General features: G+C 44.5%; 1 protein-coding gene across 1 annotated transcript; it reads right to left on the reverse strand.

Moving 5' to 3' along the window:
- Positions 1 to 97,265: 97,265 nt before the first annotated feature.
- On the reverse strand, positions 97,266 to 236,515 carry JPH2 (junctophilin 2). Its single transcript, XM_029611949.1, has 6 exons — positions 235,269 to 236,515; positions 196,389 to 197,169; positions 121,197 to 121,315; positions 100,690 to 101,657; positions 99,916 to 100,013; positions 97,266 to 99,507 (listed from the first exon to the last, which is right to left on the reverse strand). Exons 1-5 carry the CDS (start codon positions 235,645 to 235,647, stop codon positions 99,933 to 99,935), a joined length of 2,328 nt encoding a protein of 775 aa, XP_029467809.1. The 5' UTR covers positions 235,648 to 236,515; the 3' UTR covers positions 97,266 to 99,507; positions 99,916 to 99,932.
- Positions 236,516 to 288,358: the final 51,843 nt, after the last annotated feature.

Genomic DNA, 288,358 nt, shown 5'->3' on the forward strand with positions numbered 1-288,358 from the left:
AATTCTCTCTTAGTCTATCTTATCAGTGTCTTACATTTAACCTGCCAATGCTTATGCTTTGTCTTATTTTCTTCTGATGGATCCTTCCAATTTTTGAATGAACATCTTTAGGATAAAATAGCCTCTTTCACCTCACTTTTTGGCCATGCTGGCAATTGTTGACCTTCCTTCCACCTTTCTTAATGTGTGGAATACATCTGGACTGCGCTTCTAAGATGGTATTTAACAATGTCCATGCCTGTTGTACACTCTTTACCTTTGTAGCTGCACCTTTCAGGGTTTTGTTTTTTTTAACTGTTTTTCTCATTTTATCAAAGTTTCTCTTTTGAAGTTCAATGCTAGAGCCGTGGATTTAATTACTGTGCCTTTTCCAGTCATTAATTTAAATTTGATCATATTATGATCACTATTGCCAAGCAGCCCCGCCACTGTTACCTCTCTCACCAAATGCTGTGCTCCACTGAGAATTAGATTTAAAATTGCTCCTTCTCTTGTCAGTTCTTGAACCAATTGCTCCATAAAACTGTAATTTATTCCATCCAGGAACTTTATCTCTCTAGCATGCCCTGATGTTTCACTTACCCAGTCAATATTGGGGTAATTGAAATCTCCCATTATTACTGCATTACCAATTTGGTTAGCTTCCCTAATTTCTCTTAGCATTTCACTGTCCGTCTCACCATCTTGGCCAGGTGGATGGTAGTATACTCTTATCACTAAACTCTTCCCCGACACACAAGGGATTTCTACCCAAAAAAGATTTGATTGTGCATTCAGTCTCATGCAGGATCTTTATCCTGTTGGACTCTGTGCCATCCTGGACATAAAGTGCCACCCCGCCACCAAGATGCTCCTCTCTGTCATTGCAATATAATTTGTACCCTGGTACCAGGGCCGGTGGAAGCACTAGGCGAAATAGGTGTGGGCCTAGGGCGCCAGCTTCCCAGGGAGCAGCGGCAGCAACGGCAGCAAAAGCCAAGGTAAAAATAAAAGAGAGCCACTACCGCGGCGCCGGCGGAGCTGCCAGCAGCCGCCCAAATATATTTAATAAATTATCATGGCGCCGGCTAGTGCCAGGTGCAACAAACCCAGCCATCCGACCTCCTGGCTCCTCCCCCAAGTCCCGATCTGATTGGCCAGCCTTCAGTGCACAGATGCACTCGACTGGAGGAGGAGCAGAGCAGAGCAGCAGGGCACTGCCTCCGAAGAAGAGGCCACTCCACGCGGACTTGTTCCACATCACAGTCGGAACGAAGAGACCACACCCTATTATAGCAGTACCGGCCACCAGATCCAACCTGCAGGTAATTTTTTGGGCTTTAAAATAAAACATTAAAAAAAAAGCTAATGCTTCCTCTGCTGGGGGTGGGGGGGAATCTCAGGACAATAAATGGTTGTGGTTGGGCCATTAGACGGGGGTGGGGAGGTGGGGGGAGGAGGAGGAATAGCCCTGAGGGGAGAAAGAGAAGGAACAGGGACTCTGATAGGGCCTGGAGGGAGAAAGAGATGGTTGGAGAAGACAATAGGGAAAGATTGAGGGAGTAACTGAGATTGAGGAAGGAAAATTTGGAGATGCATCTGAAGGAGAGAGCAGAGCAGATATTGTGGTAGTGAGTGGGAGAGCAAGAGCATGTTTGCCAGAGAGAGAGAGAGAGAGAGAGAGAGCCTATGTGCGGGGGAGGGGTATGTGCAATAGAGAAAGGGAGTCTATGTGAGGGTGTATGTGTCTGTGCTTTGACCCACCATTTTCTGTTTAGTGATAGCAATTGCATTGCACAGTTCTGCAGAATTCCCTCAGAAGTGAAATGTGTTAAGTTTCTACAGTACTGCACTACATGCAGAGTCTGGCTACTTGTGGTTTCTATTTCAGTTTTTGATTTCTAATTTACGGTCACTTATTTTGCATTTGGTAAGGGCTGTGTCTGTGTTATGCATGACCAAGGTGATGTATTTTGCTATTGTTTTCTGTGTAGGGATCTAGAGCAATCCAACTTGTTCTGTTTTCCAGTAGAAGGTGTATTGATGGGCGCGCTAGAGGCAGGACGCTCGCCGACTCTCTCTCTTACCTTGAATTTTTTCTTAGCTTAATGCCGCAGGAAGTGGAGGGCCTGCGAGAGGCTGAATTTAGAAGCCTCGACGCTGGGTCCATATCGAGGGCCGATAGACGCCCATGTGCTCAGAGGGACATCTGTGCCGGGAGAAGAGTCGCTGGAAGCTGGTCGTGGAGACGCTTTAATATCCGACAGCCTCCCTGACTCGCTGATATCTTTGTCCCCGGCAGAACGGATGGCCCCCGAAAACCCGGCAGTTGGTAGGACAACTACCCAGGTCCTGACAGAGAGGACCCTGGAAGGCACCAGGGAGGAACCCGCACGGCAGATGGCGGGAGCTCCGGAGGGAGTGCGGCACCCGGGAACTGTCGGATTAGAAGGGGAAGGAGCCCTCGAGGAGAAGAACAAATGCTGGAAGAACTTTTGGATTGGCAATCTGAAGAAGAACTGTCTATCCAGGAGAAGTCATATGAATTACAGCAGCTGGTAAGACCGGAGCAGTTTACCTTAGAATCTATCTGGATAGCTATAGAAACTGTTAATAAAAATATGACTGGACCCAAAAAACAAAGCGGTAGCCGATCCAGTGAGCTGTGTAACAGTGACGACAATGAGCCGCCTTTCAGCTGAAAGACGGCTCGTTTGTTTGAATTTGTTATATATGGAACGTTTTTTGACTCCAACGCTGGTATCACGTAGCAATGCTATGGTGATAAGAGAAAGTCTATTTGTTTGAGAGAGAATTCATCTGCGGCGAAGGCATAATCAATTTGATATCTTCCACATTGACCAAATCAAGTCCTGGATAAATGAATTGCCCCTGAGGCAGCTCTGTGCAAGGGAGCGAAACTCGGCCAGAGTCGGGCATTTTAATAAAGGGCTTGTCATCATCCGATTCTCATTGTCGTCACAATAAAAATATGACTACACAGTTGGATGATGTAACTTGTAAAATGGGTCAAATGAATGGACAGATCAAGAAAATGAAGGAAAAGCAAATGGAAACAAAAAAGGAAATGAAGCTTGTTAGGACTGATGTAGATCATCTGAAAAATCAATATCAAGAAATGGCGAAAGATAATTTGTATTTGCTTAGAAAATTAGAAAATCTAGAAAACCAACAGAGAGGGAAAAATCTTAGATTAATTAATTTCCCTAAGAAATTGACACCAACTGAATTATGGAACCAATATGCAGTGGAAAATTTGAAGATAGCAAAAGAAATTTTACCACCTATTTCACGGATATATTATTTACCCATAAGAAAAAAAATATTTAGTGGAAATACTGAAATGCAACAGCTTTCTCCTGTGAATTTAAACCTGACCAAGATTCTTGAATCCTCTTCAGAGGAAATACCACAACCTGCAACTTTGATTATAACTTTTCTTCTTGATTCGGACAGAGACTGGGTTTTAAAAGCATATTTTCAAAGTCAGCAGGAACCTTTTCTTGCCCCCTAGTTTTTCTACTATCCGAAACAGTAAATAACCGATTCACATCTACCCGTTCTAGACCTCTCATGATTTTAAACATGCTAAGTGAGAATCATACCCCTAGACCAACAATAGCTGCAATAGTCTTCACCAGGTCCACCACAAAGACCAGTGAATTCCCTTTATTAGTGACTGGTTCCTTGGATCAAGCTATAGAAAAGATTTCAAGGGTCTGCTGATATCAAAGCAGCTTAAAAATTATAGGCCTTGAATAGTGAGAATTCTTAAGGGGCCTTGATGGAGTACGGTGAGCCCTCTCTATCTCGAATGGTAAAGCGAACTGGATGTGAAGGCACTCCGGAATCATATTGGCTAAAAATCTGAGCTTGTCAAATCCTTCAGCTCCTTCCTGAATGCTATGAATATGCACATTATTCCAATGATTTCTGTTAGCTAGATCCTCAAGGTCCCATTGCAGTTGATCTTGTTTGCATACTGATTGAGGAAGAAAAGCTGTGGCAACAATCAGTGACCCAGTCTTCATTTTCAACCTCCTCCAATCTGGTCTGAAACAATGAGATCTGCTGGGACATCAAAGAAATCTCACTATGAATTGCTGAAGTGTTTTCTACATTGGTTTTCAGCATATTCTTGAGCTGCTTAAGCTCTTTTAGGACAAATTCTTTTGATACCATAGGCTTTACTGGCGCCGCTTTCTTTGGAGTGGGAGGATCCTGTTTGGATCTCTTTGTTCTAGCTGCTACCGTGAATGCGGCTTTGATCTTTCCAGATTTAGGACCCGACTTCACAAAGAGTCTTAATTATGAATAGCAAGTGGCTAGAATAAACCAGTAATGTCACTTGAGTCTGAGAAAATCTTGGAGAATAATTGAGGGGCAGATTTTCAAAGGGGTACGCTCGTACACCCCGAAAACCTGCCCCAAGCTCCCCCTGCACATGCCGACCCTATGTTGAATAGGCGCGGCGGCACACGCAAGCCCTGGGACACGTGTAAGTCCCAGGGCTTTCCTGGGGGGGGGGGGTGTCGGGGCATGTCGGGAGGGCGTGGCGCGTCATCCAGGGTCGGGGCCATGGGCGTGGTTCTGGCCCAGGGGCATTTCGGGGGCGTGGCCGAGGCCTCCGAAACTGTTCCGAAACCGGGCTGGCGCGCGTGAATTACACCTGCCTCGGGCAGGCGTAACTTTTCAAACAAAGGTGGGGGGGGTAGATAGGGCTGGGGGGGTGGGTTAGGTAGGGGAAGGGAGGGGAAGGTGTGAGGGGTGGAAGGAAAGTTCCCTCCGAGGCCGCTCCGATTTTGGAGCGGCCTCAGAGGGAACGGAGGCAGGCTGCGCACCGAGCCGCGCACAGGCTGCCGATTTTGCGCAGCCTTGCACGCGCTGACCCCGGATTTTAAAAGATACATGCGGCTTCGTGCATATCTATTAAAATCTGGCGTACTGTTGTTTGCGCCATTCGCTCGAACACAAGTACGCGCAGGCGTACTTTTTTAAAATTTTCCCCAAAATGTTCACATGTAAGTGCCTTTAAAAATAGCAACTTTTGTACATGACTGCCCCACCCCACCCAGGAACACCCCTAGACTGCCCCTTTTTCACATGCATATATTTTTGCATGAAAGTGAAAATACATGCATATTTTTTACTTCTAGAAAATATAGAATAATCAAGGCTACTTACGCAGGTATATGCTAATTTTTACGCACTCAGAAGGCACTTTCAAACCGGTGTGCGAGTGCACATGTGCATGCATGTGTCAGGGATGCAGCTACTTTATACTTGTGCACATATATGCAAGCATGTTATAAAATAGCCTGGCCGTGTGCACATGTGCCAGATTTTAAGTAGGCGTGCACATAGGCATGCAAATGCAGCTGCTACCATGTAAAATGGGGGATTTTAAAAGGGATAAGCGCCAACACTATTCCCAGTTTTACAGTTCATCTCCAGTTTGCTCAGTTAAGAGAGGGGTCCTCCAAACCCCACTAGTTTAATAGCCTTCGTTCCCCCGGTTAGCCACGACCCTTAAAACCCCACAAATCTGCCTATTTATCTTTATTTTTTAACTTACATATCATCCATAGAAGAGGTAAAGTTATACAGCCGGGGGCCTCTGTGCACGCCGGATCGGGTAAGTGTTTACATGCACATCTCTGGTTCACGCCCCAAAATGCCCATGCCCCACCCAGATCATGCCCACACCCCACCCCTTTTCGAAAACTTTCTAGATGTGTGTGCAGCAAGAGATAACGTACACTTCTCACCTTCTTTTAAAATCCGCTCAGCGCACATGAACCCAAATTATTCACGCATCCCTATTTAATGCGCGCGTTGGGCTTTTAAAATTCACCTTTTATCATTTTGAAAATTCACCCCTTAGCATGAAGCTTGCCTGAGGATTTCTTTAAGTTTGTGTACTGTACAGGGAAACAGTTTCATCAGGAGTCTGTAGGTCCGCACTCACTGGCTTTTTTCTGAGAATTTTACAACTAGCACTGCCCTGATAGTTTTCAATGTATTTTATATACATTAAGACTCATTCCAGGAATTTCTCATGACATGCCATGTGTTGTGTTCCGCGGTCGTGGCCTTCCACGACCGCAGTCCCCTACCATGCCCGTGACAGCGACCCGCCGTGGGAGCTCCGGGGAAAGCCCCTGATCCTATGCCCGTCGCTCCGGCACGGGCCCCAGTGATGGTCGCCGGGTGGGGAGCCGTCCCTGCTCCTCCCTCGTGGCATCCAGCAGCGTTTCTTCCACGGAGGAAATCCAAGATGGCCGCCGCCATCTTTAGGCGCGAGGCCGTGCCTCCTCGTCAGATTTAAAGGGACCTGATCCCTTTAACTACACACAGCTGTTCCCTATGAGCCAGAGCAGAAGAAGTATAAAAGGAGGCTTCTTCTGCTCATTCCTTGACTTGGCAATGTCTCTTGTAGCGCTGTTTAAGTCTGCTTGCTTCGGTGAGTCTTCTTACGCTTTGGATCCTTGTTCCTGTCTCGTCTTGGTGTTCCTGGTTCCTGACTTCGGACTGGCTAACGGTGATTCCTGGTGTGTGACTTTGGACTGGCAAGCGGCGATCCCTTGGTGTAAGACCTCGGACTGGTAAGCGACGACCCTCTGGCACTTGACTTCGGACTTCCTCTGGACCATCGTCTCCAAGGGCCCACCTAAGTCCCAGCGGCCCGGGTCCCTATGAGCTCCTCCTGGGGGGACCGTGGGCTTCCAGGGGTGAAGCTCCAGTTAACCCTTGCACTGAACTCTCGACTCCTTGACCTCTCAAAGGTCCACCTAAGTCCCAGCGGTCCGGGTCCCTACGGGCTCCTCCTGGGAGGTCCGCGGACTTCCAGTGGTGAAGACTCAATTCCTCTCCTTGATGTCTGCCTCCACAGTCATCTCAGTCTCCAGTGCCGAGGGTCAGCTGGTCGCATCTTCGGATCTACCTCGCCACCCGACGGGAGAACCTACAGATCTTCCTCCTAAGGTATACCATCCTCCCGTCGGCCCAAGGGTTCACTATCTGAGCATAACAGATTGCCAAGTCCATGGACCCGGCGGAGGTATCTGCCCGCCAGGCCATTCCTGGAATGGCCCAGTGTCTGAAGGATCAGCAAAAGACCCTGGATGCCCTTGTCTCTGTTGCGGAGGGCCTGAGCCAATGCCTCGAGACATTAGGGCCTATGAACCCCACGCTGCCGTCCCCGCCCGTGGCTCAAGGAGGTCGTCCTACTCAGCAAGGCGCCATCCAGGCCACCGTGGGTGACCTTGGGCAGATAATTCCCATGCAACTCCTGGTGCCCTCTCGATACGCCGGAGACGTGAAGTTGTGTCGGGGATTTCTTAGTCAATGCCAGGTTCGTTTTTCCTTGTTGCCCGCTCAGTTTCCTAGCGACCTGGTCAAAACCAGTTACATTATGTCCCTGCTCGACGAAAAGCCCTTGATCTGGGCTGCTCACCTATGGGAAAGAAGAGACCCAGTGTTCGGAAACTTGAATCAGTTTCTGTCCGCTTTCTGACAGATTTTTGATGAGCCTGTCCGTAAACCCACTGCTATCTCAGAATTGCTCCGGTTGCGGCAGGGTACTCAGACAGTGGCCAAATACGCAACAGAGTTCCGCACCCTAGCCGTAGAGCTAAATTGGAGAGAGAATTGCCTCCACGGGATCTTCTTGGAAGGGCTAGCCTCACGCCTTCAGAATGAACTAGCACTGAAGGAACATCCGGACGACCTCAATGGCATGATAGAATTAGCCAATCGAGTGGATCGTCGGATGTGGTTTCGCTTTCCAGAAGTAAAGGCAGCGAGAAGGCCCTCACCTTCCCCCAAGGGCACATCAGGAGCCCTTAGAACACCCGCCGAGGAGCCCATGGAGTTGGGCCGTGGGAGAGTCTCTCCACAAGAGCGCCGGCGGCAAATGAAGGAAGGACTTTGTTTTTACTGCAGAGCAGCAGGCCATCAAATAGCCGTATGCCCAATGCGGTCGGGAAACTCACGGGCCTAGGACCTGAAGGAGGTCTCTTCCTGGGCTGTACTTCACCTGCACCTCCACTAACGCTGCCAGTGGCGTTAACCTCTGCGGACTGGGAGTTCCACACGTTAGCCCTGGTGGACTCCGGCGCCGGCGGCAATTTCATTATGAAGCGCCTGGTGGAACACTTAAAGATCCCACAAGTTCGTCTTCCAGTTCCTTTGGTCATCTCCTCAATCCAAGGTAAACCTCTTCCGGAACATGTGACACACACCACGGTTCCCGTCCAGCTGAAGGCTGGGATCCTTCATCGGGAGCAGATGCCGTTCTATGTTTTGGAGTATTCCATACATCCGGTAGTCCTGGGCCTTCCCTGGCTCCAGGAGCACGCTCCTCAGTTCAACTGGAAGACCTTGCAGCTATCTCGCTGGGGGCCGAATTGTCACAGCAATTGCCTCCAAACAGTGATCCCAGTCTCATGTTCAATTGCCTCCACCAGTCTTCCAGGCCTGCCGGCCTCCTATTCCTCATACGCGGATGTTTTTTCAAAACAAAAGGACGAGATACTTCCGCCTCATCGATCGTTCGATTGCGACATCAACCTCCTCCCTGGCACGGAGCCTCCTTGGGGAAGCACCTATGCCCTCTCGCCTGCAGAGATGCAGGCCATGAGAGAGTATATCAGAGAGAACCTGGAGAGGGGCTTCATTCGAAAGTCAATGTCCCCAGCAGGGGCTGGGTTCTTCTTCGTCAGGAAGAAGGACGGGAGCCTTCGCCCTTGCATTGACTACCGGGGCCTGAATGCTATAACGGTCAAGGACCGTTACCCCTTGCCCCTCATCTCCGAACTCTTCGATCGGCTGCAAGGTACGAGGATCTTCTCCAAGTTGGATCTCCGAGGGGCCTACAACCTGATCCGCATCAAGGAGGGTGATGAATGGAAGACGGCCTTCAATACCCGAGATGGCCACTATGCCGTTCGGGCTCTGTAATGCTCCAGCGGTGTTCCAGAACACCATGAACGAGATACTCCGCGATCTCTTGTATAAGTGCGTGGTCGTGTACCTGGATGACATTTTGATATTCTCGGACTCCCTGACCGCTCACCGTCAGCACGTTGTCCAGGTATTACAACGCCTCCGAGAGCATAGACTGTATGGGAAACTTGAAAAGTGCCTTTTTGAATAGGAGTCTCATCCCTTCCTGGGGTACATCGTCTCAAGTGAGGGATTCCGTATGGACCCCCAGAAACTGAAAGCCATTCGGGAGTGGCTGCAGCCATCTGGATTAAAGGCAGTCCAATGATTCTTGGCTTTCACCAATTATTACCAATCATTCATACCGCATTATGCGTCCATCATTGCCCCGATGACAGCCCTGACCCGGAAAGGCGCGGACCCCAAGAATTGGCCTCCGGGAGCATTCCTGCAACAACCGTGCCTTCGGCATCCGGATCCGCAGAGACCATTTGTCATCGAAGTGGACGCGTTCTCAGAAGGCGTGGAGGCCGTTCTGAGCCAGACTTCCAAAAGTCATAAGCTACGCCCGTGTGCCTTCCTCTCCCGCCAGTTCTCTCCAGCAGAGCGGAACTACGCCATAGGCATCAAGGAGCTCTTAGCTATTAAAGTAGCCTTAGAAGAGTGGCGCCCTTGGCTAGAGGGGGCACAACACCAGTTTACGGTCTACACAAACTTAGAGTACCTGCATCGGGCACAACGACTCAACCCACGGCAAGAATGTTGGGCCCTATTCTTTACCAGATTTAATTTTATTCTCTGTTACAGACCTGCCGGGAAGAATATCAAGGCCGACGCCCTATCACGTGTATTTGAGCCGTCACGATTCCTTCTGTCTGCCACCACGACCATTCCTCCCGGGAAAACTCTGGTCCCGCTGCACTTGCGGAAACAAGTCCTGGCGTGGGCTCAATATTCCCGCTGTTCCGGTCATCCAGGACAATCCAGGACCTTACAGTCCCTGCGCCGATACTACTAGTGGCCAAAGGTCAACAAAGATGTCCAGGCTTACGTAGAGTCCTGCCAGTCATGTGCTCGCCACAAGAGGATCCCCGGTTCGATCCCAGGCTTGCTTCAGCCTTTACCAGCGCCTTTGGAACCATGGACTCATGTGGCAACCGACTTCGTGGTCGATCTGCCACTATCCAGTGGCAACACGGTCATATGGGTGGTTTAGTAAAATGGCACACTTTGTGCCACTCCCAGGATTGCCGTCCGCACCACAGCTGGCCCAGCTGTTTGTCCAGCACATCTTCAGGCTACATGGCCTACCAAGGAGTATCCTTTCGGATCGAGGGCCTCAATTTACTGCCAGGTTTTGGAGGGCCCTCTGCCAGAAGTTCAACGTTACCTTAGACTATACATCTGCTTACCACCCACAGACCAATGGTCTTGCGGAGAGAACGAACCAAACATTAAAGCAGTTCCTCCATATTTACGTCAGTGAGAAACAGGATGACTGGGCTAGCCTGCTACCCTGGGCAGAATTTGCACTGAATTCTCATCTCTCCACGGCTACCGGATCCTCGCCATTTCAGATAGTGTATGGGAAGCAGCCACACCCGCCGCTGCCAGTTCCCATTTCCCTTACACCCCCGGTAGCCCAACTCTCTGCAGACGAGTTTCATCGCCTGTGGATCTCCACACAACGCGCACTGATCAAAGCCAGTCAGGCGGCAAAAAGTCATGCCGATCAGCAAAGAATACCTTACCCGCCTCTCAGGCCGGGCCAAAAAGTATGGCTGAGCACACAGTTCATCCGCCTGAAGCTGCCATCAGCGCGACTGGCCCTGCGATTTATTGGGCCATTTCCCATCATCTGACAGGTTGGTGCCTTTTCATATCAGCTTCGTCTTCAGCCTTCCCTCAAGATACACAACACGTTCCATGTTTCCCTCTTGAAGCCTCTGGTGTTATCAAGGCCTTCCAGCATGCCTCTGACTCCCCAACCTATTGCCTCCAAAGATGTCCTCACCTATCAAGTCCGAGAGGTCTTGGACGTGAGAAAGTATAGGAAGAAATGGGCGTACCTGTTAGCGTGGGAGGGGTTCGGCCCCGAAGAAAACACCTGGGAGCCGTTGGCCAACATCTTAGACTGGGGCTTGCTTGAGCAATTCCACAGAGACCATCCATCTAAACCCAGGCCTCCGGGGAGGCGCCCTAAAGAGTGGGGTACTGTTGTGTTCCGCGGCCGTGGAAGGCCACGACCGCGGTCCCCTACCATGCCCGTGACGGCGACCCGCCGCGGGGGCTCTGGGGGAAGCCCCTGATCCTATGCCCGTCGCTCCAGCACGGGCCCCAGTGATGGTCGCCGGGTGGGGAGCCATCCCTGCTTCTCCCTCGCGGCGTCCAGCAGCATTTCCTCCGTGGAGGAAATCCAAGATGGCCGCCGCCATCTTTAGGCGTGAGGCTGTGCCTCCTCATCAGATTTTAAGGGACCTGATCCCTTTAACTACACACAGCTGTTCCCTATGAGCCAGAGCAGAGGAAGAATAAAAGGAGGCTTCCTCTGCTCATACCTCGATTTGGCAACGTCTCTTGTAGCGCTGTTTAAGTCTGCTTGCTTCGGTGAGTCTTCTTACGCTTTGGATCCTTGTTCCTGACTTAGGATTGGCTAACGGTGATTCCTGGTGTGTGACTTCGGACTGGCTAACGGTGATTCCTGATGTGTGACTTCGGACTGGCAAGCGGTGATTCCTGATGTGTGACTTCGGACTGGCAAGCGGTGATTCCTAGTGTGTGACTTCGGACTGGCAAGCAGTGATCCCTTGGTATAAGACCTCAGACTGGTAAGCGACAACCCTCTGGCACTTGACTTTGGACTTCCTCTGGACCATCGTCTCCAAGGGCCCACCTAAGTCCCAGTGGCCCGGGTCCCTACAGGCTCCTCCCGGGGGGGACCGCGGGCTTCCAGGGGTGAAGCTCCAGTTAGCCCTTGCACTGAACTCTCGACTCCTTGACCTCTCAAAGGTCCACCTAAGTCCCAGCGGTCCAGGTCCCTATGGGCTCCTCCTAGGAGGACCGCGGACTTCCAGTGGTGAAGACTCAGTTCCTCTCCTTGACGTCATGACTCTTCATCTGCCTCCACAGTCGTCTCAGTCTCCAGTGCCAAGGGTCAGCTGGTCGCATCTTCGGTTCTGCCTCGCCACCCGACGGGAGAACCTACGGATCTTCCTCCTAAGGTATACCATCCTCCCGACGGCCCAAGGGTTCACTACCTGAGCATAACACCATGTTAAAAAAACCAATTAAAATTCCAGTCATTTTTCTAAACCATTTTCTGAATGCCTAGGACTAATCTTCCTTTTCTTGTTAAGATTTATATATACTTTTGCTTCATATGTGATTCCTCATTCAAATATTAATATTGTTTATGCTATATCATGTTATTCATTAAAATATTTTCTTTTGGACTAAAGAGAGGGAAATATGTAGGATGAGTGAAATTTTATATTAATTAAACTGATGCAGGAATATTTCATACTCTGAATGTGAAGAAGTATATTAGCGTAGCTCAGCCAGCCTGCCTAGCAAGTTGGCTGAAGACAAGGTTCAAGATTAACCATTCAGTGGAAAAGGTCTAACGACTGACTGAATGGGATACACAAAAATGACTGAATAATGATTACCTCAAAAGCCAGACATGACTAATACAACTGAATATGCATAAGCTGAACAAGGATCACCTTGAATACACATCTAAAGTTTGATAGAATTGAATATACATCTGGAGACTGACTCAGTCATCTCATGGCATACACTGTACAACCTGTGACCTATAGTCCTGCAATTCTTGCACAAAACTATAAAAACAGAAGAGACCAAGAGAGAAGAAGAAAGAAAGGACACAGACCAACTAAGAGATGAAGAAAGAAAGAGAAGGCAAAATAAGAAAACAGAAGAGGAACCACAAAGACATTTCTGCATTCAGTAAGTAAGACTAACAATCAATTTGCTAGTAAGAAAACAGAGCTCTCTCTCAATTGCATATTTTGCCTTAAAAGATTCCAATAGAGAAATTGCAGTTATTTCAGTGATGTTAAGTATTCCTAAAATTGTACTATAGAAAATTGTCAGTTATCTTTGAGCAAATAGCTAATGGAGCATCCAATTTATTTATATGAATAAAGTACTGAATATAAAACAAAACAAGCTGTTCTTTAACTTGATAACCTTGCTATTTTTAGTAAATACCTGCCTTTCTCATGCAACATATATATTAAAAGCTGTCTTTCAAAATGTGAATGATGTGGTTTATGGGTACCATTCGTGAGCGGATAGGGAGCTGCTTATGGCAGGTTAATACAATGGGCTAGCAATTCTCCAACCCCACAAGTGAGAAGAACACTTCAGAATCCAGTTACAGTGAATAGTAAGTGATAGGAAAAAAAGAAACATTTTTACACATGGCAGATCCCCATTTTTACACATGGCAGATCCCCAGGAGCCACCGCACTCACCCCTGCCACTGCACGACAATGCCAGAAGCCGCCCGCTACATTCACAGTTTCTCCTGGGAAGACCAAGGTTTCCCATTGCCCATTCTCATTTTTGTCTTATAGAACAAAAACTGTGTTAAAAATTATTTGGAAATAAAAGCAAGAAGGTTGGTTGGAGGTTTTTTAGATTGATGATTAAAACACCTATTCACACGCTGTTAGGTTCGGTTTGAACCATACATGTGTTGCGTCCATCGGTCTCAGATGGCTTCGCCCAACATGCCTCACCTCTATTTCAGCCTTCTCCACCAGCTTCGGGAGAATGGTGTCTGTAGCATCTCCTTGCCACACTCTCCGGCGTCCCCGGAGTGGCTTTGACGTGGCGTCCCGCCATGTTGACCTGAGGGCTCCTAGAGTGCACGCGCACGCACACCTCACGTCTTGTAGCAGTGTTGGCGTGAACCACGGGGGCATCCCCCTCGAGTGACATCACTGCTTCCGACTACAAAAGGTTGCCCATTTGCTGACTCTCACCAAGTTAGCAACTGATTGGATTTGTTCCGGTCTGAAGCTGCTCTGCTGCTTCTGCTGCTGCTGAAAGTTATCTTCACCCTCCGGGGTTCTACTAACTTGGGTACCTGCTCATCGGGGGCCCTTTGCTTATTTCCAGGTGCCTAACCTGAATCCAGGTACTCGCTCCTCGAGGGCCTGTGTATCTATCCTAGTGCCTGCTACCAATTCTTCTACCTGCTGGAACACAACCTATCAGCTACAAAGAGTGAGTACTACTTCTCCCAGTCTGTTCACATTGTGGAATGGGACTCCTCTGCCAAGGATCACAGACTGTTGCTACCTATCCTCTCTCTATTACTTATTGGGAACTCTATCTACTCAACTACAAGGGAGTGTGTAATAACATCTGCCAGTCTGTCTCTTCTACAGCACCTCACTGGAAACCTGCATCAGGGCCTTACATCCTCATTGTGGGACAGGTCTCCTCCCCTGAGGATCACAGACTGTTGCTATCTAATCCACTCTGTACTGCCACCTCTGGAGAACCATACAAGCTGCATAATAAAGATATATTATCTGTGTTTGTGCATCTGAGTCTAGCCTGGTGCTACAGTTCCCTAAGGGGCTCCTCCCTGTGGGAGTCACTATCAGTGTTGCCCCTAAGAATCCATCAAATACCTCGATATCATAACAACATGTGGGTTTTGAGGTCTTTTCCTCCTTGTTTTTAAAAAGGTATTGCTCACATTATTTCAAATTGATTAGGAAATTCACTGTGGTTTATTCTTTGAGTTTCAATTGACTTTTGCCTTTGTGGTTGGATTTCTTCATTAGTATCAGGCATGACTAATGCTTAGCGTACAGCATTTAGCTATAGCGTAGATCATGGTCAAAATGTACTTCAAGAATCAGGATCTTAACATGATGATTTCCCTAGGAATGCCTGCTCACAAAGGAATGAAATATTAATAGCATACAAACATTGCATTCAAGCTGAGCTCCACAGCGCCACTTTGGTAGAATATTGCAAAATGGAGAAAATACCTAGAAGACGGCGCATTTTAAAGGCACCAAAATTATTCATTGAGGATGATAATTTTCTTGAAAAGTGGAATTCTATTCTTAACAAGTGCTCATTAGATCTAATGATCTTAATCATTGAATCTTCAAAGAAATTGCAGGAAGAAATAAAAAAGCAGCTTGATGATCAAGTGAATAAATTAAATTGGATACAGTAACAGAAATGTTTGAATCCAATTTTGAGGATCTTCAAAAAGTATAAACCCAATAAATACCATCGGGATGAAAAAGATTATGAGAAAAGTTCCATATACCTTTGGATGAAAAATAATCAAAAACAGGAGAAACAATATCTCTTTTAATGACTTCTCATTGGATGATTCATCTGAAGGTGATGATCCAGCCAGGAAATCACACAATGCCACCCCTCATTTTTTGGACAACGCCAGGAAGAAGAGAAGATTACAATCTGAATCAAGATCAGAGAGTTTGGACACATTCAACAGCTCGTCACAACAATTGGAACCTTTAGTGATTAATTTGTCAATACGTGCCTTAAGTTGAGCAGAAGAAAGTGTATTAAGTAAAGGGCTTTCTTATGTCCCATCCACTAAATAAGATCCATTTCAATTTCATATTGATTTTAAAAGATTTATGCACTCTTTAAGCCTGAAATTACATTTTACACAGCATTTACATTTGGATCAGGTTTTCAACGGAGTTTGGGAAAAATCTAATTGGTGTTGTTGTGGATAAGCTGTTTTAGAGGACCCTTGGGCCGACCTGCAAGAGACTGGGATAAGGTGTTCTAATGTCTCTCCGAATAAGCAGGTCGGGAGGCGGATGTCAGGCAGGCTGTGGACAGTAGTCTTCACCCTGGAAGCTGGCGCTCCCCCAGGAGGAGCCCGTAGGAGCCCAGCCGCTGGGACTTAGGCTAGTAGTGGAACTGGAACAGGGACAAGCAGTCTGAAGACGTAAGACCAAGCAGGAACTGTGGCAAGGCTCGGAACTGGAACCAGGCAGGAACCGTGGCAAGACTCGGAACTGGAACCAGGCAGGAACCGTGGCAAGGCTCGGAACTGGAACCAGGCAGGAACCGTGGCAAGACTTGGAACTGGAACCAGGCAGGAACTGTAGCAGAGCCCGGAGCCCCCCTGGGAGGAGCCCGTAGGGGCCCAGCCACTGTAACAAGTAGGCAGGCTCTGTAGCAGGCAGGCAGGCAGGTTCTCTGTAGCAAGCAAGCAAGTTCTGTAGCAAGCAGGCAGGCTCTGTAGCAGGCAGGCAGGCTCTCTATAGCAGGCAAGCAGGCAAACACTGAGCACACCTCGGGGCCTGGAGCAACTAGGGACCAAGGAGGAACCTGGTTGCAAGGCCCCGAGAAGCAGTAGATGCTGGGGTTAAATGCCCCGCGGCGTCTGACGTCACCGCGGGGGGTGGAGCGTCACGCGGCGGGACGCAGCCTACTTCAGTGCCCCTCCTCCACGCGCGCGCACCTAGAGGAAGGGCGTCCTGGAGGGGAGCTCCGTGACAACGACGCCGAAATCTTCGCCGCCGGGACCGGGGGCGTGCAGGTAAGGTCCCGGTCGTGACCGGGACCGTAACAGTACCTCCCCTCTTACGCCCCCTCCTAGCAGGCCTGGGTTTACCTGGGTGAGCATAGGGTAACTGCCGCAGTAGCTCCCTCCCCAGGGTAACCGAAGCAGACACCGGACGGAGATCGAGGCTAGGCTCTGAAGCTGGAACCAAGTTGGAGATGGAAGAAGACACGGGAGCAGAATCCTTGGGTATCTTCAAGCAGTTGGAATGGCAAAACGGACTCCACTGGTCAATTCGCAGGGTATCCCATTGAATCGTAGGCGAATGCCTCTGGAGCCATGGCAACCCTAGCACCACGGGGTGGACGACCTTCTCTAAGTCCAAGAAGGCAATCTCCTCCGAGTGGATCACTCCGGTGTGGATAGTAATGGGTGTCATGGACGTCTTGATGTGTCCCGGAAGGAGCGTACCTTGAACAGAGGTAATTCGCAGCGGGGTCGCCTGCTCCTGCGTGGGAATTCGCAACTGGGAGACTAGCTCCTGTTGAATAAAATTACCCCCTGCTCCGGAGTCCAGGAAGGCAAGGGTTTCCAGAGACCCTCCCGGGAACTCCAACGTAATAGGTACGGTGCATTGAGGGACTGAGGCACAACCCAGGAGGAGCTCCTCACGACCTCCTAGGCTCTGGTGTCTTTCCAAACGCTCCCGAAAGTTGGCCAGGAAATGACCTTGCTGGCCGCAATAGAGGCACAAGCCCTGTGTGTGGCGATGTTGTCTCTCCTCCGTGGAGAGTGGGGAACATCTCAACCGCGTAGGTTCAGCAGAAGCAATCTCCAGACACTCAACCGTAGGGGAGGACGATGACTCGGAATATGCGGAAACCAACGGGGGACTACTTCAGGTAGGCCATTGCTCTCTAGCCCTCTGCTGGAGGCGACGGTCGATGCGGCCAGCCATGTCTATCAGTGCATTGAGGTCCTCCGGAAGGTCATGGGCAGCGATCTCATTCTTGATACACCCGGATAATCCTTCTAGGAAAATGGCTTTTAGGCTGCCGTCTTGCCAACCGACTTCCTGGGCAAGAGTATGGAAATCCATAGCGTAGTCTGCCAGGGAACGGACTCCCTGGCGTAACTGGAGCAGTTCTGTTGTAGCAGTGGCCAAGCGAGCCGGTTCGTCGAAAGCCTGTCGGAAGCTCGAGATGAACTGCTGTAAGTCCTCAAGCGAGGGATCATTATGTTCCCAGAGCGGGGAGGCCCACAATAGGGCCTTTCCATCGAGCAGGGAGAGAATCTGGCCACCTTCACCGAGTCAGTGGGGAACTGCCGGGGCAACAGAGTGAACCGTAGGAAACATTGGTTCAGAAAGCCGCGGCAGGTCTTTGCATCCCCGGCGTAATGAGAAGGTGCAGGTAACTGAGTTGTGAGATAACTTGTTCCTCGGGTGCCGTCCTATCGGCGGGCGGAGGATTCATGGGTATCTTATCTAAGCGGGCAGCTAGTTGCTCCACCATAGCTGCCAAGCCATCAAAACATTGCTGTAATTGCTGCAATCGTTGGGCCATTCCTGGGATGGCTCGAAGGCCCGGCATATCCGCCGAGTCCATGGCCTTGCAATCTGTTGTGGATAAGCTGTTTTAGTGAACCCTTGGGCCAACCTGCAAGAGACTGGGATAAGGTGTTCTAATGTCTCTCGGAATGAGCAGGTCAGGAGGCGGATGTTAGGCAGGCTGTGGACAGTAGTCTTCACCCTGGAAGCTGGAGCTCCCCCAGGAGGAGCCCATAGGAACCCAGCCGCTGGGACTTAGGTGAGTAGTGGAACTGGAACAGGGACAAGCAGGCTGAAGACCTAAGACCAAGCAGGAACTGTGGCAAGGCTCAGAACTGGAACCAGGCAAGAACCGTGGCAAGACTCGGTGCTGGAACCAGGCAGGAACCATGGCAAGGCTCGGAACTGGAACTAGGCAGGAACTGTGGCAAGACTCGGAACTGGGACCAGGCAGGAACCATGGCAAGACTCGGAACTAGGGATGTGAATCGTTTTTCAATGATTAAAATTATCGTCCGATAATTTTAATATCGTCTTAAATCGTTATAGAACACAATACAATAGAAATTCTAACGATTTATCGTTAAAAATCGTTAAATCGTGTTAGTGCGCACTAACTCCCGTTAGTGCGCACTAACAGAAAATGATACAAATTGACACTTTCCAGGTCAGTAAAGGTCAGTTAGGAATGAATATGTATTCCTATTGGCTGGCTGCCCTCTTATCTATTGATGTTACCAAGGTTCCCACTGAGGTGACGGTTGGGGGGATGGGAAATGGAAATGGAAACTCAGGAACACTAACAGAAAATGATACAAATTATTGACACTTTCCAGGTCAGTAAAGGTCAGTTAGGAATGAATATGTATTCCTATTGGCTGGCTGCCCTCTTATCTATTGATGTTACCAAGGTTCCAACTGAGGTGATGGTTGGGGGGATGGGAAATGGAAACTGTTGGTAGTTGACAAAAAAAAGTAATGTGATCAGTCAATATGACTAGAACTTGTGCCCTATTCCTGATACCAGGGGTGTTGTGATCTTCCTGCACTCAGTGCCCTATCCCTGATACCAGGGGTGTTGTGATCTTCCTGCACACAGTGCCCTAACCCTGACACCAGGGGTGTTGTGATCTTCCTGCACACAGTGCCCTATCCCTATTAATACCAGGAGTGTTGTGATCTTCCTGCACACAGTGCCCTAACCCTGATACCAGGGGTGTTGTGATCTTCCTGCATGCAGTGCCCTATTCCGCCTGCATTACTAGTGAGAGGCTGGCTTCACAGACAGGGGGGAGCTGCCTGACCCTCACTTCTGACTTCCCCCATGTCCCAGCCAGTGAATGGTGTGTGGGTGAGGGGGGGGGGAGGATGGTGAAGTCTGAGACAGCTCCCTCCCTGCATTACTAGTGAGAGGCTGGCTTCACAGACAGGGGGGAACTGCCTGACCCTCACTCCTCCCCTCCCCCATGTCCCAGCCAGTGAATGGTGTGTGGGTGAGTGGGGGGTGGGAGGATGGTGAAGGCGGAGACAGCTCCCTCCCTGCATTATTAGTGAGAGGCTGATACCAGGGGTGTTGTGATCTTCCTGCATGCAGTGCCCTATCCCTATTAATACCAGGATTGTTGTGATCTTCCTGCACACAGTGCCCTATCCCTAATACCAGGGGTGTTGTGATCTTCCTGCACACAGTGCCCTATTCCTGATACCGGGAGTGTTGTGATCTTCCTGCACACAGTGCCCTATTCCTGATACCAGGGGTGTTGTGATCTTCCTGCACACAGTGCCCTATTCCTGATACCGGGAGTGTTGTGATCTTCCTGCACGCAGTGCCCTATCCCGGTTACCGGGGGTGTTGTGATCTTCTTGCACACATCCCCGTATCAGGGATAGGGCACTGCGTGCAGGAAGATCACAACACTCCTGGTATCAGGAATAGGGCACTGTGTGCAGGAAGATCACAACACCCCTGGTATTAATAGGGATAGGGCACTGCTTGCAGGAAGATCACAACACCCCTGGTATTAATAGGGATAGGGCACTGCATGCAGGAAGATCACAACACCCCTGGTGTCAGGGTTAGGGCACTGTGTGCAGGAAGATCACAACACCCCGGAGGAGTAAGGGTCAGGCAGCTCCCCCCTGTCTGTGAAGCCAGCCTCTCACTAGTAATGCAGGGAGGGAGCTGTCTCACCCTTCACCATCCTCCTCCCCCCCTCACCCACACACCATTCACTGGCTGGGACATGGGGGAGGGGAGGAGTGAGGGTCAGGAAGCTCCCCCCTGTCTGTGAAGCCAGCTTCTCACTAGTAATGCAGGTGGGATAGGGCACTGCATGCAGGAAGATCACAACACTCCTGGTATTAATAGGGATAGGGCACTGTGTGCAGGAAGATCACAACACCCCTGGTGTCAGGGTTAGGGCACTGTGTGCAGGAAGATCACAACACTCCTGGTATTAATAGGGATAGGGCACTGTGTGCAGGAAGATCACAACACCCCTGGTGTCAGGGTTAGGGCACTGTGTGCAGGAAGATCAAAACACTCCTGGTATTAATAGGGATAGGGCACTGTGTGCAGGAAGATCACAACACCCCTGGTGTCAGGGTTAGGGCACTGTGTGCAGGAAGATCACAACACCCCTGGTATCAGGGTTAGGGCACTGTGTGCAGGAAGATCACAACACTCCTGGTATTAATAGGGATAGGGCACTGTGTGCAGGAAGATCACAACACCCCTGGTGTCAGGGTTAGGGCACTGTGTGCAGGAAGATCACAACACTCCTGGTATTAATAGGGATAGGGCACTGTGTACAGGAAGATCACAACACCCCTGTTGTCAGGGTTAGGGCACTGTGTGCAGGAAGATCACAACACCTCTGGTATCAGGGTTAGGGCACAAGTTCTAGTCACAATGATCACATTACTTTTTTTGTCAAGCTACCAACTGTTTCCATTTCCCATCCCCCATATATTGTCAGTGGTAACCTTGGTAACATGAATAAATAAGAGGGCAGCCAATAGGAATACATATTCATTCCTAAACTGACCTTAACTGACCTGAAAAGTGTCAAATTGTATCATTTTCTGTTAGTGCGCACTAACTCCTGTTAGTGCGCACTAATCGGAAAAAACGATTTTTTAACTAAAAAATCGTGCCAAACACGATTTTCTTCTCCTGCCAGACGATTTCAATCGTTAAGACGATAGGGCACACGATTCACATCCTTACTCGGAACTGGAACCAGGCAGGAACCGTGGCAAGACTTGGAACTGGAACCAGGCAGGAACTGTGGCAAGACTCGGAACTGGAACCAGGCAGGAACCGAGGCAAGACTCAGAACTGGAACCAGGCAGGAACTGTAGTGGAGGCCGGAGCCCCCCCGGGAGGAGCCCGTAGGGGCCCGGCCACTGTAGCAAGCAGGCAGGCTCTGTAGCAGGCAGGCAGGCTCTCTGTAGCAGGCAAGCGAGTTCTGTAGCAAGCAGGCAGGCTCTGTAGCAGGCAGGCAGGCTCTCTGTAGCAGGCAAGCAGGCAAACACTGAGCACACCTCGGGGCCTGGATCAACTAGGGACCAAGGAGGAACCCGGTTGCAAGGCCCCGAGAAGCAGCAGACGCTGGGGTTAAATGCCCCGCGGCGTCTGATGTCACCGCGGGGGGCAAAGCATCACGCGGCGGGAAGCGGCCTACTTCAGTGCCCCTCCTCCACGCGCGCCTGCCTAGAGGAAGGGCATCTTGGAGGGGAACTCCGTGATGACGACGCCAAAATCTTCGCTGCCAGAACTGGGGGCGTGCAAGTAAGGTTCCGGTCGCGACCGGGACCGTAACAGGTGTGCTCTAGGATCAACTGATCCGGTTTTAGAGACCTATAAAAGGCTAGTCTTACAAGATGTTGAACAAGCTGAAAAACATTATTATTGATCTGGATCATATGGAAATCATAATTTGATTGCAGAAGAAAGATCAGCATTGGATGTTTTAAGTAAAGATCATTCTATTGTCATAAAAAATGCAAAAGAGGATCTATAGTAATACAGGACAGAGATGTTTATGTAAACCATCTTTTGGAACACCTTCAAGATACGAGCACATTTAAATCAATGATAATCCAACTAAGCAATTATAGAATGAAATTGCAGAGATCACAGAGGGTGCATTGAATTCTGGATTTTTGACTAAGAGAGAGCATACATTTTTGAACCCAAAACATCCACATCTTCCAATGATTTATACTCTTCCAAAACTACATAAATATCCTGTAAATCCTCCAGTTAGGCCAATCATTAGTGCTAATGATTCAGTACTTGAGAAGTTATCTATATATGCTGACACATTTTTTAAGAGCTTTGTAAGTGACACTAATACATATTTATGTGATACGACTCATTTTTTGAATATTATAGAAGAGATTTGCATGAATTGTAGTACTTTTTTACTTTGTGACAATGGATGTAAAATCATTGTGCACTTCAATTCCACAGTCCCCTCTGTTAGACTGTGTGAGTAGTATTTTACAGAACAGACCGTGGCCACATCAGGTTCCCACTAGTTTTATTATGAACTTAGCCAGATTGGTATTGTTGCGGTTCTGGCCGCGAGCACCGCGGCCAGGCCCTTACCTCCGGGTTCCCGGACCAGCTCCCACTTCCAGAGGCCTGGTTGGCGGCCTGGTTGGCAGCATCCCCACTAGGGCTGCGCTGCTGCGAGCCCTCCCATGGACGCCCGGCTCCTAGGCGCGCGCGTGCGCCACTTGGGCACTTTTTCTAGGCCGTTTCCCGCCAGTGGTGACTCCGCCCAACTCCTGACGTCAGACGCTGCGGCCTTGATAAGCCGGCCGCGGCCATCCAGTCTTTGCCTTGCAACGGGTTAGTCTCCCGGTTCCCTGTTGCGCTGTGCCCCGGAGTGACTCGCTTTGCTTCGTCGCTCCGTTCCTGCTACAGTACCTGCTTGGTTCCTGCCTGCCTGCTACAGTACCTGCTTGGTCCCTGCCTGCCTGCTACCATACTTGCTTGGTTCCAGCCTGCCTGCTACTGTTCCTGCCTGGTTCCAGTACCCGAATCCTGCTACAGTTCCTGCCTGGTTCCAGTACCCGAGTCTTGCTACAGTTCCTGCCTGGTTCCAGAACCTGAACCCAGTTACAGTATTGCTACTGTTCTAGTCTGGTTCCAGTTACCTGTCCTGATCCACAACCCGCCTAAGTCCCAGCGGCCGGGCCCCTACGGGCTCCTCCCGGGGGGCTTCGGCTTCCAAGGGTGAAGTCACCTAAGTCCCAGTGGTTGGGCTCCTACGGGCTCCACCCGGGGGAGTAACGGATTCCAGGGTGAAGAGCATCTACGTCCTGCCTGAGCATCTGCCTCCCGGCCTGCTATTCACTAGAGACATTGACCACCTTTCCCAGTCTCCAGCAGGTCGGCCCAAGGGTCCACTAAACAGAGACTCCCTTAACAGGTATTGACAAAAAATGTTTTCTTCTTTGAAGGAAAAATTTACCAGCAAGTTTCGGGAACAACAATGGGTGCAACCATGGCACCAGCTCTTGCCAATCTTTATATGCATAGATTTGAAAAAAAATGGATTGAACATTCTCCTTTTGAAAATTATACAGTGTTATGGAAGCGCTACATTGATGATATATTTGTATTATGTTACGGTTCTCTCAAGGAGCTTCAGCAATTTTTATGTGGGTTAATGGTCATGAACCTGAAATACAGTTTTCTATGCAATATGATTTCCACAGCATACCTTTCCTTGATGTACGTATACATAAAATGGATGAAGGAAACTTGGAAAGTACTTTATACCATAAAAAAATAGATCGCAATAAATGTTTGAAATATAGTTATCATCCGAAACATCTTAAAGACAGTCTTCCTTTTTCTCAATTTTTGAGGATATGAAGAAATTGCACAAAATTAATGGAATTTAAAAATCATGCAAAACAACTATCAGAAAAATTAACAACACGTGGTTATCCCTATGGACAGATCAAGAAGGCTTATAAAAGAGCTCGTTTTTTGAATCATGATCTTTTGTTGCAAGGAACATCATTTAACTTCAAGTGATGGGACCATTACTTTTGTGACCAGATATCATCATTTTATGCCTAAATTAGTGAAGATCGTGAAGTAACACTTTGCCTCATAGGAACTTCATTCTTATTTTAAAGAATTGAAATTACGTACGTCAATCACGAGAAGTAAAAACGTCAAGGAATATGTTAGTCCAGCCCTCTTCTTCAGGGATTTCCCCACGTGGCCACTTCCAATGTAGGAATTGTACTTTCTGCATAAATATGCTGCAAGGTAATTTTTTCATAAATCCATATGACATGCGCAAATATGAATTAAATTGTTTTTCCAACTGCAATTCATCCTTTGTGATGTACGCTATCCTTTGTCCTTGTCCCTGCATTTATGTGGGTAAAACCAGGAGAATTTTCAGAATTAGACTATCAGAAACCAAGGGCTGCACTGAGAATAAGAAATTGGAAGTGCCTATGGTTTTGCTTTGTGTGGAGCATAAACATGAATTGGAAGGATTAATCATTGATCAAATTGATATCAGGGGAGGAAAACATGATAGGAAATAATCCTAATTAGAACAATGATGGATCTATATTTATTTATTTTTGTATACTGACATTTGATCTCAATTGAGATATCACACTGGTTTACATTCAGGTGCTGTAGGTTTTTCCCTATCCCCAGAGAGCTTACAATCTAAGTTTTGTACCTGAGGCAATGGAGGGTAAAGTGACTTGCCCAACGTCACAAGGAGCGACAGCAGGACTTAAACGCTGGTCTCCTGGTTCGTAGCCCACTGCTCTAACCACTAGGCTATTCCTCCTCCTCAACAGTACATAATCTATAGATTATGTACTGTTGAACCCCACAGAATGAATATAGGCATTGATTGGATTCCTTTTTTTAGCTGTTTTTTGGTATGGTTCATCGAGAATTTTGAAATATGGACTCAGTATTGATTATGTGTTTAAGCTTTGTGCTTATAATTTCATTTGAATAGATTTTGAAACAGAATACTTATTATTTAATTAAAAAAGGAGAAAAAATGTTTAGATCAATTTTAGAGACATGGTCCCTTTAGGCTATATATAAAGCTCGCATACGCCGCGTTTTTGTGAGAGTCAGAAGGAGCGGGTTCGCCTTGATATCTAGACCGGGAGTCTTTTAGAGAAAAGTATGTGAATATAACAGATAAAGGAGATGAAACACTATGCAATTTTGATGGTTTGGCAATAACATAATTTTAATGTTTTGCAGAAATAGCCCCAAATGGCAGCAGCACTGCCATGGTTAAAAGAGTGGAAAGTCATGTTAGATATTTTGCCCTGAAGCAGCCATCAGGCAAAACACTGACAGCATCAGCTACTTGGTTTTTCAATTCGACAGCGAAGGGGCAGAGAGTTTTGAGATAAGTTACTCATTTTTATCTTATAGAACAAAAGCTGTGTTAAAAATTATTTGGAAATAAAAGCAAGAAGGTTGGTTGGTGGCTTTTTAGACCGATGATTAAAGCACCTATCCACACGCTGTTAGGTTCGGTCTGAACCATACGTGTGGGTTCTGAGGTCTTTTCCTCCTTATTTGTAAAAAGGTATTGCTCACATTATGTCAAAGTGATTAGGCAATTTACTGTGGTTTATTCTTTGAGTTTCAATTGCCTTTTGCCTTTGTGGTTGGATTTCCCATTGCCTATGACAGAATGTTCTTCAGTGGGCTCATGACTCCCACATGGCAGGCCACCCAGATATCACATGAACCTTGGAATTAATCGTCTGACCCTGTGCCCTATGTGTGCCATGAATAAAAATGGGCGAGTAGTATGACCTTGGGGGGGCTGTTACAGCTGCTGCAGTCCACATGGAACCCTGGATCCATTTGGCCATTGACTTCATCACTGACCTTCCCCTCTCTGGCGGCAACACCAGACTTATTTTTTCCTTTTTATGAACTTATGAGAAAAGGGATCCCAATTTTGCCCCTTACTAGAGTGCATCAGGTCTCCCTAGGCCCTGAATGAAGTGAACGATGTCAGAGTAAGAGTAGAAGTAAGCAATTGGCACTCTCCACTGGCAGGTGTCAGCATTTTAATACAACTTCTATGCTCTCATGACTACGGGAGTCTTCAGGACGTCTCTTTCAGTGTGGAGTTTCCTCCTTACAAGAGAGGAAGAGAGCGTCCTATTCTGGGAGGGTGGCTGGGGCCCAAGGTCAAGGTGCCCAGACCTTTAGGAGTGAGGAGGTCATGCCTTGGGGTCCCAGAATAATTCCTTAGAGTTTGTTGCTAGGACTCCAAGGAGAAATTCCAAATTTTTTTTCCTGAAATTTCAATTCAGAGGGATTTCTTCAGAAGCTGGGAAAGAGAGAGGATTTGTCTTTGGGGGAAGTTCAGACAGAAACTGCCAAACAAAGGAAGGTCTTAAGAGTTGCTGACTATAGAGGAGAATCAGCCAAAGACCCATTTGATTATAAGACGGGAGAGAACTGAATAAGAGAAAGCAGGAACTAGGGGAGATCCAGAGATGGTTTCTTCCGCAGAGAGCTTACCTACAAGTGTGTGCAGCATTTTTTCCTATTGTGAGACTGAGTTATTTTTATTGTTTCTGGACTTGATTTTTCTGTACTGTTGATGCACTACAGCTAACCTATAGTATCTTGCATGTTAGAACCGTCGCTTACCAGCGCGGCAGACTGCCGCGTTTACGTTGAAGATGTGCTGGGTCTTGGGTCCGGGGCCGCGGGCCGTGGCATAACATGGCCGCGGCGTTTCAGCTCCTCTTCCGGGTTGCTGGCTCCGCCCCTCTTCAGGGGCTTACATCGCTGCCTATGATTCGCTGCAGAATGCCTCCTGCATCGGGATTGGCTCTCCCCTGGTGTGCCAGCTGGTGGGAGCTATTTAAAGGCAGGTCCTGCACCTCAGACCTTGCCTTGACTTCATCTCGGCTCCTGGCTTGTTCCTGTTGTGGTTCCTGATCTTCGGTGGTGACTTCTGACTGGCTGTGGCATCTTCTCTGGCTTCTGACCCCTGGACCAGCTGTGACGTATTCTCTGGTTCCTGATTCCTGGATCGGCTTTGGCGTATTCTCTGGCATCTGACCTCTGGACCGGCTGCGGCATCTTCTCTGGCTTCTGACCTCTGGATCGGCTGTGGCGTATTCTCTGGCATCTGACCCCTGGACCGGCTGCGAGGTACTCTTTGGCTCTCGACCCTTGGACTAGCTGTGGAACTTCCTCAAACTCTCATTCCCTGAACTATTTTACCTATTGAGTCCACGACCTGCTGGAGGCGCCAGCTCAGCTTTACTTTCCACGACCTGCTGAGGACATCCACCTTTGAGTCCATGACCTGCTGGAGGTGCCAGCTCAGCTTTATACCTCGCCCTGCTGGAGGTGCCTGCATCCAGATCTTCGTGATAGTCCGGGTCGAGGTTTTGCCAATCAGCGACTGAACATTCGTTCTTCGCTGGACCAAGGGTTCACACCCCGGAAGCATAACATTGCATTTGTGTTCCCTGCACCCAGTGACCAGTAAAGGATTTTATTTTTGGCCATCGATGGTGTGTTTGTGATGTTTTTGGTACTTTGCTGGACTGGTTTCCAGAAGAGCTCCAAGAGAGGAGGAAAAGCCTTAACTGCCTTAAAAGATTGACTCTATCTCCCTTGGGTGGGAAGAACCCCGGGGTGGCATGGGTACTGCTCTTGCCCATGAGTTCCCTGGTGATCCCCCCATGTCCAGCGGGAAGCTAGGGCAGGGGTTACAATGAAAATGAATCTCATTTCTCCAGGTCATGGTGATTATGTTTCCTTTCCTTCCATCTGCCATTTTTTTTTGTCTCCCTCCTATCCTCCCCTTCCTGGCTCCTCCCCTTCCTACCCCCTCCTCAAGGCCTCTTCATGGCAACTCTGCCTCCAGCCCTCCAACCTCATTATCCCTTCCCAGCTCCTCTCCCTCCTACTCCACTTCCTTCCGCCATGGCCCTTTCCAGGCTTTTTTCCCTCTTACCCCCACCCCAGAGCTCCTTCCTGGCTCCTCTCTTTCCTACACTTTCCCCCCACCCCATTGGCTCCTTCCTGGATCCTTTCTCTCCTGCCTATCCAAGGCCGGTGCAAGAATATTTGGTGCCCTAGGTGAAGCTTCAGTCGGGTACCTCTCACCCCCAGCTCTCCTACTGGTGGCAACTCCAGCACAATGTTCCCTTCTTTGGCAATATTGGCTTTCCCCCTCTGAACCTTGTGCTGGTGGGATTGTGCCACCTCCAAAATGTTGGCGCTCTAGGCGACTGCCTAATGAAAACACCAGCCCTGTGCCTACCAGGGGCATGGGATAAACACTGTGGATCCCTAAAAGGCTAGAGGATGGGAATAAATAAAAAAAGCTTAACCGGCATGGAGCAGCAGTTACTACCTTGGGAAGCTTTCTGGGAAGACTAGATGGACCATTTTGGTCTTTTTCTGCCGTCATTACTATTTACCCCTTCCCCCTATTGCTTCATTCTCATTTCTCTCTCATAGCCCCTTTCCAGCTTCTCTCCATCCTACCTCTCCTTCCCGTGCCACATGGCCCCTTCCAGGTTCTTCTTCTTCCTAACCCCTTTCTTAAGAGAAACATGGGGTAACCTGCATGGAGCGGCAGTTACTACCTTGGGAAGCTTGCTGGGCAGACTAGATGGACCATGGCTCTTCTCCATCTTACATTTTTCTTCCCCCGGTCCCTTCCTGGCTCCTCTATCTCCTACCCCATCCCATCCCATGGTTCCATACTGACTCCTCTCCCTGCTAACCTGCCTGGCTTCTTCCCATCCCGTCTCCCCCCTCCATGACCCCTTCCCAGCAACTCTCTCCATTACCCCTAGCTCTGCATAGCCCTTCCCTACCATGCCCTTTCCCCAGATCCTCGCATCCTACTCCTCCATGGACCTTTCAGATCACCTGCTTCCTACTCCCTCCTCTGCCCCTTCCCAGGTCCTCTGCTTCCTAATCCCTCTCACCTCACTTTATTTGGCGATGCGCTTCCAAACCTGGCAGAGATCCACAAGCAAACTGTGACAATCCCCCTGCAGAATCTCCTTAGTTACAGAGGCAGCAGGACCACCATAAGCTCCGCCCAGCTTACAGGCCCCTTGATGATTTTCATTGCTCTTTCTCCCCTCTAAAGAACCGGGCTGGGTTCTTTTCACTTCTGGGCAGGCCCGTGGTAGTTTTCTATGGTGGGAGGACCTGGGAAGCTGCGCTTTCCTAACACTGACTCTGCCTAGCTGTAAGATACCTGATCACTTTTGTAGGTGTGGACCTTGTAGCTATTTCCCTTGGAATATTTGCTACCGCAAAAGTATGCATGTACAAAAGTGTGCTATTTGTGCGGGCAGACAATCAGGTCAAATCAGTGAGTGCACATTTGAAAATAAAATGCATGGAGGTTTTTTTCCTCCCTTAACCTAACCTGTCTCCCCGGAATACCCCTTTTTATACGCAAGCCGTGGAAGCTCATACGTGCTGTTTTGCTGCAGAGAAGGGTAACTTTCAGCCAACCTGATTTACCTGAGTAAATAGCTTTCAGAATTGTCCTCCAGGTTGCTTTTTTTTTTTGGGGGGGGCGGTGAGGGGGGTTGCCTTTTGGGGTACTTATAAAGGCACTACATAATGCAAGTGTCTCCAGATGGCAAATGTAGTAGGTTTAAATTCTCAGCATTAAAAGCAATTCCAAGATGCTTAATTTAATCAATTTTTGCTGCAAAGTACTTCAACTCTTACACCTTCTTAGGGGTCATAGAGTACAATCCCGAAGACGGTACTACAGTTGAAATGCCGATTATAGTCAAGATTTATTGAATTTTACATCCAGCGTGCCCCTGGTACTAGTAGCTGCCCTTAGTAATTGTTGCTCAGGTTAAAATATATGCTGAAGATGATATTGAAGCATGGAGAGCTCAGAACAAAACATCAGGAAATGACAACTCTGGCTGGAAAGATGAGATCCCCAGGAGTTGTGATGTGCACTGCAAATTCTTCGAGTGATTGCTACTGATTGCATTTGGAGTACTTGAAGAGTCTCTCTCTCTCCACATGATTTTGCTAACTGCATGGCTGCATCTTAATTCAAGACTAACTAGCTTGTGCTCAGATTGCTATCTGCATTAATTGATTTACAATTAATGCAATATATTTCATTTCATTCTCTGTCTGCTTCCACAGGGTTCCTCAAATACTGATGACTCCCCACATAGTCAAAACAAATCTAAGTCTGTCCTGATCATTAACGAAGCAATAGGATTAGCTTTAATTTTTTCTAATTTCTTTACGTGCCATTGTTATCTGATTAATTTGGAAGTGGGCTAAAGGAGTGTTCTGACTGGCTTAGTAGCAAACTTCCATTTGCTTTAGTGGTTTACTGCGCTATCCGTGTGAGAAGGCCATCAAAATAAAGAGAGCATTCATAGTATAGCACCCTAAAACAGCGATTGCAAAACTGGAGGCAGGGGGTTCCGCTTTATTGTTATTTAAAGACAATGAGAAGACGACTATCATAGTTGTAATGGTCACTGAATTAAGATCTTTTGCTCGTCATGCTCTGGTAGGTTCATTCTCCCACCAAGGTATTGATTTCAATCAAACTGCCTCCTTATCAGGCATTATTAAAATCATTGCTTGCTCCAACATTCAGGGGGTGATTTTCAAACTGTAATCTTTGGGTCAAAATCCGCGGGTACATTTTATCCATGGACCTCGCACCAAGCTTCAAGGTGGCTACATTACTTCTCCACGCCTACCTAATGTGCCCAATTTCCTATCTATTTACCTGCAATCCTCCTTATATTCAGTCCATATGTATCCATGATTTATGTACCTAGGGGTAGATAAGCAAAGTGCGTTTAGTGCTATTTAGCCGGATAAGTGGGACTTATGTGGCTAACTAGCGACCGCAGAATATGCACCTATGTTCAGCGGCCGCTGCTTAGCCATATAAATCCCTTATACGACTAAAAATTACATGCATAAGAAGTGGGCAAGTACTGGGCGGATAAGGGGTGGAGCGGGTTAGCTGTATAACTTACACAGCTAACTACTGATATTTGGAGTTAGATGGATAAGTTTACCCATGTAAGTTTAGAGCAGGTCTAAACTTAGATGTGTAGACTTATCCAGCGAAGTGTGCACATAGCGGCTTTGTTGCTTTATATAATCTCCCTTGGGCCTACCTTTAAGAAAAGGTGGAATATCAAATGCTCACAAATAAATAAAGAGAAAGCATGCATATACTTTCGCTTTGAAACTTGCCATGGGAATATTTACAACTGCTTTTCAGGCTGGTAGATTTTATATTTATTTATTTATTTATTTATTTATTTATTTAGGGTTTTTATATACCGCCTTTCTTGATATATATATATCAAATCAAGTCGGTTTCCATATAACACAACTGTCGCCGGGGCGTTACATTGAACAATAAACATAGTATTGAACTGACGCCAGTGGCGTTACATTGAACAATAAACATAGTATTGAACAGGGAACGTGTATCTTTACATTAAACAGTCAACAGAATATTGAACAAAAAATGCGAATCAATTAATATTAAGTAATAATTGTGAAATAAAATATATAAAATATAGAATAGACGACAAAAAAATGTTTTGATTAATAACTTAAATAAATGGTGCGAGTACTGCAGAATAGTTGATAAGATTGAATTGTACAGGTAGAGTATACAGGAGACCATGTTCCATGTCAAAGGACATAACCATGGGAAGGGGATCAAGAGAGGATCTTTCATATCAGGTGTGCAATAAGGTCGTGAGGGTCCTGAGGGTATGAGGTTGGTGGTGGACTTTGTATTGCGCTATTTTGTTCTTTGACCTGTGTCGAAGTAATCCTGTATTTCTGGAAAGGCTTGCCGGAAGAGCCATGTTTTAAGGTTTTTCTTGAAGGTTAAGTGGCAGGTTTCAAGTCTAAGTTCTGGCGTTAGTGAGTTCCAAAGGGTGGGCCCGGCTGTGGAGAGAGCTCGTTTGGCTAGCGAGGTTTTAATCGGGAGAGTATGTAGAGAACCTTTGTAGTTATATCTGATGGGTCTTTTTGATGTGTGAAGGCGGAGTTGAGAGGTAAGATTTAAGTGGGCGCTTCCCATAATATCCTTGTGGATCATTGATAGTGTCTTGAAGGTGATTCTAGCTTTTATGGGGAGCCAGTGGAGGTAAATCAGAATTGGAGTGATGTGGTCTCTTTTGTTGGTGTTAGTGAGTAGCCTCGCCGCGGCGTTTTGTACCATCTGTAAGGGTTTTATGGATGATAGCGGAAGACCTAGCAGGCGAGAATTGCAGTAGTCTAGTTTGGACAGAATTAATGACTGAACTACTAAGCGGAAGTCTTTGAAGTGAAGGAGTGGTTTCAGATTTTTTAGTACTTGTAGTTTGAAGTAACATTCCTTGGTTGTGTTGTGGATGAAAGATTTAAGGTTGACTTGATTGTCAAAGCGTACCCCTAAGTCTCTTACTGAAGGTGAGTGGTTGAAAGATGGTATTATGGATTGTGTTGTACTTTGGACGTTGAAGAGTGTGTGGTTTTCGTCAGGCGAGATGATGAGGATTTCTGTTTTGTTTGTGTTGAGTATAAGGTTGAGGCTGGATAACAAGGAATTGATGGATAGTAAGCAGTTGTTCCAATGCGTCCAGGTTTTTTGGAGTGATTCTGTGATGGGAAGAAGTATCTGAATGTCATCGGCGAAAATATAGTGTTTTAGCTTGAGGCTGGAGAGTAGGTGGCAGAGCGGAAGCAGGTAGATGTTAAAAAGGGTAGGGGATAGTGAAGATCCTTGAGGTACTCCTCTGATTGATTTGATAGGAGGTGATTCTACGTTATTTATCTTGACTCTGTAGAATCTATTTTCTAGGAATGATTGAAACCAACTGTGAGCTTCTCCTTGTATTCCAATGTCCGATAGCCGCTCGAGCAGGATGTCGTGATTTATGGTGTCAAATGCGGCGGATAAGTCGAGAAGAGCGAGGAGGTACGATTGTTTTTTTTTCAAGGTTGAGGAGGATGGTGTCGGAAAGTGACGTTAGAAGAGCTTCTGTATTTTGTGATTTCCTAAATCCAAACTGAAAGGGTGAGAGAATGTTATTCTCCTCCAGGTAATCGGACAGTTGTCTGTTGACAAATCTCTCCATTACTCTTGAGATTAGGGGTAGGTTGGCTATCGGGCGGAAGTTGGCAGGGTCTGTTGTTGGCAAGTTTGGTTTTTTTAGTAATGGTTTCAGAATGGCTATTTTCAGTTGTTCTGGGACTTTTCCTTGAGTTAAAGAGCAATTTATGATATTTGCTAATGCTTTGGAGATGGTGTTGGGAGTCGAAAGTAATAGATTGGAGGGAATGGTATCCAGTGGGTGAGAGGATGGTTTTAATTTATTGAGGATGATTTCAATTTCCAGGGATGATGCGGTCTCGAATGATGATAAGCTGCATTTTTTGTAGTAAGTCGGAGCGCTGGGGGGTGAGGATGTCTGAGGTTGGGTGACGATTGACATAGCGGTGTTATAGGGTGTTGATGCTGTCAGCTGTTGGGTGGTGATTGGTTTGAGAAGATTGGAGATCTTGTTGTCGAAGTAGATTGCTAGTTCCAATGCTTTGTCAGCTGCTTGTTCGTCTGGGATGGTAGGAGGAGAGGGTTTTGTAAGGGATGATACAAATGAGAATAAGGCTTTAGAGTCGAATACGAAGTTATGGATTTTTTTTGCAAAAAAGTCTTTTTTGGCCTTGAGAATGGCTAGTCTGTATGTGTTGAGGTGGGATTTGTAGATTAGACTCGTGGAGGTGGATGGAGATTTGCGCCATATGTTTTCCTTTTTTCTAAGTTCTTGTTTGAGAGTTTTTAGAGTCGGAGTGTACCATGGGTGTCTGTTGGCTTGCGGTGGTTTCAGGGTTCTGGTGATGGTAGGGCAGGATAGGTCTGCGACTTCCTTTGTTATCTTAAGCCAGGAGTTGGTTGCTGATGAAGCGTCTGTGAGGTCCAGTCGGTCAAGTTCTTTAGTGAGTACTTTATTAAGATTGTCGATGGAGCAAGTCTTCCTGTAGTGGATAGTAGTTGTTGGGTAGCTAGGACGAGGCTGGTCTTTGATTTGAAGTTCCGCGGAGATGAAGTAATGGTCTGACCAAGGGACTGGGACACACGTAGGGTTGTTGGTCGAAGTTATGCCGTTATTGAGAAAGATCAGGTCTAGCGTGTGACCTGCTTTGTGCGTGGGATCTTTGATGATCTGGTTGAAGCCAAGGTGATTTAATGCTGAGAGGAGGATGTTACAGTTGTGGGTTAAACGAGTGCTGTTTACATGTAGGTTAAAGTCACCCATCAGTATAGCTGGTTTGTTCTGATTGAAGTGTTTGGTAGTGAGTTCAATTAATGGTGAGGGTCGGTATCTAAGGTACCTGGAGGTGAGTATACTAGGGCTATTTGTAGATGGTCTGAATTGAAAAAGGCAATTTCAATATTGTTTATTGTAGTGGAAAGTTGAGGTGAGAGCCCTAGGCTCTTTTTGGAGGCTAGCAGAATCCCTCCACCCTTTTTTTTTTTTTTTGATTCTGGGGATAGAATGTAAGTCATAGAGGTGGTTGGGGAGTTGGTTCAATAGAACTGAGTCAGTGGGTTTCAACCATGTTTCTGTCACAGCACAAATATCTGGATTGTTATCAGTCAGGTGATCGTTGAGAAGGTGGAGTTTTTTTGTGATTGATTGTGCGTTGAACAATGTGAGCGTAAATAGGGTTAGACCTAGTGTTTGGGAGATGGGAGAGATCATGATTGGGATCAATCTCTGTTGCCGGATGCCCATAATCTTGGGTTTGTTGGGTGTAAATTTGTGGTTGTATGGGATTGTAGGTATAAAGAAAGGGGGCATGATGAGGTGCTAGTAATTGATTATAGAGTCCTTGTGAGAGTTCAGTGGTGGATGAGGTAAGTAAGTTAGTGTCTAGTTTGTTATGACTGATGAGCCTACCAGTGCGTTTGTTAGATAGTGAGTTGCTTGAAGAAGGATAGTTGAGTGGTTGCAGGTGGAAGAATGAATGAGTGGTTACCAGATGGAGGAGGTGGTTGCAGTCTGAGTCGGTGATTGTGGTTCCTGGGGGAAATTGCAAAGTCAGGCGCGAGATGGGGTCAGGGCTTTCCCTCAGGTGCTGCACAAAGGGGCGCACAAAGGGGCGGGCCCCTTTGTCGCGCTCCTTTGGCGCGCGGTGCCTGCAGGAGCTGAAACTTTAAAGGCCCGGTAGGGACAGCCTGATTGGCTGTTTGAAGAGTCCCTGATTGGCCGGGTGAAGATCGGGGCGGAGCACAGCTGCAGACGGAGGAGGCTCGACGAGGGACGAGGTGAGCCGCGTGGTCGGCCGGGTGGACCCGCTGGGGTAAGCGTTTTAAATCTAGGCCTTACCCCGGTGGGTTCCTTGCGCCGATTGCGCAGGCCTGCGATCCCCTCGGGTCGTCGGTGGAAGAGAAGCGGCGCCGGCAGGAGCTGAAACTTTAAAGGCCCGGTAGGGACAGCCTGATTGGCTGTTTGAAGAGTCCCTGATTGGCCGGGTGAAGATCGGGGCGGAGCACAGCTGCAGACGGAGGAGGCTCGACGAGGGACGAGGTGAGCCGCGTGGTCGGCCGGGTGGACCCGCTGGGGTAAGCGTTTTAAATCTAGGCCTTACCCCGGTGGGTTCCTTGCACCGATTGCGCAGGCCTGCGATCCCCTCGGGTCGTCGGTGGAAGAGAAGCGGCTCCGGCAGGAGCTGAAACTTTAAAGGCCCGGTAGGGACAGCCTGATTGGCTGTTTGAAGAGTCCCTGATTGGCCGGGTGAAGATCGGGGCGGAGCACAGCTGCAGACGGAGGAGTCTCGACGAGGGACGAGGTGAGCCGCGTGGTCGGCCGGGTGGACCCGCTGGGGTAAGCGTTTTAAATCTAGGCCTTACCCCGGTGGGTTCCTTGCGCCGATTGCGCAGGCCTGCGATCCCCTCGGGTCGTCGGTGGAAGAGTAAATATGAAAGTAAATATGTGTAGGTTTGAAAATGCAATCTATGTGACCTTATTTTCTGATCCCACCCAGGACATACCCCCAGAGAACACCTCTTGCGCCCAGGAAACAGCCCCAGAGGACACGCCTGCAGAGAACACCTCTCCCACCAGGACATGCCCCCCCACAAAACACCTCTCACATCGAAGACACACGCCCAGAGTACACTTCACACATGAAGGATACGCTCGCAGATAACTCCTCTCCCACCTAGGACACACCACCAGAGAACACTTCTCCTACCCATGGCACAACCCAGAGAACACCTTTCTCAACCAGGACATGCCCTCAGAGAACACATCTCCGATCCTGGACATACCCCCAGGGAACACCTCTTCCACCTGGACATGCACCCATAGAACACTTCTCTCATCCAGGGCACACCCCAGAGAACACCTCTTGCACTCAGGACATGCCCACAGAAAAACCTCTCGCACCCAGGACATGCCCCCAAAGGACACCTCTCATATTCAGGACATGCCCTCAGAGAAGATCTCTCCACCTAGGACACCCCCCCAGAGAACGTGTCTCATACCCAGCACATGCCCCCAGAGAACCCTTCTGAGCATAGTTTAATGGGACAAAGCCAACATGGATTTAGCCAAGGTAAGTCTTGCCTCACAAATTTGCTACATTTTTTTAAGGGCATAAATAAACATGTGGATAAAGGTGAGCCAGTTGATATAGGGGCAGATTTTAAAAGCCCTAAGTGCATAAATCCAGCTGGATTTACGCGCGTAGGGGGGTTATGTGCACCGGGCCTATTTTCAAAAGGCCCGGCGGCGCATGTAAAGCCCCAGGATGTGCGTCTGTCCCAGAGCTTTGTGAAAGGGGTGGGGAGTAGGCAGGGCATGGGTGGGGCCCCGATCTGGGGGTGGGGTGGGGCCGAGGCCTCCGGCACAGCGGCCATTTGCTGCTGTGCTGGGAGATCACATGGCGGCAGGCGTAACTTACAAAATAAAAGTAGGGGGGCATTTAGGTAGGGCTGGGGGGCAGGTTAGATAGGGGAAGGAAGGGGAAGGTTGGGGGGGGGAGCCGAAGGAAAGTTCCCTCCCAGGACATGCTCCCAAGAACATCTCTTGCACCCAGGATTTGCTCCAGAGAATATCTCTCACACCCAGGACATGCCCCATAGAACACCTCTCTCACCCAGAGCAAGCCCCCAGAGAACATCTCTCACCCTGGACATGCCCTCAGAGAACACCTCTCACACCCAGGACACGCCCCCAGAGAACACCTCTCCCCTCCAGGACACGCCTCCAGAGAACACCTCTCACACCCAGGGCACACCCCCAGAGAACACCTCTCACATCCAGGACACACCTCCAGAGAACACTTCTCACACACAGGACATGCCCCCAAAGAACATCTCTCACACGCAGGACTTGCCCCCAGAGAACACTTCTCACACCCAGGACATGCCCCCAGAGAACACCTCTCACATCCAGGGCACACCTCCAGAGAACACCTCTTTCACCCAGAACAAGCCCCCAGAGAACATCTCTCACTGATTTCGGAGCGGCCTCGGAGGAACGGGGAAAGCAATCGGGGCTCCCCTAGGGCTCGGCGTGCGCAAGGTGCACTAGTATGCACCCCCTTGCGCATGCTGACCCCAGCTTTTATAACATGCGTGCGGCTGTGTGAACATTTTATGAAATCAGGGGTACGTCTTAAAATCCAGCCCATAGTGTATCTGGATTTTTGAAAAACATTTGACTAAATCCCTCGTGAGAGACTTCTTAGGAAATTAGAAAGTCATGGGATAGCTGGCCGTGTCCTATTGTGGATTGCCAACTGATTAAAAGATAGAAAACAGAGAGTAGGGCTAAATGGTAAATTTTCCCAATGGAAAAAGGAGAATAGTGGAGTACCCCAGGGATCTGTTCTAGGTGCGATGCTTTTTAATATATTTATAAATGACCTGGAAATGGGAACAACAAGTGAGGTGATCAAATTTGCCGAAGAAACAAAATTATTCAAAGTTGTCAAATCACAAGAGGATTGTGAGAAATTGCAAGAGAACACCTCTCTCACCCAGAGCAAGCCCCCAGAGAACATCTCTCACTCTGGACATGCCCTCAGAGAACAGTTCTCCCATCCAGGACACGCCTCCATAGAACACCTCTCATACACAGGACACGCACCCAGAGAACACTTCTCACATCCAGGGCACACCTCCAGAGAATACCTCTTACACCCAGGACATGCCCCCAGAAAACACCTCTCACACCCAGGACACGCCCCCAGAGAACATCTCTCACCCAGAACAAGCCCCCAGAGAATATCTCTCACCCTGGACATGCCCTCAGAGAACATCTCTCACAACCAGGGCACACCTCCAGAGAAAACCTTTCACACCCAGCACACGCCCCATTAGAACACCTCTCACTCCCAGGACATGCCCCCAGAGAACACCTCTCTCATCCAGGACATGCCTCCATAGAACACCTCTCACACCCAGGACATGCCCCCAAAGAACACCTCTCACATCCAGGGCACACCTCCAGAGAACACCTCTCACACCCAGGACATGCCCCATTAGAACACCTCTCACACCCACTACACGCCCCCAGAGAACACCTCTCACATCCAGGGCATACCTCCAGAGAACACCTCTTACCCCCAGGACACGCCCCCAGAGAACATCTCTCACCCAGAGCAAGCCCCCAGAGAACATCTCTCACCCTGGACATGCCCTCAGAGAACACCTCTCACACCCAGGGCACAACTCCAGAGAACACCTCTCCCATCCAGGACACGCCTCCATAGAACACCTCTCACACCCAGGACACACCTCCAGAGAACACCTCTCACATCCAGGGCACACCTCCAGAGAACACCTGTCCCACCCAGGACACGACCCAGAGAACATCTCTCACACCCAGGACATACCCCCAGAGAAAGTTTCTCACATCCAGGGCACATCTCCATAGAACACCTCTCACACCCAGCACACGCCCCATTAGAACACTTCTCACACCCAGGACATGCCCCCAGAGAACACCTCTCACCCAGAACAAGTCACTAGAGAACATCTCTCACCCTGGACATGCCCTCAGAGAACACCTCTCACACCCAGGGCACAACTCCATAGAACACCTCTCACACCCAGGACACGCCCCCAGAGAACATCTCTCACACCCAGGACATACCCCTAGAAAACATTTCTCACATCCAGGGCACACCTCCATAGAACACCTCTCACACCCAGCACACACCCCATTAGAACACTTCTCACACCCAGGACATGCCCCCAGAGAACACCTCTCACACTCTGGACATGCCCCCTAAGGACACCTCTCACATCCAGGACATGCCCCCTGAGAACAGCTCTTCCTCCCAGGACATGCTCCCAAGAACATCTCTTGCACCCAGGATTTGCTCCAGAGAATATCTCACTCACCCAGAACAAGCCCCCAGAGAACATCTCTCACCCTGGACATGCCCTCAGAGAACACCTCTCCCTCCCAGGACATGCTCCCAGAGAACATCTTTCACACCCAGGACACACCCCCAGAGAACACGTCTCACACCCAGGACACATCCCAGAGTACACCTCTCCTCTGCCTGTATTTTGAGCCATGTTGGGTGGGAGGGCAATGTTCAGATAGACCAGTTTACATACGGAAGCCATTGTTTGTACACCCACGACTTGAAAATTGTCCTCCTCGGTATGAACATAAATAGTTACTTTGCCTTTTAAAGTACATGATAGTCAATAATTTGTGCTATTGTACAGTGTGTTCTCTGAAAAGCCACCATTTTACTATTTAAATGATGTTTTTAATTTATCATTGACATGTTGCAGTTCCCAATGCATCACCGGTGCATTGGGAACTGCGGTGTTTTTTTAACTGAAGCAAGATAGAAGCCTGGTAAATGGCGTGTTAATCGGTCTGTGGAAGAAAGTGGGGTAAGTTGGATGTTGAGTGTAAGTTTGATATATTGTTGTGGTTTATGATGGGTGAATGGTTTGGTGATATGTAACGAGATGGGTATGAATTTGGAGGCTTTGAATAACTTCATTGGATGTGGGGTAGTGATATATATGGGTTGGTCGGTGTGTGTGTGTGCTCTGGTCTTTAAAGTTACTAGATGGTAGATTTGTATTTAATCTATGAGCGATACTGTGTTTTATATTTATAGTTCACAGTTTCATTACACAAGTGGTTGTGGCGATTGAAGAACAATGACAAGCTGCTGGTGTGCGATGTTAACCTAAAAAACAAATGCGTAATTGCGTATTGAGTAGCGGGAATAGAACAGCTGAGATGCTTTGTATATAGGATCAAGTGCTAATGGTAAAGTGAGTTTTTCTTTGGAAATTTATCCGTGGTAAAGAGTATTGAATTGTGGTATATGTTGGGGCCGGATACACAGATAAATGTGTTTTTTGGTAATAATGGGTATGAGATTATTATGTATTAAATGAGTCTTTAGTTAGATGTGTATACATTTTGTTAGTATTTAATATAGGTGAGAATTTTTATTAAAGGCTATGGCAGCTATTGTATTGAGATCATTCATGAATTGTGTGGTGTTTTTTGGTAAGCAGAAGTGGAGTTTCCCTGCATATGGAAGGATTTTGGATAAGTGGCATCCCCTGATGAAACCTACGGGTGAAACAAGAGCTTCTTGTCGGGAGATTATCGTGTTGGGGAGATTACCGCTTTGGGAGTCATTTTGAAGATATCATGAGTGGAAATAATATCAGGAGTGAAAATATGAAATAATTAATATCTAATATGGTATGCGAAGCAATTTTGGGATTAATAATATTGGGTATCTGTGTTAACAAAAGGGATAATTCTGCTTAATACTAGATTTGTTTTCATGGTTAATTGTGAAGTATATTGAATATATATGAAATATGTTTTATATAATTGAAGTGCAATATTATGATACGAGATAAATGTATATGTGATATTTTAATTGTAATGTAATGTTATATGTTGCCATTGTTGGAATGAATGTGGGTAAGAATGAGTGAGATATGTCAATGTGATGTAATGTTTAAAATGTTGTTTTAAATGGAAATATATAACTAATAAAGTTCTTTGTAAGATGCTATACGGGTATAGTGTTGGGTATATGTGATGTTATGTTAATAGCTGTTTAATTCACCCTCACATTTATGTGAATTTTTGACCATTGTTATTCCAAGTCATGCCTGAGACAGCCATTGTAATACTTCATGGGATGGGGGAAGAGACAGAGGGAGTTATATTCATCCTTTTGCTTTCACACCACACAGCATGCTGCATGCCTCCAGTCATGTCTTTTTTTTTTTCCACTAGAAAAAAGGAACAGTAGGCCAGGAGTACTAACCTTTTCTTAACAGGCCATAATAACAACCCAGGAGACATTGACTGGTATAAACACCATTGCATTTCTTTCTTAGAGAAGAAGTTAATAAAAACAAATGTTTATAAACTTTGTCCATTTTCCATTAGAAATATTGGTGTTTGTGGTGGGCATCTCACATTAGTGTAATCAGCATATTTAGGAGGTAGAAAAACTCTCTCTTCTTTACCTTATACCTTTTCACTCCCTCCAGTCAATGACGGTCCATGAAACACCAAAATGTAGTCTATGCTTGAAGAGTTACATCAGAGACTCTTATTATACATCACTTGTAATTATAATATGTCTTAGACATTGCTAATCATGTTCTTGTCATTATAATTAGAGATTGCATATCTGAAAGTGCTTCATACAAAATAAAATTTGCAATGGTAGTGATTTAAAACTTACTGTTAAAAAACCTTTACCTATATTTTCTTTTGACACACTTGTTCATCTATAGCAAGGGTGGCTTCAAGAGCCACCAACAAGTCTGGTTTTCCGGAAATCCAACAAATAAGCTTATCTGGATAACTTTAGAACTGCTCTTCAGCTGTCCTAAATTTATCTGGCAGAGATTTATGAAAGCATTTTATAACCAACACATATCAGCTATGCCATTATTATTATTCTTTGATTTATATTATAAAGTACGCATATATCTACCCTGCAACATGTAAGCTCTTATGTGCAGATATTTGCAATGCTTTAAAAGTAACTATTTCAATGCATTGCACGCATATACTGTTCCTCCTGATTTTAAAAATATAGGCGTGTTTATTTTATGCGCAAAAAATAAACTAGGACTTACCCACTTAAAACCCGATTTGCATGCATAAATCAGAGTATTTTTAAAACATGTATGGAATTGAAATGAACAGTTTGCTGATTTCTTTACCAGTTCGTCTAATCCTTCTTCAGGTCATCGTGACCCTCTTCAGCCTGAACTCCCCACAGTTCACCCAGACTTCCCACCCAGCCAATAGTACACAATAAACAAGTCTGTTATCAATTCTGCAAGATCAATTATGCAGGTGTAAAATTACACAAGTAAGTTGCCAAAGGTATGTGCATATGTCTCTTATAAAATTGCACCTTAGGTCCGTAACTGTTGGCCCTGTCCCAGAATGCCCTAAGACCTCCCCTTTTTTCCTTACATATATGTGCGAGTGAAACATTAATATGTGCGTACGTTCGATCATTTTAAAATAGCGATTACTCAAGTGCATGCTACTTACAAGTATATATATTAATTTTACATGCCTAAATGCTTTGAAAATTCACCCTGCAGGGTTCATCAACTATCCACAAACTATTACCATGATGCAAAATGTTATGTGATGCCAAGAGGCAGCTTACTAGTGCTGGCAGGAGTAGCTGCCAGGGGACCAATTCTCCGCCACGATGCTGTGATGAGTTTGAGCAAATTGAGCTCAGTGAGATTTAAATACAGAAACCTCAAGTGCAGAAGCGGTGATAGTCAAAGATGATCCATTTATTGATGGCATCTCTGAATGAACACGGCTTTGTGAGATTCGAAAAAAAGAAAGATATAAGCTGCTTAATCTTTCTGTCTCCGTGTACTTCATTCTATAAAATATTCAACAAGTCAGACAAAGAGTCTTCCAGAAATAAAGTGGCTTCCTACAAGAAGCTTCTAATAATAATAATACAGCAGGAAGACAAACACAACAGGCATGGATTATTTTCTGGGTATATAGCTGAACCCCATGTGACTAGATATTATCCAAAGCATTTTCTCTCCCACTGAAAAGGAACCAGGCAAATAAACAGAGAAATACTGTCTCATAGGCATGCCTTCCATAAAATAATATTATCTAACATATTTATAGACAGCTTCAAGTAATTATTATTACAGTTAAAACTCAGCTCGATGCTGTGCAAACTCGTATCACAAATGGCAAATGCCAGACTAATCTATAGTTCGCTTAACTACATAGTCCATGTCCACCATTTAGCACACTGACAGTTTTGGTCAGTGATTTTATCTGTGTGCATCTGCGTTGCTAAAGGACACTAATACAGTCCAGGCTAGCCCTCTTCATATTAAGCAGGCAGTAGTCAAATGTTTTTGGGGGGGTGGTTTCGGGTAAATGCATAAGATATTTCACCCCACTTCCCTGCCTCCTGCCCTTTTTGGAAATCCCTGCGCATACCTTTTGGACATGTACTTTGCACCCCCTACTGAGAGCATCATCCTGAATTTTCACTCTGTGTGTGGGGACGGGGAGGGGGGGGGAAGGGGATTCCCTTTGAAAATTTGCTGCAAGCTCCCTGCAGGGTTTAATCAATGTCCTCCAAGATCTTACCACACCGACCGCGCTGCTACAGGATCCCCAGGAATTTCTTAACCCGCCAACGCTGCAACGGTTTTCAAAGGGAAAGCGGGCGTCTACTTTTCCCTTCGAAAATCACCTCCGTGGGTTGCTGGAGATTTGCACCCGCTCTTTCTGTGGCTACCTCTTCCGATGAACATAGTGCATGCGCTTCTCCAAATGAAAGTCGGCGCACACTACTGCCATCCCAGGGAATGCCTTCACAAAGATGGCAACTTTCAAAGTGGCGCGCGTGCGCACACCAGGGCGCGCGTTCATCAGCCCGCGCCCAGGGATGTGGCTGTTTTATAACATGCACGTGCATGTGCGTGCATGTTATAAAAAAAGCCTGGCTGCGTGCACTCGTGTGTGCAATTGTAAGTGGGCACGCGCCTGTGTGCGCAAATCCCGCTTCTGCTGCCTGTGTGGGGGGGATTTTAAAAGGGGCTTGCGCCAATGCATTTGCCAGTTTAACCAGTTAGTCCCCAGTTCACCCAGTTAGCAGACAGATCCTCCAGCCACCCCTGGTTTGATAGCCAATACACTCCCCAATTACCCCTCCAAAATGGCTCTTTGTTTTGTTTTTTTTACTTACTTGCCATTCCTAGCAGAAGTAAGGTTAATGCAGCAGGGGGCCTCGATGTGTGCCGGATCACCTAAGTATTTACAAGCAAATTTCTGGTTAGAGTCCCGAAATACCTATGTACGTCCATGCCCCGCCCAGACCACACCCACACCCCAGCCCTTGTTGACAAGTTCAGAGATGTGCGTGCAACAGCATTTACGCGCGTATCCGAGTGGCTTTTAAAATCTGCTCAGCGCGCACGCGAGCCTGACATGTTTGCACATCCCCTAATTTTGGCGTGCGGTAGGCTTTTAACATTCACCTTTAAATGCGGATAAAAGTTCCAATTACGGCATCTTTTTACCAGCCTAGAGTATGGGCAGTTTTCAGAAAGCCGATTTACATGGGCAAAAACACATTTTACTCGTGGGAAATGCTTTGCAAATTCCCCTCCCCATGTACCATGTCATTATATTTATTTAGTTATTTACAATATTTTTAGATTCTGCATCCTCCAAGTCATTGTTTAGGGCAAGATTATATTTATTTATTTATTTATTTATTTAATGTCTTTTTTATACCGATAACCGTTCACACATCGTATCGGTTTACAGTTAAACAGGAACCATTGGGCAGAACCCTTACATATAACATTGCAAACAGGTTAACTTTTGGGCAGGGCCCTTACATAAAATTGAGAACAGCAAAATCACTATATACATATCATACATATATTTGTAAATAAATACATATACATATATTTATTTATTTGTTTGTTTGTTTGTTTATTTATTTATTTATTTATTTAAGGGTTTTTATATACCGCAGTACGTAAAAAATACATCACCGCGGTTTACATTTAACAATAACTTAGCAACAAGCTTTACATTTACATTATTAATAATAACGTTTGTAATTAAAATATAGACATATAAAATGATATTTTCACATGTTGATACAAATATCTCTCTATATCTAATATTGAGAGAGAGGATTATAGTTATAGACATAGAAGATTACTGAATAGATTACTTTTGTCATTTAAATTTATGGGTTTTCTTGTGTTAAGTGGACTCTCAAGGCATTCTTATACAAAAGACTTTCATGAATTTAAGGTTCTAAATACATAGAGATCCATATTCAGTCACTGGCCAGATTACAAAGTTAGCCAGATCAAGTTATCCAGCTAAATTTTTTTCTGAATGCCACCGCGGGACAGGCCCGTGAACACCTCACTTACCCTCGGAACGCTGGCGACCTCCCGGCGGGGCTTGGCACTGCCATGCTGCATGGCTTGCTGCTACTGTGCCACTACGGAGTGGGACACCGCCTCCATGCAGCCAGGGATGCCGCAAACGCTAACTTCTCTTCGCGGCCGGGTTGCTGCCAACGTCTTCTTGCTTCAGTGCATCTTGGTGCGCATATGCGCCTCTCCTTGGAATTTAAAGGGCCCGTAGCGGGAAAAACCCACAGCTCTCCCTGATGATGTCAGCCTGCTTGCCCTATAAAAGGGCTCTTTAGTTTGTCCCTCGCTGCCCCCGCAAGGAGTTCTGTGCTCCTGGAGTTCTTCTTGTTCCAGTCTTCGCTTCTTCAAGGCCTTCACCTTCCTCGATGTCCTTCTTGTTGCCTGTTCCATGTTCCTAGTCTCTCGTCAGTTTCTCGTCCCAGTCTTCGGAGACTTCACCTCTTTCAAGTCTTCTGTGTCTTTGCTTGCTTCTGTTGTCCAGTTCCTGATGTTCCAGTCTTCGTCTCTTAGTCGTGCTTCCAGGTCTTCTACTCTTCCACTCCTCCAGGTGGGCCACTGTCATGGTCCATGACCAGCCTATGGGTTGTGTAGGGCGCGCAGCAGGACATGACTCTCCTGAGTCTTCATCATGTTTCCAGTGCCAAGTCTTTGTCATGTTCCAAGCCTAGAGTCTGCTTCACATTTGGCGTGGTCCGTGACCTGTCCACGGGCTGTGTAGGGCGTGCTGCGGTGCAGGACTCTATCCACACCTGAACCTGAGTCTGAATAACCTGTACCTGAGTCTTCATCTAGTTCCTTGTCTCAAGCGCCTTCGTCGCATCCAAGTCTTCAATGCCTTTGTCTCGTCCAAGTCTACAGTGCCCTCTTCATGTCCTTATTCAAGAGTCATCTTCTGTCCTCGACCTCCATCTGTCCTGATGCCCTAGCCATTCCCAAGTGGCAGGTCTGAAAGACTTTTCGAGTGGCCAGAGGGCTACCCCAGAGACCAGCATTGCATTGCTGGGTCTCACTTCTGTACGTAGAGGTGCAGCGGAGGCCTGAGTGTTCCAAATCTCCAAGCTTGTCCAACCTGTGCTCAGATGCACTTCGCCTACCCAAGGTGCATGCCTTGGGACCTTGCCCTGGGTTGTGTCATAGCCCAAGGGCTCACTCTCTTGAGCAAGTGACCGCAGTCCATGCTCGCAACAAATTTGTAACATAGTAACATAGTATTGACACAGAAAAGACCAAATGGTCCATATAGTCTGCCCAGCCAGTTTTCTATGTTAGTAACTGCCGCTCCGTGCAGGTTATCCCCATGTTTCTGTTAAGGGTAGTAACAGGGTCTCTGTGCAAGTTACCCCCAAGCCTTATATATTAACAAAGCAATATTTTTACTGGGTGAGGAGCCTTTTTGAAAATTCAGACAATGCCGCTTGACGTGCTTTGCTTTTGAATTTGGCGGTAGAAGCAATCTTGTGCTTTTTCCCTTATGTCTACGTATCAGTACCCCAGAACATAAAAGACTGGGCCTATGTTGGTTGCCATCTGAATCCAATTCCCCTTTTCCCCCCATGTCACCAAAGTGAAGAGCGATGTCAAAGCAGAGAACAGTTGCATGAAAAGCATCAAGGCTTATTGGTTAAGGTTAGTAATCCCCATGCATATTGTTAAGGGTAGTAACCACCACCGAGCAGGTTACCCCCAAGCACCCTTTTCTTCATTTCCATCCTTCAACCTTTAGGGATCCAGTGTTTATCCCATGCCCCTTTGAATTCTTTGACTGTTTTTGTGTTCACCACTCCTCCTATGGACTCTGGCTTGGTGCAGTTTCCTGTTCAATTTTTGATTACAAGTTTCTATTTATACTTTATTATCTCTTTATTCTGTATTTGGCGAGGATCTGTCTGTGTTTTGCATGTGAGATTGTAGTGAGGTATTATTCTGCCAGGGTGTAGATTCTGTGTAGGGATCTATAACAGCTTGGCTTGTTCTGTTTTCCTAACAACAGGTGTTTTGGTATGGGAGGTTTACTATATTGTAATTTGTAATACACTTTTACTCATGACTTTTTGAGAGCCAAGCTCACACCTAACGCACTTCACAATGGGCCTAATATCACATCGGTTCCAAGTGTCTTTTTTGCTTTTTTTTTTTAAGGGTTTTCTGGTTGGCACCACAACAGTGCATGTAAATATAATATGTATGTTGTGATGTTTTTTACATCAGAAGATTATACTTTGTCCTTTTTCATGTAAAATCTGATATTATAAACGCATAATTTGTTATTGTGTATGGGGAGGGCTGGGAGGAGGAGCAGGGGTTGGGTGCAAGGCTGTAAGGTTCACCTAGGGCACCCATAGAGCCACAGCAATCACCCACCTCCAGCTTCCCCAGAAGGTAAATGCCAAGGAAGGTTGGGAGGAAGGTGTTAGGGCTCCTGCCAGGTTCCTAGAAATATCATTAGCACTCAATAACTGCCATTCCCTTGGGACGCCTGACCCCGCATTTCCAATAGCCAAAAGGGCTAGCTTCCAAGGGAATCCCCCTTAATTTTTCTTTCTCACTGGTTCTGAACTGAGTGGGGGAAGGGGGCGGGTCTTGAGCCACCCCTGCTGAAGCCCCCCTCCCCCAACCAGCGCCTACTTGTCCAATCAGAGGTTTCGAAGGGAGAAAGAGCCAGAAGCAAGCCCCAAGCATGCCTCCCCCACCAGCTGTGCTTTAAAAATGGCACTGGACAGCTAGTTTTATGACCATGTTGCTTTACAGCAATAGTGGGAGCGCTGAGAGGAGAGGATCACCTTGCTGGTGGCTGAAAGGAATCAGTTTTGCTTGGGAATTTTTTTTTTTTTTTTAAGTATTGGGGCAAAGTGAACTACTGGGGTATATTATTTAGCTTGTTTGTGTGTTTGTGCTTTTAATAGTCAGTAAGGCAGCAAATAAACAGAAGTTAGAGTGTTTCCAACAGTGGCCAATTCAGACTACAAGTATCTGGCAAGTACCCAAAAACTAAGTATATCCCATGCTACTGATGCCAATAATAGCAGTGGCTATTTTCTAAGTCAGCTTGATTAATACCAGGTAATGGCCTTCTCCTCCAAGAACTTATCCAAACCTTTTTTAAAACCCAGCTACACTAACTGCACTAACCACATCCCCTGGCAACAAATTCCAGAGTTTAATTGTGTGTTGAGTGAAAAAGAACTTTCTCCAATTAGTTTTAAATGTGCCACATGCTAACTTCATGGAGTGCCCCCTAGTCCTTCTACTATCCGAAAGAGTAAATAACCGATTCACATCTACCCGTTCTAGACCTCTCATGATTTTAAACACCTCTATCATATCCCCCCTCAGCTGTCTCTTCTCCAAGCTGAACAGCCCTAACCTCTTTAGTCTTTCCTCATAGAGAAGCAGTTCCATCCCCTTTATCATTTTGGTTGCCCTTCTTTGACTTTCTCTATTGCAACTATATCTTTTTTGAGATGCGGCGACCAGAATTGTACACAGTATTCAAGGTTCAGTCTCACCATGGAGCGATACAGAGGCATTATGACATTTTCTGTTTTATTCACCAGTCTCTTCTTAATAATTCCTAACATTCTGTTTGCTTTTTTGACTGCCACAGCACACTGAGCTGATGATTTCAAAGTATTATCCACTGTGACACCTAGTTCTCTTTCCTGGGTGGTAGCTGCTAATATGGAACCTAACATCGTGTAATTATAGCATGGGTTATTTTTCCCCTATATGCATCACCTTGCACTTATCCACATTAAATTTCATCTGCCATTTGGATGCCCAATTTCCAAGTGTCACAAGGTCCTCCTGCAATTTATCACAATCTGCTTGTGATTTAACTGCTCTGAATAATTTTGAATCATCTGCAAATTTGATTACCTCACTCGTATTCCTTTCCATATCATTTATAAATATATTGAAAAGGAAGGGTCCTAGTACAGATCCTTGAGGCACTCCACTGTTTACCCTTTTCCACTGAGAAAATAGTCCATTTAATTCCTGTCTTTTAACCAGTTTGTAATCCACAAAAGGACATCGCTACCCATGACTTTTTACTTTTCTTAGAAGCCTCTCATGATGAATTTTGTCAAATGCCTTCTGAAAATCCAAATACACTTCATCCATCAGTTCACCTATATCTATGTTTATTAACTCCTTCAAAAAGAGAAACTATCTGCATCTCACCGTATATCTTCTGGCACAGCGATTCTCAACAGGTGTGTCGCGACACTCCAGTGTGTCTCCAAGCACCGGCAGGTGTGTTAAGAACATAAGAACATAAGAAAATGCCATACTGGGTCAGACCAAGGGTCCATCAAGCCCAGCATCCTGTTTCCAACAGTGGCCAATCCAGGCCATAAGAACCTGGCAAGTACCCAAACACTAAGTCTATTCCATGTAACCATTGCTAATGGCAGTGGCTATTCTCTAAGTGAACTTAATAGCAGGTAATGGACTTCTCCTCCAAGAACTTATCCAATCCTTTTTTAAACACAGCTATACTAACTGCACGAACCACATTCTCTGGCAACAAATTCCAGAGTTTAATTGTGCGTTGAGTAAAAAAGAACTTTCTCCGATTAGTTTTAAATGTGCCCCATGCTAACTTCATGGAGTGTCCCCTAGTCTTTCTACTATCCGAAAGAGTAAATAACCGATTCACATCTACCCGTTCTAGACCTCTCATGATTTTAAACATCTCTATCACATCCCCCCTCAGTCGTCTCTTCTCCAAGCTGAAAAGTCTTAACCTCTTTAGTCTTTCCTCATAGGGGAGTTGTTCCATTCCCCTTATCATTTTGGTAGCCCTTCTCTGTACCTTCTCCATCGCAATTATATCTTTTTTGAGATGCGGCGACCAGAATTGTACACAGTATTCAAGGTGCGGTCTCATCATGGAGCGATACAGAGGCATTATGACATTTTCCGTTTTATTCATCATTCCTTTTCTAATAATTCCCAACATTCTGTTTGCTTTTTTGACTGCCGCAGCACACTGAACCGATGATTTCAATGTGTTATCCACTATGACACCTAGATCTCTTTCTTGGGTTGTAGCACCTAATATGGAACCCAACATCGTGTTGTGGCTCCTGGTGTCCCACTGCCCTGGTTGTGCTTCCCCGTTCCCTGCCCCCGCGGGCCAATGGCAAGCCTCCACCAATCTTCCTGCCCCATGCAAGCCAATCGTAAGCCTCCTCCCTTCTACCTGCCAGTGGGAGTAGGAAGAAGGGAGGAAGCTTCTGATTGGCCGGTGAGGCAGGAAGAAGGGACATAGCATAGGCTGGGGGTGGGGAGGAGTGACAGTTTCAAAGTGAGGTTGCCACGGGAGCTCATCCCCGTGGTGGTGAAGAGGAAATCCGACCCCCGATGAAGCAAGGCCGCTATGGGATCCCATCCCCGTGGTGGCGAAGAGAAAGCCAGACCCTGGCCAAGCAAGGTTGCCATGGGAGCCCATCCCTGTGGTGGTGAAAAAGAAGAGGAGTAAAGCCAATTTGGAACTGGAGCCCATCCCTGCAGCGAAGGAAGAAGAGGTTTGGCGGTGAGGACCGGTGCATGTATGTGTGAATGGGAGCCTGGGTGTGGGTGTGAGTGGGTGAGCATTTGTGTGTGACTGAGAGAGAGACTGTCAGGGAGATGATGTGTTTCTGGGTGAGAGAGAGAGACTGGACAGGAAGATGACTGGTGTGTACGTCAGTGACTGGTTGTGGGCCCTAAGAAGAGGATCATGAGGACAGAGCTTAAGAACATAAGAACATGCCATATTGGGTCAGACCAAGGGTCCATCAAGCCCAGCATCCTGTTTCCAACAGTGGCCAATCCAGGCCATAAGAACCTGGCAAGTACCCAAAAACTAAGTCTATTCCATGTTACCGTTGCTAGTAATAGCAGTGGCTAATTTCTAAGTCAACTTAATTAATAGCAGGTAATATTGCTTCGGGTGTGTGCTTTTGGTCTGCAAGAGAAAGGAGTAGGAGAGTTGCTGGAGATGGTAAGTAAAGGTGTCTTTTTAAGTTTATTTTTCTTGATTGACTGCCATTTTAATTATTGGGTATTATGTAATCTGTCTGTTTTGAAATATTTAATTGGTATTTGGACAATTTTTAAATAATTTTTATGAGGTTTTTTTTTCAAAATAATTTTTATTAACACTTGTTTTGAGTTTTTAATTGTTGGATGTTCTGTTCATCAGCTGTTTTGAAACATTTATTAGTATTTCTCTGTGGGATTTTATAGCAGCTTGGCTTATTCTGTTTTCCTAATAGGAAGTATATTGGTGTTTAGGGCCAGGTTTAATATTTGTAGTGTTACCTTTTCTTAGATAGCATAATACAGGTGTAACTTTGTGCGGGTTAGTTTGTAAGATGAAAACAAAAAACAAAAAAACAAAAAATAAAAACAGGGGTGGGTAAGAATATGGGGTAAGGGTGTGGCCTGCTTGTTACAGCAGTTGCTACCCCTAATTGAGCTGGACGTTCACTTGGATGCAGATACGGCGCTGCTCTCTAAATTGGTGGTGGGCTGGAGGGGAATTAGGGCTGGAGGGTACTGGAAGCCAATAGTAACAGGTGGGAGAGAATAAAAGGGGAAAAAAATGGATAAAGTGCGTAGCTTGCTGGGCAGACTAGATGGGCCATTTGGTCTTCTTCTGCCGTCATTTCTATGTTTCTATTTATTTATTTATTTATTTATATTCTTTTTTATACCGAAATATAGCAGAATGCCTTCATTCCGGTTTACAGTGAAACAGTGTAACAAATTTATACAGAGAACAGGTATAACATATAGATTATAACATTATACAAGAAGAGAATATATATATTTATAACATCTCGGCAAAGGCAGAGTATAACAAGTTAGCATGAGACAAAAGGGATTAATTATGCATAAACTTATTAAGAAGTATTAGTGATCAAGATGATAATCTATGTTTCTATGTATAATCTATGTTTCTATGTATACATTTTTGCAGATCCTGGGAGTATGTTAGGTGCAATATTTCTCTTTCCATTTCTCCAGGTTCGCACTGCATGCAGAGTGGCTTTTTTGTTTTTCCATTCCAGTTTCTGTCTCCATATTTATAATTTGTGGTTTTTCTGTACTTGGTGAAGGTCAGTTCTGGGTGTGTGACCGAGGTGAGGTATTTTACTAGCATGTAGGCATTTGTACCAATCTTATTTGTTGTGTTTTCTCAATAGGATATGCATTAGTGGTAAATTACTGTCTTTTCATTAGGAAGGCTATTTTGCCTGGTAGTAAAAGGAGTTTGTTTTGCTTTTACTGAGATGTCATCAGAACCAGAATATCTTTTATGATTGGTGAGTTGTATGGGTAATGCCCTAGTTCTGCTCTGCACCCATTGTTGGGGAGTCGAGGGGATTCCTGAGGATGCAGAGTGTATGTTTGCATATAGCCCTGTTACGGCCGATTTCGGAGCGGCCTCTGAGGGAACGGAGGCAGGCTGCGCGGCTCGGCGCGCGCAGGCTGCCAATTTTGGGCAGCCTTGTGCGCGCCGACCCCGGATTTTAATGGATATGCGCGGCTACGCGCGTATCTATTGACATCCCGCGTACTCTTGTTCGCGCCTGGTGCGCGAACAAAAGTACGCTTGTGCGCAGATTTATAAAATCTGCCCCTATGTGTGTATCAGGAACCTACCATGTACTGAAATTCTAACTAATAAAATAAAAGGATAAGCAATTGTCCTTAACTACTGGCCCTTTCTCTTCCTGTGGGAACAGAAAATATTTTAATTATTTTTCCAGTCACTCTTCCAAAATGTCTCACTCCTTCCTTGTGCAGAGTAGAGTTTGTCTGAATTTGGAATCTCCTTTAGAAGTCTGGCTTTTTACCTGCATTGGTAAAAAAAAAAACTAAACAGTTTAATTGTCCCGCTTAATGTCTTTTGATTGTTCACCAAACAGTAACACTAGCTCAAAACATTGATTTTTCTTCAGTGGAATTGCATCTCAGTAAATAGAAGGCAAAATGGGGTAAAGTCACTTCTCACTGGTTCAGTCCAGTTTTTTCCCCTTTGTCCCCTCTGGCAGAAAAGTTTCACTCTGGGACTAACTGGATTCAGAGATAAGCCACAATCATACACTTCATTCTCCCCTTCTACTTGTAATCGTGACTTCACTGTTTTCCCAGTAACATTTTAACTGGTAAATCACTCCTGCACAGGACAGGTAAATTCCATGACCCTGTTCATTTAATTATTTTTTTTAACTCTGTCTGTATTTCTTCCTTACCTTGACAGTGAATTTTCTTATTTTCACAATCTCCTCCGCTCTTTGACTTGCTCGTGCTTTAACAATGATAGATTTTCTCTCTTTCCTGTTCCCACTATTTCTGTCTTAGACAAACAGGGTTTTCTCCTTTTTCCTTGATTCCCAGGCAGAGCTCCAGCTGTAAGCTCCTGCCTCTGCACAAGACCAGTCTCTTTTCTGCACATGGCTTTTTTTTTTTCCCACAAGGAGGATTACTGCTCTGGGTGAGGTCACAAAACAGAAAATAGTTCCTCACATAGTGCTAATATATCCTTAAACACTTCTTACTGGACTCCTTTATAACCTCCTTAAGATGGCAGAAGTCTGACAATTAGTATCATCCAATTAGAACTTTTGTTAAACACAATACTAAACTTTTATAAAGCACAGTCAACTCACAGCTCCTTGATTCTTCCACAGCCTTTTTATAAAAAAAAAAATAAGCACGAGGCTTTCTTGCAGCTAATGTCAGTGTCCATGCAAATTAGCCTGTCACAGGGGAACTATTGACACACAGAACCTTATGGTGCCAGCTGAATGGTGCAGCTCCTTGACCTCCCATAGATTTGTATTGGCTCCAACTGCTTCCTGTGAAACACCATCCAACTTTATCTTCTAAATCTTTTTTAAAGCTTCGTTTTGAAATATAAATTATATGAAGGGATTGCTCAATGCTTGCTCACATCTAGGCTGGCACTGGTTTCAATATTTTTGTTTTGGTTTTCTCAGAGTGATTTATATTACTAGAGATTTGTGCTGATGTCACTTCCTTTTTCCCTTCCCTGCAGACCCAGTTGATTCAAAAGGTACAACTGCAACTTTGTCAGTGCACTCTCTTTCAGGCCAATTCAGTATGGTGCGCTCAGGCCGAGCACATAGTTAGCCCCCATTTGGACGCGCATTTTCCACGCACTATTATTACCCCTTATACAGTGGAAAATGCGCTTCCAAACCCCCCCCCCCCCCCCCGAAACTAATAGTGCCCTCATGTTGATGAGCCTATTAGTTAGTCTCGAGCGATACAGAAAGTATAATGTGCAGCCAAGCCGCACATTTTACTCTCAGAAATTAACGCCTGCCCAAAGGCAGGAATTAATTTTGGCCGGCACCAGGAAAGTGTACAGAAAAGCAGAAAAAAATGCTTTTCTGTATACCCTCCTGTTACGATTCCTCCTGTGGCTGTAGCCACAGGAGGCCTCTCACCTTCTCTGGAGGCCACTCCGAAGCCGGGGCCTCGCCTGAGTAATCGTCCGGATCTTGTTCCACAGCCTGGGAGGCCTTCAGTGTCAGCAGGGCCTACCCGAGGCCTACTCCACTGCAGCCTGGATGCTCTGGTGTGTGCCATGCCCTTCTCCTAGGTGGCGGGCCCGTGGCTTTTCCCCAATCTTGTAGGGCCAGTGAGGTGTGGCCCATCTTGACTCCTCCCAGGGAGTTGCCTGCTCCTGAGGTATAAAAGCTCTTCTCCAGCACTCATGCTTTGCCTTGCATTGGAGTTACTTTGCTCCTGGAGGTTCCTGCCTTCCAGCGCTCCATCAGGCCCTTTGTTCTTTGTTGGAGCTACATGTCCTGTGTCTCGCCTGCTCCTGATGTTTCCTTGTGTTTGTGTGCACTACCTCGTTCCTGACTGCCGGTGTGCAGTACCTTGCTCCTGATTCTTCAGTACCTCGTTCCTTTCCTGCGCTGTCCCGCTCCTGCAGGTGTAGGGCAGGGTGGTCCGCGACCAGCCCATTGGGTCCGCCCGTGTCGGTGGGCTGTGTAGTGCGCCCTGTGGGACCGTGCCTATATCCAAATACCTTGAACCTTGTTCCTGAATATCTTGCACCTCGTTTCTGAATACCTGGACTCTTGTCTTTGTCTACAGTTTCCAAACCTTCGTCTGCTCTTGTCCTGAGTCCGGCCTGCTGCCTTTTGCCATCCCAGCGGCAGGTCTGAAAGGGCCGGGAACGGTCGGAGGACTGTTTATTACCAACTATTCATAGTTGGCTCCAGAGGCATGCAGGTCCGGCCGAGGGTCCGCCGGTCCATTTCCTCCCATACTTGGATGCGCCACACCTACCCTCAGCGCTGCCTTGGATTCTTCTAGGGCCGTGTCGGAGCCCAAGGGCACACTCACCTTTAAGGGGACCGCTCTCCTTGCGCTCCCATAACACCTCCGACTTAATATCAAACCCGCTGACAGCCGCCGCTTCTGCCAATAAAGAGGTGCTAGGGATGCGCTAGTGTCCCTAGCGCCTCCTTTTTACCGCGGGCCCTCATTTGTATACAGAATCGCACGCCCAGGAGAGTGGCTTAGGTGCGCATTCGGAAAGCGGGCACTCGCCTCTACGCGCCGGCTCTCCCGCGCATTTTACTGAATGTGTTGTTTGTTTTTTTATTCTGTGAGTCCTGCTTCCTCTGTAATAACAGGTTCTGACTTCTGACATGGCTGGAGCCTGCTTTTTGCTGTCCTTTCAGAACCATAGAAGGTAATCAGGCACGGAGGAGATAAAAACACAGGCTGGCTCTCTCAGGCTGTCTTCCCCTGTTTTTAACCACTGCAGCATTTCTGGGAGTTCTTTCAACCAGGCATACAGAATGCAAGTATTTTTTCACTCAATTACAGTAAGTTACCTAACATTTTATTTCCATTGTTTTTGTTTTGTTTTTTCCCTGGTGACCTCTGGGTCATTTACACTGTACCATTCTACTTAAAAGCATTAGTTTTGTGGGCATGCTTTAAATCATTTGTTATTTTTAATTTTCTTTTATTATTCTTATTTATTGTAAATTTCTCTCATCTTCAACTCTGCTGAATTATCTTGTTGTGTTTCTAACATCAATTTGATTCTTTCATCAGACTAAAACATCTTCAAATCAAATTTTTTTCCTCTGCAGCGTATATAATGTATGAAATGTAACTTGCTTATTTTCTTCAGATCCTCAGGTGAAAGACAAAGTGAACTTGAAACAGATACACAGTGTACAAACAGGATTTCCAAACAAATGTTCTTGCATCTTAAAGAGTTTATTGTTGCACATACTCATTCTAGAATAAGAACACGTCATCAGAAGTAACTTACTTTCCTTAAACTTTTTCACATCCTGGAATATACTAGAACATACCATTGCTAATATAAAACAAAATTATAAACTGCTGTAATAACCTCCTGAAACAAGTTTTCATGTATTATCCAACTATCCATCATAATTCCACTGACTCCAGTACAAGAGGATAGCTATTTACCATCTCCATGGCAGCAGCCACAAAAGAAGTTTCTGAACCAAAAGCAAGTAATTAAAAATTCCTTCTAAATTTGGTTTTATCAGAACAAGTCACATACGAAAGAACATGATGCATCCTTGAACTTGTGGGTAGCTTATGCTTTAAACAGATTTGGTATAATTATTTGTTTCCATCTCAAGGTTACCTAATGCATAGCATGCTTCAGTTAGCGTGTACACCTCTAAGTCAAAGATTGTCAAACTATGGCCTGCGACGGTGAGTCCAGTCCTGGGGTTTTCAATAACTACAGCAGCATGCCACTTCCAGTTACAAGTGATGAAGCTGTTGGCCCTTCACTGGGTGCTCTCCTCCCTTCACCTGAATCACGCCCCCCCCCCCCCCCCAACACAGCTCTTCAACTGAAAGGTTTGCCCACCCCTGCTGCTGGAAGAGGCCATCCTTAGGCTAGAAAGAAATCTCAAAATATGCAGCACTCATCCCTCTGATGGGAAACAGGAAATTAGGCTGAGAGTTACTGAGTCATGCTAATGCCCCACTGTGTACAAGAACTTGTAGTTCTGAGATCTGATTGTATTGACAAAAGAACTGTAAGTCTTAAGGAAATTTTTAAGATATATGAGGGGTCATTTTCAAAGGCTTATGCGGGGGTTATGCGTGTAAAATCAGCATACACTGGCAGAAGTAGCCTCTGTGCACATGTACCATCACTACTACATGGAAAAATATGCAAAAAGGACATTCTGAGGGCATTCAAGGGCAGGGTTTGGAAAGTTTGCACACATTTACTTATTTTATAAGCGGAGCATGTGCACACATCATCAAACGTGCGTGCACGTTTTTACACCTGCTAATCAAGATGAAGAAATTAAATCTGTCTTCTCTTTTGTCTGCAGTTTATGGTTGGATAGTCTGGAGCAAGTGGTGGAAGGCGTGGGTGAACTGATGAAGATCTTGACAAACTGATACTTGGACATACGCAAACAAGTATTTTCATAAACAACATATGCATATGCATCAGCTAGCTGTATATAAAATACCTGCCTCTGCGCACAACCTGAAGGTTATTACCTGCACGTGTTCCAGTTATTTAAGCCATAAAATATGTTTGCATATTTTTATTTATAAAAAGTATATAAACTGGAGAGCATTCAAGAAGGCGTTCTGATCAGACGCGTAGAAAGAAGCTCCCGTTATTTCCGATGAATGACATTGCCATTATGCCCCATACCAAGCAGAAATATAGCTTTATATAATTAATGTACAATATATTTATTATTAAACATATACACAAAATACATTTAAAATCAATGAAAAACAATCTCTCCCATTCGCACCTTAAAATCAACACACTAATGACACCAAATAATGTATACAATTTTTCACTTTAAAGTGCACAAGTGCCTCCAAGAAATTTATGAAAGATAGAAATACTTTTCTTCACAGGGTTTCCGATATTTTGATTAGGGTACTATGTACTCCCAATGTCATTTATTTATAAATCTTCACTGTACTTAATTCACACAAAGAGAAAGAAGTTACTCTTTTCATCCATCATCTGCATATCAAGTCCAACAACGGATCCTTGTTTCACCCATGAATGGGCTTCATCAGGGACATATTATAAAATCACAGGATGTGACCTATAATAAAGCATCAAACAAAACATTATTATAAATACATTTTGTAATAATTTATTATCTCATTTGTATTTCAACAGCACTCTAATTCACGAGCGCCCGATATCTTTTCACCCCAAAACCTACCTACTCTTGCTTGTAAATGCCTCACTCAAAAAGATTTCCAATAAAATATCACCAAAACTCTCCTTATATAGTTTACAATGAAAGCCTACAAAAAAGAAAGAAAAAACAAAAAGGGTGAACTAGACAGCTACCTATACCGAGACTAACCACTTCAGATTATAAACTTCAGAGGGAACTCCATCTTACCTTCAAAGCAGCGAAAAACGCTCTCACACAACGGACCAACCTCAAATGTCACAAAAAACGTAATGACGTCTGTTCCTCAACCAAGAGATTATATATCCTTATCCACTCCCACTAATTTAAACAACCCAATCCAATTCTTTCCTTCAAAATGCGCTGCTCTCACTACTTTAAAAAAGCTTCCCATTCAATGGGTTCATTAAGGCCCCTAGGGGCCACCGTACCCCATTGAAAAATGAATCGCTGTTCTAAACAATGTAAAACTGAGGAAAGATCACCTCCCAATGTCAACTTAACTTGTTTCAAAACGAAAAACTTTAAATCATCAAGTGTATGCTTTTCTTGTATCCAGTGCTCAACTAATGGAGCCGATATTTTACCGGCAGCAATGCGACTTCGATGTTCTATAATCCGCACTCGCACCTTTCTAGATGTTTGACCAATATATAATAAGTTGCACGGACATACTATCACATAGATGACCCCACTGGAGTCACAAGAGAAATGACCAAATAACTTATAAGGACATTTTAAACAGGGATGACAGAACTCTTAAATCTGCAATACATGTTTACAAACAGAGCAGACTCCACAACACACTTGTCCACACTCATCCTCCTGAACCTTCACACTAGACTTTCTCAAAAGATTACCCAAATTCTGACATTTTTTAATTGCAAAAATTGGTCTTTCTAAATTTTTAGACTCTCCTTATATAGTTTACAATGAAAGACTATATGCTTTTCTTGTATCCAGTGCTCAACTAATGGAGCCGATATTTTACCGGCAGCAATGCGACTTCGATGTTCTATAATCCGCACTCGCACCTTTCTACATGTTTGACCAATATATAATAAGTTGCACGGACATACTATCACATAGATGACCCCACTGGAGTCACAAGAGAAATGACCAAATAATTTATAAGGAAATTTTAAACAGGGATGACAGAACTCTTTAATCTGCAATACATGTTTACAAACAGAGCAGACTCCACAACACACTTGTCCACACTCATTATCCTCCTGAACCTTCACACTAGACTTTCTCAAAAGATTACCCAAATTCTGACATTTTTTAATTGCAAAAATTGGTCTGCTCTGTTTGTAAACATGTATTGCAGATTAAAGAGTTCTGTCATCCCTGTTTAAAATTTCCTTATAAATTATTTGGTCATTTCTCTTGTGACCCAGTGGGGTCATCTATCCCTGGGAATGAAATAGATCAACTACTTGAGATCTGCCAGGTATTTGTGACCTGGACTGGCCACTGTCAGAGACAAGATGCTGGGCTCGATCAACCTAACATGGCACGTCTTAGGTTCTTATGTTGTCCGGAAGAGTTAACTGCAAACTTCAGGTAAAACTCAGAGGAAAAGTGACATGTGCCAATCCACCAATCAAATGAAAATTGCTTTTTGTTTAAGCCCCATTTATTTTAGTGCTATGTACCCTCTGAAACCATTTCAACATTACCAACATTTTGACTCAAGAAAGTAGAAAAGCCTCTTTTGCAGTGAATTGCTTGTATTGCCTTTATTCCATAGAGTGTACCCAATGACTAGCATTGAAAATATGACCTCCTGCATGAAAAAGAGCAAACAGAATGGGAACACTCAAACAGACACTGAGCCAGACATACGTCTAGAGAGTCAATAGGTTCAGAAAGCACATTTTTCTAACCAGTATACAGAGAGAAGCAGATAACTAACTTATGAATAGCAGGCTACATTTGTTTTTGAGTTTTCCATCAAAAGATACAAGCCTGACAGGTGCCATTTCTCCTCCACATCTCTCTATTGCCTATACTGCTCCTTCCCCCATTCCTGTTTACCCATCGTACTTATGAGAGAAAATCCACATCAAACAAAATTCAAAAGAAGGATCTTTATTGGATGGGTATAGCCACAATATAGGTCAATTGCATACAACGATTAAATTATGTATTTATTTATTTTGCCGTTTTATATGCCATCATTCCAAATGAAGATCACAACGGTTTACAACATGATATACATACTATAGATCAACATATACATTGACTTAATGTAATCATATAACATACATATTATAGATAGACTCATATACTGACTACTGTAAGCAATGTGATAAGGATCTACAGGGATGTTCTAGTACTTTTAACTCAAGGTACCAGGATATAAGGTTGGTGGTTTTTAAAATATGTTATAGCTTTATTTATTTGGATGTTGTTGGGATGTGATGAGGTATTTAGTTGAATTGTTAGATTCTTAATGAGTTAGTCCTTGTAGATGCTTGCTTTGTGTTCAGATAATTTTAAGTTAGGTTATAGGGATGTGAATCGTTTTTCAACGATTAAAATTATCGTCCGATAATGTTTATATCGTCTTAAATCGTTATAGAACACGATACAATAGAAATTCTAACGATTTATCGTTAAAAATCGTTAAATCGTGTTAGTGCGCACTAACTCGAGTTAGTGCGCACTAACTCCCCGTTAGTGCGCACTAACTCGATTTAGTGCGCACTAACTGAAAATGATACAAATAAACACTTTCCAGGTCACTGAAGGTCAGTTAGGAATGAATATGTGTTCCTATTGGCTGGCTGCCCTCTTATCTATTGATATTACCAAGGTTACCACTGAGGTGATGGTTGGGGGGATGGGAAATGGAACTGGAAACTAACGAACACCAACAGAAAATGAAACAAAGTGTTCACACTTCCCAGGTCAGTAAAGGTCACTTAGGAATGAATATGTATGTATGTATTCCTATTGGCTGGCTGTGCTCTTATCTATTGATGTTACCAATATGGTTGGGGGGATGTGAAATGGAAACAGTTGGAAGCTTGACAAAAAAAGTAATGTAATGATCAGCACTCACGTGACTAGAACTTGTTTGTTTATTATTTTTGTTAGCAGGCACCTGAAATGCTAGTGCATGTTGAATTTGCCAATCACTGTGCATTTTAGAAAGGTGGTCCTGGCTGGAACTGTACACAGTTCAAATATATGTAATTGATTGTTGGTAAGTGTATTTTTTAAGTAGCCACACTGGCACCAGTATGTTTACTTTTCCTCCTACTTAACTCACTAGCTCAGCTTTGTAAGAAGGGCTTCTCTGCTTGTGTGTTGTTTTTGTTTGGTGTGAGGAGAGCAGAAACATCAGATCTTTATTCAATCTACTACAGTCATCTCTTACAGTGCCCTATCCCTATTAATACCAGGAGTGTTGTGATCTTCCTGCACACAGTGCCCTAACCCTGATACCAGTCTGAGACAGCTCCCTCCCTGCATTACTAGTGAGAGGCTGGCTTCACAGACAGGGGGGAGCTGCCTGACCCTCACTCCTGACTTCCCCCATGTCCCAGCTAGTGAATGGTGTGTGGGTGAGGGGGGGGAGGATGGTGAAGTCTGAGACAGCTCCCTCCCTGCATTACTAGTGAGAGGCTGGCTTCGCAGACAGGGGGGAGCTGCCTGACCCTCACTCCTGACTTCCCCCATGTCCCAGCTAGTGAATGGTGTGTGGGTGAGGGGGGGGGGGAGGATGGTGAAGTCTGAGACAGCTCCCTCCCTGCATTACTAGTGAGAGGCTGGCTTCACAGACAGGGGGGAGCTGCCTGACCCTCACTCCTGACTTCCCCCATGTCCCAGCTAGTGAATGGTGTGTGGGTGAGGGGGGGGGGGGGGAGGATGGTGAAGTCTGAGACAGCTCCCTCCCTGCATTACTAGTGAGAGGCTGGCTTCACAGACAGGGGGGAGCTGCCTGTCCCTCACTCCTGACTTCCCCCATGTCCCAGCTAGTGAATGGTGTGTGGGTAAGGGGGGGGGGGGGGAGGATGGTGAAGTCTGAGACAGCTCCCTCCCTGCATTACTAGTGAGAGGCTGGCTTCACAGACAGGGGGGAGCTGCCTGACCCTCACTCCTCCGGGGTATTGTGATCTTCCTGCACACAGTGCCCTATCCCTGATACCAGGGGTGTTGTGATCTTCCTGCATGCAGTGCCCTATCCCTATTAATACCAGGAGTGTTGTGATCTTCCTGCATGCAGTGCCCTATCCCTATTAATACCAGGAGTGTTGTGATCTTCCTGCATGCAGTGCCCTATCCCTGATATCGGGATGTGTGCAAGAAGATCACAACACCCCCGGTATCAGGAATAGGGCACTGTGTGCAGGAAGATCACAACACCCCCAGTATCAGGAATAGGGCACTGTGTGCAGGAAGATCACAACACCCCTGGTATTAGGGATAGGGCACTGTGTGCAGGAAGATCACAACACTCCTGGTATTAATAGGGATAGGGCACTGTGTGCAGGAAGATCACAATACCCCTGGTATCAGGGTTAGGGCACAAGTTCTAGTCACATTGACTGATCACATTACTTGTTTTGTCAAGCTACCAACTGTTTCCATTTCCCATCCCCCATATACTGTCAGTAGGAAACTTGGTAACATGAATAAATAAGAGGGCAGCCAATAGGAATACATATTCATTCCTAAACTGACCTTAACTGACCTGAAAAGTGTCAAATTGTATCATTTTCAGTTAGTGCGCACTAACTCCCAGTTAGTGCGCACTAACTCCCGTTAGTGCGCACTAACTCGAGTTAGTGCGCACTAATCGGAAAAAACGATTTTTAACGATTTTTTAACTAAAAAATCGTGCCTAAGACGATTTTCTTGCCCTGCCACACGATTTCTATCGTTAAGACGATATGGAAAACGATTCACATCCCTATTAGGTTATAGGCATTTTTAAATAACCATGTTATTACTAAATATAAACTACTTCAACTAACTCCTCTAATCCCCATAAGGTGAGCAGGCCCTTGTTTGCTGAGTTTCAGTTCACAAAGGCTCAGTAAGTATCATGCTACTGCAATATTCAGCTCTTGGGGAAACAGAGCCATCAAAGGCTCACCCCTTAAGGTATCCTGCAATTCAAATCCTTGATTAACAGTGAGAATTCTCTGCGGTATGACAATGTCTTGGTCTGTAAAAGAGCAGGAGTCACTTATCGTGCAACATACATTTTTGGGTGGTGAGCAAGTCAATCCCAGCCATCAAAGCCCAAGACTGACAAGCAATTCATCTCAGTTCTGACCCACCCATCCAACATAGGAGCAAGAATACTTGCTTTTTGGTATTCTCAGCCTGACCAGCTTCAAACATAGCACTTGCCATGCGCTCTTGGACATGGTCCACTTTACCACTATGCTGCGACTGTTTGGCCCTCTCCCACAGCCCCACCACGTCACATCAAGACCACCTGCAAGCTGTCCATAGATGGTGGGATGAACAGGAAAAATTGCCAAAAGAAGAATAGGCCAATAGGTGGGCTGGCCCAAACAAATAGTGCATGTGGGCCCAACCCCAAGCCTTTGTTCCCTCCCTGAAACACCCCGTCTGTGTCCCCCCCACATGTATGTGTGGATGGGTCAGCTTCTAAAGACCTTGCTGGCAATATACAAATGAAATTCTGACATAAGCATATTAAATAATGATTGTGGAATTAATCAGCTAAAGAATTTCCTTTCTTAATTGCCAATCTTTTTAAAAGGTTTGAGAAAAATGCAATCAAAGAATGAATCGTTTGCATTTGTAAATGCTTTCATCTTGGACTACAGGTGCTGAACCAGTATTGCTACACAACCACTTATGAGCAAGGCAAACATTTAAATCAAAGATTTGTGCAGATCTGCATTATATTTAGCTCCCACCGAAACAGATTTCACATGAGAATGGGTGGGAATTGTATGAGAATAAAAGGAAACTGTACTTCCATTACACTTACCAGCATTTCAAGTGCTTTACCCATGATGGAGGGGATCCTAAGGAGCTCTTTGTCAAATTATTTTATAAATGGAAGCCTGATATTCAAAGCAACCTATCCAGCTAAGTGGTTGCCGCTGAATATCCTGCTACGTTCAGCAGCTGCCACTTAGCTGTATAAGTAGTTATCTGGCTAAGTAGTTAGCTTGATAACTTGTGGGCAGGCAATGGGTGGATCGGGGCAACACTACTTATCTGGTTGACTTAGCAGGATAGTGCCGATATTCAGACTTATCCGGTTAACCAGAAAAGCCTTCCTGCTGAATATCCCATGTAAGTTAGCCAGATAAGTCTTATCCGGCAAACTTACATAAATGTTTATCTTTGAATATTGGGCCCAAAGTGTCTCAGTGACCGGAATAGAAATGGTGAGAGGCCCTTAACAAGAAACTAGCAGCTGCATCTACTTTGTCCAATTTAAAAATGATACTTTGAAAATTATGTTTGCAGTTCTTTAACTAGTTCCTGTTAGAGATGGATCCATCTAGTCATAGTGGTTTGCAAGCTAAAATCATAGAATGCTACCAAATTAGACTGTTGGTGCTTTTGAAGTTGTTGATCAAAGGAAAAACTGTACATTGTAGGCTATGCAAATTGTGCAAAATATGCAGGATGCATTATGAAAAGTGTCTGGGTATCCTTATTGTTCAGGATTTCCTAGATGTGCTAATCACAAAGTTTTGTCAAATCATACTACAGTGGCTTCCCCTAGTGTGAACTTTAGAAAAGCAACTGGACTTGGTTCTCCTTCATTCCAGACACTCAGATGTAGCTTTTCCCAGCAAGAAAGAGAGAAGTTTTGTAACTTCTCTACTTAGAGAATGAAATGGAATAGGTAGGGGCCTGGTGGGTATTGCATCTTCTCACCTTAAGTTACATTGGGGTGAGAGGAAGTTGTGTGTGTGGAGTGTGGGATGGGGGGGACGACGGAGGGTGAATGTTATTATTCAAGGTGTACAGCTTGGCTCCTTCAAACTTATCAAATAAAATCCTCAATGGTGAGTTAGACTCCTGTGTTTTGAAACTGTGAAAAAAAGTCTTAAAATGAATGTTAAAACACTTGATGATATCCTAAGGTGGTTCTTAAGAGAGACATCCTATAATTCGGTTTATGACCCTATGACGCCCAAGAAAAAATCCTCAAAAAATACAGTTTTAATTAAGATAACGAGGAAAGGGGGATAGCAAATGTAGCACATCAGGGAGGAGCTGGAGGAGGGAGAGATGCGCTGGAGGGCCTGCAGGCCCGAGGAAGCCCCGAAACGGCCCGGACCGCCCCCGAGGTAGGTGGAGGGACCGGGGCACGGCCCGGGACTGTAACATATAACATCTAAGTTTGAGAAAAATTAATGAATAATCTATTTTCAATTAATGGAGGTGAAAATTTGGTGCCACAATGAGAATAATAAAATATATTCTAAATGAATAGGCCAGATAGAAGGACAATGTTCTATTCACCTTTTAATAAACACTTTATAAAGATACAGTAGAAAAGCCAACAACGCCTACATGTTCCTTTGAGGCTAAGATGATAAAACAGAAATTGACATTCCTTGGACATGAGACATGGGCAACTAGTACAGAGAAGATGGCCATGCTTGGTAAAGTGGATGGAAACAGGAATAAATGGATGAGATCAAGTAAGCCGCTACTATTTCTTTGCAACAACTTCAGGAATCAGTTGATGATAGACCATACAGGTCATCAGGAGTCTACATTGACCTGTTGGGATTTAACAACAAGAACAACAAAAAGTTATATATTAAATACATGCAGATTTAATAGATATTTAGGACCTGTTTCAATAAGACTTTTCTGCTGCGCTACTGAATATATCCTGCTATCTTAAAGTTAGCTGGCTAAATGCTTTTGAATATGGACCATAGACCCTAACTTTCAAATCTATCCACAATGAATCTTGCTAGGTAACTATAAACAAGCCTGACTGCTCCTTATCTTGCAAGATTTTATAAAAAGCAAAAATCATATGACACTATTTGCAAGTGAAAATATATTAGACCTGGTGAAAATGGATAGATTTATGATGATTATCAACAATAAAATCTGTGAACAACCTGACTAGAAAATGACTGATGTATTGTCAGCAAGAAAATCGAATGATCCTTGCAGCCTCACTGTGCCATGATCCTGTCAGCTATGACATCTCCCCACCAGCAGAGGCCTCCAGTGAGCTCTATTCCTAGCTACCCAAGTCATCTCCTCACTGGCCACCTGATTCAGCCTGTGGTGCAGCCTCTTCTCCAACAGGGTTCCTCAGCGAGCTTTAACTCCAGCCTTGCCAAGTTCCTCCTCACTGCTTGCACTACAGCCAAGCTCCAACCCCATTTAACCATGCCTTGACAGAATCTAGATGCCACTTCATGAAGTCATCCTTGGCTCTCTGACCTGACCTCCATACCTTGCTTTAGGCCTTGTGGCCTCTGGACCTTGGTGTTATCTTGTTCCTTGCTTAGTGGCCTACTTAGGCCTTACCTTGCCTTGTAGCCTCCAGGCCTTCTTTCTTCTTGTACTTTGCTCTGTGGCCTACTAAGTCCTAACCTCGCCTAGTAGTCTCCAGGCCTTATGCTTAGTGGCCTATGGGTCTTCTGTATTGCTGCCATCGGGCTCAGTGTTCTTTATTCTGGGTTGTCTTGTCTAGTTCTTATCTGGTCCTGCCTCTTCTGTTTTGTCTAGCCCTGCCCTTGTCTAGTCTTATCTTGCCCTTGAAGCCTCGGGGGAGGTAGGGAGAATCAGTTGTGAGGTTTTTTTCTGTCTTTTGCATCCAGTTGCAGGAGGTGGGTGGGACTGAAGTAGAATGACTTCAGCAAGAAGAGCAAGACTGAAGATTCTGATTGTCAGCTTGCTGTCAGTTCTGCCAAAGCTAATGCTTATTGGAAATCCATGCCGAGAGATATGCTATTGACTAGCCCCCACAAACTAGAGAGGTTTTCCACATGGAGAGACAGAACAGACAGAGAAGGGCAGATTGCTTCTGACTCCTTTCATAGGTCCCTTGCTTGTCTGAAAGGTTGAAATTCAGAGGGAATTGTTTGATAATACACTCAAAGTAGAGTGTGTGTGACTGAAAAGATGGAATGAGATTGTGATTCAAAAACTTTGTTCAATTTAGAGCAATCCAGGTAAGAATTGTGATAGCATAAGTATAGTAACAATCAGTTACTTAAAATTACAGCCAAGGTGCGGAGATTTTCTTTGGCTTAATACAGTTAGACTGTTGTAGTGAGAAAATTTACTGAGTATGAGAAATCGAGGTGTATAAAAATGCTGTGTTAATATTCTTTTTTCTTGTATATACACACACACCTGGGACAGAATAAGGTATTGAGTTAACTCATACTTCTCAATAATACTTACCTGGTAAGAGTCCCCTAATAGGTACTGGTACCAGACAGAGAATAAGAATCCTAAGAGGAAAGGTGAAATAGGAAACAAAAGAGTTCTTTAATAGTATATTCTATTGTAAAATAGTACTTTCTGCCTTAAATGTTTCTTTTGTAAACTCACAAGAATTGGAACTACTGACTTATGTTATTTTCTTGGTAGAGAAACTGTAAAGTAAACTATTTCCTTTAAGTTTACATTTCATTTTTCTGAGTATTATACTTTCAAAGATTCTGCCTTCCTTCTCTACCCACTGGTTGGGTGGGTTTCAGTCCCTTCTTTCCTGGATTTGGAAGACCCAATAGGAAGGAGAGCAAAATTTTCCTCTTATAGACCCTCTTTTGTGTACCTAGTGGCTCCCACCTTAGCCACTGTAGCGGGAGAGTCGCTACCCAAAAGTGGTGGGGTACACCCTAGTTCCTAGTATCCATCCCCTACCTTGCTATTGCCTTGCCTTTCCCCAGTCTGTATCCTGTCCCAGTCTCTGCTCAGTGCGCTGTCCAAGCTGGTGTCTGTATCCAGTCCTCATCCCTGCTTAGTATCCTGTCTAGTTTTGACCAGCCTGTTCCTGTATCCAATCCTCAGCTCTCTGGCTGTTCCATACCCAGACCTCTGCTTCCAGTTTGACTCAGCCTACCCTGTCCAGCCTATGCCAGACCTCAGTTGCAGCTTGTACCTGCCGGACTTTGTCCAGCTTGTCCAGCTAAGCCCTACTGGTCCCCAGGGCCCAAGGTCTCAACCTGTGGGGAGGGGACTGGCAGAAGACCAGGATACACCTAATCCCAGCAAGGCACCCCATGACACTAACCTTAACCAATACATTTTGATGCTTTTGATGCAACTGCAATATCGCTCTCTACTTCGATGATAGGGGGGAAAGGGGACCTGGATTCAGACAAGAACCAATGTGGGCCCCAACTTGTACAGTCTGGGATACTAATACACATAAGGTTAACCTGCATGGAGTGGCAGTTACTTCCCCTATAGTGGGCATGGGGATGGATTATTACCCTTAACCAATAAGCCGTGATTCCTTTCTCGCAAATGCAACATTGCTCTCCACTTTGACAGCGAGGGGAAAAAAGGAACTGGATTCAGATGATAACCAATGCAGGCCCCAACTTTTACAGTCTGGGATACTGATCCATAGACGTAAGAGAAAAAGCATAGGACTACTTCTACAGCCAATTCCAAAAGCAAAGCGGGTCAAACAGAATTGTCTGAATTTTCAAGAAGGTTAGTGTTTGGGTAGTGTTTGGGTAATTGCCAGGTTCTTGTGGCCTGGTTTTGGCCTCTGTTGGAAACAGGATGCTGGGCTTGATGGACCCTTGGTCTGACCCAGCATGGCAAGTTCTTATGTTCTTATGTTCTTAAGGTTCCTCACCCAGTAAAAATGTTGCTAGCAAGAATTTATATGGTTTTGATAGCTGCTTAGTTTTGATTGTAAATTTTACTACTCTTATCATAAGGTAACCTGCACAGTGCATCATAAGAAACTTACCGGGCAGACTGGATAGACCATTTGGTCCTTTTCTGCCGTCATTACTGTTACTATGTAATTAGGTTTTCTAATAATGTAGACAGCAACACAGGAGATCACAGAGATGATCAGAAGGTTAAAACCTTTCCTATCACTAATCAAGATGTGACATCTCACCTCACTGAGATGTAGTTTTTTTGTTTGCAAAATGCAGCCTGTGAAGGGAATTTCACACATTGTTTATCTACGTTGTAATAGGTAATGAGTTGCTTGGCATGATCTTGCATTGCAGCAGCTCATTAACTGGATTTAAATACAATTTTGCACACAGAAAACTGAATAGGAAACTGTGCATGCTAAAACAAAAAATAGTGAATGATTTAAAATGCAACGTGCCATTTGCAAACTTCATATTTTAGTACATCACACCCCCCCCCCCCCCCAATGATAGGAGAGTGGAGAAGCAGCCTAATGGTTAGCTGTGCAGATTATGAACCAGGAAAGTCAGGATTCAACATTGCTGCTCATTTTTGTCGCATTCAGCAGGCCATGGGACAAGCCCATGGACCGCTGCTCTTATCTCCAGCCCCATGCCCACTCCAAATGCCTCCAATGCTGGGGCCAGCCCCCGAATGATCACACAGCCTACCGCCATGTCTGAAAGGTCGACACAGTGGAAGGGAGTGAGACGCCAATACTGACTCTGGGCTGCCCTAGGCGCATGCGCGCTTCAATTTCTGCTATTTAAAGGGCCCACGGCGGGAACTTCCTGCGACGCCTGCTGATGACATCAGGGATCCCCTCCTATGCAAGGCTCTTTCTCCTTGCATTCCCCGCCTCGGCAATCAGTCATTTCTTCAAAGAAGTGCATTACCTCAGCGTTTTCCTGACTTCTGTTCCTGACTCCTGCTGTGTTCCTGAGTTCCTGTGTCTTGGTCCTGGTTCCATTGGCTGGCTGGTTCATCTTGAGTTCTTGTCTTCCTGGTCAGTTCGTCCTCGTCTGTCTTAAGTGTCCCTCCTCGCTCCTGGGGCCCCTCGTCCTTCTCTTTGTTCCTTGTCCCCTCAGATTGGACTTCTGGCTTGACCTTGGATTGGACTTTGACCCCCACCTGCCTCTGACCACCGCCTGTTTACCATTGTTGATCAAACTCCGCCTGGCCCGACTTCTGCCTGAACCTCAACCCTGAGAGAACTCTGCCTGCCTTGACCACAGCCTGAACCAATTCTGATTGCCTGCCATCTGCTCTGACTTCTGCTTGACCTGACTTTGATTTACTCTGTGCTGGCCCGCAACATCTTCCACGTGACGGATCTTCACCTCCACAGAGGCTCATTCCTGAGTCCAGCCGGCTCCGGCACCCGAGGACTCACCCTAAGGGGAATGAGGGCTGGTATTGGTGAAGCTCCAGTTGGGCCTCTGCTTCGGCCAGCTCTGCCTGCCAACGTTGGGGACCTACAGGGCTCATTTCTGCAGGTTGCATCAACCTCCACGCGACCCTAGGGTCCACTTCGACAACACCTTCTCTCTCCATTGCCTCAGGTACAAACTCAGATTGTAAACCCTCTGGGGTCAGGGAAATAAATATAGTCCTGCAATGTAATCTGTTTTGAAGAGTGGTCCATTTGTGCACATTAATGCTACTAAATATCTACAGGACTCATAGTAGTTTCAAATGTTTAAATGAAGAATAGAAGCCTGAGCACCCCATGAATGTTAAAAAAAATTATTTGCTTTCATTGCATACCCCAGAAATGAACCAGCTCTGTTGAATTTTCAAGTGAGTGGACCAAAATGCTGCTTCTTTTTTGAGGGGTTGGTAAAAAAGCTAAACTATTTTTTAAATTTATGGGGTGTTCAGGTTCCTCATCTTCATTGTTTGTTAGGTGTGGCCTTGTGAATGCCTTTATCCTATCTTTCCACACTTTCCTTATTCATTAGTGGGGGGGAAGGGGTTGGGCAGTAGGTGACACGTTAACATTTTGGACACAATAATTTTCATATGGCTGCCATAAAGTATTCATTCGTTCCATTTCAGAGTTGTTGGCCAAACTGGGACAACAGGAGTTTGTATGTTCTCCAAGAGCTCTCAAGGCTGTGAGGAATAAAGTGATAGAATTGTTGTGTTAGTCTACTTGGATTGGTTGAAATAAAAGTCAACAAGTTGTAGGGGGGGCGGGCAGAAGGAAAGTTCCCTCCGAGGCCGCTCCACTCTAATCGCAAAAGTGGAGACGGTACATACTGTCACTGTGCACCTCAAAACCCATCAGAAAACCTTTGTTATGAGATTGAACTCATATACATTTAAAGATTTACTACATACAGCCCCTGAGGCAGCCCCAATGTGGGGGCGAAACTTGGCCTGAGTCGGGCTCACCTCAAAAAAGAACACGTCTCCATAAATAAAAGTTTCTAATCGGACATTCTTTGGCGTCTAATCCATTTTGTTGCCCTCATGGCTTTTTTAGATAGCCTGCCCTCCTGCTTTGTTGGTCTAACATTAATACACTCCACCATCCATTCTAACAACTCTGGTTTGGTTGATGTAGCTCTACAATCGTACAGGCCACAGAGATCATTAAAATCTCAAAACAAAGGACTACTAGCTGTGCCATTATTACAGAATACTCACCTAACAAAAATAAGAGACTGCATGTTCTCAATAGCTGGCCCAATGCTATGGAACTCTCTACCCAAGTATCTAAGACTGACCCCCAAATCAAAGAAATTCAAACAAGACTTTAAAACTAGGGATGTGAATCGGGCTTCGGACGATTGAAAATATCGGACGATATTTTCAAAATCGTCAGAAATCGGGGGCTCCCCCAAAACAATAGGAAAACCCCATGATATTGATCGTGGGGGTTCTCTTATCGTTTTGGGGGAGGGCGGGAAAAACGGCACACAAAAATAACCCCTAAACCCACCCCGACCCTTTAAAACTAATCCCTTAGCTTCCCCCACCCTTCCGACCCCCCCCAAAAACTTTTTACAGGTACCTGTGGTCCAGTGGGGGTCCCTGGAGCGATCTCCCGCTCCCGGGCCGTCGGCTGCCACTAATCAAAATGGCGCCGATGGCCCTTTGCCCTTACCATGTGACAGGGTATCCGTGCCATTGGCCGGACCCTGTCACATGGTAGGAGCACTGGATGGCCGGTGCCATCTTGTGCTCCTACCATGTGACAGGGGCTGACCAATGGCACCGGTAGCCCCTGTGACATAGTAAGGGCAAAGGCTATCGGCGCCATTTTGAATACTGGCAGCCGACAGTCCGAGTGCAGAAGGTCGCTCCCGGACCCCCGCTGGACATTTGGCAAGTCTTGTGGGGGTCAGGAGGGTCCCCCAAGACTTGCCAAAAGCCCCTGGTGGTCCAGCGGGGGTCCGGAAGTGATCTCCTGCACTCGGGCCATCAGTTGCCAGTAATCAAAATGGCGCTGATAGCCTTTGCCCTTACTATGTCACAGGGGCTACCGGTGCCATTGGTCAGCCCCTGTCACATGGTAGGAGCACAAGATGGCGCGGGCCATCCAGTGCTCCTACCATGTGACAGAGTCCGGCCAATGGCACGGATACCTTGTCACATGGTAAGGGCAAAGGGCCATCGGCGCCATTTTGATTAGTGGCAACCGACGGCCCGGGAGCGGGAGATCACTCCAGGGACCCCCACTGGACCACCAGGTACCTGTAAAAAGTTTTTTGGGGGGGTCGGGAGGGTGGGGGAAGCTAAGGTATTAGTTTTAAAGGGTCGTGGTGGGTTTTTTGTTTATCGGCTCAGGCGCAGCCGATAAACAAAACCGTGATTGGGCCCGATGAAAAAAAAAACCACATGTGAATCGGAACCGGAATCCGAACCGATTCCGGTTCCGATTCACATCTCTATTTAAAACATGGTTATTTCAAAATGCCTATAACCTAACTTAAAATCACCTGAACACAGAGCTTGCACCCTCAAGGACAATGTAATTAAGAACCTATCTTCTGATCTAAATACCTTATCCCAAGTACATGTCAGTCTTCAATGTGTATGTTGTTTGACCTCATTAAGTCAATGTAAATGTTGATGTATATTATGTACATCATGTTGTAAACCATCGTGATCTTTATTTGGAACAACGGTATATAAAATGACTAAATAAAATAAAATTTCCAAGAGTATTACTGAAATCCATCTAAATTTACTGGCATCTTTGTCAGATACTTTAAATGGACTTATAATTGCTGAATGTGGAGATTTCAGCAAACGAAATAGAAAAGGTTGAAGCTGAAATAAACTGGAGACAAGAGAAATACTGGAGGCTCCAATTGTTTGGTTCCAAAGAAGACCAATGACTGCTAAAATATAATGAGAGGGAACTTCTGGGTTTAAATCTGGGATTAAATTTAAACATTATGATGACAGTTAGGCTGCCAACGCCAGATTCTTTGCAAGCTGTGATGCCTTTTATTGGTGTATTTATACCTGATCTTTTGAGAGCACATGAACCCCCTTCTTCAGACATCTTGGGGCACAAAGGATCCTAAACTGTAAAATCATTAGATAACTCAAAGCATGCAAAAAAATATATTTTTCTCTAGGACCGCTACAGTACAACTGCTAAAACTCTGCCGACATTGTAATTATTGTTGACTTGCCAAGTTTAATTTAAATGCTTAAAATAATTTATTTTTTTTTCCAATGTGGTTTAAAAATAAGTAATGCAAGGTCAGCTTGCTCTGGCTCTAAATGGCAGTGGTTTTTAAAATTGTTGTCAGAGTGCCATCTTGTGGTAGAACTAGACACTGCATAGGAAATATCAACATGATCCCAATACTGGTAATAATACTTTGAATTATAGAAAGATCCCACAAGTGAAAATAAGAACAATCATGTACATAAGATTCACTTCTTATTAAGCTAATAACCAACATCACCTAGAGGTGATAAACGTGATCTTCATACAGCAAGCGCAAAATGCCCATATATTATTGTTTTAGTGCATTCAGATATAATAATCGGTCACAGTGTTTCAAAGTTATTTTGTCATTTTTTAAAGCAAGTGAAAACTTGATGAGACTTATCTTTGCATTATCTTGGTTAACGACAGGTCTCTCTTATGAGCCGACACTGGTTCAGTGTCGACTCACAAGCCATTACAGAGAAAGACTAATGCTTGACAACTGTGAATGGCATTTAATAATGAATTTGAAACACTGAACCAGAGTCGGCTCACAAGAGAGACCTGTCTTTAACCAAGATAATGCAAAGATAAGTCTCATCAAGTTTTTACTTGCTTTAAAAAAAATTTTTTTAAACTTTGGAACAAAGTGACCGATGATTATACTTGAATGCACTAACACAACAGCCATATAATATATTGGCATTTTGTGCTTGCTGTATGAAGGACATATTTATCACTTCTAGGTGCTGTTGATTGTCAGCTTAATAAGAAGTGAATCTTATGTATATGAATAATAATGTTTTATCATAGAAAGAAGTTGATGTTTGGGAAAGGGTAACGTGTCTCATGGTGAGAATCCATGGAAAACTGGTAGCCATTTCAGCCAGATACAGAAAGTTTCCCTGCAAAAGAGGGAGTTTTATTACAGCAACTCTGCTGGAACAACTTTAAAAGATTTAAAAAATCAGTGCATCATGCTGAGTTGGGGAAAAGAACTGCAGTTTGAGGTTATTTTTCACATTAAAAATTTCACAGAGCAGGGAGAAAGCTGTACACAAATTAGGAAAAAATAAATCAACAGAGAGGTGGTCAAATTAAATATCTATATTAAAACAAAACAAAAATACCCTTAACAAAACCTTACTTATACCTCAATTATTAATGCACATTGTTTTATATGGAAATGTTTACATATACCCATATACCTATAGAAACAAAACCCACTTTATTCATTTCATGTATCGATCTTTAAACACCTCCACTATTAACCCTCCACAACACACATCCAAACCATTCATACCTAAAGCACACCAATCATTCTGCATTATATTTAATGTATTGGGGGATTAATAGTGGAGGTGCTTTAATGATTGATACATGAAATGAATAAAGTGTTTTCTGTTTCTGTAGGTATATGGGTATGGGTATATGTAAGCATTTCCTTATAAAACAATGTGTATTAATAACTGAGGTATAATTAAGCTTTTGTTAAGGGTATTTTTGCTTTGTTTTGTATTATTGCAGTATGGTGAGTGCCAATATATATATTTTACTTTATATACATCTATATATATATATTGAGAGAGAGTGAGAGAGAGCGATAAAGAAGTATGAAAAAATCAAACATTCTCAATCAGATTAGAAATAAATCATTTTTAATGTGAAAAATTATTTTACCAATATTTCAGTCTCAGATTGGAACCAAAATGATGCTAACAAATTAAATTAAAATTGAAATGATATACAGCACACCACAGTCCTGCACAATAAGGATGCATAAGTTATAATAAGCACAAACATGTCTGCACATGTAGGAGGCGTACTGGAGGCTGGTATTAGATGTACATGCGACATGCGTACCTTATGCCATAAGATGCAGAGGGGACCACCGATATCTTTCTCCCCATCAAGATGGTAACTCTCAAACAGGCACTTGGGCACATATGTGCACCCGCTTGCCAGCTCGCGTCCAAAGATGTATCAATTTTATAACATATGCGTGTCTATGCACGCATGGTATAAAATAGCCTGGGCACACGTACATGTGCGCACAATTTCAAATGGATGCACGTGCGTGTGTGTGCAAATGCCACTGCATAAGTGGGGGAGTGTTATAAGAGATGTGCATCGAAGCCATTTGTCATTTTCCCAGTTCATTCCCAGTTCGTCCAGTTAAGGGATAGGACTTCCAAACCCCCCTAATTTAATAGCCACCCTTCCCCCCCCCCCCCCCCCCCATTATCCCCGACCCTTAAAACCCTGCTGACTAGCCTAGATTTTTTTGTTTTTTACTTTCGCGCCATCCATAGGAGTAGTAAAGTTACGCAGCAGGGAACTTCGGCGCACGCCTGTGCGAGTATTTCTGTGCACATTTCTTGGCCTTCCCCCAACCCGCCCAGACCACCCTCACACCCTGCCCCTTTTTATAATCTTTTCACTTCTGCGCCCAGTGGGAGAGATGCGAGTCCATGGGCGGCTTATAAAATCCACTTGGTGCGTGCCGGCCCCACTTGTGTGCACGTCTCCTGGTTTCGGCGCATGCGGGGCTTTTAAAATTCGGCTTCACGCGTGCACCAGCCATTCTGAATGAACCACGAGGGGCCGGCAGATCTTACAGACTATGGGGTTCAAACTGTGAAATGGCTCTTGCATGTCTGATGGGGATTATGGCTTTTTGTGGGCCTTGGGAAGCTTTGAACCCCTACTTTGGTTCATCTAGATTTACCCACATAAGTACCCAATTTTCAAAGTTCAGTGTACATGGGTGCCTTGTTCTATGCAAGTTTACAAGTGCGCGTGTGCATACCTTACTGCAAATGGACCCCTTTGTGGCTTTAGACCCAGATTCAAACCAAATTTCCTTCCTTAAATCCACCTTTCACTTGTTTGGGCTTTTGTATTCAAACTTCTAAGGAATCCAGAAGATGCCTGAGGATTGCCTTAGCAACCCTTCTAATTCATTTCTTCTAATATGCTTATTTATTTTATTTAGATATTTTATATACCATTGTTCCAAATATGGATCACAACGGTTTACAAAGTGACATTCATAGTTATAACTCAACAAACAAACAAAGATTGGTTATAGAGGTGGTATTCATAGGCATGCTTTAGTATCTATCAAGTAAAATTTACAAGAACATATTAATAACTGATCTAGTACATAAGGTAAAGAGTATGGATAATTAAAACAAAATATTTTTCATATCTTAAAACGTCTTAACATGTGAAAAGCACCATAATGCATGGTGCGATGCTAATTTTTAAAAGGGGAGGAGTTGGGGGGTGACATTTTTAGGGGGGGAGAGAGAGAGACTATCTATAAAGCCTTGTAGTAGTTAGCTATTTATATCTCTATAGGAGGCCCACCTAGTAGCTCGAGGTGAGGATGAGGTAGTAGTGTAGGGGTTAGGGGCCACTTTAACATGCAGAGTGAGACGTACGAACAGAACAGTGCTCTCTTGTGAAGATTTTATGTCCTTCGGAGTGAGGAAACTCACACAAAGATGAGATTTATACAATGTTCTCTCAACCTAGCTTGATGGTCTGTCTACTTGGGTAACCTCACCTTGAGTTACTAGGTTGGCCTCCTATAGTAGCATAAATAGCTGCTTACTATGGTGCCACCCCAGAGGTGCTCTCTTTCTCTCTCTCTCTCACTTGCTCTCTCTCTCAGGCCTTTCCCCAGCCTAAAAATGCTCAAAACACAATTTATGAAAAAAATCGCAATTTGCCCTGACACCTCCCCTTTTAAAAATTAGTATCGCACCATGCGTTAAGGCGTTTTTCGCAAGCGAAAATGCCTTAACGCATGTGAAAAGGCCATAGCGCGAGTTGGAAAATAACCTCTTTAGTTTGCTAAGGGTTGTAAGATTGTAGTGTCACTCCTAATAAGCCGGTGTTATTCTAATGAATGATGTTGAATATTATTGTTAATACTTTATAGTAGATTCTGGATTGTACTGGTAACCAATGTAGTGATAGCAGCAAGGGTGTAATATGATCATATTTCCTAGATCCTAGTAATAGTCTTGCTGCAGCATTTTGTAATAGTTGTAGTAGTTTTAAGTGACTTGCTGGACGACCTAGTAGTAAGGAGTTACTGTAGTCAGGGTTTGAGAAGATTAGATTTTGCAATGCAGTATGGAAGTCCGCTAAAGTTAGTAATGGTTGCAAGTGATGAAATATATGCAACTTGGCATAATTTTCTTAATTAATTTACTGATGTGCATTTTCATTGTGAGGTTCTCATCTGTCTGTACACCTAAATTCCATACTTGATTTGAGGGATTAATTTGAAAATTACCCAGGTCTAGGGCCGGTGGTTTAACTATTGATGAGTTTCTGCTCAGCCAAATGATTTCAGTCTTTTTAGGGTTTAATGTCAGTTTAAGTTGTGATAGTTCTTGTTGTATTTGCTTCCATGTAGGTAGAGAGTATCGAAGCGGTATTTTCAAATGATCTGGAGAGTGGGATGTAAAACTAAGTCATCAGCATACAAGAAGAAAGTTTTGCTAGATTCGTCAGTAATTTACACAATGGGAGCATGTAAATATTGAATAGTGTTGCTGAAAGGGCTGAACCTTGAGGTACACCTCTTGCACTGGAGGTGGACCCTTGGCCTGGTGCAGGATTGGTATGGCCCTCTGGTCGGGCCCAGAGAGCGCCTGCCACCAGGAGGCGGAGCACAGGAGGAGAGAGAGGCTAGCTGGACCTTCACCAATAGCAACCCGGGGTTCCCTCAGTTTCAGCCTTTGGTTACCCGGGCTGCCTGGTCTTAGGTGGGCCTCGCAGGGTCTCCAAGAGAGGAAGCGCAGGGGAGTGCCCACCACGAACAAGGATGTGTGGTCGATGTCCAGAGGTCGCAGGAGGCCAGAATAGAGTGACCAAGAGGATCAAGGCCAGAGTATCAGTCCAGAATGGTCAGCCGAAACAGTGGTCAGTACCTGTAGTCAGACCGGGAGTAGTCATGTCAGGCAGAGGTCAAGGTCCAGGCAGCGGTCAGACGCGGTCGGTAGACAGGTAGAGGTCGGTTCCAGGCAGCGGTCAAACGAGGTCAGGAGCAAGCAAAGGTCAGTACTGTGAGATCAGTCTGAAGGGTACTACCAGGAATGGAGAGACGAAAGAACAAGAGACGCTGGAACATGAGACACTGGAACAGGCAAACTAGAGACACCGGAGTGTATGACCCGATTGCCAAGGCAATTAGCTAGTGGCTGAGCCCTGCTATATATACAGGGCTCAGGTGACATCAGAATTGGGCGCATCCCATGAGTTTCCTGCACTTGGCCCTTTAAAGTCGGAAGAGCTCCACGCGCACATGTGCTAGGGGGCGGAGCCAACACCGAGAAGGCCGCCGAGCCCCAGTGCGAGGAGCGCTGCAAGGTGGAAGGCCCCAATGGGCCTGGGGATGCTTGTGGATGCCGCGGGTGAGCAGCGCTGGGATTGAGAGAAGAGTTTGTAGACGGGTGCGCCAGATGAGCAGGCCCGGTCACGGCACCAACGCGGCTGGGAAGCGCAACACACCTGCATCATACTGGAAAGTGTCAGATATATGATTGCTCAGTTTGACTTGGAATATTGTGTTAGATAGAAATGAAGAGAACCATCTGAGAACCCTATGTTTCTCATCTGATGGCATAACAGGTTATGGTCCACAGTATCAAAGGCGGCTGTTAAGTCAATTAGCACCAGACAATAAGATTCATCAGCGTCAAGCCCTTGAAAAACTGGGTCCATTAATGAGAGGAGTAGTATCTCAGTTGAGTGACGTTTCCTAAATCCAAATTAATTTGGCAAGAGAATATTTTGATCTTCTAGGTGATTTACAAGTTGATATAACACTGCTTTCTCGATAACTTTTGTCGCAATTGTCAGTTCTACCAGTTTTATTTTTTAGGATTGGCTTTATTACTGCTTGTTTTAATCCATGTGGTATGATTCCTTCTGATAGTGAATGATTAAGGTAATGATTGTCAGAGTGATAATTTGTTGTACTCATTTCAAGAAACTGGCTGGAATTGGGTCACTTGGGTGAGTCACAGGTTTAATTTTAGCAATGATTTGACTAATTTCCAGCTTCGATACTCTGTCGAACGTTGACCACTTAATCATACCCTTTGAGTCTTCAGATGTTTTTGTTGTAGACCAGACAGGAAATTGTTTTTTTCAGCTTATTAATTTTGTCTAAGAATGCGGTGACATATTCATGGCAAAGGCCTTTGTGAAGTTGTAGTCTCTCAAGATGGAGGATGTTGGGTCTTTAATTAAATGTTTAATAACCTCAAAGAGCAGTTTAGAATGAAATATCATCCTGTGAATCTATTTGGTGTGGTAAACTTTTTTTTTTTTTTTTTGTTTTATTGGTTAGTTTATGGTATTTTATAAGGAAAGATTTTAATTTTCCTAGGGATTCAGTAGATGGGCATTTCCGCCATTGTTTCTCTAATTTTATAAGGCTCTGTTTAGTTCTTCTTAATTCATCATTGTACCAGGGCTTCTTATGTTTGGAGTTATTTCTTACTTTGTTAATAGTTTTTGTTTGGGCAGGACTAAGGTTTTCAGGAATCAAATGCCAATGTGGAATTGGTTTGATTTTATTTCATGGAGCTTATTTTCTATTGCATCAACAAGTACTTCCATCTCTATCTTTTTCCTGAAGGTAAAAGTAAGTTTATTATCTCTACTATTATGGATTTGGTTGGTGAAGGCTATTTCCGCTTTTATTAATTGGTGATCAGACCATAGCAGTATCATGTGCGAAGTATTGATCATGTAATTACTTGCATTAGCAAATATTAGGTCTAGAGTGTGTCCTGCTTTATGGGTGGCTTTCAAGTCAAACTGTGACCATCCCAGTGCTTCCATTGCTTCTAAAAACATATCACAGGCTAAGGTTCTTGGTGTTTTGTCTACTTGGAGGTTAAAGTCTCCTACAATTAATATTGATTCTGGTGAAAGAAACACCTTACGGGTGGATTTTAAAAGCCCAGCGTCCCCGGAACAGATATGGCAAAGCCTCACGCCGTGTTTCTCCTAAGGGTCTCCTAAGGTGCACGCGCGCACTCCACCTGCATCTTTATCCACGTCATGGCGGGAACCTCGGGAGCGTCCCCCTCAAGTGATGTCACGCCATCCGGGTATTTAGCCTGTGCTTGTTTGCTAGCTCATCGAGTTAGCAAGGATTGGACTCGTCCGGTCTAAGCTACTCTGCCGCTTCCGTGCCTGCAGCTGGAAGCTCGCTCTCTCTCTCTCTGCCCTTCAGGGTATTCTCTAACCTGGGTACCCGCTCCTCGGGGGCCTTTTGCTTTCTTTCAGGTGCCTTACTGGGATCAGGTACTCGCTCCTCGAGGGCCTGCTCTCCCTACCTCGGTGCCTGTAACCATCTACTTCTGCCTGCTGGAATCACTACCACACAGCCACCATCTTAGTGAGTAATCTAACATTGTCAGTCTGTCTCATCTACAGCTCTGCTGCACTGGGAACCTGCAAACGGATTTCCCTAACCACCTCTGTGAGACGGGTCCCCTCTGCCGAGGATCCCTGGACTGCTACAGTAAAAAGACTTAGATTAATGTTAAAAATGTGGAATGATTTTAATATGAATAGATGTGAGTGAGTTGTAGAATGAATGTGATATGAAAGTGTATGATTGAAGGTGTGGGATATAGAAATGTGGGGGTGTGGGTAATTTTAAATGGTATTTTCCTGGGGTTATGTGGTAAACTCTTTTCACTTTTGTATTGTGGAGGTTTGCAATAAATAAATATTTATTGATATGATATATATGTCACTATATGTTAATGGATATTGATTGGTGTGTGATATATGATTAAGTTGCCAGATAAATTGTATCTTGTAGCCATTAACATGGTGGCAGGGCGGGCAGACTTCCCCTTCCTGGCGCGCGTGCTTGGCCCGTGTTTGCTGCGGAAGGTCCCGACAATTGCCAGGGCAGCTTTATTTTTTGAATTGTGTCGGGCATTGTGATCGGCGGGGCTGAGGGGCTGCAAGGGAGGGGGAGGACGGGGGTGAGGGGGGTTTGGGAGTGTTTTTCCTCTAAAGGAAACCATTGCTTACCTCAGTTGCGCGCAGGTAAGCATCCTGGGCAGCGTTTTTTCTTTCCTTGTTTCAGCCGCGGGGCTTTTTCCTTTGCAGGCAGAGTCACCATGGGTGAGGGCCCGCAGGGGTAGAGCCGAGGGAAAGCGGGTAAGGGGCTGTCAGCATCGTTGGGCAGCAATGGCAGCGGCGTGCGTTCATTCACCTTCGCTGCCTTGAGCGCCCAAATTGGACGTACAGGCGGGCGCTCAAGGCAGCGAAGGTGCATGAACGCACGCCGTGACCTCGGACGTCCAGCCGGGCGCTCAGGTCGCGGCGTGCGTTCATGCACCTTCGCTGCCTTGAGCGCCCAAATTGGACGTACAGGCGGGCGCTCAAGGTAGCGAAGGTGCATGAACGCACGCCGTGACCTCGGACGTCCAGCCGGGCGCTCAGGTCGCGGCGTGCGTTCATTCACCTTCGCTGCCTTGAGCGCCCAAATTGGACGTACAGGCGGGCGCTCAAGGTAGCGAAGGTGCATGAACGCACGCCGTGACCTCGGACGTCCTGCCGGGCGCTCAGGTCGCGGCATGCGTTCATGCACCTTCGCTGCCTTGAGCGCCCAAATTGGACGTACAGGCGTGCGTTCATGCACCTTCGCCGGCGGGGGCTGCTGGAAGCCACCTCGCATGGGGGGCACCTGATCCGCCCTGGGCTGCTGAAGCCGCTCTCGCCGCTGGCTTCTCCCGGGAGGCAGGGGAGCCGCGGTGCGCGCCTTGGGAGGAGGGGAGAGAGGACTGGGGCTGCTCCGGAGCTGTCAGCGCGCCCGCACGGGAGACCGGCACCCATGGACGCCCTTCTGCTGCTGCTGCTGCTGGGGGCTTGCGTGGCCGCGGCCAGGGCAGGTGAGCGGGGGCTGGGGGAAAGTTTGCCCGTGAAATTTCATCTCTCTCTTGCCCGTCCGAAGGAGGCGGAAAATCGGAGCTGCGCGCACAGGTGCTTTGTTGCGCTCCCTGCCGCCGATCTCTGGCTGCTGGGGCTTGCCTGACGCTTGTCAAGCTGGCAATCCCCGATGCCCGAGCGTAATACAGAAATGATTTTCGCCCTGCGCCTTGCTTTATTTTTTGTAATAATTGTTCCTCCTTGTGCGAGAAGCATTTTTTTCTGTGGATTGGGTTGGTTTGGGACTGAGCGGCATTAGCCGGAGCTGATTTATCTTTAGGGGGGGGCACAAGGATAATATGAGTGGGCGCTATGGCCCCCTTCCATCTCTTGCCCCATCCTATGTGGATTTTCATGGCAATCGCTAGAGAGCACTTCATTTCTGGCAGCACTCTGTACCCCCTGTCTCTTCAAGCTCTCCCTGCTCTGTCTCTGCATTTCTCTCTTTCTCCTTCTGGGGTTAGGGCAGCTATTTGATACAAGGGTTAATCTCTGAGGCTGCTGAACCACAATTATGTAAATAGGCTTGCACATAGGTCAGGCATTCCTGAATTATTAGAGGGCTGGGGGGGGAGGGGTTGAATAAATAATTACCTGCCAACAGTAAACAGATGTTGATGGCCCCAATGTTTTACATGTCTAGTACCTTCAAAGGTGCAGAGGATTATAGACTGGCAGCGATTCTAGTGCCTCCAGGACCTCTAACTGCTGCCCCTTTAAAGGGCAGTCTCAGCTGGCACATGACCCTGCTGCTAGGTGTGGGAACCTGAGTCAAGAGTGAGGGGGCACAGACCACTGAGGCCTACCTGTGGCCTCGCCACAGAATGAGGGCACTAGTGGATAAGGCCCGTTGGGGTCCTGTAAATGTCATTACATTGCCCAATATGTTTCATTGTGCTCTGGGGTTATTCTAATTTGGCATTTTTCCCCCACCTTTATCATTCTGCTTTGTTAGTTTTCTAGGAGTGAAATGTCTTTGAACACCAGATGACCTTACCTTGGAACTCTCCGGATTTAGCCTGGAGACTCTGGAAATTTAGACAAATTTCTGGGTCTCCGGGCAGGACGATAAAATCTCCGGGCCGCCGCTATTTCCGCACCTCTCGCTGCACACGTGCTGGAGCCACTGTATTTCCGTGCATGCTGAAAAGCTGGAAGGAACTTGACAGCTTCAATCAAGGTGGATGAGAGAGAGAGAGTGCTATAACCCTTAAGAGAAACATGGGGGTAACCTGCACAGAGCAGCAGTTACTACCCTTAAGGGAAACATGTGGGTAACCTGCACGGAGCGGCAGTTACTACCCTTAAGAGAAACATGTGGGTAACCTGCACGGAGCGGCAGTTACTACCCTTAAGGGAAACATGTGGGTAACCTGCACGGAGCGGCAGTTACTACCCTTAAGAGAAACATGTGGGTAACCTGCACGGAGCGACAGTTACTACCCTTAAGGGAAACATGTGGGTAACCTGCACGGAGCGGCAGTTACTACCCTTAAGGGAAACATGTGGGTAACCTGCACGGAGCGGCAGTTACTACCCTTAAGGGAAACATGTGGGTAACCTGCACGGAGCGGCAGTTACTACCCTTAAGGGAAACATGTGGGTAACCTGCACGGAGCGGCAGTTACTACCCTTAAGGGAAACATGTGGGTAACCTGCACGGAGCGGCAGTTACTACCCTTAAGAGAAACATGTGGGTAACCTGCACAGAGCGACAGTTACTACCCTTAAGGGAAACATGTGGGTAACCTGCACAGAGCGGCAGTTACTACCCTTAAGGGAAACATGTGGGTAACCTGCACAGAGCGGCAGTTACTACCCTTAAGGGAAACATGTGGGTAACCTGCACAGAGCGGCAGTTACTACCCTTAAGGGAAACATGTGGGTAACCTGCACGGAGCGACAGTTACTACCTTGGGAAGCTTGCTGGGAAGACTAAATGGACCATTTTGGTCTTTTTCTGCCGTCATTACTATGTATATATATGTAAGGCAAACACGATGACTATATATACACCACCGTAAGAGCACACTTTCAACTCAGGGTGGGTGGGCTGGGCAGGGTTTCATTGGTCTGCCTGATGAATTGATGATTAATATTAAATACTGATACTGATTATATTGATTGAATAATAGTGATTAAAACAATGATTATGAATATATAAATGATAATGATAAATGGCCTGGGGAGGGGACTGGATCGATGCCTTTTCCATGAGCGTGTGCACAGGTTGGGATGGCAATTATGGGGAGAAGCTGGATCACAGCTCTTGGTCAATGTGGCACAAGTGAATGGGGAGCATTGTAAGGGAAGATATAGGAAAAGGACTGGAGAGCCCAGGGAGGGAGAGCACTAGGGATCCATGAGTCATGGACATACCTGGGAACTCTCCGGATTTGGCCCGGACACTCCGGAATTCTAAAAGAATGACCGGGAATCCGGGCCAACACCGGAAATCTCCGGGTGCTGCAGCAAAATCAATCTGCTTGGACCCAGAAAGAAGAAAGGAACGTCATTGTCTTGCGTGGCTGAAAAAGGAGGAACTAGACAGTGATTTCTGCCATCTCTGGACCTTTTTAACTCTTAACTTCACTTCCTCGTGACACCACCTGCTCCTGCAGCGCCTGTTTCCTGTATCCAGCCACTTGCCCGCCCCCATCATGTTTGCCTTGGCCAATCGACATTGCGATTTCCTGCCCGAGGAGTAAGAAACAGGCAGCGTCCACTTCCGCAGCACAGGAGAAGGAAGAGGCTGCTCCTGCTTCAGGAGCCCAAGTTAGAGTGCTGATGTGTTTTGAAAAGGGGGGAGAGAGAATGAATGAGCATGTCTGTGAGGGTGATGTGTATTTGTGTAGGAAGAAGAGATATGAGAATGTATGTGTTAGGGTTTTGAGGTGTTTGGTGGATTCTTAGGTGCTGAAGTGATGGCCACTCCCATGGGGAGGAGCCCCACGGGGAACTGCAGTACCAGGCTAGACTCAGATGCACAAACACAGAGATAGTTTTTATTGTACAGCTTGTAGAGTTCACCAGAGGTGGCAGTAGTGAGTAGATTCCTGCAGCAGCAGTCTTGGGTCCTCTGCTGAGGAGACCCGGCCCACAATGGTGTTATAGGGAGCTCCGATGCAGATTTTCAATGAGGAGCTGTAGGCGAGACAGACTGGTAGATGTTAGATTACTCACAACTCTTGTAGCTGTAATGGTGGAGTTCCCAGCAGGTAGAAGTAATGGTAGCAGGCACCAAGGTAGACAGCTCAGGCCCTTGAGGAGCGAGTACCTGGATACTGGATAGGCACCTGGAAAGAAGCATAGGGCCCCCGAGGAGCGGGTACCCAAGTTAGAAGAACCCCGGAGAGTAGAGAGAGCTTCTAGCAGCAGCAAGAAGCAGCAGAGCAGCTTAGACAGGACGAATCCAATCCTTGCTAACTCAAAGGCAGTCAGCAAATGGGCAGCCTAAATACCCGGATGTTGTGACGTCACTCGAGGGAGATGCCCCCGAGGTTCGCGCCAATCATTGGAATAAAGACGTGGGTAGTGCGCGCGCGCACCCTAGGAGGCCCTCAGGTGAATCATGGCAGATTGCCTTGCCATAGCTGTTCTGGGGACGCCGGGAAGTGCGGCAAGCAGACGCGGCGATCACCATCTTCCCGAGGCTGGTGGAGAAAGCGAATATTGAGGTGAGGCATGTGGAACGAAGCTGTCTGAGACCGACGGGCGCAACAGTATGTAGGTGAGGGAGAGAGCTGAGTGCAAGTGAGCATGGGTGTGAAAGTGAGTGGGCATGTGTGTATGGAAGAGGGAGAGACGTGAGTGAGAGTGTGTGAGTGTTGGTGGGAGAATGGCAGAGGTAAAGGTGTAAATGGACATGTGAGAATGTGAGAGAATGAGCAGTGAAAGTAAGTGTGAACATGTAAGTGTTTACGAAAGCAAATTTGTGAGCATCCGGTCCCACTGTGCAGTTGCCCTTTCCCCGTAAACACCCCCCCCCCCCCCCCGCTAATCCACGGTAATGTCAGGGTGACTGGAAGTCAAAAGTTCCCAGGTATGCAGACGACTGCACTTTGGTCTCCTCCTCTGTACTCCATGATATCACCAACATTCACGTCCCTGACCACAGACTCTGTTTTTGCATAGCTGCATTTCATTTAAAAATGGATTCTGTTTTTTGTGCTTTTAGAACAAGTGCCCGTGGCCAGTGCAGAGGAGGGGGGGAACCTTCCTTTTCAGTTGCCCTAACCAGCCTGACTTTCCTGAAAGAAGAAATATGACTTTGATGGATGGACAGGAAGATGAAGGGAGAAGGAAAAAGAGAAATCAAAATGCAGAGGGGAAGGAAAAGAGGGCTAGAACGAGAATGAAAACACGGCTTGGAAAAGACGTGGCCACGATGACTCAGGGAGCCAGGTTGAGATTTCCTGCCATTCTGTGGCCAATGCTCACAAGAAAATCCTTTGATGGTAGGGCGTAGGGCAGCGGAAAGCTTTCCTCTGGCCCTTGCTTGATCCCTGGGAACCAATAGGACTGCCCTCTCGCCACGTGGCTGGGAAGGTTAAGACTCCGCCCCTGACGCCTGGGGCCTTCAGGCTGCTTCTCACGCCGCTGTGGTCTCAGGCTTAAGAAAAGCCGTTTAGCATTTGCCTGCAACGATTTTGAGACTGACTTGCTGTGCTGGTGCCCGGGAGCCAGAGGGTTCAGGACTATAGATCTTTCAGCAAAACAAACAGACAAAAAAAAAAAAAGTAACAATTCCAGAAACAGAAGCAAACATAAAGAAAAAATAAAATAATTAAAAAAAAAAAAAGTCTTTCCTGTTTCAGGAAAGTAAGTGTGTAAACCATCCCCATTTCCCCAATCCTAGTTCCTTCTGAGATGTTTGTTTGCTTACCTCGGCTCACTCTGGGTCCTTCCCAAACTCAGGGGAAACTCGCTTGACCTGTCAGGCAGCTGCAGACTAGGCGGCTGGAAATTGTAACCTCAGTCATACTTACGTGGTCTAATCATAGGCCTCAGGGGCAGCTTTACAATCCCGCTTTAGCCGCTATCTCATTTCCTTCTAGTTTACTTTATTGCAGTCTTTGCCTGCACAAAGTTATACTAAAAGCAGATTTTAAAACTTTACCATCTGTGGGTAATTTTAGCAAGGTCACAGGTTAATTTTACAGGAGTCTCAGAAAGTTAAATGGGATGAAACGGACTCCATGCTTGTGCATCTGGATTTACACAGGCTAATGATCCAGGCTGTGCAACTTTTAATAAAAGGTCAGGCCTGCTAATTTTCAGAGATTAGGCCCACCCCTGAAAACTCTACCGGAGACTCCAGGGATTTGTATCAATTGCTGGGTGGCGGTGGAAACACTAGAAAGCCCTGGCCACTCTCTTTACTGCTCCAACCACTCCCTTCAGAGAATAGGAGGGGAGGGGGCTGGTGAAGGGAGCAGAGCATTTGTTTTCTGCTTTGTAACGTCTGCTGCAAACTCACCCCCCCCCCCCCTTCCTCAGTAAACCTGCAGAGAACAGAAGAGTTGGGGGTGAGCCTGGAGCAGAGGCTGCAGACAGCATGTGGAAAGAACAGGAGCTGTTCCCCTCCACCCATCAACGCAATCTCGGGGTGTCTACCACTCAAAAGACCCAGGTATGGATCATGCCTCGCAGAACTTGTAAGCGGAGAAAGTACTTAAAAGTTCAATGCTCTGTTTCATAAAGAATATGAGAAGACTGTCATGTGGTGACTGTACCATAAGAGGGTGCTGCAAGATGGAATAGGAGCAAGCAGGTATTCTCTAGCAGGTCTTCAGTCTCCAGCATACTTACCCTGCATTCTGCAGACCAGTGTTTCTCTAGCCAGTCTGGTTTTCTGGATATCCACAATGAAAATGCATGAGATAGATTTGTTATGCACTGCTTCCACTGCATGCAAATCTATCTCATGCATATTCATTTTAGGTAAATTTTCAAAATTTTTACATGCATAAAAATGAGCATATTCGCATGGAAGTATATTCGACTCACATTCTGTATTTCATAAAAGTCACAAATATGCATATATTTTCACTTTTGTGCACACAGATATATGTGCCTAAAAAAGGGGCGGTCTAGAGGTTTTCCAGGGCTGGTCCAACACTTACGCATGTAAGTTGCTATTTTAAATAAACATGCATTTGCCAACCTACTCATGCAATTTTACACCTGCTAATTATCTGGTGTAAGTGATATTAAACAGGTTTATGCTGTAGAACTGACTGGGTGGAGGGCCTGGGTGGTCTGAAGGGAGTTCAGGCTGAAGAATCAGGAAGGTCTGGATGACCTGGAAAAAGTAATTTCCTTGATGCCCGAATGTTTTAAAGTTGGCTGACTTACGCACGTAAATCAGGACTTATGCGAGCAAGTACTAGTTTACTTTCATGCATAAAATGTGTGTATAGTTTTAAAATAGGTGCAAAAAGTATGCACGTTGAATGTATTGATATATGTGGTTTCAATGCATTGAATGTATTTGCATGTATGCATGGTGGAAGGGAAATAGAATAAAAAAGGTTACTAAGAGCCAAGAGTAACAGATAAGTATGAGAGAGAGAAAAAAAAAAGTGCGAAGGCTTGCTGGACAGACTGGATGGGCCGTTTGGTCGTCTTCTGCCGTCATTTCTATGTTTCCATATGTTGTGCACATATGCCGCTCCACGTAGTTGTTTGAAAGTTATCCCCTCTGGATATCATAAAAATCAGACTGGTTTCGGGGGGTGTGGGTAGTCTGACCACCTTGTGAATCTCTGCTGCAGACAATTACAAGCAACTCAACCATTGATCTCCCGGAATTATATTGTCATCAGAATCCCTCAATGCAATTACAAGTGTATAGGATGTACAGTTGATTAAAACAAGTTGTGTTTTCTAGTCTGTATGTAACACAAACTGACCAAGAGGGATAGCTGTGTTAGTCTAGCGTAGCAAAAATGACAAGAGGTGGGTGGCACCTTTTAGACTAACCAATTTATTGAGGCATGAGCTTTTGAGGGCAGAGTATTTAAGGCAGTGCCACCTGTCTCTTATCATTTTTACAAAGTGACCAAGTTGTTCCCTGACATAAGGGTGAAGTCCATGCATTTCATTTCTGGACTTGTTCTCCTGCTTTCCTCAGGAGTTGTACTACACACCCATATATGCAGTGGGTTAAAACCAGGACTCATTCAGCCTCTACCTTATAACATGAAACTACAGGATTCCCTTATTATCAACGTCATACCCATAGCACCGGAATAAGCACAGCTGGTGAGCTACATTGAAATGCTACTAATGGGTGTTTTTAAAAAATAAATATATTTTATAGTTCTTTTATTTCAAGTTACAAACAAGCAATAACCTGTTTGTAAGAAAAACCGCACAAAGTATCCCGTATTGAACAAATCGCAGAAATTAAGCAAGAAAACATTTCGTTGCCTCGTTAGCCCACAATTAACAGGGAGGCCCAATACGGAAGGGAGCATGGTTTGACACGCACACATTTGGGGCCAGACCTCACCAATGGGGAAAAGCCCTTTATATATCTGGCACGTAGTCTTATGTTATTCGTTGAACATGATGATAGCCTGGAGTGCAATGCGGTTTATATATTTATTTTTTCAATTCATTTTAATGCATGTAATAATAGACTAGGGTTCATTCTTGTGTTTGCCTTGGCTCAGTGCGGGGGAAGAGGTAGACAGCATTCTGAAAAAGTTCATTTTCTAATGACCACTGTGCTGTAACGTAGAGGACTACGTTTCATGTGGTGAACCGTCTTTGCTTCCGAAGTGTGGGCTTTTGGTTTTGTAAATCACACAACCCATCTCGAATTACTATCATAAGAATAGGAAAAGGGTTCTTCTCATTAAGCCTGTCAACTTTAAATAGGGAAATGACAAAGACTGGAAGAGATTTTGATACTATTTCTAAGGACCCTACAGCCAGTTTGGCATTCTAAGTACCCAAGGAAGAAGCAAGAACTTGTCCACAATGAATCCTGCAAAGACAGAATCAGAAAGGAGGCCATGTTCACAGCAGCTTCCGTTATTATCTTCAGTAATAAGAACCTTTCTCCTCTCCCTTCTCAACCCCGTCTATGTTTCAGTTTGCTCGTGGGGGGGGGGGGGAATGGGACACATCATTTATTCATAATGGGGTAGACTTTTAAACCTGCATGAGCGCGTCCATGTGCGTGCGCTACCTGGCGCGCACATGTGGACATGCGATTGTATAACATGCGCATGCAGGCGCGTGCGTGTTATAAAATCGGGGGTCGGCGCGCACAAGGGGATGCACAATTGCGTGTGCCGAGCCCGCGCCAGGCCATGCTGCCTTCCCCCGTTCCCTCCCAAGCGCTTTCATTTTGTGCCAGCACCAGATGAGTTGGCAGTTTCCGAAATCAGAGCGGCCTCAAAAAGAGCTTCCCCCCCCCCCCCCTTTTTGTGGTTTATTTCTTGTTTTAAAACTTACTTCAGCCCTGGGGGAGGGGGGGGGGCTGAAGTAAATCGCGCACGATTCCCGGAACAGCGGCAAATGGCCGCTGTGCCGGAAACCTATGACCCCGCGCCCCCCCCCCCCCTCCCCTTTTTGCAAGCTCCGGGACTTATGCGCGTCCCGGGGTTTTAGGCCCGGCGCGCGTAACCTTTTGCAAATCCGGCCCTTTGTGTTTGTTCTCTTTGAGCATGGAAGGAAAGTATTGTCTGAATATGGTGGTACTGCTGCCTGCATCTCAAGCTTTCTTCTCCGATGGGGCAAAAGGAGACGACAAACACCAGCTCACGGCTTTCAAGACCTCTTTAGAAAGGTTCCAGACTGCACACAACTTCAACAGAGGAAGTGGTTCTCTTCTATGCCACATAAAAATGCGTAGCCACCGCACAGAGCATGAATCAGTTTTTTATTATTGCACTTAAGTCCAATATAGCATTTGACTGAAACATTATGGAAAATATTACAGAGACTCCAATAACAAACAATTAAAATCTGTGCTCATTAAGGAGTGACCAGTGAAATGTACCTTTGTAAGACCTCAAAAGCTCAGTCTGATATTCTTCATTTTGAAAGCATGCAATCTGAGGTAAATGTGTTACCCTTCAAATACGGAAGACAGTCCTACTGGACTTTTTACACAAAGGAAAAAATAACCTGAACAAAACAAGCTTACCTAGAGTATTAGGAAACCATTCTGAGGGACGCACACTACCATGCATGCATCAAAGGCAGGAAGACAATCAGCTTGGCACTTCAGGAGATTTCATTTTGTGCTTATACTGATAAATAAAAGGCCTCTTCTCTCAAAATATTCTATTATATATATTAAAAATGCTGATGTCATCCTCAAAATGTACAATTTGTGTAACATACATATTTGCAATTGGCCACACAAAAGACCGATATAATGGTATTATAGAGGAAGATCCTTTGTTCAACCAACAGAAACCAGTAGCTTGGCTGGACAGTTTTAGATCCTATTGGGTGTCTACCCATCCCTTCTTGATGTTGAGGCTCCTGCTGCCATTTTGTGCCATTGTGCCAGCACCAGAAGCCCCAGATGAGTTGGCAGTTTCAGCCTGCTCCCCCACTGGCCATGAGGGTTGGGACCAGTGACATCACTGCTCTGTTTCCGCTGATACAAAATGGGATACTCCCAGCTCATTTCCACATTCCAGCGTCGCCTGCAGACAGAACTGCCAAAGACCCACTTAGGTATGAAATCAAATTTTCATTTCTAAGGTAGACCGGTTCTACCATAAGCCCTCTTGCATTTTACTCTTCAGGCTGTCCTTTATACCGCAAAGATGCCTTTGTTTACAACCTATGCAAATTCATAGCACCCAGTCCTCGGTGAAATATTTTTTCTAAAAATTCACTATTTTTCAAAGGCTACATATGTTAATCATGTCAACAACAGGTTACCTTTCTCCGCAATAAACATAAACTAGTGAAGTTCAATTTAGCAACATTCCTGAACCATGCACACTGCATAAAGCCATGGCTCAAAGCAGAACAGGCAAGTAATACTATTCTGCCGCCATTTTAGCTTCCATGGTGGGCAGCACAAACTCACAAAAAGCAGACTGTAAACCCTATTCAGCTGAAATCCTTGCAGGGACAGCTGTGTTAGGCCTTATGATTTAAAATATTATCTTACATTCTTTGCAAACACTACTGAATCTAGATTTTATTTAGCCTGCCAATTCAAGCAATGATTTCTATATGAACAGTTGAAAATATAAATAGTTTACCAATATAACCCTTTAGAAATAGGTAACCAATACAAAAAAATCCTGTACAGGCACACAGCTCCTCCACTCACTGAATTTATTCAGCTGGATTATTTAAGATTCAGAATAAGAAAGCACTTTATAAAAAAATAGATTAGGATTATCAGCACTTAGGTTTTCAGTTTCTCATAAAACTATTGCTTTCTAGTATCAGCAAGGTAAAACAATTTGATTAGTAGTTCACCAGGGTAAAGATACGGCAAAAAAACCCATCACAAAAGCCTCATGGAATTTGTGAGCATTTGAAGTGACCATGAATTCTGCTTATGTGCTATATTTAAGGCTCATGCAGAAAAGCGCACACAGTGTCCATCACCAGGCAATAAAACACAAATAAATTGTGCATAACAACTGCAAAATGCTGCAAATAATTTAGCCTGCACAATTTTAATATGCAGTTGTGCAAAGGTTTAGGTACCCCTGGTCAAACTATATGTTTTAATGAATCTCTACATTAACAGAAGTTGACACAACCTCTACATGGAATCATGTTAAACATGACAACTTTCTGCTATTTTTTATGCAAAAATTACCATTTATTTGCTGATTTAACAGACTGAAAATATTAAAACAGTGGATATGGCATGGGCAAAAGTTTGGACACCCTTCCAGTTAATTCATTACTACTTTTTTTTTTTTTTTTTTTAATTGTTAATAAGGACCCAAATGTTGATTGACTCGTTAGGCCATCAATTATTCAGAGAAGACAATTCCACAGTTGAATAGATACTCTGCCCTTCTAAACTCTCTGGTTGTGATTGTTGTACTACTTTCAACAATCATGGACTCCACTAAGCAGCAGCTGTTTGATCATTGGAAAATGAAGATAATTCACACTTAAAAAGCAGGGGAAAGACTATTAAACCACCTCTAAACACATTCAGCTAGCAATTTCAACTATCAGAAACATTGTTAAAAATGGAAGTACCTTGTATGATTATGGCAGAGCATTCAATCTTTATTTCATCAGTCCAGAGCACTTTGTTCCAAAACGTTTCAAGCTTATCAAGGTTTTGCTTGGTCTATTTTAGAGATTTTTGTGAAGAGGTCATAGAAAAGGTTTTCTTCTGGCAATTCTCCCATGCAGATCAATGTTGTGTATACAGTGCTATACTGTGCACCTATGGACAACTACTTCAGTGTCAGCTAAACTTTTCAGCAGGTCATTTACAGTAGTCTGTTGGTTCTGTTTGTTTTTGGTCAGTTCTAACAGAGATTTTTCTTGATCTTCCAGATCTTCCCTTTATTTCAACAGTTCCATGTAACTTTAATTTCTTAACAATGTTTCTAACAGTTCAAATTGCTAGCTGGAAGTGAAAAACCTAGTAATTTTGTATTAAAAATTGCAGAAAGACATTGGGATTTTCAAAGCACATGCACACATAAAATTAGTATATATGCGGGTAAGTAGCTATTTTATAAACATCGAAAGTACACACAGGGGACATTCTAGAAGCAACATTTATGTGCATAAGTTATTTTATATAAGACTTATACATGTGTTATTTAGCGATGTATTTGCACAATTTTACACCTGAAAATTATCTTGCATAATTCATATCAGACTTGTTATCTACTATTGGCTTGGTGGAAGGTCTGGGTGAACTGGGAGGAGTTCAGACTGACGAGCCAGGAGGGTCTTGATGAACTGGAGAAGGAATTGGAAGACTGGTCATTTCAATTATATACATGTTTTAAAATATACTAATTTCTGCATGTGAATCGAGATTTCTGCAAATGCTACTTTTTTCATGTATATATTTTAAAAATGAGTAGATCCCAGGGATTGCTTTCACAACTGCAGAAGAGTCATCATTTAAGCCTCTGGATCTGCTCTAGAGATTTGAGTATCCCTGTGGAATAAATGGCCATGGAAGTCTGTAATTGTGAAAGCAACCCCTAGGACCTAAGATAAGTGACAAGTCTTTAATTTTATTTGGCCACATTTGGTGGATTTTACTTGCATTATAAAAAAATTAAAAAAAAAAAAAACCAGTGACTTTGTGATTTCGGGACAATACAAGACCGATGATTATAAACATATAAGGCACATATGACAGGATGTAAGGACCAAGACAATTTGATGCAGTTCTGGTGCCCTTTGTATTACGCCTTACCATGTGAAATATGTGTTTTCTGAAATAGTGCTTGGTCTTCTATCAAAAAGAGTAGATTGTGTTTAGGATACAGCTAATTTTTCACTCTAAGGGTTATTTTTACTTTGATGGGGGTAGACATATGCCTATTTTATAATATGCATGTATCTGATATGTATGGGTTATAAAATACTATTGTAGATCTTGGTGTGGCCCCATACTTGCGTAAACGGAGCCATGCGGAGTTCTTTGAAAGTTATCCCCATTAGGGCAGATATTCAAACATAAATGAGTTAGCCGGATAAGTCTTATCCAGCTAACCTTAGATTTGCTATTGAACAAGTCTAACTTATCTGGTTAACTTAACTGGACATGAACCTCCTCCTAGGAATGCTCATACCCCACCCACCATTTAGCCGGCTATTTAGCTACTGAATGGGACCAAATATTCAGCCGCTGCTGCTGAGCCAGATAAGTCCATACTTATCTGTCTAAGTAGAACTGAATATTAGCCTCATTGCGTTTAGCATAGTAATGACAGCGGACAAAGACCAAATAGTCCATTCAGTATGCCCAGCAAGTTTCTTATGGTAGTAATTGCTGCTCCGTGCAGGTTACCTCCTTGTTAGTGTTAAGGGTTTTAACTGCTGCTCCTTGTAGGTTATGCCTATGTTACCATTAACTGTTGCTCCGTGCAGGTTACACCCAAACCTTATATTAAGGGTAGTAATATATTTTCAATCAAAATCAAGCAGCTATCAAACCCATAGCAAAATTTACTGCTACCAACATTTTTTACAGGGCAGCCTTCGTGATAATTCAGACAGTGCTTCTTGAACATGCTTTTCTTTTGGACTTGGCTGTAGAAGCAGTCCTGTGCTTTTTCCGTAATGTCTGCATATCTGTATCCCGGATTGTAAAAGTCAGGGCCCAGCATTGGCTGTTGCCTGAATCCTATTCCCCGTTTTGCTCCCACTGTCGAAGTGGAGAGCAATTTTACAGTTGCTTTAAAAGCATCAAGGCTAATTGGTTAAGGGTAGTAATCCCAATGCCTTCTATTAAGAATAGTAACTGCCGCTCCGTGCAGGTTACCCCCATGTACCCTTTTCTTCATTTACAACCTCTAGCCTTTAGGTATCCAAAGCGTTTATCTCATGCCCTTTAGAATTTGTTTACTGTTTTCGTCATCACCATTTCTTCCGGAAGGGCATTCCAGGCATCCACCACCCCTCTCTCCGTGAAGAATTATTTCCTGATGTTGGTTTTGAATCATCCCTCCCTGGAGTTCCATTTCGTGACCCCTAGTTCTACACTTTCCTTTCCAATGGAAAAAGTTTGAAATTTGTATATCTTTAATACCTTTCAGGTATCTGAAGGTCTGAATCATTTCTCCCATGCACCTCCTCTCTTCCAGGATATATATGTTTAGATACTTCAGCCTTTCCTCATAAGTCTTCCAATACAGAGGTTATGTCAGCTTCTGTTCACTTAGAAAGTCATTGAAACATACAGTTTGACCAGGGATGCCTAAACCTTTGCCCACAACTGTTCTGCTGTTTTTTTTTGCCCCAGGCATGCATTTGACAAATGGCATAAACTTAGACAAAGAAAATTGTATAGGTTAAAAAATAATGTACTAAGAGCAATGTGAGAATTTAATCTTCTCTTTAAGTGGAACTCTAAGTATTTATAGTTAATTCTAAACATTTTTTTGACAATTAACCATAGACTAGAACCCAGCATGTAGTTTTACCATGTTAAAGACTATGAGAATTCACTATGACACAATGATATATTGATGTTTGGCCATAAGCAAAAAATGAAATATAGGCCTTAGTAAACTTTAGTTTTTGCATCTGAATGATGTTTATGGAGCAGTGTGTGAAAGTAAATGACTCTGTGACATTTTTTATATCTGACTGAACAGTCATAACTTCATTCTACTTCCAAGTCACATAAACATAAAATATGACAGCAGATAGGGACTTCAAGGTCTATCTAGTCTGCCCAATTCCATTCCTGCTGCAGTATCAAAGACTCACTTGATCTTTGGCTTTCCTCTCATAACCAGGAATCTTCCGTGCTTATTCCATGATTTCTTGAACTCTGTCTTCGCTGTTTCTCTCTCCACCCTCTCCCCGAGGAGGCACTTCCATACAGCCACCAATAAATAGCTCCCACGCTGATTTATTGGTGTAAATAATTTCTTGCACACCTCTAAAATTTCCAGAGTAAAGGCCAAACTTTTACAATATGCTTAAGTATTGAAATTACTCTGAGTGGACAGACACTCCACATTGGTCATAAAGATATAGACACACTTACCATATTGCTGTAGGCAATCGACCTTAACCCTTGTGCCTTACAACACAAGGCAGGTGTGCACATATATCCAAGACCACACACTAGCTGTTAGGCATTACTGTATATCTATGAAAGTGTGTGTGCATGTAAATATGCATTTACTAACTGGCAATGTGAGATATGACGGCTTTGAAACTGGTACCCCCATTTAAAGGTAACATCCATTCCCCTTTTTCAAAGAACACCATGTTATTCTCTGGTATTTGTGGATTTTCACTAGAGCGCCGCTCGCTACTCTGCGAATGGATATTTACCTGCAAGAGGTAGTGCGTTCTAGTGCCAAGAGAGAGATGGCTAACATTAGTCGAAATGGTGCGCGCACATCTTGGCAAACAAAGGAGAGGCTGGATGGTGGCTCATACCCAGAAGAGCACAAAAGCTCACATTCTGGTTTTGTGGCATTCCAGCTGCTACACATGAATAGCCTAGAATAACCCATTCATTTAAAAGTCTACTGGCTGAATGCTCATCACTCATTGAAACAGAGCCAGGGTGCATCGCTGTGAGATAGTAGGCTGCCATTACTCGAACTGTTGCCGATACCCCAGTGCACGCTTATTGTTGGTTAACATCGCCCTGTGCTATAAACATAGCCCCCCTCCCTCCCCACCAGGCCCGGTGGGAATTCCCGAACTAGCAGTAAGATTTTAGATCTGGTTAGCAAATCGCTAAGCTGTGTCAGTTGGGCCATATAAAAGCCAAGGTGCAGAATCAATACGAGCAAGAGGAAAAAATTAATAGCTTTTACTTGGTGCTCTTCTTCTCATTAATCTTACGATTTCCTGCTTATCTCATCAAGGGTTTGCAATTGGACTAAGAAAGACCAGAAGAAAAACTGAAATTCCACACCAGGATTGAAATGAAATCTCTGATGGGCACAACTATTTCAGAAAGGCAGGATAGGGCGTATTTCCGATAGCATCCCATGCTGCTCATTTTAATTTCCTTGTCTCCTTTTATAGACTTTAAATAATACGTTCCATTTTCCTCGCGATTCCTATATGATCTATATACTTGGTATATTTTGCGAGCAAAGCTCATCATAAGATTATAAATGAGTGCATTTACAAACAGCATCACTCTTTCTCTGGCATATAAGTGCAGTTGGAAAATTTGGTTAGTGCACAGCAAGGCAGCTGCTAGTTTACACACAGAAAGAATACAAAACTATGAAGATTTATATTTTGTGATAGAAGAGCCCGGCCACAGATTAGCAGCAGTGAATCAAAAAAAAAACAAAAAAAAACCAGGTCGTCAGTCTCTTAAGTTTCTTTACTTGACGTTTCAAGGTGCAATACATCCCTCCTGTTCCAAAGTCTTCCTTTTTTGTGTGGGGAGGGGGTCGTGTCTCTGAATGGCTGGTTTCGGTCGATACGTAGATTCACGATCTTCATTCACAAGCTTTCCTGTCCTGAACAAAATCCAAGAAGCCGATCAATGCAAAATGACAATGCTTCCCATAGGCATGGTTTTCACCCGAGAGATGCACTCACAATCACAAACAAATGTCTGGGAAATGCATGCATGAAGCAAGATCCCATGTGCTGAAGCTCTTTGATTGGTTAGTCATGAAAGAGGATGTCATTATCTCAGAATTAAGCAATATTTCTGCTGTTAAAGTAGCATATCACAGCTGCTGACCTGTTTGAAAGCTGCTGGACACGCCCAGGGCAGAAATACTATTATTACTGTTAGTAACATTAATGCTAAGTGAAGTAGACTGTATGGAATTACAGTAGGATTTGTTTCAATTTTAATTTTGAAGAGAAATAAACGGAATGCAACAAGATCAAGTATCAGAATTCATATCAGTTCTTACCTCATCTGGAAGGTACGTCATGTCAAAAAATGTACAAATAAAATGGCCAAGCCAATGTTCAACAATATGACCATGCAGATCATGATTGTATTGGGTCCCTAAGGAAAGAATCAAAAAGTGTTTTGTTAAGGACCATCGCCTACCAAAAGTGCAAAAAGGAGAACCAGACCCACTCTCCAGAATAAAGGCAGGAAATCAAGTATCACATTTGCATATCACCTACTAAGGGCTAAAAAGGTAGCAGACAAACAGAGGTTATGTTTTTATAATCATTTACCCAAAAAGTCTTAAAAATACATAAATCTTTACTATAACCTCAGTAAATATATAAAAAAAAAGAAAAAAAATGCAAATATCTCAAAAAGATATTTTAAAAATGTCCCATGATAAGAGCCTCAAAGAATTATTCAGTGAACGATGCGTTTTATTATGCATAAATCCGTAAGAATTAAGTTAAAGAACGAGGTCCTTGTAGCTCCTTCTCCCTCCTCCCCACTCTTTACGGTCAAAGTTAAGATTTCGGTTTGTGAATTACTAACATTGAATCAGAATAGCTCAAGTCATCAGTTTGTCCTTTTTTTTTTTTTACTATAATTTCCTCCACTTTTAAACTTTCCAAGTTCTTGCACACGTTTTGAGACGCAAATTCATAATCAGTGAATTATAATTACGTTTATATTTAATTTAAAATAAAAATAAATAAATAAAAGAAACAGAACAGCCGATAAGGTATGAGCAATGACGAGGGAATTTAAGAAAACAAGCAACCCCCACCTCTTCGAATTCATCAGCTTCACTTTCCTCGGCCACAGGAGCAGCTCCTGTTTTTGCTGCTGCCTTAGGCTCAGACTTCTTTGCAGCTTTGGGCTCAAGCTTCTGAACTGCTTTGGGTTCAGATTTTAGTAAAGTTTTAGGCTCAGGCTTTCGCGCCACCATGACGTCGGCTTGTGTTTTGGGTTCAGGTTTTCTCTGCGGCTTGGGCTCTTCTTTTACCTCGGGCCTGGGCTCAGGCTGGGGTCTCTCTCGGGCTTCTCCTTGGCTTCCTGGTGCCTCTTTGAGTGCGCTCTCCTTGGGTTCTTGATCTGGAGTGGTCAAAGGCAGAATTGCCTTGGGTGGGACTTTTACTCCAGGTTCATCACCCTTAACCATGCCCTTGGGTTCCGGGCTCTCGGACTTGGGCGTTTTGGGAAAGGGCACAGGTTCTTCTTCATATTCTAAGGGAGGTGTTGTTGGTGAGGTCCGCACTGCGTAGCTGTGATAGCCTTCATGGAATTCTGCTTCTAAATCTTTTAGTTTCTTATCTATCCTTTGAAGAGGTTTGATCTGCATCTCAAATTTTTTCTGATCTGTTGGAGTCCTTATATTGCTACGCCTCACTGAGCCATGGAAGGAAAATCTGCTGTTGGCAGCTGCGCTTTCGTCTTGTAAGTTAGATGGGGTGGACTTGCTTTCTGATTGACTTCTTGCATGACTGCCACCTCTACTCTGCTCTCCATTCCAACTACCAGTACTGAGATGTCCATCTTTTTTCACACTCTCCTTAGACCGTTTTGCCTCAGGTGGTGTACTGGAAGAACTCTGCGTCCTATTGTGTGTGTTTGAGTTCTTTTCATGAAGCTGTGGGCTTTCTGATGGCGTAGAAGGGGGTTCTTCACCAGACGGAGCTTCTTGTTCTCTATTCTCCATATTTTCAGCATTCTCTATTATTTCTTGAAGAAGCTTTCTTTTCTGATACTCGGGGCCTGTACAGAAAAAAACATGTTCAAAAACCCTTTAAAGTTATCCCGTCCATATTTTTTTTTTTTTTAGGTCCACGAAATACAAAGAGGCTAAAATATTATTTCCAGTGCACTACAGTAACAGGTGAATTTTAAACCGGCGCGCACGTGCGTCCGGCCCGCACCCAGGGACGCGGCCATTTTATACCATGCGCCGCGCATATGCATACGTGTTATAAAATAGGCTGGCCGCCTGCACATGAGCGCCCAGTTTTAAGTGGGCGTGCGCCTGTGCGTGCAAATGCTGCTTCTACCGTGTAAGTGGGGATTTTAAAAGGGGTGCGCTGAAGCCAATGCCACTAAAACCAGTTCACCCAGTTAAGAGAGAGGTCTTCTAAGCCCCCTAGTTTATTAGCCTTCCTTCCTTCCACCCAATGAGCCACAAACCTTAAAAACCCTGCTGATCTGCCTAGTTTCCTCTATTTTCTTTACTTACATGTCAGCCAGAGCAGGAGTAAAGTTACCTGGCAGGGGACATTCTGCATGCGCCGGGGTGTGTAAGTATTTACGTGCACATCTCAGGTACATGCCCTGCCAGACCACGCCCCATCCCTTTTTGAAAACTTCCAAGATGTGCGAGCTCCAGGTGATGTGCGTGTATCTTGGTGGCTTTTAAAATCTGCTCAGTGCACATGAGCCTGACACATTCGTGCATTACTTCACTGATGCTCACGCCATGCTTTTAAAATTCATCTTTCATAATACAAGTATGGCAGCAGAGATTTTTCAAATTATTTCAGCAGCTAAATTGAAAAAGTTTCCAAAAAAATTGCAAAAGCATTGTAAAAATTCACATGATTGGTGATACCAGTGATTATAAACAAAGAAAGTCCATACAGCGTATAACCTTGTCCATACATTGTGGTTAACGCTTTGAACGTGACTTTGTTTTATAAATGAGCACCCTCTGACAAACACTGAGAGGCTCTATATGTTTATGAGGTATCACAATCTGCAACACAGCCTTCATCTATGATGTTCTTTTTGAACAAAGCATAAGTGTTGGCAAGTTAAATATAAGATATTTACAAGACAGGCTAAGAGAGAACTTAAGAAGTTGGCCGTAGAGGCAAAAACTTACAATACAAACTTTTTAAAATATATCCGAATCAGCCTGCAAGGGAGTCAGTTGAACCGTTAGATGATTGAGGGGTTAAAGGGGCACTTAGAGAAGATAAGGCCATCATGGAAAGATTAAACAATTTTTTTACTTCGGTGTTCACTGAAGAGGATGTTGGGGAGATACCCGTTCTGGAGAAGGTTTTCATGGGTAATGATTCGGATGAACTGAACCAAATCATGGTGAACCAAGAAGATGTGGTAGGCCTGATTGACAAAGGGAAGAGTAGTAAATCACCTGGACCAGATGAAATAGATCCCAGGGCTCTGAAGGAACTAAAAAATGAAATTTCAGATCTATTAGTTAAAACCTGTAAACTATCATTAAAATCATCCTCACAAATCTGCTTCACTTTTTTGAAGGGGTTAATAAACATGTAGATAAAGGTAAATTGGTAGATGTAGTGTATTTGGATTTTCGGAAGGCATTTGACAAAGTTCTTCATGAGAGGCTTCTAGGAAAAGTAAAAAGTCATGGTATAGGTGACGATGTCCTTTCGTGGATTACAAACTGGCTAAAAGACAGGAAACAGAGAGTAGGATTAAATGGACAATTTTCTCAATGGAAAAGGGTATACAGTGGAGTGCCTCAGGGATCTGTACCAGGACCCGTGCTTTTCAATATATTTATAAATGATCTGGAAAGAAATTCGACGAGTGAGGAAATCAAATTTGTAGATGATACAAAACTATTCAGAGTAGTAAAATCACAAGCAGATTGTGAATCATTGCAGGAAGACCTTGTGACTGGAAGATTGGGCATCCAAATAGATGAAATTTAATGTGGATAAGTGCAAGGTGACACATATAGGGAAAAATAACCCATGCTGTAGTTACACAATATTAGGTTCCATATTTGGAGCTACCACCCAGGAAAGAGATCTAGACGTCATAGTGAATAATACACTGAAATCGTTGGCTCAGTATGCTGTGGCAGTCAAAAAAGCAAACAGAATGTTAGGAATTATTTGGAATGGAATGGTGAATAAAACGGAAAATGTCATAATGCCTCTGTATCGCTCCATGGTAAGATTGCACTTTGAAAACTGTGTACAATTCTGGTCGCCACATCTCAAGAAAGATTAGTTGTGATGGAGAAAGTACAGAGAAGGGTGACCAAAATGATAAACGTAATGGAACAGCTCCCCTATGAGGAAAAACTAAAGAGGTTAGGGCTGCTCAGCTTGGAGAAGAGATGGTTGAGGGGGGATATGATAGAGGTCTTTAAAATCATGAGAGGTCTAGAACGGGTAAATGTGAATCAGTTATTTACTCTTTCGGATAACAGAAGGACTAGGGGGCACTCCATGAAGTTGGCATGTAGCACATTTAAAACTAAGTAGAGAAAATTTTTCACTCAACGCACCATTTAACTCTGGAATTTGTTGCCAGGGGATATGGTTAGTGCAGTTAGTGTAGCTGGGTTTAAAAAAGGATTGGATATGTTCTTGGAAGAGAAGTCCATTAACTGCTATTAATTAAGTTGACTTAGAAAATAGCCACTGCTATTACTAGCAACAGTAGCATGGGATAGACTTATTTTTTGGATACTTGCCAGGTACTTGTAGCCTGGATTGGCTACTGCTGGAAACAGGATACTGGGCTTGATGAACCCTTGGTCTGACCCAGTATGGCAATTTCTTATGTTCTTATGAGACCCAAATTCAAAACAGGGACCTATATTTTTTAGTTTAAAAATATTCATAGGCTCAGCTCCTAAATTTAGTTGTGTTAATCTACAAGGCACTTAAATTAAGATGCCTAGAAAGTGGGAGGGGCGAGGTGGGGAACAAATTTAAGAATTCAGCACAGAGCACCTAAATAAGATGTCTTAATTTAGGTCATTACTATAGCTGTACTAACTTTAGGAGCCTCCAGTGAAGGCATCTAAAGCTACATTTAGACACCTATATTCAGCTGCCGAACCCACTTTGAAAATCAGGATCTATGTTTATTGACTCAGAACGTCTGCTTACAAATGGAATTTAGCATTTAATCTTCAAAAACTGACACAGGACAAACAGCTCCGGTACGATCAATTAAATGCCCCCTCCAAATTCTTAACTTTCTAGGGACCTTATCTGGAGTTTTGTAAACAATGACTTTTTCCTTGTAACTACCATCACTTTTCCTGCATTTTTATTCTTGTATTGCCTCTTGTAATTCATTATGGGGCAGATTTTTAATGTTTCGCACGCGGCGCGCACAAATGTACACCCGATTTTATAACATGCGCGTGCTTCCACGCGGATGTTATAAAATATAGGGTCGGCGCACGCAAGGGGGTGCACACTTGTGCACCTTGCACGCGCCGAGCCCTAGGGGAGTCCAGATGGCTTTCCCCGTTCCCTCCGAGGCCGCTCCGAAATCGGAGTAGCCTCAGAGGGAACTTTTTTTTCGGTTCCCCCCACCTTTCCCTCCCTTCCCCTATCTAACCCGCCCCCCAGCCCTACCTAAATCCCTCCCCCCCACCTTATTTTAGCTTTCACGCCTGCCTGAGGCAGGCGTATCTTGCGCAAACCTCCAGCACGGCCGCTGTGCCGGAGGACTCTGAACTGCCCCCGGATCGGCGCAACGCCCACGATCCCGCCTCCGGACCGCCCATTTTTGAAAGCCCCGGGACATACGCGCGTCTTGGGGCTTGTGCACGCAGGGGTAGGTTTTCAGGGGTTATGTGCGTATCCCCTTGAAAATCTACCCCTATACCTTTTGGACTGTTGATACTCCAGAGATCTAAGAACTGCTCTATTCTTATGGTACCTTACGATGTTACTTTTAAAAATGTTTAAAAAAAACAAAACAAAAAACCTAACACAGGACACATTTGGTCTGAAATACAAGCAAACTTAAGCCAAGTGCATTTAAAAAAAAAAAAGTTAATTAATAAGAAAAAATACATGTTCCTAATAGAGATGTGCATTGGGTGACTGATCATTTTCGCTTTCGGGTTCGTGTGGCCGCGGGAAAATCTCGTTTTACTGCAGATCGGCATTTTTTTTCGTAAAAAAATCGTTTTTCAGCTTAGTGCACACTAACAAAAAAAACGTTAATTTTTGTTACTTTTTGTTATTTTTGTTGGTGCACGCTAACGGGAGTTAGAGCGCACTAAGCCGAAAAACAATTTTTTAATGAAAATTCGGGGACAATGCAATCGTTTTTTTATCGGTTTCTCGATCCATGATGATTTAGGAAATATCGTACAAATTTCCTAATCGTCAAAAAACGATTGCACATCCCTAGTTCCTAGTGCTTGGGTACAAATTCTGGATAGGGAATGCACTTTTGAAAGGCTCTTCCAGGGATAAAACAGTGCTTTACCAGAGGAAATGGCCTATTAGTAAACTGCTTCCAAACACATGAATTTTCAACGGAGTTATGCATTTAAATATGACAAATTTTAAAAAGCCATTTGTGTGTGTGAAATTGCACTTATACATGTAGAACCTATGGACAATTCAATGGCATGTTATGTAGCAATTTTCAAAAGCTCTTTTACATGGGTATTTTCACTTTCACATGCTCATGCCCAACGGCATTCCCAGGTGGGGGGGCCTACACTTACACGTGCATAACATTTGCTACCTTACATATTTTTACCTATGCTATCGAGAATGAATGATCTTACCCGTGTTTATTGTGTAGCACTGGCTGGGTGGGAGGTCTGGGTGAAGAACAGGAGGGGCTCGATGACCTGGAGGACTGGTGGACTAAGTGGTAAACTGGTTAATTTCCTTGACGTGCGCATGTTTTAAAATTGGCCGATTTGTGTGAGTAACTTTATATTTGCATGTAAAATAAACGTGCGTATAGTTTTCAAGTAGGTAAGTAGGCACGTTCAATGCATTAATAGATGTGGCTTCAATGCACCGCGTGTGTTAGTGCATAGGCATAAATATGTGTGTGTGCTCCAGGGTAAGGATACATGTATTTTATAATATGCGTATATATGATACCCAAGGAATATAAAATACTGTAGTAGAAATACACATGGGCATATACATGCATATATGCCGCCGTGCATAGTTCTTTGAAAGTTATCCTCTATAAGTGTGGCAAAATTACCTAATAGCAGGTGTATATAGTTTTTCTTGGATAATTTTTAGAGCAAATTTACATGTGCAAGTTTGGTTTCAAAACTGGTGTAATTTGGTACATAGTGCACCCTTAAATTTTTGCAGTCTGTTATAAATTACCCCCATGGTATGCAGGCTGATCCTGTGGGGATTTGCATTCGGATCTCCATCCATTAGTATTCATTAAACCTTGGCAGGCAGACAGGGAAAATGGCTACTGATACTATGCCAGCCCCTGTTGGCCAGCAAGCTGTGCAGATGATGCAGCTCAAAGGAGTTCCCTCTCCACCCTCTAGGCCACTTATAGTCCCCTGAGCTAACCAAGCACACACTGTCTATGGAGTGGTGGAGCCTAATGAGAGAGAAAAGAATGAGAAAAATAGTGGTCCCAAATGAAAATATTTGGGGACCTCTGATATACAAATGACAGCCACCTGCACCTGTAGCTTTCCTAGGATAGAGCGGTGCATGATTAGGACATTAGTCCCCATTTACTACTAAGGAAAGTGACCAAACCAAGCAACCCAGAAACAGCTGCAGTACAATCAATATATCTGGGCTAGCTACTACCATTAACAGTTATTTATATAGTGCTACAGGACTTATGCAGTGCTGTACAGATGCACCCGAAAGACAGTCTCTGCTCCAATCTCACAATCTAGTCAAGACATAGAGACAAGACTTCTAAGAGAATTTTGTTTTTAAAATTAGGGAGGTCGTGATCAGGGAGAACTGGGGTTTAAGAGTGAAAAGCAGCCTCAAAAAGGTGAATTTTCTTAAGAGAGGGAGCAGAATGCACCTGCTCAGATTGGCTATTCCAGATATTTTGTGCAGCAAGGTAAAAAGCACAGAGTTGAGATTTGGCCACAATAACCAAGCAACTACTACAAAGTTTATCAGGAAATATTAGTTGGTGAGCATTGTTTTCTTATTACAACAGGACTGTAAAGCATTTCTGAAGATCCTTTGTGCAGTTCAAAGATTTTCCTTCAGTATTTGTAACTCTTCCTTATCCATATTTGGGAAAAAGCACATTCATTGGATTCACATTGTTTAATTTGGACAGGGACCAATATATACACTTTATTTCTTGACCTGAAATGGCTTGGTTTGTTTTTTTTTGTTTGTTCGTTTTCACTGGACTATACCATAATGCCGCTTATGATAACATTTATAAATCTGACCTTTACTGTCCTGCGCAGGATCACAGATTTTAGTTTTAACACAGAAGACGTTCATTTTTTTCACACAAAGATTTGTCAAGCTTACTTGAATGGCCTCTGCATTATTAAGTAAAAGGGCAACTTCTTCTAAGCGACTGCAGAAATGCCAACAAAGGGAGCAGAATGTACTCCAGATTAGAGGATCATAACTGTTGCTGAGAGGTCACCAGCAAAGACGAGTAAAAAAAAAAAAAAAGAGTCACTGACGTTTGCTTCCAAGCAAGGGGCAACATCAAAGGTGGAGCATGCAAGCTGAAGCAACAGAGACTGGCCAAACCCATTGCTCCGATCTGCATGTCTCCCCGCTGCACTGCAAGTTAAAATTAAAGCAAAATAAAAGGGTGCGGGGTGTTTCAGTAGAAGCAGAACATTGCAAGGTCCTTTTCTCCTCTTCATAATGTGCATGAAGCTGATGCATTTAAAATGTGTAATTCACTTTCTTTTTTTTTTTTTTACAGTGATTAAATTGCTTTTGGAAACCTGCTTACTTTCGGCCTCCCTCTGAGGTATGGCAGCAACAGGATTGGTCCCTTCCTTCGATCACTGTAACGGCGGTGTGGCATATCCAGGAGGGAATTTAGCAGAGATTTAATCCAGGTCAAAAATCATTTTACGTTAGCAGCGGCCCTTTTATATTAAAGATAGAGGGATTTTATCATGATTCTTAAGGAGGATGGTTTTATACTGGAGCAAAACTTCCCTAAGCTTCCAACACCTTTACATTTATTCTAATCCTGACGGAGGAACAAAATCAGTATCAAGCTAAGAAAAACGTAAACCAAAACGAACATTGCAGAATAACGTTCAGGTGGATGCCAGCATCCTCCATTTAGAAAAATGCAATTACTGGTTCCGTACGACAAAGCCAGACGATCTCTCTTTCATGAAGAAACTGCCTCCTGGGACAGAACACAGAGCCCATCTCATAGGAGACGGGGTGTGGCTGAAGGGAAACCAGTGCTAGAGGGGGACGTGTCCACCATACATGGTTATTCCATGTATGGTGGACAAAAAACTATAAATAAATAAATAAATAAATTCCTCAGCAAATTTCTAGCAGAAGCCCGTCAGGACCATGAAAGTTTATCAAATGTCCACAGTTTTTATGTTATTGATGACTGAAACTAAGGAAATCATCATCATTAAAGCAGATTTTCAAACATCATTTTGACCACCAAGCGGGGAATATGACAAAGAAATGTGGAGCCCGAAATTTCAAATCTATCTGCTGTTACGGCATTCGTGCGCATCGGTAGAAGAGCAGAGATTAATGCGAGTATTTTATAAACTGTGTGCTGGGAGCTAGAGGTGGTGGTGGGGGGGGGGGGGGGGGGCAAAGGTCTCTTAGAAACCCCTGGCGGGGGGGGGGGGGCGTTTTCACGGTGGGAAGGGGGTTATTTCAAGGTGGTGTGGCCCTTTATGAAAATGGCGGCCCTGGGTTCATTGGATCGCCATCGCATGAATACAGGTCATTTTTGCCGCAATATCTTTTCCCACGGAGAGAAAAACACCGCCCCCATACCTCGGGGCCATGGAAAAACTCAGCGGGGAAGACCCTGCAGTGTTTTTCTGCAGCCTGCGTGGTTTTGTTCCCTCACGCAGAAAAAAATACCACGGCACACTAAGAGGAAAATTTAATTTTCAAAGCCTTCTGCCCAGATAAAGCAAATGTTGCTTACCTGTAAAAGGTATTCTCACAGGACAGCAGGATGTTAGTCCTCACATATGGGTGACATCACAGGATGGAGCCCAATCACGGAAAACTTCTGTCAAACTTTCCAGAACTTTGACTGGCACCTACTGGGCATGCCCAGCATGGCACTACCCCTGCAGCCAGCAGGGGTCCCCTTCAGTCTTATTTGAAAGCTACAGGCAGTGCCGAAAAATAAAACAACAAAACATTATGAACCCAACACCGCAGGCGGCGGGCGGGTTTCGTGAGGACTAACATCCTGCTGTCCTATGAGAACACCCATTACAGGTAAGCAACATTTGCTTTCCCACAGGACAAGCAGGATGGTAGTCCTCACATATGGGTGAGTACCGAGCTGAGGATGTCCGAACATGCACCAAATGTACCCAAAGGCGTGCAACAGGCACAACAACTGGCGTGGAATTTGGTAGAGGGCATCCTGAACCCCACCAGGCAGGGGGAAGGGTGTGGGCACGTCACGTTGTAAATAAGTTACGAAGGACAGACTAGCCGAAGATGGAATCTTGTCTTCTGGCTTTGTCCAAGCAATAGTGGGCTGCAAAGGTGTGGAGAGAACTCCAGGTGGCAGCCCTGCAAATGTCAGGAAGCGGCGCCAATCGCAGGTGTGCTACTGAAGTCACCATGGCCCTCACAGAGTGTGCTTTAACACGGCCTTGAAATGGAATGCCCGCTTGCTGATTGCAAAAGGATATGCAGTCCGCCAACCAGGAGGAGAGAGTCTGCTTACCCACAGGCTTCCCTAACTTGTTAGGGTGGAAAGATGCGAACAATTGAGTGCTTTCCCTGTGGGCAGCTGTACGGTCTAGGTAAAACGCTAGAGCCCGTTTACAGTCAAGGTTATGCAGAGCCTGTTCTCCTGGGTTGGCATGGGGCCTGGGAAAAAAGGTAGGTAGTATGATGGATTGGTTTAGATGAAAATCCGAAACTACCTTAGGTAAAAATTTAGGGTGAGTGCAGCGTACCACACAGTCCTGCAGAAGTTTAGTGTAAGACGGATAAGGTAACTAGGGCCTGTAACTCACTAACCCTGCGAGTGAAGTGATAGCCAAAAGGAAAATCACTTTCCACGTGAGATATTTTAGGTCACAGGAGTGAAGAGGCTCGAATGGTGGTTTCATGAGCCGACCGAGAACCAGGTTAAGGTCCCAAGAAGGGCCGGAGGACGTAATGGTGGCTTGATATGGAGCAAGCCCTTCAAAAAGCGTGTTACAAGGGGTTGTACTGATATAGGGACATCCCCGACACCTTTATGGAAGGCGGCCACCGCACTGACATGCATTCTGATGGAAGATGTCTTGAGACCTGACTCTGACAGATACCAGAGATTGTCCAAAAACTTGGGGATTGGACAGGAAAAGGGATCAAGGGACTGAGAAGAGCACCATGATGTGAACCTTTTCCATTTATGAGAGTAAGATTTTCTTGTGGAAGGCTTCCATGAAGCAACCAAGACACGGGACACTGGATCGGAAAGGTTAAGTGGCTGAAAGATTAACCTTTCAACATCCATGCCATCAGGGACAAGGCTTGAAGATTGGGATGGCGTAGGCACCCATTGTTTTGAGTGATCAGAAGCGTGTCTTTTCCCAAGGGAATGTGCCTGCGGATGGAGAGATCCTGAAGTATGGGAAAACACACTTGGCGTGGCCAGTGAGGTGCTATCAGGATCATAGTTCCCTTGTCCTGACGTAACTTCACGAGAGTCTTCGAGAGAAGAGGAAGTGGAGGGAATGCATAAAGCAGACCGGTTGCCCATGAGAGGGAGAATGTGTCTCTGGGCTGAGAGTGTTCGCTGTGAATGAGGGAGCAGTAATTGTCCACTTTGTGGTTCTGAGGGGACGCAAAGAGGTCTGTCTGAGGATATCCCCATTGTTGGAAAATGGAGTCTGCTACCGAGGGGTTAAGAGACCACTCGTGCGGTTGAAAGATGTGACTCAGCTTGTCTGCCAGCACATTGTCCACTCCCAGCAAGTACGTGGCCCTGAGGTACATCAAATGGGAGAGAGCTTCCGCCCAAATCTGTGCAGCTTCCTGACACAGAAGGAAGGAGCCTGTACCTCCCTGCTTGTTGATGTACCACATGGCCACCTGGTTGTCCGTCTGAATTAGGATGACTTGATTTGACAGGCGATCCTGAAAAGCCCTGAGAGAATATCGTATTGCTCGAAGCTCCAGGAAATTTATTTGATGTTTGGCTTCCTCTGGGGACCAAGAGCCTTGTGTCTGCAGATTGGCTACGTGGACTCCCCACCCGAGGTTGGAAGCGTCGGTGGTAAGAATGACTTGAGGATTCGTAACCTGAAAGGGCAATCCCTGGAGGAGATTGGTCTGATTTTTCCACCAGCCGAGAGACAGCCGGAGTGAGTCTGTGATGTGGACAATGGCCGACAGAGGCTGAATAGCTTGAATCCATTGAGACCTCAGAGTCCAGTGCATGAGTCTCATGGCCAAGTGGGCCATTGGTGTGACATGGACTGAGGATGCCATGTGTCTCAGAAGGACAAGAAATGGGCGAGCGGTCGCAGCATGCTGAGACTGCAGCTGGTGAGCAAGAGACACGAGAGTTGGTGCTCGTTGTCGAGGCAGGAAAGCCTTTGCCTGCAAGGTGTCCAAGTCTGCCCCAATGAAGGACAAGGTTTGAGATGGGACTAAATAGGATTTTTCGTAATTGACTAGAAATCCTAGCGAAACTAGAGTGTGTAGTGTTAGATTGAGGGACGACAGAGCAGCTTGCTGAGTTGGAGCCCTGATTAACCAGTTGTCCAGATAGGGGTAGACGTGAACACCTTGGGTTCTAAGGAAAGCTGCAACGACTACGAGGCATTTTGTAAAGACTCGTGGTGCAGATGCTAGGCCGAACGGAAGCACTCGCTATTGATAGTGCTTGGGGCCTACTAAAAACCTCAGGTACTTGCGATGAGCTGGAGTTATTGCAATGTGGGTGTATGCGTCCTGGAGGTCCAGAGAGCAGAGCCAGTCTCCTCTTTGTAGAAGAGGTAGAAGTGATCCCAAGGTTACCATCTTGAACTTTTCCCGCTGGAGGTACTTGTTGAGAGCATGTAGGTCCAGAATTGGACAAACACCCCCCGGTTTTTTTGGGGGATTAGAAAGTACCGGGAATAGAACCCTAGGCCTTGCTGAGAGTGTGGAACGGGTTCTATTGCTCTTGACTCGAGAAGGAGGGAGACCTCTTGATCCAGAAGAATGGAGTGATCGGATGTTCTCCACGTCTGTAGAGGTGGGGAGTCCGGTGGTAGGGCGAGAAAGTTCAGATGGTAACCCTGAGGAATGATTGCCAATACCCATTGGTCGGTTGTGATTGAATGCCACATGTTGTGAAAGTGGCACAGTCGACCTTCCACTGGTATGTGTGACAGAGGAATCTGGCTGCTGCTCTCCAAGCGGAAGTCAAAAACCTGAAGCAGGCCCTGGCTGAGGAGCTGCTTGTGGTTTTTGTTTTCGGGTTTGGCGAGACTGAGGTTTTTGATAAGGTCTCGTAGCACGGGATCTGACTGGTGGCGGGTAGGACTTCCTTGGATGGTAGAACAACTTCTTAGAGTCCTTTCTAAAGGGCTGCTTTGAGGAGAAGTCAGAAGGCATCGAAGAGAGCTGTTTGAGGGTCTCATGATGGTCTTTTAATTCAGCCACCGTCTGTTGGATCTGTTCACCGAACAGATTATCTCCTACACAAGGCAGGTTGGACAAGCGGTCTTGCACTTCTGGGCGAAGGTCAGAAGACTTGAACCAGGCCCATCGTCTCGCCGAAATAGCAGCTGCAGACACTCTGGTACAGGTGTCAAAAATGTCATAAGATGTTCTGATCTCGTGCTTGCCTGCCTCAAAACCTTTGCTTACAAGGGTTTGTAGTTGGTCTTGGAATTGCTGAGGCAGGGAGTCTGAGAAGTCCTGTATCTGCTTAAAGATGACCCTGTTATATTGGGTCATATAAAGCTGATAGGCAGCAATTCGGGAGATGAGCATGGCCCTTTGGAATACTCGTCGACCAATGTTATCTAGGAATTTTTGTTCCTTACCAGGAGGGGTAGACAAGTGAGGTTTTGACCTTTTTGCCCTCTTTTGTGCAGACTCTACCACAACCAAGTGGTGATCAAGCTGTGAATTTTGAAAGCCTGGGGCTGATTGAACTAAATACGTAGTGTCAGCCTTTCTGTGTACTGGAGCAATTGATCCAGGATTTTCCCAGTTCTTTTTGAGGAGATCAAGATGGACCTGATGAATGGGAATAGAAGTGATCACCTTGGGGGCATCCAGGAATTGGAGTAACTCCATCATCTGGTGCCTATCATCCTGCTCCGTCTGTAGTTGAAAAGGAACCAATTCAGACATTTCCTTCACAAAATTTATAAATGAGAGGTCCTCTGGAGGAGAACGCTTTCTACTCTCAGTGGGTGAAGGTAAGTCATCGGTGTCTGATGAAGTATCATCACCCCAAGTATCATAAGGATCAGCAAATTTCCCTCTAGGAAGCAGAGGGGGTTGAATACCTGAGGATCCCGGTTCTAGGCACCGAAGGAATTGGAGGAATTACCGGTGGCACCGATGATGACATCGAAGGCACCGGTGCAGGCATCAAGGGCATCGATGGATGACTCGGTGGCGAGGGACGTATCGGCATTGATGGCGGCCATCAGCGCCTCCATCCTGGATAGCAGCGGTGCCAGTGCTGCCGGAATCGGGTCGATGGTGGGTTCCACAGTCGGTGTCGGTGCCAGAGGAACCTGAAGACGTTGCATCGCCTTGTCGATGGCCTTCCGAACAAGCCGATTCAGTTCTTCTCGGAGACCTGGAGCAAGCAGCCCCGGCTCCAGAACAGAAGAAGGAGGCACCACCGTTAAAGGCAGAGTTGTGGCTCCCAAACCCCAACCCGGTGAGGGTTGCCTCGGTGACCCGGTCGCAGGAATGGATGGTGCCTTTCCTGGACGGGGCTTCTTCGACAGCGGCTCGGACGATGGCGAGGTCGATGATTTCACTCCCTCGATGGTCGGAGTCTTACGGTGTCGATGGCGATGTTTCTCACTGCGATCCTGAGGGGGAGTAGAGGGTGTCTATGGCCGTGAAGTCGTCTATGCTGGCATGAAGTCGACGGTGCTGGTTCCGACAACATCCATGCAATGGGCGTAGTCGGGGTTTGAGCACGGAAGAGGAGTTCCATCTTCTCCATTCTGGCCTTGTGACCTTTTGGTGTCATTAGGGCACATTTGGTGCAAGTCAGGACATCATGCTCACGGCCTAGACACATTACACAGACTTTATGGGGGGTCTGTGATAGACATGGTGCGAGTACAGTCCAGGCACCGACGGAACCCTGACGCCATGGCCATTGAAAAAATTCGAGCCGCGGTACGGTCGACGGCCAGTAGGCCGCGAGGGCCAAACTAGACTGTAATCGACGGAAAAACAGGTAAAAACTTACCGGAGTACCGCCGTCAGAGAAAAGTTAAGAGGAGGGACCCCTGTGGGGCAATTTAACTTTTAATAATTCCGTGAGGAAAATTCCTGTCAGGAATCTCTTCAGACTCCTTTACCGCGAGGCTACTGCTGCGCGGAAAAAAGAAGACTGAAGGGGGACCCCTGCTGGCTGCACGGTTAGTGCCATGCTGGGCATGCCCAGTAGGAGCCAGTCAAAGTTCTGGAAACTTTGACAGAAGTTTTCCGTGATTGGGCTCCATCCTGATGATGTCACCCATATGTGAGGACTACCATCCTGCTTGTCCTGTGAGAATTAGTGATCTATGCAGACAATTTCCTTGTCTGAAATCTACACTCCCTCAATGTGGCTAGAAGCCTGCGCATTCTTCCCTGACCCGCGTGCTTTTAGCCTCACCCAGAAGTGGCGTTCCCGGGGGCGGGGGCAGGTGGGAGGTGGAAATTTTCCCATGAAAAAAAAAAAGTACCCATGCACAAAAGAGGTGAAAATTTCAGAGGGTACTTTTATCCCAGAGCAACCTGCACACGCCGTCCTTTCATTTTCACATTCTGAGGAAAAGGCCCCCTTGGATCCAACAGTTTGAAGACATTTCCCCTAAATCTCTATTCAAAGCCACTTAGCCGGACAAGTAGTGACTAAGTGACGGCTGCTAAACTGACAGCCCAGATAGATTAGGGGCGGGCAATGGACGTAACGGGGCGTCCGTTACTTATCCAGTTAAGTTAAGCTGATGAGTCAGACCTCCCGTGCAGCCGGTTTAACTGAGCCAAATCTTATCCGGCTAACTTGCGTGCCCGGATAAGTCTGAATGTCTACCAGTTCATATTTTACAAAGTGCACAACTCGGTTTACAAGAGAATGAAAAAAAAATGTGGAAGGGCAGTCTAACATTTAAAAAAAAAAAAAAAAAAAAAAAAAGTGTTCCAACCTAGGAGGGAAGAAAAAAAAAAATCAGTGAATGTCCGCACAGTGACTCTTTCACAGGGAATGTCTCCGAGGTTAAAAAAAAAAAAAAAACTCTGCAGACATTTGGCAGCAGGAAACACTTCACTGTCTGCATAAAGGCAGCTCTGTTTGAGACAAACCTTTGTCAGTGTAGGGCAAGGATTGGAAAGCAGCCATATTTGCAAACTGCTGGAGAAAACTCCACTTCTCATAGGTTTTTCTTCACACTTTTAATTTGCTGTAGGAAAAAAAAAAAAAAAACCCCAAACCCTTCCAAGCATTCCTGCTTGTGGAGGAGAAGGAAGGTTAACTGAAGATGACTCTTTCAGAGTCCTTCCGCGCCCAATGTCAGGGCTTCAGACTTTTGCAGTACCAGGGGAGGCCGTGCTGTGATACTCTGTAAAAATTCAACTTTTTTTTCTGGCATGAGGGGGGGGGGGGGGGGTATTTTCATTCATTACAGTACTATAGGCTTTTCCCTGTTGCTAAAAAAAATTCAGCGTGCTCGATGTGCAGCCGTGGGCTGTCTGGGGAAGTCAGCCGGATAAACTGACCTGTGGAACTTATATCAGCCATGCGCCCATAGAATATACCCGAACAATCTCAAAGTTGTCCCGCTATGTTTATCCGGATGACTCCAGGGCTGCCTTTCGTCACAGCTAAAGTTATCCAGACAACTTACCTGGATAACTCTGAATATCCAGGTTATCAAGCTATACTAGCCAGATAACGTCAGCCCCCTGAGAACACGCCCCTTCCCCTTCCCCTTCATCTGGATAAATTTGATCCGGATAATAACTTTACCCGAGTAAAATGTATATGCTTAGAGAGGTGGGAATTTAGAACTTATGGGTTTGTCTGGGTAACGAGAGGAACCTAGACAGATCCCTTTGAATATCGAGCTCAATATGCTTAATACAGCAAAAAAAAAAAAAAAAATTGCTTAAAGATATCTCTGAAACAGGTGCGGCAACAATGAAGCATGGGATTGAGTCCTGCTCTCCTGTCCAACATTTACATTAATAAAAAGAGAACCTAAAAATCACGATGAACTTTGCTCAAGTGCCAAAGAAGCCTGCCAAAAGGGCTTTTCTGGATTTCACTCCTCCTTCTTTAAGGTTTATTTCACAGAGCTTTCAGCACAGCTGCTCAGCTCCATTTTAGATCTCAACATCCTTGGAGGTGAACTTTAAGAGCTGCACGCATGCTGATATCGGGAGTTGGGTGTGCACAAATTATATCCCAATGACAGAGAGGAGCACTCGGGAGGAGGTGTGGCGTTTTATGTCCGGGATGGCATAGAGTCCAACAGGATAAACATCCTGCATGAGACTAAATACAAAATTGAATCTTTATGGGTAGAAATCCCTTGTGTGTCAGGGAAGACTACAGTGATAGGGGTATACTACCGTCCACCTGGTCAAGATGGTGAGATGGACAGTGAAATGCTAAGAGAAATTAGGGAAGCTAACCAAATTGGTAGTGCAGTAATAATGGGAGACTTCAATTACCCCAATATAGACTGGGTAAATGTATCATCGGGTCACGCTAGAGAGATAACGTTCCTGGATGGAATAAATGATAGCTTTATGGAGCAATTGGTTCAGGAACCGACGAGGGAGCAATTTTAGATCTAATTCTCAGTGGAGCATAGGACTTGGTGAGAGAGGTAACGGTGGTGGGGCCGCTTGGCAATAGTGATCATAATATGATCAAATTTGATTTAATGACTGGAAAAGGAACAGTGTGCAAATCCAAGGCTCTCGTGCTAAACTTTCAAAAGGGAAACTTTGATAAAATGAGAAAATTGTTAGAAAAAAACTGAAAGGAGCAGCTACAAAAGTAAAAAATGTCCAAGAGGCGTGGTCATTGTTAAAAAATACCATTCTAGAAGCACAGTCCAGATGTATTCCACACATTAAGAAAGGTGGAAAGAAGGCAAAACGATTACCGGCATGGTTAAAAGGGGAGGTGAAAGAAGCTATTTTAGCCAAAAGATCTTCATTCAAAAATTGGAAGAAGGATCCAACAGAAGAAAATAGGATAAAGCATAAACATTGGCAAGTTAAATGTAAGACATTGATAAGACAGGCTAAGAGAGAATTTGAAAAGAAGTTGGCTGTAGAGGCAAAAACTCACAGTAAAAACCTTTTAAAAATATATCGAAAGCAGAAAGCCTGTGAGGGAGTCAGTTGGACCGTTAGATGATCGAGGGGTTAAAGGGGCACTTAGAGAAGATAAGGCCATCGCGGAAAGATTAAATGATTTCTTTGCTTCGGTGTTTACTGAAGAGGATGTTGGGGAGGTACCCGTAATGGAGAAGGTTTTCATGGGTAATGATTCAGATGGACTGAATCAAATCACGGTGAACCTAGAAGATGTGGTAGGCCTGATTGACAAACTGAAGAGTAGTAAATCACCTGGACCGGATGGTATACACCCCAGAATTCTGAAGGAACTAAAAAATGAAATTTCAGACCTATTAGTAAAAATTTGTAACTTATCATTAAAATCATCCATTGTACCTGAAGACTGGAGGATAGCAAATGTAACCCCAATATTTAAAAGGGCTCCAGGGGCGATCTGGGAAACTACAGACCGGTTAGCCTGACTTCAGTGCCAGGAAAAATAGTGGAAAGTGTTCTAAACATCAAAATCACAGAACATATAGAAAGACATGGTTTAATGGAACAAAGTCAGCATGGCTTTACCCAGGGCAAGTCTTGCCTCACAAATCTGCTTCACTTTTTTGAAGGAGTTAATAAACATGTGGATAAAGGTGAACCGGTAGATATAGTATACTTGGATTTTCAGAAGGCGTTTGACAAAGTTCCTCATGAGAGGCTTCTAGGAAAAGTAAAAAGTCATGGGATAGGTGGCGATGTCCTTTCGTGGATTGCAAACTGGCTAAAAGACAGGAAACAGAGAGTAGGATTAAATGGGCAATTTTCTCAGTGGAAGGGAGTGGACAGTGGAGTGCCTCAGGGATCTGTATTGGGACCCTTACTGTTCAATATATTTATAAATGATCTGGAAAGAAATACAACGAGTGAGATAATCAAATTTGCAGATGACACAAAATTGTTCAGAGTAGTTAAATCACAAGCAGATTGTGATAAATTGCAGGAAGACCTTGTGAGACTGGAAAATTGGGCATCCAAATGGCAGATGAAATTTAATGTGGATAAGTGCAAGGTGATGCATATAGGGAAAAATAACCCATGCTATAATTACACAATGTTGGGTTCCATATTAGGTGCTACAACCCAAGAAAGAGATCTAGGTGTCATAGTGGATAACACATTGAAATCGTCGGTGCAGTGTGCTGCGGCAGTCAAAAAAGCAAACAGAATGTTGGGAATTATTAGAAAAGGAATGATGAATAAAACAGAAAATGTCATAATGCCTCTATATCGCTCCATGGTGAGACCGCACCTTGAATACTGTGTACAATTCTGGTCGCCGCATCTCAAAAAAGATATAATTGCGATGGAGAAGGTACAGAGAAGGGCTACCAAAATGATAAGGGGAATGGAACAACTCCCCTATGAGGAAAGACTAAAGAGGTTAGGACTTTTCAGCTTGGAGAAGAGACGACTGAGGGGGGATATGATAGAGGTGTTTAAAATCATGAGAGGTCTAGAACGGGTAGATGTGAATCGGTTATTTACTCTTTCGGATAGTAGAAAGACTAGGGGGCACTCCATGAAGTTAGCATGGGGCACATTTAAAACTAATCGGAGAAAGTTCTTTTTTACTCAACGCACAATTAAACTCTGGAATTTGTTGCCAGAGAATGTGGTTCGTGCAGTTAGTATAGCTGTATTTAAAAAAGGATTGGATAAGTTCTTGGAGGAGAAGTCCATTACCTGCTATTAAGTTCACTTAGAGAATAGCCACTGCCATTAGCAATGGTAACATGGAATAGACTTAGTTTTTGGGTACTTGCCAGGTTCTTATGGCCTGGATTGGCCACTGTTGGAAACAGGATGCTGGGCTTGATGGACCCTTGGTCTGACCCAGTATGGCATTTTCTTATGTTCTTACAGAGCGGGAAGGCGTGTGCACACAAGTGCCGATGCGTGCATGTCTCGCATCGGAAGAAGCAGCGGCATGGTGTGGTCATTCCAGGGCGGGGCCGAGAGAGATGTGTGTGCAAGTACCTGGTCCAGCGCCGTGCGACTTTACTTCTGCTATTTTGAAGGTGTAAGCTAAAATAATAAATCAGGCATCTGTGAGGGGTCTGGGGTAACTGGGGGTGCAGTCTGTATAACCAGGGGGTTGGGAGGACCTAGGAGAACACTGGGTGAACTGACGGATGAACTAGTGAAACTGGTCCTCGGCTGGATGCACGTCTGTTTTAAAAATACAGGCAGTTGTGCGTGCGTAAGATCACTTACATTGCTGGGCACACACAAGCTTAAAATTATGCGCTCACGTTTGCACGCCTAGGCTATTTTATAACAAGCATGCATATGTGCGTGCGTGCTATAAAATGGCCACGTATATGTGCGCCCATGTGCCCATTTGAAAGTTACCATCTTTGTCTCTGAATGTTGTCATGTCACATCATTGCTGTGATCCTCCTCTGCTCATGAAGGTAGAAAAGCAGAAAAACAGGTGCAGAGGAGGATAGGTCCATGTGAAGATGCTTGACTCACCTTTGAACAGGTTGAAAGACATGTAGGGCTACTCCAGTGAAGCAGACACTTGTACCTGTGGTGAAACAGACCAATTCCTGCTGGCATGCCAGCTCCTGAAACAGCCACGTACTATGGAAGACCTCCCACGGACTACAGACCGGGCCATGTACTGTGCTCGATACTGGAAAGCACAGCAGTTGGGGTCGTAGGACACAATAAGAAGACTAACATGCAAATTTTGTTCCTAATACTTAAAACAGTCTTATGCTGATGTGTTGTGTCCTTGTAGCAATATTAGCTACAAAATTTAGTATGCAGTGAAATAAGCTCATTGTACCTGGTTGGTAAAAGTCTGGAGAGAGCTCCCTGGCCATCGTCCTGGCTATGCTAGATTCAGCATTAGCTGCGTGGGCAGCTTGCTCTGCCCCATCACCCTTGGCTTTTGCGTGGCTGGTCCTGTGGGAAAAGAACATAATCACTTTATTCTTATTTGTTTGCATAAATTCACATATTGGACCATCACAGATGACTCCATGTTTAACTTTTAGGAAGTACCCAGTCATTAACTTAGACAAGTCATTGAAGAGAGAGAGCTGGAGCTACTGCTGGCAATTGCTAGGGAGCTTCTTGGATTTTTATAACTGAATCGCCATTTTTATTTCTTCTATTCCATGTTTGTAACATTGAACTTCAGAGTTGTTTTTATTTTCTATTCCCGATTTAACCTCATTTATTTATTTATTTATTTATGGTTTTTATATACCGGAGTTCCTGTATACAATACATATCACTCCGGTTCACAGTTAACAGTAATAACTACTGCCGGGTGGCAGTTTACATGGAACAAATCTTGGAACAAAAAACAGAAAATTGGTCTAAGTAAATAAGAAAAAAACAAACTAACTAGGCTAACTATAAACATATGAATAAGGCAATTTATAATCTTGGATAAATAAGGCATAGGGATAAATACATTAGAACAAAAGGACAGGGATTGTTTTTTCCTTCTAGATCTTAGCTCTCTGGGAATGCTTGCAGGAAGAGCCAAGTCTTTAGTTTCGCCTTAAAAGTAGTATGGCACGGCTCAAGGCGGAGGTCAGGTGGTAGGGAATTCCAGAGGGACGGGCCCGCCGTTGATAGAGCGCGTTTTCTCAGGGAGGATTTTGCAGGCTGGGTAATCAATCTGTTTTGGTATGCTCTTCTAGTTGGTTTATCGGAAGTATGTAGTTGCAGCTTGAAGGTTAAGTTGAGTGGGGACAAGCTATGAAGGGCCTTATGTATCATCATGCTGCTTTTGAACTGTATTCTGTATCATATACCTCATCTCTGCTAATTAAATTTTATCAGCGAGGAAAAGGCAATGCTGCTTTAAGAAAGATCACTTTATTTTGCAATGTATCTGTTGATAACTCAAACAATAATTCCACCTCCCTAAACAGTACTAGACTTAGTTACACCTTTTCTAAGAAGATGATAAGAGTGTGATGGTATCCCCCACATGCACCTGCCAATGACTGCAGAAATAGTTTGATCTACAGAAATTGCACCAAGTAGCTAACCGGTGATTACATTTCTATGTGTGTCAGCTCCTGCAGCAATAAACACATGGTCTTGACCAAGACCTGTAGACAGGTCTGGTTCTCAGATTAGCAATTTACCCTGGTTTTTTGACAAAGTTTTCTGCAAATATATCCGAAGACTATTCATGGTGGATATCCTGAAAACCAGACCTGTCTGAGGCCCTTCAGGGCCAGAGTTTGAAAGCCCCTGGTCCAACTAGAGCGGAACCTCCCAAACCTGTCCTGGTTTTCAAGATACTCACAATGAATATGCACAAGATAAATTTGCATATCCTGAGTCTCCAGTGCATGCAAATTTACTTCGTTCATATTCACTGTGGATATCCTGAAAACCCAATCAGCTGGGGGGTCACTAGGACAAGTGTGGGACCAACTGTCAAAAGTTGCAGTTTACTATGGTCAAACTGTCAGCAATAAGCAAGTATCTCCATTGAGCCATATGGAGTTGCTGACAGGTAGGGATGTGCATTGAAACAGAACATTACATTTTAAAGAAATTTCCTGTTTTGTTTCAAATCATTTTAAAACAAAAGAAACTGAAATAAAAGGTGCCACCATAAAAAGCCTCTACTACCAATTCTTGATTGCTCCTATCCTGTCACTGCAGCCTTGGTCTTCCAGTGCCCTTGTTAATTTTGCTAGAAAATGGCACTGGATAGGTCCAGTCTGGTGTCATGTTGCACACGGGCCCTACAAGATCTCACAACCCTAGCAGAAGAACTTGTAATGTACTGCTTGAGCCTGTGGGAGGTGTGCCTACTTCTGTATGACACCCATACTTGCAAGTCCGTGAATTAAAAAAAAAACAAAAAACCAACTTATACTGTTTCACTAAACTTGGGTTAACTTTCTTTCCTTCCAAGATTTGTTTCTTTCTTTCAATTTTGTATGGAAAACTTTAAAAATGATACAGGCCTTGGGCCACCAGTGCCATTTTCAATGGTAGCAGCGGCAGGGCTGGAGTAACTGAAGCTCGCTCCTGCACCATGAAGTGTTACATGGTAAGGGTGTTCAGGATAGAGAAATGGGGGAATCGGGAGGAGGGCCCAACAGGACCAATATTAAAATGAAAAGAAAAAAATCAAAAGAAAACCAAACAAAATGACAAGTTATCCACAGCCACCTAGGAACTGGGTACAGTTTCTTGCTAATATCCACCATGCTTTAGCTTCTGTCCAGTGCAATGCAGTATGTGACACTTTTGTAGTAAGGTGTGTCTACTGTAAACACAGTAATTTAAAGGACAATAAACCAAAGCTGTATACATATTCCTAACTTGTTCTACAAATTAAGAAGGTAACTTTCAAACAACTCTGGGCAATCCCATATGCATGCATATGGGCCATATGGATATATCTACTAAAGAATTATATAACCTGCATGTATCAGGTATGTGCAGATTATAAAATATGCATACATCTACTTCCCAACATGTGTGAATGTTTCCTTATGTGCGAATATCTGCAATGCATGCGTGTATATTATACGTGCAAAAAAAATTGTGACTTGCTTGCACAAAACCCTGATAATGCGTAAAAGTCGCTGTATTTTAAAACATTCGCATGTAATTGAGCTCATCAGTTTGCTGAAACCTCTACCAGTCCTTCTCCAGGTCATCGAGACCCTGCTAGCTCTTTACCCTGTTTGCTTCCCAGTTCACCCAGACTTCCCACCCAACTATTAGTAAACAATAGAGGAGTCTGATATCAATGGTGCAAGATAATTAGCAGATATAAAATTATGAGAATAACTTGCCAAACATCCGCATGTATGTCTCTTATATAACAGCAACTTGCATGTATACCTTTTGGCCATGCCCCAAAACATCCCTACATGCCCCATTTTTTCATGTGTAAATGTGTGCACGAGACCAAAAATACACACACATTTTAGATGCTTACAAAATTGTATGTATGCAAATACTGTTGTGTAACGGGTTTTGTGTGCCCTTGGGCCTCGACCCGACCCCAAACGGATCCAGGACTGAACCGACGGTTGGCGACGTGTCCCAGCATGGCAGAGTCACGGTCTTACCCTCTGCCAGGCTTGCAAGCTCCCAAGGCCAACAAACTGATGTTGGGAGGTGAACGGTCCTCCGACCATTCCAAGCCCTTTCGGACCTGCTGCTTAGAATCGGCATGGAGCAGCAGGCCGGCCTGAGGATGAGGGCAGACTGAGGCCTTGACACGAAGACATGAGACTATGACTGATGCGATGGCATCTCAGATGAAGACTGATGTGAAGACAACACACCAAGGCCAATGCAACAGCATCAGAGACGAGATGAGGAACTTGACGAAATCCAGATGAGACGAGAAGCTGGGAAGGTGGACATTGGCACTGTCTCTCAGGGCGCCCTACTCTGCCCACCTTCACGGGCGGACCCAATGGGCTGGTCGCGGACCACCCTGTCCCACTACACGCCCTACACAGCCCAAGGAGGCTGGTCACGAACCACGAGGAGAGCGGGACGAGCGCAGGGAGGAGTCCAGCCGAGGCGGAACTTCAACGACGGAGCCAATGTCATCCGGAGCTCCACAAAGTCTGGCAGGGCAGGATGGGCTCAGGAGCACAGGATACAAGTCCACTGCCGGCATCTCCGAAGACAGAGAAGCGTCACCTGGAGATCTATGGCCGGCAGAACAGAAGGCACAAGAGCACTGGACAGAGGACACCAAGGAACCTGGAACATCAGGAAGCAGGACATCAGACAAGACATCAGGAGTCCTGGATGGGGACCTCAGGCAACGAAGACATGGCAAGACGCTGATGAGACGAGGAGCTCCACGAAGAACACCAATGACCTGACGGAGCACTGGCAGGTAGGAGCCTCCAGGACTGAAGCAACTCCGATGCAAGGCAAAGACAGAATGGAGGAACAGCCCTTTTAAAGGACTAGCACAGGAAACAGTCTCAAGGTGGGGCCCAGGGCATATCTGGCCGTGGGCCCTTTAAATCCTGAAGAAAGGCGCGGCCGCGCGCCTAGGAGGAAGCAGGAAGCTGTGCAGGACAGTGGACAGCGGTCCTGCACCGACGTCGGCGTAAGGAGCAGGGCTGGGCCTAAAGGCAGGCCCCGATGACAGCAGCGGCGCCTGCCGCTGCAGGTGGATCCAGGGGCGGCTCCGGCCGCCAGATGAGACTTGGGACTGCAGCCTCCAGCCGCAACGATGATGGAATGTCGGCGGCGGCTCCGTGCCGCGTTGATGGCAGGGAAGTCCGCGGCAAAGCAGAGCAGGATGGGCAGCCTCCGGGCCACAAGAGGAAACTGAGTCCGCGGCTCCAGCCACAGTGAAGGCCCGACTTCGGCGGCCAGCCGCATCGGGAGCAGCATAGGGTAAGGTGCCTGCACGCGGGGAGACCCGCGGGCAGGGTTCATAACAAATACAAGCTATTAAGGTGCATATATGGTAATTTTGCGCACACAATGTTTTGAAATTTCACCCCTCAATATAGAAAAATCATATCATCCTGAAATAAAGGAGAAGTATTCAGATACTTTGCACAGTTGCAAGGAGAACAATCAACAGTTGTAGATGTTAACTCATTACATTTTGGTGTGCATTTTTGTGTCATATCCAGGACTGAAAATTACTGGGCTCTTTTTTCAAAAGGAAACCATTTTACCTAGTGAAATCTGGAGTGATGGAGGGCAGTGGGAAAGGGGATCCTGCTCAGAGAGGCTCACAGGCAGTGCATTGACGAGCCTGATTATCTGAACTTTTTTCTTTTCTGTGCATTAGCACACTCAGCATCCCCTAGAAGTCTGATAACCTATGCAGGGCCAGAGTTTAAAGGTAAGCAACACAGGCAGGTGCCAACAGCACTGAATTCTGAAAGCACCCAAAAATCTAGCACCTTCCTGCCTGCGATCTCCAGAGGGAATCCGCCTGCTCCCCTGCCTATTGGTGCCACAATCTTAACAGGCGAAGGAATGGGAATGGGAATTTTGCAATTGTGGAACTGATCATTTGGTATAAAAAGGATGGGAATTTGATATTAGTGGAACTGCCTGATAGTATTGTATGTAACAGGTGAGTGTGAATCGTGGAACATTAAGATTAGCGAAAGGGCAGTGAAGAAGAGTGGCGATTCCTTTCTGCTTAAAAGGCAGTGTGGGATACGGAAGTTCCAGGTCTCACTCCCTCTTATCCTGTTATGCATACGTTGTACAATGATTTATGAATTTTTGTATTCACTTTTAGCATCGCTAATAGTGAATATTCTATTTTTGCCATAATCTTAAATCCAGCCCGGAACATATTCAGAATTTGAGGAGTTTGCTGTGTTTCATGGTTTGTTTGTTTTTTTAGCTAAGCAAAATGGGAAACACCATAGAATGGCACCGTAAGAAGCATTAGCAAAACGTTAGTCTATATGTCTGTATATATGTCTGTCTGTATATATATTTGCACACATGCATACACACACACACACTTTCACCTTCAAAGCTTTTATTGGATGCATTCTGCCTTTTCTGTTAAAGATGGAGTAGAGTCATTTTGGAGGAGAAATATGTTTCAGCAGCCCTGTGAGAATGTGTGACCACGAGGATAGCACAGCCCTGACGCGCCAGCAAACAGTTCAGGTTAGTTTTATTTCTACAGTTTTAGGCAGCAACAAAAATCAATTTCAGATATCAGGAACAAAAACACCAGCTTCATTTCATTTTTACATCGGAGGAACAAATTACTCTCCCCAAGCCTCTGGAGGTATTTTTCAAAGGAAAATGTAAATATAATATGCTGCCATAGCAGTTTTCAAAAGCCCATTTACCTGCATTAGATGCACTTAAAGGTGAGTAAACCTATGGAAAATTCAAAAGCATTCATCTGAATTCAATAGCGATTCTGAATTCTCCATAGGTTTTACCTGCGTTAAGTACACAACACGGGCTTTTCAAAATTGCTACAATAGTAAGTTAAGTTTATATTTTCCTTTGAAAATTATTTTATGTACGTAGATCAACCTTTGAAAATTGATTGGGGGGGGGGGGGGGGTTGAATGCATCAAAGTACACTCAAGAGGAGTTCCAGGGACAGTGTTAGTGTTACGACTGACGCTGCCCGCGGTTGATGGACGTCTGGCTGCCGCGGCGTCTGCCTGCCGTCCTCTCCACCGTCCCTGGTCCGGCTTGGGCGCTGCATCCCGACATGTTGTCCAGTACCATAGGGGTGCGCGCACGCCGCACAGCCCTGCTTCTTATTCTCTCTTTGGTGCGAACCTCAGGGGCGTCCCCCTGTGATGATGTCACGCATCCCAGATACAAAAGCCTACACTTTTTGCTAGCTAATCGAGTTAGCAAGGGAACTCCTTACGGATGGTATTCGCTCTCCGTACCTAGCTACTCTGCCTCTCCAACTTTTGGACTTTATCCTAACGGGGTACCCGCTCCTCGGGGGCCTCACTTGCTTTTCAAGTCGCTATCAGGAACCGGTACTCGCTCCTCGAGGGCCCGTGTTCCCTGCCTCGCTGCCTGAACTTATCGCTTCTGCTTGGAAGAAACCGCTGCCTACATCATCAGTGAGTTACCAACTTTATTTCCTCAGAGCTGCTCCCTGGAACCAGGTACTCGCTCCTCGAAGGCCTGCCTCTATTCCAGCTTCTGTGTCACCTTCTGGGAGAAACCGCTGTCAGAGCCATAGAGGGAATCACTGTACCAGAATCCTGAGGAACCCTAAGCCCAGCTGGGCTTCATCTCTACTCACTACTGTCACCTCTGGTGGCTTCTCAACGCTGTCTAATAAAAGATATAACTCTGTGTTGTGTGTCCCAAAGCTGAGCCTGACCTGTGGCCCCTCACGGGACTTCCCTCCGTGGGCATGGTCAGCTGCCACAGTATCCAAGGGTCCACCCAAAACCTTACAAACAATAACAGTTAGAGAGGGGAAACAATTTATGTATGCATATACTTTTGATTTTTTATTCTATCTATGTAAATGCAGGCATCTGCTCCCAAACAGCTGTAAAAGTGTCCGCTAATTTTCAAAGCAGACTTACACACACAAGTCTGCTTTCTATGTGTGGACTTCAGACCATCGTAGGCTGTTATAAAATTACCCCTCTCCCCCATGTGCATAATTTTACATGCAGGCAGCCTCACTTTCAAGTCTATCTGTGGTACAGCCTTTACGTATGTAAGTGGATGCACGAAGATGAATGCTTAGTATTTTCCAAACTGAGGCGGGAGATTTACGGTTTATAAAACACTGCGTATTTCTGCTCTGCAAGTACTTGCATATTTTTCAGTATGCACAGTATTTCCAATGCAAGAAAATGCATGCTTTAACAATTTTATAAACAAATTTTTGTATATTTTAGATGCGTAACAATACATAACAGCTACGTACGATAAACCCAATTTACACATGGAAGCAGCTATTTCATAAACTATATGCATATGCAGTTTTGAAAATACTTGCATGTTATACTTGGAATTACAAGTTCTCCAATACACTGCCAGTTCACCCAGACAAGTTGATTTCATGTGACCCAATCAATTGGCAGGTGTAAAAGTGTACAGATAAGTTTGGTAACGTATATTCATATATATCTCTTCAAAATAACATATACCACACATTCTTCTGAACCTGTCCAAGAATGTTCTAGCCTGCCCCTTTTTTCCGCCAGTAAAATGTGCATGTAAAATGGAAAAGACATGTTACAGATGTGGATCCTTGTGTTGGAGTGAGGTTGACACTACCTACTGGGAAGGCCCCATAGGTCCTCACTGCTAACTGGCAGAAGCCCATGCAGAGATTAGGCTGGAGCTTTGCCTATAGCAGACCCTTTCCCCGCAGATTGATACTTTGCGTAATGGGAGCCGGCAGGTCTTAGGAGATAGTCTCTGGAGAAGGCTGAAGAGAGGCGCTGTAGTCAGGGCTGGCGGCATCAGGAATGGTCGGGTCACAGGTTATGGTCAAGGCAGGAGGCAAACAAGGATGGTCACACAGCCTGGGAACTGGTCAGTACTGGAGATCAATCCAAGGGAAATCAAGGTAAAGCTGGAGACGAAGAGGCAAGCAAGGCTGAAGAAGACGACTCCTGAAGCAGCAACTCTCACTACCTGGGGGCAGTCAAACCTTTGCTAAGGTAGTGAGGGAGAGGCAGAGGAGGCCCTTATGGGACTAGGTGTGTGACGTCAACTGAGGGCACCGCCGCCCATTTCCTGCCGCGGGCCCTTTAAATCTGCCTGGGTTCGGTGCGCGCCCGCCTAGGAAGAAGAAGTGGCTGCATCCACCCGTGCGTCAGCAGTGACCTGCTGTGCTTCGGGACTGCCTGGCATGGAGATGAGTGAGCTGGTTAGCGAGGCAGCCCGCGAGCTTGCAAACATAACTTGCACATACTCTCAACATTTATAAAATAACATATCCTCAAGTATATGCTACTTACATCTATAAGTATATACTATTTTTACACATAGAACCCCCTTTGAAAATTCACTCCATACTAGAGAGACATTCAGCGGGGGGTTTGGATTGGTTTGAATGAGGATTGGATTGACATATATCCTTTTCGATTCTGAAAAGTATGGAGGTAATTTTCAAAGGAATTATGCATGTATTGTAGCAATTTTCAAATGTCCACTTATACAGATAAAGTGCGTTTACACATGTAAAGCCCAATTCTAAGCATGTAACTGGTTTTTAAAATCAGGCCCTAAGCACACAAATTTTCTCGCAAAACTTCCCTGCATGAACTGGGAGGTGTAATTTGTGTGGGGAGTCATACAGGATAATTTTCAAAGTCAACTGACATGAATAAATGTGCTTAGAAAATTGCTGTAATTTGTGTGTATAAACACAGGGGATAGTAGAGGAAGTGCTAGGAAGGAATTGTAAAGCTGAACAGTTGTGTGGATGGGCAGACTGGATAGACCCTGCCATCATATTTCTATGTTAGCAGCCCAGAAAGTTTTGCAGGCTCTTACATAATTAACCCTGCTATGGCAAAGTTTCTGTCATTTGGTTAAATTATTTCGTATTTCATTCAGCAACTCCTGGAAAGAAGATTATGCTGAAATGTTGTGTCATTTGTTTATTTTTTTTTAAAACTAAACCAGGCATGGCTGGTTCTATGCTGACTAATGGCTCAGATCCTTTCCATAAAATGTTTCACGTCGCATTCACTCCATCTCTTCAACTGGCCACCATACACACAGCACATCTAATAGCAAGTGGGCACGGCGCTATCCTTGCTTTGCAAGAATGTGTGCTCGTGTGTTTCTTTAACTTTTCCCTTTCTCCTTCATAAAACGAGTTAAGATTCTTGCTGCTGCACGTAAAAATAGTGGGGGCAAAAGTGCAGCTTTTCACTCTGCAGGCAGCAGAGATCATGTGAACGATTCACAGGAGAAACCGTCCCTTTTTTGGTCAAGACAAAAAGCCACGGTGAGGGTGACTAATTCCAGTAAAATCTGCGAGGAACCGGGGGGCAGTTCGTCAGATGAAGGCTTTCTTCAGCCTCGAGAATGAGTGCAAACTCTGCTCGCATACTGATTCCCCCGGTGGTATTTCAACTGGAGCGCGAAGGGTTTGGGGGAGTTTAGACCCAGTGTTTCTCAAGCCGGGCCAGGAATCCAACCCAGCCAGTCGGGTTTTCGGGCTATCTGCAATGAATATGCACCAGACAGATTTGCATACTGCATGAAAATCTCTCTCCCGCACGATCACTGTGGATACCCTGAAACACCAGACTGGCTGATGGGGGAGAGGGAGTGGATGTGAGGTACGCCAGGAGCAGCTGGCTATCTCCGAAAGCTGCTTAATGTGTGTGAAATGCTATTTTGTGTGTCATGCTAAGTGCAGCCAATCAGGATGAAGAAAGCTATTGACAATATTTCACTGGCGTGTACAAATGCATTGGGAAGAGACAGGTAGAATTAAGTTATCAATATAGTATCCCCAGTATATTATTTTCTACGGACTATATTATTGGAAAACAAAATTGGGGGCGTGCAAAACATTATGCACATTATCCTGCAAGTACAGCCTCCATAGGGCAGAAGTGAATATCATCTGAGCTGACCCCGTTTCCTGGATTGCAATAGAAGAAACTGGACACAGTTCTTCCCATACACGGCCCTTCATACAACTAAAAGACTCTGCAGAACTGACATCTGCCCCGAATGGATGAGTTAGGGAAAACTCCACGGACAGCTGGGTTCCAACCCCGGCCGGAATCCGGCACCCTAATCTTGCACAATATTCAAATTAGCCATGTGATTGTGAGCAGCTTCCCCCCCCCCTTTTATTTATTTATTTTTTCACTTGAATGGCATTAGGATATTAAGGTGTTACAAAATCCAACAAAGCTGTAACAGAACCGGACCAACAAGCACAGGAGGGCCGGCCCTTGTGAGATGAAACGTCAGCTGGAGACGGCCAGAGCAGAGGGCTCATCTTTGAGCGGGGCGTCAAAACGTTGCTGTCAGAGATGGTATGCAGCGGCTGAATAATTATTGCTGTCAACTTGGTGAAGGGCAAGAGTGGGGGGGGATGCTTCCTGCTGTTTCAGCACAGCTAAACTCTCCAGTTATGGCTCTGGCTGGAGAACCCAAATTCAGGAGGACAGTCTCTGCGCTTGAACTTAAAGCATTTCACTCACGCCTCCTTTATTAAGGGACTGTTGGAGGAAAGCTGGAAGCTGCCAGAAAGCAGGTTGGAAAGTAACTGGATAGGTGGGAGGGTGGGGGTGGGGGAGATATTGGTAATTTTTGTTTGGTGAGCTGGGGAGGGACGAGGGGAGGCTTGAGAGCAGACCTGTAGTAATTCTATTTTTTTTTTTTTTAGTGTACTTGAAGGGGTTGGGAGAATAAGGAAGCCAAGCCTGGCAGGGCCCATGGGATCAGAGGATCGGACTGCGAGGCCCACATGCCACATATTTTATTAAACTATAGCCACTTGACTGGCTCTATGCAGCTAACGCCTAATATCGGAGTTAGCCAAGTTTCCTGGGTAACTCATTCCTGCCTTGGAATGCTCCTGAAATACCCATAACTTATTTGTCTAATTTTTAGCCAGATAATGACTTATCCAGATAAATGTTTGCCAGATAACTGCTGACGATATTGAAAATTGGGCCTTTATCCAGATAACTTGTGAGTTATCCATCTAAATGCCTTTGAATATTGGCCTCTCGGTGCTCACTAAAAAGATTTAGTGCAGGCTAAAACCATTTAGCGGTCCATATTCAGCAAGCTACTGCGAGGACAGGTTATCCGGCCAGTTAGCTGGATAACTTGTCCTGGATGTTCAGTGGGTTAAATGTCCCACTGAATATCCCAGATTAAAGTTATCCGGCTACTTTTAACAGGATAACTTTCAACCTAATCGGCCAGCTTTTGAATATGGTCGGTTAGGTCTAAAATCATGAGGATAACCAGCCACGGAACTGAAAGGTTATGCCACTGCCTTGTGCTTGATGGACTAACATCAAGCTAGGTTGAGAGAACATTGCACAAATCTCATCTTTGAGTGAGTTTCCTCACTCTGAAGGTCATCAAATCTTCACAAGAGAGCACTGTTCTGTTCGTACGCTCTCTCTCCTCAGTGGCCCTGATAGTAAACATGGTTCCCCCCAGTAGTTGTATGTAGGAAATACCACAATTCTGGCACTTATCTCAAAGTGTGAAAATGTTATCGCAATTTGCAGTAACTTAGTCCTTCGCATAGGTATTAGCGTAAATTGCAATAAACTGCCCATTACCATAAAACACGCCCCTTTTTCTATCGCATGCAATATTTAGTGCATTTTGATAAATCCAGGCCTTCTTAGCTGGCTATACTTGAAAATCAGCTAAATTAGCTGGATAAGTTAGTCACACCTGGAAAGCTTCTCTTTTATCCAGCTAAATTATAGCCAAATAATGACTTACCTGGCTATAATTTAGCCGGATAAGTGACCAAATATTTAAAAACTTGCCATTTAGCTAGATAATTTGTGAGTTATCTGGCTAAATGGCTTTGAATATGGAACTCTTAGAGTACAATAAAATGACAAGATGAAACAAAACAAAAAGTTTATTAGATTTGTTTTATTTTTTGTTTTGTTTTCTATCATTTGGATTAAAGAATGTTCCAGCTACAGTCCAAATTCCTGAAAATGAACTGTTCCAAGATATGTTAGACCAGAGATAAAATTCTGATATTTTCAGAATATCTGGTAGACCATGCTCGATGGGTATGCCAGGTTCTAGATTACCCAAGAACACATGAGCTATTTGTGAAGCTACAGAAATGCACGTCTGACAAAAAGTCCCTAGCATTCCTAGGCTACATAATATCACCAGAAGGCTTAGGCATGGACCAACACAAAATTTTAGCTGTGATGGCCAATTCCAAGGGGCATTAAAGAGGTGCAACTTTTCTTGGGGTTTGTGAATTTCTGTCAATGATTCATCCAAAAATTCTTCGAGTTGACAGAAGTTCTGAAGAAGGAAATCCCATTCAAATGGATTTCAGAACAGCAACAGGCATTCAAATATCTAAGGCAGTGCTCACTTCTGCCCAGATTTTGGTATACCCGGTCTAGAGCACCCATAGAGATTGGTCACAGAGGATATTCTGTCCCAGAGATGGGTGGAGCATGTTCCCTGACACATATAGGCCTTCTATGTGCACAAGTTGACAGCTTCAGAGAAGAACTGTAACTATTATGATAAAGAGCTGCAGATGATAAAGTTGACATTTGAGTAAAGGCACCATCTCTGGAGAAGGTACAGCACCAAATCCAGTATTCACAGATTTAAAGAACCTAGAATTTCTAAAGACGACCTGAAATATGAATTTCGGACAAATGCGCTGGTCATTGTTTTTCTCTTGATTTGACTTTGTACTGACCTATCGACCACGGTCCCAGAACAACAAGGCAGATACTCTGTCACGGACAGAGGGGAAAAAGAGACACCTGTCTAAGAGACACCAACAACTAAACTTCAAGCAAAGAACTTTATCATGAGCACCACAAAGCAGACTATCATGAAACAAATTATGGAAGAAATAACTAGGACAAATTTTCTCAAGACTGGAAACTGAACATTATTTATTTATTTAAGAACTTTTAATATACCGATATTCGTGGGACACATCATACCGGTTCACAATAAACTCTTGGAGAAAAGGAAATAGAACATGGCAGAGTCTGGAGAAGAAGAGATGAGCTGGCAAGGGGATTGCCTCTCTAAAGGCAACAAATTTTATGTGCCAAACAGGGCTTTTCATCTAGTGGTGTCATAGCCTTGCCATTACTCCCAATTAGCTGGACCACTCCAGCATATACAGGAGGAGATGGCTGGTAAGCCAAGATTTCTGGTGGCCAGGCTGGGGTCAGGATGTAAGGGCATATTGTATATAACATCCTGTGACATTTATGCAAGAACCATAGAAAATCCCACAAGGATTCTTGATGCAACTATCAGTAACATCCAGACCATAGGAATAGATATCCCTGGATTTCATCACAGAACTACCCGAATCCAGTGGTAGGGGGCCAATGCCATCAGGTGCCAAGGCTGTGTGTGTATCATTAGGCACCACCTGACTGGCTTAGCCTCAGAGATAAGTGGATTTGAGGAGGGCCAGGAGGCCAAGTAACCCAACCATGACCAAGGCCAGAAGAAGTGGCACTGTGCTGGCCTTGGGTGTCCCTCCTCACCAACCCACCTTCACCCCAGCCTGTTGGGCTCCTCTTCAGCTCATGATTGCAGCCAATGAAATGTGGCAGGAGTCAGAGGTGGAATAGCAATGATAACCATGCAGACACAGAATGGCGCCTGCTGAGGAGCACAGAAAGTCACGAGTCTGGCTGTACCTGTAAGAGCCCACAATCTCCTTGGTGCACTGCACAATGCTGCCAGTAAATTAAACCCTGCCCAAATTCTGAGTCCCCTTGAGTGTCACTATCACCTTTGAGAAAGGAGAATGGAACAGGCCAGGGAAAGGATAAAACAAACTGACCCATGCTGCCATGGTGCTGGTTAGTGGGGGTCTAGAAAAGGGAGATTCAGGGCAGGGAAAACTGGTACAGGGCAGCTGGGGAGAGGAAGAGAGGGGTTCAGGGCAGGAAGAACTTGCCCCCCCCCCCCCGGTGGCAGAGACCCATGTAACATCGCTGCCTATCTTAAGGAAAATCCATAATCCGCTGATCAAGGGACCCAGTTTACAGCAAGATTTTGGAGAGAGATGACCTACCTACTGGCCATCCAAGTCCATTTATCATCCCTGTATTATCCTCAATCCAATGGACAGACCAAATAAGTAAATCAAACCCTGAAACAGCACCTTCGTTGCTTTTGTAACTATCACCAGAATGCCTGGGTCTTGTTGCTCCCCAACTGCAGAATTTGAAAATAACAATGCTGGACACTCCTCAATGAAAATGTTGCCGTTCTGTTCCATCAGTGGGTTTCATCCTTGCTTCCACTCAGGAGAGAGATGACAATCTAGAGTCCTAGTTGCAGCAGAGAGGACCAAAAATTTGCAAAAAGAGCATGCTGAAGGCCATGGAAAATCCAGGAAAGGGCCAAAGAATGTCAAAGACAGATATGCAGATAGATGCGATGAAAGACCCCCAAGTTTGCAATGGGAGATGAAAGGGTGAGTCTCATTGAGCCTCATATGGACAAGAAGCCCCACTACCAAGCTTGAACAGAGATTCATGAGGCCTTTCATCATGCAGAAACAGATAAATCCCGTGACCTTCAGGGTACAATTGCCGGCAAGCCTCTGTAACCACTCAGTTTTTCATGTGGCCCCTTTAAAGCCAAACAAGGATGACATTCCTAGGTTGATGAAAACTTCCCCTGCAGCCAATATTGGTGAAGATACAACAAAAATTCGGTCAAGTAGATTCTAGACTCAAGGTACACGCAAGGACAGTCTAGCACGCTGGAAGTGGTTTAATCCTGAAGACAACAGTTGTAAGCCAGTTCAGAACATACATGCCGATAACCTATTCAGCTGCTTCCACAAAGAATATTCACATAAACCAGGGCACAGGAAATCTTAGTAGGGAATGAAGGGGGTATAATTTCAGAATCAAAAGGGCTTCAACCAGCGCAGAAGGCAGAAGCCAAGAAGTGGCAGAGGAGCCACAAAGGCAGGCAAAGACTATGGGACAGTTAGCCTCCAGTTGCCTGATAGTTAGACGCATCATTTGAGGTTCAATTGGTTCAGCACATGACATGCCCTGATTGGTGAGAGTATATAAGGAAAGCAACAGAGGCGTAGCTCTGCTGGTACAACAGACTCCTAGGATATATCCTGCAGAACTTCTGTTCATTTGCCTTGATCCTGCACCACACATTCAGCGCTGCGATTTAGCTCCAGTGTTCATTCCTCATGCATCTCTCCTGGGTTCCTGCTCCAGTGTTAAAGCTGCATAGCAAGGCACCTCCCAAGCTAGGCCTGGTTTTACCAGCTTTGGCTCAACCTTCACCTAAGCCTTCCAGTCTCTTCAAACATGCCTCTTCCTAATGTGCCATAAGCTAACGTCCGAACCTACCATGTCAAATACTTAAGAAGTAATTGTAAGTGTTCCTGATGGCCTTTAAGTTTCCCTCAAACGAAAAGCAATCAGTGAGCATTCATATTTATGATTACTTGGTAAATTCTTAAAATATTGAAACCTTACCCTTGTCCCTGAATAACCGTTGGTATCCTCCAGGGAAGGACACATCCCTAGGGAACAATTAATATGATATTGATCTTCTGGCAGACAGATCTGCAGCTGTCTCAGACAAGAAGGTTCCCTCACCCCCAGAGACCAAGGATTAGTTGTGAACCAGAGCAACATATGGATTAAACAATAGGGGGAAAATTGTGGTTTCCTGGCTGATGCTGCACACACACACAGGATGCGTTCGCTCAATCTTGTACAAAGTGGCCGGACATCCGCCTGCAGTTTTGCTATTCATTCGATTCACATAGAGTAACTTCACTGCAAACGTTTGCTGCTGAGGCTACAAAGGTTAACGCCACGAACCTGGTACTTTATAACTGCTTTTTATGCAAAAGGCGAGTCTCCATCCAATCGCTTATAATTTCGTCGTCTCCTTTCTTCCCGGTTTTTCTTGTTGCTCTTCTTGGCCTTTGATGCCTCATCTTGACAGCAGGCATGCTTCGACAGTGCTTGAATTGGGGGGGAAAATGCCACTGCAATACAACTCCATGACTCTGGGAGCCAAGCGGACAGGACTGGCTCAGGACACACATTCAGACCCTGTGGGAAGGACAGATCGGGCCCCATGTGTCGGTCTGCTCGCTGCATTAAATAATAGCTATTACTGCATTATGCTGTATTTTGAAATGTAGTAATAAGGAACTAGGGTGCCTAAATTTTGTCTAACAGATGAGCACCTCCCAATGTTTAAGCATGTGTCTGTATATGTAGGTGCTTAGAAAACTATGAATTGCAGAAATAACCACAGACACGTAAGTCCACCTCACAAACTGGGGTGTAGGGGGGACTGAGCACTTATTACACAATACAATATTTCTTGAATTATGAGTACAACAATAGTTTGCCGTTTTTTTCCCAAGATCCTCTCTCATTCTAATAAACTCCTGCCCTCCTCGATCTCCTCTTCCAGGGCTTGAGGCTTACTTCCTCCAGCTTTTGGAAGCTTCTCTTCCATCTCTCACGAATGCACGCTCACACACACACACACACACACACACACACACACACACACGAGTGCCACGCAGCCAGAGCATCGTGGGTGCATACACGTGGCCCAAGTGCGGCACACGCATACCGAGCAGTACGCATACATGCACACGGCCTCACAGTGCGCACACACACGCTCACAGACATGCACAAGCATGGCCTGGATCGCACACACGTGGCTTACGTGCCGCTCGAATCAAGAGAGGCAGGGTAATTGTCAAAGCTATTTCCACAGCTAAAACAGTGCTTTGCCTGCAGAAAAGAACTTTTTGCAAACCGCCTGCCCTTTATGTGGATAAAAATGTACATTCACAGGGCCTCTATGCATGCAGTGGAGGGGGGAGGACATTCCTTGGGTGGCATGGGGTGGAGTTTGGAACTAGAAACATACTTTAGAATTTTCAAATGTATGCATGTCGTTTTTTTGAGTGAGAGCTGTTTGCACTAATTAGCAGGTGCAAATGGGATCGAGTACATTCCTGGGGTAATCTGAAAATTAGTACAAAGTCCATGGGTAAAGTGACAGACTTTGCACTTATGCGAAGAGCAGTCTTAAATTTACCCCCTACATGCACAGATGTCACTTTCCGTTTCAGCAGCAAAGTTTTCTCAGCTTTCTAATCTCTTTATACCTGTTGGTCCTTTTAATAACTTCAGTTGCTTCTTTTTGTCCTTCTTCAACCATTTCTGATAAACTACCTCTCCCCTCCCCGTTGTCTTCCTATGTCTTTCTGCCAATGCTCTCTGCCACCCTTGTTCAAAGTAAGATTCATTGAGCAATTTGAAAAATGGGAACATGTCATCAAACTGGTTCACAGAACCTTTTTTTTATAAAATTCTGAAGCATATTTGAAAATTTTACTTTAGGTTTTTGAAAAATGTCAAAGTGGATTTTATTGGATTGCTAATCCACCATAGTTGTTGTTTTTGAAATCCACCCCGTGCCCGCCCACAACTTATCTGGCTATTCTAATAGCTGGATAAGTGACTTGAAAATAGCCGTATATTCAACTGCTGCTATATAGCTGGATGAGACCTACTTATCTGGCTATCTAGCGCCTGAATATCGACCTCACAGTTTTTCTCCCCCTCTCTCACTCACACATACACAGACACACACTTTCTCTTGCTCTCTCTCCTCACTCTTGTCAGCCACTACCCTCTCCTTTACCCTGATCCATGGAAGAGAAGAAGAAAGTGCTTCCCTGCCTCTTGCTGTTGATTGGCTCTGCTCGTTAGAATGAACCATTCAGAGGAAGGGGAGGCGGAAAATTATCATCAGCAACAAGCTGAACACTTCCTTTTGGCCCATGCTCCCACCTCTGCCCTAGCGCCTACCACCTGCTGCATGCTCAACACAGACGGAGGAGTCAGCCAGACTGATGAGGTGAGGTGAGGTGATTTATAGCACCTGGAGACATGGAGTGGGGTTTCTAAATCTGGAGTATTCTGGTCAAATCCGGAGAATTCCTAGGTGTGCTTATCCACTTTGAGTCCTGTTCTGCATCATATCTTCAAACTGGGAAAGATCCCAAAGCAGCCACTCTAGGAACTGAACTGCATGTTACCAGCGATGTTTATTACAATCGGGCCGATACAGTAAATCCTGCGGGAGAACCGGCGCTCCGAGATGAGCGCCCTCCTGGGCGCGCGATCAAGTTTTTAAATGAGGGCCCACAGTAAAAAGAGGCGCTAGGGACACTAGCACGTCCCTAGCGCCTCCTTTTTGACAGGAGCGGTGGCTGTCAGTGGGTTTGACAGCCAACGCTCAATTTTTCCGGCATCGGTTCTCGAGCCCGCTGACAGCCACGGGTTCGGAAAACGGACGCCGGCAAAATTGAGCATCCGTCTTCCGACCCGCGGGCACATTAAAAAAAAATTTTTTTATTTAATTTAAAAAATTTTTTATTTTTGGGGTCTCCGACTTAATATTGCTATGATATTAAGTCGGAGGGTGTACAAAAAAGCAGTTTTTTCTGCTTTTCTGTACACTTTCCCGGTGCCGGCAGAAATTAACGCCTGCCTTAATTTCTGAAAGTAAAATGTGCGGGAATAACTAATAGGGCCATTAACATGCATTTGCATGTTGCGGGCGCTATTTGTTTCGGGGGGGGGGTGTTGGCTGTGCGTTTTCGACTAGCGCGTCAAACGCACAGCCAACCCCCTCCCACCCCCGAAACTAATAGCTCCCGCAACATGCAAATGCATGTTAATGGCCCTATTAGTTATTCCCGCGCGATACAGAAAGTAAAATGTGCAGCCAGGCCGCACATTTTACTTTCATAAATTAAGGCAGGCGTTAATTTCTCCTACTGGAATAACAGAACAAGCTGGACTACTACAGAGAAACTACAGGCGAGCAGAATTCAGTCATACATACACAGGCAAAACAGACCGTTCTTTACCTAATATAGAAATAAGAGACTACACTTCGAAACAAACATGCAAACAAAACCAAAATAGAAAGCCCGAGAAACTAGACTCTGAACAGTGGAATACTGAAGAAAGAGCAAAATACAAAAATATAAGAAATGCACATTCCCAAACATGGCATATTCCAATTGTTAAAACTTCAAAATAATTTTGTTTAGTCGCTCATTTCCTAATTCCTTTTCAGTGTCTTTCTGCTCCTACTTTCTTCTTCCCTTGCTCTCTCTCACACACACACACACACTGGTTTTCTCTCACAGACTCCCTCACACACACACACAAGCAACCTCTCCTCAGAATTATTTTTTAACTTTTTTACTATTAATTCCCCCTTGTCCCAGCTCCTTTTCTAGCAATAGTTTCTGTTCCTTTTCTATATAGTTCCTTGTTTTTCATTTAATTATAGCTACTGTTCCATGTAAAGGCACTGCCTAAAAGTTCCAAGTTATTTGTAAACCGATGCGATGTGCAAACGGATGTCGGTATATATAAAAAAAAAAAAAAAAAAAAAAAGCTAAATAAATAAAAGTTCTCACTCTCATATGCTCTATCATACACATACCAAAAGCTCTCACTCTCTCACCCTCATGCACACACAGACCCACACCCAGGCTCCCATCCTTATACACACACACAGACACACACCCAGGCTCCCATTTTCACCCACACGCACATTCAAGCTCCCATTCTCACCCACCCATACACGCATTCAAGCTCCCATTCTCATCCACACGTGCACGCATTCAAGCTTCCATTCTCACCCACACACACACGCACGGCCTTTTCATTAGGCATAGCCAAAGTTGTACTTCTGCCATTGCGGGGAGGGGAAGGGATCCCGCGACGGCCTTGCAGCTCCAATCTTCCTCTTTGCCATCATGGGGACGGATTCCCGCAGCGGCCTTGCAGCTCCGGGCCTCCTCTTTGCCGTTGCGGGGATGGGATCCCGCGAAGGCATTGCTCCAACAGCCTCTTCTGGTTGGGTGGGCCTGGGCGCAAAGTGGGTGGCCCACTGCCCAACCAGGCCCACCCATGGCTATGCCACTGATAAATACAATGTGAAAATCAAAGAAGCAGCTCTTCCAGCTGAGCTAGTAGGACAGTGCGGGTAACCACCGGTCCTTCAGTGCAACCAACAGTTTTGGCTTTCAGGATTTCCACAATAAACATTCATCAGCTATGTTTGCATGTATTTAGTTCAAGAACTGGGACAGTGTTAGGGCTGTGCATGGGGAAAATCTTTCATTCTGTTTACTATTTCCATTTTTTCTGATTTTTAGCGTGTGCTAAATCATTTCAGCGTGCAATCGCTTAGCGCACACTAAAAATGCATAAATTAAGCAAAACATTTTGTGTTTTAAGTTTTGGATGTGAAAGGATACAAAAGAGAAACAGCAAATGCCATTAGGATTTCCTACTTAACCAGCATAATTTGGCTATCCTGAACACCAGACCTGCTTAAGGTACTCCAAAGACTGAAATTCACCAACCCTCTAGCAGAAAAAACTACTCTGCTTTCACCTGTAAGGCAGGGACTTTCCCACAGCCAGACGGGTTTTCAGGATATTTAAAATGAATACACAGGACATCAATTTGCATAAACTGGCTCTCCAGTGTAGGCAAATCTTTCTCATGTATACTCCTTGTGCATATTCTGAAAACCTGTTTGGTTGTGGATCACCGGGACCGGTTTTGGAAGCTCTGCTGCAAGGTCACTCCATTGCTGATCCAGTCCAGATCCAGATCTACAACTATATTTACAAAACCAGAACTGGATCAGCCTCTTTGGACAGATCTGGATGAGGAGAGAAGCCCAGTCCTGTGTGAAAAAGTCTACAACGGGTTTCTTTTGCAAGTTTGTCCTCTCTCAGCCGTTCAGAATCAGGATTTGTTTAAAATTCCCCATTTAACCTCCTTTTTATAATCCTCCTGGACTTGGGCCTCCCCACCCCTACCTCCCCAGCTGGCATTCCTGAAACACGCAATATAAATTAGAGAAGTAAAATAAAAACCCCTCCTCAATAGGAGAAGGCTTTGATTTCAGTGCTGGCTGCAGATACAATCAAATCATGACAATGGGAAGTTGGTGGGTGAGCAAAAGTTGTAATACACATCTGCTCTTTCAATGGCGGGAGGTGTACTATTGTTTACGAGAAACAGGAGAAATCCACTTGATGTGAACCTGTGCTGTATAGGCTGTGTGGAAACAGTGAAGATGTAATTAAGCAACGAGCCCCTGTCCCTGAAGAAAGAACCATTATAAACAGCCAAACACCCTGCTTAAATAATTATGTCTTGCCCCCAACTGGGTCCTGACAAACATTAAAAGAGCAGTTCTCAAAACAGATCTAAGCTGGCAAGTAACTATGGAGTCACCCGGCGAGATCTCCGGGGTTAAAATGGCGCCCCCTCGCCATGGCTAAATCTAGCCGCCGGGTTTCACGAAGCAGCTAGAGCCGGCCACAGCAACGAGCGGCTGTCCTGGGGTCGGAGGTGATTTGATTTTTCTTGTAGAGGAAGGAAACATTCTGTCGAGCTGCTTCGGCAACACACGATTAGGGGACTGCAGACGTGTGTTGCCGTGTGTGCCATGTGTGTGCCATGTGTGTGTGTTAAGGACACACACACATGGCATGTGTGTGTGTCCTTAACACACACATGCCATGACGATAAGCCAAAAGAGGAAACTGCTACAACTGATAACCAGCCGTGGTTTTTGCTAAGAGCAGTGGGCTGCCGTGTAGCACCTGGAAGCCAAAGCCAGTTGTAAAGTACACAGAACTAAAGAAACTTTCACAAACCGGCATGACCCCGGCAAACAAATGACTCAGCCTTTGTATAAGTACCTAAACGATCCAGCCATTCCCTCTTCAAATGGGGCAATTCAAGCTGGCCTGCCTCTCTGCCATTATTAGTCTAGTAGCATCTGTGATAAGATTTACAGTCAACAGTACTCCCTTCTTTATATATTCCAATCCAATCTAAAGTTAACCCATTACTTATATGCAGATGACGTCCAAATCCTTATTCCTATCACCGAATCACTTCAAAAGACCATACTTTTTTGGAACTCCTGCCTCCTCTCCATTAACAAACTCCTGTCTAACCTTAACCTGATATTCAACACTGACAAGACAGAATTCCTCCTGATCACTCAAGATGGCACCTTTCCATTGAATAGCTCTCACCTTACGCCGCTCCCAGTTCTCTCCCCACGGGTCAGAAACCTTGGGGTGGTCATGGATAACCATCTGAGCTTTTCTGATTTCATCAACACTACGGTTAAAGAGTGCTACTACAAACTCCAAGTTCTAAAAAGGCTTCGACCCCTCCTTCATTTTCACGATTTCAGGTCAGTGTTACAATCCATCATCTTCTCGAAAATGGACTACTGTAATTCACTGCTTCACGGTCTCCCAGTCTACACCCTAAAGCCTCTTCAACTGTTACAGAACGCTACAGCAAGGTGTCTCACTAAATCCAACAAAAGAGATCATATAACACCAATTCTAAAGAAGCTCCACTGGCTCCCAGTCAAATCTCGAATCCTGTTTAAACTTCTATCAGTCACCCACAAAGCCATATTCAACAACACTCCACTGGACCTCAGAATCCCTCTTCAGCTTCACACCTCTTCCTGACCGCTAAGATTAGCACAAAGAGGAACTCTACATGCACCTCCCATGAAAACATCTTTAAGTAAAAGAGCTCTATCCACAGCAGGCCCCAAACAGTGGAATCTGCTTCCTCCGGAGCTAAGGCTGATACATTGCCCCAACACGTTCAAAAAAAGACTCAAGACATGGCTATTCGGTCAAGCATTCCCTTAACTTACTTAGTATTCCACAGCTCCCATAGACTGTTTTCATACTGTTGACGTCCAGAACCTATGCTCATGTTTTTACTCATCAATAAGAAATTTCCCCCTCCTCCCCCCCTCCACGAACAACCTTCCTTCCCCCTCCCCGCCATTAGCAAACCTCCCTCCCCATGCGCTAGTTTCACTCTAATGGTGCATACTGCTACTGTTCCTAATTATGTTATGTTATATTATCCAAGTTGTTCACTCCCTTGTTCATTGTAAGACATATGTTGTCATTGTTTTCTACTTGTTATAATGTAAACCGCAGTGATAAGTAATTCTGTTACCTGAACTTCGGTATAAAAAAAGTTATAAATAAATAAATAAATATTGAAAGTGTCAGAGGAAAAGAGGGTGTGTCCAGGGCCGGTGCAAGAGGATTTGGTGCCCTAGGCGAGCCTTCTCCCTTGCGCCCCCCCCCCCCGGGTCACGCCGCCACTCTCCGGTCTCGGCCCCGACTCCTACCTCGTTCTCGATCACACCCGCCGACTGTGTGATTTTCTGGGTCACGAGCGGGTTGGGCACTGCTCGCGGCCCGCCAAATCTCCACTCCTCTTTGCCACCGCTTGCAGCCCATATGGCTTGAACCCAGTGGCGCACCAAGGGTCTCCGGCGCCCGGGGGCCAATGCATGTGTGTGCCTCTCCAGCATCCCCCCCTTAATCCTTCTTGTACTAATGCTTAAGGTCACAGAAAATCAGTGGCGTCTCTAGACAGAAGAATTGTTGGGGGGGAGCCAAAATGACATTTCTTCATCACACCCACCTCTATAGCATGGATCCTGCTTTCAAATTGGTTATAAAAAAAAGTGTTAATAAAAAAGTCCAAAGGGTCTTCTGCGTAATTTTAAAAAGCTGGCCAGTTTCACACTATAAAATTATTTGATAGCCTCATTCAACTAATTCTATATGGCTATGAGAGTGAAGTCTGGAATTTATAGGAAGGGACAGAATGTCAATATAAATCCTGCACCTCCAGTTCTCTAACTCTGTGCATCTACTGAAATTCCCCCAAACAAACAATGGAGCTTGGATGTTTCCCTTACAGCTCATCATACTGAAAGATATTTTCAAATTCTGGTGTCACCTCACAGTAACAGCAGCACAAACACCTTCCACTGCCAGGCATGTTGTGAACACAAAAAACCTCGCAAAAAAGACACTCAAAATCTATACTGCAATCCCATTGTAACATAACAGTAACACCAAGGACCCAAACAACAATAACCCTACCTGTGAATAAGCAAGGGTAAATATTACATTGGGTCCTAGAATACCAATACACCACCTACTGAGGAAACAAAACAAACCCGATTGCTATAGATCCCTATACAGACACTATATGCTAGCAGAATCTCTCATCATGGTCACACACATGGAGCAGAGACAGACCCTCACCAAATACAGAATAAAGCCACATAAAGTATAAATAGAAATGTGCAGACAAAAACTGAACTGTAAAACGCATCATGCCAGACTCTATACAGTGTAACAATGGAAAAACAAAAATGTCACCATTCCTCATGAAACAATCAATAAAATCAATATATATAAATCATTAATCATAATTATAAAACCATACAAATAAAATAATTTCAAAACAGCTGATGAATAGAATATCCAATAATTAAAAACTCATGCAAATTTTGAAAGCTTTACCAAACACCAATAAAATATTTCAAACAGCAGACATATGACACACTACCCAATAATTAAAATGGTAGTCAATCAAGAAAAATGAACTTAAAAAGCCACCTTTACTTACCCTCTCCAGCAGTTCTCCTACTCCTTTCCCTTGCAGGCCACACCAGAAGCGGCAGTAGCTGCTGAAGCTGTCCTCACAGTCCTCTTCCTTAGGGACCACAACCAGTCTCTTCTCTCTCTCTCTCACACACAAACACACACACACCAGTCACACCCTCAGGACCAGTTTCTGACTCTCACACATCAATCATCTCTCCAACCAGTCTCTCTCGCTCGCTCGCACACACATACCAGTCATCTCCCTGATCAGTCTCCCTCACACATACACACGTCACCTCTCTGGCCAGTCTCTCTCAATCACACAATGATCTTGCACTCTCTTACTTACACAGGTTCTCAATCACACACATGCTCTCTCTATTTCACTTACACACAAGCTCTCAATCACACACATGCTCTCTCTATTTCACTTACACACAAGCTCTCAATCACACACATGTTCTATCTCACTTACAAACAGGCTCAATCGCACACATGCCCTCTCTCACAGCCACAAGCCAGCCAAAAACATGCTCCATCTCTCTTGCACACACATATTGACACACACAAGCACCCTCCCTGACTCACATATACACCACACACATATAGAAGCACTCTCCCTGTCTCACATACACATTACACTCTCACAGAAGCACCTTGCTTTCAGACTTGCATGATTTTTCACTTTTACTAAAAGTGAAAGTGATGCCCCCAACCGTTAAATAAGAAAACCGCATTCCTATCAGAAGGCGAAATGACACCCTTCCTTCAGGTTCTGTCCTCCCAAGGGACAGCAACCTACATCGTACAGCTTCTCTTGTTTTACACTTTCAGGCAATAAAGCAAGTGTCTTTCTTCAAACTATCAGGTGTATGATTATTCATGTGGGAGATATAGAACAGAAAGACATCTTTAGTCAGCTTCCCTTTTAAATGGGAAGATTCAGTCTTAGTCATTTAAAAATATACATTTTCTAAAAGCTTAAAAAAATAAATAAAGCAAAACCGTTTCAGATTGGAACTATTCTAGTCTTCATGCTTAAATTATGCTTCAAAAAAAAACCCCACCTGGCATCAATATCTTAAATTTGTGATTTTGCTGAAAAGAATATTTTAAATACTTTGATGTTTGTTACTTTAGTATTTGTCTCTACCCACTTTATGACATTTTATTTTCAGTAAAATTTTAATTCAGTAAAATTCTGTAAATATCGCATACATACACACACACACACACACACAGAAGATTGGCGCAGCTGGTCTAGCTGATCACGTGGCTGAAGGAAGGAAGATCGGCGCATCCGGAGACAAGGCGCTGAGACTTAGGGGTACCGCAGCAGGCAGCCAGCCCCCGACTCGCCCTGCCTCCCCCTCCAGTGCCACCCTGCCGACGCCCCCCTGGTGGTCTAGCGGAGGGCCCGGGAGCGATCTGACGCTCCCGGGGCCTCGATTGCCACTAAGCAAAATGGCACCGGTGGCCTTCAGCCCCTACCAAGTGACAGGGGCTACCAGTGCCATTGGTTGATCCCTGTCACATGGTACGGGCTAAAGGTCACCGGCGCCATTTTGCTTAATGGCAGCTGAGTCCCCGGGAGCGCAGATCATTCCCGGGTCTTCTGCTGGACCACCGGGGGGGGGGGCGGCGTCGGGAGGGTGGCACTGGGGGGGCGGCAGGGCGAGTCGGGGGCTGGCAGAATTTTGAAAGGGTACTTTTTGCCCTTTCCAAATTCTGCTGCCTGCCGCGGCGCCCCCTACGTCTCGGCGCCCTAGGCACAGGCCTAGCACGCCTAGTGGTTCCGCCGGCCCTGGGTGTGTCCTTGTAACAGGCACACACATTTCATACTACTTAAATAAATTGTTAGAATTGGTGCTGCATGAATATAAATACGCAGCGGCGCGGGCTTGCCCCGCGCCAAGGGATGTAACAGAGGGAAAGGCGCGTGGCGGCGATAAGTCGTAGGGGGTCGGTTGGGTGAGGAGGGGGGGGGTTCTGAGGAGAAAAGTGCAGGACCAATAGCGCGACGCCAGCGATTCAAATCGCGGCGGCACTATTGGTTGGGGCTGGCAGGCAACGGCTGACGCTGGCCATGCTCGCCTGCCAGACTAAGCTGGGAGAGAGGTGAGAGCTGCGCAGCAATTTGGCTTCCCTCCCACCTGCCCTTATTGTTATGTACGGTTGACTGATATTTATTTATTTAGAAACTTTTATATACCGGTATTAGTGGGGACATCATACCGGTTCACATATTAACAAAAGGTTTAGAAGTACATTTCAACAAGGTAGGCGAACTGGGCAGGGGGTTAACCTAGGGCAGTAGGGAAAATAGATTAAACAACAAGAAATCAACAAGAGGTCATAACAAGAAGACAACAATGTACAATGTGATTAAATTCCTTAATATAATTTATGAATACTATGAATTTATGCAGACTGTTGGAGTGGAAGCGGAAACCCGAACCCAAGTTGAATGTTGTAAAGAGTTTTCTGTTTAACGGACACGGGGGGGGGGGGGGGCACGAGTGTCGTGCAGTTGGGGGGGGGGGGCTGCTGCACGAGAAGGCCGGAATGAGCTAAGGGGCTAAAGCTCAAAGGCCATGGTTGGCCCTCGCTGAGACGAGGCGGGGGCAAGCCAATAAAAGGGGGGGGTGATATCTCGGTTACCGCTGGGACGTGGTGGAGAGCGAGGGCTTAAGAGAAGGGGGGGGGAATGTTTTAGCTGACATGTTGTCAACATGTTTATCGTGCGGGCTCGGGTATGTTTAATAAACTGTGGCCTTTTATAACGCCAAGATTGTGTATTGTTTTTTATGGGAAGGGATGGCATGAGCCACTCGTTATTTTCTCTGAAAGATCTGTCTACCTAGTTCCGTTTCCAGTTCCCCTTGAAGCAGCCAGTAGGTGAAACAAGGATATTATTGGGGTTCTTCATAGTCTAATTTCAACACTGGTTTTTATTTATTTTTATTTTATTTTTAATTTTTATATGCCGAGGTTCCTGTATGAAATACAAATCACTCCGGTTTACATAAAACAGTGAAACGCCCAAAAAAAGGGGGGGAGGGGCTTTACATAGAACAATAGAACAAAGTACAGATTGAACATAGTATAGTTACAAAGAACATTTGAACTTGGTATAATAGTACAGTTACCAAGAAAACAATTGAGCAAAGTAGCTTTAATAGGGGAAACAAGGGACGGGACAACGTGAATGACTATGGAATATATAGAGTGAGAGTATAAAAACTTGAATAAATCACTCTGAGCTGAAATCTGTTATAGGCATTAGTCCCGGGAACTGCCTAATAGAGTTTTCAAGTTATAAATAAAAGGAGGGGAAGTGTATTGTGTAGAAAGAGGGTGGGGAGAGATCCTTTAGGAGGGGGGGGGGGGCAGGGACAGAAGATGAGAATAGTGATGTAACGTAGTCCTATGACCTGAAAGAGAACATATCAATGAATTGAGTGGAAGACTGACCAGTAGCAGCGACTTATCAAGGGAGACAAATAAGATAACTCAATGAGGTAGCTCATGATTGAGTTTATCAAGGCATCTAGGCGGTATTAAGTGTCTGGGAAGGCTTGGCAGAAGAGCCAGGTTTTAAGCTTTTTTTGAACTCCTGATGACTTGGTTCCAGTCGTAGATCTGGGGGGAGTGCGTTCCATTGGTGGGGGCCTGCTGAAGATAGTGCTCGTTTCCTTAGTGATGTTTTTGCAGGCGGGGCATACAGTGTGCCTTTGTATGCGCTTCTTATGGGTCTGGAAGATGTATGAGGTTGAAGTTGTGTGCTTAACATGATGGGGGCGAGGTTGTGTGTTGCTTTGTGGACGATTGTGAGAACTTTAAAGAGGATCCTTTGTTTGATAGGAAGCCAGTGAAGGTTACGGAGGATTGGAGTTATACGTTCTCTTTTGTTGGAGTTTGTGAGGATTCTGGCGGCGGTGTTCTGAACCATCTGTAGGGGTTTGATAGTGTTTGTGGGGAGTCCGAGTAGAAGGGAGTTGCAATAATCAATCTTAGATAGTATGATGGATTGAAGTACTAGCCAGAAGTCATTGAAGTGAAGGAGGGGTTTTAGCTTTCTGAGGACTTGCAGTTTGTAAAAGCAGTCCTTTGTGGTAGTGTTTATAAACTTTTTTAGGTATAGATGGTTGTCTAACCAGGTTCCTAGATCCCTGACATCAGGTGAGAAATTGATATTTGAGCTTGTTGATTGAGAGGAGCTTGATGAGATGGTAGTGGGGTCATAGGAGATAATGAGCATTTCCGTTTTATTGGCGTTCAAAACTAAGTTGAGGCTAGAAAGTAGGTCTTTAATTGGCTGAAGGCAGTCATTCCAATATTTAATAGTTTTTTGAAGGGATTCTGTGATCGGGATAAGGATTTGTATGTCATCCGCATAGAGGTAATGGGTAAGCTTAAGGTTTGCGAGTAGGTGGCAGAGAGGGAGGAGGTAGATATTGAAGAGGGTGGGTGAAAGTGAAGATCCTTGAGGGACTCCTTGGTCTGTAAGGATGGGATGAGATTCCTTGTTGTTTATCCCGACTTTGTAGAACCTGTTGCTCAGGAAGGACTGAAACCAACTGAGAGCTGAGCGTTTGATACCTATGTTGGCTAGTTGTTCTATAAGTATTGTGAGTTTTACCGTGTGTCAAAAGCTGCAGACAAATCTAAAAGAACAAGCAGGTAGGATTGTTTTTTCTCCAGGTTTACAAGGATGGTGTCCGTGAGTGATAGTAGGAGAGATTCGGTGTTTAAGGATTTGCGAAAGCCATACTGAGCCGGAGACAGAATGTTATGGTCTTCCAGATATTCTGACAGTTGCTTGTTGACTACTTTTTCCATCAATTTGGCAAGGAGAGGTGAGTTTGCGATTGGTCGGAAGTTAGCTGGATCCGATGGAGAGGCGTTAGGTTTTTTTAGCAGAGGTTTGAGGATTGCCAATTTTAACTGGTTAGGTACTAAGCCTTGAGATAGAGATGTGTTAATTTCAGAAATTGGTTTTGAGATGGTGTTAGGGATGGCGATGAGTAGGTTTGTCTGTAATGGGTCTGATGGGTGGGAGGATGGTTTGAGTTTCTTGAGGGTATTTTCTATCTCAAGAGAAGAGGTGGGCTCAAATGACTCGAGACTAGAGTTTTGTTGAGGCAGGGTTATGAGATGGTGTATTGGGGGGAGGCTGTTGGTTGTGAGAGAATAAGTAAAGTTGGAGATTTTAGTCTTGAAATAATTGGTGAGTTCATTAGCTTTGTTGAGTGCTTGATGGTCTGGAATGGTGTGAGGAGATGGTTTGGTAAGTGAAGAGATGTAGGAGAAAAGTGCCTTTGAGTCAAAAATGAAGTTGTGGATTTTTTTTGCGTAGAAATCTTTCTGGGTTCTAAGGATGGCGTTCCTGTATGTGTTGAGAAGGGATTTGTAGATAGCATGTGACGAAGTGGTCGGGTTTTTTCTCCAGCTTTGTTCTTTATTTCTTAGTGTTTGTTTGAGGGATTTAAGTTCAGGGGTAAACCAAGGTTTTCTGTTGTCCAGTGCGGGTTGTATGATTTTGGTTGATGTTGGGCAGATTTGATCCGCAATTTTATTGGTGAGATTGATCCATGAGGTGGTTGCGTCTGTGAGGTCTAGTTGGTTTAGTGCTTTGGATATCTTTTCGCTGAGTAGGTCCAGTGAACATGGTTTCCTGAAATGGATGGTTGATTTGGTGGGGACTTGAGGTGGTGGATTTTTGATCTTAAGTGTCGTGTGGATGACCCGGTGGTCTGACCAGGGGACTGGAGAGCAGGTGGGATTGGAGTGGATGGCAAAGCTATCGTTAATGAAGATGAGGTCCAATGTGTGGCCTGCCTTGTGGGTGGGGCTGTTAACAATTTGAGTGAAACCAAGTGACTGAGTGAAGAGAGAACTGTTACGCAGTTGATGGATTGTGGAGAAGCGTCCACATGCAGGTTAAAGTCTCCTAGTATTATTGCGGGTTTGTCGGCGTTAATGTGTTTGGCTATAAGCTCAATCAAAGGAGAGGGGTCTGATTCTAAGGTTCCTGGTGGGGTGTAGATGAGGGCTAATTGAAGTTATTCAGATTTAAAGAGGGAGAATTCTAGTTTGGTGGTGGTGTTTGTTTGTTGTAAAGTTATGCCTAGTCCTTTTTTTGCTGCCAGGAGGAGCCCTCCGCCTCTTTTTTTGGGTCTGGGGACTGAGAAGAGGTTGAAAGATTTCGTGGGAAGCTGGTTTGTTAGTACAATGTCAGTAGGTTTTAACCAGATTTCTGTGATTGCACAGATGTCAGGGTTGACTTCTATAAGATAATCGTTGAGGATGTGCGTTTTTTTGGAGAGCGACTGAGCGTTGAATAGAGTTAGAGTAAACAGAGAGAGACCTAAGAGTTGTGTAATTGGCGATATCATTATTGGGATTAGCCTTTGTTGTCGTGCAACGTGATGATAAGCAGGTTTTGTGTGCATTCTGAGTTTGTTCCAGATTGTGGGTATGGTGCTAAGGTGCATCTTTGTGGCGAAGTCGAGGGGAAATATGTTGCGAGGGAGTAGAGATACTGCTGTAAATGCTGGAGTGGCTGGATGAATGCTTGCGGAGAGCTGTTGTAGGAGCTCTTAGGTTAGGAGAGGGTAGAATACCAGAAGGTGTTGGCGTGGGCGGCTTCTACTTGTATTATCTGGTGCGCACTAAGGGGCGCACAAAGGGGCAGGCTCCTTTGTTGCGCTCCTTAGGCGTGCGACGCCTGGATCCATCTGAGCCCTTTAAAGGGCTCTGGGGAGTAGAGAGTGATGTCGGGGCTTCCGGGGCGGGCTTACTGGTTCCCTTCCTTTTTTCTTTTCTAGCTTCCCTTTAATGCAGTCTCTGGGTTTTGGGAGAAATTTCATAATATTGTGATTTAGTGCGATAAATTTCACTCCATGTTAGTTGATTTACTAATGGACATTTGCCAATTTTAATCTAGTTTAGAGCACGTGTGTGCTTTATATGCATATGACATATAGTTTTGTTTCAACATTTGTAAGAGGTTTTTTTAAATTGTATGTATTTAATTACATTTTTGTACAACATAGTTTAGTAGCATTAGAATTTGTATCATAGGCTTTTTCAATTTTGTATTATTTTTTAATATTTTCTTAATAAAGATTTTGTCATGTTTTTTTGTTAGGGTTTTTTGTATATATATGTGATACCTTTTTATTGGACTAGCTTAATACATTTCTTGACTAGGTTTCAGGAGCTAATACTCCTATCCTCAGGTCAGAACAGAATTTTTGCAGAATAGTCATGAAGCATTGGAATAAGTCAGCCAGCTGGTCCAGTGGTTCAGGTGTCAAGTGCCATGATGCACCACTGTAGGGAACATCCCTGATTTAGTGCCTGGGTTATGTCTACTCACTGGGGAGGCAGGGCTGGGGGGATGCCACGAACACAGGATTCACAGCCCTAGGAGGGAATCATGGACATTGCTTAAGGGTGACAACCTAGTGGCTGAATTGAAGGCCCATGATCGCAGGTTTCAGGCAGGAGCCCTGGTGCTTGACTCCCAAACCCAGAAGTATCACTGTAGTGGCCAGACTAGGTATGTTGGGGTGGATATAAAACTGGGGGGAAAACTCCCCAGGTAATTGCACACAAAGGCTCCTGGTGCCAGATCCCAGTACAAAACAGCAGGAGGAAACTACTGGACCAAAATAACAAAAAAATAAATAAATGCTCTGCTAGTAATTTTTTTTTGCTGCAATTTCATTTCAAAGACTTAGCTCCAGTGCAAAAAACCCTTCATTGTAGGACTTGCGTGCTGAAAGGCAATGACTGTTTTTGGCAAGGTCAAGCCAGGTCGCTGACCTGCAACCTTTCCAAATTTCCTTTTCCCCCACTATGCTTGGAGCGGAAGCTGGAGGCCACTGTTGATCCTGACCTGGTGCCTTTTTTTTTTTTTTTTTTTTTTTTTAAATAGAAAATTACAACTGCCGGAAAGGAAGCAATTTAGCCCAGCAGCCACTTCAATCTTGCATAAACTGGGTGTGCACAGACCCTTTCCAATCCTGCAAATGCTTTCCTTCATCCAAGCCACCTGAGTGGCTTCAAGTTGTACAGGCTGAGGCAGGCTTTGGCTTTCAGCTGTTGCATTCTCCTTTTGCACCGATAAAACCTTCGCTATGCATGTCCTTATTTAGTCAGCGGCTGCCTGCTGACTGTGGTGTTTTCAGGACATCTCTTACGCCAGGCACCCCTCCATCCTCCGAGGAGGATCTTAGCCCTGCCTATGTAATGTGGAATTGAAATGCTGAGCAAATGGAGACAGAAGTAACCGTGCCTAAGAATGTGGCTGGGCAGGAGGAGTTTGCTGAAAGTGATACCAGGGCAGCGGGATAAGTCTCAGAGCAGCCGTGCCTCTCTCTCTCTCTTGCTACTTTAGGAGTCACAAGCACAGAGGGAAGGCTGCAGTTTAAAGACTATGGCAGCTGACGACACACGGGCTGGCCATCGGAGGCTGATGGCATTTTTAACTGTGGCTATGCCTTTAAACACGGGCTGGTGGGCTACAGCTTACCGCAGCTGGCAACTCCTTGATGTCATCCGACGAGAGATTTTGAAATGCAAAAAGCTGTTCTCTGTTCATAAACTGCATGGCTTTCAAACAACTTCATGGGGGCCTTTTGGAATTTTCAGCATTGTTGGCAACATGGACGGCCACTTTTAGCCCACTTAAGTTACAGAAAGATTTCAAAAGGAAAGCATGCAAGAGGTTTCCCTTTGAAAAAATTAGCAGCCGGAAGGTAGGAATTAAAAGCAGTCAGGTGCTCGACACAAGCAGCCGAGCGAGGGGCAAAACACTGAGAGATCCCTATTCGAGAGGCATTTAGCTGAATAACTCATCCGGCTAAATTCCAGCTTTTGAATGATTTAGGGACTTATCCGACTAAACATTTCTGGAAGGAATTAGGTTAGCAGAGCTAGCCGGATAACATATACGACTAACTATGGTCATGCCATAGAGCTTTCCCAAAGGCTGCACTACTGAATATTCCTCCAAAGTTAGCCGGTTAAGTTTATCCAGCTACCTGTGCAATCCAGCCAGTGACTGAATATAAATCTCTGAATGTACACATGCCACTTTCATCCCCTAATCTAGACAAGCCCCCCAAGAATACCTCTTTTTAATCTGGCTAAAACCGCACAAGCTGTGGAAACCCTTTGTACTTTTAGCCAGGAAAAGGAGAACAATGTTCAGCCCTTTTAGCTGGGTAAACTGCTATTCACCTTTGAAAATTGTCTTCTTAGAGCCTCACAGGGGTGTTTGAGTTTGGATTAACCAGAACTTTTTTTTTTTTTTTTTAATGCACATGCCCATAATAAACATACACAGCACAATTTTCAAAGCCATATACCCAGGTCAAATGAGAGGTGGCTGACAGTCACCCTCCTCCATCCAGCCAGAAGCACAAGCGGGCTTTCAAAGCACCTGGCTTCTGTAGCATGCAGACCTTTAGCCGGAGGTGAACCTGGGGTGGTACATGTGATACTAAGATGTAGGTGCTCTATTTCTCTCCCCCCAACACAAACAGCAGGGGCAAGGCATGTGGCCGCTTTTAGCATGCATACTCTGTGGGCCAGATTTTCAAAGGGGTACGCGCGTACCCCCCGAAAACCTGGCCCAAACACCCCCTGCGCGAGCTTGAGCCTATGTTGCATAGGCTTCCGGCGCGCGCAAGTCCCGGGGCGGGGGGGTGTTTCGGGGGGAGGGTCGCGATCCGCAAGTCATCGGGGGCGTATCGAGGGGGCGTGACGCGTTCAGCGCGTCATCCAGGGGTAGCGCCGCGGGTGTGGTTTCGGCCCGGGGGCGTGGCCGCGGCTTCCTGACCAGCCCCCGGACCGGAACATGGAGCGCGGCAGTCGGCCCGGCGCGCGCAAAGTTACGCCTGCTTCGAGCAGGCGTAACTTTCGTGATAGAGGTGGGGGGGGGGTGTTTAGATAGGGCCGGGGGGGGGGGGAGTGGGTTAGGTAGGAGAAGGGAGGGGAAGGTGGGGGGAGGGCGAAGGAAAGTTCCCTCCGAAGCCGCTCCGATTTCGGAGCGGCCTCGGAGGGAACAGAGGCAGGCTGCGCGGCTCGGCGCACACAGGCTGCAGCCTTGCGCGCGCCGACCCCGGATTTTAATGGATACGCGCATATCTATTGAAATCCCGCGTACTCTTGTTCGCGCCTGGTGCGCGAACAAAAGTACGCGTGTGTGCAGATTTATAAAATCTGCCCCTGTGGCTGCTAAATTTCAAAGAAAACAAGGAGGTGGTTTCCTTTTGAAAACTGACTGATACGCATGAGGGTTAAAAGTTCCTGTGTACACTGCATATGGCATAGGTTGTTTCAGAGTGCCCACCTAAATGTCTGCACTACATCGCCAGTAGGTTGGCGTTGTCCATCCATAAGCTTTGCACTGTTTGTTGCTGACTCCTTGAAAAGCAATTCACAGCCGACGATGCTCTGCCCATCAAAATTAGTTTGCTACTTTGGCAAGGATATTTTGAACTAAATAACAGTTACTGTTTAATGTTACCTGGAATCCATGAGGGAGGGGGTGATATTCAACCTGGTGCTCACAAATGGGGATAATGTCTCTAATGTCCAAGTAGGTGCCCACCTGAGCACCAGTGATCATCAGACAGTACGGTTTCATATTAAAAAATACGATACAGAGAAGTCGCACAAAGACCCAAGTTTTGAATTTCGGAAATACGGACTGTCGAAATGCGGACGCACCTGAAGGAAGAAGCAGAAGACTGGGAGATAATGGGTGAGGTGGAACAAATTAAAAGGAGCTATTACAAAGGCAACAAATCTTTATTGGCTCGATACAGTAAGGCCGCGGTAAAAACAGTGCGGCAGTGTCAGGCGCACCCTTCCTCCCCGCACGCACAGTTCTCCTGACCTAACGCCTGATTCTCTCTTCTAATCGCATGCAAATGCATGCCACGGCTGTGAAGCGTTAGGGAAGGGTTATGCCCGCGCAACCCATTTTACTGTATAGGCGCTGTAACAGCGCCTATACAGTAACCTGGGTGCGCTGGTACCTGTCATTTCAAATGACATTTGAAATGACAGGCACCAGGAAGTGTAAAAAAGTGTAAAAAGTGTAAAAAACCTGTGTGTTATATAAAAAAATAAAAAAATTTTAAATACCTGTCGGAGGGCCGTGGGTCCAGGCGGCCGGCGGGCAGCCATCAGCGGCATCCGGTAGTCCCTTCTCCCAAAATCGCACGGGCGGGGCGGCAGCGGGGGGGGGGGGGGGGGGCGGCAGCAGGATCCGGGAGCGGCGGGTAGGCAGCAGCGGGGTCCGGGGGGGCAGCAGCAGCAGGATCCAGGGGCGGCAGCGAGATCCGGGGAGCGAGTAGCGGCAGCGTGTTCGATCGGGCAGGCAGGTAGGTGGCAAAAAAAAGATGGCCGCCTGCACGGGAAAAGCGTGCAATTGGCCGCTGAAGACGTGACGTCACGACATTTGGCGTCACGGGGTGTGACGTCACGTCTTCAGCGGCCAATTGCAGCTTTCCCCCGTGCAGGCGGCCATCTTTTTTTCCCCACCTACCTGCCCGATCGAACACGCTGCCGCTACTCGCCCCCCGGATCTCGCTGCCACTGCCGCCCCTGGATCCTGCTGCCGCTGCCCCCCGGACCCCCCTGCTGCCTACCCGCCGCCCCCGGATCCTGCTGCCGCCCCCCCCCCCCCCGCTGCCGACCCGCCCGTGCGATTTTGGCGCTCATCTAGGCAGGGGGAGCCGGAGGTCGTTCGCCGTCGGCTCCCTCTGCCTGGATGAATGCCCGTGCGAAATCGGGAGGAAGGGAGAAGGGACTACCGGATGCCGCTGATGGCTGCTCGCCGCCCACCGGCCGCCTGGACCCACGGCCCTCCGACAGGTATTTAAAATTGTTTTATTTTTTTATATAACACACAGGTTTTTTGTTTTTTACACTTTTTACACTTACCGTAGCAGGCCCGAGCCTTGCTACTTTTTCGTTTGTTTTTTTTTTTGCTTCGGGAGGAGGGGACCGGACGGGGCTGCAGGAAACCGGACGGGACCAGGGCGGGTAAGCAATGTTTTTACACTACACTAACTCCTACTAGGGGGAGGCGGTAAACTAGCAGGTTAAGGCCGCAGCAGAACAGCGGGTTACGGAGGAGATAATATCAGCGCCCGTTACAGTATCGCAGGGGAATAGCTAATTCCTTCATTATACAGCTTTTTCGTTCATTTACATGCTGGGTGCGGAAAGGGTTTAGGAAAGGGTTTAGGAAGCGCTAAGGACGCGTGAAACTGGAGACTGTATCGCTGGATGGCCTTACTCGTCTGTATTGTGCGCTCCCAGCACGTTACAGACGGGGAATCTTTAACTCAACGTTACTGTATCGACCTGTATGTTAGAAAAGTAAACAAGAGTAAGAGGAAAAAGAAACCGATCTGGTTTTCAATGGAGGTGACTGATAAATAAAACAAAAAAAAGAACATCTTTCAAGAAGTATAAAGGACCCCAAGAAGAAGAACACAGAGAAGAATATCTGGCGAAGCTGAGGAAGAAAAAGAAAGAAAAGGTCAAAGGGAAGAAAGAATTGCCAAAGAGGTAAAGCGAGGTGCAAAACATTTTTCAGATATAATCAGAGAAAGAAGGGAAGCCTGTAATGGTAATAATGAAACTGACAGGTGACGAGAAGCAATGTGTGGAGAAAGACAAAGAAATAGTATAAATATTAAACAAATACCTCAGTTTGAAGTTCACTAAAGAAAACCCTGGAGAAGGACCGTTGCTGATTGACAAGACCATGGGTGGAAGTGGAGTAGATGCAACCCCATTTACAAAAGGGAAGAGCTAGGAAACCTGACAGTGGACGTGGGGCGAGATGAAGTACATCCCAGGATACTGAGGGAGCTCAGAGATGTGCTGGCGGGTCCTCTGAAGCAGTGGTCCCCAACCCTGTCCTGGGGCCCCACCAGCCAGTCGGGTTTTCAGGATAGCCACAATGAATATGCATGACAGAAAATTTGCATGCACTGCCTCTATGACATGCAAATTTTCTCTCATGCATATTCATTGTGGATATCCTGAAAACCCGACTGGCTGGTGGGCCCCCAGGACAGGGTTGCGGCCACTGCTCTGAAGGACCTGTTCAATACATCCCTGGAAATAGGAGTGGTGACACAAGACTGGAGAAGAGCGGTGGTGGTCCTGCTTCACAAGAGTGGGAGCAGAGAGGAGGCTGGAAACTACAGGTCAGTTAGCCTCATCTCGGTGGTGGGACAATTAATGAAGACTCTGCTGAAGGACAGGACAGTGAATTATCTATAATCCGATGGGTTGCTGGACCTAAAGCAGCATGGATTCACCAGGAGAAGGTCCTGCCAGACAAATCTGATTTACTTTTTTGATTGGGTGACAAGAGAACTGGATCAAGGAAGAATGCTTGATTTGATTTAATTGGATTTCAGCAAAGCTTTCGATACGGTCCATACATAGGACATTCATGAATAAAATGAGAGACTTGGGTGTGGGCACCAAAGTGGTAGCCTGGATTACTAATTGGATGACTGACAAGAAACAGTGCGTAATGGTAAATGGAACCTGCTCTGATGACAGTGGTGTTAAGTGGAGTGCCTCAAGGATCCATTCTGGGACTGGTTCTGTTCAATATCTTTGTGAATGACCAAGAAGGAGTTAGAAGGACAAGTTTGCCTTTTTGAGGATGATACTAAGATCTGCAACAGAGTGGACATGCCTGAAGGAGTAAAGAGAAGAATGAAAAGCGATTTAAGAAAACTTGAAGAAAGGTCGAAGATTTGACAGCTACAATTCAATGCCAAGAAGTGCAGAGTCATGCATCTGGGGTGCGGCAATCCAAGAGAGCTGTATGTGATGGGCGTGAAAAACTATCATGTATAGACCAGGAGAGGGACCTTGGGGTAATTGTGTCTGGCGATCTGAAGGCAGCAAAGCAAATGTGACAAGGTGGTAGTTAAAGCCAAAAAGATGTTGCACTGCAGAGAGGGAGGTATAACTAGCAGGAAAAGGGAAGCGCTAATTCCCTTGGTACAGGTCCTTGGGTGAGGCCTCACCTAGTGTACTGTATTCAATTCTGAAGAGTATATCTCAAAAAAGGATAGAGACAGGATAGAGGCGGTCCAGTGGAAGGTGACAAAAATGGTGTAGGGTGAGCATTGAAAGACTTAAGAGAAGAGGCTGAAGGATCTGAATATGTATACCCTGGAGGAGAGGAGATACATGGCAAATGTGATACAGACCTTCAGATACCTGACAGTTATTAACAATGCACAAATATCAAACCTTTTCCACTGAAAAGGAAACAGTATAACTAGGGTTCTGATATGAAACTCCAGGGAGGACGACTGAGAACCAATATCAGGAAATATTTCTTCATGGAGTGAGTAGTGGATGTCTCTTATGCCCTTCCAGAAGAGGTGGCAAAGATGGCAACAGTTAATGAATTCAAAAGAGCATGGGACAAACACTGTGGATCACTAAAGACTTAAAGAAAAGGATGGTATAACATTTCTGATGGGGGTAATATGCATGGAGTGGCAATTACAATCCTTAACAGAAACAAGGGGGGTAACTTGCACAGAGAGGCAGTTACTATCCTTAACAGAAACAAGAGGGTAACCTGCACGAAGCGGCAATTACTATCCTAAACAGAATTCATGGGGGTAACCTGTACAGAGGAGCAGAGTTACTACAATAAGCAAATTGCTGGGCAGACTAGATGAACCATTTGGCCTTTATCTGCCATCATTACCATATTACTACCGGTGTATTACTGTCATCATTTTCAGGAGTTCTTGATGCGTTTGTGCCTATACTCGCCCTCGCTCCACCCTCTCTACCTTGTGGCAACTCCCTTCGGGTCTGATGGACAGATGCTGCTGTGGCTTCTCCTCGCCATTTTCTTCCTGGAATCCCCGGGCTGGCATGACACTGCGGATCCGCCATGTTCCTGATGATGTAAGGGCGCGCGCTCCAGACTTTGTATCAGCAAGGGCGCGAACCTCGGGGGCATTCCCCCATAGCGACGTCATCTGCTTCCAACATAAAAGGTCTTTGATTGCTAATTCAAATCGAGTTAGCAAGGACAAGGGTAGGAACCCCTTCCTCGCAACTCTCGGGGAATCCTTTCTCCGCTGTTCTGCCTCTACAGACTCACCTAGGGATACCCGCTCCTCAGGGGCCCCGCTCTCTCTCTTCTTGATTTCAGATTGTTGGATGGGATCCGGTACTCGCTCCTCGAGGGCCTACGTTCCCGAATACTCAGAAGACTCCTATTGCCTGGAGGCAATCGCAGACGTGAATACAGTGAGTCCTATTACAGACAGGAACCGGTACTCGCTCCACGAGGGCCCATGTTCCTAATCTCTAAGACTCCCTTCAGTCTAAGACGTTATCACAGGTACAGAGACCGTGAGTTACCATTGCAGACTGCAGATAGGAACCGGTACTCACTCCACAAGGACCTATGTTCCTAATACCTTTCTCAGACTCTCTTCTTCCTGAGAAGAGATCGCAAACCTATATCTTATGGATTACTATTACAGATTTACAGATAGAAACCGGTACTCGCTTCACGAGGGCCTATGTTCCTAAATCTCTCCTAGCCTCTCTTCTATTCCAGAAGCCATCCCATACACAGTTATTGTGAGTTCTATTTCAGACTACAGGACCCAGTATGCGCCTGCGGCTCCTGTTCCTGAATACTCAAGACTTTCTGTTGCATAAGAAGACATTACAGATATCTACAAGTGTGAGTGTATCATCTACCACTGGTTATATGTCCAGCATACCCTGTCTACTCACTACCTAAAGTCTCTCCTTACAGCTCAGCAACTCAGAGATCGTAATTCCAGGATCAGAGGGACTTCAGCCCTGCCGGGCACATCAGCTCACTACTGCCACCTCTGGTGGTTCTACTTCCAGTCTAATAAAGAACTATCTGTGTTTGTCTCAATACTCCAGCCTATTGGTGGTCCCTCTCAGGATCTCCACTTGAGGGCGCTGTCATCTGCCATCGGCCCAGGGATTCACTATTTCTACTAAGTGTTACTCCTTACACTAATAGAGCGGTATCATCATCTGCCACTCTGTGGGAGCCAACCCACATCAGACCATATCAGATAGCTAACTCCCCGTGAGGACCATACAGGTTGCTGGCTCCTCTTTCTACAGGAACAAAGCATAATACTTAGCCTCACTGTGATGGATGACTCTGTCATCAGTGGCACAACTACAAAGAGAAAGAGTGAAGTGAATAACAAAACACAACTAAAGTCTCAAAAGGAGTCCAGGAAAAGCAGTAACCTTAACGTGAAAAGTTGGAAAGCTATGACCACAAATGCTCATAGTTTGGGCAATAAAATCCCAGATCTGCAAGCCCTAATGGTGGAGGTGGACTTGGACGTTGTTGCTATCACAGAGACATGGTTCACAGAATCTCATGATTGGGTTACGGCAATACTAGGCTATAACTTGTTAAGGAAGGACAGAGTGGAAAGAAAAAGGGGGAGGTTTGGATCTTTATGTGAGAAACAATATCCAAGCATCTGAGCTGCAAGGAAGAAGCACTATGGGCCGATCTAAAAAAAGATGATGGGGCATCCATTTATATTGGAGTGGTTTACAGGCCTCCAAACCAAAAGGAAGAGCATGACAGAGATCTGGTTGAAGACATCCAAAAGATGGGAAAGAGAGGAGAAGTGGTGATAGTTGGGGTCTTTAATCTGCCGGATGTAGACTGGAGAATCCCTTCTGCAGAATCTAACAATAGTAGAGAAATAGTGGATGCCCTGCAAGGGGCTTTGTTCAAACAAATGGTAATGGAACCCATGAGAGAGGGAGTTATACTCGACTTAGTGCTCACAAATGGAGATAATGTCTCTGATTTACAGGTGGGCGCCTATCTCAGCACCAGTGATCATCAAACGGTATGGTTTCATATCACACACAGGATACGTAGAAGAAGGATGAAGACCCAAGTTTTACAGTTCAAAAACACGGACTTTGATGAAATGGGGAAGTACCTGGAGGAAGAACTAAAAGGTTGGGAGAACGGGAAAGATGTGGATCAACAGTGGACCAATCTAAAAGGAGCAATCATCAAGGCAACTAATCTATATGTCAGAAAAGTAAAGAAAAGCAGAAGGAAAATGAAACCTATTTGGTTCTCAAAGGAGGTGGCTGACAAAATAAAAGCTAAAAGAACAGCATTCAAGAAATATAGGATCCCAAAGGGAGGAGCACAAAGAAGAATATATGGTACAACTGAGAGAGACGAAGAAAGTAATCAAGACGGCAAAAAGTCAAGTGGAAGAAAGGATTGCCAAAGAGATAAAGAGAGGTACAAAACATTTTTCAGATACATCAGAGAAAGGAGAAAAGTTCAAAGTGGTATAGTGAAATTGAAAGGTGAAAAGGATCAATGTGTAGAGTGAGAGACGAAGAAATGGAAGAAATATTAAATGAATACTTCAGTTCGGTGTTCACTAAAGAGGACCCTGGAGAAGGACAGTCACTAGTTAGCAAGAAACTGGAGGGGATTGGAGTAGATGTAACTCTGTTTACAGTGGAGAATGTGTGGGAAGAGCTGGGGAAACTGAAAGTGGACAAAGCCATGGGGCCCAATGAGATTCATCCCAGGATACTGAGGGAGCTCAGAGACGTGCTGGCGGGACCGCTGTGTGATCTGTTCAATAGATCCCTAGAAACAGGAGTGGTGTCAAGTGATTGGAGAAGAGCGGTGGTGGTCCCGCTTCACAAGAGTAGGAGCAGAGAGGATGCTGGTAACCATAGGCCGGTTAACCTCACCTCGGTGGTGGGAAAAGTAATGGAGACCCTGCTGAAAGAGAGAATAGTGAACTATCTACAGTCGGGAGAATTGCTGGACCAGAGGCAGCATGGATTTACCAGGGGAAGATTCTGTCAGACAAATCTGATTGACTTTTTCGACTGGGTGACTAGGGAGTTGGATCAAAGAAGAGCACTTGACATCATCTACTTGGATTTCAGCAAGGCTTTTGATATGGTCCTGCACAGGAGGCTGGTGAATAAATTGAGAAGCTTAGGAGTGAGTGCCGAGGTGGTGGCCTGGATTGCAAACTGGTTGACAGACAGATGACAATGTGTGATGATAAATGGAACTTAATCTGAAGAGAGAGCGGTGTTAAGTGGAGTGCCGCAAGAATCGGTGTTGGGACCGGTTCTGTTCAGTATCTATGTGAGCGACATAGCGGACGGGATAGAAGGTAAGGTTGTCTGTTTGCGGATGACACTAAGATCTGCAACAGAGCGGACACACCGGAAGGAGTGGAGAGAATGAGACGGGATTTAAAGAAGCTGGAAGAGTGGTCGAAGATATGGCAGCTGAGATTCAATGCCAAGAAGTGCAGAGTCATGCATATGGGGTGTGGAAATCCGGAAGAACTGTATTCGATGGGGGGTGAAGGGCTGATGTGCACGGAGCAGGAGAGAGACCTTGGGGTGATAGTGTCTAACAATCTGAAGTCAGCGAAACAATGTGACAAGGCCATAGCTAAAGCCAGAAGAATGCTGGTCTGCATAGAGAGACGAATATCGAGTAAGAAAAGGGAAGTGATGATCCCCTTATACAGGTCCTTGGTGAGGCCTCACCTGGAGTACTGCGCTCAGTTCTGGAGACCGTATCTCCGAAGAGACATAGACAGGATAGAGGCGGTCCAGAGAAGGGCGACCAAAAAGGTGGAGGGTCTTAATCGAATGACTTATGAGGAGAGATTGAAGAATCTAAATATGTACACCCTGGAGGAAAGGAGGAGCAGAGGTGATATGATACAGACTTTCAGATACTTGAAAGGTTTTAATGATCTAAAGATAACGACAAACCTTTTCCGTTGGAAAAAAATCAGCAGAATCAGTGGTCACGGTTTAAAACTCCAGGGAGGAAGACTCAGAACCAATGTCAGGAAGTATTTCTTCACGGAGAGGGTGGTGGATGCCTGGAATGACCATCCGGAGGAAGTGGTGAAGACCAAAACTGTAAAGGACTTCAAAGGGGCGTGGGATAAACACTATGGATCCATAAAGTCTAGAGGATGTGAATGAAGAGTGGGTGGCTCACGGGAACGATGGCTACTACCTGGCGATACCCTTATTCAATAAACATACACACGGTTAATGCGACTCCAACATTGCTCTAAGCTTCACGGCAATGAGGAAATGTGGAAAAAAGGATTTGCATTCACAAAAAAGCGGGGAGTAGCTTGCTTGTTACGGCGATTGCTACCCCAAACCAAATAAGCTAATACTTCACTTTCAATGCATATCCAGCATAGCTCTCTGCTTCAACGGCAGGGGAGGAAGTTTGACATGTCACGCATATCCAGCATAGCCCTCTGCTTCAACGGCAGGGGAGCAAGACTGATACTTCACTTTCAATGCATAGCCAGCATGGCTCTCTGCTTCAACGGCAGGGGGAATGAAGAAAGGTGGATCTATATTCAGGCAACAATCAACAAGGACTGAATTACATAGTCTGGATAAACAGATAAGCATGGGGTGTAGCTTGCTTATTGCGGTGGTTAATACCCCTAACTAATTAAGCTATTTCACTTAGATGCAGTTCCAACACTGCTCTCTACATTAATGGCAGGGGGTGGAAGAGACATAGAATAAAAAAGGTTACTAAGAGCCAAGAGAAACATAAGTATGTGAGAGAAAAAGAAGTGCAAAAGCTTGCTGGACAGACTGGATGGGCCATTTGGTCTTCTTCTGCCGTCATTTCTATGTTTCTACTCCTCCCTTCTGGGGGAGCAGAGCACTAACAGATTGCTAACCTCTCCTCCTACAGGAGCCAAGCCTATCAGATTGCCAACTCCTCCCCTCGGGAGGAGCTGATCGATACCAGATCGCTCACTCTGCCCTCCTGGCGGGGTGAGCGCTAACAGTTCTAGCCTTGAATTCCTTTAATAGTTATACAGACAGCTGTCATAAGGTTTGCGATGCAATGTTTAGCTGGGCAATATAGATTAAGGTAGGACATGTGACAAAGCAAGCTAAAAAGAAAGCTAACATGCACCTGTATTCTAGAGGGATTCTCTGGTCAGAATCCCGCCTGTGTTAATGCATTGTGGATGACAAGGCCCTGGATACACAGCTGTAAAAAGAATCTTACTCATTTACGAACATAAGGCAAGTGAACCAAAACTGCCATATAGTCAGAGCATCCTAGGATAAATAAAATACATATTCTTTCATATCCAGGGTATTACCATATATAGCAATGCTTAGAGTTGTTTAGTCCATGGCGAGACTGCACCTAGAATACTCTGTACAATTCTTGATGCCACATCTCAAAAAAAAATATAGTTGCACTGGAAAAAGTACAGAGAAAGGCAATCAAAATGATAAAGAGCATGGAACGACTCCCCTATGAGGAAAGGCTAAAGAGGTTAGGGCTGTTCAGCTTGGAGAAGAAACGGCTGAGGGGGGATATGATAGAGGTCTATAAAATCATGAGAGGTCTAGAATGTGTAAATGTGAATTGGTTATTTACTCTTTCAGATAATACAAGGACTAGGGGGCACTCCGTGAAGTTAGAAAGTATCACATTTAAAACAATTGGAAAAAAAATTTTCATGCAATGCACAATTAAGCTCTGGAATCATTGCCAGAGGATGTGGTTAAGGCAACTATTGTAGCTGAGTTTAAAAAAAGGTTTGGATAAGTTCGTGGAGGAGAAGTCCATAAACAGCTATTAATCAATAGAGAATAGCCGCTGCTTGTTGCTGGAATTAGTAGCATGAGATCTATTTAATGTTTGGGTACTTGCCATGTACTTTTGACTTGGATTGGCCACTGCTGGAAACAGGATGCTGAGCTTGATGGACCCTTAGTCTGACCCAGTATGGCAACTTCTTATGTTCCCTGCGTCCAGGCCTGGGAAGGTGACTGGGCCCATGGTCGGGATTGCCAGTCTTTCAGGATTAGGCAGGTTTTGAGCTGGGGGTCCAAGAGTGGACTCCTGAGATAGATAAAATGAAGCTCCCGTACTTCTTATGCTGAGAGATTGGACAAAGAGGACGGTGCTTTGTGGGAGATACAAGGAAGACTGCCTATCATAGGAAAGGAACAAAAGAGTTACTGTCTGAAAAAAGGAATTAGCCAGAGGCTCATCTATCTGTGGGGCTGATGCAATATTGTGTGCACTGGCTAGCACATGGTTTAACAAGTGATTGGACGCGTGTCCATAACTCCCGATGCAATACTGGGATTAGTGCATCCAAAATGTGCGTCAAAATCACCGCATAGCTAATTGCACTCATCACATGTAAAGTCCATGTAGATGAGGCTATTAGCTAATCTTTGCGAGGCAAAAAAAGTCCTCATGCGGCCAATGCGCCCATTGCAACGAGGCAAATTTTATGCCAGCCCAGGGCTGGCGCAAAGGTATGCCACACTCAAGGATGCATTGAAAAAAAAAAAAAAAGAAAAATCCTGCTTTCTGAGATTCCACCTAATAGTATCATAGCGATACTAAGTAGCAGGAACCAAATAAAGCAGATTTAGTAAAAAAAAAAAAAAAAAAAAGTTTATGAAAAACAAAAATTCTGGACGCCCAATAGACACACACAAGATACACGGTCCAGGCCATGTATCTTGTGTGCGTCTATGCCAGTAACGGGAGAAAACGGATGCTCGTAGATTGAGTGTCCATTTTCCCCAACCCGCGTAACAGCCACCCAAGGAGGCACTAAGGACGCCAAATTTTCCCTAGTGCCTCCTTTTTTTGCGAGATCCCTAATTTAAATATTGCATCACGCGCCCAGGAGAGGTGACTGGGCATGCATTAGGAAACGGGCGCTCAACACAAATATTGCATCGGCCCCTTTGTGAGAAGGACAGCATCCAGATCAAGCCTTTTGGATTCAGGGGATCTGCACTCAGAGGCGCAGGTGCCAGGGGACTGCACAGGAGGTTCCCTCATTTGAGCATACCTGCTACCTGTGAATGAAGGAATGGGTTTTGGACAGACTGTGCTGCTTAATGGATTTCATTTTTCTGTATTGATTTTGCACTAAACCATGGTGTGTCTGCTTGAATTTTGTTTCTGGCAATCAAGTTACCAGTAAAAGATTTTATTCTTGAACAACAACAGGTACAAGTGTGGAATGTGGTTTGTTTTACTGGACTGTTTGCGGAGGAGCTTCAGGAGTAAAAGAAAACCCTTAAAGGCCCTGAAAGATTTGACTGTTCAAACCTGTGCAGGAAAAACCTAGCAGCAATGGTGCAGCCCTTGCCCATGACTTCTCATGTGACCAGAAGAGGTTGGGGCATAGGCTTTTGTTCCCAAAATCAAGTATTTCGTGCAAATGCAGGCTGCATAGGCAAAGAGACTGGACGTTACCTTCACTAACCATATGCATTCTATAGGATTCGATGTGATTGTGTTAGTGTTCCTCTTTTTCTGTCTTCGCTTCCAAAGCAGCCATGATACAGAGCAGCATGTGAGTTAGACTGCAAAGACACTGACCCTGTGAGCAGCTGCACACAAGAAGAGCACAAATTCTAGAGCAAACCGGGCTTTGTACTGAAATCTGGCCTGCCGTCAATGAAATCGGCTTGCTTGCTTGCCTCAGGTCCATCTGCCTCACATGTACTTTTTCGCAGTGGTGCAGCCGATCATCAGTGGGGTGCACAGCAAGCCAGCAGCACATGGGGAAGCTTGCAAACCGCCTGGATCCAGTCGGTAATTGGCGACCTTGGCACTACAATTGCCCCAGACATTTTTAAAACGAGAAATCCTTTAGGGCTGCTGTAACAGAATGCCAGCTGAAGACCCGCTTTATTCATTGCTCATCGCACAGGATTTCTGAATCGGGGTAACTGCAGCATGGTAGAGCCATCACAATGTTAAAAGTTCAAAGAACATTCCCTGTGAAGATATTCTACTATGAAGGAACCAAACATTAACACACGATATCAACTGCACAATCATGCAAACGATTGTCAAATTATGCTCATCTTACACAACGCAGGAGGGCCATGAATGTGTGCGCAGTTACTACCCTTAACCAATTGGCTTTCACAATTTTGATGCAATTGCAACATTGCACTCCACTTTAACGGTGGGGGTGAAAGAGGTTTAAGAAGACAGCCAACACTGGGCCCTGACTTTTACGGTCCGGGTACTGATACACAAACATTAAGGAAAAAGCGGAGGACTGCTTCTATGGCCAAGTCCAAAAGCAAAGCACATTCAAGCAGCAGCATTGTATGAAATATCAAGGATGCTCACGATGTAAAAATTTTGCTAGTAGTATTACTACCCTTAACATAATCTGCATGGAGCGGCAGTTACTATCATGAGAAACTTGCTATGCAGTTTGGATGAACCATTTGGTCTTTTTCTGCCGTCATTACTATGTTACTATGTATATATCTCAGTTACTAATCCTCTATTTTGCTGGAAAGAGAATTTGTAGAGGAAACTAAATAAAAGAGGTTGAATTTGGATTGTGAAGAACCAATTTTATGCAATTGACCTTCCATTAATTCTTTATAAGGATTTACCAATAGGCAGAGTAGGCAAGCGCCTATTGTCAACCAGCCCATTCCCACATCACACTCGTGCCTGGGCAAGGAGGAAAGTCAGCCACAGATGCACGTCATCATGCATGACAATTGTTATGGGAATGGGGGAGAGAGAGGCAACTAGCTGTCAGGGGTATAAATCCATTTCTGAGGATGAGAGACAATTTTGATATTACAGGCCATTTATTGACATACAATCAATGCAAAATGCAGTGGAGTGTACAAAGACCAAAGGGGTAGATTTTAAAAGATGCACATGCGGTTCCCGTCATGCGCACATGGACGCGCCGATTTTATAACATGCGTGCATGTTATAAAATCCATTGTCCGCATGCAGGTGGCGCACACAAGGGGGGGGGGTGTGAATTTTTGCAAAGTATGCGCAGTGACACAATCGGGCCTTCCCCAGTTCCTTTAGGGCCAGATTTTGTAACGTACACGCGGGCGTAGATTTGTGCGCCCAACCCGGTGCGCACAAATCTACACCTGATTTTATAACATGCGCACGCAGCCACGTGCATGTTATAAAATCCGGGGTCGGCGCGCGCAAGGGGGTGCACACTTGCGCAAGCCGAGCCCTAAGGGAGCCCCGATGGCTTTCCCCATTCCCTCCGAGGCCGCTCCGAAATCGGAATGGCCTTGGAGGGAACTTTCATTCTGCCCCCCCCCCCCACCTTCCCCTATCTAACCCGCCCCCCCAGTCCTATCTAAATCCCCCCTACCTTTGTTTTATTATTTACACCTGCCTCTGGGCAGGTGTAGGTTGCGCGCGCAGGCTGAGTGCTGGCACACGATCCCCAGGCCCAGCGGCAGTGGCAAGGCCTCTGGCCACGCCCCCGCCCATTTTTTCAAGCCCCGGGACATGGGCGTGTCACCGAACCTATGCAAAATAGGCTTGGTGCACGCAGGAGGGGTTTTAAAGGGCTACGCGCGTAACCCTTTTAAAATCCGCCCCTAAGTGTAAGAAAAACACTGATAGAGAAATCTCTAACTTCCTTCCCCCTTCCCACCCCCTAAACCAAACCAACCTTTCCTCAATTTTTAAAATTTTATTACCTACTGCTCCTTGGGAGCTGGTGCTTCCCCGAGACGGCGGCTAATGGCCACTGTCCCAGGAGGCCTCCGTCCCGCCCCTCCCCTTTTTCAGGGCCTGGCACCTGTGTGCATATCGGTACTTACGCCCATGGCCGGGGCCCTTTTGAAAATGCGTGCGGTGCGCGCAGGGCCCGGCCACACCCGCTGAGCTTTTAAATTTCAGCCAAAAAATGAGACACTGAACTGCTTCTGTTGAAATAAGATGGGAAATTTTAACACAATTTCCTGTTTTGGCTTTAAAATGAAACAAAAGAAAAACAAATTAAATTCTTTCATTTTCCTTTGCTTTTCTAAATTAACCATTCCCTGCCCCACCGAAAAAGAAAAGCTCCTCCCCATGCTCTGCCCAGAATCCTCCAGCCTCCACTGAATCCCATGAAGTCTTTAAAATCCATTGAAATCCCCGGTTGCTCCTGCCCTGCCACTGCCACTATTTCAAATGTTATCGGAAGACTGAGGCTGCACCATAATTACTGTGCAAAATGGCTCCGGCCTGAGTCTGGCTGGTGCCATTTTATATGGCACAACATAAGCCCCAAACACTAAATGTATTCCAGAACCCTCAAAACTTGTAAACACACATCAAAAGAAGGGGGTATCACTGGTCAGAATTCATACACAATAGAATCATGAACCACATATGCAATCTAACACAGATTCATTTGTAGGACCTATGACTCATAGGCCCTACAAATGTGTATGAATTCTGACCAGTGATACCCCCCTTCTTTTGATGTGTGGCCATTTTATATGGAACATAGTAATAATGGTGCCGTCTTCAGTCTGCCAGCAACATCTGAAACAGCGGCAGGGCAGGAGCAACCGGGGCTCCCACCTGCCCCACGAAGATTTCAATGGTGAAAGAGAGTCTGAGGGAGGCTGGGGGTATTGTGGAAGGGACCCAGCAGGTGAGTTTTTTTGTGGGGTTTTTGGTTTTTTTTGCAGCAGGGCCAGGGACCAAATACATTATTTTTCTTTCCGTTTCCTTTTTTTTTTGTATTATTTTTTTTTTGTATTCATTTTATTCACTTAACTATTTTATTTATTTAGACATTTTATAATATACCGTCGTTCCATATGTAGACCACACAGGTTTACAAAAAGTGACATTCATAAGTTATTTAAAATAAGCAAAATGAAACCAACAAAAAATGAAAGCCAAAACAACAAAAATAAAATGCATTTGTGCATTAAAGCAGTACCACATTCTGTTTTCCTAATTCCTTAAAGGTTAAATTAGATTTATTATATTAACTGAGCCTGAAATGCGGCATCTCCTGCCCGCCCCAGCGGCCGTTCTTCCTTTACTCTCCATTTCTATTTACTGCATCACAGAGCATATCTACCTTACACTTTACACTAAATTTGCAAGCAAGTGACGCTAAATGCAATCCCTTTTATAACACATCTAGCTGATAGTATACCTAATGATGCTTTTCAGGAAAGTCACTGCCAAACAGTTATTGAATTTTATTAAGATCGCTAACCACTGACAGCCACAGTGGCAGTCTGCTATTTTTCCTGTTCTATTTAATAACTCTTTTGAAACGGGGCCCAAGTTCTCGTATTCAAAACAACCTCGACTGCACACATGTATGGATGATGAGACCCCCCCCCACACCCACTTAGAGATTTCTCTATCAATGTTTTTCCCTTATGTCGGGGCTTCCCAAACCTGGTGACTCACCAGCCAGTTGGACTTTCAGGATATCCACCCAAGAATATGCATGAGACAAAGTTTCTTACACTTAAGCCCCATTATACGTAAACTTATTTCATTTATTTGTATGTATTTATTTTTCATATTTTTAAAATCATCCTTCCCAAGAAGGCTACAGAATGGTATACAACAAACTGAATACAACCAAATTACAGAATAAAACAAAATAATAAAATATCAGTTGCAATAAAAAAGAACCAGGAAATTAAATATAACAATTAATATTCAAATGAGAAAACTAAACATATAAAATCAGAAATAAAATCTAGAATCAAAAAATACAGTATACTTGAAAATTATCCAACAACAGCTCCAAATTTACAGGCTTTGCATAACTTTAGATAGATCTGAACATCTTTAACTACTTTAAGTTCATGTGGGATAGCATTCAAGCAAGCCAGCCAGCCAGCCCTGAAACGGTGTAGTCAGCCAGGGATGTACCTGAAGCCAAGAGTGGGCGAGTATGCTAATATGGTGAGTCAGATGGGTTCTACTAGGAGCTCAGGCAGAGCTTCTTCTGCCTGTATTGGTCCCCTTCCTCTTGGGTTGAGCCCTTGAGGTGGCCAGCAGGAACTGGACAAGAGGAAATGAACCAGGGTGAGGCAGAAGTACAGTTGGTAACTCAGGCAGATACTAGAACTTAGGAAGACGAGATGAAGAGAATCTAAAAATGTGATGAGGCAATCAGTCAACATTGCAAGAAGATCTCTAGAAGCAAGACTCCAATGAGGAGGCCTGAGATTGAGAACAAAGCTCTGGCAACCTGCAGATTGGCAATCTGGAACATAAGATGTCTCCAGACAGGAATAAGATGGCCACCAGCAGGAAGTGTAGGCCATAGAGCTGGGAAGACTAACTTGGGGCCCAAAGCAGCACTGGCTTGTAGGAGGTAAAAACTTGTATAGGACCTCAAGTCCTACACAAAAAAAGGATTTCCAAAAGGTATGCATCATTCTAACCTTGTTTGAAATTTTTGAGAGACAATTGGAAGAGTGATACATACATTTGGGATGAGTGATACATAATATTGTAACCAAGACACAATGTATTATGGGTCAATATTATTCAATGCCTTAAAAACTAAAAAGTATTAATTTTTTTTTAATTTATACTTTATTAAATTTTTTCAAATTTACAAGTAAGACAATCTTACTAATGGTAAATAGAAACATACATATCCTATATCCATCTATGCAATACAGAAAACTAAAAGAAATATAGGAAAATCAATGTTGATATATATGATTCTCCCTAAAGCAACAATGTGAACTGGGGGCGAATATTTAAGGGCGATATTTCACACAATTAAATCATTTGCTACATACAAAGTCTTAGCGTGCCTTAACAACTACCATAGACTTATGATCCCTTCTTGGTGCTAACTAGGAGATATAACAATAATCATCCTAGAGTTTATAAATGATTTAAGTTGTTCTGGATAATAAAAAATGAAACATTCTTTCTGCAATTTAACGATGCATTTACATGGATATCTAAGCACAAATGAGTATCCCATTGACATTAACTGTGATCTACAATTCAGAAATTCTCTTCTTCTCTGCTATGTAACACGTGAGAAATCTGGAAATATTCGTAATGTTGCCCCATAAAATGGGGTAGTCATATTTTTAAAGTAATTCTTCATCACAATTCCCATGTCCTTTTTAGAGGCAAATGTAACAAGAAGAGTTCCTCTTTCACAGAGCTCCATAATGGAATCTTCCAGATACTGGGTAAGGTTTTCCAACATCTCAACCTGATTTACTACCTGCTGTCTATCCTTGAATGAGACTGGGAGAAAAAAATCTTGATGGTACACAGAACATCAGTATCATCAAGCTTTAAATTTTGAAGGAAATATTTTAAGGTAATTTCAATCCTTTGTCCCATTATTTTTGAAAAATTTTCTAAATTTTCAATTCTGCGTGAAGCACTTATGTCCTTAATTAGCTTTATATTATACTCATAGTTATTCTTTGCTAAAGCCTCAACTGCTTCCGTCCTGGATTCCACTTCTTTATTTTTAACTTCAGAGTTTTCCACTTTTGCATTGAAATCCTGAAAAGAACAACTTAAACCTGCAACCAAGCCCCATAACGCATCTAAGGTTACAATAGCTGGTTTAGATGTTAAACGAAAGTGGCCACTCACCCACTTTCTTCTCCAGCTTTTCCTCCACCATTGCAACTAGCCTCCCCTCTCTCTCCTTATGTCCTTCTTCCGGGGTTGATGTTCTCACCAATCCCTCCATCAAACTTTCCTCCATCCCAGAAGCTCCTTCAGGAGATTGGGGAAGTTGGTTTAATCCTCCTTGCTGGCTCCTCTCCTTCCGCGAATGCAGCCATCGATTCTCCAGGCTGCTTCACAGCAGCAGCCAGGTTGTCGGCGGGTAGCATCATCACTGGGCGCCGAGATTCAGGAGGGCTAAGGATCACTTCTCCCTGCGACGCTGAGGCTCTCTCCCTCAGACACCGAAGTAGGGGCATTCACCTTTTCTGTTGTCAGTTCGGGTGAGTAAGCTGTAATTAATCGCTGACTTGGGATCGGGTCAGAGGGGTAAACCCAAATTTTCCCCTTCCTTTATGCAGGCATCTTAGGCAAATTTCCAGGTAAGTCAGAGACAGCATTTCCCTCACCGACTTCACGCCACCATCTTGCCCCCTAAAAGGATTATTTTTTATTTAATCCTTTGGCAACCAATGTTGTGCCTTAAGAGTTAGAGAGACATGATCATAAACTCGGTTCTGAAATCAAACATGCAACAGTATTTTGTATTATCTGCAATATATTAAGTTGATATTTTGGCAGATACATATATAGGGCATTACAGTAGTCCAAATGCAATGCTATCAATGCATGAACTCCTGTAATTAAATCATTCTTCTCAAAAAATGGATGCAGATTTCAAATATTCCAGAGTTGGAAAAAATAAAACTTCACTACTCTATCAATCTGGACATGCATTGTCATATGGAAGTCAAGAACAATGCCCATAATTTCTCTCAAAATTGAGTATAAGACTCAGTTTTATAAATGAACTAAAAGACAAAAGGCTGTCAATGTTGATCTGTGAAACCATATTGTTTTGGTTTTAGAATGATTTAAATATAAAGTCCATATTCAGACACAATCTGGATAGCAAAGTTAGCCAGATAAACTTATCTGGCTAACTTTGGAGGCATATTCAATAGTGTAGCTGCACTATTGAATATAGTCAGCTGGTTAACCTATAGCTGCTTAACTTTAGGATAATTCTTTGGCCAGACCAGACGTAGCCCAGCTAAGTCATCAGCCTCACTGAATATTGGAGTTAGCCGGCTAACTCAACACCCCCCAGTTATGCCCCAGGAATGCCCCTAACCTATCCAGCTAAATTCTAGCTGCTCAATATATTAGCCAGATAAAATATATCCAGATATGTGTCCATATCATTCATCTGGCTAAATTTTGAGTTAGCAAGCTAAATGCTTTTGAATATTGTTTTCAGACAGCTAGGTTCCACTTCTCAGAAAGTTATTAAGTTTCTCAAGTCTCTTGATAGTTATTTCCTAAACCACAATACATTTGAATATCATCAGCATATAGTGTATATTCACAGTCTGTACTGCCACGATCCTTGCAAGTAAATCAGCATAGAAATAGAACAATACTGAAGACAATGCAATATTTTAAGGTCAAAGGTTATGACAGCTCATCTCCCAACTGTGCATGCTGCAATCTATCCTGCAAAATGACAGCAAACCAAGTTAAGGCTGTGCCTTTGCTATTGTGCAGAACAAGATGCCACGATCCACACACAGTATGAAAGGCTGACACAAGATCAAGAGAGACTGAAAATGGAATCCATTCCTATGTCGAAATCTCTACGGACATCATCCATTAAAGCTAAAGGGGCCAAGCACTGAACCCTGCTTTGCCCCCTGAAAGTCTGACTCTCTGGGGATAACAGTCCGTTTCTTCCAAATATTGTGTTAACTGCTTGGCTACTACTCTTTCCATTAATTTACCCACAAAGAGTAAATGGGAAATAGGTGTATAATGAATATTCATTATGGATATCCTGTTTGGGGAAACTTGACTTTTAACTTTTTTTTTTTTTTTCACTTTTCTCAATGGAATTGCCATTGGACAGAAAAACAAATGTAAATTATTCATTTTGGAGGATTCAAGCAACTGTGTTTGTTTTGCATTAAAAGTGTTAAGTCTAGACACAACAAATGCACACATGCAGTAGCCTCATACCCTGCCACCATCTTCAGTCTTCAGACTGCATAGTCTAAAATTTCTGCATTTCAGACAACATTATCAAAACTCCCCATACCAGGCATTGAGAGGTGACACTGTGCTGCTACCCTCTGGTCTGAAAACATCTTGGCGTCCTCAGATGTCCTTTTGCAACCGTAAAACCTTTATTGCGTTCCTGAATATTTCCATGCAGTTCAAATGCTTCCACAGCTGGTAAAGACGTCTACAGAATGTGCTTAGGCCTGAAAATGCTTGAGCTCAGCAGGATTCCCACAAATTGCTGTTCAGTTTAGCTTTATGACGCGAGGTTTCAAAACTTCTATGCAATTTTATAACCCCCTTAGTCATCAAAGAACAAAGCATTAGTCATCCACGGGTCAGACAACATGCCCATAATGGTGCAGCCACTTCCAGTTTACATTTTCCAGTGCTAATTAATAAGTAACTGCATTGTGTTAATGATGTATTAGGACAATTAATCTTTGATGTATAATTATAATCTAGTCTGTATCACCTCCAGCTGATATGGGAGTTTTCCCATTTAGTGAGTGTTAAAGTATTGAAGCACCACTGTTGAGAATCCTTGCCGAATACTCTGATGAAAGTATTTTCATAGATTGTAGTCAACATGGACCCTTAAATGAGATAATCATGATGGGGGTCCATATTCAGCTGCTGTGCAGCTTCATAAGTCCATCTGGCTAACTTCAGGACAGCCCTGTGGCCCGACCAGAGTTAGCCAGATAAGTTATCTGGCTAACTCGACTCCTCCTCAATCTACCCAATCTCCTCCCCTGAGTTATCCAGCTAAAAAAAAAAACTTAGCTGGATAACTTATCCAGCTAAGTGGCACCCATTGACCATAGCTGGATATTCAGCAGTGCCACTTAGCTAGCTAAGTCCGACTTATCTGGCTAAGATTTTTTTGTTTTTTTTTTAATATTGGACTTGATAACAAAAGCTTGAAGCTTTATCCTTTATGCCTCCTTTATGCCTGTGAGACCTGCTGTCATTCCCTGCATTCCAACAGGCAGGAGGAGGCCAGACAAGACCCAAGGTCCTATGCTAACTCTCCATAACCTGGAGTGCTGCGTCGAAGGAGTGAGTGTGCCTGCGAGACCTGCCATTGTTTACCGCATTCCTACAGGCGGAAGGAGGACAGCCGAGATTTGGGGTTCTAAGCTGACTCTCCTTAACCCGGCGTCCTGTAGCAAAGGAGTGAGCCTGCCTGCGAGATCTGCAGTCGTTCCCCACGCTCCAACAGGTGGGAAGAGAACAGCCAAAACTTGGGGTCCTACACAGACTCTCCTTAAACCAGTATCCTGCAGTGAACCTAAAGGGGGGTGCTTCTTAGGGAGAATTTTGGCCAGAAGAAATGGGGGAAAAAAGAAAAAGGGAAGATCTTAGCTTCCCTAGCTGTCCATGCACCAGTGAGAGGGCCATTAGACAACCACCTGATTCATCCCATTGGATAACTTGAAGGTACATCGAGGGATTCTTCAGGTGAAGTCTCTCAGATTTGTAGCTCCTTCCCCACCACCTCATCCTACCTCCTTAGCTAATCACCATGTGGACATAACTCTGGGAACTGTGGAACTTTTAAAAAGATCTTTGACATCTTCTAAGGTACTCTCAGCAACACCACTACCATAGACCTTTGGACAGTCTTCCATTCTTGCCCTAGTTTTACTGGACTCCTCTTCGGAGGTTGGTGCCAATATGGCTAGTTCTACACCAACAGAAGAGGAGTGTCTATTCCTGTTCCAGTTAGGGTGAGCTCGTCCTTGAGTGAATCTGGAATGGGGGTCAATGAAATGGCAGCTGAACCAGCTGAAATTATGGCACTTTAAAAGACATCTGGAGAGTTGTAACTAGAACTGAATCCAACTTGAATAAATCTATTGCCCAATTACTGTCTGGTTTTTTTTTTTCAGAAGGAGCAGATTCTAAATTGAGTTAAATAATAGAGTTTCACATATTGAGAAGCAAAGTACCACCTTCTCTGACTCTATATCTAATATACAGGCATCACTAGCTGCTAATATGAAAGACTGTCTTCATTTTCATTCTAGAATGAAATCTTTTGAAAATACACAGAGGGCAAAAAAACCTCCATATTCTAAACTTTTCAAACAGTAGATTGTTGTCTCCTTTGGAATTATTTAAGAAATACATAAGAGAAATCTTGCAAATTGTGCAAGATAAAGAAATTGCCCTACTGAGATGCTTCTGTATCCCTGAGGCAAAAAAAAATAAGTTCCCGAGGAAGGGGGAATAGATGTATTTACATCCTTTAATAGTTCTAATGTGTCAGCTTTTTTCTCAGATTCCCAAGATACAATAAGAGCAAGAGCCACATTAAATAACTTTTGTGGCCACGTTAGCTAGAGAACTTGTACTTCAGAAATAGTTTAGGTCTAAGAAAGAAGTTTTGTGGAGTGATGATACAAATATTCCCAGACATCTCGCGTGAGACAGTTACGTAGAAAATCTTTTTTATCATTAAGATCTAAAGTTTAGTCCATGGGGGGTGTATTTTTCTTAAAACTTCCTTGTAAATGCTTAATTACCCTCCAGAGGAATAGATAAACTTTCATTGACCCTTCCCTTCTGGAAACTTTTATTAGGGATAAAACGTAAGAACATAAGAAATTGCCATGCTGGGTCAGACCAAGGGTCCATCAAGCCCAGCATCCTGTTTCCAACAGAGGCCAAACCAGGCCACAAGAACCTGGCAATTACCCAAACATCAAGAATATCCCATGCTACTGATGCAATTAATAGCAGTGGCTATTCCCTAAGTATAATTGATTAATGGACTTCTCCTCCAAGAACTTATCCAAACCTTTTCTGAACCCAGCTACACTAACTGCACTAACCACATCCTCTGGCAACAAAATCCAGAGTTTAATTGTGCGTTGAGTGAAAAAGAATTTTCTCCGATTAGTCTTAAATGTGCTACTTGCTAACTTCATGGAATGTCCCCTGGTTCTTCTATTATTCGAAAGTGTAAATAACCGATTCACATCTACTCATTCAGGACCTCTCATGATCTTAAAGACCTCTATCATATCCCCCTGAGCCGTCTCTTCTCCAAGCTGAACAGCCCTAACCTCTTCAGCCTTTCCTCATAGGAGAGCTGTTCATTCCCTTTATCATTTTGGTTGCCCTTCTCTGTACCTTCTCCATCGCAACTATATCTTTTTTGAGATGCGATGACCAGAATTGTACACAGTATTCAAGGTGCGGTCTCACCATGGAGCGATACAGAGGCATTATGACATTTTCTGTTCTATTAACCATTCCCTTCCTAATAATTCCTAACATTCTGTTTGCTTTTTTAACTGCTGCAGCACACTTCGGATGCTTCTGTTGCTATTTAGGAAGTACGAATTTCAAGAGGTATAATATTATGTTTTATTTTGACAGCAAGTTATTGCATTAATTTATTTATTTATTTATTTTTATCTGATTAAGGCTCCAATATTGTGGACTTGGAGGGAATTGAGTATATGTAATACCTTTTTTCAACTGGTTTCTTTATGATGTAAATTCTCTCTCAATTATACCTGACTTATGGTTATATGCAATGTTTTTGCTTAAAATCCTATAAAGAATAAATTGTAAAAAGATGTATTATCCGCACTACTAACAAATTTGAGGTGGAGTTCAATTTGATACATACATAAAATCAGTAATAATCATGCATCATACAACAAAATACAGTACAGTCTATTCACACTTCCTATGTACCAGCTCAGGACCTAGGATGGTAAGTCATGATTGAATGGCAGGTTATTTAGGGGTAGATATTTAGCGGGCAGCCGGCTGAGTAACTTAGCCAGATAACACACAAAACGCTACTTAGCCAGTTAAGTATTATCTGGTTAACTCTAATGTACTCAATAGCAGGTCTAGACTTAAACATATAACTTATCTGGCTAAGTATCAATATTGCTACTTAACTTACTTAGCCAGATGTGTTATCCAGCTGAGTAGTGCTGCCCCTTATCCGCCCATTGCCCACCCACTTTTTCTACGGCTGAAAGATGGCCAGATAAGTGACTTGTAGTCTTGCTTTTTTAAGGCAGTGGTCCCCAACCCTGTCCTGGGGGCCCACCAGCTAATCGGGTTTTCAGGATATCCACAATGAATATGCATGAGAGAAAATTTGCATGGTATGAAAGCAGTACATGCAAAATTTTCTCTCATGCATATTCATTGTGGATATCCTGAAAACTCAACTGGCTGGTGGGCCCCCAGGACAGGGTTGGGGACCACTGTTTTAAGGGGACTGCATTAAGAAAGTCAGACCTATAAGTGCCTGCATGCAGTGAGGAAAAACCAGGACTGGATCAGTCTGTCCCGAAAATCTGCAACCAATTGGCAACCATATGGCTAACAGTGATATTTAGATTTAGCTGAATAAGTTATTCAGCTAAGTCTAGATGTGGCCAAGAGCAAGGAGACATGTTCCTAGATAATTTTAACCTTAACCAGCTGTATTCAAATAATATAGGTAATTAAGTAGTGATACAAACTTTAAAACAAAATTCCTAGTGGGCTTGCAGGCACGATTCCTCATTCCCCACCTCCGTGAAATAAACGTTTTCCATTGCAGCCAATCCTCCTAAAATATTCCAAAAATGTAGCGAGCCTATAGGCCTGAAGTCTCCTGAATATGCCAGGAGATGGAGGATTGTACTGAGCTCCCAGCAGTGGTAAAAATTGGGGTGAGGGGGAAGAGTGGGCTTCCAGAGGGAACCTACCTTCAAATATTTTCAAATTGCTGTTTCTGAAATATTTTGAGGGGCATGGAGGGGAAGGGGCAAATAAGCAGCAATGAGCAAAATGTATTTCATTGGGGGGTAGGGGGTGGGGGTTTGAGTCCAGATTGGTTTTTGTTTTTAGTTTGGTTCGCTATTTAACTGGCTATATTATTTGAAAATAGCTGTCTGGTAACTTGACAATAGTGCCTTGGGAAACAACCAGAAGGAATCAGGAGGCAGACTCTGGCTGCTTCCTTTATGTGCAATTTATTTACAGTGGAAAATAAGTCAAACAAACAAATGCAGCTCACCTAAAGTTCAGGTAGCACATGGACATCACACATAGCAGGTCTTTGCGTAGAATGGATTCCTGTCTGCTCCACAGAGCCCCTCTAACCCTTCTAGACCATGAGTCCCAGTACACTGATGAGGGGCTCCTCCCTTCACCTAGGATTCCTTGCAGGTCTGGATCTTAAGGAAGGCCGGGAGAGACACCTGTGCCCGGCCCTTAAGGTGGTCTGAGCGAGTTTCTTTTGGACTCCCTCACAAACCAGTTAAGATAAAAGTTATCCGGGAACACTTTCCCAGATAAGTATGAAACCTAAGCAGCAATATTCAGACACAGCTGGTTAGGTTTCAAAGCTTTCCAGCTATACATAACCGGATAACTTTATTCAAGGATGTTCAGCAGATATTCAGGTTGATACAGTACGGTGCGCTCCGGCGGAGTGCACTGTTTACCTGCGATTGGACGTGCGTTTTCGACATGCTAGCGTTACCCCTTATTCAGTAAGGGGTCGAAAATGCGCGTCCAACCCCCCCCCCCCGAACCTAATGGCGCCCGCAACATGCAAATGCTTGTTGATGGCCCTATTAGGTATTCCCGCGCGATTCAGAAAGGAAAATGTGCAGCCAAGCCACACATTTTACTTTCAGAAATTAGCGCCTACCCAAAGGTAGGCGCTAATTTCTCCGGGCACCAGGAAAGTGCATAGAAAAGCAGTAAAAACTGCTTTTCTGTGCACCCTCCGACTTAATATCATGGCGATATTAAGTCAGAGGTCCCGAAAGTTACAAAAAGTTAAAAAAAAAAATTTTTGAAGTCAGCCTGCAGCTCACGGGTTGAAAACCGGACGCTCAATTTTGCCGGCGTCCGGTCTCTGAACCCGTGGCTGTCAGCGGGCTCAAGAACTGACGCCAGCAAAATTGAGCGTCAGCTGTCAAACCCGCTGACAGCAGCCGCTCCTGTCCAAAAAGAGGCACTAGGGACGAGCTAGTGTCCCCTAGCACCTCTTTTAACCACCGGGCCTAATTTGAATACTGAATCGCGCGCACAGGAGAGTGGACTGTGTGCGTGCCGGGCCGCCCGCTCTCCCGCGGACTTTACTGTATCGGCCCGATTGTAAGCTGCTGAGATGCTTTAAGGAATAGTGCATAATAAAATGGATATAAATAAATAATTAATTATCCCTGACCATTTATCCGGCTTTTAGCCATTAAGTTACCCATTTTCTGTTGCTTTGAATACTGACCTCCATATTTCTAGAAGATGTAAATTGGCTTCACAGTGCCAAGTGCTGCATGCTATCATGTAAAGGAGCTTGCTTTATTCCTGAGTCTGTCTTCTGATCCCCAAGTTGACTGAGTCTGGGGATCTTATGAAGCTAGCATCCATAGTCCATACTGGGGAGGGAGCCCAAGTCTTCGTGCAATGAAGACACCTAGAGGCCAGACTTAGATCCCAAAATTGTGGTGTTTCAGAAGGAGTCCAGGCATGAGGTTCCTGCTTTATTTACTTAAAAAATTTCTAGTCGCTGATTTACAAAACTCAGCGGGTAACAAGTGAACATACATAGTGGAAGCCGTACAATAAAACCAAACAGATAACAATGAAACAGACAAAACTAATAATTGAGTATGTCTACATAGTATAAGCCCAACAACCTAAGGTGAAGCCAACAGATAGTCCCAACCAGCAGAGGATACCTGCCCCGATTCCCGAGGTTTCGCATTCTGACTTTAGACTAAAGGCACAAGGGAACAAAAGGCCTTCAACATTTTTCTAAAACACAAATAATTGTGCTCTTGTTTCAGGTTTTCTCGAAGCTTGTTCCAGAAGGAAGGACTGACAAACTGGAACATACGATCCCTGGAGGTTTGTGAGTGAATGGCTTTGTGAGATGGTGTTACCAATAAGTGTTTAGAAGAGGACTGTAAGAAGCTAACTCAGGGAAACCGTGTGGAATTAAATCTTAAGAGAGATTTGAAAACCAGAGTAAGAATTTTAAATTGAATCCTCCAATGAGTGGGGAGCCACTGGAGCTGATTCAAAGCAGGGGTAAGGTGGTCATGAAGGAAGTAACTTGTGATGAGACGAGCTGCAGAATTTTGTATAAGCTGCAAGACATTTAAAGAATACTTGGATCAACTCATGTAAAGTGAATTACAATAATCAAAAGAAGTGAGAATGAGAGCCTGTGTAACCACTTGGAAGTCCAGAGGATTTGGGAAAGGTTTTATAGACCAGAGAAGCCACAATCTGAAAAAGAGATGTATGGACTAAAGACTGGATTTGTAGGCGAAAGGAGAATGAGGAGTCAATTTTCATTCCCAAGTCCCAAGCACTAGAAGAAATAGGAAGAGGTACCATCAAAAAACCAACTTGCTGGAACAGTCAGAAGATCAGTGCGAGAGAGCAGCACAATCTCACTTTTCTTGAGGTTAAACAGATTATTGTCCAGTAACCAGGATTTTATTTTCGTTCAATAAGACACCAACTCAGAGAACATTGCATCAACTGTAGTCGAAATGGGTAGCAGAAACTGAAAATCATCAGCATAGACTTTAAAAATGAGGCCTAGCAGAGATAAAATAGTGCAGATGTTGAATAAAATGGGAGAAAGAGCTGATCCCTGAGGGTCACCGGTGGACAAAGGGACAGGGTGGGAGCATGAATCCCCAACAGTCACCCTATAGAAGCGATGTGTCAGAAAAGAAGAGAACCAAGCGTGTACCTGAGCAGAAATACCCAGAGATTCTAAACCCTTTGATAGGATTGCACGATTAACCATGTCAAAAGCTGCTTGTGGGCAGTTGCTGCAATGACTAGGACAAGTGAGTTGGGAGGGAAGATGTAAAATAAGGGAAAAATCCTCATATAGTTGCAAATGAAGGCTCGTGGTGCCACATTCCAATGAAGGATGGCCCCACCCCAAAAAACAGGAAGAAACGACCTGGCCAACAAAAGAAAGAAATGTCACATTAAAAAAAATGATGTTCTAATCTAGCTCCATCCCTGTGGAATTCTCTTCCACCTGGGCCTCACCTAGAGAGGATCTTTCTTAAATTTAAGAAAGGTCTTAAGATTTCTTTGTTTTCAACTACTGAATCTTTTTGCATACTGATTATTGGTATTTTACAAATGATCTTATTATGTCTTATTCTTTGATCAATGATTAGTCTATTATGCAGTATTACTAGACCTGCTGGTGACTTCTCGCAATGCAAAGGTTCCTCGATTCTTCAGTTGCAGGAGATATCTGAAGTCCTTGGGGATCGATGCTCTTGTGCAGGCCTGGCTGGAACTTCTCGTCCGACAATACCCATTCTCCTGGGTCCAGACTCTCCCTGCTGAGAAAGTCAGCTCTTACATTTACTTTTCCTGCAATGTGAGAGGCTGAGATCTCCTGAAGATGCACTTCTGCCTGTTCCATAAGTTGGTCTCTCTCTTGTGATACTTGCTGTCTCTTGGCTCCTCCCTGCCAATTGATGTAAGCCACCGTTGTTGATTTCTTCGACATTATTTGGACTGCTCAACCTGCACTTGAACTGCAAGCACACCAATCGAACCGCCTGGGCTTCCAGCCAATTGACATTCCAAAGAGACTCCTCTGTATTCCAAAACCTTGCACCGTTATTTTCTGACAGTGAGCTCCCCAACCTTGAAGGCTCGCATATGTCATTAGTACCAACCAGTCTGGTGATGTCAGGGAGACTCCCTTTCTCAAATGATCTGCTTACAACCACCACTGGAGATGAGAGCAGACTTCCATCGGTAGGTCGAGCTGAATCGAATAGTCCAGAGACTGTGGGTTCCATCGAGACATCAGGGAATGCTGAAGTGAACACATATGCACCCTCGCCCACATTACTACTTCCAGAGTTGCCACCATCAACCCCAGCACCTGCAGATAGGACCACACTGTCGGGATTATACTGTTCAATGAGAGACACACCTGCACTGTCAACTTTTGAATATGAGCTTCCAGAAGAAAACCTTTGCCAAGCTTCTTGTCGAACCGCACACCCAGATACTCCAATGACTGAGATAGCTGAAGACTGATTTTGGCTAGGTTCACCACCCAACCGAGCTCCTGTAACAAGGAGATAACCTTGCGGGTCACCGAACGGCTCTCTTCCAGAGACTTTGCCTGAATCAAACAGTCATCTAAATACAGGTGTACGAGGATCCCATCCTTTCTCAATTCTGCCACTATTACCACCATACCTTGGAAAAGGTTCTGGGAATGATTGCTAGAAACAAAAAGCAGCGCCTGAAACTGATAATGGCACCCCAGCACTGCAAAATGCAGAAAGCATTGGTGTTCCAATCAAGTAAGAATATGGAGGTATGCCTCGGACAGATCCAAGGAGGTCAGAAATTCCCTCAACTATACAGCCATTATCACTGAATGCAATGTTCACATGTAAAAGTGAGTCACCCACAAATGACGGTTAACTCCTTTGAGATCCCTAATGGGACGAAAGGAGTCCTCCTCCTCAGGCACAACGAAATAAATGGAATATTGACCGGTATTTTCTTGAGACGTGGGTACTGGAACCACAGCCCTCAGACTGAAGAGCCTCGACGGTGTACTCTCGACTACCTGCTTCTTCTGTAGGGAGTGGCAGGGAGAAACCATGAACACTCCCCGAGGAATATTGTGAACTCCAGCACATATTCTTCTTGTATTACCTCTAGGACCCACTGATCTGATGTAATCTTGACCCACCTCTGATAAAAGAGAGAGAGGCTTCCCCCTATCTCCTGTTCCCGGGGGTGGGTCGGCAAAACTTCATTGGGATGCTCAGGAGGTTTCACTACCCGAGCCCACTCCTCACTTGGGCTGTCTGGGACGAAAGGATTGAGACCTGCCTAAAGGCAGAGTCCTTTGAAAGGTCACCCCTCTATAGGGATGAAAATGCAAGGTACCCATGAGACGACCCCTCATACCAAAGGGAAGTGGTGATTACTTCTTATCCTCCGGCAATCAAGCAACCGGGGATTTGCCCTACTTCCTGGTTAGCTTCCCCAACTTGCTCCCAAACAAGAGTGACCCTTTAAAAGGCAATTTTGTAAGATTAACTTTCGAGGTCACATTGGCTGCCCAATTTCTCAGCCATAACTAACGCCTAGCCACTATTACCAAAGCCATTCCTCTGGCCGAGGAGCAGACAAAATCGCAGCCTGCATCTACTAAAAAAGTGGTGGCAGGTTCCATAACTGGCCTGGAATTCACACCTCCTGAGAGAGAAGCAAACAAGAGTGGGCCACCAGGGAACAACAGGAAGCTATCTGCAATGTCATTACCACTGCTTCAAATGTTTGCTTAAGGATGTCCTCAATCTTTCTATTGAGCACATCCTTCAAGGCCGCTCCTCTCTCCACAGGGATAGTCGTCTGTTTAGAGACGGCACAGTCAAGCACATCCACTTTCGGAAAACACAGATGCTCTCTCACCACTGGATCCAGGGGGTAGAGGCCCTCCAAGGTTCAACCCCATTTAAAATTGGTCTCCGGGGCATCCCATTCAAGATCAATCAGTTCTTGAATGGCCTTCATAACGGGGTAAAAACAAGCAGCTTTACGCAAAGAAACCAAAATGGGATTTCTCTTTGGCTCAGATATGGAATCTGCCCCAGGAACTCCCAACATCTTCAATGTCTGGGAAATCAAGGCCAGCAGCTCATCTCTATGAAAGAACCTCAACATAGTCCTATACGGTTCCAGTCCCGGGGGGATTTCCCCATCCTCTAGGGAGTCAGGAACTGCCTCAACAGTGCCATCTGGATGCCTGTCAGGTACATCTGCAGCTTGAAGTGTACTTCGGCGCTTAAATGCCATAACAGAAGAGGGGGGGAGGCCACTGCCTGAGGATCTGAACTAACAGGCTTGGATGGTGCTAAGGACTGAGCCTGAAGGAAGGATTGTAATCCTTGAAAAAACTCTACCCAAGAAAAGGCAGAAGGATCCATGCCAAGACCAGGAGGCACTTGCACGGCACAGACTAAGCTGCCATCCCCTGCTAAGGAACCAGTCAAGGGAATTTCAAGGTCAGGTGTCCCTCCTGACATGTTTTTAACTCTGTCTTCATCAGGCTGGGAAGACCCTGGCTTAGTAAAATCAGATGAAGATCATTCTCCCTGAGCCTCTAAGCAGTGCTGGCATAAGTTAGAGGGCACTCCAGGCTAAGACGCCCTAATATGACAGGCAGCACAAAGAAAAAAACGTTTAGGTTTCTTAGCCACTGGCGCCATTAATCCGTCAGTATGCTTAACAGACGACTGAAGATGTGCATCCAGCCTAAGCCCTGCTGAAACAAAATTTATGCACACAAAATTTAAGCATCCCAAGTTTGTGCGCCAAAAAGCTAAGTGCACTGTCACCACTCCAAACTTTGGCACACAACCGATATGTGTTAAGGTGAATGCACAGGCCACGTGCACAATTCGGACGCACAGCAGGACGCACCGACAACCTTGTAGAGAGCAGCTGACCATGCAGAAAAAAAGCGCGCGAAACGCTGTTGCACAGCGGGGCCTAGCGCAGCTGGGCCGCTCAACCCGCCAGGCTGCCCAGTTCCCCTAACTCCCATGGGAGCAGGAATGCACATCGAGACAGCACGCTGAGCATGGAGACTGGAAGAAGTCCTAAACTAACCCCTCCACTCTGTCTCTGACCGTTTCTTTTTTTCAAAACCTACCTGAGCTCAGCCTTCCCGGCCGAGTAAAGAGACTGTCTCCAGCTGCGGGGGGGAGAGGGCATATATCCCCCCCAGAAAACCACAAATATGAAAATACCCAAACATTGGGTATTTTCTTAGGAGGCTCTATTCAGTTTGTTCCATTTAGAACAAACTGAAAATGGCTTCATTTGTTTGAAATGAATGCACATCCCTAGGAGAGCGAGAAGATCATCAAGTGCCAAGAGATACAATCAGAGACGAAGAAAATGTAGTCTAAAGACACAGAAACAGTCCCACGTGATTGGGCACCACTCATCTGATTAAAAAAACCTTCCACGTCCACCTTGATATTTTGCTTGCACATATATTCAGAAAGAGGCCGTTTGAGACAATACAAGCATTAAGAAAAAAACTAGCAGTAAAACAGAGATGGAGATCATTCCCAACATACGCTGCCTTAAGAGTTAGGTTCATTCTTGTTATTGCATGTGCAAGACAAACCTAATAAAAAATTTGTACTTTCAGCTCTGTAAATATATACAGAGTGTGTTGGGTGGAGGAGAATCTCTCTCCTCCACCCAACACACACATATACCTCCAACAAAGGGGGTAGAGCAGGATATTTCCCCATACACCTCACCATACAAAAGAAATTCAAATTCTGGTTTTATCTAAGTAACACATACTTCCTCTACCACCAGACATGTTGTGTAATAAAACAAAATCCTACAAAAATTAAAAAAAATAAATTAGCAAATACGTAGCAAAGCTGCCATACCACAGCAGCAATAATTCACAGGACTGCAACAGCAACAACCCTAACTATGAAAAAGGCATCACTGCAAATATCACACTGGGCCCTAGAGCACCAATACACCTCCTGTAGGGAGTGCCAGGCAACATCACTTTCTGCAGCACTTGAGCCCGGCATTTTGCCCAGCCCCGTATCCTCTGACTCCCTCTCTTTTCCTGTGCACAGCACCCAGCTATTTCTAGCCCTGACCCCCTCCCACAATCAATCAGCCTCCACCAAAGGTTAGCCAGCCTCAACCCTCCCCCCTAGCCAGCTTAACACCTCCCCCAAAGTCAGTCTCCACCCCCAGTCAGCAGCCAGTCTCAGACACCTTCTCCAATCTTGGACCCCCTCCAGCTTCAAACACCCCCAGCCATCAGACAACCTCAGTTCCCCCTTCTCCTGTCAGCTGCCAGATCCCCCTTCAGCCTTGAGCAAACCCTTCCCAACTAGCATCCAACCTTGGACTCCATCCCAGCCAGCCTCTAGCATTGGATATGAGCCCCTCCAGCTAGCAGCCATACTCAGACCAAGCTCCCCCAAGCCAGCCTGCCTCAGTCAGACCCCCTCCAGCCAGCATCCAGCCTCAGATCCCCCCAAGAAGCTGCCAGCCTCTGATCCCATTCAATACTTGGACCTCCCTCCAACCTCTGACCCCCCCCCCCCTCCAAGCAAGCTAGTCTCTAAGGGGCCGATGCAATTATGTGCGCTGAAAGCAGGCGCTGACTTTTTAGCGCCCGCTTTTTTAACGCATGCATGGCTCCCACAAGGGGGCGCCACGCAATATGGAAATTAGGGGGTCGCGCTAGGAAGGAGGCGCTAGAGTTGCTTGCGCGACCTTAGTGCTTCCTTCCTAACGCGATCTGTTGCGGCTGCTGGTTATGAAGACAGACGCAGGTAAACTCTGCCTCTGTTTTCATAACCGGCCTTCTGCCAGTAATGAAAATGGCCGCCGATAACTCCAATAGCCGATAACCGCCGATAACCCCGATAACTCAGCGGCCGTTTTTATTACTGGCAGATGGCCGGTTATGAAAACCAAGGCCGAGTTTACCGGTGACAGTCTGCAGAGTTATTTTTTTTATTACTTTAAAAAAAGAAGTATAGAAAAGCAGTTTTTTCTGCTTTTCTGTACTTCTTTTCAATGCGCTCAGCTATTAACGCCTGCTCCAGGCAGGCATTAATATCTGAGCGATAAATGTGCGTCTGAGACGCACATTTATCTTTTTACATTCGAGTGAATGAGTAATAGGCTCATTCACATGCATTTGCATGTGATGAGCGCTATCTCCTTCACTCCACGTCGGACACGTGCTAAATAGGTGCTAATCCCCCTACTGCATTAAGGGGTGGATAAGCGCCTATTTATCCCGCGGCCCCTAACTCTGCAATAGTGCAGTCTCTCTGGTGCTTTTCTGAAAGCAGTGCTGCTGCTGTTCTTGCTTCCGTCAGCACCACATTGTGGCTCTCTGCATTTTTTGCACCGCTCTCTCGAGACATGTTAATCAGTGTGAAAATGCAGGAACCCGCAAGACTCTCTAACAGTTTGAGCTGCGCGGGTGCCTGTATTCTCGCACCTATCTCATATCTCGGAAGACCAGCTCGAGAACACAAAGAGCTGCGCGTGCCACGACTTCCAGGACGGCACTGCTCATAAATTGGTACGGGCAGGGCTCGGGAAGCCCGTCCTGTTCCAATGCCCCATGCGTGGAGATGCATCCTGTTTTGGAAGACATTGCAAGTTCTTTCCCAGGCTGTCTGAGAATCCCTACTGCAAAACGAGCATTGTGTAAAATAAAAAACAGAAGCAGGAGTGGATTAAAGCTAAAAAAAGATAACGATCTTCATTTTCAGTCAGGCACCCAAACTGGGGACCCAGAAAGCTCCCAAGGAGCTCAGCATTACTTCCGTCTTCCCCCACGATTCTGAATCTGGGAAGAGCACAATTCTCAATGCAGTCTGTCCAATTAAATGAAACAAGGGTAACTTTTGTGACGATAGCGAGCAGGTTCTTTTGCATTAGTCAGTCTACAGAACTGTAGGCTCTTACATGTTTTATTGGGCAGCGTCAAATATTTTACATGGGCCTAAAATTACTCCTGTCTTCCACTATGTGTCCGATGTTGAGTGCATCTGTTGGCTCGCTCATGTCTTACCCTCATACCATTTCATTTCTGACTGACAACACAGCAATTTTTAGGGGGTATCAATTACACACACTGCAGCCAGTCACATAAAACATCCATGTGAAATGCACACGTAACTATTTTTTTTTCCTGTCCGTAAGCACTAGTATTGCAATGACATAGTAACACCGCTGTAATAAAAGATCAGCTAACCTTTTCATTATAATCCTTAACTGCAGTGATTTAATATTTTGGCCATTTCAAAGAGCCTGGGCTCCTAGGCTGTTCCTATAATGTTTTTGTTTAATATGATTACACAATAATTAGCTATACCGCCAACCTCTGAAATAAATGCAGATGGAGAGACCCCACTTACAGAATTCATGCTATGTTCTTTACATCTTGTATCCACATTTGCAACCTTCCTGGTACAAACATTTCCTGTCCCGGCTCCCTTTCCCATCCCAGATCTTGACCAGGTTTCTGGATAGCTCCCTATTAGGAATGTGCATTCGTTTTTGTACAAATGGGGCATTTATGGCCGTAAAACTCATTTTACGGCGGTCTTGCTTTACGGCCGTAGAACAAGATGGCGCCAGCCCATCCTGAGGCTGGAGCTATTTTTAAATGAGAGCCAGTGGGGGCAGGAGTGACTAAGGATCGTTCTTGCCCCTTTCTTCACGGATGACCCCATGGAAGGGGTAAGGAGGAGCTGGAGAGGCCCCCAGCTCCAGCTTATTTGTAGCGGGAGGGGGAGAGAGGCTGCAGAGGCCCTGATAAATCACTGACTTTGAGGGGTTTGGGGTAGAGGAGCCCAGGAAGCCAGTGGCAGGGGGCTCGGGGAGGCCTCGTTTTGTTTCTCTCTCTGTTTGGGGTTAAAAAAAAAAAAAAAAAAAAAAGACAATGTTTATTTTCATTCAGCAAATGCACCAAGCTGAAATAAATGTTGAACTGAAAAACAAACATCCCCCACCCCCCAAAACAAAAACAAAAAAAAAAAACCAAATCAAATGAAAAAACATTTTTGCCTGCGTATCCCTCCTCCACATTCTGCCTCACCCCGACTAGGAAACTTTTTGAAAAGGTAAATATACTAAGGGTCCAACTTTCTCTTTTCTTATTATAGCTTAATCTAGGGGTTTGCATGGGAAAATAATTATTTTTTAATTCATTTTCTGTTGCCAGTTATTCTCTGGTTTGGTTTTGTTTCTGTTGTTTTTGACTCAAGGGAAACAACATTTCATTGGTTTTTTTTGGTGCCAGCTGGAAGGGAAAGGGTGAAAAACGAAACCTCAGATGCTATTCCCCCCCTCATTTTAATACCCCCCACAGGTTTATTCGGCATGGTTAAGCATTCGGGAACCAATACTAGCTAGCTGTTTTTCCTTTTTCCAATCTAGCTCCATTGAATGGTTTCCATCAAAATTAGACTCATTTGTCATTAATTTAGAGCAGGGAGAGGGTCCTCCAGTCCTGGAGTGCCACCTGTGGGTCTGGTTTTCAGGGTTTCCATAATAATCATTTGTTAGCTATATTTGCATGCACTTGGCACAAGAACTAGGGTCACTTGCCTTATTTGGCTCACCTGAAAAACAGATTCACTTGTGGTGGGAGTTCACCATCCCAGGTCTACCATTTACTCTTTCAACCTAGCTGACTTCAGTGTTTTATTCTGAAATGCACAGCTGTAAGTGTACAGGCTGCTACGTAGCTCTGATCACCTTGTATACTACATTATAAAATTGACAGCATATTCAAAGTTTTATAATATGTAGTAGTTAGCATAGTTCCATATTTTTTCATCTTTCATCCTATTTTAATTAGGAGTACTGGTCTCTTATAAGGCTCCAAAGGCAACACAAAACTGCCAAAGGAGTGGAGACAACTCGGGCCCAGATTTAGCCAGAGGCAGTACAGGCAAAGCCTAGGCTGCCAAATTTTGAAGGCACCAAATATCCACAGGCCCAAGAGAAGCCATGTGCCAGCACAGCTTCAAAGGGGCGTTGCCATGGCACCTTCCCTACGAGTGCCAAAATCTTTAACGTCTGGCCCTGCTCATACTAGCGACTATCTTTTCTTTAAAAAAAAAAAAAAAAAAAAGGTGCTGCATCCAGCTCAGCAGAGTCTTAGCCTATGATCAAACTCTGGTCGAGATGCCACGACTCAGAATGTTCCAGCTCTCGGGTGTCTGCTCCGTGAGGAGTGCCAAGTGGCAAATACTCATCCCCACAGCCTTCCAGATCTCATTGCACACTTTCAAAATCTTCGGGCAGAAGCTATCTGGCATAAGTGAGTTTTCTACAGCTCTTTGCTGTGTGCACATGGTCTGGGTCATTCTTTCACTCTCAAAAGCCAAAATAACCCCTGGATTAGGAAACTCGCCCTTCACCTCCTCAACTGAAACAGATAACAGAAACTATTTAGTGCTGCTGTCATCCTGGCCCCGATTCACTTGTCCTATTTTTTATTCCATGAAATGGATCATTATTTTGCAAACTCTTTGGTCGTTCGATAAGTACAGTAGCTGATTGGGTTAATTTACTGCATCTGTCTATATCTGATTGTTCCATAAATCGCTCTGGGCTGGACTTCGGTTTAAGGAAGGCAGAATATAGTGCAACGCGACACAACAAGTGAAAAGAAACTTTGGCATCTGCTAGGGCAGTTGCAGCAAGGCTAGATTTTTGCTTTTACTGCCTTAATCCCAAAGTGTTTGTGTCTGATGATGAGGTTACGAGTAACGTCAGTCATTATTTGGCTGATCGCTTTATCTTAGTAGTGACAAGTGCAATATCGCTGCCACGTATTGCTGTAATAATACAAATCGGTGTGCACTGACAGCAGGCAATATATTATACGCTGGATAATGAGCGTGCTGCATGAGGGAAGCAGTGGGAAGAATCAGTGTAATATTGTTCGGCGTTGCCTCTGACTTGCCAGTTTCCTTAGTAGGAAATCGCTGCTTGAGTTATGTTAACAAGGGCCGCAGTCACTTCTGAGCGCAACGGTATCCTGCATTCCAAACTCCTGACGGAAAACAGGACCTGCTCTCTTTCCCTCTGAAGTACAAATAATATACAATAAATATTAAGTAAAGCTGGTGCCCCCGAGCCGGGTAGTGCACGAGCAAATGATAGCATTATTATTTTTTTTCTGAATGTGACTTTTTAGCCTGTCCACAAACATGCAGGAGGGCAGTGTGCCTGTTTGGTGAGGTCACTGGGTGAGTTCTGCCAAGCTGAACATTGTATTCCCCCTCGCTGGAGACGTCAGGCAGCGGATGCTCGTTATTTTTATAACAGCAGTTTCCCCCCAAGGCTGATCAACGGTCTTGCATAACTAAAGGGATTGCTTTTGAAAAACGGAGCCTTTAGCAATAAGTAAAAGAAAAAAAAATCTAATTAACTTGCACCCCTCTTTAAAATCTGTATTAAACTACTGAAAAAATTAACTTTTTCACCCATTGCATGCATTGGGAAATTTGCTATTAACTTCTCTCCGCTGTATTAAAACAGTGAAGCAAAACCGTAGGGCGAGCTAATATCATATCCTAAGAGCTGAAGTAAATTTAAACAAAATAAATTATTCTTTTAGATGGCATCTTTCAACCCCCTTTCCTCCACATCCCACCACACATACTAAGTCCATTGCATACACATATCTAGTACAGAACTGGTCCTTCCTAACCCAATATGTGTCACAATTTGCACTGGGATCTTTCTGGACAACAGTTTTAGAATAATTGCTGCGTCAGCTGCACCCATGGCTTGCTAACACCATGACACGCAATGACACAGGAGAAGGGGGTTTGGGGCAGACTGGAGATGATGCATTCAGATTCAGGAAGACATCTATTGTGCTGTTCAGGCAACTTCCAAGAGATAATGAGACGTCAATTGTCTGGAGAGGTGGCAGGGAGAAAGTAAGGGCTCAGTGAAGTGGGGGGAAGGGAATATGCTCCATATTTCCCCACCCCAAAGAAAAAGGATATTTATCGGAGCTGCTGTTGGTAACAGATATTGATCTTCCGACTCTAACACAAAGAAATCAAGTGTATTATTAATATACAATCTACATATTGAATAAGCATTGGCATTAATCATAAAAATATGTTCAACTGACATCACCTGTGGTATCCATTATGTTTTACTTTAGTGTAAGGTCACTGATATAGAAGTTAAGTAATTACGTCTAATTCTACATTCTTGGAAAGATCGCAAGCACACAGTATACAACACGAGAACTAAGCCAGCTTATATAATAAAATGTAACAACATGCATGAGATCAAGTAGCACATACAAGGTCATAAGTGGCTGCCTGCATTTCCTAGAGGACCGGAGACTATGACTGCCACAGAAGATCCCCTGCTGCTGGTATTAGGCGATTCCCAGAAACCTGATCTTATTGCAAAAGCCATAAATCCAAGAAGAAAAATGTGAAATCGACTATTTAAAGTTTTTGTATCTCGCTTTGAGGTTTGTTTGGGTTTTTTTTTTTTTTTTAGGAACAGCAAGTGAAAAACATAAATGAATAATAAAATCAGCTTTTACACTTTGATTGGCTAAACAGACATCAACAGTGACATTGCCAGTTAGACGTGCCTCTCATTAACACAGCTTCTAACTTCTCCATTGGAAGACATTCCTCTCTCTTATTTGGATTATTAAAAGTACTGTTTTCCTACTCTCTCTCTTCCCAAAGTTTCCCTTATTGCTATCCAATTCCTCTCCAAATCTTCCCTTCCTGGAATGGAACATATTGGAAGAAAATACAATGTGATTACATAATTCGGTTGCGGCTGTTGTACACTGTGCATATCATTACATCATAAGCCAAACAAAATAAAAAAAATATTAAAAATCAGTTCCGCAACTAATTTATTCTGCTTTAAAAATATTTACCAGACAAGTGTTTTGCAGAAAATGGTTTAGTTCCTACCTGGAAACCGCAATCTCAGATTTTTGCCTGGCGATAGCTGCCGCTCTCTGTGCTCCTTCCACGCTCCTGTCAACCTTCTGTCTAATCTTGGCACTCTTGAGTGGTATCACGCGCTTCTTCATTCCTTTAATGAAGACATTGTTTCTGTACTTCCCTTCTTCCTTTCTACCATCTGGAAATGTGGTGCATCCATATCCATTCCTAATGTTATCCAACCACTCTCCCTCATATTTTAGTCCACTGGATCTCTCACTCACTCCAAAACCTGACCGCTTGTCATTTTTCCATTCTCCCATGTAGACTTCTGTGGTTGTGGCATCAATGTCAGACTCCACTGGTGGAAACTCTTCCGTTTCTGTCCCTTCTCCGAGGCTCACGGAGGAGTTGGCGTCGCTGGCCGCAGAGCTGAACCCACTCTCGCTCTTCAGGAAGCTGAGCTTGCTCTTCTGACTCGACAGGGAAGACTTGGAATCGGATTTAGTGAGCTTGCCAAGCAAAGAGCCCCTCCTGAAGAGGCCTCTTTTCTTCGGCTTGACAGAATCAGGGTCTGAATAGAGAGAGAGGGCAAATCCCCCCCGGGTGATCGTGGGCGACACAATGCTTTCTTGGCTGCCGGGCAGCGTATCCGGCTGCAGCAAGGTACCGTTGCTGTGCTCGCTCCGGAGGGACGTGAGGGAGGTGCGTAGAGGAGAGCGGACCACAGCCGCCATGCCATAGGGGACACTTTGGCGCACCCCATATCCATGACGCATGCCATTGGTGAACTGTCCCTGGTAGGTTCCTAAAAGAAAGATGGGGAATCTAGTTACAGACTGAAATTGTAACATAAGAGATTCTACTCAAGAGATATACGCCAAAAGAGAGACTTGATCGTACTGTCGAAAAACTACTTTGCTGGGAAGGCACAGTCTGGTGGTTACCAACTTTCAGAGATGACTGTCTCTCTCTAAGGTTCCAAGAGCAGATCCCAGTGCATAGAGTACCAACATTTAACCACCATCTTACTGTATTCAAGATGCAATTAAATCGTCTAGGCACCGTAAAAAATTACAAACCTGCATGATCAGAAAGGAATGGCAGTGCTGTAAGAAAACTATATACGTTTAAAAAAGGATTTACTCATAAAATTGGGTTTTTCATGTGTAAATGCACTTTACCTGTGTCAGTGGGCTTTTAAAATGGCTAAATATATGCCATTGAGTTGGCCATAAGATATTCATGTTGTAAGTGCACTTTACTCCAGCAAAAGGCTTTTAAAGTTGCTATGATAGTATGTTACAGTTATACCTGTAATTGCTTTCTAAATTACCTCCTTAGGGGGCAATTTTCAAAACAAGGCAGGCAGATGTAAAGTCCACAGGTACTTTCCCTTTTCAAAATGGCTCAAGAAAAAAAGTACCTGCATAAATGTGTACCTGCTTTTTTTTGTATGGGTTTTTTTTGGGGAGGGCAAACACAATGCACGCCATTTTGAAAATGCACACTTTGTTTCTCCTCTGGCCTAACCCGCTTGCACCAGAACACAGGTAAGACTAAAGGGATTGTGAAACAGGGTTGCTTTTACCCTTTTTACAGAGTGCACAATTTTCAAACAGCCCTGTCACCCGTGCAAGTAGCTATCTGAGTGGGTAAATGGGCTTTTGTAAATTGTCTTCCCTACATAATAAAATTTAACACACACTACTGAGATCAGCTCCGAGCTAGATCACAGCTGAACTGCAGGAGTCAAACTTTAGTCCTCATTTATCTCTCTCACAAAGTACTGGAAACCAGTTTTAAACCAATTTTAAATATATTCTAGGATGGGTGACGAGCCATTTGTACAGTTTAACATTAGCTCGAAACCACTTTCCAAACTTATTTACTCACACAGAGGCTGATTTACTAAGAGGTGTTAACACATTAAATGGTGGCATTAATACACAACTTTCAAGCAGCCCCCATAATGGTATACTCTGCGTGTACACTGCACATGCAGGCTTTGCTGAGTATTTTTAAAGCAAATTTAGGCGAGTAAGTTACCTTTGAAAATCCTCAGGTAATTGGCCTTTTCGGAGGCCACATGTACGCTTACTCAGATACGTTTTAGTCAGCAAGGCAGGTGCACGAATGCCTCTTCTCTGAAACTGGGTCATGAGCATGCCTGTATGTCCGCTGAGCCTGGTTCTATTTCAGAACATTCGTTTACACGCATAAAGCCAGGGTTTATGCACGAAAGTGGCTACGACCCGCATTAAGAGTAACGCATGAGCTTGTGTTATCATTAGCACCATAACAAATGCAGCCCAATGTGAGAAAAATGGTAATGAGCTGTGTTGTATGCAAATGCATGCAACCAAGCTCATTAGTACTCAGAGGGTTAATGCAAATTGCATTAGCCATATGATTTGCATTACCCTTTAGAGGTGTACTTAAGGAGTTTATTTGGCTAGGTCAGCAGGCTAATGCAGCTGCTATGATGGCTGCCACTCCCAGCAGAAGAGTAGGCCCTTCTGGTCCCCCTTCCTACCCCCTACCTCAAGATTCCTTGATTGGGTTGCAAGACCCTGATGTCCACATCCCCCCCCCCCCCCCCCCCCCAAGTACCCCACCAGAAGGTCCAGGATAAGCGGGAAGGAAACATCCTTATTCCCTCCCATCCTGCTATTTCCAGTGGCTAAAATGGTATGGGATGACCTCACTCCCTCCCATCCTACCCATGATTTTTTTTTTCCTTAAAAGGGCTGTGTTAAGATTCCCCGTTGGTTATCTTGTGCTCGCTGACCTTGAAATAAAACCCGAAGACTGAGACTTTTTCTGCCCCATGGCTGTTTCATCTTGATGCTGTTATATTCGTGAACAGCTAGAGCGAGAATTACAGAGACCTAAACCAGAAATACCTATGTGCAAGCTCAAAGATGCAGCAACTTGCAATGGATTTTCTGTTCAGTAAACAAAAAAAAAAAAAAAAGAGAAAACAGGTCCAGTAAAGAGCTCTTCCATAATATTCCCAGGAAGGTTTGTCATCTGCAAGGAACCATATAGTACAGGCTTATACTGGAGTGTGGAAAGTTGTTGAAGTCAACCTTTAAACTATTTTTCATCTATCACACCCTGGAAACTAACATGTTCTTTGCAATCTAGATTGTTTCATTCATATTTTTCCATATGCAAAATTGCTCTCTGAAAACTATTCTTGCAACCCTTGCACATCGTTAGAGTCACAAAAAAAAAATGGATTCTTCTCTTTTGTGAATCGGATCCTTGTGCTACAATTCCCTTTTTCTGCTCATTTAAAAAGCCCTCAAAAGCATCATCTTTTTTTCTGGGGTAATTTCCTACCCCAGATGCAACTTTCATGTAAAATCTCAGTTAGTGGTCCTGCCCATTTGGCCTATTCAAAACATCGCCACCCACATTCTGGGGCATGACACTCTACGAAGGAAAACGGGCTACCTTTTCCTTCCTGGAGAGCCAAAAAGTACCTGGGGGTTACTAAATTAACCAGAAGTAATGGGAACCTCCTATTAGGATAACTTTGGACCCTAGCACATGTTAAGCATTGGGGTACAGAGTTATCCCAGTCAAGTTTCATTAAATTGTTTCTACATTGCATCTTTGCATCTCGGATAAGTCACCACTTCCCCAGATAAGTTTCCATTCCTGGCCAGAAGTCACTTTTCTTTCCTGGGTGGCTGCTCATTGGTCTTCCTACAAAATGCAGGTCACATGAATAACCGACCCATTCTGTATAAAGAAGGGAAACAGGTCACTCTTTTCTGCTGATGCCACTGTCCAGCTAATTGAGAAACAACGCTTTCTTGATGTAACTGGATTCATACTTCAATGCACGAACTCGAGAAACATGGAAAGCAGCAGACAAACTAGCTCCATTCTGAGATGTATGGACAGTGCTCATTATGCAGCTGCAGAAAGCACATATGCCGGGACAGACCTTGCTTATAGATGAGCAGCTTCTGGCATTTTGTGGATGTTGTTCTTCTGGTAGCCCAAAAAGCCAAAGCATCGCAACAAGACCCTAATGATGTTACAATGCTCAGGCTACCTTACCTCTCAATGGACAAGAATACCTTAACAACCAGATGCCCCACAGGACCACTGAACCAGCCGCATGGTTCAGCCATGGTACAAATCAGGGAGAAATGCTGTGGGCGAAAACATTTTAGCAATATGGAACTGGCCCAGACTCTTCTGGACAAGAACTTTACATATGTTGTTGGGATATTGTTAAACAAGAAATATATACTGAATGGGAGGCAGCCATATCATGACTGTGAGCCGTTTTCGAGTACAGTTTAGAGTTAATGGACCATGTACTTTGGTGTCATATGTGCCCAAGAAGGGAAAATCTGTTCTTCTTCTTTCCACCATGCTTCATAACAGAGTGGTACAAGGACCAGAGACAAAGCCAGATGTAAGAGTGCACTACAATGCTACTAAGAATTGGAAGATGCCGGGCACCATGTGGTGCAGATACAAACTTGCAAATGCAAAGTGAATAGGTGGCCAATGGCACTATTTAGAAATATTAGATGCCGGTACCATTACCAGCTTCAATACCCACAATCCAACCTGGCAGCAGTTATCTCTAGAAATAGGAAGGTGTATTTTTTCCTGTCAATTTGTGACTGAGAACTGATAGATTGAATGATTAGAAATGTTCAGAGGTTTGTAGAAAAATGTGATAGTTGTTTTATGTGTTTTCAATAAAATCTCTGTTTTTGAAAGAAAACAGAGTAGTCACTGGATACTCATGCATAAGCACTTATTTAAATGTGTTTTCAGGGTAAGCAGTTTCAAACGGTAATGCCATAAAATCTGCCTAGGATAACAAGTTAACCCTCAAAACAAGAAATGTCTTTTTTCCCCTGCAAGTAGAAGGTTAAAATGTACTGGCATCACATGCACACCTGCAATTCCGTTAAGACATTGGTTCTCAGCTGAGCCCCATGAAGAGTCTGGGTTTCAGGAAATCCACAATAAAGATACAATGAAGATACTTCTCACCTTGAGTATTGCATTCAGTTCTGGAGACATACCTTTGTAAGGATATCAAGGAAGGAAGCAGTTCAGAGGAGGACTCATTCGAATAACAGAACTCATTTGGATAATAGAAGGACTAGGGGGCACTCCATGAAGTTAGCGAGCAGCACATTTAAAACTAATCAGCAAAAATTATTTCACTCAACGCACAATTAAACTCTGGAATTTGTTGCTAGAGGATGTGGTTAGTGCAGTTAGTGTAGTTGGGTTTAAAAAAAGTTTGGCTAAGTTTTTGGAGGAGAAGTCCATTAACTGGAGAAGGTACAGAGAAGGGCGACCAAAATGATAAAGGGGATGGAATGGCTCCCCTAAGAGGAAAGGCTGAGGAGGTTAGGGCTGTCCAGTTTGGAGAAGAGACGGCTGGGGGGAGGGGAATATGATAGAGGTCTATAAAATCATGAGGTCTAGAACAGGTAAACGTGAATCAGTTATTTACTCTTTTGGATAATAGAAGGACTAGGGGGCATTCTATGAAGTTAACAAATCAGAAAAAATTATTTTTCACTCAATGCACAATTAAACTCTGGAATTTGTTGCCAGAGGATATGGTTCGTGCAGTTACTGTAGCTGAGTTTAAAAAAGGTTTGGATAAGTTCCTGGAGAAGTCTATTAACTGCTAAGTTGACTTGGAGAATAGCCACTGCTATTACTGGCATCAGTAGCGTGGGATCCACCTGGTGTTTGGGTACTTGCCAGGTACCTGTAACCTGGATTGGCCACTGTTGGAAACAGGATGCTGGACTTTATGGACCCTGGTTCTGACCCAGTATGGCAATTTCTTATGTTCTTATGACTGCAACACCATCCCTACACCTAGAGGCCCAACCAACTCAAAATGGACAAACTGGAGGGGAGAGAGGAAAGGAAAGGGTGGACATAACATAAAAACGTAAAGGAAGGTGGAATTTTCCATAGAAAAAGTAACTCAAGGACAAAGGGTCATGATATGAAGTTGGAGGAAGGAAGGCTCAGAGGAAATATGAGGAAATACTGCTTTTCTGAGAGGGTGATCGATGTCTAGAATAAGCCTCCCGTAGAAATGGTGGAACCCAATACTGTGACAGGACAGATATAGAGGGCAGTGTTAAAGAACAGCATTAACAGGTTGGGTAAAAGACATTTGAGATGAGGGGGGGGGAGGGGGCTGGATGCTTTTTTAAGTTTGAGATCTTGTAGAAGACCAAAAGAGGGGAAGACAACTGCCTTGAACACGGTGTGAGAGGCTGCAGCTCAAGCTTATATAGTTGACATCTGGGATATATCGTTAACTAGAGCAGTGAGGACAGGAACAACTAGGCAGATTAGGTGGGCAAGAGGATCCTTATCTGCTCTCATCTACTGAGTTACTATATTCGGCTACACTGGGTCTCAAAGTGACATTCATGTATGCAAATCTACATCAAGCGGCTTCATCGCAGATACTGCAGCAACCAGACTGACAACTAACCACTACCTTCCCACAAGGGACTCACCACTCCTAAAAACACTCATCTAATTCACATGAGTTGCTGAAACAGTATTTCTGGCAATGCATTATTTCACTGCTTTTAAATAACTAAACCCTTAGTCAGAGTTAGACTTCACATAACATTCAGTAACAAAAGAATCAGTACAACAGTGTTCCAGTTATACAGCCTGGATTTATTTATTTTAAGGTTTTTTTCTATCCCGACGTTCGCAGAGCATCACATCGGTTTACAAGTAACATGTGGAGGAAACAGTATAACAAAAACGTAACTGTGCATTACATTTAAAGAAGAACATGAATATAAGGCAAAAAATTAGGATATAATATAATAAAAATAATATAGCTTATAATATGATATGACACCAATATGATATGGATCATACAAGTCCTAGTTCTCACTGGGATTTAGATGAAAGAAGTGTACAAGTAAGACAAAAGCAACTATATCCAAAAAATTATATATATTTATTTATTATTTATTTAGGTGTTTTTATATACCGGGATACGTTGGGAACATCATCTCGGTTAAATATATATATATATATATATATATATATATTTTAAGATGTACATTTTACTTTAGATAATTTTCATTCACCACATTTCATTTGCAATGTACTAGTGTGGTGGGACCTTGCAATGCTGCTACATCATCTGGTAATTTTGGAGCATCTAAAATTCAGATAAGAATGTTTTGTGAATTAGAGCCGCTTGAGGATAACTTTACTTTTGAAATACTTTTCACGTTTAGGAACCAGGTCTTTCTGTTTTCACGTTTTTTAATCTTTCCTTCCCTTGCAGAGGAGAATTTCACTGTTCCTATTTTCTCACTGAAAACGTAGCAGCGGGTACAGGATGCCTCCAGTTCTAGGGTACATTTAAATGAGTGGAGCAGGACATTTTATGTCATCTCATCCCAATCATGAAACAGTCACCGTACCAGGGAAATTTAAAAACAAGTCAATAAGTCCATAATTGACCATCATGTCAACTGGATGTGTTGCTTGAGCTTGGAGTATGATGGCCCCGACTGTGCCACCTGCTCAAGGATGTCATCCAAGGCCGTCAGACTCCAAAGACTGCATCTTTTTTGACATTTTTGGTAAAGCTCATAAGTCTGAAACTATCTCAGTCTTATTGGCACCGAAGAACTCAGGCCATCATCAATTGCTGTCCATCATCTGCTCAGGGGGGGGGGGGGGGGGAACATTCTTGCTCTTCTCACCTGATACATGAGGAGGGTTCCTCAGCGCTGCAGTCAGGCTGGAAGAGTCACAGCACAGAGTGAGTGTCATGCGGAAGTACTGAAGTACTGCATCGGTCTCTATTGCTGCAGGAACCCACTGGCTGAAGCCCCAAACTATGGATCTGGGCTGCAAATGGGGTCACAAAACCTTTAGCTGGAGTCATAAGTGCCAGCAGCAACAGCATTAGTAGAGGATTGCGAGGCCTTGGAGGCAGCATGTGCTCCCAGGCCCCACTGGGACAACATCTATGCATGAGCTTCTGTGGTAACAAGAAGCCCTGTGTGAGCAGGTGAAATTTATTTTATTTTCTGTACTTCTCGCCTTATGTCCTAGATCTTTAGAACATTTCATTTGATAGATGTTAATGCCTATTTATGAATACTACCTCTGTAACCTGTCATAGCTATGAATGTTACTTTTGTAAACCATTCTGATCTTTACATGGAACAACGGTAGATAAAAAGTCTAAATAAATAAATACATATAGAGAGAGAGAGAGAGAAAGAAAAACCCAATCAGGCAGTCAATCAAATTAAAGTGTCCATGAAAAAAATACAAAAGAAAAATATCCAAAAGAAAAACAAAACATTTATAAGTATTTGCCTTTTCTTTTGGATATATAATTAAAAAAAAAAAAAAAGAAAGGGAAAATGCACTAATGTGAAGATAATAAAAACTAATTTTATTCTAAAAGTTATCCATAAAGGCTGAATTTTAAAATGGCCACGTGCGTAGCCGGACCCTGTGCACACCTCACGCATTTTCAAAAGGACCCAGCCATGGAAAAGGGGCAGGCCGGGACAGAGGCCGGCCAGCGCGTGCAACTTACTTCTGCTCATTAGAGGAGGTAATTTACAAAACAAAAAAAAAGGGTTACTTAGGCTAGATTTAGGGGTCTGGGTGGAGAGGGGAAGAGGGAGAGAGTTTAGGCAGGGGTAGAGAAGTTCTCTCCCAGTCCACTCCTTAATTGGAGCGGACTGGGAGGGAACTGGGGGAGGCCCGAGTGCATCGCCATGCGTATCAATGCAAAATTTGACACCCTCCCCCAGCGCACGTCGCCCGCCATGTGCGCAGATTTTTAAATCCAGCGTGCATGTATGCATGGCCAATGGATTTTATAACATGTGACGCCAGCGCACACATGTTATAAAATTGGCGCATCCATGTGCGCACACCGGGAACCGCGTGCTTGCATGTTTTAAAATCTACCCCTAAGTAAGCACGGCCTGTTATAGTCAATTTAAAATAATCAAATATAGTACAATGTATTACAGCATGTTTGTATTTTAAACAAATAACTCTAGGATATAACCTAATAAAAGCTCAAAACATGGACAAAAAAATGTATTACACAATTCAGTTACTTAACAGTCAGATGTCTGTCAAATATTCATATTCTACAACAACGGCTCACTACCTCAAATTTTATCAACTAACAAAAAAAACAATTAACTTTGAGGATTAATGCTCAAAAGCATATATTATATTTTATAATACTTTAACAAACTCTACCGGGGAAGGTATCAGATAGAAGTGCTCACAGTCTCACAGGCTCTTGCCCTGTACAGGGCTACAACCCTTCTCATGTATCGGCACTGTTAGATCACGTCATCTACCATTACCCCATAAGAGTAAGCCTATTTTATTTATGTTTTTATTTTTAATAAATCACCCAATAAAAAATTTTTCTTTTAAAAAAAATTTTTTACCCTTGAAAATTATTCACCATTATGTTTTGCGTGATCCCTCTATTCAATAAAATTACTTATCTTTTCATGTGCTTGACTTCCGAAATTATCAATACTTGTTATGCGCTCACTTGCTTGTTGTCAGCTGTCTTCCTGCCCGACATTGTCAATGTTTCGGCGCAACAAGTGCGCCTGCTTCAGGGGCTTACTGCTCAATATTCTACAAAAAACACATCTTTTTAATATACTCTTATAAATGCATTTCTTAATGACCAAATTCTCAATGGTACTCACTATTCAGATTGGTGCTTTTTCACCCGATCTTTCACAGCGTTCAAATATGGCGCCAAAACGCCTTCTCTATCTCAATGCCGGAAATGCATATGCTCTTTATTTCCTGTCACGCATTGTTAACGCACCTATCAGCTGATTTGTCTAGAACACTGACCAATCGACCTCCTTGTTCAGCCCAACTGGGGCTACTGTTTGTAATTTAAAGATCCACTTTTGCTCACGTTGTAATAAACGTAAGTTTAAATTGCCTCCTCTTTCGTCCTGCTCCATTACCTCTAACACCGTACTTTTTAAACTCCAAAAATTATGCGATTTTTCTAAACAGTGTTGCACCAGCGGGGCTTCTAATCTATTGCGTTTAAGTGCACTCTTATGTTCTATTAAGCGAGTTTTCAACTGTCTTGTTGTTTTGCCTATGTACAAAAGACCACAAGGGCACCATATAGTATACACTACAAAACTGGAATTACAAGTTGACTTTTTTATAGGTTTAAACCTTTGAAGTTTATCTAAGGGGATATTGATATTAGAATGAGCTAATGGGCACATCACGCACGACCCACATGCAGAATGTCCATCCCAATTTACTTCATGTTGTAGGGAACTCTGAAAATGTGATCTCAGTACTTGATCTTTTATGTTTGTTCCTCTTTGAAAGGCTATTAATGGTCGAGATTCAAAGACTGTATGTACTTGAAGGACATTCCAGTGGCGTCTAATGCTGCGTGCCACCTCATAATTTGTAATTCCAGTTTTGTAGTGTATACTATATGGTGCCCTTGTGGTCTTTTGTACATAGGCAAAACAACAAGACAGTTGAAAACTCGCTTAATAGAACATAAGAGTGCACTTAAACGCAATAGATTAGAAGCCCCGCTGGTGCAACACTGTTTAGAAAAATCGCATAATTTTTGGAGTTTAAAAAGTACGGTGTTAGAGGTAATGGAGCAGGACGAAAGAGGAGGCAATTTAAACTTACGTTTATTACAACGTGAGCAAAAGTGGATCTTTAAATTACAAACAGTAGCCCCAGTTGGGCTGAACAAGGAGGTCGATTGGTCAGTGTTCTAGACAAATCAGCTGATAGGTGCATTAACAATGCGTGACAGGAAATAAAGAGCATATGCATTTCCGGCATTGAGATAGAGAAGGCGTTTTGGCGCCATATTTGAACGCTGTGAAAGATCGGGTGAAAAAGCGCCAATCTGAATAGTGAGTACCATTGAGAATTTGGTCATTAAGAAATGCATTTATAAGAGTATATTAAAAAGATGTGTTTTTTGTAGAATATTGAGCAGTAAGCCCCTGAAGCAGGCGCACTTGTTGCGCCGAAACATTGACAATGTCGGGCAGGAAGACAGCTGACAACAAGCAAGTGAGCGCATAACAAGTATTGATAATTTCGGAAGTCAAGCACATGAAAAGATAAGTAATTTTATTGAATAGAGGGATCACGCAAAACATAATGGTGAATAATTTTCAAGGGTAAAAAAATTTTTTTAAAAGAAAAATTTTTTATTGGGTGATTTATTAAAAATAAAAACATAAATAAAATAGGCTTACTCTTATGGGGTAATGGTAGATGACGTGATCTAACAGTGCCGATACATGAGAAGGGTTGTAGCCCTGTACAGGGCAAGAGCCTGTGAGACTGTGAGCACTTCTATCTGATACCTTCCCCGGTAGAGTTTGTTAAAGTATTATAAAATATAATATATGCTTTTGAGCATTAATCCTCAAAGTTAATTGGTTTTTTTTGTTAGTTGTCAAATATTCATTACATATTACAGTATCAATTATTAGTGTACATGTACAAAACTACATTACATGTCAATGATTTACATAAACACATTTAAACAATAGATTGAATGGTCACAAAAATATACACAAACATACTACCATTCATACACACAAAGAGATGACAAACTATGGTATGTGATGTCCCGGGTTAACAGATAACATACGTTTAAAAAACAAAAAAAGGGGGAATTCATAAGAACATAAGAAGTTGCCATACTGGGTCAGACCAAGGGTCGACCAAGCCCAGCATCTTGTTTCCACCAGAGGTCAAACCAGGCTACAAGTACCTGGCAAGTATCCAAACACTAAGTAGATCCCATGCTACTTATGCCAGTAATAGCAGTGGCTATTCTCAAAGTCAACTTGATTAATAGCAGTTATTGGACTTCTCCTCCAAGAACTTATCCAAACCTTTTTTAAACCCAGCTACACTAACTGCACTAACCACATCCTCTGGCAACAAATTCCAGAGCTTAATTGTGCGTTGAGAGAAAAATACTTTTCTCCCATTTGTTAACTTCATGGAGTGCCCCCTAGTCTTTCTATTATCTGAAAGAGTAAATTACTGATTCACATTTACCCATTCTAGACCTCTCAAGATTTTATAGACCTCTATCTTATTCCCCTCCCAGCCGTCTCTTCTCCAAGCTGAACAGCCCTAACCTCTTTAGCCTTTCTTCATAGGGAAGTTGTTCTATCCCCTCTATCATTTTGGTTGCCCTTTTCTACACCTTCTCCAGTGTAACTGTGTCTTTCCTGAGATGCGGCGACCAGAACTGTACATGGTACTGAAAAGTGCGGTCTCACCATGGAACGATACAGAAGTATTATGACATTTTCGGTTTTATTCACCATTCCCTTCCCAATAATTCCTAACATGGTTTACTTTTTTGACTAAACAAAACAACAAAGAACTGCGGCACTTGTCTTGTAAATCAAAAGCCCAACACAAAAAAAGACAAAGTAAGATGTTTTCAAATGCTGTGCAGACCACGATTAACTTCAAAAATTACTTAGTTTTAGATAGAACCGCATCAGCAAGCCAGACAGCGGCAGTGACAATACACTTGCCGCCCGGACTACTCGTCACTTGCGGTGTAGGTGTTACAACTGAAAGAATGTTCAATATTGTAATGCAAACTTGAAAAATCAGCTGGTCCCAAAAACACTTCAGAAATAAGCCCAAATTAGAACTTCAAAAAAGCCCGACAGCGGCCGGTGTTTCACGATACGGAGATCGCTTCCTCAGGAGAACATTATAGGCTGTTGAAGAGGGTGCTTCCAAACGGACGTGAATGTCTCAAATATGTATCAATATTTGAGACGTTCACGTCCGTTTGGAAGCACCCTCTTCAACAGCCTATAATGTTCTCCTGAGGAAGCGATCTCCGTATCGCGAAACACCGGCCGCTGTCGGGCTTTTCTGAAGTTCTAATTTGGGCTTATTTCTGAAGTGTTTTTGGGACCAGCTGATTTTTCAAGTTTGCATTACAATATTGAACATTCTTTCAGTTGTAACACCTACACCGCAAGTGACGAGTAGTCCGGGCGGCAAGTGTATTGTCACTGCCGCTGTCTGGCTTGCTGATGCGGTTCTATCTAAAACTAAGTAATTTTTGAAGTTAATCGTGGTCTGCACAGCATTTGAAAACATCTTACTTTGTCTTTTTTTGTGTTGGGCTTTTTACTTTTTTGACTGCCACAGCACACTGAGCTGACAATTTCAATGCATTATCTACTATGACACCTAGATCTTTTTCCTGGGTGGTAGCTCCTAATGTGGAACCTAACATCGTGAAACTACAGCATAGGTTATTTTTCCCCTATATGAATCTCCAGTACTTGTCCACATTAAATTTCATCTGACATTTAGATGCCCAATCTTCCAGTCTTGCAAGGTCCTCCTGCAATTTATCACAATCAGTATGTGATTTAACTACTCTGAATAATTTTGTATCATCTGCAAATTTGATTATCTCACTCATCGTATTCTTTTCCAGATCATTCATATATATATATACAAGCCGTAAAGCCCGTTAAAACGGGCTACATCCCTCTGTCTCTCACCTCCCCCTCATTCTCTCTCCCCTCACTCTTCACCACCCCCCTCCCCCACCCACTCCTCCCCACCCTCCCTCTCCTCTCACTCAGTCCCCCCCTCTCCCTCCCTCCCACTCACTCAGTCCCCCTCTCCCTCCCTCCCACTCAGTCCCTCCCTTCACCCACCTCCATTTCCTCCCGGCGCCGTAAGCGCGACTTCCCGCAACCCTCACCCGGCTCCATTAACTCCTCCCGCTCCTGCCGGCAGATCTCGGGGGGGGGGGGGGGGGGTGTCACTCCCGCGCGCGCGGCAGTGACCCCCCCGAGATCTGCCGGCAGATCTGGGGAGGAGAAGCAGCGGCGCCGCGCGCGCAGTGCCGCTGCTTCTCCTCCCGCTCCTGCCGGCAGATCTCGGGGGGGGGGGCGCGGGAGTGACACCCCCCCCGAGATCTGCCGGCAGATCTGGGGAGGAGAAGCAGCGGCACCGCGCGCGCGCGGCACCGCTGCTTCTCCTCCCGCTCCTGCGGCCCCACCGCTATTTTTTTTTTCTGACCGACGTCCTTGCCCGCACATGCGCAGTAGAGCTGCGCTCTACTGCGCATTTGCGGGCCGTCGGTCACAGGCCATTTATAAGGTAGATATATATATAGAAAAGCACCAGTCCAAATACAGATCCCTGAGGCACTCCACTCTTTACCCTTTTCCACTGAGAAAATTGACCATTTAATTCTACTCTGTTTCCTGTCTTTTAACCAGTTTGTAATGCACGAAAGGACATCGCCTCCTATCCCATGACTTTTTAATTTTGTTAGAAGCCTCTCATGAAGGACTTTGTCAAACGCCTTCTGAAAATCCAAATACACTACATCTACCGATTCACTTTTATCCACATGTTTATTAACCCCTTCAAAAAAATGAAATGGTTTTGTGAGGCAAGACTTCCCTTAGGTAAATCCATGTTGACTGTGTTCCATAAACCTTGTCTTTCTATATGCTCTGATTTTTATCTATAGAATAGTTTCTACTATTTTTTCCAGTACCGAAGTCAGGCTCACCGGTCTATAGTTTCCCAGATCACCTCTGAAGTCCTTTTTAAATATTGGGTTACATAGACAACCCTCCAGTCTTCATGTACAATGGATTTTAATAATAAAATTTGTAACCTAACTAATAGATCTGAAATTTCATTTTTGAGTTCCTTCAGAACCCTTGGGTGCTTACCATCTGGTCCAGATTATTTGCTACTCTTTAGTTTGTCAATCTGGCCTACTACATCTTCCAGCTTCACCGTAATTTGATTCAGTTCATCTGACTCATCACCCTTGAAAACTGTCTCCAGAATCGGTATCTCCCCAACATCCTCATTAGTAAATACAGAAGCAAAGAATTAATTTGGTCTTTCTGCAATTGCCATATCTTCCCTAAGAGCTCCTTTAACCCCTTGGTTATCTAACGGTCCAACTGACTCCCTCGCAGATTCCCTGCTTCGGATATATTTTAAAAAGTTTTTATTATGAGTTTTTGCCTCTACTGCCAACTTCATTTCAAATTCTCTCATTGCCTTATCAATCTTTTACACTTAACTTGACAATGCTTATGCTTTTTCCTATTTTCTTCAAATGGATCCTTCCAATTTTTGAAGGATATTTTGGGGATAAAATAGCCTCTTTCACCTCACCTTTTAACCATGCTGGTAATCATTTTGCCTTCCTTCCACCTTTCTTAATGCATGGAATACATCTGGACTGCGCTTCTAAGATTGTATTTTTAAACAATGTCCATGCCTGTTGTACACTTTTAACCTTTGCAGCTGCACCTTTCAGTTCTTTTTTCTAAAAGAAGTGATTTCCTTTGAAAGCATGACATCAAAACCCCCTACTTTTCAGTCCTACAGGTTTGCTAGAATGGGATATAAATGTACAACATACAGATATGCAATGATGTTTCACTATTCAAATGCCAACATTTGACTAAATTTATTCTGTAGACATGCAGCAGATTTGCCATAGACTTTATTTTTTTTTTTTAATTCTGGCATTGGGATTCTCTATATGCTTCTACAGATTCTACCCTCAGGATGTTACAGAAAATTAAGATCATTGTCAATAAAGCATTTGGAATTTAGCTTTTTTTTTTAGGTTTTGTGATACTTGGGGGGAGGGGTACTATCATCATGTACCTGTTCTTCCTTATGTACATTTGCTTACACAAGTAACCCTTCCTTACCTGTACTCCTATTCATTAGCTGGCATAGTCACTACTACAGTAACATTAACAAGGAGCAATACACGTTATTTTGTGAAAATAATGGCTGCCTGCAGCAATGAAGGAGTACATTTGCATGAATTAATGTTAGCGAATGTGCCTCTAAGTACTATTCAACTTGAAGTATAGTCCATTGTGTAACTACAGAAGGGGTTTATTTTATTACTGATTTATTTACATTGATAACCCATCAAGGTCAAAACATGGCACATGAGAGCTCACAGACAGGACTAAAAATACAAACTGGCACAAAAGTTCCACCAAGCCAAGCATACAAGAAGATTAGAAAAAAATCATACAATTTCCAAATTCATTAAATAAAACAAAACTCATGAATGAAAAACAAGAAAATGGAAAAAAAAAATATAAAATGAAATATAAACCTTTTCCCCTAATATTTAAAAAATGTGATGTCATGAAGTTCTACACTCAAAATAGTCAGATATGGTAATATTTGTAAAGACTAACTTTGTTTGCAGCATTGTCCAATCGGGATCTGTTCTGGGACCAATTACCGTATTTCTTCGATTGTAAGATGCCATTGATTGTAAGACGCACACTAGTTTCAGTACCACCAACAATTAAAAAAAGCTTTGCTTAAAGAAAAAAAATTTCTCAGAATATCTTTTAAAATTTATTAAGAATTTTGTAGAATTTTTTTAGAATATTTCTAATAATGATTCTAAGAATAAAATGAAACGCTAAAATAACAGTATATCTAACAAAATCTTTTTTTTACTATAGTAGAATTAAATTTACTAGCAAAACCAATAGTGAAACACTACCGTAAACAATGTCACAAAAGCAAAAATACAAAAATTCTACCACAGGTATTTTACAATATTAATTTCATCCTTCCAAATCCATATACGAGGCAGATTCATCACAGTCAGATTCTTCTGAGACCTCTTTATCTTCATTATAATATATCGTCTTCTGAACCATCAAGAGCATTGGTGATGCAACATTTTAAAAATGAGTTCTGCACTATTCTTTCTGGGATTAGCTTCCAAGCTGTTGATACCCATTCTGCCAATTTTGATGCCGGTGCTTTCTTAATTTTTCCGGAAGGTTGTCAGTTAACAGCCAGGATTCATATTCCTTTCTCTAGTAAGTCTTAAATGGTTTGTTGACTGAAACATTGAGTGCATCAGCAGTGATGCATATCATCACAGCGATGTGCTGTTTTTCCTAGGCAGCCCTTATAATCTTGACTTCTTTAGCACCTTTAGCATTGAAGGTGTAATTTCAAGGCATATCAAAGAAGACCAGTGTTTCATCAGCATTTCCAATTTGACTGAACTCATATTTTTCTTTTTTCCCTTAGTTTGATCACATGTTGCTGAAAGTTAATCAAATTCTGTTCAAAGTCTGCAGGAATTTTTTGACAGATAGATGCTCGGGGTCTTAATGATAACCCGCTACAATGCATGAATCTGTCACACCAGCCCCGACTGCCTTTAAAAATTGTTTCCTCTATTCCGAGGGATGATAAATGCTGCGAGAACGGTATTGTCCTATGACAATGGGATCCTTCCTAAACTGTATTGTATATGTTGAAACTTTAAGACAGTAACTTTTAAAACTGGCGCATACGTGCACGCCTGTGTCGGCCTGCACCCAGGTATACGGCCATTTTTTTTTTTAACTTGTGCGCGTACATGCGCACGTTATAAAATAGCCTGGTCGCGCGCACACGTGCGCCAAATTTTAAGTGGGTGCGCGCAAAGGCCACTTCTACTGCGTAAATCGAGGGATTTTAAGAGGGGCGAGCGCCGATACTATTTCCAGTTTTACCAGTTCATCTTCGGTTCAGACGCAGGTCTTCCAAACCCCCCCTGGTTTAATAGCCTTCACTCCCCCCCCGTTATCCCCGACCCTTACAACACCGCGACAGATCTGCCTGTTTATCTTTATGCGATTACTTCTGCTATGGATATCGTGTAAGTTAAGTTACTCGGCGGGGGGCCTCGGCACGTGCCGGATCGCTTAAGTATTTACGTGCACATCTCAGGTACACGCCCTGCCCAGACCATGCCCGCAGCCCCTTTCTGAAAACATCCTTGATGCGCGCAGTTTGGCATTTACGCATCATATTCCGGCGGCTTTTAAAATCCGCTCGGCGCGCGCAAGAGCCCGACACATTCACGCATCCCCTGATTAAATGCAGGCGTCGGGCTTTTTTAATTCACCTTTAATGTTTTACGTAACCTGCACTGGGATCTTTGACGCGCTGTGGGAAATCAAATTGAAAATTATAAATCGTGATTTATTACCATGAATGTGACAATGCACTGGCATACACGAGGGAGTCGTTGCGAGGTTAGACAATGTTACTGGACCTCGGGTTCATTCCCCTCTTGTTTGGAGCAATGCACGTATAGAAATTTCTGGTTATCCTTATCAACAAATGTTTACTAGGCGACAAGATGGCCAGCCTCTCATCCAAGAGGGGGACGTTCACCTTTTATTGCTGCAAAGCAGTTAAATTTTGATAAATAAGCGGAGTTAAGGCATAAATGTATCAGTCAATCAGCCATGAGTAATAATAATAATAATAATAATAATATACGTTTCATTTAGATTTGAGTGTTATTAGCTAAGCAGTCAAGTGGGAGTCAGTGCTATTTGTATACTCTGGCATTTGCTAGGACAAATGGTCTCTCGGTGCTGCTTCTGTAAAAGCATTGTGGCAGACCCTGGTCCACGTTATTATTCACACAGCTGTTTAGCGGCAGAGCACTGTTACTGAGAGCTGGCTAACGAACCACTTCAGGCTGGACGGCTATGGCATCCCAACACCTCTTCCTATGGGGGGAGGGGGTAGGGGGCCACTTAACCAGCCAGGAATGGTTTTTGGTTTTCTTTTTTCAATGAGAATACGTCTTCATCTCAATATTATCATCACCATGATAAAAAAAAAAAAAAAAAAGTGGCCTCTTTTTTTTCCATCCTCTCACCTTCCACTTTCTCCTTCAGAAATTAGAAGAGTTATTTTGGTCACCGCCCCCTCCACGAGACGTGGCTCAGCTGCAAGAATGCAAACCTTTTCAGGACAGAGGGGTTCCCGTGACCAGTTCTACTCCATTGACTGGCTCGGACTTCTGAAAAGACGACATCTTAAGCCAGGAATATTAGCAGTTTTTTTGTATTAAGCATTAGGTCACTTTGCACACACAAACAAATGTGTTTGCTCTGATAAATGCCATTTTCTCGCTTCTTGATCTCTTTAGTGTTTTTGCTTGATTCAGTTCCCCAGCAGTTTTTTCCCCTCTCTCTATTTGGATTCTCAAATGCATTGGTCTATATTTCCTGTAAGGATTAAATGCTTTGTATTATATCCTTTGAAATGTATAAAATTACATTACAAACAAACAAACAAAAAAAAAATACAAAGTCACCATTAACCCAGTCAGAAAGAGAGCAATACAGGGCAAGAAATATTATGGGCCCCCTCTGCAGATGACAGAAGTGCAAATCTGATCATCTTGAAAAGAGCTTTGGTCATAAACTATGAGACATATCAAAACTGGATTAAATAGTAAGAAAAACATTGCAGAGCATTTTGTACGAATGATCTTTTTATCCCTGAGGGCCGCAGGCATAAAGGGACACGCAGAAGCAATTTACCGCGTATTTTTACGCATTCTTGAAAGTGGCGTTCCCGGGGATGGGCAGAGTCAGGGCGGGGAAACCATTTCCGTGCCGACTTTCCAAAATTGAAAGTCTGCGCTTCAGCGTACAAGCGAATGCAAACACCTGTTCTTAAGCAGGCATAAACGTGCGTGCGCACACCACGCAAGGGTTCGCACATGCCCGCTAATTTACAAAGCAGACTTACATGCTTAAGCACTATGCTCTAAGATTGAGGCTCAGTATGGACACAAAGTGAGTATATAAACAGGAGTAAGAGGACTCCATGCTTCGCCTGCAGCAGACCATTAAACACGGAAGCATCATTAGGGAAAAAAAAATCGTTTTACTTAGTATCTCTATTTATCTACCCTTCTTATTTTCTATGTGGAATCGGTTTGTGTGACTTAGTTGTTTTTATGTTTTAAATGTAATCCAATAAAGTTATGATTTGGGTCCTTTGACAGTACAGCTCTGAAAAAATAAAATTGTAGCAGTAAATAGTGTAAGGAAGTGATGGGAATTATAAAGCTACATTGATTGGATGGATGGGCAGACTAGATGGGTCATAGGGTCTTTTTCTGCCGTCATGTTTCTATGAGCGAGGAAGGGAATGCGGTCATAAGAAACAAAACGGACGGATTGTTTGGATCTGGAGTAAGATGACACGGAAGGCCACCTTACAGCTTCTGTTCCTCCACAGGACATGCAGGAAGGGAGATTTGTTATCATGGACAAGATGAAACAGTAACACATTACTCTTATTTTGCCATCCATATGCAAACAACACATTCAATGCTAAACTTAGACGTTCCTGTATGTAGCCATTCAGTGGGGAAGGCGATGCCAAATGGTTAGAGCAATGAGTTGAGAACAAGTCTGACCAAAGCTCAGATCCCGTTTCCTTCTTTGGGCAAATCACTTGATTATCTCCCATTGCCTCAAATACCCACTTAAATTGTAAGCTCTTTGAGGCATGGACCTTTCCTATCTAAAACACTAAAAATGTGGTAAGCTGGCATGAGCATTACTGGGAATGGTGGGCTAGAATCCAAAAAAATAGATATGATTGCATTCTTACTCTAGAAGATCAGCTCCTATATTTAAAAAAAATGGACAAGTACCAGGACATTTTGGGCAAGCAGTTTAAAAACAGGATGCTCAATTTATAGTTTCCCTCAGGCCCTAAAACAGTTGGCAATTACTCTTATAACCAGCTACAGTGAAAGGCACGTGTCTAATTATATGGGAGACAGATTCCGTGATTTCTCGCCAAGAGCAAAAAGGTGATCAGTAGTTACAGCACAGTGCTGTCCATCAGAAGACATGTGTGAGGAGTTCAAGCCTGACCTCTGTCTCTGACCCTGTGTGTGACCATAAGCAGGCCACTATCTCCGTTGGTCTCTGGGACCCGGTTAGAAACAAGGCATTTGCTTAATTCAGGCTTTCCCCATGAACGCATTAAAAAATAGCTAGAAATACAAATCTTCTCCCTATTGCAGAACCACTAGGGCATCCAGAGTTCCTTGAGGCACCGACAATGGTCAGAAGAAGAAAAAGCAGATATTACAGACCAAACTGGCAATATTATTAAATTAAAAAAAAAAAATTGCCCATTCTTCACATTCCACTTGCCCATAATGCAAAATAAAACTGCATTTAATATACATCAATCAACTCTACATGCAGAATCTTAAGAACTTGTAATGCATGTGGGGAGATGTGAGAGTGGTGTCATACGCAGGCACTCTGAGAACAAAAACCTCATGGGCACGAAAGCAGCAAAATTAGAATTACAAAAAAGTTGTGTTTTGTTTTTTTTAAAAACCGACAGCAAGTACAAAGCAGAAACCCCAAGATGTAGTTAGCATAGCATCTGATACAGTACCTGACTCGGGTCCAAAGCAATGGGGCATTGCTCTTCAAAAGCTTGGCTGAAAATCCGAGGCCAGGGGCACTCTCTCGACGCTGGAGACTGACTCGGCAGGTTCTGCGGCCTCATCTCCTCTGCAGCGACTCTCCTGCGCGTCTGCTTCCTCAGGAGTCAGGGCAGAGGTGTGCTGCTTGGGCACGCTCCCTGTCGAGAGCAGTGGCAACAGTCTAGCAAACTGCAATCGCATTCGTTTGTAGCAACTGCTACTTTTTAAATCGAATGGGACAACTTTGCAACTGTATTGCTAGTTGTACTCTTGCAGCCCATTTCTAGAACAACCTTGTGTAAAAGACATGCACTTTGCAAGAAAAAAATTCGCATTTTTAAGCGATCACGTCATTTATGGATATCAGAAGAACTCTTTGGAAGGGACATCAAAAAAATTCAGCAAGAAATAAACTGTTACCTATGAGACCGGTTCTGCCTGTGGCTTTGTTTAGTAAGAGACAGCTCTCTCTTTAATACTTTCATTGTTAAAAGAATACATGTTTTCCTGTTTTGGCAACGGGAGATTAGATCAGCAGCACAAGCGCCATACAGTGAGCATCTGTACAGATTTTCATGGCGATACAGATTCTGGAATCTGCATCTGTTCTGTAAGTTATCGGCGCAATCTCCTGCTGTGCTATTCTGCCCTTCCCCTTCTCTCCTGTCAATACAACTGTGGTGACAAGAAACCTTTTCTGGTTCGTAATAGCATCCTGATCAATGTTTCCAGACTGTAATGCTAAAGTTAATTTTAAAAGTTGCTTTTCTGATTGACTGATTTGTTGCCCCCCGCCCCCCCAGAGTAAAAGCAATGGGAGAATCAAGACCAGAGAAACTGAGCAATTGTGTGGCACTGCTACTCCTGAAATGCAGCAGTTGTCATTTTTCTGCTCTGGCAATTTCGTCCTTTGCCTTGGGCTTTCAGCTCAATTGGAACAGTGCCACGAGCAAAATTTCAGTCACCACCACTACACATTTCAGAACATCCCTTCCCATCTAACTCAGCAGCAACAGTCCTTGCCCTTGGGTCCACAGCACACTGCAGAACCTGGTGCATTCGCACCCCGAATCTGACCACTTGGTATAATGGCCAAGACTCCAGAGGCTGTGAATGTTGCCTCAGAATATCCCGAGCCAGACTGGGGAGCAGAAGCCGAGCCTGGGAATCGAACCCCATTTTCCCACATTGCACTGCCACTGAGCCACCAGACTGACACCATCAGTTGCCTTCTGATTGGTTGTGCTGTGGTCAATAAGTCATCCCTTACAGTCAATTATAGAATCTTATTGATAATGCATTTACTGGTAGCAGATAAAGACCAATTGGCTCAAACACTCGGCCTTCCTCGCTGGTCCTCTACCATTTTTGGTGGATAATTTCCCCACACTTAAACCACCAATACTAGCTCCTTCCCATGTCTTTTATCAGACCTCTCAACCATGTTCCTAATCACTGCCCTCCAACATCTGTCTCAAGTACTGTATAACTTAAGGTCCTAATTGTGTTACAGTGCTGGCCTCCACCACCTCCACTGGTAGGCTATTCTGGGCCTTTTCTTTTATTCTTTCAAGACCCGTACTTAATCCAGCACCCAGACAACCTTCTATAACTTAGCAACACGTTTACAATAATCCACATAGCCACCAAAATTAGGGAGTCTGTTGTCAAAAACATCCAGCCTCAACTTGCTTACTGATGTAGAGATCCCCTTAAGATCTCTGCTAGTACCAGTACCAGCAACCAAGAGGAATATTCCTTTGGTGTGGGGAGAGAATAAAGTAGTTAGTGTGGGTGTGCAGCTCCCCTAAGTGGAACCTAGATGGTGTGCAAACCCCTGCCGCCGCCACCTTAGGACATGGAATCTTTATTTGACCCTTTTCAGGGTCGGCGTTCTCTGGCTTTGTTTATTTTTAAGGAGAACGGCCTTTGGGGGGGGGGTCTCTGGATTGCGACCTGGGTTCGGAAAAGGAGACAGGGAGCTTTCGCTTTTTTGAAGGACTGTGTTTGGAAGCCTGTTAACATTTGCGCGTCTTATTTCCACCCTCATCTCATCTTTTGGTTTCCCTGTCCTGACATTTCCAGTATGCTCGAGTACTCAACCAAAGGCTCAGTGCATGTGAAATAAGAGAGCAGTGTTCAGCAGTCAGAGAATACCTGTGAACTGTAAGGAGCTCTGAAGAGGAGTGGGATGATGAAGGGGTGAAGGTAAGAGGAGGCGGCTGTTTGGCCTTATCACGGGGAGATTCAAGGAGAAAGGAATACAAAGGAAAGAGAAGGAAGAAGTAGCAATTGAGATTTTTCCATATGCTCCTTTTAAGCTCCTTCCCAATTGATTGACTAAAATTTAACTAATAGCCCCACAACTGATTGGAGAGAGAAAGAAAACTGGATTTATGAATTGGAAATTATTTGATCCATCTATATGAATTTACTGGAGAGAGGAGACATCACGAATCTACTTAATGAGTTTGAATGTGTTGAAACAACTAAAACTGTAATGAACTTTCACCACCGGCATCATTCATCAGTAAAGTTACATTGTTAACCATCTAATGCTTTCAGTGTGATTGCTGCTGCTTGATTATTAGTGCTGTTTACAACGGACTTTAATTTGTGATTTAATAATTGCAATGAACAAGGCCTAGAAGATTATTGTTCCTCAATCCCCATTTAAAGAATCCCGGACACCCAGATAACACAACAGCTTGGGAAGAAAGAATGTAAATGACTGTGTCTGAGGTGTGGCTCCTAAGGCCTTTATCTGAGACCATGTTTACATTTTTATTATGGTCCCTTTGTGCAGATTATCCCACTCTTCTTGGAAGCCTGATGCAATCATATCATCAGTCTATGCCTACATTTCTTGTACCCATTTCTCCCCACTACTGTATTCTGTGGCTGCCTCAAGCATGTTGAAATTCTGTCAAGGTTTTGGCTAGCGCTACTTCAGCCAGAGGGCACATTCCAGGCATCTAACACCCTCTCAGGAAAGACGTATTTTCTCGAGTCTCCTTTCTACCTTCCTCCCTGAAATTTCATATCACGACCCCTTTTGAAAAATGGTGCTGGCCACCCTTTGCCCCTATCATGTGACAAGGGCTACCCAATGGCACTGGTAGCCCCTGTCACATGATAGGGGCTAAGAGCCAGACACTATTTGCAAATAGCACACCGTATTTTCCGAAACCAAAATCAAAAGGAAAAAAAAAAAAGTGGTCAAACGAAATGACAGATAAAATGAGATGATTTTTTTTTTTGCTCTGTACACTCCTACTGAAAACCTAAACAGATTGGAGTCCTCAGAGTTTGCCTCACGTGGGCCTTCTTTTTTCCGGTCCATGTGTGCATGGCGGCACGTGGAACTTCTTGGGTTTGTTTTTACTCCATTATGAATCTGAATGGAAAAACTCTTCTTTTGGGTTAGAACAAGAATAATTGAGCAGTAAAGCATGATGCTAGTTTCATTTGTATGAACTTTTGCTCCCCACCCTCCCACTGATGTTTTAAGCTCTGTTGTGTTACATACAACTGGGATTCCAAAGAGTACACAAATTGGCTCCCAATACTACTCTACGTGCAAATTCTGATTGTAAGCTCTTCCAGTGCCTCTGTTCATTTCAATGGATCGTAATACACCTTGAGACCAACTCTGGAGAAAAATGCGGAACATCAAATATCCATAAATAAAAATAAATCAAGAATGAACTCCCCAATGTATGTGAGTAACCAGTGAGTCTGTTGGATGAGATAACAGATGTAGAGAAGTAAACCAAGGGGCAGGTTTTGCGCATGCGGGGTACATTTGTGAGCACTACCCGGCGCGAACAAATGGTCACCCGATTTTATAACATATGCGCGCGCAGCCACACGCATGTTATAAAATCCGGGGTCAGCATGCGCAAGGAACAAAAATGCCGAGCCCTAGGGGAGCCCCGATGGCTTTCCCCGTTCCCTCCGTTCCCCCCCCCCATCTTCCCCTATCTAACCCGCCCCCCAGCCCTACCTAAATCCCTCCCCCACCTTTGTTGTCTTCGTTACGCCTGCCTCTGGCAGGCGTAACTTGAGCGCACCAGCCAGCTGCCAGCGCAGGATCCTCTGGCAGGGCCGCTGTGCCGGAGGCCTCAGTCCCGCCCCCACCCCCTTCCCTTTTTCAAAGCCCCGGGACATACGCGCATCCCAGGGCTTGCGCGCGTCACCGAGCCTATGCAAAATAGGCTCGGTGCGCACAGGAGCAAGTTTTCAGGGTTACGCACGTAACCCTTTGAAAATCTGCCCCCAAGTCTGGTACACAATGTACAAAACAGGCAAATGGCAAAGTCCCTCATACTATCTCTTGTGTAGGGGTGCATCTGCTGAAATGTGTTTCATTTCATTTTCCATTGGTTTACTCCCCCCACCCCACATATACTAACAAAATGAAATTTGGAAGGGTTTTGTATGCCATTACAATTGAGAAATAACATGAAACAAAGCAAATGCTGTTGGTGTTTTTCATGCCATCTTAATCAATTGCACATCCCTAACTTTGGGTGTAGTTGATCTGTGCACATTGGCAGATTTCTTAAAAAGTTCATTACCAGCTGACTTTGTCAGAATGTATACATCAGAATACTTATTACCCCCTTTACACACTCAGAATTGCTGCATTCCTGCTTGGATCCAAATCCTCGCTGTACGTGGGTTCTGTGGATCACTTTTAGCCACACAGATTATTGACATGCAAGGGAACCAGGTGCCCTGTTAATAGAGCAGCGTTTCTCAACCAGTCTGTCACGGCACACTGTTGTGGGCCGTCAGACCTGCCTGATGATCAGGTCCAGGCCAGCACCTCACAGCCACAACAGCCACCAGCACTGCCTCTAAAAGGCGTAGGAGCTGCTTTCTGAGAACCTGTGAAATCATGCATGCATCGCCCTAGCTACAGCAGGAGTCCCAGAACATGTTAATTAATGGGCACCGTGCAGGGCACAGATGTGGTGCAGTATACATATTTCACACAGCACCTCTTCATCTTCTCTCTCCTGAATCTCTCCTCCTTTGAATTTTTCCGGCATCTATCTTATCCCCAGGCTGAGTGAAATGGAGAGGGCACGTCTCCTGTATTTGTATATAGAGGAAGCTGGTCCATGCGTGTCTCCACCCCCTCTCTCTCTCTCGCTCCCTGTTTTTTAAGAGATCCTGGTGGGTCTTTCAGTGCTTCCCCAGCTCTTTTGGCTGGGGTCCTCTCCATGTGCAAACTGCCCGCTTGGTGGAGTTTGGTGTACTACACAACAATTTTTATAATGTAGCTGTGCCTTAGGCTTCAAAAGGTTAGGAAACAATGTAACAGAGATTTATTTTCTTATTCTCAGGTTGTCTGAAACTTGACATATCCCAGAGTTTCTACTCTTGCCTCAGTATAAGGCTAAGTACTGTTGTTTGCATAATCCCTCAACATTTACATAGAATAGGTGCAGCAGAATTGGATGAAATTTCACTCCAGCTCTTCCCGTCAAAACAACCAGTGTGGTCTGAAATGAAATACCAGGTGGAATGGGTCAAACTAAAGCTAAAAAGAGTAGGGGTGTGCATGGGAGAAAACTTTCATTTGTTTCATTAAATTGTGTTCGTTTCTGCATTTCAGCCCATGCTAATTCACTGTGGTGCATGCTCGACCTATGCAGCATTTGCCACAGTGCAGAAATGAAAGAAAAGAAAAAAAGGTGGCTGTTTATGTGCTATTTCCCCAGGGGAAAGAACAACCACCATCGTCGTGCTTTCTCTATTTAAAAATGGCAGGGATAGAAAAGAGATCCTTAGGAGGGACACAGTGTAGAAGGGTATAGGACAATCACTGAAGATACTGTAATCGGAACTTAATACCCTGGTTGTGCTATACTGTCACAGGATTGATAATTCTTCAATTATTTCCTGTTGTTTTGTTCTGCTAGGAGGCTGTTGATGGGAAGATTTGGGATGGGTGGGAATGTTATTTATTTTTTAGGTTTGTTTATATATAGATTGTTTTTTTTTATTGTTGGATGTAGTAGTTATTTTATATGGCAGGGTGTTAGCCCTTAGAAGACAATATAATTGTGCACATTAAATTTGAAAAGAAATGCAAGTCAATTAAAGAAATTCGTAGCAGGAAACTGAGTTTAGATGTCATTAACTGTTCTTTACATAATATAACTAGTACATTAAAGGGGAGAGGTCTGCGCACGTAAATCCCGGGGTTTACGCGCAGAGGTGCCAGGCCTCTTTGAAGGGGGCGGGCCGGGGGGGGGGGGGGTGGGCCAGGACAGTGCCATTGCTCACTGTCCCAAAGACTCGCGCGCCGGCAGCCAGGCGCAAGTTACTTCAGTTCGGGAGCTGAAGTAAATTATGAAACAAAAAAAAAAGGAAAGATAAGGTAGGGTTTAGGGGATGGGGAGGAGAGGGGATGAGGGAGGGAGGTTAGTGGCTCTTAGAATGTGAGCCCTCTGAGGACAGAGAACCTGAAAACGTGGAATATAAATCAAATAAATGCGCATAAATGGGCTTTTGAAAATTGTTAAGTTCTCTCCGTAGAATTGAATTTTCAAAGGTTTTCATGTATAAACGGGCTTTTGAAAGCCGCCTGGATGTTCTCTTCTTTTACGCAATTCCTTTTGAAAATTCCCTACAAACCGTTCCTTTGGCTAGAAATGGCTTTTCTACCAAGTTAAGGATAGAAAGGTAAAAGAACCTGGACCTAAGCTAAAAAAACAAAAAAAACAAAAAAAAAAGAGAGAGGATTCTCCAAACGGTACCAGCAGACCCTGAAAAGTCAGAAAAGAACCGACTGTGTCCTCCTTACCAGACTGCTAAACTCCAAGCCCCTACTGACACAGTCAGCAGATCTATACTGAGCAACATGAAGCCCAGACACTGATTCTGCAAAACACACATTTAGAAGCCTAGCACCCAGTTCCAAATCTCTGCAGCCGCTAGCAGATCATCCACAATTAATACTCTCGAGACATATTTGCACGCATTTGCCATGTGAGCCAAGTTAATTTGCATATTAAGGTTATTCTGGATATCAGATCCATTGGTTGCCCATAGGGACCACAGATCTAAAATAAATTGATCGTTTTAACAAAATGTTGGAATATTTATCATCTTTTCATGCTTCCCAGTGCAATTAAAGAGAAACCATGCATCTATTTTTTCAGACTAGTGCTATAAACACTGGGCTCTGTTACCATAGGAGGATATGATGATGGAAGTCTTTTTTTAAAAATCCAGTCTTATTTTATATATTGTCTAACAGAATACTTATAATTGATTGCAGCAGTGCTGCGACACTGGGAACTTGGCTCCTTCTGTCACTTTTAGAAGGCAGCTCCAAGGCCAGCCCACTAACTCAGTGGTGTGCATTTGCCATGGGGAGGGATCTAGGTGTGATTTCTGTCTCAGGTCTTCTGCTCCGCAGGCCAGCCGGGGCTGGGAATGCTCTGGAGGGTGGGGGGAGAATGGAGTCATAATCATTGCGCGATGGCGACACCTAGTGGCTGCAGAGTTCTCGAAGGAGCCCTGATGGATAGCCCCCTCCAGCCAAGAACTGTCATTGCTAAAACTGGACTAAAGGAAGTCATGGGGATTTATAAAATAGAAGGAAAGGCAGGAACTGAATATCCTTGCCTTTAGACAAAGAGTCAAGGTGTTTTTATTCCCAGTGATTGATGTTTTTTGTGGGTAGCTGGTCTAATGGGCATTCAATGCAGATAATTGAAATTAGTATAGAAATGTTGGGTGTTGGGAGGAATCAGGTCGTTTATTATGTGGAGAGAGCAGAGAGGTAGTAATATCTTGGGAGGGAGAAGGGTGACCAAAAGGATAAAGGGATTGGAATGGCTAACCTATGAAAAAAAGGCAAAAGTGATCAGGACTGCTCAGCCTGGAGAAAAAAACATCATGAGTGAAATAGAATGGGTTAATGTAAATTGGTCATTTACTCTTTCAAAAAAATACAAACACAAAAACATTCAATGAAGTTAGTAAGCAGCACATTCAAAACAAATCAAAGAAAATGATTTTTATCACTCGATGCACGATTAAACTCTGGAATTCACTGACAGAAGATGTAGTTAAGGAAGTTAGCGTAACTGTGTTTAAAAAGGGTTTGGACAAGTTACTGGAGAAGTCCACAAACTAATATTAACCAAGGAGGGGTGTGCAGGCCCAAAAAATGTTGTTTCATGTCATGTCATTTAGGGATCAATTTTCATTGTTAATATTTTCCCATTTCCTAAAGAGTGCGCATTATTCAGATATAGTGCACACTAAAAACAATAAAAGAAAAACATTTTGTGCTTGTTCCTATTGTTTTCTTTTGAAAACAACTAAAAATGACAGACAATGTTGTTTAAATTGTCTATGACATTTCCAACAAATGCACATCCCTATAACCAAGCAAACTTACGGGCTGATACAGTAAGGACGCGTAAGAAAAAGTGCAGCAGTGCCGGGCGCCCGCTCATTTGACGCGCGCACATTTTGGTTCACAAGCCGCTCGATTCAGTATTCAAATTAGACGCAAATCCAAGCAGCGGTAAACGAGCGTCCAAAGCGCGTCAAGGAAGCGGTAGGCGTTCACAGTCCATTTTACTGTATAGAGCGGTATACAGTGCCTATACAGTATCCAGGGTACGCTGGTACCTGTCATTTGAAATGTCATTCCACCAGGTAGGTGGATGGTTCTTTTCTACATGATCAGAGGCCCTGCTGCCTTGAGCACCATTCATGGATGTCCAAGGTCGGCGCTTCCGTTCATGGACCTTCCCGCCTGTATCTGGGCATCCATGATCGTAGGCTGGACGTCCAAAGTCGGGGCTTCCGTTCATGGACGTCCATGAACGGAAGCCCCGACCTTGGACGTCCGGCTTCCGTTCATGGACCTTCCCGCTGTATCAGCGTCTACTGCAATCAGCAGCCTCGGGGATGGCTAATTCAGGACGCCTAGCAAACACCAGATGAAGGCGTCCGTAAAGGCGTCCATAGAGAAGTCCATAGAGGCGTCCCTATAGGCATCCATAGAGGCGTCCCTGGTGTCCGTAAAGGCGTCCATAGAGAAGTCCATAGAGGCGTCCCTATAGGCATCCATAGAGGCGTCCCTGCCTCCGCTGGACCCCGGAACCTCAGGACACCTAGCAGATGTCAGATGAAGGCGTCCATGCCTCCGCTGGACCACGGAACCTCAGGACGCCTAGCAGACGGATGAAGGCCTGGCAAGCCTCCCATCTCTCCGGCGTCCATGTCCGGAGCCTCAGAGACGCCCAGAGATGGATGGTACACTTGAACCCAAACAGAATACATACCTCCTCTGGTCTTGCTGCTGGGTTCTCCGGTTGGCTGGGTTCTACAATCTGACGAGCATTTCGAGCATTTCTCATTCTGCTTCTCAACCGAATGAAAAATAGCGCCAGAGCCAATATATGCATGTTGTCCATGGTGCTGTCCGGTACGAAGCTGACTGAACACCACACTAACGTCAGGGTAGGCGGTAAATATGCAGGTTAAAGACGCGGCAAATAAGCGGGTTAAAAAGGCAATAATTTGGGCGCACGTTATTGTATCGGAGGGAATAGCTAATCCGATCATTAACAAATATACATGCTGCGGGTGGAAAGGGATACGCGTCTTTTTCTGCAATCGGTAAGGATGCGTAAAAGCCGATACTGAATTGCAGGTCCGCCTTACGCGCTCGAAACGCGCATCCAAAGCAGGTTAAAAAATGGGCAAGCGTGGCCGCGCTTTACTGTATTGGCCCGATAGGGAATAGTCACTATTTATCACTGTGCAAAAGCAGCGTGGGATCTATTTAGTGTTTGGGATCCTGCCAGGTACTTGTGGCCTGGTTTGGCCACTGTTGGAAACAGGATGCTGGGCTTGATGGACCCTCAGTCTGACAATTCTTATGTTTTAATGTATTTTGTCTGTTTGAAACTATTTGTATTTTATACAGGATGCTTAGATGCACATTATTAGTAAACCACTTTATGCCTTCCATTAAAGTCTGAGGGAGGTGGTCCAAATATTTTTTAAATAAAATGAAACTGAAAATAAATCACTGGATAGTTGCACATGAAAATTCACGGTGCCAGATCTCAGCCGTGGTTCCAACTGAGCTAGAAGCCCAAAAGGGCAGGAGGAAAGGCGCCACTGCAATGCCATGTATCCTACATGGCTCTGCAGTGATGCCACTGCAAAAACCACATGCAGTAACATTAGAAGCCAGATTCCTTTTACCACTGCACCACATGAAAAATTTATATAGGCTCATTTTAAAACCAATGTGGTCTCCAGAAATACAACCACCGATGGGAAGCAATTACAATTTTAATTTAATTTACAGTAAGTCTCACAAACAAAATCTCCTTTTAAAGAGCTCCTCGAGTCATTATTAATTGCTTAATACAGCGATTCTCAACCGGTGTGTCGCAACACACTAGTGTGTCGCCAAGCACCGGCTGGTGTGTCGCGTGCTCCCGGTCTCTCCCGCTGCTCTTTCTTCCCTGCTGCCGTTGCCGCCGGGCTATCAGAAGGTTCAAGCCCAGCGGGAACGGCAGCGGCGCTAGAAGAAGCTCTGGCACCCGTGGCTGACCTTCTTTTCTTCCCGCGCTCCCCCCCCCCCCCCCCCCCCCGTGACTCGGAACAGGAAGTGATACACGGTGCGCGGGAAGGAGAAAGAGCCGGCCCGTGCCGCGTGGAAAAGTAGCAGCGGCAGCATCGGCCCCCGAGCAATTGAAGCAGTAGGAAAGGAGACAGCAGCATGAGCCTCCCGCGGCCGATGGGATTCTTCCTTCTTGGCTTGCGGGGGCTGGAGGAGGAGGCTGCTGCGTGCAACTTAGCCAACGTTTTCCAAGCACACTTAATGCGCATCAGTAACTGGCCACTTGCACGCACAGATTAACTTGCACAAAGTTACACCTGCTCTTCAGAGCGCGTAACTTGTGCGGCATAGATCAGAAAGCATGCGAGCAAGTTCCAACTCTATCCACTGGAGCACCTCGGAGGTTTGCAGAAGAGTACGCAAGAAACCTGGTTATTTATTTATTTATTTATTTATTTAATTCTTTTTAATATACCGATGCTCAAGACCATGTCTTATCGTACCGGTTTACATAGCATAGGTTTACTTGCATAGCTTCAGCCCATGGTGCATACAGGGGTCAATATACTATGGGCCAAATGTACTAAAGTATTTTTCCCATTGTGTGTCCATGGGAAAAATGTTTCACATATCTGCCACTATATTTATTGAAAGTTTAATTTGTCGTGTAATAAGCCAGAACTGTGTTCATAAGGGAGCTCTATTAATACAGCAAGTGTAATACAGTCTCCCGAGAGTTAGCTATGTTGAACAGCTCTGACTTAGGTATGTAGCTACATTACTTTAAGCCTTTCAGATGTTGTAATAATTATTTCTTCTGCCATTTCAAGGACAATTAAAAGTCATGTACACCCAACCGGTCTATCACCAGATCACTGACTGCATAGTAAGACTCAAATGGGAGGTCAGAGAGCCGCCAGGTGAAAAGGAAGGGCTATGTCCAACCATCAAGGTGAAGGCGGAGGGTCCTGTAAGATTTGTGGACCCCCCCCCCCCCCCCCATCAATTTAGGGAAAAGAAAAACCTATGGTGGATGACTTGGAATAGAAACTCTGGGTCCATAGCTTTTTTAGTCCACTAAGGACCCCCCCCCAAAGAGGGGAAACAAGTTTCAGCGATTCAAAGTTTTGGAAAACCAAGTGGACATTATACAAAGGTAAATCATGTGAGGCAGACCGGGGACGATCCCCCAAGCTGTCTTTATTTGCAGCATAAGGAAAGTGTAATGAGTCAAAAATCTGTAGGCCTTAGATCATCTTCATTATGCAGGAGATTTTGCTGAACTCAAGTCCTTAAAAGCGATTATAGAATTAAATGAAGTATGTGGTTTCATTACATTACACACAACAAGGGGAATGGGAAAATGGCAGAGCCGAATGCCATAATCACGAGAGAGAGAGAGAAAATGTGTGCGTGTGTGTGCACGCTGTAATCTCATTACACACCTCTATGTCCAAGTAAGTAAAATTATATCATGGAACGGGCATCTCTACGGACAGAGACAGCCAGCCCTGAATTGGACCCTTTGAGGCCAATATTCAATAGCCGCAATATTTAAGCCAATTAAATGGCTTATTTGGCTAAATTCTAGCCGGATAACTCATGATCTAATATCTAGCTAGAATTTAGCTGGATACGTCAGAAGTGCTCCTGGGGCAGGAGGTATGCATTCTGGGGAAGAGTGGAGTTAGCCGGATAGGTTAAGCAGCTAACTCTGGCGACGCCATAGGGCTGATCTAAAGTTAGCTAACTTTAACACAGCCAGGTATACTCAGCGGCACTACTGCACCACTGAGTATCCCAAAGTTAAGTTAGCCGGATAAGTGTATCCAGTTATCTTACCTAGCCGCTCACTGGCTGAATATCTTTCCCTGAAAGAATTCCAGAGTGAATATGCTCAACCATTCAGCCATTTTCCTGGGTGTGTGGCTGATATGAAGTCGAGGGCTCCATCTCTACCCAATTAATTACAGAGTAAAATTAAAAAAAAAAAAAAAGGGATCATTCCCCTTCCCAGCTCCCCGTGTGATCTGCCTCTGCACACCAGCCACACCACTTACTAATCTTGATAGCCTGAGGCTGCTAACTTACAGGCCGATACAGTACAGTGCACTCCGGCGGAGTGCACTGTTACCCTGCGATTCGACGCACGTCTTCGACACGCTAGCTTTACCCCTTATTCAGTAAGGGGTAATAGCACGTCGAAAACGCACGTCCAACCCCCCCCCCCCCCCGAACTTACCGTAATAGCGCCCACAACATGCAAATGCATGTTGTTGGCCCTATTAGGTATTCCCGCGCGATTCAGAAAGCAAAATGTGCAGCCAAGCCGCACATTTTACGTTCAGAAATTAGCGCCTACCCAAAGGTTGGCGTTAATTTCTCCGGGCACCGGGAAAGTGCACAGAAAAGCAGTAAAAACCGCTTTTCTGTGCACCCTCAGACTTAATATCATGGTGATATTAAGTCGGAGGTCCCGAAAGTTAAAAAATTTGAAATCGGCCCGCCGGTTGAAAACTGGACGCTCAATTTTGCCGGCATCCGGTTTCCGAACCTGTGGCTGTCAGCGGAACAGACGCCGGCAAAATTGAGCGTTGGCTGTCAAACCCGCTGACAGCCGCCGCTCCTGTCCAAAAAGAGGCGCTAGGGACGCACTAGTGTCCCTAGCGCCTCTTTTTGCCACGGGCCCTCATTTGAATACAGAATCGCACGCACAGGAGAGTGCACGCGAACGCCCGCTCTCCCGTGACTTTTACTGTATCGGCCCGTTAAGTAGCCAGCCAGGGGGTTAATGTACTCTGTTTAAAAAAAAAAAAAAAGTGAGCGTTATTAAAAAGGATTTACTTCTTTAGCCTGGACAATTCTGCAACTTCCTACGGCTAAAAAACTGGCATCCAAACTGGGCGTCCGTTTTCCTAACACGCGCCCATCCACCTCTGCTGGGCATGCGATATGCAAACGAACAGTCGCATTAAAAAGGACACGCTAGAGAAAATCCTGCATCCCTAATGCGTCCTTGGCATCGGGTGCCCAGGAAACGTGGCTGTGCGCACAGCCTTGGGTTAGAGAAGTGGGCGCTGGTAAATTGAGCGTCCGTTTCCCTAACCTGACCACCATGGAGACTTTTTTTTTTTCAACCTGGCTGCATTCTGTGGTTCCTCCTACTTAGTACCACGACTATATTAATTCGGAGGAACCACAGAAAAGCAGAATTTTCTGCTTCTCTGTTGACAGCTTGGGGCGCCTGAAGACTTAACGCCAGCTCCGGTGCTGGTGTTAATTTTTGAGGGTTACAACTTGTGCGTTGGGCGCATGGTGATTTTTTTTTTTTTTTTACATCAGGGGTACTAGCTAATAGCCTCATTTACATGTGATGAACACCATTAGCTAAGTGCAGGTTTGGACACGTGTTCTGGACGCACTAACCCCATTATTGAATCGGGAGATATTCTACCACGTGCGAAACGCACATCCAACTGCCCGTCAAGCTGTCTGCTGAGGTACAAATATTTAGTACCTGATTCACTAAGGGTTTTTCCCATGGACACAAAAATGGGAGAAAAGCCTTAATGAATCTGGCCCTTAGATTGTAAACCCTCCAGGACATGTAAAAACAAACTCGCCTTCATCTACCCATGAAAAGGGCAGGAACTAAATGCAAACCAAATCTTTTTAAAAAGTTAAACTGCCCATAGTCATGTGACCATGGCATGACTGATTCTTTTAGACATTTCAGAATGCTTTGGAGTTTGGCTTTTACCATCACCGTACAGTTCAACGCAAGGCATCCTAAGGACACGCTTCCCCGTGGAGAAGGTGGCCAGAGATAACAAGGTGTCCACATTTTACCACCACCCCTGCATCCATCCACTGCAGCGATGAGGGTTTCTGTATTTTATTTTATTTGTATTTCTCCATTTTATTGTATGATAATTGCATATTTTGTAAACCGTTATGATGGCTCTACCGAATAACGGTATATAAAACTCTACACATAAATAAATAAATAAATAAATAAATCAACCAACCAACCAACCAATGTCTGGTCAACAATCTACTGAAAACCTGCTAGGCTAAAATCAACCTAGCAAGTGGAAATAAAACCAGCTCATTGCCTTCCCCTGCATACGCATTGCTCAGACACAGCCTTTCATTTCTTTATCATGCTAAAGCACAAACTTACAATATAAATTATTGGGCCCTATGTTCTAAGCTTTTTTTTTCCCCCCCCATGGACACAAAATGAGAGAAAATCTTTAGTACATGGGCCTGAACAGCACAAATAACTATGTAAGAGATTGAATTGTTCACCCTGTGAAATTAATATACAGTAGGAATGCTATTACAAGACTGTACATTTGTACAATTTATTTTACCTTCAATGACACCTGATTTGGTATGGAGCCGTGAAGTCCAAAACTGCAAAGTTTCTACCTTTCACGTGATTACAACCTAGAACAAAGGTTGGGTCTCTCCAATCAGTTTCTAACATTCAGCATAAAAATGTTGCATCAAGACTAAATTAAAAACAAAAAAATAAATCCACATAGTTCCCTACTGGAATCTAAGCAGCCAAGACTGTGCGTCCTGAGGTACGTAAATGGCCCCAGTGTTTCCATACCAGTTTGCCACTTGATATATTTGCGGGGTGTTAAGTATCTCTCTCAATCTGTTCTTTAGGCTTCTCCCAGATCAGTAAATGAAAGGAAAGGAGTTAGGAGGCCAATGCAATAACGGGGCGATACAGTAAACCACGCGGGAGAGCACGCTCTCCTGTGCACGCGATTCAGTAACAATTTATTTCAATTGGGGCCCGCGGTAAAAAGAGGCGCTAGGGTCACTAGCGCGTCCCTAGCGCCTCTTTTTTGATGGAAGCGGCGGCTGTCAGCGAGTTTGACAGCCGACGCTCAATTTTGCCGGCGTCGGTTCTCAAACCCGCTGACAGCCACGGGTTTGGAAACCGGACGTCGGCAAAATTGAGCGTCTGGTTTTCAACCTGCGAGCCCATTTTTAATTTTTTTTTTTTTAAATTTTAAATTTTTATTTTTTTTTTTAACTTTTGGGGCCTCCAACTTAATATTGCCATGATATTAAGTCGGAGAGTGCACAGAAAAGCAGTTTTTACTGCTTTTCTGTGCACTTCCCCAGCGCTGGTAGAAATCAATGCCTACCTTTGGGTAGGCGCTAATTTATTTATTTTTTTCCAATTCATACTTTATTAATTTTCTCATTGATACAATCATAGAAAGAAAACATAAATCTTATGTCCAAAATGGTAACATTAAATCAAGAAATACATTACATACTAACTTTCATATTTGGCATAACCATAATTGGGGGATTATCCAATATAGCTATATATTTATACATATAGTTTCACATATAATATTTGGAGGAAGTGGAGTGTTATTTATTCATTCATTTTGGATGCCTGCCTCTAAGATTGAAACTTGACTCTTATCTTTTAGAAAAGTTTCCAAGTGTATTGGGTCATTAAATCCAAATTTCTTCCCTCTATAATTAATAAGGCAAGAACATGGAAATTTCAAGAAGAAAGTTGCACCCAGAGCCACCACTCTTGGCTTCAAGGAAAGAAAATATTTCCTTCTAGCCTGGGTGGCTCGGGCTGGCGCTAATTTCTTAAAGTAAAATGTGAGGCTTGGCTGCACATTTTACTTACTGTATCACGCGGGAATGGCTAATAGCGCCCGCAACATGCATTTGCATGTTGCGGGCGCTATTAGTCTCGGGGGGGGGGGGGAGGGGGGGGTTGGACGCGCGTTTTCGTCACACTATTACCCGTTACTGAATAAGGGGTAAAGCTGGCGCGTCGAAAACGCGCATCCAAATGCCGGTTACAGTGGAGCGCACTGTACTGTATCGGCCTGTGTATGCGCGCAGAAAACAGGCACTCACTGTTGAGCGCCCGTTTTCCTAATGCTCACCCAGCACCATTTCTAGGCTTGCAATCCATTATTAAAATGAGTGGGTGCGCTAAAAAGGAGGCGCTAGGGACAAATGTGCATCCCTAGTGCCTCCTTGGCATTAGGTGCACAAGAGACGTGGCTATCAAGAGGGTTGGAAAAATGGATGCTCAATCTACGAGCGTCCATTTCTCCTGCTATCAGTATATACACATATCTTGTGTATGTATTGGATGTCCAAAATTTTTTTTTTTCAAATAAATCTTTATTTGGATCCTCCTACTTAGTATGGCTGATACTATTGGGAGGAATCGCAGAAAGCAGGATTTTTTTTTTTTTTCAATGTGCCCTTGAACATGGCCCCTACCTTTAAGTCAGTCCCAGGCTGGCATAAAATGTGCCACTTTGCAAGGGCACATTCACGGCACAGAATATTTATTGGATTGCAGGGACTACCTAATAGCCTCGGCTACATGAATATCCATGTGAGCGCTATTAGCCACGGCAGTGATTTGGATGCACATTTTGGACACGCTAATCCCCATAATTGGACCGGGGAGTTAAGGACATGCGTCCAAAAAGCACGTCCAATCGCGGGGTTAGACTGTGCACAGTGGCTGGTGCATGGTATGGCATCGGCCCCTAGGTCTCTGTTTTCTAGGATACAGGTTTTCCGTAGTAATTTAACATTTCCTAAGCTGTCTTTGTTGGCCGAGTACTTTTACTTGTCATTTTTTTTTAAAGGGCTACCACACATAGGCAGAGCCACCTAAGCGCCAGTCCCTGCTGCATGGAGCTTACAATCCAGTCTGACCTGTCTCTGCTCTGGCGTTTCATATAGCCAAACGGGATACTTTTTCTTGAAACTCGGTTATGTCACGATCGGGCTTGCATGAAAAGTGCTAGTAAAAGCCCTCGCCACACTGAGGGTCCTCACTTACCTCCGTCCGCATAGGTCTCGGTGCCGTAGCCGTCCTGCAGCCCGTTGCTCCAGATCCCTTCGTACTTGGCTCCGCTGCTGGTGCTCTGCCGTACGCCGTACCTCCCCTTGAAGCCGTGCGTCCACTCGCCTTTGTAAACCCAGCGGCCCTTGGTTTCGATGCCCAAGCCGTGCCTTTTGCCTTGGGACCAGTAGCCCTCGTACGTGTTGCCGCTGGGCCACGTGTAGATGCCCACCACCTCGAACCCGTAGTTCCAGGAGCCGGAGTACTCCCCTTGCCCCTTCGGGCCGGTGCAGATGCCGTGGCCGTGGGCTTTGCCTCCCTCCCAGCCGCCGCAGTACGCCCCGCCGTCGTCAAAATCAAACCTTCCTCCGCTCATGCTGCCATCCGAGTCTGCGAAATCCCACGTGCCGCCTTTCTTTAATTTCCTACAGAGCCTCCTTTGCCCAGGGTTGCGTGGGGGGGTTGTTGGTTGGTTTGGGTTGTTTGTTTGTTTGCTGTTTTTTTTTTTTTTTCCTCTTTTTCATAAAGAAGACGGGCGAGTTTTAAGAACTCCCTAGGTGAATTGAAAGAAAACAGCCCCGGGGCAGCCGTTCTTAGGGTGGGAAGATTCTACTCTTCGGTTACTGCCACCCCCCACCCCCCCTCGAGTAGAGCCGGCTTCTGAAAAACGCGCCGCCGGCGAGCAAAGCGTCGGCAGCACTCAGGGACTGATCCCCACCAAACTCATCCCTGCCCGAAGGCGGAGCAGCAAAACTCAAGGCTGCCCGAGCCGGCGCGCGCGCGCGCACACGGAAAGCAGCCACACAGACCCACAGAAAGAGAAGGGAAAGGCGAGGTGCTCGGACTTTTTTTTTTTTTTTTTACCAACTTTCTGGCTGAGCAGCTCCGCGGCCGCTGCGGGACGGTGTCCAGGAGGCAGACAGGTTGGGTTGGAGGAGGGGGTAGGGGGCGCTAGCGCAGAAACGGAGCGCTGCGCCTTTAAGGAGCCTCCCCTCCGGCGCCCGCCCCGCTCCCGGGCTCTCAGGCTGCACGGCGTTCTCCGGCGGTGGCTACTGGAGGCAGAGCGGGCTTTCCCCTGCCTCCTTCCGATTTGGGGGGGTCATGGTCACGGTAGCGATCTCGGGGGGGGGCGGGGGCAGGTTTGAGGGGTTTTATTTTTTGGGGTTTGGTTTTCTCCGACGACCCCGGCCCGACCTCTCTCCTCTTGGTCTCGGCGCGTCCGAGCTGTGCAAATGTTTTAGCAGCACCTAACAAGGCTATGGGATCCCAGCGCTTCCAAAAATAAAGCCCAATCCTTACACCGCCTCCCGGGACGTAAGGAGGGCAAAAAAAAAAGAAGGCACGGAGAGGAATCTAAAGGGGGCGGGGCCCGTCAGGCAGGGGAAAAAAATGTGGGCTTAAAATAGCTCCGGAGGCGGCTGCACTTTGGGCATTTCTGCTCTCGTCGTGTCCCTGCTGCTGCTTTGGAATTATCTTTCCACAGCCTGGAGAATTATTATCCGTGGTGCCGTAATTATTATTCTGTTTCTTTGCGGCGTGAACCCTTCCCCTCCTCCCTTTATCCCACACTTGATCAGGAGAGTTTTACAAACAAATGTTTTTAAGAACACGTGCACCGGAGAAGTCCTGAATCCTCACTGACCTGCTTTTGGGCTGACTTATTTTATTTTTATTACACAACCAGGGGTACGTGCGGCAAGGGGGGGGGGGCGGCGATCATTTGCCTCCCTCCCTCCTCCGACTTGGATTTCAGTGATTAACTTTTGTTTTGGGGGGGGAGGTTGTAGCCATTTCAATGATCACGGCTTTTTTTTTTTTTGTTATGCTTCTCTTTCCCCCCTCCCCCACGCTTCTCTGAAAATTTTCTGTGGACACCCCTAGATGAAAGGGTGGTTTTGGTTTTTTGTTTGTTTTTTTTTTAAATAAAAATCCGGGTGTTCAACTACAGGTCCTTTCCAGCCGTTGCCCACGTCAGGTGATGTGAATACGATACAGCAAAGAAGCTGTCAGTCTGCTTGTTTCTTTACTAGACAGGGTGATTGTCTGGTCAGGAATATAAGACTTCATAGTTTCACAAATTGGGTGCCTCTTGGATTTCTTTTTCTAAAACGCATCTGCATTTCAGAGTATGCCTGACAGCTTCCCGTTGTAGCTGCTTCAAAAGTTCCAGTCTCCGAACTGGAGATTACTGGATATTCCTCAACATGAGATCGCATTCGTTCCCACCTTTTGAAAGTGAATCATTTTTGGTACCCTTTATGTCCTTTTTTTAAATTCAACAGTTTCCTCCTACTCCTTTGCCCGTGAGCTGTCATTTACAATGTTGGGGAAGAGTTCCTCAATTTTAACCTTCTCCCACCTTTCGACTAGCCCAGTCATCACGGTCACGATCTTGGAACTGGGTTCACGTACCACGGCTTTCTCTGAAACCGAGTCCGTACGCACCCTGAGCCTAACTGCTAGGGGTCGCCGATACGAGATTACCGAGATGCCCTCCCCTTGCCAAGGTCTTGAGACCCTGTGCCCACAGCATCTCCAGCCTCGGCCAGTCCGAGGAGTGAAAAAAAATCTGGTTTGGGCATCAAACTCCAGTCTTCTATATGGCAGCCAATGCAATAAGAAACGTGAAAAAATGTGCATCCAAACTGGGTGCACTTTTTTTCATCGCTCGCACATCCCCCTCTCCTGAGCACCCGATTCAATAGGCAAATGAACTGCCGTACTAAAAAGGACGCACTAGGGATACATTCTGTGTCCCTAGCGTGTGCATGGCATCGGGCGCCCAGAAGATGTGGCTGTGCGAGGGGTAAGAAAATGACCGCTCATTTAACGAGCGTCCATTTTCTTAAACCGCGCACAGCCAAGGGTTAGGAGAATGAACACTCATAAAATGAGCATCCATTTTCCTAATCTGACCACCCTCAAGATTATTTTTCTTGCTGCTTTTCTGTGAGGAACCACAGAAAAGCTGTAATTTCTGCTTTTTTTTTTTTTTTGGAGCCTTTGATGTGCGTCAAGACTTACTGCCAGCTCCAGGGCTGGCGTTAATTCTTGCGTGGTAAAAACATGCATGTCAGGCACACGGTTATCTTTTGCATCAAGGGGCAATAGCTAATAGCCTAATCTACATGGCTTTTACATTTGAAGAGCACTATTAGCCTCGAGCGTGTTTGAACGTGCCTGGATCGTCCAAAACACGTGCCCAAGCACAAGCTAACCTGTTCTGCGCTAGCCTGAGCGCGCATAATATTCCATCGGCCCCAGTTGACTAGAAGAGAAGGCAATCTTTCCCCTTGAGAATATCGAAAGGGCACGGATACTTCTCCAGCATCATTTTCCCTGTTTATCTGGAGCAGTCACTTGTATTTTTTCAAAGATTAAACCTCTTGTCAAGAGAAATATTTCTGATTTTTTTTAAAATGCATTTATTGTTCCTTCCTATATCTTCTTCTGATCATTGCCAGGTAATTTCTCCTGGGAGAAATGGTCTAAGGATCTGGCAGCTAAGATTTAATGTTAAAAAATGCAGAGTAAGGCATTTAAACTGCAGGAACCCAAGAGAGGGGTACAGTATTGGAGACAAAATTCTTCGAAGCACAAAAGAGGAGCAGAATCTTGAGATGATTGTATCTGATGATCTTAAGATGGCCAAACAGGTGGATAAAGCGATGATAAAAGCTTTATGTTCTTATGGTGCTTGGCTGCATAGGTAGTTTCATGGAGCGGCATAGCTTGGGGGGGGGGGGCAGGGGCAGTGGGCCAGCAGCAGGGGTCGCCGTTGGAGCGTAAACCACTGGTGGCCAAAGGTTTGATGCTGCAGGCTGCCAGCAGCCGAAGAAAGAGATACGCTGCCGGCACTCAATCTGCCACTGGCTGAAAATAAGCCCGGGTCTTCTGTTGTGTGTGCATGCGCACTTAAACGCTGGCATACAGCCTCCGCCACACCCCCCCCCCCCCCCAATGAAGCAGGAAGGTCAGTAGACTGTGGTGGAGCTCATACCACCACGGCCCGAAGACAACAGGAGGCCATGTGTGTGTATCTGAGAGCCTGTGTTTGTGTGCATTTGTGTATGTCTGTCTGAGAGCCTGTGTGTATGTGTGTGTGAGAGCTTGTGTGCTGTGAATGTGTCTGTGTGAGAGCTTGGCTGCTTGTGTATGTTTATGTGCCTGTGAGAGCCCATGCGTCACATATAGGCTCTCTCAGGCACACACACACATATAGTAGATTTTCCAACGTGCACGCGCATGTCCATGTGCGCATGCTTCCTGGTGCACACACATGGATGCACTGATTTTCTTTTAGAAAATCCGTGGGCCACGCACACACGTGTGCCGGATTTTATAAACCTGCATGTATATTTGCGGGCGGCGCATGCGAGTGGGGGAGAATTAATGCAACCTCTGCGTGGCGACGCATTCCAGCTTTCCCAAGTCCGCTCCAATTAAGAAGCATCTTAGAATCCAACCGCGACCCCGCGGCCTCTCTTGCTGCCGCTGGCCCACTGCCCCCCGGGGTATGCCGCTCCATGCAACCGCCTATGCAGCCAAGCACCTTTCTAGTTTTTATCACTATATCCACCTGTTTGGGCACCTTAAGATCATCAGATACAATCATCCCCAATCCTGCTCCTCTTTTGTGCTCCAATTAAGGAGCAGGCTGGGAGGGAACTTCCCTAACCCCCTACCTAAACCTTCCTTCCTCTCCTCCCCACCACCTAAAACTCACCTACCTGGCCTTAATTTTTTTGTTTTGTAACTTGCTGCTCCTCGGGAGCAGAAGTAATTTACTCGCGCTGAGACAGTGGCTAATGGCCTCCCATCCCTGCCTCTCCCCGCCCGCCCCTTCGAAGAAGGCCGGCACTTGTGCGTGTACCAGGCTTTACGCACGTGGCTGGGCCCCTTCAAAAATTCACTCGGTGCGCGCAAGGCCCAGCCACGCGCGTAAAGCCTGGATTTTATGCGCGTATGGCTTTTACAATCTGGGCAATAATGTATCTGTGAGGGAGAGGCAGCATGTGAATGTTATAAAGAGGGAGTGTGTGAGAGAATGAATGCGTTATTGTGCATGTGTGTGTGAGAGAAGATAACATTTGTACAGCCCTACCTCCCCCAATCCATGACAGTCTCAGGGTGACTGGAAATCAGAAGATCACAGGTAGAGAGAGCAGGAGATTTTTTAATCCTTAATAGTTCTAATTATTGGATGTAATTTGATGTTTCTGCTCTTTTGAAATATTTACATTTTTTTGGGGGGGGGAATAGAACATTTTTTTTAATTATTGGATTTTTTATTCATCAGATGTTTTGAAATATTTTATTGGTGTTTGGGAAATTTTGGATATTCTGTTCATTAACTGGTTTGAAATATTCTTTTTATTTTATTTTTTTTTCAATTATCTCTTTATTATAATTTTAACAAAACTTCAAATATAAATCATATTCTCCAACATACATAGGCAATCTTAATTTAGAAAAAATACACATGAATACTTTTCATATAATTACCTTAACATAAAATTAATCTCAAACTTTTCTTATTAAGAACACATAATGTCGAGGGCTCAAATTAATCAAATACATATTTATCAAGATAATTCAATTTGAGAAGGGATACTATTTTTCTCTATCTCTTGTGCCATTACAGATGGTGTTACCTGGCTTTCTATTGGACTCGACTTGTCTTTTAGGAAATTATCCAAATGAAGTGGCTCAGTAAATATAAAACTTTTTACTCTGGTAGTTAATAAAACATTTCGAAGGATACTTTAAATAAAACGTAGCACCAATTTCCAGAGTCTTATTTTTAAGTTCCAGAAACTTTCTCCTACGAACCTGAGTGGTTCTTAAGACATCTGGAAAAATAAACACCTTTTGGTCACAAAATTTAAGATCTTTATTCCTAAAGAACTTCTCCAATAATAAATATTTCTCTCTCTCTAAAGCAAATGATACAAAGAGAGTTTATCTTTTATTTATAATATCTAATGATTCTTCTAAAAAAGTGGATATGCCTACAGTATTTTCCTCAATCAAACCAGTATCCTTATTGGACCTTGATGTAAAATAATATATTTTAGAAATAGATGGTATATCTTTTTCATCATACATCACTATCTCCTTTAGATATTTCACTAACATTTCTTTAGGTGACAATAGTCTTGTAACAGGGAAATTAACTAGTCTCAAATTCTTGATTCTAAGTAAATTTTCCACATTTTCCAATTCAAGATGTAACATTTTGCTATCTCCAATAAACATACTTTCCATATTGTAACCTTTACAGACAAATCTTTCAAAGATGACTCCACCTCACTCAATCTTTTACCCCGATTTATTATGGATATTCTATTCACATTTACTAAAGCAGAAAGAGAGAAATTAACCTGAGTTAAATTCGAGTCCAATTTTACCAGCACTTTCCACAAGTCTCCAAGATTCACCTTGGCAGGATCCACAGAACTTATGTTAACAAGGACATTCTCCTCCCCTGCTTCCATGCAGGTGGCTGGTAAAGCCAATGCCTGTTGCGATTCAAAATCACTCGCATTTAGCGATGCAGTTCCAGCTTGAAGTACCTCTCTCGTTGCTCCTGGAGGTTGTGGAGGTGTAGGCGCATTGCCTGGGCTTAGCGATGCATCCGAAGTGCTACGCAGACTGTCCATTACTGGCATTCCCTGCCGATTTATATGAGCGTCCATGGGGCCCACCTCGGTTGTAGATGGCGAGGAGGTGGTAAATCTCGCTTTTCTCTTCCTTCCCATACCAGAATTAATATCAAGAAAGTCCTTGTTAATTAAATTAATTTACAATCATTCACTGACAAACGCGGTCTAAGCCGCGCGCCGGTGTGCCTCGGGATTTAAAGATCCCGGGCCCTGGTGATGACGTCGAGCACTCTGGGTCAGCTGTTTCCTCGCTTCTCCTCCTTCAGCGACTTTGATGGTATTCAGCTGGGTTTTTTAATCACACAGAGTCTCTTACCAGGACGGCTCGATATCCCTTCTCATCCACAGCCAGCCCCACTGAAACGCTGGCGTGCCTCGGGATTTAAAGATCCCGGGCCCTGGTGATGACGTCGAGCACTCTGGGTCAGCTGTTCCCTCGTTTCTCCTCCTTCAGCGGCCTTGATGGTATTCAGCTGGGTTTTTTAATCACACAGAGTCTCTTACCAGGACGGCTCGATATCCCTTCTCATCCACAGCCAGCCCCTGAAATATTCTTTTTATGAATATGACTTTACTATTATTGAAGTTTTATATTTCTTGATTTTATTATTTAATGTTTTATGTAGAATGGTAATGTTTCTGTTTATACATTGTTGCTTTGCTTGATGTGGGTTCCAGTTCAGTTCTTCTCAGCACGTTTCTGTTTATACATTCTGATCTCTTTATTCTGTATTTGGTGAGGGTCTGTCTGTGTTCTGCATTTGTGACTGAGATGAGGTATTTTAATGAAGTATTTTGCTGGCATGTAATTTCTGTGTAGAGATCGATAGCATCCTGTTTTCCTATTAAGAGTTTTATTGGTGTTCTAGGGCCTGGTGTAATATGTGCAGTGTTGCCTTTTCATAGATAAGGTTGCTTTTTATAGGAGGTTTACTATAATGTAATGGTAATTCTGTTTATTCATGGCTTTCTGAAGGCCAAGCTCACACCCAAAATACATTACAAAAAGTTAAATTCCATAGGAGTTCCAAGGGTCTATTTTTGAAGAGTTTTTTGGTTCACACCACAGCAGTGCATGTAAATATAATATGGATGTCGTAAGTACGGAGCTGGGCTTTATTTGATGGGCCCGGGACAGATACTGAATGAATCGGTTGGGGGGGCACGGGGGGGGGGGGGCCACAGGGCAGCAAAAAAGCCAGCACCGGCCCTGCCTGAATAGATCCCTGATGAGACCGCACTTGTGTACAATTCTAAAGACCGCACCTTCAAAGGAGGGTGCAGTATATAAGTATTTCAAAATAAATAAATATTAACAGGATGGCGTCGGTCCAGAGGTGGCTACTAAAATGTTCACTGGTCTTCATTGTAAAGTATATGGGGATAGACGTAAAAAGATCTAAACATGTATACCCTAGAGGAAAGGTGAGATAGGGAGATATGCACAGGAGGTGAGCCTCTTTCAATGGAAAGGAGGCTCCAGAAGAAGGGGTCATGGGATGAGGGTGAAAAGGGGTAGACTAAGGAGTAATCTTAGGAAACATTTCTTTACAGAGAGGTTGGTGGATGCATGGAATGGCCTTCCAGTGCAGGTGGAGGCAAAAACAGTATTTGAATTCAGGAAAGCATGGGAGATCTCTGAAGGAGCAATGGGAATTGTAAGGGCCAGTTAAATTAAGACAGATGGGCAGATTAGATGGGCCATGTGGTCTTTTGCTGCCGTCATGTCTCTATGACTCTTGACTAGAAATTGGAAGCAGCAACTTTGAATTTAATCATGAGCATGACGAGAAAGTCATGCACATGTAGTCCAGTTGGCAAGGTAGAGCATGCTGTTGAAAACTTTTAGCAACTGTAGCATTAAAAGGTATGAGTAACCTCAAAGAGTTCCTAATTTTGGGAGGCAGCAAAACTTTCAACCTCACCTGGCTTGAGGGGGTGGGGGTTTCTAAAATGTCGCCCATAGCAAAGATTTGCATTTGCAATGGGAAACCTTTGTTATTTTATTCCCTGGAGTGTTGCATATTCTGTTCATTATCGCGATTAATTTGAGGATTTGTCCCAATTTCTTGACTTGGGGTTTTTACCACACCCGTATTATATTTGGTTTTCTCTCATTTCTCCTCTTCTGTCTACTTGGAAGGAATACCAAGCTCTTGGACAGTAAAAGACTTTCATGACAAATTTAGATATATTTTGGAGGTGAGGTTTTTGCACCTGCTGGATGCGCTGGGATTAAATTGACAGGTTATTTGATCTTGCTTCATCTAATATTCCTGTATTCTTGTTTCTTAGGTCTGCCTATCTGCAAAACTCTTAACAAACAGTTGTTTCCTTTTCAGTGGTTTGATGGGAGGAGCCAGTTCAAGAAGGTGAAGACAAATGATGACAACCCGGCGCGAACAAATCTACGCCCGATTTTATAACATGCATGCGCTGCCGCGCGCATGTTATAAAATCCGGGGTCGGCGCGCGCAAGGGGGTGCACACATGTGCACCTTGCGTGCGCTGAGCCCGAGGGGAGCCACGATGGCTTTCCCTGTTCCCTTCAAGGCTGCTCCTAAATCGGAGCAGCCGTGAAGGGAACTATTTTTCCGCCCCCCCCCCCCCCGGCTTCCCCTCCCTTCCCCTATCTAACCCACCCTGCATCCCTAACTATATCCCTCCCCTACCTCCGAAGCAGCCCCCAGGCCAGCACCATGCCCATGGCCCCACCCCTGGAATGCCACGCCACCCCCAACATGCCCCTAACACACCTCCCAAGCAAAGCCCCGGGACTTACGCGTGTCCCGGGGCTTTTAAAATTTATCCCATATATTCTAGGACATCGCAGTAGTCAGGATCTAATCTAGTTCATATTCGTACGTTTTTAGGTCAACCCAACAGTAAATACAGATTCTAATTCAACTAGCAAAACACTTTACATCGTTTACTACTTATTGCTCTCTCCACTAACATTATCTCTGGTACTGACGCTGAGATTAGCAGCATTTTGTTATTTTACGTTAAATCGTATGCTTTTCTAAAGAGCCACGTTTTCAGTTCTTGCTTGAGATTTTTTCTTTCTGCCAACTGGCGTGTTGATTCTGGAAGAGAGTTCCACAACTTGGGGCCCACTGTGGAGAACATTCGGTCTCTTATTTGTGTTAGGTGTGTGTTCCGAGTAGAAGGCACACCTTTGTTTTGTGATCGAGGGGCTCTCTGTAGTGTGTAAAGTTGAAGTGTCACTCCTAATAAATCTGGGTTAATATGGTTGATGATATTGAAAATTAGAGTTAATACTTTATAATGAAAGCTGGATTGTAGAGGAGGCCAGTGCAGTTCTGTCAGCAAGGGGGTGATGTGTTTGAATTGCCTTGTCCCGACTCCCTAATAAGAGTCTAGCAGAGGCATTTTGTAGTAACTGTCATGGTTTTATTAGTCCTGAGGGAAGGCCTAGTAATAGGGAGTTGCAGTAGTCCAAGTTCGAGAATATTAATGTTTGTAAGACAGTGCGGAAGTCTTATATTGTTAGCAGTGGTTTCAGCCAATGTAATATTCTCAGCTTGGCTTATCTGGTTTGGATTAATTTGTTTATATGTTTTTTCATAGTGAAGTTGTCATCAACCTGAATTCCTAGGTCTCTTGCTTGATCTGAGGGTGTAATATTAATAATTCCTAGGTCTAGGGTTGGCAGTTGATTATTGTGGGTTTACAGTTAGTTTTAGTTGAGAAAGTTTTTGTTGTATGTCCTTCATGTATGTTGTTAGAGACGACACATTTTTTTCAAGTGTTTTATCAAAAGGGATGTAGAATTGTATGTCATCTGCAGAAAGGAAGCATTTGATTCCAAGGTTTGCTAGTAATGCACATACAGGCAGCAAATAGATTTGAATAGTGTGGCCAAGACTGCTAAACCTTGGGGAACACCTGTACTGATTGGGAAGGTGTCAGAAATTTGATTACCCAGTTTGACTTGGAATGAATTAGGTTTTTAACTGTTTCAAAGAGCAATTTGGAATTAAAAATTACACCATGAATCTGTTTTGTATAGTATTCTTTTTTTGCTTTATTGATTTGTTCACAGTATTTTGTTAATAGGGATTTGTATTTTTCTAGAGAGATCGTAGGTTGACATTTCTGCCATTGCTTTTCAGATTTTCTCAGGGTATGTTTAATGTGCCTTAGCTGCTCGCTATACGAAGGATTCTTTTGTTTAGTTGTGTTGCTGTCCTTTTGTAATTTGTTTTCTGGATTGGGCGTAGGGTATCCGCTATTTCATTGATGATTTTATCCCAGGAGTCGAAGGATGAGGAGGCACTATCGTGTTTGAACTCAGTTATTTTATTTTTTGGTTCTTCGAGTATTTCCGGTTCAACCTTTTTTTCTGTATGTGAAGGATTGATTATTATGTGGGTTTGTTTGTTGTGTGGTGAGGAGGGTTATTTCTGCTTTAATTAGTTGCTGATCTGACCAGGGTATTGTGTTGTGCATAGTATTGATTATGCAGTTAATGTGATTGGCAAAAATTAGATCGAGGATGTGTCCTGCTTTATGAATAGGGTTGGTTACATATTGTGACTATCCCATTGCTTCCGTGGTTTCTAAAAATATTTCACATGGTGTGGTTTTTGGAACTTTGATATCAGAGTTGTCATCCATCTGGAGACTAATGATCGCAATAGAAATGGTATTCATGAAGTACAAAAAGATTTCCAAAATCTAGGCAAGATAAGATACACTGCAAAGACTGTTGCCTTTTCAGAAGAATTACCTGTTCATGGAAAGGGAAATGAGAAGCTATGCCATATAAATAATTTCAATTCCTGGCTCAAAACCTGAAGTACAGAAAATGGATTTGGATATATTGGAGGCTGGGGTTGTGTATAGAGCAGTAAAAGGCTATATGGTAAGGATGGCCTACATTTGTCTGTAGTAGGAAGAATGGGGGTGGCAGGAGATGGCCAATGAAATTGATATGTCAACCCCAAGCAATATAGGATGTGAGAGGAGAAAATAAAATCAATCAGCTCAAAAAAGCAGAAAAGGTGCCTAAGAAGTGCAGCAAATCAAAGGAGAAAATTTGGAAAGCTATGACTACAAATGCTCATAATTTGGCCAGTAAAATCTCAGACCTGTAGGCCCTAATGATGGAGGCAGACTTAGACATTGTTGTTGTTACTGTTATTGTTTGTAAGGTTTTGGGTGGACCCCTGGACACTGTGGCAGCTGACCACGCCCACGGGGGGAGGTCCCGTAAGGGGCCATAGGTCAGGCTCAGCTTTGGGACACACAACACAGAGTTATATCTTTTATTAGACAGAGTTGAGAAGCCACCAGAGGTAGCAGTAGTGAGTTTAGATGAAGCCCGGCTGGGCTTAAGGTTCCTCAGAACACTGAAACAGCGATTCCCTCTATGGCTGTGCTGTAGTGGAGAAAACTGAGATAGTGAGTACAGTGGAGCATACACAGAGTTCTGGTATAGAGCCTCATTGGTAAAGTTACTCACACAGCGGTTTCTCCCAGAAGGTACCACAGAAGCTGGAATAGAGGCAGGCTCTCGAGGAGCGAGTACCTGGTGTTGTGTCTGTCCCTGCCCGACATCTCCACTCCGCCCACCTTACCTCGTTGGCGACTCCCGTCTGGGTTGATGGAAGGCTAGCTGCTGCGGAGTCTCCTAGCCATCCTCCTCCGGCGTTCCCGGACCGGCTCGACGCTGCAAGCCGCCATGTTGACTAAAAGCACGCACCCACGCGGCCCTGACTGATGTACCAGCGTTGGCGCGAACCTCAGAGGCGTCCCCCTGAGATGACGTCACTAGCTCCAGATATTTAAGGTCTCAGTTTTCGCTAACAAGACAAGTTAGCAAGGGATAGGGGTTTGCTTCCTCCTGGTCACTGCAGATGGGATTCGCTCTCCGCAACCCTAGCTATTCTGCCTCCTCGGACTTCACTAGAGGTACCCGCTCCTCGGGGGGCCTCGCTCTCTCTTTTTCTTTGCAGGTTGCAGTCCGGAACCGGTACTCACTCCTCAAGGGCCCACATCCTGGACTTGCTTCTGAATACCACTTCCGCTAAGAAGTCATGGCTGCTTACAACATTGTGAGTTTCCATCTATCTCTTGGAGCTTTCCCTGGGTACAGGTACTCGCTCCTCGAGGGCCTAATGTATACCATCTCCTGGGCTGCCTTCAGAGACTATTGTGTGAGTGTTACCATTAAGGACTTGTTCCAGTACTCTGCATATCGTGCCTGCTCACTGTCTTAGTTTCTCTACAGCTCAGCCACCCTGGGATTGCTGTTCCAATACCTGAGGGAACTACAGCCCAGCCAGGTACTTCCAGTTCACTTCTGTCACCTCTGGTGGTTTACCATATTGTCTAATAAAAGTGTGTCTGTCTCCTACACTAAGCCTGACCAGTGGTCCCTCTCGGGATTCCCCCCGAGAGCGTGGTCACCTGCCACTGGTCCAAGGATCCACCCACCACTATTCTAAATAACTACAGATTGCTAAATACCAGCTTTAACAATAGAGCTTTCTGACAGATTGCTAACTACCAGCTTTCCCTACAGAGCTTTCACATCAGATTGCTATCGCCTCACGGAGATCACAGCACATTTGCAACACCTGATTCCAGGGAACAGCTCTGAGGAAATAAAGTTGGTAACTCACTGATGATGTAGGCAGTGGTTTCTTCCAAGCAGAAGCGATAGGTTCAGGCAGTGAGTCGGGGAACATGGGCCCTCGAGAAGCGAGTACCCCGTTAGGATAAAGTCCAAAAGTTGGAGAGGCAGAGTAGCTAGGTACGGAGAGCAAATCCCATCCGTAAGGAGATCCCTTGCTAACTCGATTAGCTAGCAAAAATTGTAGGCTTTTGTATCCGGGATGCGTGACGTCATCACAGGTGGACGCCCCTGAGGTTCGCGCCAAAGAGAGAAGAAGCAGGGCCGCGCAGCGTGCGCGCCCTATGGTACCTGGACAACAAGGTGGGATGCAGTACCCAAGCCAGACCGGGGATGCCAGAGAGGACAGCAGGTAGACGCCGCGGCAGCCAGACATCCATCAACCGCGGGAGGAGTCACAAAAAGGCAAGGTGGGCGGAGTGGAGACGTCGGGCAGCGACAGTCGTAACAGTACATCCCTTCAAAGGGCGTTCTCCTCCACGGGTACCAAGTTTTGGCTTCAAAGGATGCGCGAGGTGAAATTGACGGAGCATCCCTTTATCCAGGATGTTAGCCTGAGGCTCCCAAGAGTTTTCTTCGGGGCCAAAACCTTCCCAAGAAAGAAGGTATTCAAATGTTTTGCCTCGTCTTCGGACATCAAGAATAGCTTTGACCTTATATTCTAGGTCATCTTCTGCATTGATGGTAGGTGGTTCCTGAGTCTTGGAAGAGAATTCACTGAGCATGAGAGGTTTCAAGAGTGAAACGTGAAAAGCGTTGTGGATGTTTAGTCCGGGTGGTAGCTTCAGATTGTAAGTGATGTTGCCAAGACGTCGGGGGATTGGAAATGGTCCAACATAGCAAGGAGCAACTCGAGTGGAGGGTAACTTCAGTCTGAGATGTTTGGTGGATAACCAGACTTTGTCACCAGGTTTGAAGACAGGCGCTTGAGAATGGTGAGTGTCATAAAACTTCTTAGCATGGTCACTCGCTTTCATTAGCATGTCTTTTGTCTGAGTCCACAGATTATGGATTTCATCAGCAGTAGATTGAGCTGCTGGGGACGTCACTGAGAGCTTCAGTGGAAGTGACAGTGTTGATGAACTCCATATACCACTTCAAAAGGTGTGGATCCAGTTGATGTTGCTGGATGAGAATTGATGGCGAATTCAGGCCATGGTAACAGTTCAGCCCAGTTATTCTGATGGCAACTCACGAAGGCTCGAATGAACTGTCTTAATGTTCTAGTCATCTGTTCTGTTTGGCCATTTGATTGCGGATGATAGGCTGAAGTGTGGTCTAGAGAGATGTCGAATAGCTTGCCGTGAATTGAGATCCTCGGTCTGAGACTATGTGTTTTGGTAGGCCGTGAAGGCGAAAAATGTGCGATATGAAGAGCTTCACAAGCTCCAAGGCTGAAGGTAAGCCAGGCAGCGCCACGAAATGGGCCATCTTTCTGAAGCGATCGACTGTTACCCAGATGGTATTCATTCCTCCAGAAAGGGGTAAATCGACTACAAAGTCAGTAGCGATGTGTGACCAGGGCTGTTCCGGAGCTGGCAGCGGTTGCAGCAATCCCCACGGTTGGCCAGAAGCGGGTTTGTGTTTGGCACAGTTGGTACAAGATGCCACGTAGGATAGTGTATCTTTTTTGATAGTAGGCCACCAACAGAACTTCTGGATCTTGAGCAGGGTGCGGCATTGACCAGGATGACCAGTCAGCTTGGAATCGTGCGCCCAAAAGAGCACTTTCTTCCTGAGGTGTTTAGGCACGATGGTTTTACCAGCGGGCACAGAATGTGTAGTCGCCAAGATGACTTTCAATTATGTGCTGAGGTTCTTCAGGCACATCCTCAGAGAGAAAGGAGCGTGACAAAGCATCAGCTCTGGTATTCCTGTCTCCGGGGCGATATTTAAGCACAAAGTCAAAGCGATTGAAGAATAAGGACCATCTAGCTTGTCTGTGGTTAAGACGTTGCGCATGGAGGAGATACTCTAGATTTTTATGGTCTGTGAATATGATTATTTGATGTTGAGCGCCTTCGAGCCAAGGCCGCCTTTCCTCGAATGCTAGCTTAATAGCCAAGAGCTCTTTATCTCTGATCCCATAGTTCTTCTCTGCCGGGGAGAAACGTCGTGAGAAGAAAGAGCAGGGACGTAGGGATTTGGAGTCTCCAGTTTGGCTCAATACAGCCCCCACACAGACATCCGAAGCGTCAACTTCTACAATGAATGGCTTGTTGGGGTCAGGATGACACAAGCATGGTTCCGTGGAAAAGGCAGTCTTTAATTTCTCAAAAGCGGAAATGGCCCCCGCAGACCATTTTGAAGCGTTGGCACCCTTGCGGGTCATTGCTGTCAAGAGCACTGTTAAAGAAGAGTAGTTCTTTATAAAGCTTCTATAATAGTTAGTAAACCCCAAAAATTGTCTCAGGGCCTTCAGGCTGGTAGGTTGGGACCAATTTTTAATACTCTCTAGTTCTTGAGGGTCCATCTGGAAGTCATCTTTAGACACGATATAGCCAAGAAAAGGCACAGAGTCTTTATGAAATTCGCACTTGGATAGTTTGGCATAGAGCCGGTGTTCACAGAGTCTGCATAGTACTTGCTTGACATCCTCTAGATGAGTGAGCAAATCCTGAGAAAATATTAGGATATCATCCAGGTATACCACGACATTCTTGTACAACTGGTCCCGCAAGTTGTCGTTCATCATGTTCTGAAATACAGCGGATGCGTTGCACAGGCCAAAGGGCATTACTAAGTACTCAAAATGGTCGTCTCGAGGGTTGAAGGCTGTTTTCCATTCATTGCCACTGCGAATGTGAACTAAGTTGTAGGCCCCCTTCAGGTCAAGTTTTGAGAATATTTTGGCCCCCTGAAGCCGGTCAAACAGCTCTGAGATTAAAGGCAGGGGGTAGCGGTCTTTAATCGTGATTTCGTTAAGACCTCTGTAGTCGATACAAGGACGTAAGGTACCGTCTTTCTTCCCCACAAAGAAGAAGCCTGTGCCGGCTGGAGACTTTGATGGTCTAATAAACCCCTTCTGTAAATTCTCCTTGATGTATTCAGACATAGCCTTGTTCTCAATCGCTGAGAGTGGATAGACACGTCCTTTAGGAGGTTCAGTATTGGGTTTCAGTCTTATGGCACAGCCATAGGACCTATGCGGAGGAAGAATGTCAGCAGCTTCTTTGGAAAATACATCACTAAAAGATGCGTATTGAGGCGGCAGTCTTGGCATCGCTTGAGTTGTAGGCATGCAGATGACAGGAGCAATCTCCTTAAGGCACTTTTCATAACAACCTGGGCCCCAGCAGGAGAGTTCCAAGGAAGCCCAGTCAAATTGGGGTTGGTGCGACTGCAACCAGGGTAACCCCAGGACGATAGGGTGCATAGCCTTCTCTAACACAAAGAAGGGAATTGACTCTGTATGGAGAGCTCCAGTGCGAAGGGTTACCGGTTCGGTTTGGCAAGTCTTGTCACCCGGTAAGGGCTCCACATGGATGGAAGATAGGAGTAGTCAAAGTGACGAGGGGAATCCTCAAATGTTTCACTAGGCGTCGAAGAATAAAGTTGCCTCCTGCCCCTGAATCCACCAGGGCAAGCATTTGAAACTCAGACGGTCCGCAGATCAGGGAGACTGGGAGAGAGAGCGGAGGAGAGGGCGTAGTAAGGCCTAAGAACAGTCTTCCTGCAGGACTTAGGCCCGTCCGTTTCCCAGACGAATTGGGCATGTTGGGACATTGTGACCAGCCTGTCCACAATACATACACAGACCATGCGTCTTCTGAAGTCTTCTCTCTTTAGAAGTCAAATGACTACGACCAAGTTGCATCGGTTCATCTCCACTGGCAACAGGAATTACTGGAACTATCTGAGGTGCAGGTTTAGCACTAGCCTCCTTCTGACCTGGTCCTCTATTAGGCCGAAGTTCTTTCACCTTATCACGAAGCCGGTGGTCGATTCTAGTAGCCAAAGCCACTAGTTCATCCAGTGAGTCAGGTGTTTCACGAGCGGCCAGCTCGTCTTTCAAGCAAGTATCCAGGCCTCTTAAGAAGAGAGTTTTCAGGCATTTAGGGTCCCAGCAGAGTTCTGTAGCAAGAGTCTTGAACTCTAACGCAAAATCAGCCAGTGGTCGGTTGCCTTGCTTCAGGTCCACCAGAGCAGAACCGGCAATGGTCACTTGGGCAGGATCGCCAAAAACGGATTTAAATAAGTCCAAAAATCTGTCAATATCCTGCAAAATAGGATCCTTGCATTCCCACAGTGTAGAGGCCCAAGACAAGGCCCTTCCATCAAGATAAGATAGAATGTAAGTAGTCTTGGCAAAAGCTGTGGGGGAAGTGAGAAGGCTATAATGCAAAATGCATGCAGCACTGGTTTAGAAAGCCCCTGGTTCTCTGAATCTCTCCAGAGAATGAACTGGAGCAGCCAGTGGTACAGTAGTCTCTAAAGTTACTTCAGGTAACTGACCTTCATTACTGGAAGTAGCGCCTTGAGTCTTCTGTGCATGCAGCTGATGGAATGCTGAAGTAAGTTTCTTCAATGCGTCTTGCTGTTCAGAAATGCGCAGGGCCAGGCCCGGAATGGACTGCAGGGCATTGAGCTGTGTCGGATCCATGGAGTTAGCAATCTGTTATTGTTTGTAAGGTTTTGGGTGGACCCTTGGACACTGTGGCAGGTGACCACGCCCACGGGGGAAATCCCGTGAGGGGCCACAGGTCAGGCTCAGCTTTGGGACACACAACACAGAGATATCTTTTTAGACAGAGTTGATAATCCACCAGAGGTGGCAGTAGTGAGTAGAGATGAAGCCTGGCTATGCTTAAGGTTCCTCAGGATACTGGAACAGCGATTCCCTCTATGGCTGTGCTGTAGTGGAGAAAACTGAGATAGTGATAACAGTGGAGCATACACAGAGTTCTGGTATAGAACCTCGTTGGTAAAGTTATTCACACAGTGGTTTCTCCCGGAAGGTAACAGAAGCTGGAATAGAGGCAGGCCCTTGAGGAGCGAGTACCTGGTTCCAGGGAACAGCTCTGAGGAAATAAAGTTGGTAACTGATGATGTAGGCAGTGGTTTCTTCCAAGCAGAAGCGATAGGTTCAGGCAGCGAGTCAGGGAACATGGGCCTTCAAGGAGTGAGTACCGGTTCCTGATAGCGACCTGAAAGAAATGAGAGAGGCCCCCAAGGAGCGGGTATCCCGTTAGGATAAAGTCCAAAAATTGGAGAGGCAGAGTAGCTAGGTACGGAGAGCAAATCCCATCTGTAAGGAGATCCCTTGCTAACTCGATTAGCTAGCAAAAAGTGTAGGCTTTTGTATCCGGGATGCGTGACGTCATCACAGGGGGATGCCCCTGAGGTTCGCGCCAAAGAGAGAATAAAGCAGGGCCGCGCAGCGCATACACCCTATGGTATCTGGACAACATGGCGGGATGCAGCCCCCAAGCCGGACCGGGGACGCCGGAGAGGACGGCAGGCAGACGCTGCGGCAGCCAGACGTCCATCAACCGCGGGAGGAGTCGCAAAAAAAGGTAAGGTGGGTGGAGTGGAGACGTCGGACAGTGACAGTCGTAACAGTTACAGAGACATAGATCACAGATTGTCATGATTGGGATGCAAACATACTGGGCTATAACTTGTTAAGGAAGGACAGAAAGGGGGGAGGAGTAGCTCTTTATGTCAAAAACAATATCCAAGCAACTGAACTGTAAGGAATGTTGTTGGGATAGAGAAGAAGCATTATATGGGCCATTCTAAAAAAGATGTTGGTTTATCCATTTTAACTGGTGTGGTTTACAGGCCTCAGACTCAAATGGAAGAACTAGACAGAGATCTGGTCGAAGACATCCAAAAGGTGGGAAAGAAGGGAGAAGTGATTGTTGGAGACTTTAATCTGCCGGACGTAAACTGGAAAATCCCTTCTGCGGAATCCACCAGAAGTAGAGAGATAGTGGATGTCCTGCAAGGGGCTCTGTTCAAACAAATGGTAATGGGACCCACAAGGGATGGAGTTATACTCGACCTAGTACTCACTAATGGGGATAATGTCTTTAATGTCCGGATGGGTGCTCACCTCAGCACCAGTGATCATCAAACGGTATGGTTTGACATCTCGTATGGGATACGGAGAAGTCACACCTGAGTTTCACATTTCCAAAATACGGACTTTGTTGAAATGGGGATGTACCTGGAGGTAGATCTAGAAGACCGGGAGAACATGGGAGAGGTGGAACAGTGGACCAAACTAAAAGGAGCAATTACATAAGCAACAAATCTATATGTAAACAAACGTAAGAGAAATAAATAAGAAACCGATCTGGTTCTTAAAGGAAGTGACTGTCATAATAAAAACAAAAAAAAAAACAGCGTTCAAGAAATATAAAGGATTCCCAAAGGGAGGAACACAAGGAAGAATATCTGGTGAAACTGAGAGAGATGAAGAAAGTAATCAAGAAAGCAAAAGTCAGGTGGAAGAAAGGATTGTCAAAGAAGTAAAACTAGGTGACAAAACATTTTTCAGATACATCAGAGAAAAGAGAAAGGTCCGAAGAGGTAAAGTGAATTTGAAAGGTGACAAGGATCAATGTGTGGAGAGAGACAAAGAAATGGGGGAAATATTTAACAAATACTTCAGTTCAGAGTTCACTAAAGAAGACAGAAGAAAGACAGTTGCTAATTAATAAGACTGTGGATGGGGGTGGAGTAGATGAAACTTCATTTACAGAAGAAGTATGGGAAGAGCTAGGAAAACTGAAAGTGGACAAAGCCATGGGGTCTGATGAGGTTCATCCCAGGATTCTGAGGGAGCTCAGAGATGAGCTAGCGGGACTGCTGTGTGACCTGTTTAATAGACCCCTGGAAATGGGAATGATGCCGAGTGATTGGTGGTGGTCCTTCTTTACAAGAGTGGGAGCAGAGAGGAAGCTGGAAACTACAGGCCTCACCTCTGTGGTGGAGACTCTACTGAAGGAAAGGATAGTGAATTATCTACAATCCAGTGGGTTGCTCGATCTGAGGCAGTATGGATTCACCAGGGGAAGGTCCTGTTAGATGAATCTGATTTTTGATTGGATGACTAGAGAATTGGATCAGGGAAGAGCGTTCGATGTGATTTACTTGGATTTTAATAAAGCTTTTGATATGGTCCTGCATAGATGACTCATGAATAAAATGAGAAGCTTGGGAGTGAGCACCAAGGTGGTGGCGTGGATTACAAATTGGTTGTCTGATAGAAGACAGCATGATGGTAAATGGAACCTGCTCTGAAGAGAGAACGGTGTTAAGTGGAGTGCCACAGGGATCGGTGTTGGGAACGGTTCTTCAATATCTTTGTGAATGACATTGCAGAAGAGATAGAAGGCAAGGCTTGTCTACTTGCAGATGATAGTAAGATCTGCAACAGAGTGGACATGCCAGAAGGAGTAGAGAGAATGAGACGTGATTTAAGGAAGCTTGAATGGTGGCTGATGATATGGTAGCTGGGATTCAATGCCAAGAAGTGAAGAGTCATGCATCTGGGGTGTGGTAATCCAAAAGAGCTGGATTTGTTGGGGGGTGTAGAGCTGTTGTGCACAGAACAAGAGAGGGACCTTGGGGTGATAGTCTCAGGCGATCTGAAGACAGTGAAACAAGGTGATAGCTAAAGCTAGAAGAATGCTGGCCTGCATAGAGAGAGGAATAACCAGTAAGAAAAAAGAGGTGATAAGCCTCTTGTACAGGTCCTTGTTGAGGCCTCGCCTGGAGTACTGTGTTCAGTTCTGGAGATCGTATCTCAAAAAGGACAGAGACAGGATGGAGGCGGTCCAGAGAAGGGCGACCAAATGGTGGGTGGTCTCCATCAAATGATTTATGAGGAGAGGTTGAAGGACCTAAATATGTATTCCCTGGAGGAGAGGAGGTGCAGAGGAGATATGATACAGACCTTCAGATAGTTGAAAGGTTTTAATTATGCACAATCAACAACAAACCTTTTCTGTTGGAAAGAAATCAGTAGAACTAGGGGTCACAAAATGAAACTCCAGGGAGGACGACTCAGAACCAGCGTCACAAAATATTTCTACACAGAGTGTGGTGGATGCCTGGAATGCCCTTCTGGAGGAGGTGGTGAAGACAAAAACAGTAAAAGATTTCAAAGGGACATGGGATAAACATTGTGGATCCTTAAAGGCTAGAAGATGGGAGTGAAGAAAAGAGTGAATGGGGATAACTTGCTGGTGTGACAGTTACTACCCTTAACCAATAAACCTTCATACTGTTTATGCAACTCTATCATTGCTCTCCGCTTCAACAGCAAGAGGTAATGGGAAATTGGACTCAAACAGCAACCAACAAGGGCCCTGACTTTGATGGTCTGGGAAACTGATAAGTATAGGTGTGACTTGTATGGCTCAGTAGATACTACCATAAGCTTGCTGGGCAGACTGGATAGACCATTTGGTCCTTTGCTGCTATCATTTCTGTGTTTCTATGCTTCCAGGTTTTAATGTACTGCTGAAATGAATGCTGTTTTGCCCCCTCACTCCAAGGAGTAAGTCTTGCCAAACAAAATTTCCTCCTTCAGTTGCCAAAACCATGTCCATGCTCTTAAGGTGAGGCACTTCCCTTCCAAACTCAGCTGAGTAGACGAGCTGCAGCATTAAGCATTGCAACAGGCATAGAACAAAACTGTACCAGAAGTGGTGAGGTCTCAATTCTCATTCTTACACCAAGGGCCTTTAATATTCTGGTGCCAACTTAGTTAAAAAGAATTGAGAGGGAGGAAAACAACTTAGGAAAAAAAAAGAGATATTTCCTGCAGGATTCCTACAATGTCTAACCTCTGAAGGCTCGAGTTGGCCCAGGTATAAGCCTTGTTGTAGAATAAGAGTGACATCTGGTGGGCAGAATTTGGTTTTCAGTCTAACCCTTTTTCCTCATCCTATGTACTCCTGAAAAAGTTGTTGTTACTGGCAGTTCACCAGATTTTTACTGACAGTCTTTTTTACAGATACTCATTTTATCATTGCTATTATGTGCACGATTAAGACTTGTGTCAAGTCACTTCTCTATTCACCGATAAGTCTCCAGTTCCCAAGTAGTGCAGCTTCACAGAGCCCAAGCCTGCGACACTGCAGATAGGCCTCAACGCCCATGATAGCTTTACTGACATTAAATTATTTTTACAGACATCTATTTTTTGCTTTTGGTTTTCACCGACTGTCAGTTAATTTACTGACAATTGGCAACCCTGCGCCAAGCATAATTAAAGGGGGAAGTCGTTAACAAAACTTGTTAACTTTTTTCAATGTTATCTCACATTATACAGATTGAATATCAAAAGTCTCTGGTTCCTCCACAATGCACTTTGGCAAAGCTCGCTCTCTCTCTCTCTCTCTCTCTCTCTCTCTCTATATATATATATATAGTGTTAAACACTAGGGAAAGATATCTATTAGTCTATAAATGAGGACCCAATAGATTTTGCGACAGCTGGCATACACTCTCAGTGTACCATGCAGTAGAATATTAATATTAATATTAAATATTCTTTACTTAAATATTCTTTACTTTTTCTCCTTCACCCTGCACTCTACTGAATTCTGGCTTTTCAGTGGAATCCGTGATTGTGTGCTTGTTTCAGCTGCTAGTTGGCAGTCAAGTGTGGGTTTTTTGCTTCTTTGTATAGCTCTTCCTCTGACACTCTAAGCAGCTCTTGAAAGAGCCTGTGGTATATATCTTATCTCATTCACTCAACCCCTGTGACCCCCCTGTAAGTTATAAACAAATCAGAAAAAAATATTTTTCACTCTGCACAGTTAAGCTCTAGAATTCATTGCTAGAGGATGTGGTAAAGGCTGTTAGTATGGCTTAAGTTTAAAAAAAGGTTTGGGCAAGTCCATAAACTTATTAACCAGGTGTACTTGGGGAAAGCCATTGCTTATGTCTGGGCAGTAACAGCAGGGTGCCTATCTACTAGTTGTGATCCTGCCCGGTACTTGTGACCTGGATTAGCCACTGTTGGAAACAGGATACTGGGCTTGGTGGACCCTTGATCTGACCCAGTATGTCTTTTCTTATCCTTTTCGGTTCACCAATGTTCTTCTCTTCCCATTTCTGCCTTAGCTGCTCGTTTCTGAGGAGTTATTCTTCTGAGCCCAGCAGCTTTCTTCCTTTGTTTTATCTCTGTACCCTTCAGCTCAGAAGCATCCACTGCAATTTATTTCCTAATTTACTGATTCCAGATGTGCTCACTCTCATTCTTTCCCATTCAACCCTGCCTGAACCTGAGAGGTAGAAATTAGGATGAACATAAAAGAAAGGTGGGAAGGAAATTGATGGATGCCAGAATGCAGTTTAGCAAGAAAAGAGTTCCATGACCTCCTATGACTCAGAGATTTTTAACCTACTTCCCTCCTGGGAAACTGGCCACATAAAATCAAGTCTCTCCCCCCCTCCATAAGTGTGCCCACTGCTAACAATTTCCTTCCAATTTCATTCAGACTTCTGCCAGAGATTCGAGATCACCACTGCCTCACGATTTTCATGTGCATTCAACAGCTGAACACTTGAGAATTTCTTTTCCTTTCCTATAGAGCAGGGGTGGCCAACTCCAGTCCTCAAGAGCTGCAGGTGGGTTTGGTTTTCAGGATAGCCACTATAAATATGCATGAGCTATATTTGCATAACATGGAGGTAGTGCATGCAAATCTATCTCATGCATGTTGACTGTGGATATCCTGCAAACCATCCTTGCTCTAGGGAAACAAGCCAGTCCAGCTCAGCTCAGTTGAAAGCTCAAGGCGATCAGAGCACATTATAATATCATTGAGTACTTTGAAAGCTGCTCTGCCATTGGTTAGTAGTGATAAACATATGCAAATTTCTGTACCAAAGAAGGAAACTAGTCAACATGAAATGCTCAAACAGCTCCTTGGTGTGGTTTTTTTTTTTTTTTTGTTTTCTTTTGTTTTTGAGAGGGGGTTTGATAGATAAATTGTCTGATATTCAAGCAATAATTATTATAATGTGTGTTTAAGTGCTCACTTAAGTGCATGAGCAAAGATATGCTTAATTTTATAGCGTGTGTGCAAGTACAGGCGCATCATTTAAAATATCCCTGCCGCATACTCACACAAGTAACCATAGTGTGGATCCTTTATGCGCATACTCACACAAGTGACCATATTTGGAGGGGGGGGGGGAGGGAGAGGGAAAGAGAGATTATGTTAGAGAGATAATCTGACACTGTATATCTCCCCCACTGTAAGAGGGAACTTTCCACTCAGAGTGGGTTTTGGGGGGGAGCGGTGTTATATTGTCTGCCTAGGGTCCGTAGACCCTCGTATCACTGCACACCCCCCCCCAAAAAAAAAAAACACAACCCACCTCTTTGTAGTGGAAACAACTCGAAGTATCCTCCATTGATCCAAATGCTAGCCTGAGGGGAATAATATAGCGCTTGAACCCAATTTGTGAAATAATCCCCCAGTCCCATTCTCTGTAACACCTTAAATAAAAATGGCCAATGTACTCTATTAACTGCCTTTTCGGCATCTATGGCTAACAGTACTGAAGGGATAGTCTGCCGTTTAGCCCATTACATTAAAGGTACAACCCTCCGGACATTGTTAACAGCAACCCTGTCAGGTACAAACCCAGACTGATTGCCATGAATTAATAAGGGGGCCACATTACCCAAACGAATGGCCAGGACTTTTGCCAGAATTTTGAGATCTAAATTAAGGAGATGGGTCGATATGACCCAGAGGATAGGATCACGTCCAACCTTTTCTATAAGCATGATACCTGCCACATTCACTCCCTGAGCCAATTCCCCCTTTTCCATTAAGAAATTGAAAATTTCAACTAAAGGATCCAGGATAACTGGACCGAAAGTCTTATAAAATTTGGAAGAGAGCCCATCAAGCCCAGGTGCTTTGCCAGATTTGAGGTCAGAGATCACCCTAAACACCTCTTTAGCCTCCATTTTTCTGTTCAAGAAATCCCTAGTTGACACACAGGTCAATACAGTAAAGTGCGGCCACGGTTACCCTGCTCTTAACCCACTTTCTACTCACTTTTCGGCCACGTTAGTCCAACCCGCGATACACTATCCCCTTTAACCCATTCTTACCGCCTCTTTAAATCACCGGGTAACCCCTTCCGCCCGCGGCATGTATATTAGATGTAAACGATTGAATTAGCTATTCCCTCCCATACAGTAACGCGCGCCCCGACTATCGCTTTAACCTGCCGTTTTGCCGCACATTTAACCTGCTAACTTACCACCTACCCTTACCCCTGAGTTAGAGGCAGGGGTAAGGGTAGGTGGCAAACTTTCCCCCAGCCCCCGCTCACCTGCCCTGGCCGCGTCCATGGGTGCCGGTCTCCGGGGCAGCCCCGGAGACCAGTATTTAGCTGGATTTGCTGTGCTTCTTTTGGTTGGCACCGCTTGCAATGCCAGCCTTGAGCTGGAAGTTGTTTCAGAAGCAGAGGAGATGCATGGTACCACTGGAATTGCCAGAAAAACATCTAAAATTACAAGTGCTTAAAAGCAAAGTAGGGTCCCCTTGACATTGCCTATTACTCCAAACTGCTTGAGAGTGAGTGGACTGCCACATGTTGCTCCTTGATTTGTGCAACTGTTTTTCTGAGTCTGGCTTCGAAGAAATTATTTCCTAACTAGGAAACATCCACTACTAGCTTATCCAAGACATCACTGGGCAAACTGCTGGCCATTAGCCAAGCCATTCGGCATGCTCCAGTAGAGGTGGATGACGAACAGGCTCTCATGTCAGAGGCCACATATATTGATCAAATAAGATGGCTTATACATTCTTCTGTGTCCAGGAGTAGCTGTGGATATGCAGAATTGCCTTCCACTAAGCAATGAAGGGTTTTGGTTTCTGAACATAATCATGTAAGTACTGCACCATGTAGAACTGGTATGCAGAAATGTGAGCGTTAAGAATGGAACTCTGAAACAGTTTTTTTCCACAATTGTCCAGCAGTCTGGGATCTTTCCCTGGTGTAGTGTCATAAATATACTTGTTTTTTTCGCTTGTTTTAGAGCAGAATCTACTACAACTGATTGAGGGGCAGCTGTATTATTCCAAATCCCAGGATTTTCTGGACACTATTCTTCAGGTCTAATTTCCTGGCTAGTGGAGTGCAGGAAATAGTATTCTCCCAAATCCTTGACTGTAATTCTTTTAGGATCGAATGGATCAGAATGACTGCAGCACCTCTGGACTGGCTAGAATATGGAGAAGGTCAAAAACTTTCTTGCAAAAAACCTTAGAGACATTGTCTCCCAGTACCTTATTTATTTAAAAACATTTATTAATCACCTTCCAGACAAGTCTTCCAAAGTGATTTACAACATAAAATTAAAAACAATCAAAATAATAATCACAATAATAAAACAAAACAATCAAAGATCATAAAACAAATAAATTTTACTCTAATAACGCAGCAGAGTGTAACATACTGAAGTATATGACATCAACATTTCAGAGAGAGGATCAGCTACCAAACTGAATCTTAATTAAACTCTGATCATTAATTATTAAAAGCCACCGTCATAAGCCATGTTTTCAAGTTTTTTCAAAAATTTTAAACCATCCTCTTCCTTTAAACCCAGTGGAAGTGAATTCGATAATGCTGGAATTTCTGCTGCAAATGAGTGATTTTGTAATCACTTCTTATGAAAAGCTTAACACTTGGTAATTCAAGAGATTTGCTTTTTTTTGATCGCAAATTCATGTTAGCCTCATCCCATTTTAATTTCCCTTTCAGATGTTGAGCACAAGGACCATTCAAAGCTTTAAAGGCAAGCAATACAAATTTAAATTTACAGAGCAGGTTCACTGGGACTCAGTGTAAGCCAAATAGCAATGGCTTCTCAGGAATTCTTCTAGGATTTCCAGTAACTCTACATGCTGTGGTATTTTGAATTACCTGTAACCTGTGTAACAAATTTACTGGCAATCCCATGAACAGTTTGTTGTAATAATCCAAATGAAATAAAATGAGTGCATAAATCACCGTTTTCAAAGAATCCCAATCCAAAAATAGTCTTGGCTGTCTTATTTTAACTTTTAGGAAAGCCAAAACACCTCTGCCTTACTGGTATTTACCACTAAGTTACTACGGTATTATTCAACCATGGGGCAAGATTAGCTAAACAATGGTTTATATGTAGATAGTCATCAACAAACTTTCCCAATGGGGCCAATATCAGCACATCATCAGCATAAATAAAAGCATAAACCCCACATTCTGAATAATGTGGCCTAGTGGTACCAAGAAAATATTAAATAGTAAGGGGGAGAAAGATGATTCCTGAGGGACCCTCCCATCTAATTTCTTTCACTCTCGATATTGCACCCTAAAACTCACTAGCTGTTTCCTATTTGATAAAAAAAACATTCTAACCATGACAACACACAATTTCTCAGTCCTATAGATTTACATCGATGTAACGACGAGTGATTTATCACATCAAAAGCATTAGAAAGATCCAAAAGGATCAGAGCTGCATTTTCCCCTGTATCTAATCTGGGTAAAATTTCATCTACTAAAGAAACCATCAGAGTTTCTCTGCTACATCCTCTCCTGAAGCCCACCTGAGCCGGATCCAAGATTTCCTCCTTTTCTATGACGGTCGAGATCTGTCTTGTCACCACCTTTTCCAAAACCTTGGTTGGGAAAGGTAAATTAGAGATAGGTTGATAGTTGTTATATAATATATTTATTTATTTATTTATTTTAAATTTTTATATACCGGAATTCCTGTATGCAATACAAATCAGTCCGGTTTACAAGTAACGAAAGAGGTTGCCCTGGTCTGGGAAGTTAGACCTGGGTTTTTTTACATAGAACATGGAACAATAACAATAAACCATTGAACATTATTACAAGTAACATAGAATGTAACAATAGCATTTAACAGATTTAACCTTTTTTTACAAAGAACTTTAGAAGCGAATATGGTCTGCAGTAGACGGTTATATAAAGGTGAATAATGACTGTTAGAATTGCGAATAAGCAAGTACGGTATGAAAATTAAGTGGCAAGGTGTTGGTGACACCCTGCAATGGTTGGATCTGAAAGTCAGGAGGAGGTGCCTATTGGAAAGCTTGCCTGAAGAGCCAGGTTTTTAACCTTTTTTTGAACTCTAGTAGATTGGGTTAGAGTCGAAGGTCTGGTGGGAGCGCATTCCATTGGTGTGGTCCCGCAGTGGAGAGTGCTCTTTTTCTTAGTGTTGATTTGGCAGGAGCTGCGGCTAACGTGCCTTTGTAGGCGCTTCTGATGGGTCTGGAAGATAAGTGTGGACGAAGTTGGGTTTGTAGAGATATAGGTGCGACGTTGTGAATTGCTTTATGAATGATGGTTAATGTTTTATATAGGATTCTCTGTTTGATGGGTAGCCAGTGGAGGTTGCTCAAGATGGGGGTAATATGGTCTCTTCTCTTCGTGTTGGTTAGGATTCTGGCTGCGGCATTTTGTACTATTTGTAGGGGTTTGATGCTGTTGGAGGGGAGGCCAAGTAAGATTGAGTTGTAGTAATCAAGTTTCGAAAAAATAATGGATTGAAGAACGAGGCGAAAGTCATTAAAGTGAAGGAGTGGCTTTAGTTTCTTTAGGACCTGTAGTTTAAAGAAGCAGTCCCTGGTGGTTGTGTTTATGAATTTTTTTAGGTTAAGTTGATTGTCCAGCCATGCTCCAAGATTCCTGACGTCAGCAGAGAGCTCAATGTTTAAAGATGTGGTTTGTGTCAGGTTAGGTGTGTGGGTGTTCGGGTTGTGTGAAATCAGTAGCAACTCTGTTTTGCTGGAATTTAGAATCAGGTTCAGGCTGGAGAGTACTTGTTTAATTGGTTGAAGACAATCTCCCAGTAGGCGAAGGTTTTTTGAATAGATTCTGTGATAGGGATGAGGATCTGGATGTCGTCTGCATAGAGGTAATGAGTAAGTTTGAGCTGTGATAGCAGATGGCAGAGGGGGAGGAGGTAGACGTTGAACAGGGTGGGAGAGAGGGAAGAACCTTGAGGTACACCTTGGTCTGATAGGATGGGGTTAGAATCCTTGTTATTAATTCTGACCTGGTAAAACCTGTTTGATAGGAATGATTTGAACCAACTGAGAGCTGTGCCTTTAATTCCTATGTTTGATAGTTGTTCTAGGAGTTGTGAGTGATTTACCGTGTCGAACGCTGAGGATAGGTCTAGTAGGACCAGTAAGAATGATTGTTTTTTCTCCAGGTTCAAAAGTAAATTATCAGTGAGAGAAAGCAAAAGTGACTCTGTGCTTAGTAATTTTCGAAAACCATATTGTGCAGGGGAGAGAATGTTGTATTCCTCGAGATAATCGGAAAGTTGTTTATTTACGGCTTTTTCCATCAATTTGGAGATCAGGGGCAGGTTTGCAATGGGTCTGAAGTTAGCTGGGTCCGTTAGTGATGCATTTGGTTTTTCAGTAGGGGTTTGATGATTGCAAGTTTTAGTTGGTTAGGAACTGTGCCCATGGCCAAAGAGGTGTTGATGATTTCTGCAATAGGTTTTGCGACGGTGCTAGGGATGGCAGTGAGCAGATTAGTAGGGAGTGGGTCCGATGGATGTGCAGATGGTTTAATTTTTTAAAGTAAATTTTCAATCTCCATGGCAGATGTGGGCTCGAATGACTCTAGTCTAGAATTCAGAGTGGGTTGGTATGAGCTATGAGGTATTGGTAGAGTTTGATGGGTTGTGAGGGAGCTAGTAAGGTTTGAGATTTTTGTTTTGAAGTAGGTGGCTAATTCGTTGGCCTTGCTGAGCGCTAGTTGGTCTGGAATGGATGGTGGTGTCGGTTTGGTGAGAGATGATACGTAAGAGAATAACGCTTTAGAGTCGAAGATGAAGTTATGAATTCTTTTTGCATAGAAGTCCTTTTTTGTTTTGTGTATGGCGTTTCTGTAGGTGTTAAGGGTGGCTTTGTAGTCCAGTCTGGATGAGGGTGTAGGGTTGATTCTCCAGCTTTGTTCTTTGTTTCGTAATTTTTGTTTTAGGGCTTTTAGTTCCGGGGTGAACCATGGTTTTCTGTTGTCTCGTGCCAATTGGATTACTTTTGAGGAGGTTGGACAGAGTTGATCCGCTATTTTGTTCGTGAGTTTGATCCATGAGGTGGTGGCTGTGTTGGCGTCTGAGAGGTCTATTTGTTTGAGATCTTTGGAGCAGTGTTCTGTGAGTAACTCCAGAGAGCATGGTTTCCTGAAATGAATGGTGGTTTTGGAGATGTTTGGAGGTGGTGAGTTTTTCATTTTGAGGGTTGTGTCTATGATCTGATGGTCTGACCAGGGGATTGGTGTGCAGGTGGGATTGGTGTGGATGGACCAGCTATCGTTGATAAATATGAGGTCTAATGTATGACCTGCTTTGTGGGTGGGCCCGCTGATTATTTGTGAGAATCCAAGGTGACTGAGGGAGGAAAGGAAGGTTTCGCAGTTAGTAGATTAAGGGATGGAGTCCACGTGAATGTTGAAGTCTCCCAGTATGATGGTTGGTTTGTCTGAGTTTAGGTGTTTGGCTATCATCTCTATTAGAGGGGAGGGGTTAGCCTCTAGAGTTCCTGGTGTGGCGTAGATGAGGAAAATTTGTAGATGTTGAGATTTGAATATGGAGCATTCAAGATTTGAAGTGGCATATGATAGTTGTAGGGTTATGCCCAGTTGTTTTTTTGCAGCAAGTAGAATTCCTCCTCCTTTCTTTTTTGGTCTAGGTATTGAGAAGAGGTCGAAGGATTGTGTGGGTAATTGGTTAGTTAATGATATGTCCGTGGGTTTTAACCAAGTTTCTGTTATTGCACATATGTCAGGGTTGTTGTCAATGAGGTAATCATTGAGAAGGTGCATTTTTTTGGAAAGTGACTGTGCATTGAATAAGGTTAAAGTGAATAATGAGAGGCCTAGAAGTTGTGTAATGGGAGATGTCATGATGTTGATGAGTCTTTGTTGTCTGGGTGTCTGAATGGGGTCTGGTGGAGAGTTATTTCTGGGTTTTCTCTTGAGTATGGGGATGGAGTGGCGGTGTGTCATTGTATGCTGATTTGCTTGTGTTATAAAAGGAAGGTCTGTGACCGGTTACGTTCAGAATCTGCTAGGATGGATGCTGGAACAGCTGGAGTGGAAGCTGGAACCTGTGGAGTGGAAGCTGGAACCTGTGGAGTGGATGCTGGAACAGCTGGAGTGGATGCTGGAACAGCTGGAGTGGATGCTGGAACTTGTGGAATGGATGCTGGAACTGCTGGAGTGGATGCTGGAACTGCTGGAGTGGATGCTGGAACTGCTGGAGTGGATGCTGGAAAGCAGGAGTAGATGCTGTGAGGGCTGGATAGCATGCTGATTTGTCTTGGTGGACGCTGGTGAGATTGTAAAGGGTGCAGTATTTTGGCTGGAAAGGAATGGTAGAGATGTTTGGAGGGGGTTGGTGCGTGCTGGCTTTATTCGTTCCGAGAAATCCGTTTGTCCATGGTCGTTGGCATTTGTATAAGTTATATTTTCCTCTGAGGATGGGGATAGTGGCTTCCTCGGGGCTGAGACGAAGGGGCGAGACAAAGGGGCAAGCCCCTTTGTCGCGCGGCGCGTGGCTTAATCGAATTTAAAGCCCCTCAGGCTGGTTCCTATTGGAGGCTGGCTTCGGCGGTTCGCGATTGGCTGCGGTAGGTTGCTGGAGGCGGGTCTATCTCCCTCTATTCAGTGCGGATGGAACGGCGTCTGGCCGGCGCGGCAGGCCTCGTGGTCGCCCACGGACTCAGCGGGGGGAAGGGAGAGGTTGACTGGCCTTACCCCGATGGGTCTGTGGCGCCGACCGCGCAGGCCCTCCCTCGATCCCGAGAGCGTTCGTTCGCCTCGAAAGCGCCGCTGCAGTAGGAGTTCGCCGGGCAGAAGAGGCAGGATTTGAGCGCGGCTGGATTTTTAAATGCCCTCTGTGCCGTTCGCGATTGGCTGCGGTAGGTTGCTGGAGGCGGGTCTATCTCCCTCTATTCAGTGCGGATGGAACGGCGTCTGGCCGGCGCGGCAGGCCTCGTGGTCGCCCATGGACTCAGCGGGGGGAAGGGAGAGGTTGACTGGCCTTACCCCGATGGGTCTGTGGCACCGACCGCGCAGGCCCTCCCTCGATCCCGAGAGCGTTCATTCGCCTCGAAAGCGCCGCTGCAGTAGGAGTTCGCCGGGTTCAAGTTCGCCGGTTCAAGCCCATCTTCTTCAGAAAAGGAGTCACCACAGCTGTCTTACAGTTTTCCAGCACCTTTCCATTCTTAAAGAACAGTTAATAACATGTTGCAAAACCTTTACCCAACTTTTCCAGAAATCTGGATTAGGAGAGGTCTTGAGATGGAGACAAGTGTTCTGGATGCTCAGGTAGGGAGTCAGAAAGGATTCCTGTTGATCCTTCCTCTGATCTGAGGGATGAAGGACACTGATCTAGGACCCCAATGCTGATGCAGGTGATTGAAGAGGAGTCCTTGGTCATCTCAGAGGGGAGTACTCTCAGTGAATGTCCTCCAACTGGCTGCTGTGAGAGAGGGGCAAGGACCTAAACCTCCATATTGGGGTTCTAATGTGTTAACCCCTTGGCTCAAGGGAAAAACAGACTCCTTGAGGGAGCAAATCAAATACCCTCTTGAAGAGTGCCTTCCTTATCCTTAGCCACCTGAGAGGCAAAGAAAGTTTTCACCAACCCTGCCACTTGGTCCAAGGGCTTCCATGCCCTCTGGCCAGTCCCTGGGGGTGGGATATCCTCTTTAGAAACCAAGATGGAGTCTTCCTGAAAATCCTCCAGTCTTTGCAATATTTGTTCATGGGGAGGGAGGGGGCAATTAGAAATGAATGGCACCACTAAGCAGATGGGATCTGCTGTCTCTTGATGAAAGCCTTGCTCAAGTAATCTCAAGGGGGAAGTCAACCTTGAAATTGGAAGAGGCAAGTAATTTTCACCTCCCATCCTCCTTGAGAATAACAATTTGATGAACAAATGCATTGGTAACACTGAGGCTCAGTGCATCGATGGCACCAATCCACGCTCCAAGGCTCAATGTTTTGATTGTTTCAGGGTTGATGATAGGCTGTGGCTTGATGCATTAACTGCGGCACCAGTGGCAAGGCTTGGTGCATCTTCAGTGGCAATGGCATCACTTGCTCAGAGGAAATGTACTTTTTCTTTTTACCTGGCCATGAGTCTTACAGTGCATATGAAGAGCTTGCTGATGCCTCAGGAAGTGGAGGGGTTTCAGGCCTTTGCCAAGGGGGCAGGTCTACTTGAGGAGCTCCTGCTCAGCACAGTTTCCATGAAGCTAGAAGAGACTCTACTCTGGGAAGAGTAATAGCTGTGGCTCTTCAGAGACTGACACAGTTCCTCCATGTTCCAGGCTGTAGACTGCTGAGAGTTCAGTGCCATCTGGCTGCAGTGGTAGCAGTTGAATTGGCCGAGGTGAGGACCTAGGCACCACTAAGAAATGTCATGGCCATCTATGATGGACATCGTACCACACTCACAGTCCTTAAAACTACTGATGGCTGGCTTCTTCATGGTGGACAGTTTCTGTGACGCACTTTTTTTTTTTTTTTTTTTAATAGCTGTCAAACACAAAAAAAAAAAAAAAAAGTGATAGGGTACATGTCTATGCTGATGCTCAAATAAAGATTGAAGGGCTCATCAGGCAATGCCTGTGCAAAAACCTCTGCACATGCTCAGTACAGCAAAAGTTCTATGACCTAAGAGAGAAGGGTTGACGTTACCCACATGTCATGTCTGCTTGTCAACAGAGAAATGGAGGTACAGTATTTTCAATAGTGGATCTCTGAGACAACTGAAATTTGGAATTTAGAAGACCAGTAAAATTATGGAGTCTATAAGCTTGCTAGTATTGTAACCTCAAAAAGACTATACACCTGATTTAAAATATTTCCCCTTATTTTGTATCTATAGGAAAATACCTTTCATAAAGCCAGCCCTGAGAGGAAAAAGATTTTGTCGTCAACAACTGTCCTTACCATTTTTATATACAGAGGAAATGGCATCACCTGACAACTGATTGCAAAGGAACAAGAAAAAGCTGGAAAGGCACGAGAAGAGCTTAGAATCATTGTATTTTTTTGAATTAGCCATAGTTGTGCCAAATGAAAGGTGTGAGTAATTGGTATAAATGGATGAATCTAGAACTACACAAAATACAAAAGGACTTCTTTTCATTCATCCAGGGGTATACGTACCCCTGGGTATAGTCCCGTTCATCACGTTGCAATTTATCAAGCTTCATTTTCTTAAGATCTTCTTTAAATTTGTCCAAGGTCTCATTCAGAGCGTTTAATTTCTCAGTGTAAATGTTCAGCTCTGTAGAAGCAGTCAATTGATCTTGTAAAGATAACACTTCTGTTTGAATCTCGTTGTCCTTCGTCTGAGCGGTTTTTATAATCAAAATCATGAGGTCCAAACTACATTTAAGATCGCATTCCAATCGTTGATGAATGCTGGATCTTCTTTATTTAAATGCGGTTCTTTGATGATACGGAGCCCACATGGAATTCTTTGTTGCCGACAATACTCTAAAAGAGTGTCCACGTGTAGTGTAGTTCTTATTGACCGACGGCGTAACTTGTTTAATGTGGACCATAGGTCTAACTCAGATTGACCTGTAGATGTGGTAAAAATGGAGGGTTTTGATAGAAGAGTTTGGATCTCTGGCTGAATGAAAAGAAGTCCTTTTGTATTTTGTGATTGTCACATTAGAGGACGATTTTGGCTCATTGCTATTTTCTGAATCTAGAACTAACCATGCAATCCCCCCTCCTCGGGTAAGTGTGCTAAGCCAGTCTTTTTGTTTGACAGAGAAGAAATTAAATTATAACACTGGAAGAGGAAAGCAAGCTGAGAAAAGAGTAGCTGTCTTTGTGCAAAAAGCTAATAAATGGGGGGGGGGAAGTGGAGCCAATGTGAATTTGTAAAACATAAAAAGTAATTCTAGCACTCTGCCCTGATTTGGGATATTGATGCCTTGTGTCTTACATCATGTTCTAACCTAACACCTGAATATGGCTCATACTGATAAACTTGATTTCTTTTAGTAACCTTAAGGTTGGAAGACTAGAGGAACACTTAATCCGAGGTTTGGCAGCTCCCAGTGATTAAGCACAAGACAGGAATGCTTCATCTGGCCATCCCAAGCCCCCGGGGCTGTACTGGGAGGCACAAGGCCAAGTCATACAACCACCTAAAAATTTAAATTTTTACACAAGCATAGGGGTTATTGTACAATACATGCTCTTATCTTGTATAAGTTACAGATGGAGGAGGCATCGTATATAATTACAAATTTTATATTTATTTGGCAGGTAAGAAATGCTTTATTTATAAACCTTGGCAGGTAACATGAGTAACGCATCAAAACCTGAACTAAACACAAAACAACAGTTCTAATACAAACTCCAACAATATGGTTCCTAACCTGGGGGGGGGAGGGGGGGTCTGTGAGACCAAAGGGGGCTCCAGCAGAAGGGAGGCAGCCACAGTGCAGCTGCTGAGCTACAGCGCAGACGGATCTCACCTCCGAGGAGCTCTGCTCTACAGCTCCTGCTGCCTAATCACGGGCCGAGGAGAGGAAGATCGCAACCTCTAGAAGCCCAGCCTGGCACGGAGAGGAGGCAGGGATGGGCGCGGCCGATTGCCACGAGGAGCCTGAAGCATGCCAAGGAGGGACGCGCACTGCTGCTGCTGCCCATGACCAGAGGCAGCAGCAAGCAGGGTGCCCTGAGGAACATTTCTGACCACTGCTACATGCACTCTCACTGTCCTGCTGGCCTGACAGGGGGGGGGGGGGGGGGGGGGAAGCTGCACAGAGGGACTAGAATGGCCGAAGTGGGATCAACACACGGAAAAAGGGGTCACAGGGAGGAAAGGACGAGCATAGGAATGGAAGCACTGGAGAGGGTCTAAAAGAGGGAGTGCAGAAAGTGCTATAAACTGTTTGGCACCTTATAGAGGTACCTTAAATGTTCTGCCACAACTTAATGTTATAGGGGGGATGCTTGTATTTAAATGCGTGCCTTAAAAATGTTGTTACAGCCTATGATGCTGAGATGTTCAAATTCTTTATATAAATTAGTCCTAAGCCGATTTCACTGAGATGTATTCATAGTGCTTTTATTGTCTTATTTCAAGTTTAGCCCTGTCCTTGATGGATATCAAGTTCAGTCTTTACTAAAGTCTCTGAATATGGTGCCCCCCACCTGGGGGTGAATAAAAGAACTTGTGGGATGGGAGAGGGAAGGAAGGAAGGAGAGGACCAAGGAAGGGGGCAAGCAGGGGAAGAAGGAAAGCACTCAGGAAAGGGTCACAAGAGGCACAGGACCAGAGAAGGGGCTGCAGGGAGGGGGAAAGCATCCAAGAAAGGTCCATCAAAAGGGGCACACGTGAAGGGGCTATAAGGGGAGAGCAGTTTATCGCAGAAACCATTCCATGCTTAATATTAAGTTTTATGTATTGCAGATGGCTCTGGAGCACCTATTATTGTTCTTACACTAATCGGTTTTCCATATGGCATTTAGCTGACATGTAACAATTACAGAGATAGAGGTGGGAGGGTCTGAAACATCTTTGGAGGTTGAAAAGAGGTCCATGCTCCTCAAAAGGTTGGGAGCCTCTACTCTAAACCAAATAGAAAAACATTATCGTCTAAGGTATTGCAACAAAAATATCAATTTACACTGTCTGCAAATGAAAGTTAAAGTGCTTTTTATTTGAGCAGTGTTAACCTTTTTCTGAAAGATTTAATATAGGTTTCGGCTCTCGGACCCTCAGGCAGCACATTCCCGGGAGTTGGCCCAACAATGGCAAAAATGCACTTTCTAGTCTCACACAGCCTAAGGTTTTGGAAATTATAATTATTTTATTGTTAGTAGTGGTTTTATTTGAATTTAGCAGGATGCCATTATGTTTTTACCTGGGTATTAGAGCATGTTTCACTTCGTTCCTTATGAAGCAAGATTCTGCTTTTTCTGTTGGATATGTATATACAGAGAGAGAGATAGATCACAATGATTTATTTCTTTTAAGGTCTCATTTATAAAATTATTTTCTCACATGCACAGTAAGAGAAACCTCTTTATCGATTAGGCCCAGTAGTAGACATAGGGTCAATGGGACTGAGGGCACATAGACCAACTCAAGAATTCGGATGTTGGCGTTACTTACAGGTGCGGTGTTAGAAAGCAGAGGGATAAGGTAGATCTCCTGCAAAAGGTCCTCCACCGCAACAATGAGTTAGCGTGCGTGGAGGTGCATCTGTTGAAAGTATGGACAGCTTCTGTTTCAGAGCCTGTGCTTTTAATGGGCTAAAGGTTTATCATTCATTGGAACTGGACCACAACTCTGGACACAGCATTTAGGTAAGAGCAGGATTTTACAGAGGTCCAGAATCATTGTGATGGACAGCACTGAAGCACTGAGATGAAATTTGCTCTCAACCAATGAAAAAACAAAGTGTTTGATATAGTTTACATTATTTGATATGTTACAGACTTAAAATAGCATTGACAAACATGGGTCATCTTTTGTGCACATATAAAACATGCCCTTAGGACCAAATGCATTAAAGTGGGTTTTTTTTTTTTTCTATTTTGTGTCTTGGGAAAATAATGTTTAGTTCATCTGGCCCTTAATAAAAGATTTAATTTTTTTTTTTTTTTACAGAATATGCTACATCATTTCTAATGTAATTTCCATTAAGTGGTGTACTGATCTCAATAAAATCCACTTTAAAAGCAGATTGTGATGGAAACATAGTGAACAGCCAGTGAAGGATAGAGAAATGTAATTTTGTAAAGAGACTGCCTTTGTATTTAATTTAGATTCCACCTTTCGGCATTCAGGTACTGCAGGTATTTTTCTACAGGCAAGGTCTTACAATCTATGGGCCTCATTTACTAAGCACTTTTTCCATAGACCCAAGGGGAGAAAAGCCTTGGCAATGCAGGAATCAAATTCATACTGGAGGTAAGGGAAAGTGATGTGAGTTGCCCAAAGTCACCAAAGCTCAGCAGTGGGATTTGAACCCTGGTTTGCAGCCCACTGCTCTAACCAAGAGGCTTTTCCTCCTCTCCGCGGTGGAGACATATAGGGCCAGATCTTAAAATCTACGCCCGATTTTATAACATGTGAGCGCTGCCACGCGCATGTTATAAAATCTGGGCTCGGCGCGCGCAAGGGGGGTGCACACATGTGCACCTTGCGCGCGCCGAGCCCAAAGGGAGCCCCGGTGGCTTTCCCCGTTCCCTCCAAGGCCGCTCCAAAATCGGAGCGGCCTTGGAGGAAACTTTTTTCAGCCCTCCCCCCCTCCTTATCTAACCCACCCCCCAGCCCTAACTAAATCATCCCCCCTACCTTTATTTCAAAAGTTACACCTGCCCAAGGCAGGCGCAACTTGCGCGCACAGGCCGGAGGATTCAGCGTCCTGGGGTTCGGCGCACGCAGGGGCAGATTTCAGGTTACGGCCTTTGAAAATCTGCCCCATAATGAATAAGTTCTGCTAATATTGTATAACAGCTATTAGTGCAGCTTGTGGAAACTGGAAATGTATTCTTAAGTCTGAATCAATATTTTTTTAGTTTCTCTTTGAACTAGTGCAAAAGGTGCTGAGAGTTTACAACTCTGTCATACTATAGACAGAACACCTTCTGTCCATTACTTTATCCAACCACTCTGAAAAAAAAAAAAGATTTTTGCTTCTGTTCTATTATCCAGAAACTTCATTACCTGAAAATTGTCTGGCTTCATCTGATCCGTTACCTGGAAAAAAAAAAACCAACCAAAACTCCCATTATCCAGAACAAGCTGGGCCCCAGCTGTTCTGGATAAACAGCGTTCCACTATATTATGTCTGATGCAATTTTTACACAAAGGTAATAGAGATTTATACATTTACTGCAAGAATATCCACCTTCCCCTCACAGCTATACGACCCTTTCTTCTGTAACTTCAGATAGAAAGAACAAAGTAACTTTATGAACTAGATGTGCCTCTGTATTTAAGTGTGCCATAAATGCATGGTCGCGCTTCTAAACGTCTGCTCAAAGGAAGGGGATATTGTACACAACTTGTTTCATTTGCTAACCAACTTATTTTGGTACTGGCATCTGAGCTTCTTGAATTTGTGCCTGCTCCACAAATGTTTCCCATGGAAAATAATGAGCAAGTGTCATGGAAAAGTAACAGAAAGCACTGTGAGAGCCCCGCGACAGTAAGAAGATATGCCTGCAGGCAGGGAAGATAAATTAGCAAGTGCCAGCTGGCATCCTATCCTTAGATAGGGAGACTAAAGCTAACCCTCAAATATCTTCAAGTCCTACCCCCTAAACTAACATCTTAGAGTAAAGGTTTACAACAGCTGTAGGTAAGCATTAACTGATTCGCCTAGAGCCCACGGCCGGGGGCCACAATCTGGCCAGCTGTCAGCACAGGCAATCATGTTTAAAAAAAAAACCGCATGGGTCGGTTCTGCTAATCTCTGCCCAATTTTCCATATGCAAGTGAGGAGCTCCTAAGTGGGGGCCACTTCTAGCAAGGTCAAGCCCGTTTCCAAATACAAAAAGAAGAGCATGCCAACTGCAATGAAGACACCCCCCCCCTCCTCTTGCGGCAGGAGGAAGTGCAGATAGATACCCCTCCCCCCCCCCCCCCCCCCCCAAGGCAGGAAGAAGAGCAGGTGGTCTGCAGCAAAGGACCCTCCCCTCCCTCTGGAGGCAGGAGAAAGTGGAGGTCAGTGGTAGTAAGCCATCTAGCTTCCCTTGATGCAAGGAAGTGTGTGTGATTTTGGCAAACCTCCCCCTTGGAGGAAAAGCGGATTGCTGGTGGCAAGTGCCCTCCACCCCACAGAGGCAGAAGGCTCACTGCTTTGGTGACCTGTCTTTGATGGGGCCTAGGACAGGGAAGCAGGAAGAGAGGAACAGACTGGATCCACAGAGGTGGTGCTTTGTTTGACCAGCCTAGGAGAGGATGTAGCAGCTGGCAACTGGTCCGAGAAAGCTGAACGATGAATCTAAGGCCCAAGTTTGTTTATATACTGCTTTACGGTTATCACTGCTGACTGTTTTAAATTTATACACTATTTAATTTATTATGTTAGCCTCATTTACTTTTATTGTACATTGCCTTGGTAAAAAGGCAAAGCATGAAATAAACAAAAAAAAAAAAAAAGTAAATTAAGATTTGGCACACTGGGGCCTAAAACTCATGAAAGCCAAAATTAAAAATAAAAGGCAAAGAAAAATAATAAAAAATTCAACTAAAAAAATAAGGCAAGAAGCCCAACAAAATAACAAAAATGTGAAAAAATGAGAAAGAAAATTAAGAAATTTCCCTGGCTCCAAAAAAGATTTTGACCAGTGCTGAAGTTTTCTAAATATAATCCCCCACTCCACAAAACAAAGGGAGAAATAAGATAAAAAAATACATAATAATGCTAATAACAGAAATTAAAATTATAGGGTTTAGAAAGGTGAAGAGCAAGAATAATTCCCATGGTTTGGTGCTGGTCCGATTACATTTCTGACCTGGTGGCAGGATATAAAATATTTTGCTGCTCTAGCTGCTATTTGTCTTCTTTACCCCAGGATTATACCAAGATTTTCGTGCTCGTTCTTTTGTGAGAAGTTTTGATTTTCTCTGTCAGTTCTGGGGAATGTGCCTTTCCGATCTTTGTATTTTGCGTAATACAGTGAGAAATGTTGCTCTGGTGTTTTATTGCATTGCAAGCAGAATCAGCTTTCTTGGGATGTACAGTTCACTTTGTGTATTTCTAGCATATGGTCACTGTTTTTGGTGAGGGTATGTGTGTGTGTCCAGGCTGACGAATTCTGCTATGTGTAGATCCGGTGCAGGGATCTAGAGCAATCCAGTTTATTTTTTCTCATACTGTTATTTGCTGGCATGTTTCTCTGTTTCTCCCAAGAAGTGATAGATTTCATAGGTCGGGTTATCATTGGAATTCTCAGTTAGTGCTGTTTGGTAGGACAGGTTTGCTACATGAATATCACGTCTTTTTTTTTTTGCACAGGCTTTTACACAGGGTGCCCGATGGTGCAGGAGGTTTGCTATTCTCTTGGTGCTTATTTTTTGAGCCAGAGCAGTTAGAATTATTTTTGGAGTCATCAACAAGTATTTACTAGAGTGACAAGTTCATTGGAGTATTGATTTAGATTTTATTTTACATTTTTCTGTTTTGGCTTTTCACCTACAATTAGGGACCTTTGTTTTTAGTTTTCCTGGGTATTTCAATGTTATATATATATATATATATCCTGTGGAAAAATGTATGTGATGCTGTTTATAATTGGATTCTTTGACTTGTATAATTATGACTGTCACTGTTGAATATTAAAAATGAAAACAATGAAAAAGAGCAATTAATTCCTTATAAATAAATTAGCTTTAAAAGATAAAACAGGGAGCATACTGAAAAGTTAGAGACATAGGAGTGGTATGGGGGTGAACAAAAGTTTAGTTTTTAATATGTCAATTATAGTAACATAGTATTGATGGCAGAAAAAGACCAAATGGTCCATTCAGTCTGCCCTGCAAGATTCCTATGGTAGTAACTGCCGTTCTACTAATTTGCAAAAAAACGTTTGACTCCTCTTCCTCCCTGGAAGTAGAGAACATCCTAAAAAAAATGAAACCCTCATCGCATCCCTCTGAAACTATTCCTTCGAAACTACTGCTTTCTATACCCAAGGTGATTGCCAAACCACTATCGAATATTCTTAACTGCTCCCTAGAGCATGGCACAGTCCCGAATTTCCTCAAACAAGCAGTAGTGAAACCTCTACTCAAAAAACCCAATCTTGACCCCGCCACATTGTCTAATTACAGACCTGTCTCCAACCTCCCCCTCCTACCTAAAGTCCTTGAAAAACTAGTTAACTCTCGCCTCTCCGATCACCTTGAACAAAATAACATCCTCCCATCCACCCAACATGGTTTCAGGAAGCATCTCAGTACTGAAACATTACTGCTCTCCCTCCACGATACACTCATCAGAGGTACTGACTCAGGATCTTCTTTTCTGATTGCTATGCTTGACATCTCTGCTGCGTTCGACACAGTCAATCACGATGTCCTCCTCAACATCCTCAGGAGTATCGGGATCACTGGCAATGCCCTCGCCTGGATACAATCATATCTCCAAAATCGCTTTTTTACTGTCATAGTGGATAACAATGAATCCGACCCCATCAGTCTGCCACAGGGTGTTCCCCAAGGTTCTTCCCTCTCCTCTACCCTCTTCAATATATACATGCTTCCTCTCACCACTCTGCTCACTAACCTACACATCAAGCATTTCATTTATGCTGATGATGGGCAACTCATTTTCCCTTTCTCGGACTCTATCCAAACTGCTCTACAAAACTGGGAATCTTGCCTTTCCTCCATCAACCAACTCCTTAATGGCATGCACCTAGCTCTAAACCCTAACAAGACCAAACTATTAATCATATCCAATAAGCAACCACTTCCAGACATTCCACTTACACACTCATCCACCACTTTCCCCACCCACGTTCGCAATCTAGGTGTACTTATTGATAATCATCTCACTTTTAAATCTTTCATTAAGTCCATCATTAAGGAATGTTATTTTGGACTTCCGGGTGATGACGTCACCAGCGAGGAAGCCGGGAGACTGAGCTCCGCGGCTCCCCTCCGGTCTTTCCTTATTAGCCCCTCAGAAACGCGGCGTTTTTGCGGCGCAACGGCGAGTGAATGTGTCAGAGGGGTTCCGGCTCCCTGTGGTACATGGTTGTCCCGCTTGAGAGGCCGACTGAAGCGGCTGGGGCACTGAACAGCTTGGCGCGGCAAGATTAAGCTAAAATGGCGGCCGCAGCCGCTCCCCGCTCCCGTTGCTCGACCTACCGATCAGCTACACATTCCGTCCTGGCTGACATCCGGAAGCGTGCCTGTGCGTGGACCTCGGTGCTGGTCGCCTGCCCTGAGGGCCGATTGCTGTGAGGCTGCCGATTACCGGGATGCATAGTGAGCATGGTATGGTGAGCAGCCATGTGGTCAAGATGGCGGCTGGGAGCGTGAGTCCCTACATGCTATAATTTTTGCCTTGGAGATTACCTGCCTGGTGCTGGCTTGTGAGTGAGAGATCACTCTGCAGGGTGTTTTTTTTTTTTTCTTTTTTCTCTCTCCCTTTTTTTTTTTTCTCTGCTTTTGTTGCTTTGGGGGGCTCATTTTCTATTTCTGGAGTCCACTACTACTAGTGCTTAGCTGGGCAGTCACAGTGCTTGGGGCTCGAATCGTGGAGACAGCAGCATGACGACCCGTCTTACAAAAAAGGATAAGGAACGAGAGCGGCCCAAGTTGGCTGACCAGCCACCAGGTGAGGAGGCGGGGTCGCCCGATTTAATGTTGACTGGGACGCTGGCTGATCTTAAAGTGGCTATTCTGGAGACTCTAAAGCCAGAATTTTCTAATATCTCTCATAAACTCACTGAACTAACTGCAGCGATTACCGGATTTGAGCTACGCTTCACAGACTTGGAGCAAAGGGTTTCGGATCTCCAGGATAGTAATCGCGATTCAGGTGCAGACCTCCAGCAGCTGAAAGCTAAAGTGGCAAAGCAGGACGAGCGGCTGGAAGACCTGGAGAATAGGTCCAGGCGCTCCAATATACGCTTGGTGGGTCTGCCTGAGTCCCTGACCGAGCGAGATTTGGCCCCGACACTGGAAACCTGGCTTACCCGGGAGCTCGCCCTCACGCTGCAGTATGGGCCCCTCAGATTTGAGAGGGCACATCGATTGGGGCCAAGGAAGGATGGTCAGCTTAAACCGAGGGTGGTTATTGCAAAGTTGCTCAACTTCGCCCATAAGGGTGAAATTCTACGGGCCCTGCGAGCGGGAAAAGAGCTTCAGTATGAAAACCAGAAGGTCTTGATTTTTCAAGATTTCTCAGCACAGCTTTCTCAGCAGCGCAGAAAGATGGCTCCCTATTGTGCAAAGCTTTACGCTCTGGGGAACAGAGCTCATTTGGTTTACCCTGCTCGTATCCGGGTGTCCACGGAACAAGGAGCCAGATGGTTGGACACTGAGGCAGAGGCGCAACACTTTCTCACTACTCAAGAAGCCAGCGGTAAACGTCCGGGATCATCCACTCCATCGACAGCCCCTCCATGAGGGATACTGCTAGCGAGGGCCACCAGTGGCCAATTTCCCGGCTCTACCTTGCATCATGATTGTGACATATCCTTCGGAGTTCTCCTAAGTTGGCGGGTCGCCGCCACACATTGTCAATGTTATATTATATTGTTTATTCCCACGGTAGTTGGTGCCATCTTGAAGCCAAATTGCTAGCAGTCTCAGGACTGCTATGGTTCACTGTTTGAGGTTATGAATGTTCCTTTTAACCAGTTATAGGTTGCAGTAATGTGTTTGGACAGGGGGGGTGGGAGAGGGAAGACCGGAGGGGGGGGGATGTTTGTATCATTCCCTATCGGCGGATAGCTACGGGGACATTAGGGAAGGGATTGTACCTACGGGGGGGTATAGGGGAGGGGAAGGTTAGGGAGATGCTATGGTATGGGTCTAAGTCCTTTTGTAACGTTAGATCATTCAGGTCGATAGAACAGATTTCTAAACCATGGTTTGTATTTGGCTGTGGGCGGGGAGGTTCTAGCTGGGACAACTTCCCTGCCATATCCGTGATCACATCACTTTCGGTAAGGGCTACTTCCCAGTTCCATGGTCCCGGGTAGATATCGTGTGGTAACCTGGAATGTAAGTGGTATAAATTCTCCTATTAAACGAACAAAAATTCTCACATCGCTTAAAAGACAGTCTGCTGATATTGCAATGCTACAAGAGACCCACCTGAATGATTTAGAGCATCTGAAACTATGTCAATGATGGGTTGGTAAAGTGTATTTCGCTTCAGCTACTACCCATTCGGCTGGGGTGGCTATTCTCATAAATAAGCGGCTCCCCCTGCAGGTGACTACAGAAATTAAGGACCCTAACGGGAGATATATTATCTTGGTCACGGAATATCAGGGTGTGACTACAGTGTATTGTAATGTTTATGCCCCTAATAACCCAGAATTGCGGTTTTTTAGGACCATTTACACTCTACTCCTCCCGTACATGCAGCATACCATCATTTTGGGGGGGGACTTGAACTCCTTGAGAGATCCGATGATAGATAAGCAGTCGTCTAGCCAGACCCGGGCTCCATTGGATAATGGGATCTTGTTTTTGGAACGTATGCTGCATCTACTAGATGCTTGGCGTACCCTACATCCTATGGAGCGGGAGTATACACATATATCTAGGGTGCACAGCTCCCAGTCTCGGATTGATTATGTTTTAATCAGTGCTACCCATTTTCATAAGCTCCGAGAGTCTGGTATAGACATGATTCACATATCAGACCACGCCCCAGTTTGGGTCGAATTTGATACGGTATTAAACCCACCACCCCAGTATGTATGGCGATACCCTTATTATTTAGCTGATGATGCCAAGTTTCAGACATACTTGAGGGATAAGTGGACTGAATATCAAGGCCATAACCAGGGTCATCTTGAGGACCCTATACTCTTTTGGTATACTGCAAAGGCGGTTTTAAGGGGGGGGATCATTGCCTATGTAGCAAAGCGGCGAAAAATACTGGACAAGAACTTATTATCTTTGACCGCCAAATTGAATCAGGCCAAGAGAGTATTGGCGAATGTAAATACTTGCAAAAATAGGGAGACCTATTTTGCTATACAGGGTGAGGTAAATTCATTGATTCATCAGAGGGCAAAAAAAGGTCTCCTCTATTACCAATATAGACTTTATCAATATGGTAATAAATCGGGTAAGTTGCTTTCTAATTTAATTAGAGCCCAGAGAGCCCCCCGCCACATTTCAGCCCTGCGTACTGCCTCCGGACAGTTATTACTATCTACCCCGGATATATTACACCGGTTCCGAGCCTACTATCAGCATCTATATGCTGCAGGTGGCTCTGAAGCCTCTGCTAGTGAAGCCTTTTCCGCCTCCCTGGAACTTCCCTGTTTGACTCCGGACCAGCAACTTTGGTTGAGTAGTCCCATAACTGAGGATGAGGTACGGGTGGTCATTCGGAATCTGAAAAGACACAAGGCCCCAGGACCCGATGGTTACACAGCAGAGTTTTATAAGTGCCTCAGTGATTACCTCACTCCTCCTTTGACCAGGGCCTGTAATACATTAATTCAAGTGGGAAACTTCCCCACACATACCAATTTGGCTCATATTACCCTCATACCCAAGCCTGGGAAGGATCCGCTGTTAGTAACCTCCTATCGGCCCATTTCTCTATTAAATGTTGACCAAAAATTGTTAGCAAAAATTTTAGCTGACCGATTGGCCACCCTCATGCCCCAGTTGATACAGCCTGGGCAGGTGGGCTTCGTGAGGAAGCGCTATGGGCTTACTAACATTAGGAAGGTGCTTACAGCTCTTGCCGTGTGTGGACATATGGGCGAACCTTGTTTAACAGTCAGTTTTGATGCCGAAAAGGCGTTCGATAGGGTGGAATGGAATCATCTTTTCTCTGCCATGTCCCGGGTGGGGATCTCTGGTTTCTTCTTAGATGCTGTGCGCCTTCTATACACCGGCCCAGAGGCGATCATCCTGGTTAATGGTAATCAGTCGGAACCCTTTGCAGTGCAGCGTGGCACAAGGCAGGGTTGCCCCCTGTCCCCGCTTTTATTCTTATTGCAATTAGAGCCGCTGCTGCGGGCCATCCAGTGTCATAAACGTATTAAGGGTTTACGGTTTCAACAAGAAACCTTTAAATATGCCGCTTTTGCGGACGATATTTTAGTATTTATGACAGACCCTACTCTGTCTTTGGCAGCCTTGATGCAGTTGTTTGAGGACTTTGGGTCCTTCTCCGGCTTGAAATTGAACACAGAGAAATCGGAAGCATTGGGGTTCCCTGACACGTTGAGAACCAGTTGGGATGGTTCATTCCCGTTGCTGTGGGCAGAGGGGAAGATTAAATATCTGGGGGTCTTTATTCCCACAGATCTTTCCAAACTATATCAATATAATATTACCCCCCTACTCCAACGGACACAAGATAAGTTGAGAGCCTGGGCGCAGCTGCCTTTATCCCTTAATGGGAGAAATAACTTGTTCAAAATGACCATACTTCCTAAATGGTTGTATATCTTTCAAAATCTTCCTTTGCTTCTAAAAAATTCTGACCTACGGTTGTTGGAGAAGGAGTTAAGACGATTCCTCTGGCGGGCTAAGAAGGCTCGCATTCCACTTACCCGATTACAGGACAAGTGGGGAAGTGGTGGGTTGAGTGTCCCAGACCTTGGTGTTTATAATTTGGCCTGCAATATGCGTATTATTAGAGAATGGCTCCTGGGTCAACCTTATTTTGTGAATTTAGCTGTCGAAAACACAGTTGTGGACCCGTTGGATCTTCGCTATGTATTGCAGTGTCCAACTGTTAATTATACTCCGCCATTGGGGCTCCGGATCCTTACATACCCTATCCGGCGCACCTGGGTTAAGGTTATGAGGGTCCTGGGCTTACCACGGGTTTGTGCGTATCTTTTACCACTTAGGGGTAATTCTGAGTTTCTTCCAGGAACGCACTCCGGTGGGTTTCAGGGCTGGCGGGCTAAGGGAGTGGAATTATTGGGTCAGGTTTTTGATCCGACGGGCGCACTGTATCAGCTTCCAGAACTTGTTTCCCTATATGGTCTGGGCCGCCAACACTGTTTTACTTATTACCAGCTGCGCCATTATATAAAGTCCTTAGACGATGGGTTTTTGCAAATACCGGCCCTTCGTACTTTGGAAGTAGTGTTTGGGCTCACGAAGGCCCACCCACCTTCTTTGTCCTATTACTATAAGCAGTTAAAGGGCCGATCCCAGGGTGACCCCTTTCCGGGGTTGGTTGAAAAATGGAATGGTGAGGGAAATTTTGGGCTTACTAGCTCTATGTTGAAAACCAGTTTCTCTATGATAGCGTCCGTCTCTCCGAATATGTATTACAGGGAAATGCAGCACAAATTTCTTTGGCGGGCTCATCTGTCTACTGTTGTAGCTTTTCATTCCCATATTGTAAACTCTCCCCTATGTGTGAAATGTAGACAGGAGGCTGGATCCCTCACCCACCTGTTTTGGGCTTGTATTCATATTAAACGTTTTTGGGCTCGAATCACAAGATATTTCACTGCTTTGACACATGTTCCTATTTCACTATCCCCCAAATGGTTACTATTTGATGCCATTCCATGTCGCTTGTTTAGGCCTCCGGGCACCCGACTATTCTTACGTAAGGGCTGCTATGTGGGGAAAAAACTGATTCTGCTGCACTGGCGGGACTCTGACCCACCAACATTCTGGGAATGGCGGAATCACCTTCATAAAATGATGTTAATGGATAGAATGGCATCCGGGTCTGCCCCCAAGCAGATGAAACGGTTTCAACAGACGTGGAATCTGTACCTTCAGTCATTACCACCAAATTCCAGGACTTTGATTTTGCAAGGAATTTCCCATGGACAGTCTACCTGATTGATGTGTGTTCCTTTTCCCTTTGTCATGACATTTTTGGGTTTTTTTTGGACTCTTGACCTTGCCTCCGCATCTCATGCTTCGGGAGGGAAAGGGGGGGGAGGGGGGTGAGGGAATATAGGCTGGGGTGGGGGACGGAGGGCTACTAATGTGAAATATGTATCCCTTACTATGGGGGCCACTTTATATTTTGAACTGTACTTTTCAGAGATTCTGTGGCCACATTGTTTACATTTTTGTATTTCTGCTTGTTCTCAATAAAAATCTTTTCAAAAAAAAAAAAAAAAAAAGGAATGTTATTTTAAGCTACAAACGATAAAAAAAACTCAGACCTCTACTTCATTTCACGGACTTCCGTACAGTACTCCAGTCTATTATTCTGTCCAAAATAGACTATTGTAACGCACTCCTCCTTGGCATCCCCGCCTCACACACTAAGCCGTTACAACTATTACAAAATGCCGCCGCTCGCATATTGTCAAATTCTAAAAAAAGGGACCATATCACTCCCATACATCAATCTACACTGGCTCCCAATACACTCACGAATTCTGTATAAAGCACTCTACATCATCCACAAAAGTATATTAAACTCCAACCTCAATTGTATCGACCCCCCTCTCCTTCCTCGTACCTCCAATAGACCCACCCGCCCAGTCCTCCAAGGAACACTACGTGCCCAATCCATCAAATCTTTCAAACTCTCCTCCACCATAAGCAGGGCTTTCTCTCTAGCGGCCCCACCATTTGGAACTCCTTGCCTCATGATATTCGCCTGGAAACATACACACCCAAATTAAAAAAAAACTGAAAACCTGGCTTTTCCAGCAAGCCTACCCCATGTCACCCCCCATCACATAAATTTCATCTGTAATGTACATTTTCGATCTACGACTATGAATACGGAATATGGTATGTCTCTTACTTTGCACATTGTACTTTGCGAATTATGTGCATAGTTATTTTATATAATTTATAGTTCTTTGTATCGATTTTTTGTATCATTGAATCATTTATATTGCTTTCTCTAGCCAATATTACCCTTCCCCATGTTTTAGTGTTATCACTGTTTATATGTAATTTAACTGTTTATATCTGTTCTATGTAAGGGCTCCGCCCAAAAGTTATTGTTTTTTGTGAACCGATGCGATGTGCGAACGGACATCGGTATAGAAGAGACTTTAAATAAATAAATAATTAATAAAAAAAACTTAAACTCAAACCTTATAAAGTCAAAATAAATCCTCCTAATGAAGTTGCAATACTTAAATCACAAAAATTAAACATCTGCCTGATATATAGTCCACCTGGATCTCTACAAAAAAAACAAAACAAAAAAAACTACTCTTCATTAATTTTACTCTTTACTAAATCCTTCCCAAACCCTGAATCAACTATAATTGTAGGTTACTTCAACCTTCATGTTGACAACTCACAAAAATACAAATACATGCAAAATCTTCCTTGATACAATGGAAGCTATTGGCTGGAATCAATTTGTAACTAAACCAACATATAAATCTGGTCACATTCTTGACTTAATTTTTACAAATAAAAATAAATGCCAAATTTCATTATCTCACAAAACTATTCTTTGGTCTGATCACCAACTGATTAAAACTGATATTACTTTACAATCTTAACAACTATCATTTAAAAAAAAAAAAAAAACAAAAAAAAAACAAAACTTCATAACCATCAAATATAGGAAAAAGAGACCACGAAACTATTGAAGAACGCATCAAAAACAAAACTATCTGAACTAGACTAAGAAAACTTTTCTTCACCTCTAGACCTTTGGCAAAAAATAATAAATGAAACAGCAGAAGACCTTTGCCGTGAACAAATAAAAAAGATCCAAATAAATATAATTGAAAAACAAGTAAAACAATATTATACAAACCAAATACACGACGTCTTCAATTCCAAACTCCTCTTTGAAACTGTATGAAACCTCAAAGATCCTTCATCAACTTCATCTCTTATGAATTTACTAAAGAATCTTGCAATGAATATGCAGATTTCTTACTACAAAAAAAATAAAACTCTCTCACATCTAATTTCCAATCTAACAAAAAAGTTATCAAACCTGAAAATAATATGACTCAAACAAGATGGACATCTTTTGACATTTGAGAAGTGTGCCTGACCAGAAAACCAACATGGAGAAAGGAAAATGCCGCAGAATCCTCAGTTTTCTTAGAGTTCATACAGTCAAGGCAGGCTAAGGGGTAGATTTTCAAAGGGATATGCGCGTACCCCCCTGAAAACCTACACCAAACCCCCCCCCTGCGCGCGCCGAGCCCATTTTCAATAGGCTCAGCGGCGCGCGCAAGCCCATTTTGCATAGGCTCGGCGGCGCGCGCAAGCCCAGGGACGCGCGTAAGTCCCGGGGCTTTGCAAAGGGAGCATGTTGGGGCGTGACGCAGGCCCGGGGGCATGGTCAAGGCCTCCGGACCAGCCCCCGGGTCGGGTGATGGCGCGCTAGCAGCCTGCTGGCACGCGCAGATTTACGCCTGCTTTCGGCAGGCATAAATCTGCCAACAAAGGTGGGGGGGGGGGGGGGGGTTAGGTAGGGGAAGGGAGGGAACAGGCAGCGTGCGCCGGGCTCAGCGAGCGCAGGTTGCACAAATGTGCACCCCCTTGCGTGCGCTGACCCCAGATTTTATAAGATACGCGCGGCTCTTATAAAATCCAGCGTACCTTTGTTCACACCTGGTGCACGAACAAAAGTATGTGCGCGCGTAAATTTATAAAATCTACCCCTAAGTGACTTATTGAGAATGACTTGCAGAATTCCTAGGACATCTGCACAGGCAGTCAAGCTGGCTCCATAAGGTGATGCCTAATCATAGGGTCAAACAAAGCAGAAACCAACGGCAGGAACTTCAGGCTATCCTTCACAATAAGAAGCACTCTCTCAGGGGTTTCTATAAACACAACCTCAGATGTGTTAAAATCTTGCTGGTCAGGGTAATTAACAGAACAAAGGACTACCTAAAGAGTGATGGTAAATGGGCCCCAACTGGGAAAAGTAATCAGGGCAGTTTAGGAATCACATCATGCTGTTGACATGACAACCAACCAATGTAAATTATTCTCTAAGGCAGTCACACACACTAGAATCTTCCACAATATTGTATGTTATCTATAAAAGAAGGATCACTTCCTGTATACGAGTCAATTTGTCAGAGGCATGGCATCAGCATCTCCCAAGAATACTTATATTGTTCAATAAAAAGTTATGCTTTCTACTAAAATCTAAGTGTTTTTGTCTCCCTGGCCATAAGCGTCATAAAAAATGGTTTGGCACTTAACACATTGTTTCCAAAATAGAAATTAACCAGCTAATTAATAAGATGAAGCCTGCAGCCCATCCTCTTGATCCGATTCCTGCGAACACCCTAAAAAATGTTAACAGCTTAATTACACCAGCAACAACAAAAATTATAAAATCAATCATTTCTCTGTCGCAGGCCCATTACTTTGGAACAACCTAACTCACCGACAAATTTCAAACAAAAGAATTTAAAAAAAAAAAAAAAATCTTTCAACAATCTTTAATATCCAAACACAAGAAAGCACCTGATTTTCCACTTCCAATAACATCTGTGAACTGTATTTATATTTGATTTGAACTGTATTGTTATTTTGATGTTTAGTTCTTAGCTTTTATTTTAATTCTCGTGTAACTGTTTTTATTTTATTTGTATTCTATTTTTATATTGTGTATGTACCAGTATATAAACAGTTTTGACCAATTTTTATTAAAAAAAAAGTGGTATACAAACAATTTTAAAATAAATCACAAGGAAAAGTTCCCAACTTAGAAACAGAAATGACGGCAGAAAAAGACCAATCGGCCCATCCAGTCTGCTCAGCAAGCTCCCACACTTATTTTCCCATACTTATCTGTTTCATCTACCACCAAGTTTCCTGCCATCCCCTGTCATTGATGCAGAGAGTAACGTTGGAGCTGCATCAAAGGTGAGCATAAGGCTTAATGGTTAATGGTAGTAACCGCCGCTTCAAGCAAGTTACCCAGACTGCACAGATCAATGCCTTGTTGGATGTTGTCTGAATGCCTTGTTGGATGTTGTTAAAACTACCCTCTAAAACAAAAACATGTAAAACAGATGACTGGAATAATTACAGACCTATATCAAATTTGTCTTTCATTGCAAACATTTTAGAAAAAGCAGCT

Source organism: Rhinatrema bivittatum, chromosome 8, assembly GCF_901001135.1.
Source record: "Rhinatrema bivittatum chromosome 8, aRhiBiv1.1, whole genome shotgun sequence".
In the NCBI taxonomy this organism is placed as follows: Eukaryota; Metazoa; Chordata; class Amphibia; order Gymnophiona; family Rhinatrematidae; genus Rhinatrema; species Rhinatrema bivittatum.

Excerpts from the sequence above, each read along its gene's own strand:
- JPH2 (XM_029611949.1), bottom strand. The coding sequence starts at position 235,647 with ATGAGCGGAGGAAGGTTTGATTTTGACGACGGCGGGGCGTACTGCGGC. Across the intron at positions 121,316-196,388 it reads TCTGAGATTGCGGTTTCCAG|GACCAGCCACGCAAAAGCCA; the intron begins GTAGGAACTAAA and ends CTTTTCCCACAG. Across the intron at positions 101,658-121,196 it reads TCCAGACTTTTACCAACCAG|GCCCCGAGTATCAGAAAAGA; the intron begins GTACAATGAGCT and ends TTTTCTGTACAG.